The sequence below is a fragment of the Macrotis lagotis genome, chromosome 1 (assembly GCF_037893015.1).
Source record: "Macrotis lagotis isolate mMagLag1 chromosome 1, bilby.v1.9.chrom.fasta, whole genome shotgun sequence".
Lineage (NCBI taxonomy): Eukaryota > Metazoa > Chordata > Mammalia > Peramelemorphia > Peramelidae > Macrotis > Macrotis lagotis.
Window position 1 is genome coordinate 358,424,116 of NC_133658.1, and position 281,381 is coordinate 358,705,496.

The 281,381-nt window shown below is 40.8% G+C and overlaps 4 protein-coding genes and 2 long non-coding RNA genes across 20 annotated transcripts; 3 read left to right on the top strand and 3 right to left on the bottom strand.

Moving 5' to 3' along the window:
- Positions 1–2,243: 2,243 nt before the first annotated feature.
- Positions 2,244–17,429, top strand: E2F1 (E2F transcription factor 1). Of its 2 annotated transcripts, none has more exons than XM_074212150.1 (7): positions 2,244–2,925; positions 8,975–9,065; positions 9,797–10,016; positions 10,947–11,099; positions 12,952–13,066; positions 13,699–13,927; positions 14,306–17,429. In XM_074212150.1, the coding sequence occupies exons 1-7, from the start codon at positions 2,671–2,673 to the stop codon at positions 14,554–14,556; spliced, it is 1,314 nt and encodes a 437-aa protein (XP_074068251.1). In that variant the 5' UTR covers positions 2,244–2,670; the 3' UTR covers positions 14,557–17,429. The 2 variants fall into 2 exon arrangements, with proteins under 2 accessions (XP_074068251.1, XP_074068252.1); XM_074212151.1 differs by lacking the exon at positions 2,244–2,925 and adding an exon at positions 3,551–3,615 and having other exon boundaries at positions 14,306–17,427.
- Positions 17,430–20,715: 3,286 nt separating this feature from the next.
- Positions 20,716–59,969, top strand: NECAB3 (N-terminal EF-hand calcium binding protein 3). Of its 3 annotated transcripts, XM_074212152.1 has the most exons (13): positions 20,716–20,850; positions 23,093–23,117; positions 23,770–23,878; positions 26,223–26,248; positions 27,119–27,216; positions 53,139–53,275; positions 53,888–54,012; positions 54,266–54,345; positions 54,958–55,014; positions 57,315–57,427; positions 57,702–57,779; positions 58,131–58,222; positions 58,930–59,969. In XM_074212152.1, the coding sequence occupies exons 1-13, from the start codon at positions 20,716–20,718 to the stop codon at positions 58,956–58,958; spliced, it is 1,104 nt and encodes a 367-aa protein (XP_074068253.1). In that variant the 3' UTR covers positions 58,959–59,969. The 3 variants fall into 3 exon arrangements, with proteins under 3 accessions (XP_074068253.1, XP_074068254.1, XP_074068255.1); XM_074212153.1 differs by lacking the exons at positions 20,716–20,850; positions 26,223–26,248 and having other exon boundaries at positions 21,415–23,117; XM_074212154.1 differs by lacking the exons at positions 20,716–20,850; positions 26,223–26,248 and having other exon boundaries at positions 21,415–23,878.
- On the bottom strand, positions 21,803–31,763 carry LOC141505888 (uncharacterized). Of its 2 annotated transcripts, XR_012473721.1 has the most exons (4): positions 31,658–31,763; positions 27,152–27,305; positions 25,127–25,205; positions 21,803–22,309 (listed from the first exon to the last, which is right to left on the bottom strand). It is a non-coding gene; the product is annotated as an uncharacterized LOC141505888 (long non-coding RNA). The 2 variants fall into 2 exon arrangements; XR_012473720.1 differs by lacking the exons at positions 21,803–22,309; positions 25,127–25,205 and adding an exon at positions 25,908–26,071.
- C1H20orf144 (chromosome 1 C20orf144 homolog) lies at positions 32,443–33,630 on the bottom strand. The gene is made up of 2 exons (XM_074212155.1): positions 33,381–33,630; positions 32,443–32,996 (listed from the first exon to the last, which is right to left on the bottom strand). The coding sequence occupies exons 1-2, from the start codon at positions 33,504–33,506 to the stop codon at positions 32,625–32,627; spliced, it is 498 nt and encodes a 165-aa protein (XP_074068256.1). The 5' UTR covers positions 33,507–33,630; the 3' UTR covers positions 32,443–32,624.
- A 3,956-nt stretch (positions 59,970–63,925) lies between the features above and the next one.
- On the bottom strand, positions 63,926–230,364 carry CBFA2T2 (CBFA2/RUNX1 partner transcriptional co-repressor 2). Of its 11 annotated transcripts, XM_074212161.1 has the most exons (13): positions 230,273–230,352; positions 217,486–217,633; positions 141,854–142,008; positions 101,388–101,531; positions 97,206–97,447; positions 93,259–93,348; positions 85,490–85,671; positions 84,417–84,733; positions 79,661–79,746; positions 78,877–79,072; positions 74,195–74,263; positions 72,297–72,487; positions 63,926–68,501 (listed from the first exon to the last, which is right to left on the bottom strand). In XM_074212161.1, the coding sequence occupies exons 4-13, from the start codon at positions 101,503–101,505 to the stop codon at positions 68,217–68,219; spliced, it is 1,776 nt and encodes a 591-aa protein (XP_074068262.1). In that variant the 5' UTR covers positions 101,506–101,531; positions 141,854–142,008; positions 217,486–217,633; positions 230,273–230,352; the 3' UTR covers positions 63,926–68,216. The 11 variants fall into 11 exon arrangements, with proteins under 11 accessions (XP_074068262.1, XP_074068261.1, XP_074068260.1 ...); XM_074212160.1 differs by lacking the exon at positions 217,486–217,633 and having other exon boundaries at positions 230,273–230,357; XM_074212159.1 differs by lacking the exon at positions 230,273–230,352 and having other exon boundaries at positions 217,486–224,679.
- LOC141505893 (uncharacterized) lies at positions 82,631–105,250 on the top strand. The gene is made up of 4 exons (XR_012473722.1): positions 82,631–83,469; positions 84,740–84,861; positions 103,682–103,732; positions 104,589–105,250. It is a non-coding gene; the product is annotated as an uncharacterized LOC141505893 (long non-coding RNA).
- Positions 230,365–281,381: the final 51,017 nt, after the last annotated feature.

Below are 281,381 nucleotides of genomic sequence, written 5' to 3' on the forward strand. Positions count from 1 at the left end.
CTTCTGTTTGCCTCAGTTTCCTCAAATGTAAAATGAGGATAATATTAACTCCTCCCTCCTAGGGTTGTTGTGAAGGTCAAATGAAAGAATATTTGTAAAAGTGTCTGGCTTGTAGGAGGACTCACTTACATAAATGTCTATTCTCCTTTCTCCCTCTTCTAGAATGAGGGAACTTTCCATCCAAGAGGACAGGTCTGGGCAGCCTGCAGGTTGTGCTGTTTGTTTTTGTTCTGTAGGTGAGGGGATGGACCATTCATACCCAGACTCAGACTTCCAAACCTCCCATTTCTTAGTAATGATCTCCGTGAAAGTAAGGTAGGTAGGCTGCTAATCCAAAGCTAAGTATTTGCAAGGAGCTACAGAGTCTGGAGACTTATTTCTCATCATTCTTGTAAGACTCCAATAAAATCTGGTTTCTTCCCAGGGCTAGTTCATCCCACATTAACTGAAGTTCAGTTCCTCCCAGGCTCTATCACTTGAGATAAGAAGGGAAAGTGCAAGAAAGGAGAAAGGATCCTTCAGAAACTGGGGGAAATCCATTCTTGACCTAGATAGGAAATATTTTAGTTTGTCTTAATATTTTAATCTTTAAAAGAGGAAATGGAAATCCAGGAAATTGAGGACTTCTAGGTTGAACAGAAGGAAGGATTGGGATAGTTGTCACTCTGGTCAAAGGGGACTCACAGTCCATGAGACAAGTCTATGTGGTGATGGTGGAAGTAGTGGTTCTGTACTGGGGGGAGGGTTCATATATGGGGTGTTTCAGAGTTTGGGGATGGTCTGTGATTCTGGGATCTAGGATGAGGTAGTCTTTAGGTCCCCAAGTTTGAGCTTTTCCTGGGGGAAGTCTCTGGGCCAAGGGTTCTGTGGCTGTTTAGGAAAGGATGTTTCTGGATTGGGCCGTGGGTTTGTGGAATGGAAGGGTGCCTCAGTTGACAAGCCTGGGATGGTGGGGTGCTGCTGTTTTGGGGTTGAGTTGTCAATATCTCTGTATTGAAAGGTCTGTGGGAGAAAATCCTGCAGAGTTCATATGTTTTTCACCTTTTATGTTTATCACAGCTGGGCCCCAATGCCTGAATAATTTCCTTCCTCCCTGTTGACTCCTGCCATCTTTAGTCCCCTTTTAAGACTAGGGGACCAAAGATGGCAGGCTCAAATCTCACTTTCTGCAAAAGGTCTTTCCTAGTCCTTCTCCTACCTCTGACTTCCTCCAAGCACCTCCCCAACCCTTGCATCTTGTACATGCAGTTCTTTGTTCCTTTTGAGGGCACGAACTGTTTTCTGTTTTTCTTTGACTCTCCAGCACTTAGTCCCTTGCCTGGCACATGCTTTTGGTTAGTTGTACTCCACTCTACTGTGACTCCATGGACAAAGCACATCTCATTTGCCATTTTCTTTTCCAGTGTGTCCCCGTGTAACAGATAGGGAACTGAGGCAAACAGGGGATCGAGTGGGGCCGCTGGGTGATGCAGTAGAATGCCAGCCTGAAATCTGTGAGATTCATCTTCCTGAGTTCAAATCTGACCTCAGAGACCTAGAGGTTGTGTGACCCTGGGCAAGTCACTTAGCCCTGTTTGGCTCAGAGTAGACGAGGGCAAACCACTCCAGCTTCTTTACTAAGGGAAAAAGCCCAGGATGGAGTCACGACTGAGCCACAGAAGGGGGATAAGTGACTCGGCCGGGCTCTCACACCTGCCAAGTAGTCTGATTGACACTCGGGTCTTCTGGACTCCAGGCCCCGCCGCCTGCCGGGCGTTTAGGAAGCGCTTCATCAATGCTGGCTCGCCGAGGAGGCGCTTCGCACAGCTTGCGGGGGGCGGGGATCTCGGAGGCTTATCTTGCGGGGCCGAAGGGCTTGTGTAGGAAGTATCTGGGCCTGGGGGGGCTTGTGGGGGGCCCCCACCAGCTGGTTTCCCCGGGGCGGGGGCGGGGGCGGGGGCGGGCAGGGCCGAACCCGGCTGCATCTAGGCTTCCGAGTCCGCTCGTCCCAGCGGCGCGCCTCCCGGACAAAGCCTGCGCATTTTCTCGGCAGTGATTGGCCGTGGGTGACGTGCTGACCGCCCCCCTCGGATACGTAGGCCGGGGCCGGCGCGCCGTAACCAATGGCACGGCTCGGCGCCGGCGCTTCTCTGTATCAATCTCGGAACGGTCCGCCAATAGGAACGCCGCTATCCGGCTCGTGCCCCTTTCGCGGCAAAAAGGATTTGGCGCGTAAAAGTGTCCGGGACTTTGCGGGGATCAGCTGGAGAGACCAAAACAAGCTCCCGGCCCCGGCCCCGGCCCCGGCGCCTGCTCCGCGCTCCAGCCTCCCACCTCGGCTCCGTCCGGCCGTGCGGATCCGATCGCCGCAGAGCCCCGGAGTCCAGCGCCGTGCATGGGCCAGGGCCCTGCCGGAGCTGCCAGCGGCTCGAGCCCCGGCCCCGCTCCGGGGCCCTGAGCCCGGAGCCCTAGCCCGGCGGGGCCGGCCGCGCCAGGGGGCTATGGAGCTGGGATCCGGAGCCGGCTTTAGTGCCGAAGCCCCCGGCAGGGGATAGGCCCCGAGAGGCGGCCGCGGAAGCCCGCCCCGCCTTGGGCCGCGCCCCGCCCCGGCCCTCCCGGCCCCGCCGGCCAGTCCCCGTCCCTGGGATGTGAGCCGGCGCCCCGGGGAGCGAGCGAGCCGGCCGAGCCGCCATGGCCCTGGACGGCAGCGGCGGGGCGGGCGGCACGTGCGTGGCGGAACTGGAGGCCCTGCTGGGGGCCGGGGGGCTGCAGCTGCTGGAGCAGCAGATCGTCATCATCTCCACCCAGGACGAAGGCCCGCTCGGCGCCGCCGCCGTCCCCGTCACCGCCGAAGGCCCCCGAGAGGCCGAGCTGCTGCTGTTCGCAACGCCCCAGGCGCCCCGGCCCGGAGCCAGCGCACCCAGGCCTGCCCTGGGCCGGCCTCCGGTAACTACTGCACTCCCCGCCCCCCCCCGCCCCGGCGCCGGGCCTCGGCCCCGGGCATCTCCCGAGCGTGCCTCCCCGGGGCCGGGGCGAGCCGCGGGGGCGCCGGCCAGCTCTCCGAGGCAGAGCCCACGCCCAGGAGGGCGGCTCCGCGGGGTGGGGGCGGGGGACGCGGGGGGCGTCCGTCCGCCGCGGCGGGCGGATGGGTCTGCGCCAGAGCGAGCCTCCGGGCGGAGCGGGGCCGCGGCCGCCTCGCGGCGCCCGGGAGCCGCTGCGCCTTTGCCCGGCCGGAGGCCGCGGCCTGGAGGGCGGCCGGGGGGCGGCGGCGGCGGGAGCTCCCCCAGGCGGCGGGCCCCGGCCCTCTGAGGCACCGGCTCCCCTGCCCGGGGGAGAGCCCCGGCCGCGGCTGCCGAGCGGGGCCCCGGGGCCCAGCCCCGAGCCCGGCCAAAGTCCTGCGTTGTGACCCGCCTCCCCGGTGGCGGCCGGAGGAGGTGACGGGGCTGGGGCACCGCACGAGCGGGCTCCTTGCGAGGGCCGGGCCGGGGGGAGCAGGGGAGGGGCCGCCGGGGGTCCGACGCGGGCGGCCCGCGGTCCGGCGCCTCTCTGCCCCCGGGCACGGGCCGGCCCGGCGGCGCGCCGATTGTGAGAGGCCTCCGCGAGGCGGGAATGGCTCCTGCCGCTTCCCCCATCGGGGTGAGGGCGCCGCCCGGAGCGGCAGCTGATCCCCTCCCTCCGCCGCCCCCTCCATCTGCCGGCCTCTCCACCTGCCCACATATTTCCGAGGGGCTTGTTGCCATAGCGTCTGAAATGCTCAGTCAACTCGCTCGGCTGCCCCCGGCCCCCTGGGGGAGGGGGAGGGAACGGGTGACCGGGCTGGGCCGGGGGCAGGGCTGGACGGGGCGGGAGGGAGCAAGCCCTGCCCTCCCCCGGCCCCTCGGCCGCCCCTCCCCTCCCCTCCCCTCCCCCGCCCCGGCTCTTTCTGAACCTGTAGAACCTGGTTGGTTCCCTTGGGCTGAGACCAGGGAAGGCTCGCTCCTGCAGCAGGCAGGCACCGGGCCTCGGGGTGGCCCCGCTCCTGGGCCTTAGGACCCCTGCGGCTGGTCCTGCCCCAGAGAGACCCGTGTGGGAAAGGGGGTCTGGGACTGGCTGTTCAGGTTGATTCCTGGGCCGTGTTCTGTGGTCGAGTCGGAGCCAGGGCCTCCGAGGGACTGCCCCAAGGGTATCTGGGGCATGGGTGAGGCTATTGGGTTTTGCACTAGCCCAGTAGGAGGAAGAGAATCCCGAACAGAATTTGTCTGAAAAATGAAAAAAAAAAGGTTTTGGCCTAGGGGGAATGCGGAGAAAAGGGAATCACAGCAGGTCTACCAGACATGTTGAGAAAACTTCCTTGAAATCTAGGCCTTTCCTTAGCAGCCGGTCAGTGATGTGTGTGTGTCTGTGTGTGTCTCTGTGTTTGTGTGTGTGTGTGTGTGTGTGTGTGTGTGTGGTATGACAGGTAATGAAGCTGCTGTGATTTTTTTGGATTAGAGATCACGGAAGGTCTTGAAATCAGATGGCAGCCCCTCCCTGGGCTGCCCTAGGTGCTCAGCTGGAGCCGGGGAGGTCAGGGAGACGAGATCCCACAAATGATCTGCTGACCCAGCTCATGCCCAGCTCAGCCCCTGCCATGTGGGTTCCACAGCTTTTCCTGTTTCGCCTATTGAACCGGGAAAGGATCTACATTCCAGGGGCAGAGAGGCAACAGAGTATAGAGGAGAGAGCCCTAGATTTGTGCTTAGGAGCTGGGTTCTAATCTAACTTCTACTGCTTAGCTATTTCAGGTCACTTCCCTAGTATTATCTGTTGCACTGGGGCCTCATGACTTCTCTAGATGTACTCTGACGTCACTCCTTTTCTCCCTCCCCTTTGTTTTGGGGGGCCTAGTAAGGGGAGAGGGGAAGAAACTAGGCCTCCTGGTGGTGGCAGTGCTTAGCCTTTGTGTGGGGAGCTGCCACTACTATTTGAGGCCACCCCCATTTTGGTATCTCTCTGCTTCCCGACTGAGAATGAGACTAGGATGGTAGAGGGGGTGTGGTGGGATGGAGAAGAGAGACTCCCCTGTATTTGGAGCTCAGGGATGTTGCCTTCTTGTCCTCCCCTGTTCCTTTGCTCTTCAGGGCCTTTGTGGTGAATTCATCCAGAGCCGAATTATGCCATTTTCTAGGCACCCAGACTCAAGAGCCTTAGAGCCCTGAGGCAGAAGAGCCCCGATTGCCTTAGATCCTATGCTTAGGGGGACATGCATTCTGAGAGAAGTGTCTACTAGAATGAAGTCTAGAATAGAGGATTATGGATTGATCAAGAGAACATGCCCACCACCCATGCTTAATAATTTTTTATTTTGGATCCTGGGTGGGTGGGTGGCTGGTGTAGTAGTCAAGATTCTCTCTTGCCCTGCCCTACCCTGCCTCCTCCCATCACCACATCACAGAGGGAAAACCTGTTCTGTGTCTGTGGGTGAGGAATGTCAGCCCTGGGAGCATGTGCAGGCATTGACTCCCTGGCCAATGCTCTCTTCCACGCTCTCTTACCATCCCAGATTACAGAATCTCATTGCCCTCTCTCTTTGTTTAGTCTTATGATTTAGTGTTATCATCATCATCAACCATATTTAACAATAACTAATATTTCTGTAAATTTTGCAGAGATAACTTATGCCACATAATATTTACTCCCATTTTACAGATAAGGAAACTGAGGCTAAGCAAGTTGTATTGTTCATGGGTATAGAGCTAGTAAATGTTAGAGGCAGTATTTCAACAAGTCTCTTTGATTTCCAGGTCCAATGTATATAAAGTGATTTATAAATCTAAAAGCACTATATAAATGTGAATTGTTATCATTATTATTACTGGTATCTCTAGGGAGTTGGTCTAGCTTACATATATAGGGCCTAGACTGTGAGTGGTCCAGGAACTGAGAGAGCCTTGAAGTCTGGGGGTCCTTGGAGTGGTTCTCAAAGGAAGGAAAGTAGGTCAACAAGCAAAGTGGGAGGGAGCAGGGAAGGACTTCCAGGGGTGAGATATAGTCTGAATGGAGAAAACTTGGGTCTTAAATCATCCTGTCTGGTTGAATTGAAGAGTATATGGAGCGGAACACGGGGAGCTATGGTTGAATACTCAGATTAGAGCTAGAATAGACAGAGTTCTGATTGAAGCCCCATGAAGATTTGTGAGAAGAGTGAGTGACTGACAGGACCTAATCTGGTAAATCTCTATAGGCAGGGTCTGAGTATGAGGTAATGAGGGGCCTGGAATGGGGGCAGCCCATTTCACTGTAGGGCTAATTTTTTTAAGAAATCCCTTCCTTCTGTTAAGCTGAAATCTGCTTGTCTGTCCCCCATTACCTGAAAAATGACTCAGTTCTGGCATTTGAATGTCTTCTGAGATAGGGGTGGCTTGGGCTTTGGGAATATTCCCATTTCACAGATTAAAGACAGTGTGGTTTAGGGAGGTGGTCCCATGCTCCAGGGCAGATATCCACCTGTGGCTTAGATCCTTGTGTGGGGTCCCTTCTTGTATTGGCTCTGAGGAGGGCTTTGGAAGGGTTTCCACTAGAAGGATATCTGGATTTAGGCATTCATGTCTAAAAGTGCTATTTAAGGAACTTCCTGGCTCTGTTTCTCTTCCAAGCTTCCTGAGACACTAAGATGATTCCCTTATCCTTCAGAGATTCGCAAAGTGTCCTATTAGTATAACCTAGTCTGCCACTTGAGGCTTTTGTTATCTTAGGGGAGCCTTAGAGCACCCTTTTGAGGGAGACAGGGTAAAAATTCCTATCTTTATTTTACAGATGATGAAATGGAGGCCCAGAGAGTTTATATGACAATGAATCAGTATCGGAGGCATAACTCGAACCCAGATCTGACTCTTCATCTTGGTTTAGTAATAAAAAAGGAAATTGATTCTGTAGTAAGAAGATCTGAATTCAAACTGATGCCAGATACTGTCTGGCTCACCATGGAGAAATGAATTCACCTTTCTGGGCCTCAGTTTACTCATTCATACAGTAAAATTAGGGGACTGGATTAGGCAACTTCTGTCTAGATCCATGAGTCTGGGCTGTCTCTTGCTCTGTCTAGAATAGTAGGAATTAGACATGGACCTGACCAGAATGAAGTACTTGGAATGTCAGAGCTATGGGGGCTTGAAGGAGGAAGGGCTGTGAGGCATTGGAATCAGAAAAATCTTCCTGAAAAAGAACGATGGCCAGGATCCTTGGGAAATGTTCTTTGTGACCCTGGGCAAGTCACTTAACCCATGGAATTTGTTTCTTCATCTATAATAATAGTAATAATTATGTTAATTTTAGTAATAACAACAACAATAATAGTGTATTTCTAGATCACCCCCCCACTTTTATTTATTTATTTGTTTTTTGCAAGACAGTGGGGTCTGAGGTCAGATTTGAACTCAGGTCCTCCTGACTCCAGGGCTGGTGCTCTATCCACAGCACCACCTAGACACCCCTTTCTAGATCACTTTTTTTTTTTTTAGGTTTTTGTTTGCAAGGTAAATGGGGTTAAGTGGCTTGCCCAGGGCCACACAGCTAGGTAATTATTAAGTGTCTGAGACGGGATTTGAACCCAGGTACTCCTGACTCCAGGGTCAGTGCTTTATCCAGTGTACCACCTAGCCACCCCTAGATCACTTTTAAGGTTTCTGAAACACTTTACATATTTTCTCATTCAATCCTCATAACACCCCTGTGAAGTAGGTGTTCTTATCATCCCCATTTTACAGATTAGGAAACTGAGACTGAGAAGAGTTACATGATACACTCAGGTAGTAGGAAGTATCTGAGACAGGTCTTTCTGACTGGCTATCCATTGTGCCATCTATCATCTACCTCCCTTATGAAATGAAAAAGGTAGACTGATTGACCTCTAAGGTCCCTTCCACCTCTGATTATAGGATCCTAGAATTCCTTTCAAGTCCCCTCCTGTCATGGCTTAGGTAGGGCCTGAGAAATGTCCAGAGGTAATGTGTTTTGTTGTTTGAGCAAGTGTCTATATGTTCCCAAAGAGACATGGAAACCTGGTCCCGACTTTGTTGTCTAGAACTCCCCAACAGAATCAGATTTAGGGCAGTGTTTTTACAGATTAGTAAATTAAAGACAAGAGAGGAGTGAAGTGACTTTTCCATGGTCATATAGCAAATAGTAGAGCTGAGACGTGAACTTGAGACCTTAGATTCTGTTATACCATACTGCCAAGAATCATAGATTGTCAGAGCTGGAAGGGACCTCATTTTACAGAAGAGAAAATAGACCCAGAAAAGGCAAATGACTTGCGCAAGGTCACAATGCATTTCCCCCTAGGATTGTCATCCTCCTGCTAAGTAAAAACCTTTTTGGGATATGGGCCTACAATATCTTTCTGGATACTAAGCCCCACCCCCCAAGGGTTGTAATATCCCCAATGTCTCATGTCCCATCTCCCACCTCTTTCTGTGGTAAAGAGGGATCTCTCCCCATAGACTGTGAACTCCCTGAGGGCAGGGATTGCTTTTTTTCCCTTTCCTTTCCTATTCCTTCCCCTGAAACAGTTCCACTTACTAAACACAAGTTTCTTGGTGTCCTTATCTGTGTTCTTCCCTGGCCCCTCTTACATTGGGTCCCAGAGTCACTTTCACATTTAGGGGTTGGGGAGTGAAGGAGTGAAAAGACTGAAGGGGCTCGGGCTGCATCCTGTGCCCATCCCGCTTTGTCAGGGATTCCTGAGTCACCCCAGGCTGGTCTGACTGGGCCTAGTATAGATGGGGTCCTGCTGTTCTGTCCAGGCCTAGTCTAGTGTGTTCTTAGGGTACCCTGGACTCTTAACATCATCAAAATCTTTCTCTCTGGGAGCAGAGAGAAAATCATTGATTATCCATCAAAGGAGAGATGAGCCAGCTTTATTTCTAAGTCTGGGGGAGTCCTATCACCATCCCTTAAGACCTGGGTTTCTAGCCCCCTTCCTGGGCCTCCTTGGGTCCCTCATAAGGCCTCTTTTTTCCTCTCCCCTGTGTTGCAGGTGAAAAGGAAACTGGACTTGGAAACAGACCATCAGTACATAGCTGAAGGCAGCCAGCCAACCCGGGCCAGACCCAGACCCCCTGGCAAAGGTAGGGGCCTTCCTTACCCAGCAGACTCTCCAGCCTAGCTTCCCCTTTCTGGCCCCCTGGGTAGGCTGCTCAGGACACTGGGAAGCCAGTGTCCCCGCACCAGACTTGAGCCAACCAGGGCCCCTGGTTTCTTCTCTCTATTTCTATTCCCTATAAATGGGTGCTGTTGGGAGTGGAAAGAGGCCTCTCTCCTAAGCCCTGGTTCTCCTTCCTGGACCGATGCTCCGAGGAGTCAAAGGCAGATGGAGGGAGGGAGGGAGTCTTGAAAACTTGACTCTTTTCTTCCACCCCCTCATCCCTATGTAGACTGGGCCCTGGATCAGGAGAGCCAGGTAGGGTCCAACAAAGGGTAATACAAGGTTCCTGGCCCCAGTTCCCTGGTCTAAGGTCTGGGCTCTAGGGGAGGCAGACGGGGAATGGGTTGGGTTGCCCAGCCCTGGGAGGAAGTTCTGTGGTTGGTGGCAGAGCTTGGGTAGGGTGTGTCAACATAGGGGGCTTTCCTGCCTGGGTGACGCCCTGAGGCATCTGTGAACAGAGAAGGAGAATGTGTCTGAGCCCTTGAAATGGGACAGTCCTTTGCTGCCCTTTGGATCCTGGTCTTGGTGACTTTCCAGCCCTGCAGACCCAGGAGATCATACTTCAGGGAACTTCCCTGCTCCTACTATTGTCTGAGGGTGGGGCATTCTGGAGCATATGGGAACTGAACCTTGGTCCTTGGTTCCTGCCAACAGGTGTCAAGTCCCCAGGGGAGAAGTCTCGATATGAGACCTCATTGAACCTGACCACCAAACGCTTCCTGGAGTTGCTGAACCAGTCCACAGATGGTGTGGTGGACCTGAACTGGGCAGCTGAGGTACTGAAGGTGCAGAAACGGCGCATCTATGACATCACCAACGTGCTCGAAGGCATCCAGCTTATCACCAAGAAATCCAAGAACCACATCCAGTGGCTGTAGGTGCCAAGGTCCCAAGTGGGGCTGGGGGGGGGTTGGGTGTTCTCCTGCCATCCCTCCACCCCCCCAGCACAACTTTGTTTGGGCTCCACTGCCTTACCCAGACTGTGTACCCAGCCACACAATAATTAGGGAAGGATAGAGGGGCAAGAAAATCTAGGGCTATGCCTTAATAAGGGGAGGCCAGGAGAACAGAGGGGTAGGGGAGCCATGAAACAGTAGATAGGAGACCAGATCTGAAACCATGAAGACCTGAGTTCAAATGTGGCTTCAGACACTTCTTAGCTGTGTGACTCAGGGCAAGTCACTCAACCTCTATTTGACTCAGTTTCTTCAACTGTAAAATGGGGATGAAAATCATATCTACCTCTCAAAGCTGTGAGAATTAAATGAGATATTTGTAAAGTGCATAACATAGTGCTATATAAATGTTAGCTCATTATTATGGTGAATAAAACAACAATGAGAGAGGGAGATGGAGTAACAAAAATAGAAAATCAGAGCAGAAAGGGATCTTAGAGATTAAAATCTAACTTCTTCATTTTCTAGATAGGAAAGGGAAGTCCAGAAAGGGAAAATGATTTGCCTCAGGTCACACATTGAGTCTCTGGCAGGGCAGGGCAAGGACTGAGGGTCTTGAGGTCTAGCCCAAGTTTTAACCTTTAATAATAAGAGCAACGGGCAGACCAGAGAATGGGGCAGATGGGTAGCACTCATCAACTTCAGAAGCCCACACTGGATGAAGATGGTTATGGAGAATTGACAGAGTCCCTTGAGCTTAAGAAACCCCAAGTCCCACCTTCTACTCTCTCCACTGTCTTCCTTCAGGTGTAGAACCAAAGTTACTGCTCCCCGAAACGGGGTGGGGGGGAGCAAAGGGAAGGCCCTCTCACAGATCTACCTTTCTCTTCTCCCTGCCCTGCTTCAAGGGGGAATCATTCTGTAGCCGTCAACGCCAGCAAGCACCAGATGCTAGCCAAGGACTTGCATCATCTTCAGGAGGCTGAGAGACAGTTGGATGACTTGATCCAGATGTGCACCGTTCAGCTCAAACTGCTCACTGAAGATGCCGACAATCAGCAATATCCTTGTGGGGAAACAAGCAGGCAGTGGGAGTTGTAGGGACCTGGTGGTGGTTTTTTGATTCTTCATAATCAGAATCAAAAACTCCAGATCTAGAAGGGAGCTCCCTAGATATTATCTGGCATCCTTAGACATTAGCCCCTGCCTGAAGTGTGAACCTCACCATGTAGCATCCTTGCCAAGTAGTCCTCCAGTCTCTGCTTCTGTATTTCCAGTTTTTTTTAAAAGTTTTTGCAAGGCATTGGGGTTAAGTGACTTGCAAGGCCACACAGCTAGGTAATTATTAAATGTCTGAGGCTGGATTTGAACTCAGGGACTCCTGACTACAGGGCCGGTGCTCTATCCACTGCGCCACTTAGCCACCCTTGTATTTCCAGTTTTGATGAGCTTAGCATCTCATGAGAAAGCTCCTTCCATAGTTGAATAGTTCTTGTTGCTTCCTGATAGTGAACTCAAATCTTCCCCATAATCTCCAACCATTAATCATAGTTTGGCCTTCTGGGAAGTCTTGGCTACCAGACACTATCTTTAGTTATGTGAAGGGAACAATTATATGACTAAGGCAGTACCAGACCTGAAGTCAGGAAGATGTATCTTCCTGGGTTCATATCTGCTCTCAGACACCTATCAGCTGTGTGACCCTGGGCAAGTCACTTAATGCTGTTTACCTCAAGTTTCTTCATCTGTCAAATGAGCTAGAGAAGGAAATGGTAAACTACTCCAATAACTCTGGCAAGAAAACCCCAAATGGGTTCAGGAAGAGTCAGGCACAACTGAAATGAAATGATTAAACAACTATTAAATGACCCTTCCCAAGTGTGATTTCTTCCAGGCTAGTTTTTTCAACTGATCCTCTTAGAGCCTGGCCTCCATTTTTCTCCTCCTTGTCTCCATCTTCTAGATGTACTCCCAATTTGTCAAAATTACTTCTAAATGTGGTTTCCAGAAATGATTCATGTCTAGACTGACTTGAGAAGCCCCCAGTGTAGTAGGACTCTCACCTCTTAGGTTCTGGATAACCATGCCCATAAACTTAAGATAAATTGCATTAGATTTTGTTTTTGCCTTCCCATCATATACAATGCTTTTAATTCTCAAGGTCTTCCTCCCCCACACATTTCTGTTTTGCTGTGCTTCTCTAATTCCATACTTCGGTAGTCACCCAAGTGCAGGACTTTATAATCATTTTTATTCAATTCCATTGCTATGACCTGTTAGGATGAAATTGGATTCTTATGTCATTCAGACTTTAAACTTTCCTTATAAAATAACGTTATTCTCAAATTGTAGCACGTACATCATCCAAGTCATTGTGGAACAGAAGAGTCCCATGGACATATACCCTTCTTCTGGTTTATGTTTGATTAGCCAGCCAGTTCCTAACATATCTATTATCATATAGCCCATATCTCTCTATCTTATCCACAAGAATTGAGAAAACTTTGTCAAGTGATTTAAAATGATATCTATTATGTATGTTCCCCCAAGCTACTCATTAAGTGCTCAAATATCTGATATTTTTTTGGAGTCTTAGAGCATCCTTGTGAGGAAGGTAGGACAGGAGTTAGGATCACCATTTTTCAGAAGAGAAAGAAGCTTGTAGGGGTTTTGTGGCTTTGCCAAGGTTGAATGCCTAGAGAGTTTTAGAGCCACCTGTATCTCTTAAGTTTCTCTCTAAGAGTCTTTTCTCCTGCCCTGACTTGTATGCTTGATTGTGGGGCTGTAGATGGAGAAGTTTGGGTCACAAACAGATCATCTTTTCTGGAAGGCTTCTCCAGAGGGTTAGGAGACCCTGGTAGGGAATTTTCTTTGCTTGAAATAGATGTCGTGATCCTTGACTTTCAAGTGCACCTTAGCCTATGTGACCTGCCAAGACCTACGCAGTATAGCAGACCCTGCAGAGCAGATGGTGATGGTGATTAAGGCCCCACCTGAGACACAGCTGCAGGCAGCAGATCCCGCAGAGGTAAAGCCCTGATCTTTCATGCCCAATCTGATGGGACCCCTTTCTACCCCTAGATAATCTCCACTCCTTTTTTCCCCTTGTAGATAGTAATTTATTTTTTTAAAATTATATGTAAGGAAAATTTCTAATACTCATTTTTTATATAAAGTTTTGAGTTTCAAATTTTCTTCCTCCTTCCCTTGCCCCCACAAGGCATTAGGCAATTCGATATAGATTATATATATGCAGTTATGTAAAATGTTGTGAAATTAGTCATGTTGTGAAAGATAAATCTCTACTTTCAAGATCCTAAACTCTTACCTCCTTACCAGCTCTGGTCTGGGATGAGCTGGCCAAGGTGGCGCAGGGACCTAGAGACCAGGCAAAGACCAGATCTGGTCAGCCTGCACTGGTATTCTTCCTAAGTCATTGCAGTCTCCTCTTCAAGGTGGGCACCATCAAACTGGAAAGGGCTCAGAGCAGTCTTTCATGTCTATATTTGGACAAGGTGGTTTTTAAAGTTGCCCCTCTGCTTTTTCCATCTCATCTCTCCCCCAGCTCTTTTTGAGACTGTTTTGCTCTTGTGGAACCAGCACAGGGAGAAGGGTCTGTTCATGGGCCTCTAATGACATTACTTCCTAATCTAATTACAGGCATTCCAGATCTCCCTGAAAAGCAGCCGAGGTCCCATAGACGTGTTCCTGTGTCCTGAGGAAAGCTCTGATGCATGCAGTCCTGTGAAGAGTCCCTTCAAAGCGACTCCCGAGGAGACTGGCCTCAGTCTGGAGCCCACACCTCCCCCCCAGCCACCCCCACCGCCCCCCAGCCCCCTCGCAGCCTCCACACAGGATGGCAGCTTGCCCCTTCTCACCAGTGAGCAAGGTGTGTAGTCCAGGGGTCTGAGGGGCCTTTAGGAGGTACCAGGTGAGGTGGGGGAAACAGAATACAAATCCTCCTTCCCCACTCTCTGGGATTTCTTTTCCTCTCATCTTTCCTGGTGAAGTTGTTTCAGACAGGGACCTCCGCAACCAGCCAACAGTACCAAAATGAAGGCTACTCTTTTAGCTCCTCTGCCTTGGGGAGAATGGGGGGGGATAGGGGCTGGAGGCTGAATAGGATTGGAGAGGGAAGAGAATTTGCAATTTCTATGGGTCACACTTCTCTCAGTCAGGCCAGAGTAGAGGGGAGGGTAGTGGCAGCCTTACCACTTCCTCACCCTGGACATCCTATAATATGAACCCCTGCTTCTTCTGCCCCCAGAACACCTCCTGTCCCGGGCAAGCCCAGCATCCCTCAGAGCCTCGGCAGAAGATGGACGTCTGTCCCCATTAGTGTCTGTGGACAGCCTCCTGGAACAGGTGAAGGAGGATTTCTCCAGCCTCCTGCCAGACGAGTTCATCAGCCTCTCCCCTCCTCAGGGCCAGGACTATCACTTTGGTCTGGAGGAAGGAGAAGGCATCAGGGAACTCTTTGACTGTGACTTTGGGGACTTCACCCCCCTGGATTTCTGACAGGAAGCAACAGGAAGCTCCCCAGGCCCAAGGATAAGTCAAGGGGCTCAGGGAGTAGAGGGGGAGTGCCAGGGAGGATGACGGGAGTCACCTGAAAAGGGTTAAGACTCCTGGAGAAGCTTGGCTGCTGCATGGGTGTCCTTGGATGTGGAGAGGAGCCTGTGTGCAACCAGGCTGGGATCCCTAAACTGGGCTCCCAGGACTAATTCCAGCTTTCCTTTCCTACATGCTTGGAGATACTCAAAGCCCCAGACCCATCTCCCTCTCCCCCACATCATCCTTTCTAAGATTTCCCAGAAGGGACTCTCCACCCTCCCAGGGAATCTCCCCCAATGATCTGATTTTGTCCCCAAAGCCACCTAATTTATTTCCCCTTTCTTTAGTTCTCCCTCCCCTCCCCCTACATCTGATTTTCCTCCTTGGGCTGTAGTTCTCCCCTTGAGGGAGTCAGAGGACCCAGTGAGTGTCCCTGAGGGGAGCCACCACTGCGGGTGGGGGTACTTTTGTGTGATGGGAGCATCAAGTGCACTTTTGCTCATCTTCTCTACACGAAGGTCTTGGAGCCTGGTGGTCCTTCCCAGGCCCTGAGTCCTAAGACCTGTCCTCAGAGCCTCGCCTGGGCTCTGAGGTCAGGGGAGAGGACTTCAGTGGCATCCTCCCAGGAATCCGTCCCCAACCAACCAGCAGTCATTGCTGGATGAAAGGCCACAGTGCCTCTTGGGGGGCCAGGCTGCATGGAGAGAGCACTTTTGTCGTCTTAAAAGGTTATTTGTTGCAAAGCTTTACTAAAACGCAGTGTGTGCAAACTTATTTATTTATTGAAGTTGGAAATGACCAGTCCCCACTTCCCAGGTGGAATGGGAGCTGGGGAACCAGCATTCCTGTGGGGAGGTGGGGTGGGACCCCACATGGCCCTTGTATGTCCATTTGAGCCCAAAGGAAGCAGTAGAGGGACAGGACCTCCTCAGCCTGTTGGACCTGAGGCAGAAGGCCAGTCAGGAAGAAAGAGGGGCCAGGCTGGGTCCAAAAGGGGTAGTCACTTTACCCTGGGTCTCCTGGGTACAAGAATTTCAAGGTCTGATTTTATTTATTTATTCAGAATTGCAAGAAGGAGAAAGTTCTAGACCAGGAGCAAAGAGAGACTAAAGAAGAAGTAGGATATGTCAGTGAAAGGAGGAGGAAGGAGGGAATTGGCTGCACCAAGAGATTGGTCAGCTTTCTAAGACTGTAGCCGGAGCTGCAACTGGATCCTGGGCTATTGGGGCAGAGGCACGAGGGGAACGTCGGCTTGGGCACCAGGATTAGAAGCAGGGGTTGTCAAAGCTTGGTGAAAGAAGCAGTGACATAGTATGGGAGGCATATGTTTGTAGACATGAGAGTCAAAGAAGTGACTCTTCTAAGGGAGGATGAAGGGATCTTGTCCCCTTACCCCACTCCTACCATGTGAAGTTGAAAGTAAAATTAGCACAGGTCTAAAGCAGCCTCAGGTTCATACTTTGCTTCTGGCCTGAAGCTTGACTAGGGCATTTTTTTTTTTTGGAGGGAGGACTGGAGAGGTATAGTTTCTTTCCCCAAGTTTTCTGCTGCTTTGTCCTGGACTGGTATGGACCAGCCTTTGGGGATGCAGCGCCACCCCCCCCCCCCATCACTGAGGCCTAACTGAACTCTTCTACAAGGGTCAAGGCCTAATTGTCTCTTTCCCTTTACTTCCCCAGATTCTACTTCACTATTTGGATAGTAGAAAGGGGAAAGGACACAGTTTGGGCTAGCCAGGGTCTTTATGGGATGGGAGGGGCTCCCCTAGACAGGGCAAGAAAGAGGAGGTAATGGTTGTACTAGCTAAAAGATAAGGAGGAAGTTTCAGGGGTACATTTTTGATTCCCTACCTCTCCCCAGTCCTCCAATTTCCAAGGTCCTCTCAGCTCTCTATTCAACTGGAGGAGGCTTAGTTTTAGGATCTGTGGGGACAGAGGCAGCACTTTCAGTGCCAGCTTTTGTCTTTGGGGTGGTGGGCCAGCTGCTTATAGGACCCAGTCCTCTCCCTGGCCACAGATTTGCCTTTCAAACTCAATATCTTATTGTGCTTTGGTTTCAATAAATATTTCGAAGATGTTTGGACTGTTTTGGGTAAGCTTTTGTGTTTTTGGATGGGGAGGGGAGTCTGGATTGTTGTTCAGCTGTCATTTCTCTGGGTCTAGGGGAAAGATAGTGGAGGTCACTGCACATTTCCCTCCCCTACTCCATTTAGAGATTAGCTCCCAGCCTTCTGTTAGGGAGCTGCTTTGGGAGTGTGGTTACTGAATGACCAACTTCTAGGCCAGGCTAGCTCTGAGATGCCTTGAACCTTACAAGGTAAGCCCCACTCTCCCAAGCTGTTCTTCAGGGACTCACTTAGTCAGGCTGCTAATCCTCCATTGTCTGTTCCAGTTTCTGTATCTTTGAGTCTGGGTGTGTGTGAAACAGAGAGAGACAGACAGACAGACAGAGACAGAGAAGGCAAGAGGGAAAGCAAGAAGAAGAAATGGGAGAGAGGGAGAGGGAGCTGGTGATACAGACCTGAATATATGCATGTACACATAACAATTATCAATTAATTGTTCAGTACCTACAAAGGCCAGGGGCTTGGAATCCAAGGATAAACAATGAAACAATCCCTACCTTTAAGGAGCTTACATTCTAATGGGGAGACAAGTATATGCAGATAAAGACAGCATAAATACAAAATTTAAATATAAATATAATTAAAGTCAAGGTAGTTTGGGAAAGAGCACCAGCAGTTAGGGGGAACCCCAAAGGCTTCATGCCAAAGCATCTTCAAGAAACGGGCTTTGGGGGGGAGGAAGATATAGGGGTGTGGAAATAGGAGAAAGATTGTCAAGGCTGAGGAACAGAGAAATCAATTCGACTGGTTCTAAATAAAACAATGTCCAGTGAGACTGCAATGAAATATTGGAGTTGTATAGACTTTGGAAGTTAAACACAGGAGTTTAAATCTTAAAGGCAATAGGAAATAACAGGAATTAGTTGATAGGGAATCCACGGCCATAACTGTACTTAAGGAAAAGGACTGTTTTGGGAACAGTCTGAGGCAGAGAGTTTAAATGACTTGACCAGGAGCACACATTTGGCTCAGTAAATGTCAGACAAGATTTGGATAATTCCAGACTACAAACCCTGCACTATCATTATATGAGGCTGTTACTATACTTGTATAAATAAACCTTAAATACCTGCTGTGTTCAGTGCTTTGCCTATTACACAGGGGGCAATACAAAGTTTAGTTAGGTCCCCTGTCTAATGGAGCTTAAACTAGTGGATGCATTAAGCATATTTATCAAGGCACACTTTCAGGGAGAGATTTCTTTTGAGTTGGATTTTAAAGGATGGGTAGGATTTCATTGCAATAGTGCTGAGTTCTGGAGAGAGGAGTGTTTGGACTTCCTGCCTAGGTCTTTAGTGAGATGTCCTCAGAAATTGGGAGCAGCACCCTGAGAGCCCTTCCCTCATCCCCTTGTTAGGACTGAGGCTCAAAGCATAATCACCTTGGTGACAGGAAATGTGGCCTACCATCCCTCCAGATCTAATAACTATTTGCTGGGTAGTGATGGAGAAGGCTAGATGGGAAGTTCCTAAATCCTCCATTGTCTTTCTATTCCAGTTTCTCTATCTTTGAGGCTTTGTGTGTGTGTGTGTGTGTGTGTGTGTGTGTGTGTGTGACAGAAGGAAAGAGGGAAAGGAAGATGGGAGAGGAAGAGGGATGAGATAGAGAGGAAGGGAAAGGGAGAGAGACAGGGAGGATGGGGGAGACAACTAGGAGGAAAAAGAAGGCAGGAGAGAAATGGATGAATGAGGACATGGGTGGAGTGGTGGGGCTGATTCAGAATCACAGAATCTTAGAGATGGAAAAAGCACACCAGAGCAAGCCTACATGCCCTTTTTGACATGTCAACACATGGTCAACCAGCACCTCCTTGGATCCCTCCAATGAGAAAAGACAGTTGTAACTTTTGGTGCAGCACATTGCATTTTGGGGTAATTCTGGTTGAGTTTTTTCTTAATAACAGATTTCAATTTGTCTCTTCATGTCTTTCCCTCAATCTTCCACTCCATTTGTTCTTAGTTCTTCTCACTGGTGCCAAACAAATCGAATCTAATGTCTTCCAAGGGCCAACATTTGAAATATTGAAAGATAGTGACATTATCCAGGATAATCCTCAGGTCTTTTTATGACATGAACTTCAACCCTTCACTATCTCTGATGACTTCCAACAGTACCCAGACTAGAGCTGAACACAAAGCTCCAGATGTGGTCTAAATCATAGTTTTTTAGATTTGGGAGGGACCTCAGAGTCCATCTAGCCCAACCTACACCTGAACAAGAATACTAACTATATAGCACATGAACAAATGGACATCTAGAAGCAGCCCATTCCACTTTGGGATAGGTCTAAAAGTCAAACATTTACTAGCAGTATAACCCTGGGCAAGTTAATCCTGTTTGCCTCAATTTCCTGAAGAAGGAAATGGCAAACCATTCCAATATCCTTGCCAAGAAAGTCCCAAATTAGGTCACAAAGAGTTGGACAGGACTGAAATGACTGGACTGTAAAAATGATAGGAAAGAGGGGTGGCTAAGTGATGCAATGGATAGAGCACTGGCCCTGGAGTCAGGAGTACCTGAGTTCAAATCCAGCTTTAGACACTTAATAATTACCTAGCTGTGTGGTCTTGGGTAAGCCACTTAACCCCATTGCTTTGCAAAAACCTAAAAAAAAAAATGATAGAATGTTAGGAAGTTTTTCTTGATGTCAAACCTACCTAAATTTGGTTCTTTGAAACGTCTACTTCCTGTTCCTAGTTCTGTCTCCTGAGATCAAACAGAACAAATATAATTCCTCTTCCAGTATAACCAGGACAGATGGGAGGATGGGTGGGACAATCACTTCCTTATATCTGTGCCTTGAAAATTTGAGAACACCCCTAAAAATTGGATTTTCTTGACTGCCACAAGACATTACAACTGACTTGTACTGAGCTTGTGTCCTAAAAATCCAGATCTTTTTCAAACCATCCTGTTAGCCTTCTTCCCTTTCCCACCTTATCTTCTCCAAGGTGAGTCCATAGAAGCACTGATCATTCTGGCTTGGGATAGAGGTGAGGAGCAGGGGCATGGCCTGACTGTCTTGTTCTTGATCCAAGGACTTTGGCTTAGAATCCTGAGATGGAGCCTTTGCCTCTCTTCACCTCTCCTTCCTTCAGAGTTGGGCTTTGTTTGCTCACCCAGCAATCGTGCTGATGACTTGGTCACTGGCCAAAGAGAGAAGATGCAGCCCTCTGTTCTCTCCAACAGTTTGGGGGCAGATTCTCTGCTCCATAGTGAAAGGTGCAGCAGGCAGAAGGGAAAGGGAAGGGTTTATGGTATGGGCCCAGGTCCTGCCAGGTCCCGTCCTCGGACCCAGCTGTGATCTGCAGCTTTTTCCAGACCGGACGGTGCCACCTGATGTCCTCTGGTGCTTCTCTCTGGACCAGGTGCCGCCCTTCCTTCATCCTTGGGACCGGACTGTTCTTTGGACTGGGCCCGGCTCGGGCCCAAAGCTTCAGGTTCTCCAGGAGTTAGTGGTCATCAGACTCCACTCCCCGGCCCCCGGGGTTGGGAAGGTGTTGAGAGGTCCTTTAGCCCCCCACCCCCTTCCCTCTCTTTCCACTCCCTACCCCCATCCATGGTAGAGCTGGGATTCGAACTCGTCTCCGAGCCCTCGGCCGGGCAGGCTCCGGCTGCAGAGAACAAACCTCGCACTACCTGCGCCTGGGGAAACGGGCCTCCCCCCGGGGACACGGCCGCGCAGGGCTCCCCGAATCTGGGCTCCTTGGTGGGGGCGGGGCCGGAGCTGCTCATCTCCGTCGGGGACCAATCCCGGCCGGAGGCGGGGACTCGGTCGTGCCAATCAGACGCACGAGCCAATCACTGGGGCTAAAGGCGGGCGCCCAGCTCCCCCGCTGCGGGCCCAACTTCGAGGGATCGGTGCTCGGGGCTGGAGCCCGGCGGACGCCCCGGACGCCCCTCAGCCGGCTTGGCCTCCCCCGGGCCCCAGGAGCCGCCGCGGCCCCCTCCCCCGGGGCCGCTCCCCGCCGGACCCCCGCCCCCGGGCCCCGCCGAGGATGTCGTGCGCCGAGCTGCTGACCATGTGCCTGCTCCGGCCCAAGGCCGCGGCCCGCCAGGCCCCCGCCGGCCCCGGCCCCGGCCCCGGCCCCGGCCCCGGCCCCGGCCCCGCCGGCCTCGGACTCTTTCAGGACGTGAGTGAGCCCGGGAGGCGGGGCTGAGGGAGGCCGGGCCGGGGTCCCGGAGGTGGGCGTTGCCCGCGGCCCCCAGCCGCAGCCGAGCCCGAGCCCGGGGGAGGAGTGCCCGGAGGAGCTGGGCATCTGTCTGGGCGCCCCCGGGAGCCTGCCCGCCGGCTCTCCGGCCCCCGCCCCCCAGCCCACCTGTGCGCCGTGGGCGCCTGGGCCACGGCCCCGAGCGGCCCCCGCCCCGGGAGAGGGAGACCCGCGCCCCAGGCCCCTCACCCTGCCCCGCCTCTGCCCGTGAGTCAGCATCTCCGGGGCCGCCGCGCCCACCCTTCCTGGGGAGAGGGGTCGCATTCCTCCCCCGGGCGGCCCGAGCCGGGGGGTGATCGGGCCCCGCCCCGGCCCCCCGGATCTCCGCCTGGAGCGGACGAGCCCTTAATGGACCCTCGTGGCAGGCAGAGGAAGAGGGGCTGGGCAGGGGCCGCCCGGCGGGAGAGAGCCTAAACGTTCCTGTGCCCTCCCTCCCCCTCAGCAGCCCCCGGGCAGAGACGGAGGAACAAAGCCCCAGAAGGGAGGACGGGGGAGTGGGGCAGGACATCAGGGGCCTCAGATCCCCGCCAGTCTCCCTCCCTCCGCTCTGGCCAGTGGGGAGCCCAGGGCATCCCTTCCCTGCTGTGCTCTGCCTGGGGCAGTGCCAGCACACTGCTGCACTGGGCAGAGGACATTGCCCCCCACCCATGTTCTGATCTGACCGCTGCTCCCCTGGCTACCGTGCTTTTTTGGTCCCCTCCCTTCTAAGAATTGTCTCTTCTCTTCTCTGGGTTGTTCTAGAACTTCCAAGGAGAAGGGGGACTAGACATTTTGATGGAGTAGCAGAGGAAAGAAAGTTTAGAGCTCTTTCCAGTCTCCTGCCAGGGGAAGCTCTTGCTGGGTGCCCAGGAGGGGGCAGGGGACAGGCTGGGAAGGAAGAAAGGGCACCAGCAGGAGGTCCCTTGCTACAAATAGCATCAGGAGCCTGAGGTTGGGAATGGGGCATGCGGTTCTGTATCCACCCATATGACTTAGGATCATTCTCCACTATTCTGGTTTCCTAGGGTCTGCAATAGAGATGGTCAGTTGGGAATGGTCATATTTTGCCCCCTTCAAAGCCCCTCTGTGGAGATGTTCCTTTTCCTTAGGAAAAATCAGCAGCAGTCCCTGGGGAAGCCCAGAAAAGCTCCAGTAGCCCCCTTGAATCTTAACTCCCCTTCTCTTGTTGACAAGAGGCTGCCCATTTTTAGTCCTATGTCCTGAGACCAAGCCTGACTGAGTCATTATGGAGAAGAGGACAGGTTTGGGTCATCGCTGCGGGAGGAGGGGAGAGGTCTGGGTCGCTAGTGGCTTGGAATGAGCTCTCTTCTGTAGAGTCCTTTGGAGTGAGAGTTCAGAAAGAGGCAGATAAGGGTGGTCAGCTGATGGGGATGAAGACAGTCTAGGGGAAGAAGAGTTATTCTAACCTATTTGTTCAGGGACAAGAGGGATCTCTTAGTTCAGGGGAAAGACTTAAACCTCTCCCCACTCCAACCCCTTCAGCTATACCAGATTAAGAGAATTGAGGAATAAAACCTCAATATGGGAGGGTCAATTGAGTTGTCTGTGTCGGGTATGAGAGGTAATCCAAAAACTTGGTGCCCAGGCCCCTCTAGTACTGCAGAGTCTCTGGGCTCAGAGAGGGAGAAAATCCCCTTTCCCAGGCTCTGGATAGAGCTTGTCAGGATACTGAGTTCCAGATGTGATCTGGGAGGGGTAGGGTCCCCAGGGTGTAAATAAATATTTGATTTAGGATCATAACTTTAGAGGGGACCTTCAAATTCATTTAGTCCAAAACCCTTCATTTTAGAGATGAGTAAACTGAGGCCAGGAGATTAAGTGGGGTCTTCCTCTGCCCAAGATCACACAGGTAATAAATACCAACTTGGAGCTAGAATTTGAACCCAGAACTTTCAGCCCTAAATTCAGAGTTCTTTCTGAATTCTGAGTAGCCTGTCCTGGGATGAGACAATAAGACCAAAAGCTGGGTTATTGGACTTGAGGACATAAGGCATGGTAGTCAAAGGATGCTCCTTGTCCAGTGTTAGATTTAGGTGCCCAAGTCTAGGTTAAGAACTATTCTTATGTCTGGTGGGCTCCCTGAGGGAAGAATTTCATTCACTGACTGCTATTAGTCTAGAGAGGTCACCTAGTATATATATGTTTGTCTAATGTTTCCTTCCAGGTTTTCCGTCGAGCAGATAAGAATGGTGAGCACAGCCCCAGTGGAAGGTCAGGAAGATCCACATCTGACTGTACCTTGGGGGTAGGGAGGCCATTCAGAGATTGCATCTGGAAGGCCAATCAGGAGGAGATGAATTGGGAAAAAAAATTGTGAAAGCCTGGCTGACCTGTCCCAAAGCTCTTTAGATCCTCCCCTCCTTTCCTCCTCCTGACCCCAAAGAGCCTGCCTCCTGATAGCCTCTGGGCTCTCTCTGTTTGCCCTTGTCCAAGGTAGCCCCTGCATCTAATTGCTTCCAGCATCCTCCCCTCAGCCCTAGGCCCCTGGTCCCAGCTCAGATCCCCCTTTCTCTTCCTACAAATAACTAACTAGCCTACCTTTCAGAACTCCCAGACTCTCTCTGACTTTGCCAGACAGGGATCCCTTTGTCTCCTTATGGGCCATTGGTGGCTGGAAAATGACCTGATTGTTGGCTGGCCAGGAGAGAGTTCCATCTCCTTGCTCCTTGCCAGTCTGTTTGAAAGAGAGGGTTAATGGGGACCTTCTGAAAGGCCTGATGACCCCTGTTCCCAATATCTAACTGCTTCTGTGTCTCCCACTTCTCTGTCCTCTAAAGGGGCTGGGAATGAAGCTTGGATGTTGATATAGGATTCTGATTTTCCTTTCCCCTCTTTCCATAGATGATGGGAAGCTGTCCTTTGAGGAATTCCAGAATTATTTTGCAGATGGGATTCTCAGTTCTGGGGAACTCCGGGAGCTATTTAGCAACATTGACCGGCATTACTCAGAGTAAGTGTTTGTCAGGATGTAGACTCTGCGAAAATGATGATTGGTGGGAGGGGAAGGTTGTGTCCTCAGTACAATGTAGGGGGAAGGGTAGTAGGCAAATGCTGTTATTTCTTTGGACTTCAGTTTCTTCATATGTACAACAAATCAGGGAGTATAAGCTTCCTTCCAGCCCTGACATTCTATAATTCTATGATACCAAAAAGGAATGTCTGAGACCACATTTGAACTGGGGTCCTTCTGACTTCAGGGCTGGCAGCTAGGTGGCTAGAGTGAATAGTGGATAGAGCACCAGCCCTGGAGTCAGGGGCATGGGAGTTCGAATCTGTTCTCAGATACTTGACACTTGTTGTGTGACCTTGGACAAGTCACTTAACCTTGAATACCTCACATCCAGGGCTAGCGCCAGTTGTCCAGATTCATATCTGGTCACTGGACCCAGGTAGCTCTGGAGGAGACAGTGAGTTTGGTGACTTAGCACAGTCTCCCCTCATTCAAATATAATTCATGTGCTTGTCATGGCATCACCTCCCTGATGTCATGGTCCTCTTTGAGAATAAAGGACAAACAAAATCACAAAAGAGAAAACTGAGAACCAGAGAGGGCAATTGATTTGTCCAAGATTACACCACAAGCTAACGGCTTGGACATTGAACCAGTTCTCTTTCTAGAATGTGCTGCTGCCCTGAAAAGTCCAGCATTAATCTCTATAGCCTGTGCCCTGCCATAGAGTTGTGAAGCATCTGCTAACTTCCTCTTTGTTCAAGGGAAGAAGTCATTCCCTGTCATTTCTGGGCTTCCACTTTGGCTCTGTTCTAAGGTGGAGGAGGTGGCTGGGGTGAGGTGGGCTTGGGGATGGGGATGGGAATGGGACTGGGTGAGGGGTGGGCCCCATTTGGAGAGGAGCCATGGGTCATCGAGTCACCAGTCCTAATGTTCCTCCCTCCCGCTCTGCTCAGCAGATGCTCCCCGAAAGAGAATGGTGACTCACTCACACCCTTCGTTACCAGCTCAGTGCTAATTATGGTTAATGAGCATTTGAGAATAACGAGGGGCAGCTGGCAGGAGCTGATCGTGAGCTGAGAGCTGAGCGGAGCTGAGTGAGGAGTCCCAGGGGGGGTCCCGCCTTCACAGTCCTGGGAGAGAAGGTACCTCCCAAGGCCAAGTGGCTAGAGGGATGAGGGAACACAGATGGTTCACCTGAGATTGAGGCTAGGTATAAGGGACAAGGCTAGTTCCGCTGGGGATTACCTCTAGGCTTAAGGTTGAGTTGCTGGTCTACCCTCCTCCTCCATCCTCCTCCAGACACACTGAGCAGCTCAGCTCCTGCCTGCTGGGATAAATCCAAGGCAGGGTCTCAAAATAGCCTGGAGATGAACCAGGCTTCCTCCTCTGCACCCTTCCACTTTCTACTAGCACCAACCAGACCTGGCCTGAGGTAGAGGAGTGGGTTTACCTCCCAATCCCCATCCTATTGGGGGATTAGAAGGACAGCATTAGCCGTGCCAGGATAGGCCTCACATTATAGACATCTGGGGTCATCAGAATGATCTTAGACAATGTGGGTCAGGCTGTCTGATGTCTCACTCTTTCCAGGTTGTGGGGGTGGGTTCTATCCCCTTATCCCCTGATCCAGGCAAAATTCTGGCTGCTATATCTACCCCTACTGCAGAATAGGTGGGGTCTGACTTTGGGTTGGGCCATGAGATCCTTCTCAGAACCAGCTTATTACTTTCATACCATGTAGTTCACATATTTGAGTGAGGTAGAGAAAATGAGGGTTTCCCTCTTCTTGAATAGGTGAGATGGCCTCTGGCTTCTGGACTGGAACAGGACTTCAGGGGAATCTAGTTTGGCTAGGGATGGGGTCTTGAGAGGATGTGACCAAGACTGAGAGGTATAGGAAAGGGAATCAGTAGTGCTTGAAGGGAGTGTCCTTGGGGAGTTAGGGGATGAGGAAGCTAGGACATGGACTAAAAGGAGATGGGCTGAAATGACACCATGAGTCTGAAATAGAGACAACGCTCAGGAGTAGCATAAAAAAAAGTCTTCTAGGGTGCTCTGCCATTCTGTGCATGCATACCCACATAGATGCACGTGGAAATGTATATGCATAAGATTGGGCATCTGCCCCTGGAATCTGACTTTCAGTTGAGTCTCTGAAGTCCCTTGCCAGGGACTGCTGACCTTCCATTCCTGTGAAAAAGACATTAGAGGTGGGTCCTTGCCGGGGGCTCTGGAGCAGCAAAACCCCCTAATCAGCAGGTTCCCCTATGCTATTTTTGTAGCAGCCACTACTTGGATGTCAAACACTGTCTAACAAGCCCTGATTTCTCTTACCCTGCAGCAATCTGGAAACTGAGAAGCTTTGTGGTAAGTGGGTCCAGATCTCTGGTGGGTCTGGCTCTGTCCTGATGTCTATTTCTATCTATATGCATATGTAGATGGATAAGATAAAAAATATATATGTATGAATCCATATGTATTCTATGTCTGTTTGGGGTGGTGGTACATAAGGTGCTGTCCCTGCAGCAGTCCAAAAGTAGCCTTGAAGTCTGCACTAGGATTTAGGAAACTCTTGAGGTATTAACTGATGGTGATTGGCAGATAAACAGTTCAGAGGGAAGAGGTTGTTATAGCTCTTTGGGATGTGGTGCTCTTGGTTAAAAGATGAAGGGGAGCCATTTCTGCAGATCTTGCCTTTATTCCCCTTTAGGGGGAATCAGGAAGGAGTATATTACATTGGCAGCTTCAGATGTACAAGGGTACTTCACAACCCAGGCCTCTCTAGCTCTGAATCTGTTGATTCAGAAGGGAATGCCCTTCCCTTTTCCCACCACTAAGTAGAGTTTGGCAGGACATTGTTGGGCCCAAAGTCCCAGGTGTAACTCAGGAGAGAGGTTATCCCAGCCCTCCCTATCATATCTTCTAATCCATCCTTGCCCCGACCTTTAGCATCTTGTCCTTCCAAGAACTACTTTGATCAGGGAAGTCTGGGACCTCTCTTTTTGTCCTTATCCCAAAGCTTCCTGAGGCTTTCTCATCAGCCTCCCTTCTGGTCTCCTTGTTCCCAGGCCCTGAGACCAAACCACTGACTAGACAGATGGGGATCTTAGGGAGGTGAGCCAGGTAGATGACCTGGACTGGGAGGGGTGGCAGCCCTGGGACTCCACATGGGCAGACATACCATAATGAGCATGCTCAGTCATTTTTTCCCTTTATTTCTCTCTATCCCAACCTTAGACTATTTCTCAGAGCACCTGGGTGCATACAGACCTGTGCTGGCTGCCCTGGAGGCCCTGAATAGTGCAGTGCTTGCTGCCATGGATGCCACTAAACTGGTGAGTGGTGACTTCCTGAGTGCTCTGCTCCTGATGTCTTCATGACTGGAGGTCAGGGGAGGTGGAAGAATTGGGAGAAACAGCCAGATCTGAGGGAGAAGCACAGAGGGTCATCTGTGACAACATGCAATCCGTTCTTATATTTATATGCCCACTATGTGACCTTGGGGAAGTCATTTAACCCTGACTTCCTCTCATCCTGGGTCATCTCCAGTTGTACCCCTCCATGTCTGGCTACTGGACCCATATGGCTTTGAAGGAAAGTGGGGCTGGTGACTGAGCATAACATCCCCTCACTCAAATCCAGTTCACATGTTTGTCATGGCATCAGCTCCCTAATGTCCTGGTCCTCTTCAAGAACAAAGGACAAAGAACATCATCATCATCATCATCATCATCATATCTGCAGACATCTAGATGAGCAAGTCTGTGCAAACATATGCATAGACACTCATAGATTCAGCTCTTCCCTCACTGCTTCCCACTCTCTTTATTGCTACTAGAAATTGTAGGTGGATGTTATTGGGTATTACCCAGGTGTGTATGGGTATAAATGTGTTACCATGTGTTAAGGATGACTGTGTGTTACTGTGGTATAAGTGGGGAATTGTCACCTGTAAGCAGTTTCCTTGGCTCATAGAACCAGGTCTTAATCCATGTGGAAAGAGGCTTGCCAAGACTAAAGCAAGACCAGATAGATAGCAGCAGGAACTTACACGCAAAGTTGGTGAGGACAACCATGAACCGAGGTCATATTTGGAAGCAAGTGAGGCCAGACTCCCCAGAGCAGAGTCAGGGGAAGGAGGCGGGGCAAGTCAACAAATAAATGGTTATATAACTGAAGTGGGCCAGGGGCCACTTATGACCAACAGTGCTGGATTTTGATTTTGCATTATTTGCTCTTGGAAGAATTGAATTATGGAGAGGACACTAAATCTTGATTCATAGATTTTAACTGGGGTTCAATCCTGACTATACCCTTATTACCTTGGGTGACTCTTGGCAAGTTACATTATCTGTCTAGGCCTTAGTTTATTCATCTTTCAAATGAAGGCTTTTAATGTCTAACCTATGACCCCTGTGATCTTTCTTCCATTATCTTGAAGAAAATTCTAATGAATACCCGTGTGTGTGTGTGTGTGTGTGTGTGTGTGTGTGTGTGTGTGTGAAGCTAAGAGAGGCAAGAGAAGAGGGCAACATCTGAGTTGGGTGGGTGAGACCAGAACAGGATCAAACAGTCAAACAGTTCAGGGATTCTCTAAACAGTGAGAAGAGGAAGAAGGAATCCTGGGGGTGCTGAATTTGGCCAGATCCCCTTCTCCTTTTCCTGGCTAGACCCATTTTCTTACAGTGTTACTTTAAGACAATCCAATTTAAAAAATAACAAACCAGGGGGTGATTCTTCACCTTACAGTGTTTCCCCAGATTTCATTATATGATTCAGCCTTGATTTGATTGATTTCATTCCTTGTGAACATTGCTCACACTCAGGCACGTTTATTTATCTATAGCTATTGACCCACTCTCATATATATATATATATATATATATATATATATATATATATATGTATGTATATATATATATATACACATACACACACACACACACACACACACACACACAGATTTGTCCACTCACAAGCCCTTCCACTCCTACAGATGATGCAGTCATAGCTGAACTACCTACAATCACGCACCCTCATATCCACACAGATCTTGCTCTTCTCTCAGAGAGCCGGTTTAGGAGGGAATAACCTGCCCCAGATGTTCACAAGGTAAGCCCAGGTCGCCTTCCTTGGCTCTGTGATCACAGATCTGTGATCTAGAGTCAAGGAGTTAGCCTGCTCAGGATCAGAGGTTGTACCCCTAGTAGATATCTACCCTCCAGGTAAGAGAAATGACTTCATTTCCAGGGCACTTGGAGGGCCTCCCAAATGTCTTTGGTGGTATTCCAAGCATCAGGTTCAAATATGGCCCCTTTGATACCCCCCCCTTCTTTTTAGTTTTTTTTTGGAAGGCAAAAATTCAAATCCAGCCTCAGTCATTTATTACCTAACTGTGTGACCTTGGGCAAGTCATTTAACCCTATAGCCTTGCAAAAAAAGAAAAAGAAAAAACTGAAAAGTAGGCACTGTGAAAGTCTCAAACAGCTCATCCACCTTCTCCCAGTTCTTGGACAGGCCAGTGTGTGAGTTGCTCATGAAAAATCAGTTTTTAGGGCTGGTCTTCAGGACACCAGCAAAGAGGTGATGCTACAAGCTCTCCATGGCTTTCCAGTCCACAACCACACCACATTTCAAGGGGTAACTTAAGCTGGTACTGAGCCCTAGGCATCCTTCCATAGCATCTTTGCAGGGCTCCCTTCCATTTTGCTTTTTCCTCTTCCTAAGCCATTTTCCATGACTTCATCTGGATATATTTCTCTTTGTATCAAAGATCTTTAAATCAGACTCTTGTACATTAGCAGATTCCACTAATCTACCTTTTGCCTTATTACTCTTATTACTCTCCTTCTATACTCTTTACATCCCGATCAAAATGGTCCATTCTACCAGCCTTCTTTCTTAACTCCCCCACCCTAAGAGGAGTAGAGAGCAAAATAGGAGGGAGCTATTATAGGAGTCTGGATGAGTATTCATGAAGACCCATATTAGGATGGTGGCAGTGGGACTATAGAAGAGAGAACACTCCTAAGAGATGCCACAGAGATGGAGTCCACAAGACTTGGTGGTCTGCCTGGACATGGGTGGTTAGAGATAGGGAAGGATCAAAGGCCATACCTCAAGTTTTTTCAGCCGTGGGGGAGTAGGTAGGTGGTGGTCCCACAAACAGAAAGAGTGATATTAGATGGAAGATTGGATAGAGGGGGACGGTTTGGGAAGTGTTGAGTTTGAGATCTTGGGGCATAAGGGTTATTCTAAAAGAGTGAAGTGACTCAGTGGATAGACCACTGAGTTTGGAATCAGTCATCTTCCTGAGTTCAAGTCTGGCCTCAGCCACTTGCTGTGTGACCCTGGGCAAGTCACATAACCTCAATTTTCTCATCTGTCATGAGCTGGAGAAGGAAATGGCAAATTATTTGTAGTATCTTTACCAAGAAAACTCCATGACCAGAATTGACCTGATGATTCATGGGATCTCAAAGAGATGGACTTGACTGGATAACAATCCAGAAATGCAGATCTGGAGCTTAGAAAAAAAAGGTCAGGACCAAAAATATAAATTAGGAAGCATCTTGTATGGAATGAAAGTTCCTTGAGGGGATATATTTTAGTTTTGTCCTGGTACATGGAACACACTCATAAACATTTGCTCATTTATGGAGGACGTGAGATTGCCATTAGAGAGGACAGAGGAGAGGTCTGAGGGATGACAGAGGAAGGAGCACTGAATTTGGAGTCAGAGCATTTGAACTTTACTTCTATGCTATGTCGCAGGAGCCTCTGTAATCCTGGGCAAGTTAATTCTCTAGCCCTCTTTCTCCCCATCTCTAAAGGACTGGGTCAGATAGATCACTAAGTCCCTTAGACTCTAAGTCCTATGAAAAGTATGGCTCAGTTCTTGGGGAACAGGTGTTTGACTACATAAAAAAGGTCATTTGGGAGAATAAGAGCCATCAAGGAAGAATGAGGAGGAAAGGGAGTTAGACAAGAGAGCCAAAAGATTGTGGTGTCTTCTGAAGCTTGGGAGTATAGCTTATTCAATGAGGAATTGTTGATGGCATCAAAAGCTGCAAAGAAGTTGGGAAAGATGGAGTCAGAGAATGAGAGGGCAGCATTGTATGGAGAAAAGAAGACTAGTTTAGGAACCAGAAATCCTGACTTTTAAATCCCATTGTATGAATTTGGGCTAGTCCTCAGTGGACTTTAGTTTCCTCATTTATAAACTGAATGGGTTGGACTTGCTAAAATCTTAAATCCACAACTCTATATTATGGTTATTTTGGTGACCTAGGAAGACACAGTTCCAGATGAATAATGAGTGAAGCCTAAGGACCAGGCAAAGATTCAATAAGGACAAAGATGGAAGGGTCAGAATTTTCTGAGCAGAAAGCACCAGAGCCCAGATGACAATGTAGAGGCAACAATAGCTTCTTCCTGCATAAGTGGTAATTGTTGGGGACTGGTCACATCGGTCACTCCCTTGGACCAAGCAAGGACCTGAGTGGCCCCTGGCCCTCACACTGCCATTGGTGGCAGTGTTTTTAGTTGTGTCTGATTCTTCATACCCCATTTGGGGTTTTCTTGACAGAGATTCTAGAGTGGTTTGCCATTTCCTTCTCCAGTCCATTTTAGAAATGAGAAAACTGAGGCAAACAGATTGTGTCCAAGACCAGATTTGAACTCAGGAATATGAGTCTTTCTGACTTCAGGTCTGGAATTCTATCTATTGTATCACCTAGCTAGCTGCCCTTATATTGTAGCTTTGCTTAAACTTACATCCTCAGGGTTGGAGCCTGTTCAAGACTCAGGATCCTCATACTTTCCCTTGCTTCTCCCTTTTGTTCTTACCTTTTCTTCTCCTAGTCAAGATCCCTCAAGGTCAGTGGCCTCAACTAGAGAATAGGTTGAGGGAAAGGGAGAGGAAATAGCTAGTGGGTTTATGACCTCAAGGGCTGGGCCAGGCCAGGCCAATAAAAGTCCAGCCCCCTCTACTATCTATCTAGACTATTGCCCCCAATCCCACATTCCCATTCTGCTCATCCCTCACCCTCTGGTTCACTTTTCCTTCCTTATAAAGAGAGAAGCTGGGTTGTTTTTTCCAGGTACATTCTGGAAAGGTAGACCTTCAACTACTACCTCTTTTGGTTCTGATTGTGGTTCATTTGTGGGACTCTGGAGACTTGGATTCTCATCCAGTTTTACCAATAACTCCCACACAATGGAATAGTCTTTTCACTGGGCCTCAAGTTTTTTTGTAAAGTGAAAGGGTTAGGCTATATAAGTCTCTACAATACTTGTACAAGAGAGTAAATAATGGAAAAGAGATTGATGTGGGATCAGGAGAACTGGATTCAAATCTTGGATCAGTTTCTTACCATCTGTTTGCTCTTGGGCAAATCATGACCTTTCTGGATCTGTTTCCTCACCTTTAAAGGAAAGGGGTTGGATTTTGACATCTAAGTTTTATATCTGTGATCCTAAGATTTCTAGATTCTGTGTCGACCCTTTCTCTTGACCTAACTCTGGGGGTAGGTAGGAGAAAGAAATGAGAGGCAGTTACCTTTTGTTTCACTCTACCCCATTTCCATGTTTTTATTGCCACAGGTCCCACATTGGGGGAGGGGAAGAGGGGGAGAGCAGGAGGCTGTCCTCAGGTATCCTAAAGCCAGGCCAGTGACACACCAGCCTTGGCTAGCCACCTGATTGCTCCATGGTCTTATTGTCCTCCTTGCCCTGCTCAGGCTCAGCATTGGTAGCGGCTTCGGTGCCAGCGCCTCTGTGGATGCGGCTGGTCCTCAGCCTCATTCTCAGTCAGCAGATAGGTGTGAAGGTGCTGCCAGGACTGGGTACTCTTGGTACTACTGTCCACTCCCCACCACTCATCCTGCAGTCGAGCATCTAGTAGTAGCAGGAATACCAAAATCTTCTTCATCTCATGAGCCCAAGAGCCCTCCAGGCAATCTGTCCCATCACCTGCACCTCTCAGGGAGGAGGCAACTGGTGTTGCTGTTGCCCCAGCCTTATCCCCCTGCCTTCCAGTCCAGGATCCAGGGGGCATGCTGATCTCTGTCAGTTGGTTCCTTTTGTCCAAGGGCAGGAACAACACAATCTGGGGCTGGGAAGAAGAAAGAGTAAAGCTGGTGAAACTTCCTTGCCGCCAACAGTCTGGGTCCCTTTCCTATTTTTCAGAGAGAAAAAACTGAGGGCTAGAACCCAAAAGGACCTAAGGCTTCATGTGATTTGTCTCTGGTGTGTTCCTAAAACTTCTCTCCTTTCTATACCTCTATATTCACTAGCCCTGGGATGGGAGGTGAAGGAACCAGTACATGGGGACAGACTGTGGACTCACTGTAGCCTTCCCTGAATATGAGCTCAGAGCTCAGAGCATTAAATGTTCATCCTCATGATAGACTTGGAAAGAAGTTAGGAACCAAGAGGCAGGGGGTGTCCTTTAGCCTCCCCTATTAAGTAAATTGACTGAGAATTCCAAGATACTCACACTTGATTTTCTCTTCAAGTGGCCAAAGAAGGCCTTCTTCTTCTTGGCCTTTTCCATGTCTGGGGGTTTTTCCTTCAGTCCCTGCTTGGGAGTCTTGGTTTTCTTTCGAGAGTTGTAGTTACCCATTGTAGGTAGCAGCTGTGACTTTGTCTTCCCTATCTGCCCCTATTATGGTCCAGGACCCATCCCGAGCTTTGCCTTGACGTCTGGGCTGTCCTCTGTATCCCTCCTCCAACAAACTAGGTAGGGGCTATTGTGACCTCACTAAGCATGACCTCATCAGTAACATCTAGAATTCTCTTCCTTTTCTCCCATAAAGATCCTTTCTTTATTTTAGATGGAGATTCAGAAAGGCTCTGACTTTTTTTCAACTATACTACTGACCTATTTATAAAATCTTTGGCAAATTCCTTTCTTTTTCCAAATATCTATTTCTCCTATAAAATAATAGTGTTATATTAGTTGATCTCCAAGTTTCATTCTGAGTCCTAGCCTATTTTTATTTTTATTTATTTATTTGCTCATCTATTGATTTATTTATTTATTCATTCATTCATTCATTTATTTGTTTATTTATTTTTAGGCTTGCCCAAGGCCACACAGCTAGGTAATTATTAGGTGTTTGAGACCAGATTTAAACCCAGGTACACCTGACTCCAGGGCCAGTGCTTTATCCACTGCGCCACCTAGCCTTCCCCCCCCCCCAGCCTATTTTTATAAATGTATTTTTCCCAATTATATGTAGCAGTTATTTTTAACACTTTTAAAAAGCCTTCCCTCATGTTTTGTTGGGAAGGCAAGCAATTTGATTTAGGTTATTTCTATATTAGTCATGTTGTGAAAGAAAACAAAGACGAAAGTCTTTTGGAACTGTCATGGATCACTGTTTTGCTGAGAATAGCTAAATATTTCACAGTTGATCATTGTTACAATATTGCTATTGCTATGTACAATATTTTCCTGGTTCTGCTTACTTCACTGTTCATCAGTTCATTTTTGTCTTTCTATGTTTTTCTGAAAGCATCCTACTTTATCATTTCTTATAGCATAATAGTATTTTATCATAATCATAAATCACACTTTGTTCAGCCCTTCCCTAATTGATGACCATTTCCTTAATTTCCAATTCTTTGCCACCACAAAAAGTTGCTATAAATATTTTTGTACATGTGAGTACTTTTCCTTTTTTTTAAAATCTTTTTAGGATACAGACATAATAGTGATATTTCTAGGTTAAAGGATATGCATGGTTGATAAAATGTTGAGCTCTTACCCCAAAAGTTTAGAATTTGGGGTTTATCAAATACTAGATTACTTTAGTTATTTTCTACTGTATATTGTGTATCTAATGTATTCCACTGATCCACCATTCTATTTCTTGGCCGGTACCAGATTTTTTTTTTAAGGTTAATTTTTTTCTTCCATTTTATTTTTCCTATTACATACAAAGATAGTTTTCAACATTCATTCAATTGCAAGTTTATGAATTTCACATTTTTCTATTATCCTCCCTTCCCTCCCCCATGGTGGTACTACTGTACACTCCCCACCACTCATCCTGAAGTTGGGCATCTAGTAATAGTAGGAATACCAAAGTCTTCTTTATCTCATAAGCCCAAGAGCCCTCCAGGCAATCTGGTAAAAGTTGTACTTGTACAATAGTGTTTGGAATATTTTCATATTAGTCATGTTGTGAAAGAAAAAATAGAACTAAGGGGAAAAATCATCAGGAAAAAACCCCATAAAAGAAGTCTTTAAAAATTGAACATCTCTGTTTTTATTCTGGATGTGGATGACATTTTCTAGACCAGGTCTCTCAGGATTGTCCTTGATCATTGAACTGCTGAGAGGAGCTACATCCATCGTAGTTGATCATTTCACAGTGTTGTTGTTAATGTGTACAGTGATTTCTTGGTTCAGCTCATTTCACTCAGCATCTGATCATGCAAGTCTTTTCTTGCTTCTCTAAAATCTATTGCTCATGATTTTTTTTTTACAAAACAATAGTATTCTATAACATTCGTATACCACAACTTATTCAGCTATTCCCCAATTGATGGCTATCCCCTAAATTTCCAATTCTTTGTCTCTACAAAAAGATTTGCTATAAATATTTTTGAACATGTCAGTTTTTCCCTGTTTTTATGATCCCTTTGGGATATAGACCTAAGTAGTAATATTACTGGATCAAAGGTTAGGCAGTTTTATTGTCTTTTGGGCATAGTTCCAAATTGCTCTCTAGAATAGTTGGATCAGTTTACAACTCCATCTCATTAGTGTCCCAATTTTCCCACATCCTCTCCAACTTTGATCATTTTACTTTTTTGTCATCTTAACCAATCTGATAGGTGTGAGGTGGTACCTCAGAGTTGTTTTAATTTTCATTTCTCTAATCAATAATGATCTGGAGAATTTTTTCATAAAAAATGTGTGAAGCAAGTGCTTAGTGTTTCTTGAACTTAATTTCTTTCCATAAAGGAGTATAACTCGAACATACAATAGTTAATCTTCTTACATACATATGTATATACACATGCACACACACCAGATACACACACACACACACACACACACACACATACACACACACACACAGATACACACCCCACCCCAATTACATATCCCCTCTCTCTCCCCAACCACACATTAAACCTGAGTAAATAATCATTTTCTTCCCATACATGGACACATATGTGTAAGTGTTCACTCATGCACAATTTAACTTTCTCCACACATGTGCACATATATGTACATTCAACATCTCTACATATACATGATCACATATTTTCATACATCTCATAAATCTAAATCATCAATATCTTCACATGCCCTAATACTCAACCAACAATCATTCAGGTCAATAAGCATTTATTAAATGCCCATGATGTGGGCCAGGTATTGGACCATATACTAAGGATATTAGGACAAAAAAGGACCTTAGAAGGGACCTTGGAGACCATCAAATTCAACCCTCTCAATTTATAAAATTTTTACTATAAATAGCTTTAATTTCTTCATTTGAAAACTGCTTATTCATGGGAAATTTTAACATTTGCAAATGGAGAATGACTTATAATCTTATAAATTTGATTAAATTCTCTATATATTTTAGAAATGAATCTTTTAATAGAAACACTGTGAAGATTGCTTCCCAGCTTTCTGCATTCCTTCTAATCTTGGCTACATTGCTTTTATTTGTGCAAAAATTTTTAAATTTAATATAGTAAAAATCATCCATTTTGGTATTTGTAATGTTCTTTATCTCATTTGGTCATAAACCTCTCCCCTCTCCATAGATCTGACAGAGTATTTCTTACTCTCTTAATTGGTCTATGATATCACCATTTATGTCAAAATCATATACCCATTTTGACCTTCTCTTGTTATAGAGTATGAGATGTGGCTTTATGCTTAGTTCTGTCATACTATTTTCCAGTTTTCCCAACAGTTTTTGTCAAATAATGAGTTCTTGTTCCAGAAGCTATTGTTTTGGGGTTTATCAAAAAGTAGATTATTGTAGACCTTTACTACTATTTCTTTTGTATCTAATCTAAATCACAATCCATTTCTCTGTTTCTTAGTCAGTACCAGACAGTTTTGATGACTGTCATTTTATAATATAGTTTTAGATCTGGTTCAGTAGGCCATCTTCTTTTGCAATGTTTTTCATCAGTTCTCTTGATATTCTTGACCTTTTTGACCCCAGTTGAATTTTGTTACTATTTTTTCTAGCTCTGTAAAATTGGGATTTTTTGGTAGTTTGATTAGTATGGCATTGAATAAATAATTTAATTTGAGTAGAATTATAATTTTTATTATATTAATTCAGCCTAACCATTAGCAATTGACATTTTTTCCAATTGTTTAGATCTGAATTTGTTTGAAAAGTATTTTATGATTGTTTTCATATAGTTTCTAGGTTTGTCTAGGGAGATAGATTCCCAAGTATTTTAACAGTTACTTTAAATGGAACTTCTCTTTCTATCTCTTGTTCTTGGGCTTTATTGGTCAAATATAGAAATTCTTATGATTTATGTGGGTTACCAGATTGTTTGGAAAATTATCTCTCTTCATTTTTTTCATTGATTCCCTTAATAATTTGAACTTTTATTCTTCCAGATAAATTTTTCTATTAGTTTTCTAACTCCAGAAAATATTTTTTGGTAGTTTCATATGTCATTGAATAAGTAAATAAATTTAGATAGAATTATCATTTTTATCATATTGTTTCAGCCTATCCCTGATCAAGGAATATTTGTCCAATGGTTTAAATCTAATTTTATTCATATGATTATGTGGGTTTATTTTATATCCTAAAACTTTGCTAAGGTTGTTAATTATTTCAACCAGTTAAATATTTCATTGATACTTTTATCTTTACTTCATTACAGTTCTTTCTGTCTTTTCCTCCAGGTTCAAGTCAAGTCAGCTAGCATTTATTAAATGCTAACAATGTGACAAACCATGGGCTAAGCTCTTTGATTACAAATACTAGCAGAAAGTAAAATTTTCCTTGGCCTCAAGGAACTTTCACTCCAAAGACTTAAAATTTTTTTTCCTTTATTTAAGGCAGTGGGGTTAAGTGATTTGCCCAAGGTCACACAGCTAGGCAATTATTAAGTGTCTGAGGCCGGATTTGAACTCAGGTCTTCCTGACTCCAGGGCTGGTGCTCTATCCATTGTGCCACCTAGCTGATCCTGAAACTTTCATTCTAATGAGGAAAAAGTAATATAGAAAAGGAAGCTCAGAAACAAAGTTTGGGAGGAGGCAAAGGTAAGAGAAACATGATCAGGTAGAGAAACTCCAAAGAGTCGGGAGATAAGGAAGGAAACTCTCATTGAGCTGGATGTTCTCCTTAAATTGGAGATTCTGGAATGAACCAGTCAAATGGAAGAAAGATCTTCTGAGGCTTAGTAAAGAAAGTCCAGAGAGTTAGAAATGGAACGTGAAGGCTGAACTCTTTCCTTTTGACAAAAAAATGCCAAAATATCAATTCAGGAACTAAGTCTGTATGCAGTACAAGACCCTCACTTCTGTGCTGTGAGAAAATACTCTTTCATTATATATAGCCTTCTCTTTAAGATTCTTTCTAGTTCTAAATATGTGAGTCAATGATCCATTCTCGAAGATTTCATTAATTTTTCCATTACTTTCAGTTTCTAATGGTTTTTTTTTCATCTTTCTATATATTGCTTTCTTGGTTCTACTTATGTTTCTTCTGCATCAGTTTGTAAGAATCATTTGAACTCTTACAATTCATCATTTCTTTTTGTTAGCTATACTGGAGTGGCTTTCCATTTTTCCCCCTAGCTCATTTTACAGATGAGAAAACTTAGGCAAAGAGGGTTAAGTGACTTGTCCATGGTCACACAGCTGGTCAAATGGTCACACACAATGTATATGAAAGCTGCATTTGAACTCAGGTCTTCCTGATTCATGATCTAGTTCTCCATATTTTTTCCCATAGTTGCTAATGCTGATTGCAATTCCCTCCAACCATTCCTCCCCACTCCCATTTATCCTATTTTTCTCTCTACTTTATGTCACTCCCAAAAGTGTGATGTGGGGCAGTCAAGTGGTATAATGGACAGAACACCAGTTCTGGGGCCAGGAGGTCCTGAGTCCACATCCCACCCCAGACACTCAGAACCACTCAGCTGTGTGGTCCCAGGCAGGCCACCCAGTCTCACCACCTTGCAAAAAACAACAAAAAATTTGTTGTATCTGACTACCCTCTCCTCTATCACTTACACTCCTCCTCCCATCCCTGTCCACTTTCTCTCATCCCTTTCCTTTTTCCTCTAGGGTAAGATAGATTTCTATATCTTATTATATGTATATTTTGTTTCCTCTGAGTCATTTCTGATGAGAATAAAGGCTCATTCATTCCCTTTCCCCTCCCCCTTCCATTGTACTGCAAAAGCTTTTTTATGACTCTTTTATATAAAATATTTTATCCTATGCTTCCTCTCCTTTCACTTCCTCCCAGTACTTTCCTTTATTGCTCACTGACTCCATCTTTATACTATATTATACCATTATATTCAACTCCCTCCTGTGCCTTGTCTACATATGCTCCTTCTAACTGCTCTATTAAATGAGAAGGTTCATATGAGTTATCAATATCATCTTCCCATGCAGGATTACACACAGTTCATCATCATTAAGTCCCTCATAATTTACCCTTCTCCTCCACCCCTCTCTATGCCTCACCTGAGTCCTGTACTTGAAGATCAAAATTTCTGTTGAGCTCTGGTCATTTCAACATGAACATTTGAAATTCCCCTGTTTCACTGAAAGTCCATCTTTTTCCCTGGAAGAGAATGTTCAGTTTTGCTGGTTAGTTGATTCTTGGTTGCATTCCAAGCTCTTTTGCCTTCCAGAATATTATATTCCAAACCCTACAAGCCCTTAATGTGGATGCTGTTAAGTCCTAGTTAATCCTAACTGTAGCTCCATGATATTTGAATTGTTTCCTTCTGGTCACTTGTAATATTTTCTCTTTGAGAGTTCTGGAATTTGGCTATTATAATTCCTGGGAGTTAATCTTTTTGAATCTCTTTCAGGAGGTTATCGGTAGATTCTCTCAATTTCTATTTTATCCTCTCTTCTAGGATATCAGGAAAATTTTCCTGTAGAAATTCTTTAAAAATGAAATCAAGGCTCTTTTCTGATCATGATTTTTTTAAAAAAGATTTTATTTATTATGAGTTTTACAATTTTTCCCCTAATCTTACTTCCCTCCCCCCCCGCCACAGAAGGCAATTTGCCAGTCTTTACATTATTTCCATGGTATACATTGATCCAAAATGAATGTGATGAGAGAGAAATCATATCTTTAAGGAAGAAACAAAGTATAAGAGATAGCAAGATCTGATCATGACTTCCAAGCCCAATAATTTTTAAATTGTTTCTCCTTTTTCTGTTCACCAGGTCAGTTTTTTTCCAATGGGATATTTCATGTTTTCTTCTAGTTTTTCATTCTTTTGATATTGTTTTATTGTTTCTTGATTTCTTACAAAGTTATCAGTTTCCTTTAGCTCCATTCTGCGTTTGAAGGAATTGTTTTCTTCAGAGAGCTTTCCTATCTCCTTTCACATCTGGCCAATTTTCCTTTTTAAGGTATTCTTCTCCTTATTAACTTTTTGGATTGTTTTATCCCTTTGACCTAAACTGGTTTTTAACATGTTTTCTTCAGCATTTTTTGGATCTCCTTGACTAAGCTGCTGACTTGGTTTTCATGTTTTTCCTGCATCTCTTATTCTTTCCCCAATTTTTCCTTTACCTCCCTTATTTGATTTTCAAAATCTTTTCTGAGCTCTATCATAGCCTGAGCCCAACTCCTTGGAGGCATTAGATGCAGAAGCTTGGACTTTGGCATCTTCTGAGTGTGTGTTTTGATCCTCCGTGGGACCAAAGTAATTGTCTATGGTCAGATTCCTTTTTTTTCCTGTTTACTCATTTCCCCAGCCTGTGGCCTGGTTTTGGGGTGCTTCCTGAGCTTTTGAGTATTATTGGGTCACCCCTGTAAGGACTTCAGTCCAGGTCTTATGTGAGACTCTGATGGCTCTCCTGCCTGTGCTCTGGTCTGTGGATGACCACAAGCACTCCACCCTGCCCTGGAACTGTGGGGAGGGTCACTGCCTGCTCGCTACAGACTACAACCTGGATCTGAATATGGACAAAGCACCGGAGTCCTGTCCCTGGCAGAGAGGAGTGACCTCAACAGTCTTCTCCCACCCCTTACCTTCTGTGGGCTGAATGCTCTGGGAGTAGCTGCTGGGCAGCTCCCTACTGGGTGGCTCTGTGGGTCTGCTTCTGTTTCCTGGGACTGGGCTATGCTGAGGGCGGTGGCTATGCCAAGGGCCATGCTGTCCTGGGTTTCTTACTCATTCTGGCGGAGGTTTCCCTGCTGATCCTCCAAGTTGTGCTTGGTGTTCTCTGGGTTGACAGGTCAGGAAACAGCATCTGCTGCCATGAGCTAGTGCTCCCAGGGACCCAGGCACCCTGTGGGCTATTTCTGGAAGGCTGGAGCTCTGTTGCTCCACTGAACTTTTAAGAAAGGTCAATATTAAAGTATGGAGGAAGGAGTGAATTTCAGGCACTGGGAATGTTGCACATAAAAGAAAGATATGGAATGTTGAGTTTGTTAAATAAGTATTCAGTGTGATTGGAATGTAGAAGACATGAAGGGGAATAAAATGAAATAAGACTTCAATATAGAATAGAGCTAGATTTTTTTTAATTTAATATTTCTCATTTTGTACAAATAATTTTTTTACATTAATAAAATATTCTTGTTTAAGAGTAAATGAAATACCCCCTCCCTCCATAAATATAGACTTGCTTGAGTAATAAAGTAAAGGGGAGAGAAAAAAATTAAAATAAAAAAATAATAGTAATAATTGTAGGTATGGCCAGGTGGCGCAATGGACAGAGCACCAGCCCTGGAGCCATGAGCACCCGAGCCCACATCCGGCCCCATAAACCCAACAATCACCCAGCTGTGTGACATGCAAGCCACCCGAACCCCACTGCCCTACAAACCCCCCCCCAAAAAAAGAAAAAGAAAAAAAAAGACCCCAAATAAAATAAAATAGTAATAATAGTAGGGATGGCTGGGTGGCGGACAGAGCATTGGCCCTTGAACCAGGAGCACCCAGGTCCAAATCTGGCCTCAGACACCCAATGATCACCCTGCTATGTGGCCTTAGGCAGGCCACCCAGCCCCATTTGCCTTGCACCCCCCCAAAAATAATAATAATTAAAAATGTGCTTCAGTCTGTGTTCCAACACCACCAACTCTGTCACGGGTGGATCACATTCTTTATCATAAGTCCATCACAAAAGTTACTTCCATATTTTTCCACCATTGCCATTGCTGATTGCATAGAGCCATATTTTTAAGAGTTCCCTCTAAATGCTAGGGTAAATTTGGATTTTTATCCTAGAAGTAATAGGGAGCCAATGGGGAATCTTTGAGCATAGGAGTGACATGTTCTGACCTGCTTTTTGTTTGCTTTTTTTAAAATTAATATTTTTTTCTACCTACCTACCTCCTACTCCATTTAAAAAGCAAGAAAAAATATATCTCTGTTACAAAGATGTATGGTCAAGCAATACAAATTCCTACTTTGGCTATGCTTTCCTCTTCCACTTCCCTGCACAAAATATTTCAGTTTTCTCTCTCAGTCTGTCATCTTTCTATCAGGAAATAGGTACCCTGTTGTATGATGATTGGTTATTAACTTGATCAGTGTTCCTAAGTCTTTCAAAATTGCCTTTAAGTATTGTTATTACTATATAGAATATTTTCAGTTCATACAAGTCTTACCAGGCTTCTCAGAAACTATCCCTTTAATTATTTCTTACAGCGCAATATTATTCATCACATTCACATGCCATAATTTAGTCAGTCATTCCCCAATCTATGGACAACCCTCTCATTTAAAAAAAAAGTTATTTATTTATTTATTTTGAATTTTACAAATTTTCCCCTAATCATTGCTTCCCTTCCCCTACCCCCCACAGAAGGCAGTCTGTTAGTCTTTACATTGTTTCCATGCTATACATTGATCTAAGTTGAATGTGATGAGAAAGAAATCTTATCCTTAAAGGAAGAAAAATAAAGTATGAGATAGCAAAATTATATAGTAGATAAGTTTTTTTAAAAAAAATTAAAGGTAATAGTCTTTGTTCAAACTCCACAGTTCTTTCTCTGGATACAGATGGTATTCTCCATCACAAATACTCCCAAATTGTGCTTGATTGTTGCACTGATGGGATGAGCAAATCTGTTAAGGTTGATCATCACCCCCATGGTGCTGTTCATCAGTTCATGCAAATCCTTCCAGGCTTCCCTGAATTCCCATCCCTCCTGGTTTCTGATAGAACAATAGTTTTCCATCACATACATATGCCACAATTTATTAAGTCATTCCCCAATTGATGGACATCCTCTCGATTTTCAGTTCTTTACCACAACAAACAGAGCTGCTATGAATATTTTTGTACAAGTGATGTTTTTAACCCTTTTTATGATCTCTTCAGGGTATAGTCCCAGTAGTGGTCTTGCTGGATCAGAGGGTATGCACATTTTTGTTGCCCTTTGGGCATAATTCCAGATTGCTCTCCAGAAAGGTTGGATGAGTTCATAGCTCCACCAACAATGTATTAGTGTCCCAGATTTCCCACATCCCTTCCAATTGATCATTGTCCTTTCTGGTCATATTGGCCAATCTGAGAGCTATGAGATGGTACCTCAGAGATGCTTTAATTTGCATTTCTTTAATAGAGATTTAGAGCAATTTTTCATATGACTGGATCACTTTGATTTCCGCATCTGTAGATTGCTTTTGCACATCCCTTGACCATTTGTCAACTGGGGAATGCCTCTTTTTTTTTTTTAAATTTGACTCAGTTCTCTGTATATTTTAGAAATGAGTCCTTTGTCAGAAATACTAGTTGTAAAAATTGTTTCCCAATTTACTACATTTCTTTTGATCTTGGTTACAGTAGTTTTGTCTGTGCAAAAGCTTTTAATTTAATGTAACCAAAATTATCCAGTTTGTTTTTAATGATGTTCTCCATCTCTTCCTTAGTCATAAACTGCTTCCCTTTCCATAGATCTGACAGGTAAACTAGTCCTTGATCTTCTAGTTTGCTTATAATATTGTTTTTTATGTTTAAATCCTGTATCCTTTTTGATCTTATCTTGGTATAGGGTGTGAGATGTTAGTCTAATCCAAGATTCTGCCATACCAATTTCCAATTTTCCCAACTTTTTTTTTAAACTTTATTAAAATTTTTTACAAGGCTATGAGGTTAAGTGGCTTGCCCAAGGCCACACAGCTAGGTAATTATTAAGTTTTTGAGCCTGTATTTGAACTCAGGTACTCCTGACTCCATGGCTAGTGCTCTATCCACTGCGCCACCTAGCCTCCCCTTCCCAATAGTTTTTATCGAAAAGAGTTTTTATCCCAGTAGTTGGACTCTTTGGGTTTATCAAACAGCAGCAGCTGCAGCAAAATATATTTTGCTCCAACCTTTTTCCTTTATTCTATATGTATCTCTTTGCTTCAAATGAGTTTCTAATAGAGCAATAGTGTTCCATGACAAACATATACCACAGTTTGTGAAGCCATTCCCCAATGAAGGACATTTACTTGATTTCCAATTCTTTGCCACCACAAACAGGGCTGCTATGAATATTTTAAATTCTAAAGGTTTCATTTATTTATTTATTTATTCAGTTATTTTAGGTTTTTTTTTTTTTGCAAGGCAATGGGGTTAAGTGACTTGCCCAAAGCCACACAGCTAGACAATTATTAAGTGTCTGAGGCTGGATTTGAACTCAGGTACTCCTGACTCCAGGGCCGGTGCTCTATCCACTGCACCACCTAGCTGCCCCTGATTTTATTTTTGAGTTTTAAAATTTTTCCCCTAATCATACTTTCCTCCCCCCACCCCCCACAGAAGTCAATTTGCCATTCTTTACATTGTTTCCATGGTATACATTGATCCAAATTGAATGTGATGAGAGAGAAATCATATCCTTAAGGAAGAAACATAAAGTATAAGAAACAGCAAGATCGGACAATAAGATATCAGTTTTTTTCCTAAATTAAAGGTAATAGTCCTTGGTCTTTGTTCAAACTCCACAGTTGTGTCTCTGGATACAGATGGCATTCTTCATTGTAGACAGCCCCAAATTGTCCCTGATGGAATGAGCAAGTCCATCAAGGTTGATCATCACCCCCATGTTGCTGTTAGGGTGTACAATGTTTTTATGGCTCTGCTCATCTCACTCAGCATCAGTTCATACAAATCCCTTCAGGCTTCCCTGAAATCCTGTCCCTCCTGGTTTCTAATAGAACAATAGTGTTCCATGACATACGTATACCACAGTTTGCTAAGCCATTCTGCAATTGAAGGACATATACTTGATTTCCAATTCTTTGCCACCACAAACAGGGCTGCTATGAATATTTTTATACAAATGATGTTTTTATAATCTTTTTCATAATCTCTTCAGGGTATAGACCCAGTAGTGGTATTGTTGGATCAGAGGGAATGCACATTTTTGTTGCCCTTTGGGCATAATTCCAAATTGCTCTCCAGAAAGTTTGGAAGAGTTCACAGCTCCAGCAACAATGTAATAGTGTCCCAGATTTCCTACAACCCTTCCAACAATGATCATTGTCCTTTCTGGTCATATTGGCCAGTCTGAGAGGTGTAAGGTGGTACCTCAGAGAAGCTTTAATTTGCATTTCTCTAATAAGTAATGATTTAGAGCAATTTTTCTTATGATTATGGTTTGCATTGATCTCCTCATTTGTAAATTGCCTTTGCATATCCTTTGACCATTTGTCAATTGGGGATTGGCTTTTTTTTTAAATTTGACTCAGTTCTCTGTATATTTTAGAAACGACAGTCTTTTGTCAGAAATAATAGTTGTAAAGATTATTTCCCAGTTTACTACATTTCTTTTGATTTTGGTTATAGTGGTTTTGTCTATGCAAAAGCTTTTTAATTTAATGTAATCAAAATCATCTAGTTTGTTTTTAGTGATGCTCTCCATCTCTTCCTTAGTCATAAACTCCTTCCCTTTCCATAGATCTGACAGGTAAACTTCTGCTTGATCTTCTAGTTTGCTTATGATATTGTTTTTTATGTTTAATCCTGTATCCATTTTGATCTTATCTTGGTATAGAGTGTGAGGTGTTGGTCTAATGTAAGTTTCTTCCATACTACCTTACAATTTTCCCAGCCGTTTTTATCTAAGAGAGAGGTTTTATCCCAACAGCTGGACTCCTTTGGTTTATCAAACAGCAGCAACTGAAGCAAAATATATTTTGCTCCAACATTTTACCTTCATTCTATATGTTCTCTCTCTGCTTCAAATGAGTTTATTGTAAACAGCATATTGTAGGATTCTGGTTTTTAATCCAGTCTACTGTTTGCTTATGTTTAAAGGTAGAGTTCATCCCATTCACATTCAAACTTGTATTTGCTAACTCTTTATTGCCCTCCATTTCCCTCTGTTTGTATTTTCCTACTTTTCACTTTATATTTCCCAGTATTTTGTTTCTGAATACCACCACCTTCAGTGTGTTTGCCCTCCTATATCCAACTCCCCTCCCCTTTCTTTCCCCTTTCCCTTTGCCTTTTCTTCCTTCCCTTCCTTCTCTTGGTTCCCCTTTTCCTCCCCTCCCCTTTTCCCCTTTTATTACTTGAAAGGTAAGATAAATTTCTTAATTGAGTATATGTATGTTAACTTTAAGCCAAGTCTTATAAGAGTAAGATTCAGGCAGTTCTCACCTCCTCTCTTCTTCCCCTCTGTTGCAATATGTCCTTTGTACCTGTTAATGTAATGAGGTTTACCCCATTCAGTAATCTTGTCTTTTTACTGGTCCCCTTTTTAAAGAGGTATTGTTTTTAAATCATTCTGAGTCACAGAAAAGTCACAAGTGTCCATCACTTCTGGCTAAATATATTCTCTCTAATGAGTTACAATTCTACAGAGTTATTAAAGTCTTTCTCCCAGGTAGGGATGGTTTCATCTTACTGGATAGCAGTTTTTTTCCTTTCCCCCTTTTTTTAACCTTTTCATGTGTCTCTTGAGTCTCCTGTTTGAAGTCCAAATTTTCTATTAAACTTTGGTCTTTTCATCAGGAAAATTTGGAAGTCTCCTGTTTCATAATGTCCATCTTTTCCCCTGGAAGAGAAGACTCAGTTTTGCTGGATAATGAATTCTTGTCTGTATTCCAAGCTCCCCTCCTTTTCAGAATATCACATTCTAGGCCCTTCGATCCCTTATTGTAGATGCAGCCAGGTCCTGTGTAATCCTTACTGTGGCTTCTGGGTATCTAAATTGTTTCTTTCTGGCTGCATGCAGGATTTTCTCTTTTATCTTTTAGTTTTGGAATTTGGCCACAATATTCCTTGGTGTTTTCATTTTGGGATCCCTTTCGCTAGGGGATGGATATATATTCTTCAATAACTCTTTTGCCCTCTGGTTCCATGATGTCAGGGCAATTTTCCAGCACTACATCCTGTAATATTAAGTTCAGGTTTTTTTTCTTTTCAATATTTTCAGGGAGACCAATGATTCTTAAGTTGTCCCTCCTACTTCTATTCTACAGGTCAGTAGTTTTGTGGATGAGGTATTTTACATTTTCTTCCATTTTTTTCGATTTTTTGATTTTTAAGAGATTCTTGTTGTCTCATGAAGTCATTAGTTTTCACAGACGCCATTCTTTTTTTAAGAGAAGAATTTCTTCATTTACCTTTTGCAACTCCTTTTCCAATTGGTCAATTCTATTTTTGAAAGAGTTTTCCATTTGACCAATTGAAGTTTTGAGAGAATTATTTTCTTTTTGCATTTGTCTAATTGTATTTTCCAAGGATTTGTTTTCTTGTTGCAAGGTATTAATCTTCTCTTGAGTTTCTTTTCCCAAAATTTCCAATTAATTTCTTTTCCTTTTTTTTTGCAAGGCAATGGGTTAAGTGGTTTGCCCAAGGCCACACAGCTAGGTAATTATTAAGTGTCTGAGGTTGTATTTGAACTCAGGTACTCCTGACTCCAGGGCCAGTGCTCTATCCACTGTGCCACCTAGCTGCCCCTTCTGATTGATTTTTAAACTCCTTCCTGATTTCTTCAAAGGAGTCTTTCTGTGCTGTAGACCAAATCATACTCTCCTCAGAGGTTCCAAATCTCTCTGAGTTAAGGTCTTTACATTTTAAGAATTTTCCTATGGATCCCCCTTTCCGCTGGTCTTTCTTCATTTTCCCAAGATCTTGTGTTGGGGATGGGGCTGGTTCACAGAGGTTTGGTGTTGGGATCCCTAGAGGTTTTACTCACTGAGTTTAATAACTCCAAGTGGGCCAGCCAGTAGGGGGTACTGGTTGTTTTCTCTGGAGTGTCTGTGACCTTGATTTGCGGTCTTCTCTCTTGGTCTGGAGGGTGCTGCTGTATACTTTTCTCCTTGAACAGTGTGGGCTATGCCCTAGGGAGAGGTAATTACTCTCCCTATTTACAGCTGAGGGAGCTCTGCTGTCCATGCCTGAGCCTGCGTGGGGGGAACTGTTACTGGGAAGAGGGTTCAACTGAAATGAAGGTATGGAGTCTGAGGTCCTCTGGACCAGAGGAACCCAGCAGATTGAGTCTGCAACTCTCAGCACTGGAACTCACCCTCCAGCCCTGCTGGTAAGCCCCAGACTGTCAGTCCCCACAGCCAAAGCCTCTACCCCGCCCCCCCCCCATTTGTCTTTTGGACTGTGGCTCCCACAGTCAATGCCTCTATGGCTGATCCTAGGCTAGTTCAGCTCTCACCCCTACCAGCAGAGTCTCTACTCTCTGCCCCTACTCACCCATGATCCCAGAAGACAAACCTTGAGGTAGATGTTCTTCTCCTAGCTTCTTTTTCTGGGTTTTGTTGATTGGATTTCTGTTAAGAGGTTTGTTTAATATTATTTCTGAGGGGAAACCAGGAGAGCTTAGCACAGTGCCTGTCTTCTCTCTACCATCTTGTCAGGAAGTTCAACCCTCTCAATTTCTAATGACTTGTTACCACAAAAAGAGTTTGTTCATACATATATATATATATATATATATATATATTTAGGATTTTGCAAGGCAAATGGGGTTAAGTGGCTTGCCCAAGGCCACACAGCTAGGTAATTATTAAGTGTCTGAGACCAGATTTGAACCCAGGTACTCCTGACTCCAAAGCCGGTGCTTTATCCACTACGCCACCTAGCCTCCCCTATAAATATATTTTTAATATTGTTTACATCTTTCTTTGATTTACTTGAGGTAGAGATCTAATAATGATTACAATTTAATAATTTTTTTTCATGGTTCCATAATGTACCTGCCATTAATCTTTTCTAATGTGATGGCTATGAGGTAGAATCTCAGAGTTATTTTAATTTGCATCTATGATTAGTGATTTAGAGCACTTTTTCATGTAAACATTGATAATTTAGATTTTTTTCTCTGAAAACCACCTATTCATATCCTTTGATCACTTATTAATTGGGGAATGGCTTTTATTCTTATTAATTTGAAGTTCCCTACATATCTTAGAAATGAGAATTTTATCAGAGAAACTTGCTGCAAAGATCGGTTCCCACCTACTTGCTTTTCTTCTAATTTTTGATACACTTTTTGTCTCTGTAACATTTAAAAATTTTTTATGTTTTCAAAATTGGCCATTTTATCTTCTGTGACCCTTTCTTCCTCTTATTTGGTCATGAACTCTTCCTGTGTCCATACATTTGACAGATAAGTTCTTCTTTGATCCTCTGATTTATTTGCTATATCAACCTTCATGTCTAAATCATGAACCCATTTGTAGCTTCTCTTGGTATATTCTTTGAGAATTTGATTTTCATCTAGTTTCCTCTAGACTGCTTTCTATTTTTTCCAAACAGTTTTTATCAAATAATGAGTTTTTATTGCAATAGCTAGGAACTTTGGGTTTAATCAAATAGTAGACTACTATCCTTTTTGCTTCTGTTTATTGTGTACCTAATTTGTTCCACCAATCACCTTTTCAATTTTTTTTGCAAAGCAATGGGGTTAAGTGACTTGTCCAAGGTCACATGGCTAGGTAATTATTAAGTGTCTGAGGCCGGATTTGAACTCAGGTCCTACTGACTCCAGGGCCAGTGCTCTAACCAGTGAGCGACATAGCTGTCCCATTTTCTCAGTTTCTTAATATCAAATTGCTTTGATGATTATTGAATTTTATTTTTAGTTTTCCTAGTAATGAATCAGCCTAGCTTTACTGTTATAATTTGTTTGATCATAGTATCTTTCTTTGTGATGTTACCATAGTCGCTTTGCTAAAATTTTATTTTAAAATTTTGTAGCAGTATTAAATAGGCTATTAATCTAGCTTTCTTTCTCTGTTTAGACTCTCTTTAGGTATCAATCGAACAATAAACATTATGTTAAAGACACTATGCCTAAGACATTACGTGCTAGATAATATGCTAAAATGTTGGGGACACAAAAAGATGCAAAAAGACAGTCTCTGCCCTCAAGAAACTAACAATCAAATGGCCATAATTATGGCATAGAAGGAATTTGGTGGGATTCTTTCTTTTCTCATGTTCTTTTAGTAGATTATATGATATTGGAATGAATTATTCTCTAAATAGGTGATAAATTTGCTTGTTAATCATATGATCTTGTGTTTTTTCCTTTGAGAGTTTGATTATTGCTCATTAATTTTTTTTTTGCTTCAAATTGGGTTAGTTTTCTATTCTTATTCTATTCATCTGGACATTTTATATTTTTGTAAATATTAATTCATTTTATTTATGTTGTCAATTTTATTGGCATTTTATTTGTTGAAACAGTTCCTAATTCTTTCATTTCTTCTTCATTGGTTGTGTGAATTACCTTTCTCAAACTTTTTAAATCAAGTTAGCTAATGGTTTATCTATTTTATTGATTTTTTTTTAAAAAAAAGCTTCTAATACTCCAGTTATAAACTGGAAAGATGATGGTGACTTTAATACAAATGGGGATGTTTGGAAGAGGGGTTTGAAAAATTTTGAAAAAATGACAAATTGAATCAGCCTAGCATTACTGTTATAACTTTAGACTGTTCATAGTGGAGAAATTAATGGGCCTCATTTTGGATATGCTGAGATTCAGATTCCAACTTGTATCAGATACTAAATGTACCAAGAGGACATTTTCAAAAGGCAGTTGGTGATGTGGGACTTGAATTTATGAAAGAAATTAGAGCTGGATATAGAGATTTGGGTGTCACCTAGAGATGATAACTGAACCCATGGGAGTTGATGAGGTCACCGAGAGAACAGAAGAAGATTCAAGATAGAGCCCTAGGGGACATCTCCTCTTAGAGCATGGTAGATGATGAGCCAGCAAAAGAGACAGAGAAGTCAAGCAGGTAAGAAGATAACCAAAAGATAAGTGTTATGACAGCTTAGCCAAGAGAAATTATCTAAAAGTAGAAGATATTAATTTGTGCACAGAGTCAAATGCTGCAGAAACAGGTCAAGAAGGATGAGGACTGAAAAACAACTCCAAAAGCATTGTATTTAGTAGTTAAGAGATCCTTGGGTAAATTTGGAAAGAGCATTTTCAGTGGGGCAGAAAACTAGAATGAAAGAGGTTGAGAACTGAGTTATCGAGGAGGTTGTATAAAGGGTAAATGATTCCTCCCCTTATCCCTGCCCTGAGAAGTTTGGCAGGAAAAGGAGGAGAGATGATATATATGATGATAATTATTTGTATGCATGTGCAAGGATGTACAGGGGGAGATAATGTCCAGAGTATGTGCAATGGTAAGTGCTTGTCTATATGGAGAGTTTGGTCTGTGAATTTAGGGCTACTGTGCATATGGAAATGTTATATGGGTTTGGAGAGTGTTGAGTATATAAGCCTTGTGGGAGTAGGGATAGGTGCACCTATGTATGGGAAAATTGTGTAAGTATGAACATGTGCAGGTTTAAGATGAGCTGCATTTGGGGTATATGTGTACATGTACAGGTATGTGCCTACCTGGGGAGAGATGGGTCTATGTACTACAATTGTGACCAGAGAGAGGAGAGGGAAGTCAGGTTTTTCTAGCCAAGAATGAAGAAAAGAGATCTCAAACACTGTGGGGGAGAAGAGGGAATTTGGGAGGTTCTAGAGAGGTTCTGGGGCAGGATGGAAGAGGTAGAGAGCCCAGGGAGGTATAAGGAAGACAAAGGAGAGACAACTGGTATGCTACTAAGGCTTAGGGGTTTGGGGTAAGGGTTGAAGTACTTGAGACTAGATATGCCCCTCTGGCATTACAAGGAGAAAGCAGGGAAGAGACAGTCCAGAATGCTGGGATCTAATCCAATCTGACTTCTCTTCCCCTGCAGATATTCTTATCCATAGCCTTTTTCATACACAGCTTTACCTATCCTCCCTCCCCTCCCAATCCCTCCCTCCTGCTCATCCTCTAGCGTCTTCTTCCCCTGAAAGGGGGGGGGGATAAGATTTAATTTCTCCTCTGCTGCATTTCTGGGGCCTTCCGGGGTTTCCCGCTGCTCTCAGCAGCTCTGACCTTTTTGCAGGGCTACTTCCGCTGCTTCTTTGTCACAGTCCTCAGCAGGATAACCCTGGGGGGGGGGGTAGCGATCCCTATGGGCTTAAATGGTCCTTTCCCCCAGTACCAGCTGGGTATGGTCCTCCTCTAGCTGTGGAGACCCTGGCCCCCTCTGTTCCACCTCATACCTGAGTGATCCCCAGACTTTCTCTTGCTTCTTTGCTCTCCACCTAATGATGACAGTCATACCTGAGATGTTGAAGCAAATCCTGCTGGTATAGGGATGCCCAGGCTGGGTGGGTAGCCCACCGAAATCCACAGATTGCAGTTCAGTAATGACTCAGAAAGGTTTAATGGGAAGAGTACTGACTTTGGAGGCAGGAAATTTGGAATTAAGTCCAAGCTCTGCCTTTAGTTTCTGACTTTGACTGAGGTACTCTTCCTCCTAGGCCTTAGTTTTTTCATCTGTAAAATGAGGGGATTAGACTAGATGGTTTCTGTAGCCTCATGATAGTTCTTATATAGATGATGCCTTGCTTAATAGCATACAAAATGCATTCCTCACAACCCTTTTTAGAAGGACTTGAACTCTGCCCCCATAGCTATGAGAGAGAGAGAGAGAGAGAGAGAGAGAGAGAGAGAGAGAGAGATGGTCCTGGTAACTTTCATGCTTCCCTCTCACCTCCCTTATCCCAGGAGTATGATCATGCATCCAAAGTGGATCAGTTTGTAATACGATTCCTCCTCCGAGAGACAGTGGATCAGCTGCAGGCCCTGCAGGGCTCCCTGGAGGGAGCCTCAGACACACTTGAGGGTCAGGGGGGTGGCCTTCGGTAAGTATGAGAAGAGGACCCAAGATGGAAATGAGGGTTGGGCAGTGCTGGAAAAAGTGGAGAGTACAAGAGGGCAGCAGAGACAAAGGAGAAAAGGAAGAGACAGCTGAAATAGTGGAAAGAACTCTTGAGTTTGTAGACAGAAGACCTGGTTTCAATTCCAGTTCCTTACTTCTTTGATCCTGGGCAAATTTCTTAAGCTCTTTGTGCCTCAGTTGCTTTATCTCTAAAAGGAAGGGGGAGGGCATTTAGAAGGGACAGTGGAAAGAGTATTGCTTCTGTAGCAGACACTTACTAGTTGTGTGACTAGGCAAGTTATTTAGCTCTGATTGTTTCCCCAAAAAACCTCCACCCCTAAAATGAATGGGGTTAGATGATCTCTAAGGTCTTCAACAGTTCTAAATTTTGTGATTTTATGATGAAAATGGGGCAGAGTGATTGCAGAGGTCTGAGAAAGAAGTGGATTACTCTAGTGGGAGGATGAGGGGTGTCCCTGGGAAGTTCTGGATTCAGGGAACTGGGGGCCTTGGTGGCTGCTATCCATGAACCAATCTCAGGGCTAGGGAGGAGTAGTAGGCTCAAACATCCAGGTCTCAAGTCTTTTCACTGCAGGATGGATGTGATGAAGAAAGCAGAAGAGTCAGGTTGGCCTCGGACTGGCAGGAGATTTGGGCGCCGGGCTGTGCGGAGCATCTACCTGTCTCCAAACACCCCAGATCGTGGAATTCTGAATACAGGTGGGTGGGTCTCATAGTTGTTTAACTTTGCCTTCTCAGAAAACTCCTTTCTCAGCCTTGTCTCTTTTGTTTAAAGTAGCACAGGTCTTGTCCTAAGCCAGAGGGTGCAGGTCTATGCTATCTCCCAAGTCCCTCAGCCTGAGAGGGAAGGGAGACAGGTGGGAAGGAGCAGGGGATGGGAGTGGAAGATTATTTGGGAAGGGTGGGAGACCAGGGCTTCACGGCCCCTCTTCTGTCTCCTTGGCACATGCAGGGTTATATGTGGACTCTGACAGTCAGTGGACGGTGCAAGTGAATCGATTGCAGCAGCTCATAGACCAGTTGGAGTGTAAGGTACATGGCCCAGCTCCAGAGTGAAAGACATCCTGGCCCCTCTCTACCTGCATTCCAGGGGCCACTAAGAAGATTTGACATGAATCTGCTCAGGAAGCCAGGCAGGGGTCCCAAAGAGAAATTGCAAACAAGTGGTCTGCCCAACATTCCAAAATGGGAGTTTATCAGAACTAGAAGGGATACTGGGTGGCACTCAGTCTTTCCTATACTTGGGCAGAAATCCCTTCTTTATAGTATCTGTTACGTGAAGGACAATTCACTCACTTTCCAAGGCAGTACTTTTCCTTTTAAGATAAATAAATTTAAGTTTTTTTCCCCTCCTTAAATTGCCTTGAACTGTAGCTCTCAGTAGATTCCTCAACTTAACCATCCTTAACTCACCCTTGCTCATCATTCTGTCACTTGGGGTCAAGAAAAATTCTAATCCTTAAGCTCTTCATATACTTGTGCATAACTATCATGTATCTCCTCCCCCCACCCCATCCCAGTTTCATCTTCTCTTTTTCAGGTAAACATCCCCACCCAGTTCCTTCAGATACATACCTACTGTTTTTTTTTGCCCCTTTACCTCTTTCAAGCTTCAACCCTGCTTCCCATCATCTCTTTCTTTAGCACACCCTGCGACTGGAGCCCTTAACAGAAGCCATAATTTGCAAAGCAGCTGACTCGGTGAGTATATCAAATTTTCAATTCCCACTATGGAGTATCTGAGTGGATATAGAGACTGAAGTTGTCCATGCTTCCAGAGGTTCCTGGTCCACAAGCAAAGGTGATGGTCTTCAACCAGGTCATACAGTCATGCACCTAGTTAGCTCCTTCCAATCTAAATCTTGAGATTCCATCAGAGGATTCCCACAACTTGACCCACAGAAGCACAGAATTGAGAAGTATCTCTATGGCCCTCTAGTCCACCTTATTCATAACCAAAAAATAGCCTCTTCAACAAGGATTCCTTCATGATACAGCATTGCAAATCAGGAGTTCTGACTCTACCACTAACTTTCTGTTGGATCCAGGGCAAGTGATTCTCCTTTTAATTAATCAAATCTTTATTAATCACCAAATGTATGCCATTTACAAAACATATGTGAAATACATGATAATAGTTCTGGTGGTAGAAGCTGAAAGAATTATCAGGATATCATGAAATAATTGATATAAAAAAGGTTTTGAGTAAATAAGCTCAATATGTAACCACAGGTCCCTTCTGATTTCAGCGTCCTGAGATTCTGAGGCATTGTGGGGCACTGGATTTGGTGTCAGAGAATATAGGTTCAAGTTCTACCATTTCCTAGCTATGTGAACTTTGGCAATCCCTTCCTCTCCCTTGGCCTCAACGTCCTCATTTGTACAATAAGGGGGTAGAACAAGATGACATCCATAGCTTTAGGGATGATTTTGTGGTTCTATCATCCTATGAATGATAAGACTCTAGGGTTCCTTCCAGCTCTAAATCCTTTCAGACTGGGACATAGAGTTTTGGAGTGAGGATATTATGTGCCCAGCAAGGGACCCAGGTAGAGTGGTAGATAGAGGGAGAGTCTTGAAGTAAAGGTAACTTTGTCTGACCCTTAACCTCTCAGTCCTACAGCAGATCTTGCAGTCTCTAAGTTGGCATGATATGAGCATGAGTGGACAGTTTCCACGCTATAATTCCTTTCTTTGCCCCTATTTCATTAACCACTAACCTTGTGCTCTGGGGCTTCTTTCTCAGAGGTCCTTTCCTATCTCATTTCAGGCTGTTTCTAATAAGGCCAGGACCCTGTGTTTCCAAGCCTCTGCTTCTCTAGAGTCCTCCTGGATACATCCATAAATAAGGAATCCTTCACTATACCAGGAACAGTGGATAGAGCACCTGACTGGAGTCAGGCAGACCTGAGTTCAAATCTAGCCTCAGACATTTAATAGCTTTGTGACTCTGGGAAAATCCATTCATCTCTTGTTTCCTCAGTTTCCTCAATTGTAAATTGAGATAATAACACTTCTAAAGGTTGAAGGTGAAATGGGATCACAATTGTACTTAGAAAGTACTATATAAATGTTAGTTCTTATGTTAAGGGTTAGTTAGTGTCAGAGTCAGAACACAAATCAGTTCTTTTGATATCCTCCTAAGTCTAGGGCTCTTTGCTACTGCCCCGTTTCTTGAATTCTTTAAGAGCCTGTGCTTTCCTACTACATTCCTGACTAATATTGGAGGCTTTGATTTCCTTAAGAGGTAATCCTAGGATAGGGCAACTGGGGTTTTGTCTCAGAGCATTGAAATGGAATAATGGAGGCAAACTTTTCTCTCCATGGTGGTCCAGATCATACCTTGCCCTTTGAGCTCCTCTGTAAATCTTCACTCCTCACATCCAGGGCCATCTCCAGTCTTCCTGATCCATATCTGGCCACTAGGTTCATGTGACCCTGGAGGAGAAAGTGAGGCTGATGACTTAGCACAGCCCCCCTCACTCAGATCCAGTTCACATTGCCATGGTATCACCTTCCTGATTTCTCTTCAAGACATAATTATCATCATCTATCATCATCATCATCATCATCATCATCATCATCATCATCATCATCATCGCTAAACCTGCTCTATTAGGTCCTGTTATCTTTTCCAGTCCTGTCCTTTCCCCCCCCCTCGAGATCCTGTTGCCCTGGCATTCCTCTCATAGAGAGTGCCCTCTAACCAATTTTTGTGGAAATATGGGATAGATTCTCCGGGGGGGGCGGACAGGACATCCTCTTCTCCTGGCACAACTGCTTTCCCTAGTTGTAATATCTTCCAAACATTGCTCCTATTCTGCATTATTCCCCTCCCATCATCTACTGGTTTTGCTTCAGTATTGTTCTTTATGGCTCAGACAGAGGCCTGGACTATCTCAATGATACCTTCTGCCATCTATACCCCTGGCCTGGTCAAACAGTCTCAACTTTAGTAAGTGATTCATTTCTCTGAAGTGTGCCTTTTCCTCTCTTGACAGCATATCTTGGTGGCACAGAGGCAGATCTCGGTGACTAATGATGTCTTGCAGGATTTTCAACGTGCCCTCTGCAGTTATACAGATTTTACAAGTGCCCAGAGCAACTGCCTACAGTGAGTTCCCCGGCCTGAGTTTGGATCTGTGCCAGTAACTGAGGGTACACAGGTGTTACCTGGGAAGCCTGAGCTTAGGGCCCGGGTGGTATGGTCCTTCAGACAGAGTGACTTCCCAGGACCATTGTGAGGTGAACCAAGGTGGTTATCAGGGAGGCTTGGAACTGGGAGGGTAGCTGTCCATTAGCTGTGGTGCTGACAGAGGGAAAGAACTCTTCTCTTGGGAGAACTGGCTGTTGGTCTGCCAATGCAAGCATGGTTTGGTCCCTTCCAGTGTGTCAGCGCAGAAGTTGCTGAATGAAGCCACTTTCATTTTGTTTGAGTTCTGGAAGGATGAGGCCTCTTGGAAAAGGTGAGTGTTCATCAGGGTCTAGGAGGTGAAGGGGATCTTCTCCATGACCTCAGGGAAGCAATAAAGCACAATAGAAAGAACATTGGGTCTGGACTCAGAGACCCTAGAGTCTAGCACTATCTCATACTATCTGTGTGACCTTGGGCAATCACTTAGCCTCCTTGGGCCTCAGTTTCTTTATTTGTAAAATGGGGAGTTGTACTAGATATTCTCTGATGTTCCTTCTGAGTCTAGATTCATCTTTTGGGAAGCATGGAGGGAGAGTTGTGGTTCAATTTGATGGGAGTGGATAAAACCACTCAACTCATTCCTCCTCACTGCTCTACCTGTATATCCCTCAATGCTCCACAGTCACTCACAGACAAGCTGTTCCAAGGCCTTCCAGAGAGTTCTCATTGACCACCTGCAGACCCCAGAGATCCTGACCACCATGCTCTTTCCAGGTAGACAGCACCCATCCACCCATCCCCCAATCCCAGACCTTTGCATATTACCCCCAATATCCCCAGTCGTAGACTTCATGAAAGTGAACAGTGTAAAGTCAGACAGGAGAGGGGTAGAATAAGATCAGATTGTGGAGGGCCTTAAAGGCCAGCATCAGAAGTTTGGTATTATAGATTGTAGAAACAGAGCTATAAATGTCTCTCCCCCACCCCCCACCCCTATGTTATGGAGCTTAGAGAAGGGAAGGAATTGTTCAAGGTTACAGGGAGTTAGGAGTAGCACTAACGCTAGACCCCATATCTTTTGACTCATGGTCTAAACTTTTCTTACCTTGAGGGTTCTATCAAGATTAATGAGCATGGCCATGCATGGCACTGACAGTGGAGGAAAGGCTAAGTACAGGGAAGATGTGGTGAGGGAACAAAGGAATAGAGAAGATAGGGAAAAACTTCAGGTGATCTAACTCTTAAGAATCAACAAGACTGATGGGATTGATGAAGAGGGAAAGGAAAGATAATTAGAAGGTTCTGTGCTCAGGATCCTGTGGGTTTGTAAGGGTGGGGACTCCATTCTCTCCTAAAATGCTAACTAGTCTGACCCTCACCCTAACTTAAATTCATCTCCCTTGGTGCTTTGGCTTGTCACAAAGTGGGAACAGCAGGGAGACCTGGGAAGATGAAATCTGACCCCATCTTTCCTTTTCCAGCCTCATGGTGGATCATGAACAATAACTGAACCTTGGGCCAACCCCAGGTCTTAGGATGGTTGCTTCAGACCAACATTGCCCCTTATCCCCAGGAGCTCTGCAAGACTCAATCAAGATTAGAGACTTGGCTGTCTGTATGTGGGCTTGAAAGAGCTGGAGAGTGGGACGCATCCACTGTCTGGGACAAAGAGGTCTCCCAGTCTATGATACTGCCTTTTGGAAGCTCTCCACCAAGTCACCCTGAACAACAATCCCATCTGCCCCAGGTCCAAAGCTGCTAAATAGTGGTGGGTTTCTATACTGCATAGGCAACTACCTATATGGGGATTGGGGGATTTTTCAGTGGCAGCATGATGAAGAGAAGAGCTCAAGAATAGGAGGTAGGTGTCTTGGGTTCTAGATCTCGCCATGTTACCTGTGGGCCTTAATTTTCCAATTTGTAAAATATGGGAGAATTTGATGAGTTCTAAGGTACCTATGGCTGCTTGATGCCTCCTTCACTGAGGTAGAAGGTGATTCTTCAGAGCCTTACCTGGAGTTTAGAAGGGTGACTGAAGACCTTGGTGAGCACTAGGTCATCTCATACCAGGCCATGAGGTAATGTCTGCTGGGGTAGTCAAGGTACAGGCCTGGTTTTTGCCCATAGGCTGCAGTTGGAACAGCCTTGCTGTATAGTGTGTGTGTGTGTGTGTGTGTGTGTGTGTGGTGTGTGTCTAGTGGTGGTAGGGGGAGATGAATAAGGACTCTGCCCCATCTCATGAGGGGAGGATCTATAATTTGCATGAAATTTGCATATAGTTTGCATGTTCATGTACCACCTACATGCAGCTATCTTTAGGATAAAAGTAACTGCATGAGTAGCAGTAACATTGAGGACTTGAATCCTGGAATAGGAGCCCAATGATGTGACCTTGTATGCTGGCTCCCACTTCACCTGCAATAAAGATTCCTGTCTCAATTCCTATCATCTTTTTCATTTTCTTCTTCCAGTTCTCATTATCAAGGCACTGCCTCTCTCCTCATGTCATCCTGACCTTGATTTCATTCACAATGGGTATCCCAAACCCACCTTGCAACTGGGGGTGGTGCATAGAGGTAGGGGCTAGTTGAGCATCTCAGCCCTGGGGTGCACACCACACAGATCCTACACAACTAGAACGTTGTCAGTAAATGCTCAGGGAGGTAACTTCAGCTGTCTGCCTTTACAACACACTACCCCTGAGGGCCGGGCCTGGGCAGAGAGGTGGGGAGGGGAAGAAGACCTCTTCTTTGCACAACATAAGTAGATAGTGTCTTCAGAGACTATCTATGGAATGCTCATGCTCTGGTCATGGGTCCACAGAGATCGGAAGCTTTGTCCCCAGAGGGCAAGCAGGACCTGAGACAACTGTGAAGGATCATTTCTGTGACTGGATCATTTCTGAAATGGGAATGGTAAATAGTTGATCAAGGTGGTGGAATCATTAGAGGTGAAGGAGTTAATTCTCTTCCAACTGAGCAGGAGAAAATCTCAATTTCCAGAAGAGGAAAGAAAGGCAAGTTTAAAAACAATGTTCTAAGTCCATAATGGTACCTAAAGAAACCTGGGTGCTAGTTCCTGTTCTGTCACCTTTATCAGGTAGGGGGAAACCTTAGCAATGAAGGTGTTGGAGCAGTAAGAGACAGAGAAAAGGGCCTGGGCTGGTATCCTAGACTTGCCATTTGTTCCTTGTATCCTTGGACAAGTCACTTTAACTCTCTGGGACTCAGTTCATTCATCTATAAAATGGGATTGAATTTATGCTGTAAGCATTTACTAATTGTCCATTATATGTTAATTATTATCTAGTCTCTTACCTCAAAATGGTTACATACCATTGGGGCAGAGAATATGAAGAACAGCATAAAACTAATATAATAGCTAAAATAAATGGCTAATATTTATATAGTACTTTAATCTTTGCAAATTATCTTATTTAATCTCATTAAATATTTACAAGGTAAAAATTTATTTCTGGGGATGGGGCACTAGTGACTACCTGGTGGTGGATAACTTGTAGGTAGTAATTGTTTGATTTGAGTTTTCAAGGAAGCTAGGGAATTTTGAGAAGCAGAAAGGAGGATTCCAAGTATGGGACAGCATATGCAAAATCACTGAAAAGTGGGCAGCTAGGTGGTGCAGTGGATAAAACACTGACCCTGAAGTTAGGAGGACCTGAGTTCAAATGTGACTTAAGACACTTAATTACCTAGCTGTGTGACCTTGGGCAAGTCACTTAACCCTGTTGCCTTGCAAAAACAAAAAAAAGAGAAGGGAGATGGAATATGTGAATGAAGAATAAAGACAAGCCAGCTTGGCTGCTTCAGCGTGTAAAGAGGAGAGAAAGACCCAGTCATCTTGGAAAGGTGGGTTAGAGCTTGGACTTGAAATACTTAATGGGAGTTAGGTTGTATTTTATCTGAGAGGCAACAGACCCATGGAGGCTTTTATGGGCAGGCAAGTGAAGTGGTAGGGAAGTTAGGTGGTACAGTGCCTAGAGCACTGACTTTGGATTCAGGAGGAGAGGAGTTTGAATTCAACCTCAGACACTTGACTCTTATAAACTGTGTGACCTTGGACAAGTCACTTAACCCTGATTGCCTCACATCCAGGGTCATCTCCAGTCACCCTGATTTATGTCTGGCCATTGTATCTAGTTGGCTCTGGAGAATGTGAGGTTGGTGATTAACACAGCATCCCTCACCCAAATCCAATCATGTGTTTGTCATGGCATCACGTCCCTGAAGTCATCATCCTCTTCGAAAATGAAGGATCAATATTATAAGGAAATGGTTAGATTAATGCTTTTGGAGGATCATCTGAAAGGGACCTTCCAGGTCATCTAGTCCCAACTTCTTGTGGTGAATCCACAGCTTGACATTTTGGGAGCTCTATGAGGGCTATTTGGGAGGGTAGAAACTAGATGACCCTTATGGTGGAGGTCCTTAAGTTGATGCCATAAATGAAATTTTCAGTGCTGAACTGACTTTATTGATGTCCAAGAGACCTTCTAGCTGTAATGAGAGCACATGACCACCAGGGGATGCTCCAACCTGGTCCTGCCACACTGGTTCATAGGATACAAAAATCCCTTGTTTCTTTTAAGTCACCAAAGACTCTTCCTGACATTCTTCCTCACCCTTGAGACTGCGAAATTTTCCTATGTATTTTTCCCAAGAGGCTGAACAGAGACATAAGGGTTCAGCTAAATTCCCAGACCATGTGCTCTCTGTGGCTCTGCTATCTCCTGAAACCAGGGGCAGAGCATAGTACACAGCAGCAGTTCCCCTTTGGACCCCTTTATCCTCCCACCAAAATTCTCCTAAGGATCAGAAGCACAAAGCCAGGCTGGAAGGCCCAGAGAAGGAACCCAAATTTCTTCCTTTTTATGTAGAAGGTGTTGGGAAAAGAGTGAATTCCAGGTGCAGATCCTGAAGATCCAGGGAATCTAGCATTTAAAAAAACTGCAGACTTGCACTCAGACCTCAGTTTAGATTCCCACTCTGCTATAGAACCTGGGTGGCCCTTGGGTTAACTCAATGTCTCTGGGTCTCTGCCTCAGTCCCTTCATCTGTAGATGATTTCTGAGATTCCTTCCAGTTCTCATTGCAATTCTATATAAGGAATAACTGCATTACACACAGAACCTAGACTATTTGGGGAAAAGGGTCTGAGTGGATCTTGGAAACCCAGGCTTCAAATCCCCTTTTGACTCCTTTAGTCACACCATCTGTATACATCTTAACTTCAACTATACTGACAGGAAAAAGCATAAGACTCAAGGAAAGAATGAGAGATGGGGGAAAGAGAAGGAACCAGGTGTTATTTACTTCTGTCTTCATACTGGCCAAGGTTTAGCCCAGTACAATAATAACACTACTTGAAGGAAAGAGCTCCAATACCCTAAAATCTTTGTTGCCTATTAATTTCCTATAGAGTAAAATGCAAACTCCTTAGTCATTCGAAGTCCTTCATAAACCTGGAAAAAGGTTACCTTTCTGGCCTTATTTTCCATTACTCCCCTCTATATAATATTCTCCACTTCAGATAAACTGTTACTCCCTGCCAGTCTAGGCTGACCTAGTCTAGGCCAGGCAGCTAGGGCTCTTCTACCTGGGTGGTTTATTCACACTGTTCCCTCTTGACCCTATTGAATGAATTCCTGCCTTTTTTTTTTTTTTAAAGATGATCTTAAAAGACACTGCACCAAAAAAACTTTCCTCAATCCCCGATGAGTAATCGCCTTCCCTTGCATACTCAACCCCCAATCTTTGGACATATCCTGAAACTCTGCTTTGCAACTGTGATTTGTTATTATGTAACACTGTACACTGAGGACCAAAAGTAGTGGTTTTAAGCTTTAATAACTTAAACCCGCACTGAGACATCAGGGACATCCTGTATTATGATCTGCATTGTGTCTGTTCCCTGCCCCATCCCAAATCAGTTGTTTAAGCTCCACGAAGGCAGGGACAATATCCTAGATGCCGTATACCAGTTCCTAGGATTGTGTCCAGTACACTGTACTAACAACTGATGCATTTATGTGGTGCTTTAAAGTTTACAGGCCACTTGGCACATTTGAGCCTTATAACCCTATGAAGCAGGTACTTCTGATACTATTAGTTATAGCCACTCTACAGATAAGGAAACTGAGGCCCAGAGGGAAGTTGAGTCACCAGTCCACAATCACAAAGCTATTAATGTCAGAAGTGTGATATGAAATCTAGTTCTCACTCCATTTTCACACCTGGCCATTGTATGTAGGACTAGAGACACCTAAGAGAAAAAGAACTTCCCTGTGTCTGGGTTGCCTGAGGGAGGATGAAGCTTCTGTATAAGGCTATCCTTAGCATCTCCCTCTGAAAGGTGCCTTCACCTGCTAGGGTTCTTCTCAGGTCAGCCTGGAGAGGGTGAGGAGCAGATCACTGATGACACTGAGCTTCTCCCATCCTTTCACAAACCAGCTTGGAGTCAGAAAAGGAATATAGCCTTTTATTGACTACGTAGAACAAACTAAATACATATTTAACAATTTTGGTTCCTTTATACAAGACATTAAATAAGTTATGCACGGAATTAAGTAACGACAATTTTTTTTTTTTTTTTTGCTATTCGGGTTAAATGGCAAAGAAGATAGAAAACAATCCACTGTCCTCTCCTCAGTCCTGTGGTTTTGTCCCAAATCACCCTCTTTAAAGACCACTACTGGGGGTTGTGAGTGCTCCCTTTTACATTCTCATGCATAATACGACATGGAATGACTTTTATTGCCTCCCCAGAAACTTGGAATGCCAGCATGTAGACAATCCCTGCTTTTGTTGGTGGCTCTAGGAAACAGGGAACCCTCTTTAACAACACCTTTTCCTGTTTCTCTTCTGCTGACTCACCCTTTCCACATTTCCCACAGCTGTGATAGGTTTACACCCAAAGAGAGACAGTCGGATGGACAGACACACACAAGCACACCTATTTGGTTTGAGAAATACATTGCAATGTAACAGGGCACATGGGGTGGATGTGGGTCTAGTAATGGCCTCCTGGACAAACTGGAATGCCATCTACAGGGAACATACTAGCACCTGGTCAACCTCCCTGACTCCTCCCACCTTATCAGTTTTATCATCTTTGGAAATGGGCATTAGGATAAAATCTTTGTTTTTATTGAATCAGAGCTAGAAGAGACCTTAGAGGTCATTCCTGACCTGGTGCGAGAATCCCTCCCAGTGTCCTTAAGGGATGGTCATCTAACTTAATTGAATACTACTAATGACTGAAAGCTCATGATCCAAAACAAGATAATTTGTTCCATTCTTGGACAATTGACCTCAAACATTCTTCCCTGTAACTTCTACATATCTCTCCTCTTTCAGGCTCTGGGGTCAAGCAGAAGTCCTCCAATTCCTCTTGCTCAGCTACAAGAAGGCAACAATCATATGCCACCTCTTACTCCCACCCAAAGACTTCTTTGTCCCCAGATCTTTTAATAGGACATGATTTCATATCCTCTCACACAGATTTGCTCAGTTCTTGAACTGACCTCGCCCTCACCATGGGCATGCACCTTTAGACATGGAGTCCAAGACTGTGGTAGCTTCTTTAACCAGTAACAACACACTGCTGGTTTATCCTAAAGCTTCTTGTTACTTCTAGAGCTGCTGCTTTAGACACCCTCAATTCTTTATGTAATAGATTTTCTGAATCTAAATATTCAAGATTTTTCTCTGGTTCTTGTTAAATTTCAACTGTTAGCCTATCTTTTAAAACCCATTGAAAATCTTTGTATTGGACTTTTCTCAATCCTCTACCTTAGTTAACCCTCCCTATCTATTGCAACTTATTGGAAATTTTTGTATTGGACAGTTCGATCTCCCACGTTAGCTACCCCTCCCAGCTTTTCTGGGTGCTTCATACTGGATAAACAAGGCATTACTAAAAATGTTGATAAGGACAGTGCCTTGTGGCCATCATTAGAGACCTTTTCCTTGCCACTTGACATTTACCATTTATTCTTGCTCCTTGGTCCAATTATTCAATTACTTCTAAGCTCTCTTAACTTTATTATTATTATTATCTAGCCCCCTGCTTCTCCATTGCGTCCACATGGATATTCTGTGATAGCTTGGCTAAAATCTAGACAAGGCCAAATATGCACCAAGAAGTACAAATGGCATCACTCTTCCTCACATAGGCAGGAAGAGGCACTTGCTACTGACCAAGCAGCCCTGGGGTTCATTACAAAATACAGAGATTGAGAGTGGAAGCAATCTCAGTTTCCCACACTTTCTCTTTTGCATTATTACCCTCTCCAAGTGTCCCTTGTTTTATCCAATATAACTTACCCTTTGAATATAGCAATTTCCTTCAGAAAATGAAGGGTTATTTTGTTTTCAAAGTGGCGAATCATTGCTGTGTATTCTTAAAGTGAGGCAAACATGATTCAAAGATGCTCCCAATAGTAAACATTTTTCTTTTCTCCTCTCTCATCAGTTCCTCTTTGAGGTTTAAGTATCACTGTGGAGATGTCAGTCCAGACTTGGGTCACTCTGCAATAGGAGTAAACCTTTGGAAGCTTCTTTGTCTTTTGGATAGGAGACCCTTCTGATCTACTAGATGCTTCCCATAGATCATGCTGGCTGACCAACCTGATCCTGTCTGGCAGATAGGCTGTGTATGGTGGGCCCTCTTAGGTTATTTATTAGTTTGCTCTTGTATTGAACCTGTAATGCTGGCCACACATTCCAAGGTGTAGTCCCATATGCAGGAGAGAAAACGGGTTGGTCTAAATTCCACCACAAGAGACAAGGTTCAAGGAGTGGCTTGTAGGACCAAGGAGTTTCTGTAGGGAGTTCAGTGCTCTCCCTCTGCCAATAGCAGCTAGACAGGCTAACTATTAACAATACGCTTCTCTCTGTTTTCTATGAGATTTTCCTCAAACCTCCCAGAGAAAATGTTACTTCTTGTATCAAGAGGGAAACTGTGGGAGGGAGAACCCTTCTTAGGGGCTAGTACCATTTTTTTCCTTTTTGTTTGTGTTATGCTAGGCCTTAGTACCTAAGGAGACAATTAGTAAATACTCACTGAATTGGACTGTTTGATAAAGCACCATGTAGCCTGTAGATAATTAACAAGATAGATGATGGATGTTTAAATATCTGAAAGCACAGAAGCTGGAGAAATCTTTCTGGACGTGGCACATGCTTCTTTTATAAAACAAAAACCAAAAACCAAAACAACACCACCAACAGAAACAAAAAACTCCCCGCCAAAACCCAACCAAAAAAACCCCAAACAAAGCCAAACCTTGGGCCTCACTTGACTGGCTGGGCAGGTCCCAAAGCTACCCAAATGCCAGGCTGCATTAATCCTAGTCTGGCTTGTGTCACATCCTGTGTGAGGCAACACCATACCTGGACTTACAGGCACATCAGGAAAAAGGGACCTGGACAAGAATGACCTGGGACACATAGTTAATATTCCAGTCCATGGAGCTATGGACATCGATATCTGCAGTTTCTAAACTTGATAATCATAATTTTGGCCAACATGCTTGGTTGGAGAGAGTGGGCTAACAAATTCAATTTCTTCCCCCTCTCTCTCTTGTGCTCACTCTTAAAAAAAAAGCCATTTCTATAGAAATATAAAGGAGATAATCTTCCATGCAGTGGATAAGATGTTCTCTGCATAGCCCAAAACAAATTAAATAACAATCAGGACACATCCTTGTCACGGTCCCAAACTATCTCAGCAGCCAATGAGCGGGAAGCTTCGGCCCAAACTGAGCGGGGATAACTAATAGTTCATTCATAGAAATCAAAACTAATTCATTTAAGGAAACTCAGCTCCCCCTCCTCCTCCTCCAAGTCTGAACTGACCCTACACTGGGCTCTGGGAACAGGTGACAGTGCAAGGGGTGGTGGCTTTTCTCCTTGTGGAAGATCCTGTCAGGTTTGGAATTTCTGGACTCCAGGCCTGACAATGTGGCTCAATGAGTTAAGTAGCTTTTGGGGTCACATTCTCCCGAGTTGCTCAAACTGGGCTCCTAGGTATCCACCAGGGAATAGGCATGAGGGGGAGAACAGCGTCCTCCAGACTGGCAACATGTAGCTTGTTTCCCTCACCAGATGTCTTTAAAGCAAATGCTGTTATGTTCACTGGTCAGGGATGTTGTCTGTACCAGAGCTTCTCCTTCAGCTACAGGCTGGGGTAGCTGGTCTCTGAGGCTCTTCCCAGAGATGAATTGTTGTTCTGTGACTGCTTCGATTCCACAGCATTTAGGAACAAGCGCTCTGGGGAGCTAGTGGGCCAGGAAAGTCAGAGAAGGGGCCTAAACCATCTAAAGTTTGGAACAAAGGTGCTCAGGAGCAAGGCAAAGAAAGGGGACCTGGAGCCAGGGGCTGCTTGTACTAGCAAAATGAAATGAAGAAAGTGATGCAATGGTCACCACCTCCATGCATGGCGGCTAGACTGCCTCGCGGGAGGAAAACATTTGAAGCCTTAGTAAAACCAAGTTTGGCCAACAAGACTTTGGAGAAGCCATCAGTCATTCCTGGAGAAGCTGATGGTTATCTTGTCCCTGGGGAACATGACAGGTAATGAAAGTGGCTGTCTCTGTCCCCTGCTGCCTGCCCTGATGAGATGGTGTGTGTCAATGGCTTGACAGATGCGTGTATCAACTGAAACCGCTGCCTTCTCGTGGTGCCACAAGGGACTGGTTATGGTGGTAAAGAAGTGACCACAAAGGAGCCGACGACCAGCCCCACCCTGCTCAGAGTCCGTTGGTGTCTATGGCCGTCACCGAGGCAGGGGTCGAGGATCGTGAGGTGGCCGCCGAGGTCTTGTCCAGGGCTGGGCTCAGCCCTCCATCGACAGCTTTGGTGACAGAGACTCGGCCACTGGGGGGGAGGAGTGTTTTGCTCTGACTGTGGGGCCCCTGGCCGCAGATGCGGTGGTGGCGCTCCCAGTCCTTGTGTTGGCAGAAGGAACCACAGTACCGAGCAATGTTGCAGCCACTGCAAGTCTCACTGGCTTTGCGTCCACAGTTCCAGCAGCTCTGAAAGACAATAAGCTTGATTCCATGAGTCAAGGTGGGCAGACTAAGGCAATACAGCCTTTCACAAAAATAAAAATGTGAAACTTGAAATCTTACTAAAAATGAATGTTGAAAACTATTTTAGTATGTAATTGGCAAAATAAATTTATTTAAAAAAAAACCTACAGAAGGTCAGATCTCATGCCAAGCACTGGAAAAGATATTTTTCTCTAGAGACACCCAGGCACAGCTGGGATGGGAACTCAGGATCTCCTGTTTCACAGACAGACACTGCTTCTGCACCCATGTGGATCCCAAGAGATGGCAGCCCCACATGGTCCCAGTGGGTATCAGCAACATGTGGAAAGGGGGTCAACACAACAATGCTTTCGTCAACTATAGAAGTAGAAGCCACAGGTCTTTAGTTTAGGGGAAAAAAGTCACTTTTAGTAATACTAATATTGAAAGTAGGTGTGAGAATAATGAGACAGCGCAAACTCTCCTTAGAGACCACTCTAATGAAGGGAGGGTCAAAAACATCATGGTAAGCAAGGTCATCTTGTGGGTAAAAAACTGGCCTTGGATTTAGGAGACTTGGCTGGGTTCCAGTCCTGCTTGTCACACACTACCCAACTGTGTGATCCTGGGCAAGTCATTTAATCTCCTGGTGGCCCAATAACCTTCCTAAGACTAAGATATACATAAAGCAATCAATCTTCAACCCTGGCAGATGGATTCCAGAACAGGAATTCTCCAACTGGTCTAAAGCCTGTGATCAGCCCAACAGAGAGATACAGGGTCTGTTTCCTTTCTAGCCTTGCGCTCAGGCCATGCCGTGCTCCACTGGATGCTTTCTAAGAGTGTTTCCTGTGACCATCACATATGTTTCAAGCTGAGCCTCAAAGCTAATGAAGCAGGTGAAGCTGTTCTCATGGTGCTGGGAATGAGGTGACTGAATCCCTACTCCAGCTCCCTGGCCACCCCCCCCACCTCCCCACTGAGAAGCCTGTCAACTGGTGAAAGTGCCAATGTGATGGACTAGGAAAACCCAAGGCCATGGGTCCAATATGGGGCTTGATCAGGATGATACTGCTGGAAGTTTGCTAAGGGAAGGAAGAAGCTACTTCCTAGCAGAGCTGGCAGGCTTGCGTGTGGGTATGTGAGCCCAGAAGCAGAAGGTGGCTCCCTAGGCAACAACTGAGGAGCAGATAGGGAGAATCTCAGATTATAGCAGCCACTCTCAATAGGGAAGGACTAGGGGCTACCAGATATTATGGCTGAGGTGATGCAGGGCTCTTGAAACTGGCTGGGCTTAACTATTGAGAGGCTGAGGGGGGCAAGGCTGCTTTGTGTTTCATCCTCTGGTCAATTTGTATCCTGAGGGGTCTCAGGTATAGGGCCAATAGATTCGGACCCCAAAGGAAAAGCTTTGGGCTGCTGGGGTAGGTATTCAAGTCAGCAGGACCAAGACCCTTTACAGAATCTCCATCCAATTATAGGAAGGTTTGAGAATGGGGCGCAGGTATGAAACATTGTAATTTAGCTTAAAATGCAATTTATTATTATTTTAATCATTAGAATCATCATTAGCAACATTATTAATAGTAATATAGTTAGCAGTTAAATATTAAGGTTTGCAAAATGTTTTACGTGTGTTATCTCATTTGATCTGTACAACAACTCAATGAAAAGGTACTATTATATTATTATTATTCCCATTTTACAGGTGAGGAAACTGAAGCTCAGAGAGGCTAAGTGAGTTGCCTAGTATCACACCCTTAGTAAATACTTGAGGAAGGATTTGAATTCAAGTGTGTCTAACTCCAAATGCTAAAGCATTTTATCAACAATGCCAACTAATTTCAATTTGTCTTTTTTTTTAAATTTAAAAACCACCACTTTCTGCATTATAAACATTTAAGAATATGGATTTTATAGTCAGACAGAACTTTAGGAATTATCTTATTCCTATATCCTTTGCATATGAGAAAGCTGAGGCCTGGTGATTTGAAGTGTAACTCTAAAATTGTACATCAAATAAAGTGGAAGAGCTGTGATTGGAATTGGACTAAAAATTCAGTGTACTTTCCACTACTCACTAAAAAAACCATAACAAAACTATCTCAGTCTAGAGTAGTTTCCTATGCACATGAGGAAAGGCTACCCAGGTGCTGGAGGGACTGCTTCCCTGTCTTGGCAAGCAAATCTATTCCCTTTATCTACCTTTATCTATTTTACCTCACTCCCCATGGCTGACAAGATGTGGGTGTTGATAGAAAAGACCCTGAAAAATGGAAAGCAGTCCAGGAGGCCCTCTCTGGGGGTCAGGGTGAAGGGAGAGGAGTCTTGGAACAGCTGACTTCCATGCTGGTAGAAGTTGAATCTCGCTCCAGGGCACATGGAGTATATATCCTGATTATAAGTGGACTATCCCTACTGAGAATGGGTAGGTGCATCTAGGTGCCTGAGTGGCTACTATGGGGTTCTGTATTGGTATTGGGAGGTCTTGGCTTCCCTTGGGAATGGATCTCTCATATTACTTCAGCATCAGACCCAATACCTCTGCTGGAAAACTCCCCACCATTATACAGAATATCCAGTCACTTTCAATCATTATCCCAGCTGAGTTCAACAGACTTCTCTCTTTGCACTACCATCAGGACAGTCCAGTCTTGTAGGAACCTGGTGAATGGCTGAAGTCTATTCTGTCCAGACCAGCTCTGCTTGGTACCTGCCCTTTTTAGGAATATAATGTTCCTCTAGGAATTTTTATGACTTGTCTTTTCCTATTAGAGGTGAGCACATTGAGAGCTGAGACTATCTTACTTTTTCCATTTCTATCTCCCAGCACTTGGCCATGTTTAATATCCACTCCCCCAATTCATTCATAGATAGCGGCATACCTAATTCATCTTCTGAACAGTGTTTGGCAGTGGTTGTAATAAAATAAAATAAAAAAAGAAATAAAAAATAAAAGAAAACTTTTTTTTTTCATTCATTTACTTAAAATGACATACCTTGTTCCATTTCCTGTTTAAATAATACACTCTGCTGGCATATTTTCTAAATTTGAAAGTGCTCTAGGAATGTGAGTTGTGCCAAGCACCATCATCTTTGCATGCCTTATTGCTATTCATGGAACAGCTGCTCAGTGAGTACTAGGAGGAATGAACTGAACATTGACCCAGTGATACCCTTGTCCATTGGATATACACATACCCCAAGGAGAGTTAAGACAGAAACATCTCCTATATACTCAAATATCCAAAGCACAAAGAACTATTAACAAAACAGATCAAACTGAATCTCGCAGATTTTGTCTGCTGATATGAAGATGGAGAGGGATTCTTTTGCAGGGACTTTACTGAGATGCGAAGGTATCAGAGACCTCCTTAATTGAAGAATCTCCCTGCATCAAAATAGGTTAGTAACTTCTTAGCAGCTACAGTCTGGAAGAGATCTCCAGAGCAGTAATATGTTAAGTGACTAGCCCAAGGGCACTAAGTCAGTGTGAGGACAATTCTCTGCTCACTATACCATACTGCTGCTATGAACCATTCCTTATTTGCTTATAGCTTGTCTTCTCTAACTGGATGTTAATACACCTGTAGTTTACCTTCTTCCTATGCTGCCAAGGAGAAATATTTTAATGTTGTTGGTTCCTTTGAATATCACAAATTTAAGCCAAAATTTCATTTCTCTAATTTTTTTCTGTTAAAATGCTGGGTGAGAAAAAAAGATGTGGCATTAACATCCATACCCAGACCGAAACAGGTGGCATCTCATCTCTTTCCTGCTAACGCAGAAAGTTCTTACCTCAGTGGACTCTTCTTGCTCATTTATAACCAGGAATGCATCTTCAGTAGCCTGGCGCTTGGCATCTGCAATGGTCTGCTCCATGCGGGCTCTCTCTGATGCGATCATCTCAAAGGCCTTCTGCTCAGCTTCTGCCACAGCCTTCTGCACTTCTGACATGGCCTGCCGCTTCACCTCATTCACGGCTTCTTCTAGGGGAACACGACAGGATCATTAACTGGCCAGAGAACCCTTTGATTTGGCTGCCCACCCCATTGTTTGTCAAGATGGCACATAGGTAAAGAAGCTCAGAATCTCGTTGTTTTAAACTATGACAGGCAGTAGTTTAATAACATATGCCACTCCTGCGTTTATATCCAATATGAAGGCATGTCACCCTAGGATGTCACAGGATGGAATATTTTCAAAGTGCTCTATATAGTGGATGCTCAATAAATACTTCATGGCATTTACAGGAAAACAGGAAACTTATACTTAATATAGGGGGAAAAAAGCTAGAAAACCTCCCAGGTCCCTGGACCATGTTGGTCCCCAGCTGTGTGCTGAAAAGGATTGGCAAGACCTCTGAGATAGTGTCCTCTGCCTAGAGGGCCTAGGTCTCTTTCTTTAGGCTTGCTGGCTCACTGAGTTCTTTCTCTGAATTAAGAAGAACTATGAGTTTTGTTGCAAAGTCTATTGTCTGGTGCTCATGTGGAACGAAGGTAAGAGGGTAAACTGTTCCTCTATCTGCCCCACTGTTCAAGGCTACAATCAGATCCTTTCTTCTCTAGCTTTTCCAGCCCATTCCTCTTGGGTTTTTCCTTCTCTAGTTTTATCTTACTCAGCACCACTTTAAATGTGTTAAGAGTGTAAGTTCTCTGAGTAGACATGGAACAAGACCTGGCAAAAGAGAGGCAGAAAATTCATATGCACAAATATTATATAAATTTCACGTACATACTTAATGATGTCCAACTCAAACAGAAATGAGTCATACATAAGGATTCTTGCCATACATACTGATTTAGAGAACTACATTTTTACACTATATTCTATTATATTTTTTATTTATTTTCTTAAGTGTTTCTCAATTACATTGCTAGGGAATGTCTCAGGTATAGTTTTTTTTGCAAGGCAAAGGGGTTAAGTGGCTCGCCCAAGACTTCAGGGCCAGTGCTCTATCCACTGCACCACCTAACTGCCCCAGGTATATAGTTTTGACATCTCTGCTTCACTCAAACCAGTACTTCCTCTGGCCCAGACACTGGAGAACTGACAGTAATACATAAATACAAATATGAACAAGGCCTGTAGAGGGGGCCATCCTCCACAGTGGCCAACTCTAAACATAGTACATACATCCTGGCTTAAATGTGTCCTTTAATCATACACTGCTCACCGGGTATTCCCTAACAGAGGGGAACTCATGCTTTATACAACCCTCCAATGTCCCCACAGAACCCACAAAAAGTCATTTCTGGAGCCCCAGGAACACACATCACTCTCCTGGATCCTTTGGATTTAGCTGTGGTTTGTGTCCCTTAAGATGAGGAAGACAAATGTGCTGCAGAGATAATCAGATATAGAGCTATATTCAAGAATAAGCTATTCATGCAAATGCAAGGGTGGGAAGCCCAGGGTTTAGCAAAGTGCTTGATCTGTAATAAGTGCTGAATAAATATTGATTATTGATTGATAGTATGTGTTGAGAGATACTTTTAAAAAAAGCATACTTTCAGATCAGATGTGACCTAACTGATCAAAGGGATGGTAAAGAAGGTCAAATGCTTTCTTCCAAGCAGAATCACTCCGGTTGCAGGGAATTTATAAAAACCACAGGCGTGCGTGTGTGCGCGCGCGCACGCGCGCGCACACACACACACACACACACACACACACACACACACTCTCTCTCTTACCAGCTTTTTTCCAGATCTCTTCAGTGACATAGCCCGTTCCCGACCTACTGGTGAACTCACGCTGGGAATCTGTAGTGGGGTGGGGGTGGGGGAGAAGAAATTGGTGTCAGAGGAGACTCCAGCCCCATGCATTGAGATTCAGTCTTTCTGCTATATGGACTATGTCTGAAAGGGGGGGGGGAAGAAAAGAGGAAGAAGACAGGAGGGGAAGAGGAAAGAAAGAAAAAGAAAGGGGAGGAAGAAAAGGGGGAGAAGAAGAGAAAAAAGCAAAGGGAAAAGAGAAAGAAAAAGGAGGAGAGAAGGGAGGGGAGACAAGAGAAACTCCAAACACCTAGAGATTGAGGTAAACATCTTAACAAATAGGTTAATACTATAAATCTAAATTAAAAAAGTTTTGTAAATGGATGGATGAATGAATGGGCTAAGTGACAAGAAAAAAAAACTGGGAACCTAGAAGTTCAAATCAAATTCTGATTATTTCCTAGCTATTTGACCACAGGCAGGTCTCATATGGCATCTTATAGCTCTCCTGGAGAAGTAATATCAAGTCCACCAGAAGCTTTTCTAAGCAACTGCAGTAGAACTTGCTCCAGTGGTTGTAATAAACCTGTAAATAAGGCTGATGTGGAGGTCTGGTCATTTCAAGTATGGTTAAAGTTGGGTTATAATATATATGAGTTTAAACAAGCCAGGAGGGAATAGCTGTGCCATTCATGGTGTAGGCAACTTAAGTGTTGGGCGAATCAAGTTGAATTGGCTCATTTTTTAAAATAATTAATCTATAAGGCTTTGTGTTTCAGAGATATGACCAAAGTTGGCCAAAACAAGGACAAATTAAGAGATTATTTCCCAGAATTCTGTATAGTTTTGGTTTGCCATTAGTGTCAGATAAGGGACTAGAAACTGAGTGTTAACTGAACACCATTAGGTATTTCCTTAAGGAGCAGGAGGGATACTGTTCTGAAAGTTTTGGGATCAGAGGTTCTAGGTTCAATTCTATTTCTGGTGATTATTGTGTGACCTTCAGGGCAAGTCCCTTGAACTCTCTGAATTTGTTTTCCTCTTTGCAAACATGGCCTGAGGTCCCTTCCAGTTCTAGATGTAGATCTTGAGATGGAGTCAAAAGATCAGAAGGCTTTGAGGAAGAGAGGAAAAGCCCCTAGTATAGGGAAACATAGAGGGAGCATTTAGAAAAAGGAACCAGAAGAGATAGAGAAGAAGCATGGTGCCATGATGATGAAAACAAGCAATGAAGAGACATAGGACTTCATGGTTTGGGATGAGGGAAAGGAGCTCTCATTCCCACTCTGAATCCACAGTATCCTGGGAGGTCATTCTCTTCTCTATTCCTTACTCATGACATTCCATTTACCATAGCTACTAAACATCTGTGCATTGTCGTCCTCCACACCAGGAGTACACTCCCTTCCTCATTCTCACCTTAGAGAATGTTTCTCCTCCTTGCAAGATGCAACTCAAATACCATTGTCTGTAGGAATCCTTTCCTAATATCCCCATCTATATTTACTTAAATGTGTCTATAATGTCTCCCCCATTTGAACATAAGCTCCTTGAGGATAGGCACTTTCACATTTTTTTGTCTTCCTAACACAGTCCATCAATCATATTTATTATTGATAACACTGAGACAAAATTTTCAAAGCTCTGGCAGAGGAAGAAAAGTAGCAGCTAGTCTTTTTTTTTTTTTTAGGTTTTTGCAAGGCAAATGGGGTTAAGTGGCTTGCTCAAGGCCACACAGCCAGGCAATTACTAAGTGTCTGAGACCGGACTTGAACCCAGGTACTCCTGACTCCAAGACCGGTGCTCTGTCCACTATGCCACCCAGCTGCCCCTAGTCTTTTAGTTATTTTAAGAGAGCCCCTAAATCAGATGCTTAGGATTAATTTCCCCTAACCCTCTCTTCCTTCTGCAGGTCTGTGAACTTGCCAGAAAGGAATTCAGAACCTAATCAGTTCAAGATACTTCCCAAATCTGAGGTTCAGAGTCAGTCTTCACAACTGGAAACAGATATTGAAAGGTACTATAGAAAATGGTAAAGGTCCAAGGATTAAAGGGAAGGACACTGTAGGTACTGAGATCTTTTATATTTCTCTTTGCTGTCATTCTTTTTTTTTGTTTGTTTGTTTAGGTTTTTGCTGGGTAATGGGGTTAAGTGACTTGCCCAAGGCCACACAGCTAGGTAATTATTAAATTCCTGAGGCCACATTTGAACTCAGGTACTCCTGACTCCAGGGCCGGTGCTCTATCCACTGAGCCACCTAGCCACCCTGCTGTCATTCTTAAAGCAATGATCTGATTCTTGAGTCTTCATTCAGAAAGTCAGATTCTAGGTAATAACTGAACCGAAATTATTTCCTCTAGCAGAACTATTAAAGTTGTCAGTCAGTCTGTTCTATAAGGTTTGGTTCTTAAGACTTAACTTCTAGATACCCATAAATAAAGGTACAGGTCATCTCCAACTTATAAATACAGTATGTTTTCCAAGTTTGTGTAATAGACCCTCTCTTTTGTGATGTCAAGGTAGGTAGATGGGCTCCAAATAAATAATTTCCCTGATTGAGAAAAATGTTATAAAAATGATGCATAGGAAATCTGATCTGGTTTTCCTTTGAAGCCCATTTAAGCCTGAAAGTAGTCGACCAATACAACTAATCGGACCAATCTTGAATTGTCATTTCTGGGTAGGGGCTATATAATTAGGAAAAAAAATATAAGGTAGGAGAAAAAGAAAAAGAGGGAGAAGGAAGGAGAAACAAGATAGAACTGAGAGAAGGAGAATAAGGGGGGGAAGAGGAAATTGCAGACAAGAAAGTCTTCCTTTGCTCTCCCATCATCTTTCTGGACATAGCTGCCCCAAGCAAATGTCTAGAGTTCAGATTTGTCTTTGTCATCCTCCCACCTGTTTCTGTATCCCAGGTAACCAACGATTAGATTTTCCAAGCACTGCTTTCCACCCTCACTCCCAAGTGCTCCATTTTCCAAAATTATCTAATTTACCATTTTCATACTATTTGAATTTCCATGGTTTTACTTTAACTAATCTCAGCTAGGAAACAGAAAGAAAGGCAGCTAATTAAGGGGTGTGTTTGTGTGTGTGTGTGTACATCTTGATATTATTCAATATAAAATTATGATGGTAGTAGCGTAAATTGAGTAAAGTCCCTGACTGAGGATGAGAATGACTTTCATCCTACCACTGATCTCCTTTATTAATCCTCACAAGGACTTCTCATCTAAAGATTATCTGTCTCCAGTCTCATTCTTATCTACTAAATAATTCACCCCAAGTCACAAAGCAATCAGTGGCAAAGTTCATTGAAACAAATGCCTCCTGACTTTCTCTTAGTCAAGAACCTGTGATCTGGACCCTTGAGTCCAAATGCACCCACAACCACGTATCTGCTGCTCCCTGTGAATGACAGAAAGATGGACATGGCCACCACATCAGCCAGGAGTTAGCTTCATACAAAACCTTGGCTAGCAGCCATCCGAAAAGAATGGAAAAATTTTACAATAAGAAAGAAAATAAACATATTAGAAAACAAACTATGGGAAACTCTTAAGGGAAAACATTAAAAAAAATTTTTAGGAGTTGGAGAGGGAAGTAAGATTAGGGGAAAACTGTAAAACTCAAAATAAATAAAATCTTTAAAATTAAAAGAAAAAAGGAAAAAAAAATTATCCATCCTAGGAGGAGGGCATAAATACACTATGGGTATAAAAATGGGTAAACATGATGTATAGGTCACCAAAAGACAGGATGTAAAATATTGGACTTGGAGTCAGAAGATTTAGGCTTAAATACTAGATCATATTTATAATCTGTGACCCTGAATAAGTCGCTTAAGTCCTCTGTGCTTCCATTTGCTCATTTATAAGTGAGAGAATTGGACTTGATGGGTTTAAGATCCCTTTCATTTCTATCAAATCTCATAACAAAACCCTCGAGATAAAGATGCCTCTAAAGCTATTGGGTGGCTAGATGGCACCACAGAGCACAGAGTACCAGGCATGCCCAGTTCAAATCTGGCTTCAGACACTTATTAGCTGTGTGACTCTGAGCAAGTCAGTTAACCCTATTTGCTCAGTTTCTTTATCTATAAATGATCTGGAAAGGGAAGTGGCAGATCACTCCAGTTTCTTTGTCAAGAAAACCCCTAATGGGGTCACAAAAGGGTGAACACAATTCAAACAAAGCTATTTTAATTTCTATCTGTTACAAAAAAATTAGATTTCTCATCACAAGCTGATGGAAGAATTGCAACTTGGTTAAGATTCATGCCCAAGCACTGCCCACGTCCCATTCACAATTACACCTTCCAGTAATTGCTGGTAGGGGATTGATTAGGAGCTGATTCTTCTGCCTCTGTTCTCATGAAAAGTTCCAATTCACAACTAGGCAAGTTTATTTCCTACACTGACACACTGTTCTCTAAGGACATTTTGAAGCATGTCCCTGGTCTGAGAACCAGAAAAGAGAGAAATATTTTACAAATCATTTACCCAACTACTTTTCCATGATTAGTTTCCTTTCCATGCAAAAATAAAAGAGGAAAAACCAACAAGAATAGGAAAAATAAAACAAATGAAAAAACTTAACAAAAGAACCTTCTTAGTCTTGGTAAGATGTCTATGTATATGTGCCCAGTTACTTTTCTTACCATTGCTGAGTGAGTCTGAGCTTCCTGGACTGTGCTGCCTAGAGATGAGCTCACTTCCAGCTTTCCTGGTCTCTGTGCTCTCGCTGTATCGTCTCTTCCAAAAGTTGAGTTCTTCCCGATCAGTTTCCTGGCAGCGCCGCAGGACGGCCATGGAACGTCGGGTTTTCTCTACCATCTCCATGATGCAATTTAGAGCCTGGGAATAAGAGGATACAGGATCAACTGGAAATAATCAGCAGAAAGAAGGAAGGAAGGAACTAGAATTTAGGAAGACTGGGAAAGGATTCCTGATGAAGGTAGAATTTTAGTTGAGATGTGCAGGATGCCTGGGAAGCTAAAAGATGGAGGCAAGGATGTAGAACATTCAAGGCACTGAGGGCCTCTTGTTCTGCTACCTGTCTCAATCTACCCCTAAGTACATTGTGGCTGGATACTGCGGAGAAAATTGCTTTACTTCATGCTAAAATGGAAATGACTTCTAGGTTTCCCTTTCTTCTGAACCTGTCTTATCTTCAATCTCCCCTTTCTGTAGTTCTCTCCTTTTATCTGGCTACTTTGTCTTCTGAAGTCAGATAAGGGCAATGTGCCCATTCGGCCCACTGAATTAACTCCCAACTCCATTTTCTTACTTGTAGTGTACCCATGTAGCTAATTAACCTGGGGTGACACTAAAACAGAAAAAGAGAGGGGTTCAGAAACTCTGTGTCACCAAATAGAGCCACTAAGTTATCAGGAAATCATCCTGCCAGCACTAAAGACAAATGTCTTTGCCCAGTATTCTTACGTGATCTAGGTGTTTCCACTCATCAGCCCATTCTCTCTCTGTCAAACGGTGGTCCACCAACTCCTCCTGGTACCCTCCATTTAAGCCTGTGCAAAATTAGAAAGCACATTTTCTATGATTAGGAGGGAGGTAATGGGAAAGGCTTTCAGGTTTAAGTCAAGTTGAGTTAACAGCTGCTGGGAACTGAGGATGCTATTGAAGGAGGGGTGGTTGGATGACTAAGGTTTGTGGGTCATACAACTGCCTGAAGATGCCAATTATTGCCCTAAGATCTTAGGATACACCTTCATCTGTAGCATGATAGGAAAAAATAAGCCTTGAAAATATAGGGAAGAGGGCGGCTAGGTGGCACAGTGGATAAAGCACTGGCCCTGGAGTCAGGAGTACCTGGGTTCAAATCCAGTCTCAGACACTTAATAATTACCTAGCTTTGTGGCCTTAGGCAAGACACTTAACCTTATTTGCCTTGCAAAAACCTAAAAAAAAAAAATATAGGGAAGAGAATGGAATCTGTGTGGGGAAAAATCAGAGGGAAATAACAGTAAGCTGAAATAATTTTGACAAATATAAGGAAGCTTTTTGGAGAAGCAGAATATGCTTACAAGAATTAGGTGTGTTAAGTCAGGGGTCACTGACTTCATTGGTGCTTGGGGATTTGGTATGGACATGGTGGGGGAAGAGATGAGTAGGGTTGTGCAATTGTCTGTTTTAGTTCCCTGCCCTGGCACAGTGATACCAGCGATACCATGATGAAAAGCCCAGTACAAATCTATATTTGCAACCAGGTGGTGTGGTGGATATAGTTCTGAACTTGCAGTCAGGAAAATCTGAGTTAAAAACCTTCCTTAGACATTTATTAGTTGTGTGATCTTGGGCAAGTCACTTAGCCTGTTTGTCTCAGTTTCCTCATCTGTAAAATGAGGGTAAAAATAGTTCCTACTTCACAAGGCTGTTATGAAGATGAAATAAGATAATATATCTGAAGTTATATATAAATGCAAACTATTATAATTATAAACAGGAATTTATTACAACAATGAAATGACAGGTTGGAGAAGGAGAGGGGAAATTTGAAAGACAAATTTCTTAGTTTCCTCTGAAATCACAAGATAGTGGAAGTGTTTGGGGGGGGGAGTTAAAGGGGTGGGGGGGAGAAGAAAGGAGAGGGAACCGCAGGGGAAAGAAGAGAAGACAATTTAGAGCAGAAAGCATGAGGGAAAGCAATATGACTGGGAAGGCTGGGTCCCTAATGACTCTGCATCCTACCTATATACCTTTGCCTTATATATAGCTAAAATCAGTCTCATCTATTTCCCCTCTGTATGTTTACAAATCAGAAGAGAACAGGCAGATTTTATTAACTATCAAATTTCATATACATTTTAAAAGCATTATGGATAGAAGTTCACCATTTCATATTCAATCCTTTTTTCCTCTTCTTTTGTTTACTGAAATGAGCATGTTTATCAATGGCTAAGTTAATAGAAAAGAAAATTTAAATTACAAAAGAATAGATGTAGGAGATCAGGGTTGTGAAGCAGGAAGAGAGCAAGGGAATGAGGGAGAGCAAAAAAAGCTGCTTTGACTGTTTAAGTTTAATTATGTTAAAAACATGTGCTTGGCTTTTTTTTTTAAACAAAATATAAAATAACAAAATAAAAACATCATTATAAATAAGAATATTTATTATTAAGTAGATAATCAATTTTATAATAATAAAAAAGAAAGACTAATTCTCTTTCCCAAAGCAAAATAAAAGAATGTCCCGATAACTGATATTATTCATGTCTTGGGTCTTAGGGTGAAAGACTGTCTCTCTTTGGGGAACATGGGACCTGGCATTCTGCACATGAGAGCTGGAAGTGAGAGGACGTATTCTGATGTCCCTGTATTTTGCATTTTTACGTTTAAGTCAACCTTGTTTTTTGCTTTGTTTCCTAGGCTACAACCTCTTGGAACTCATGGCTTCAAGGTGGGACATATGGTTTTAGACTCAATGGGGATCTGTCTGCTGTGCTTCTGGCAGAGGAAAGACAGACCTGGGGTAGGTGCACAAGCAGCTATGCAGGAGAGAGAAGCAGGCAACAGTGATGAGGGGGATAAAGAAACACAAGCTATGAAGAAAACTTCTATCCAAGGAGTTAGTAGTGGGGAAACAGCAAAGAATGGTTCACTGGTTAGGATTCAGTGCTGTGATTTTACTCAAGGCCAGGGAATCTCCTTTAAGTCCCTCCTGTTCTTTTAGAAATGTCCTAAAGTAAGGGGTAGCTAGGCGGTGCAGTGGATAGAGTACCGGTCCTGGAGTCAGGAGGACCTGAGTTCAAATCCAGTCTCAGATGCTTAATAATTACCCAACTGTATGACCTTGGGCAAAGCACTTAACCCCCCTGCCTTGCAAAAAAAAAAAGTCCAAAGGCAATGGTTTCCAAGGCTAGAGAGCCCTTAACAGAGCTCACTCCACAATCTTTCTTTTTTAATATTATCACAGTTTACATTATTTCTTTTTTTGTTCTTTGTTTTTGCCAGGTAATAGGGTAAGTGACCTGCCCAAGGTCATACAGCTAGGTAATTATTAAGTGTCTGGTGCCAGATTTGAACTCAGGTACTCCTGACTCCAGAGTCAGTGTTATATTCACTGCATCACCTAGCTGCTCCTATTTCTTTTTTAACATTTAATTTTTTTTTATTCAAGGGATGACATGGTTAGAGAAATTATGGGAAATTTAATTTGGCAACAGTATTTAGGATGAATTGCAGAAGGGAAGGGCCAGGGGAAAGGAAACAGTTATAATACATAGTTCAAGACAGAGATCATTACAAGAAATAGCCCAAGTAAGAGGGGGCCTGAATTAGAGAGTGGTAGCAGAGTAGATACATCTTCCTGAGCTCAAATCTGGCCTCAGACACTTACTAGCTGTGTGACCCTGGGCAAGTCACTTAACCCTGTTTTGCCTGTTTCCTAATCTATAAAATGAGCTGAAGAAGGAAATTTCCAAATGCCCAGTATCTGTGCTAAAAAACAAAATAAAATCCAAAATGGAATCATGAAGAATCCAGACACAAATGAAATGAATGGACAACCTCTAAATTTATGACTTTGTTAGGTCTCTAAACCAAATCCTTTTGTTGACTAATCAAGCTGAACCCCAAAAAGTAAGCACCCTGTGAGAAATTGCTGGTTGCTTTTGCTGGAGTTTTTTTGGGGTGTTTTCCAAGTTGTCATATTCTCTAATTATGAGGTTATTGAGGGCAGAGGTCACTCACTATAGCCAGGGTAAGAAGTCAGACCACTGGTTCATGAGTTCAAAAGATGAAGCAAAGAAGACCCTTTCTAATCCTCCAAAAAACATAGCAAGAATTCTCTAAGGATATCAATACTGGGGGGATGTCACTTTTGTGGGTCAAGTATCATGATAAGTTCCCCCTTACTCATAAGAGCAGTTTTCAGACCAATGACAAAATTGGACAGGGGTTCTTAACCAGGGGTCTCTCTATTAAAAAAAAAACCCTTTTTGATAACAATATTTCAAAATAATTTGAAATCCTATTTTCCTCATCTAAAAACATTATTCTGAGAAGGGATCCATAGACTTCTGCAGATGGTCAAAGGTATTTAAGACATTAAAAAGATTAAGAACCCCTAACCTGGAGGATGAGAGGGCCAAGCTAAGGACATCAGGCTCTTCTATACTTCCTAGCACCAACACTGAGGGCAAGACCTTGTAGCAGAGAAGCCATTGGATTTAAGTCAGAAAGGCATGGTTTGACAGACTACTTCTGGCACTCTCTGATTAGTGTTGTTATTCTAGGTAAGTCACTTAAACCTCCTGCTTCTTCATTTAACTATAATGGTACTACAGGGTTGTTGTGAGAATCAAATGAAATTATGGCTATAATCTCATTTATGATACTGTTTGCAATACACACACACATATATATATATATATATACACTGTATTTTAATATAAAATGATATACAATATGTAAACAAACTGTAGTCTATTAATATTCAATACATATATTAACATAATGTGCTAGAACCTATAGTAACACTGCATGCATTGGGGATACTTTGCAAATTTCTATAGCCTCTTTGCTAATATTTTATTCCATATTTTTTCATTATTTCTCACTAGAAATATTGATTTATAGGTTTAAATGCGTTAGAGGGAAATGATAGACATGTAGAGAAAAAAACACAATTTTGTTACTACCTTGTGAAATTTAATATATACTGTACTGTACAAACTGTACCTAACCAAAATTGTATAATTGTCTTTTAGAATGTTTCTGTTTGTGACTGTTAAATTCATAATAAATTCAAATAAAATAACAAAAAAAAGGGGAAATTTATGAAATTTTAATTTGAGGTTTGTAGTTTTCTTGAGAAGGCATAAAAGATAGAGTGGACCTTGCATTTAGGAAGACCAAGTTCAGGCTGCCCATGGGGCAAATGACAATTTCTTGGGATCTCCAATCTTGAGGACTAAATTACAGTCCAGCTACTAATTTACATTGGTGGAGGTCATTTCTGATGCAGATAAAATTATAGATTTCTTCTATTACCCCACCTCCATTTTCTTCCTTGACTCTGTTATCACTTCCCAGGTTGTTTTTCTCCCTGGATTACTGACAACAATAGAGTCTACTATATTTGTTACTGATCAGAACTTTAATTCAATTAAGATATGCTCAATCCACATGATTGTGATGAATGGAAGAGAGCTTTATATATGGAAAGAAATACTTGGCTTACCAAGTCCATGATGTCGGTCACCAGTTCCACCACCTCCTCCACCTCCACCTCCACCACCACCTCCACCAGCACTGCTGCCGCCACGAATTTCTCTATGCTCCAACATCTTGGTGGATTCTCTGTATAAGTGTGAGGTGGCAAAATCTTCCAAGGTATAATGTTGGAGAGGTGGTGGGGTAGGATGGAACTGCCCACCAGGATTCATGAGGGGCAGAGAGAGCGCAGGGCTGTGCCGGGGAGCAGGGCTAATGGTGCACACTCTCTTGGCGGGAGGCTCAGGGGCAACAGGTTCTCTCTCAAAGCTGGCATCTTCTCTCCTGCAGAAGAACCAAGGGAAGACTGCTGATTATGCAAAAATCAGTGACAGTGGGAACACATAGTGATGCCTTCCTACCCACTCCACACTGTCCCCAGGATAAGCTCATCATCATGAAGAACTACTCAGGTTTGGATACTCTATCCTTTTTTCAACTTACCTTCAATAGCCTCTCCTCTCTGATTGGAGGTCTAGAGGATGGAACTAGCTTCCTCCCAAAGATTTCCTTTATATGGGGCTGCCCAATTTCCTGGCAATTCCACTCTCCCATAGTACCAGCCCTGCTTGGTTCCCACTCCACAGAATATTTCCCCAAAGCAGTATCCTGAGTCCGCTCTGTGCTACCTCCCACCCCCGTAGTTCTCAGCTTCCTTTTGTGGATTGTCTTCCCCCAATAGATTGTAAGCTTCCTGAGGTTATTTGTGTCCCCACTGCTCAACAACTATCAGGTAGGGAAAAAAAAAAGAAAGACAAAAGACATGCCCTGTCCTCAATGAATTTACAGTCTAATGGAGAGACAACAAGAAAACAAGGTTCATTCAAAGTAAACTGGATATAATTGTCAAAGAGAAGGCACAGGAATTAAGAGGGATCAGGAAAGGCTTCCTGTAGCCTGGGACTTGAAGGAAGCCAGGAGGCAGAAATGAGGAGGAAGAATGTCCCAGGCATGAGACAAAGAGAATCGACTGAAAAGAAAATGGGAGAGAAAGGAGAATAATGATGCTGAAAGGGCTGGAGAAGGCCAGGAGCCATTTACCTGTCAGGACTATGTCTCTTGCCATTCCCGTGCACTTCTATAAGGAGCTCTGCAGAGTCGGCTGGGGAGGTGGTATTTGTGTTGAGAAGGAGGTGTTCATGCTGGGCCAAGTACTGGGAAGGGGTCTGCTTGGCAGCTCGGGCACAGTGCAGCAGCTCCCTTTGTAAAAGGGGAAGGTTGGCCTGGAATGGAAAAGACAACAAGAGATGGTTTCTCCCCAAACTGTACTACGGGCATTTGTGACTTTCTCCTGAGTTCAAGAATACATGAAGGAAAAGATCCCCCCCCCCTTTATATTCCCCACAATTACCTGGCTACTCTAGAGCCCCAGAGAAACTGTCTTCCTATGGCTCAAAACTCATCTTCCCTTTAAACCACTGCTGGAAAACAAGGACATTGGGAAGATGAAGGAGAGAGGATAACCTTAGTATGGCCCAAGTATCTTGGAAAGATGGGCTCCTAATTCAGCAAGGACCTCCAAAATGACAGAAAAGCTAGGACACCTTGCTTTTCCTTATGAAGTTAATCATCCAAGGTTAGAATAGCAGTTCTCCTTTCTTTCCTGTGGGATGTTCTCCATTTTAATCAGAAATTGAAAATAAAATCTTCTAACATTAACACAATGGAAAGAAATGATCAAATCGTTAGAAAAGGAAAATGGTCTTCTAATACTCAGAGAAATGGTTTTTTCTCTATCTCCTACACACCCCCACCCCAACTTCTGCATCTGTTATAACTAAAGGAAAAATTAGAATTTTAGATGTTTTAGAAAATGTGAGTTTTTGGTATATGAGAATCTGGAATTCTGGCAGGCCAGAAGAACCAAGACCTGATGGGAATCAGACAATAATAAAAATTGCTGACTTTGATCTAGAATTTTATAAAGGTTATTTCATTTGATCCTCACAATAACCCCAGGGTAACTACCATTATTAGAGGCAGCTGGGTGGTTAGAGTGAAGGACCTGGTGTCAAGAAAACAAGAGTTCAAATCCAGCCTCAGATACTTATTAGCTGTGTGATCCTGGACAAGCCATTTAACCCTTTGTCTTTGTTTCCTCATCTGTAAAAAGAGCTTGGAGAATGAAATAACAGCACTCCTGTGTCTTTACCAGGGAAACCCCAAATGGGGTCATAAAGAGTTGGACACAACTGAACAACAACAACTAAGTGCCTTTTACCTAAGAGGAAAGTGATGCTCTGGAAAGCTCATTAGGTGACCTGCCTACTTTCACAACTGGGTAAACATCAGGGGCAATATTCAAATAGTCTCTCTCAAATCTCTGGCCCTGTATATCAACAACTACATGATCTCCTCATCCTCTAAAAGTAAACTATAAAGATTATTTATTTGAAAATTAACATTCTCTAATTTGAAAAATTGAGAGGAATTTGAGATCATCTGGTAGGATATTCTGCCCTTACCTGTCCCCCACCTTGGTGATCAAGAAAGGAAACCAAAGTCAAAAGAAGGGAAGTCACTTACCCAGGTCACACAGTAAATTCCAGAGTTGGGATTAGAACTCAGACCTCCTAGCTCCCTAGTGATCTGAAATGTACTTCTCATAGCATTCATTGTCTAATTCACTGTCTAATTTAAAGCACTTAAGGGAATCTATTAAGGATCCTCGTGTTTCTCCCTAGGGGCTTTTTCTTGGCCTGGAGATATAGCTAGCTGAGACCATTGGGGCTAACATGTATGTAAACAACAAAGGGCAGATTGTCTTTGCTGGGCAGTAAGAAATCAGTCAAAACAACCACTCTCAAGGAATCCAGGCACTTTATAATTTAGCAGAGCTGTCTCTGTCAACAAGCATTAAGTGTGTAGCTCTGGCACTGTGCTAAGATCTGGAAATATAAATATAAATAAAAACAGAAAGACAATTCCTACCCTCAACCAGCTTACATTCTAATGGGAGTAGACAACAGGAAAAAAGGAAGATAAAAGGTACATGCATGACTGTGGGGAATGATCAGAATGGGTCCTTTCCTTAAAGTAGAGGAATCTAGGAGGAGCTAACCAATAACAGGAAGGGGCCACTGAGGCAAAGGGAACTTCCATAATGCGGAGGCTGTTGTAGCATGATGGATAAAGGCGAGAGAATTCTGACTGGAGCCCAGAAAGGAATGAAGACATGATTTGTCTGGACACCTGACTGAAGATGGAAGTTCTGCCCTAATGTTGATGTGCACATCCCAGTGAGCCAAGGAGCATGGAAGGTAATTGGGTTCCTGCATATGACAGGGGATGGTCCAATCTCGCTGCAAGGACATGTTCAGAAATATGCTATCTGCCTACATTCCACATAGGTCATGTTAAGAAAGTCATCTCAAAGTTACCACACCCTAAAATCTGAAGGCAAGCAGAATGACAGCGGGGAGCCTAATGCCTAATGGAGGCTGCGCTCTGCCCCCCACAGTGTGCAGCATATGGAGAAGAAAGACAGGAAGCCAGTTCTCACACTTGACTATGGAGACCTTTAGTTTTTAAATGTCAAAACCTTATAGCAATAGCATGTAATTTCCAAGTTCTCACTCCCTATGCTGGATAGGTTTCAATTCTGCAAATGAAGCTTCTCCTGGTGGCTAGTACAGTCCCTATCTGATACCTCTCATTTCCTAAAACTTCATGGGCAAGGAGAGTAAGATGGGAAATGAATATATTCACAACTACCATGGCCCAAATTGAAATGGAGATTTCTAATCCCTACCTTTTAAAAAAATATAAAAGTCCCTCTTATGAACATGAGGGCTGCAAACTACATCCCTGGAGAGAACATCCAAATGGATGAGATCAAAGATACATTTGAGGATTTAAATATCTGAGAGATAAACTCTGCTTCCTTTTTCTTCTCTCTCTCAAGCTTCAAGGAAAGCCTCCAAATTTTGGTATTCTGGGGCTCAGTTCACTCTTGCCATATCCTTCTTTATTTTATGAGCAATGGGCCCCAAGGAGTTTTGATTATGTACAGTATGTGATTGAGATCAACTCAGTGGGAGTCCCTAGCGGTGGCTTCAAGTATCTGTCCCTGGCCCTGTTCCATTCAGCATTTTTATCAATGGCTTGGGTGAAAGCACAGATGGCTTATCAAGTGTGTGGAGATGATGGATGGATAGATGGATGACAGAACCAAGATTCAAGTGACCTCATCGGCTGGAGTGATGGAGAGGAAAACGGCAAGATGAAAGTAAATGGCAAATGTAAATGTGAAATCCTGCAATGACAAAACACCACATGCATGAGTACAAGGGTGCAGGGGGGGCATGTGAGGTTTGGGAATAGGTCACATGGCAAGAGACTTGGGGGGATATGGGGGAGCAGGAGTGAAACTCCACAGAAACAAACACTGATATGGAAGAAGCGGAAAAAAAAAGTCCTTCAGATTTCACTAATGAGGGCAATGTCCACAGCAAAAGACAGAGGGCAAGCCTCTGCTATACTTATTTTAGAAGGAACATTGGTAGGCTGGAGACCATCTAAGAAGGTCATAGGGACAAGAGGTCTGGAACCCACGTTCTTCTGTGAGGATTGGTGGTTGAAGGAACTGAGATGTTTGGAGAGAAAAATTAGACAGGGAAAGGGAGAGAGGAGAGAGAGACAGAGACAGACAGACAGACAGACAGAGAAACATAGGGAGGGAGGGGGGAGAGAGAGAGAGAGAGAATATGTATGTGTAAGGAAAACAGTCAAGTCTCCACTCTACCCAGCTGACATGATAATCATATTGGGTATGGTACACAAAATTATGCATCTCATAGTCCACCATCTCCTTCCCAAGATGGGGGCAATGTTTCACTATCTGTATTCTAGAGCCTAGATTGGTCCTTGTATTTAATTTGAATCCTGATGTTTTGGGCCATTTTTTACAGTAAATGACAAGCAGGTATCTATTTTTTCCAGGATTAATGGGTAGAAATCCAAAGGATGCAAATTCTAGTTCAAAAGCAAAGGGATACTTTCTTTAAAAACCGAGGGTTGCATAGCAATGGGACAGGTTGCTTTGTGAAATAGTGAGCTTCATGTCAGTAATGCTGCATCTCTAAAAATCTTTGATTCTACGGGTGGCTAGGTGGCGCAGTGGATAAAGCACCGGCCTTGGAGTCAGGAGTACCTGGGTTCAAATCCGGTCTCAGACACTTAATAATTACCTAGCTGTGTGGCCTTGGGCAAGCCACTTAACCCCATTTGCCTTGCAAAAACCTAAAAAACAATCTTTGATTTTAGTAACCAATATTCCTCAGTTGCCTAAAACTAGAGGCATTTTCTTGCTTCTTTGGCACAGAAAGAACACTGAATTTGGAGTCAGAGATTCTAGTTTTGGATGTTGGATCTCTGTAACCCTGGGTAACCTCTCAAGGTTTCAATTTCTTCCTCTGTAAAATGACAACCAAGATGGACTAAATGCCAACCGAGGTCTCCTTAGAACCCTAAAACTTATTGGTCTTTATTATCAGTCATGATATAGTTTTCTAAAGAGAGTTATTTTTTGGGGGGGGACATTTGGGAGGGAAAAACAGGGGTTCTAGTGAGATTAGATTTACAAAATGACAAAGAAATGGATATCCCAAACTTTTTTATTTGAGGGACAGAAAAGACAGGGATGCCACTACCAAGAAATGGGTTGGTAAGGAGTGTGGGTAAGCCTCAACATCTAATCAACATCTTGCCCAGCTGACCAGAAAGAGTAATTCAAGGAGTAATGGTAATGATGATAGCCTGAGTAGTGTTTCATAAAGAAAAGGCTATGATATTTGGCACTTAAATTTGTAATCTTATTCATCAGTTGACTATTCATTTCCTTTGGTAGACAAAAGGGAAGAAAATAAGTGATGTGATAAGGTTGGCAAATGCCTTAGATTTGTTGGGATCAGTCTGAATTATGTCTCAACCATGAATTAACCGTGTGACTTTGAGCCAATCACTTCACCTTTCTGAATATCACCTGAAGGAGCTTAACTAGATGGCTTTTAAGGTTCCATCCTGTTTGAAATCCTATGATTATGGGGTTATTTTGTTTAGGAGCACTGAAAAGTGAATAGAGCTCTGGGTCTGGAGTTGATTTTGGAGTCAGAAGACTCCAAGTTCAAATCTGACATCAGATACTTACTAGCTGGGTGACCCTAGGCAAGTTTGCCTCAGTTTTCTTAACTGTAATATGAAAATAATAATAGCATATATCACCTAAGATTGTTCTGAGGACCAGAGATGTTTGTAAAATACTAAGCCCTAACTATGAAAATATTAGCAATCATTATTATTATCTGAAAAATGAGAAAACAATACACTACCTACCTTCCAGGGTGGTAGAGAGAACCAGAAATATTTGTAAAGTACTTAGAGCAGGGCTTTTCTTCCAACCATAAAACAGTCACTGAAGACTATCTCTAACTAGAATTCTAAAAACCTGAATTTAAAATTTTGGCAGTATGAGATCTTTGCACCATAAAGAGTAAAAGTTGCTGTTATGCTTATAAAACCCCTAATGAAGAGAATGGAGGTGTTTTTTTAATGTATATCTAAACTTAAAATTGAGTATGAAATGAAGAATCAAAGCTGACTTTTCTCCTAAAAGGAAATGGATGATCAATTTTTTTTGGAGGGGTCGGGATAGTTCAGCTCTGTGATTTTATCTCTGTACAAGCTCACTGGTGTAGAAAGGCCCCTCAGTGGCAGTTGGGAAACCTCTTTGTTAGGTGGCAGTTGGAAAGAGCTGCCCGGATTAGTGAGAGGGAAGGAGACTTAGCCAGGGTCATGCTGCTAATATGGGCCTTCCTGACTCAAGGCCAGCAGCCCTCCATCAGCCAGGCTGCCTCTTGGCTGAGCCATCCGATCAATGTGCATGGATGAAGCCGGCTCTGCATGAAGGGTTAATAGAGCCAACACCCTCATTAGTGTCTGGAGCTGAAAGAAACTGACAGCAGCCCCAATGCCAAGAAGCTGCCACCGTGTCCCTCCCTCCTGCTGGGTGCCCGCCCAGCAGAATGAAGGAGGGAGGAGGGCTGACCAGGCAGAGCAGTTACAGAGACAGGCTCCCTGTTCTAGGGACAGGAACAGCAGGCACTCGGGATTAACATTTTTTTTTTTTTAAAGCAGGACTGATCTTTGCATTGTGGCTCAAAGCTCTGCCTGTTTTCAACCTGTCCTTTGATGGATAAAAACAAACTGTCATTATTTCTTAGAATAACAAGTCTGTTAATAGTTTCATGATTTCAAAGTCTTGGGGAACATAGCTCTCTAGGAAATCTCAAGATCCGGAGCTGATTAGGACAGCCCATCCACAATTGCTTGGAGACAACAGAATAGCCCATACAGAACCATAGCAGTGATTAACCAACCACCACCACTATCTTGGTAGTCAGGCCCACCTCACTTGAAAGACTATCTTCTATGACCAGCCAAGTTGAAAAGTTGGCATTTTTGAAGTTTGTCTACAATTTATTGTTTTCCATCTTTTTTACCTAAAGGTCTTTTGAAATTGTACATTAAAGTGGCAAATGCAATCAAGACATTACTTATCCAGAAGTCACAGACCAAATAATCTATTGACTCCTAGTTTATTCCTAGTACTAATAAGCTTGGTAATTTTAATAGCCTGCCCAGATCAGATCAGAACCAGAAAATTTAAGATGGGGATTTGGGTTGTTTTAGGTAGGAATAATGACTACTGCAAGAAGCAACAAATCATTGTAAGGGAAGAATCAGAGAATCTATAAAAATCATAAGCTCCTAAATCCCAGCAGTGAGGGCCTATTAGTATAGGGCAGTCATCCTAGTCATTGCCAATGTCTCTTTCCTTACCCTCCCCATCCTGTCATCCACCCCCACCCCGCTCTTGGGGCAGGTCCCCACATAGCATATTTGGAAGGAACAAAGGGGAAGAGGGAACAGATGGCATCTCCTGAATCATGAATGTAGTTGGTGTAGCCACAGGACATCAGGAGGGGCTCACCTCTTTTTCCCCCTCTGAAAGTGGGAATCTTAGCAGACACAATCAAAGAGGAAAGAGGAAAGAACTGGGGTCAGTTTAACTATGTGCTCAAGTTGACTTAGACTTTCCTAAAAGAGCAAAGGGTCAAGGATATTGGCTAGAAACTCATCCAAAGTCATCAGGACCAGTGATGAAAGCATAGTAGCTAAAATTGGAGCTGGTTCACTTTCTGACTAATTTATACCAAAGATCCTCCCCATTGCATCCTTCTCTCCTTGTTCCTAGCATCCCCTTGGACAGGACTACCCAGGATTTTCCTCACTCTCTTTCCACCCCAACCTTATAAACAGAAGTGAGATCTTTCACTTGCTTCTCATTTGGAAATAGCCTACCATTGCCAGATCCTGGGTGGCCTCCCTACTTACTCATTCCTGCCATCTCTTCATCTACTATCCCATGATCTGGGTTTGAATCCCATCTCTGATACTTATCATAGAGTGGTCTTGGGTAATCTACTTTTCTACCCAGGTCTCCAGTTAGAGTCAGCTCAGCTTTAAATGAGGGGGTTGGACAAGGTGACCCCGGAGGTCTAAATGGATGGGCCTGCTCTGTAAAGAAGAATGACTCCACCACCCCCCTCCCCATGAGGGTGATTAAGCAAGCTGAGATTTATCTGTCACCCTAGAAAGGCCTGCTGAGTCCTGGTCTGGGAGAATGAACAACTTTTAAAAACTGAAACCTTTGAAGCTGGAAATCAATGCCTAAGGGGTGGGGAGTGGGGTTCCCAGGGGTCATAGAGTGTTGGCCTTGGTCCCTGGGATAGCCAGGGTTTGCCTATTACCTTCAAGAATGGAATCACAAAGGGCCGAAGAGGAAAGTTGGTGGCCTCTTGCAATTTACAATGGAATTCCTCAATGGTCACCGTGGAGTTCTGTAAAGAGGAAGGAAAAGAGTTAGAGGTGGACACTCAGAAACCCCCACCCCTCAACCCCAAACAAGCTCCTTTTGTCTGTTTTCCTTTGTCCACTGCTGCCGGGCTGCATCATAGTCTCTTAACATCCCACAGCTGCCTCAAAGGTCTTACTAGTGCTGCCCCTTGATACCTCAGGAGGAATAATTCCATTCCCTGCAGGATCATCTCCACTCTGAGAGGACAGAAGTAGATGCCAGAGCTACTGACAAAGTCACCATCCCCACCTTCTTTTCCCCAGACAGTTGCCAAACAAGGTCCACCAGAGAGGTTTGGGTGGCCAGTGCTAGGCACTTTCTAATTCTGGATTCCAAAATGAGCTTTTACCAGAGGCTCCCAGAAAAAGGATGAGGGGAAGAGGAAGAGGGGATAAAGGAGAGAAGTGAAAAAGTGAAGGAAAAAAAAGAGGGAGAGGAAGAGGAAGTAGAAAAGAAGAAGAGGAGGAAAAGAGGCAGGGGATGAGGAGGAAGTGGGGAGAGGAAGAGGAGTAGAAAAAAGAAAAGGGGAGAAGGAAGAAGATACGGAAAAAGGAGAAGGGGAAGGAAGAGAGGAAAAAGAGGGAGAATGAGGAAGAGAGGATAAGAAGAAGAGGAAGAAGGAAAAGTAGAAAAGAAGAAAAGGAAAAAGGAGAGAAGGGAGGAAAGAAAGGAAAGGAAAGAAGAGGGGGAGAGAAGAGACAAAGGGAAGAACGAACATAATAACATGTTTCTTTTTATAACACGAATCTGAATGGAATCCTCAGAGGGCAATCTTATTTCCTTCATTTCAAGAACCTACAATTCAGACTGAAAGGGAGAAGGCAAGAGGCACACATCATCTCCTCTCCTCTCTTCTAAATGTCAGGCAGGAGTTTTGATTTCAAACCTTCCCAATAAAAAAATAGGAAAAGGTACATCCAATTCAGTAGGATAACATTTTTCTATCTTCCTTGATTTCCCTTGGAAATTTGGAAAGTTTGCCCCAAAGCTAACTCTTCACTTTTAGTTAGATAACTGGTTGATTGCAGAGGGCAGTAAAGTTGCATGGAGAATCAGTTTCAATTCCGTTTCAATTCAAGATTCGTTTCATGGGAAGGTGGATAAAATCCAATGTTGCTGGTCCCAAATGGGGATAAAAGACTTTGCTTTCACTCATTTCATTAGCACAAGAGGGAGTATCAAAAGCACCAAGTATCCAGAGACTTCATGTCTCTGAGCTTACTGGCTTGGAGGAACTTGGGCACGACAACCCACATCTGAGCTTCAGTTTTCTCAACTATAAAATGAAGCAACTAGACCAGAGGGCCTTTAACATCTAGCTCTAATCCAACACTCTATGATCTTACAAATCATAGTACATGCCTCATAGGGGAGGAAAAGTAGGATACAGAAGTGGGAATGATTATTATTTTTAAGGTTCTATCCACTAGACCAACATCTGGACGTGTTACCAGTAGTCTGTGTGAGAGAGATGCTAAATTCACAGGCTGGTAGCCTCAGGTTCAAAGCTTTCCCTAGATTTTCAGAACAATGTTAGATAAAAAAGAATATCTGATATTTCTGTTGAGTTATTTGAGTTGTGCCCGATTCTTCATGACACCATTTGGGGTTTTCTTGGCAAAGATATTGGAATGATTCACCATTTCCTAGTCCAGCTCTTTTTTACAGATGAGAAAACTGAAGCAAACAGCATTAAGTGACTTGCCCAGAGTCACACAGCTAGTGCCTGAGGCCAGAAGTGAACTTGAGAAGATGAGTCTTTCTGATTCTAGGCCTGGTGATCTATTCCAATAGTCTACTGTGATAACTTGACATTTTTTCCTCACCTCATCCTTCATGCAATTCATTTCCCATTGCTTTCTTCCACATTTGAAGGCACTGTATCTTCACGCTTGCCTTTGAGATTCCCTAGTTTCTATCAATCCTCACCCGGTACCACTTTCTGGGCTTTCCCGATCCATCTGTTCCCATCCCCTAACCCGTCTCTGGTCACCTGCTAGCATCTTTATCCCCTCAAATTATCTTTTAAACAAACATAGTAAAATATGTATACACCTATATAAGAATGATTGTTTTCCCCAAGAATATCGGCTTCTTGAAGGCAGAGGCTATTTCTCTTTTAAATGTGTAACACGGAACAATAAATACTTATTGATTAAGTGAGTTGCCTGATCTTTGTATAACCCTATGAGGAAGATATTACAGTCTTATCATCCCCATTTTACAGATAAAGAAAATGAGATTCAGAGGGATTAAGTGACTTGCTCCTCACAAACAACTGGATTCATGCAGCTAGTAAATATCAGAGATTGGAGCTAAGCCCAGATCTCACCCAACTCTGACTTTGGCATTCTTTTTTTTAAATGTGATTTTATTTTTTCAATTAGATGCAAAGATAATTTTTAACATTCATCTTTCTGCAAGTTTCTGAGTTTCATATTTTCTCACCTCCCTTTCCTCCCTTTTCCCTGTAACAGTGAGTAATCTGATATAGGTTATAATGTCCAATCATTTTTAACCTATTTCCCTATTAGTCATTTAGTGAAAGAAAATCAGAACTAAAGGAAAAAAATTTCATGAGAAAAAGAAACAAGTTTTAAAAAATGAAAATAGCATGCTTTGTCTGCATTCAGATTCTATAGTTTTTTCTCTGGATGTGGACCTGGCTTCATTATGTTGCTTCTCTAATAATCTTGATAATAAGTAAGAGTTTTGTCTGTGGAGTTGAGTAGAGGCAAGCAGAGGCTCTCATCTCAGAGATTTGCAGCCACACTTTGCAGGCACTTATGAAGAAAATACTTAAAGAGGCAGCTAGGTGGCGCTGGAGTCAGGAGGACCTGAGTTCAAATCAGTCTTCAGATACATGATAATTGCCTACCTGTATGACTCTGGGCAAGTCACTTAATTCCATTGCCTTAAATAAATAAATAAAATAAAAATTAAAGGAAGAAGATATTTAAGATGGAGTCGACACCCAAAGGACATGATTCATCAAAAACTCCTTCCTCAACCAGGGTCAGCAATGGCAGCACATTATCAGCTTTTATGGAACCTGGTAGTTTACAAATGCTGGGAATCCAGCATGGATCCATCTGAAAACAGCAAGAAACCTGAGGGTCTGCTGAGCAGTAGACACTAGGAAATCACAATTCTCCTATACCTCCTTGTTCTCAGGGGACCCCAATATGAGTGTGGCAGCTTCAGAAATAATGTGTACTCTGCAGTTCCAAGGGAACTGCCTTCCTGTGGGGTGATGAGGGTGGGAGCCCCTTGAAACTGTTCATAGACTGAGGAGGCTTGTAATTTGTAAAATTGTTTTGAAAATAAAACCTGCTGTTCAATTTTCTCCTCTTTAGTCTGGAAACAATGTCATAGGCATATGACCCAGGAAATAAAAATCTTGGCCCAATTCTGCTGAATGTCAGTCTGGTGTGATGCAGTTAAGGAAGCAAGAAAAGAACCCTCTGTAGGTTTATCAGACCTGAAAGATGGCCAGACAAAAATATACAACTAAAGGGAAAGCATAACAATTCTTTGATTAATACACTTACTATGAATCCAATCCAGACCAGCACACATTTATTAAGTGCATATTATCAGCCAGTCACTGTGAGAGTTCTGGGGATTGGAAGAGGGAACAAATCAGCCCCTGCCCTCGAAGAGTTTACATTATTCATGAGTAAAGAGAACAGAACACATAAATATTAGGGAAAAGAATGACAACGATCTCTTGGAGCTACCAAGTTTCCATCATTCTTGGACAGAAAAGAAACAATTTCAGACAAAGAGATAGAGATGGGCACTACAACTGTGGAGGATAGAAATTACTGTTATACTTACTACCAAAGCCAGGACGAGGGTTCGAACCTTCTCTCCAATCTCGGGGGAAATGTCATTACCAAACTGTTGAAGGGTAGTTAAAAAACGCTTCAGTTTACTGAGCTGCCGGGCCCCGCAGGTGGCAGGAAGCTGTTGATTGGTGAGTGAAGAGGATGAAGAGGAGGCTGGGCCATTGCTGAATCTCTGGGGTGGGGATGGAGCACCATTCAAGGTGGGTGGTGAATGGTTAATCCCATTGGACACTGAAGGAGAACAGAGAGAGAGAGAACTCTTGATAAGTGATCTCTTGCACTAATCAAGAACCTCAAGGCTAATCCTGGTGCTAACGTCTTCTCCTTTGAGGCTAGGCTGCTGATGTTCCAAATAGCTGACATCTTGGATGACCAGATTCAGGATTCCTCCCCCTGATCCCTGATCCAATTCTTAGCAGCCTTGAATGATAGACCTATTCTAATACAATGTAGAATTAATAGAGATAAATGTGAAATCCTAGATTTCAATTCCAAGAAATTAATCTCCCAAGATACAGAAGACATGGCTGGACAACAGTTCATGTGAAAGTTCTTAATTTAATGAAACAACAATCTGACAGTAGAACGAGAGAGAGAGAGAGAGAGAGAGAGAGAGAGAGAGAGAGAGAGAGAATGGAATAGCATTGACTTTAAAGCCAGGAAGATCCAGGTTCAAATTTTGCCTCTGACAGAAATGGTTATGATTCTTAAGCACTTTCCCTTTCAGGGGTCTATGAAATTTTCTAAGATTAGAAGTTGAAGAGAAGATGCTGATTTTCCCTTGGTAGATGGAGTCTCTACCACAGTTTTCTAAACCAATGAAAAGTCCAGTTGCTGTGTCTGTCTCTAATACTGAGAAATCAGACATTTGGATATAATTAATTTGCTTGTTACTAATTAAAATTTCAAATCCTGATACCCTTCTCTCATACTACAAGGGGATTCTACATGCCTTTCAGTATAATTTTCCAGTTGAACACACCACAAAATCAGCTTGACGCTGGAAGTGGTTTGAGAGGGAGGCTGAGCCATTCAGAGAGGCAGCCTCAAGTCTTTCACTAAAACACATGATATTCTCCATGTCCAGAATGCCTTCCTCCACCCCATCCCCAAACCCTTTCTTTTTTGTTAACATTCTATTCATCTTTCAAGGCCTAGTTAAAATGCCAACTCCTTCAAGTAGCCTTCTCCAATTTCCATTTTCTTCTCATCCCGGCACCTGAATTAAAAAATAACCTTCTCCTCTATTGTTGTTGTTCAGTCGAGTTGCACTTTATGTGACCTCACTAGGGGTTTTCTTGGTAAAGATCCTGGAGGGGCTTGCCATTGCCTTCTCTAGTTCATTTTACTGATGAGGTAAGTGAGACAAATGGGGGTGCATGACTTTCCCAGGTTCATACAGTTAGTTAAATGTCTGAGGCCAAATTTGAACTCAGGTCCTCCTGACTCCAAGTCCAGTGCTTTATCCACTAAATCATCTAGCAACTTCTTCTCTCCCCCTCAATGAACTATTTTTTCCATCTTGTTAATACTCTTAAATGTTTATGCTTTATTATTGTGGGAAGGACAATGGATTTGGAATCAAAGGACATGGGGATTAGATCCTAGCTGTGATACTTACTAGCTGTGTGACTTTGGACAACTCACTCAACCTGTCTGATCCTTACTTTCCTCCTGCAAAACATGAGTTGGCCCAAAGGGCCTATACATTGCTTCTAGTTCTATATCTTTGATCCTTGACTGGTATGTCTGCTGTCCAGGGCTAAGGCCAAGGCTCATTACCAAGTAAGCCGCAGGGGAACAATTATTTTGGCCCCCATCAATCACTCTCCAACATTATCTAGTTGGGGGCTAGATCTGCATTGTTTGTTGCATAAAAATAGACAATGAAAATGAAGCTCTCCCCTCTTGCCCTTTCCACGAGTTGTTTTACTGCCTGTGTTTCCAATGAAAGGTCAGTAGTCTTTGGAATGCTGCCCTCCTCCCCACTGAGCCCATAAAAACCCTCCCGCCACATCACTGACCCACCTCAACTGTGAGCTTTTCTTCCCACGAGCCTCAGCTTAAAGGAAGTCTCTCTGACAGCCACCTTAATAAAGCTTATTATGGTCCAGGCTTCTTCCAAATAAAACACACCCTCCCCTGAGCGGCCAAACATGGAGATAAGGATGGAAGACATTCATGTAGGCATCTGCAGTCTTGCCTGGCCTCTGAAGTCTAAATACCAGGAAATGTTTATAAGGTCATTAAGGTCTGCTTCATTTCAAGATACACAGGCCTGTTTAGACCAGAAGCCACAAGTCAGTAACTGGTTTTGCTCAGCACTCTCCAGTGGCCTCATTCACCTGGGGTTAAAATCAATCCACAGCCCAGCTATTTAACTTCAAGGGACCAGTCTCTGTCAAAGAAAATGAAGCCTCAGGCTAAATGCTGGCACTGAAACCTTTCTGGCTTCTTCCTCTCTGATCTTTTTCTTCATGAGAGCCAATCTTGTACTTGGTATGGATGGAGCCCTGGCTCTGAAGGGGAGAGGAACCCCTGTACATCCTTGGACCAGTTCCTTAACTGGTTTCTGCATTAGTAACACAAATAATAACTAAAACTTATATAGTACTGTGCTAAGTGTTTTACTGTAATTTCATTTGATCCTGCCAACCCTGTGAAGTGGACGCTATTATGAACCTCCCGCTTCCCATTTTTCAACTGAGGAAGTTGAGGTAGAAAGGAAGTTAAGTGACTTGGCCAGGATCACACAGCAAGTGTCAGAGACCTAATTGGAATTCAGGTCTTCCTGATTCCAAACCTATTGCTTTATCCATTATACTTCCTAGAGGATTAGCTATTAACCTTGATGTCCATCGAGATCCCTTCTAGATCTAATGCTATGATCCTAGAACATTTATTCCCACTAATACCCACAAAATCAACACAGGGTGACCCTACCTTGAAACAGGTCCTATGTAATCAAAGGCTTCTGCTACCACTGCAGGCCTAGTTATTTTGCAAGCAAAGTCCTTTCTGGGGTTTCTACTTACAGGTTCAGATATTATATTAACCCAGCCCAGGGTGACATTTAATTTCTTCCCTCTACTAATGGTGCTTTTCTTCCCCACCTGTAGACACTAGAGTTAGACTCCATAGAATTAGAGTGTGGTACTCATGGGACCAGAGCTCCTGGCTATGGGAGATTGGAGGGTAGGAGTGCTGAACAAAAGAGGGAAAAATCAAGGGCATAGATCAGGAGGTGAGGAAGACCCCCAGAGGCTACTTTTGGGTCATGGTTGTTGAGCAGCATTCGAAACAAGGGAAACTGAGGCAGGTGCAGTCAATCAATAAGTATTAAGCCTCATGATGTATTGGGCATTATGTAGACACATTTCCCCATTCCACAAAGAACTGCTTCTAGAGACCCTCATATGGAAAAAAAATTATACAGTATAACCAGTATCTGGTGATAATCATGCTGGTGTTTTGGAAATCACTCTAAAATTCCAATAACATTAGGAAGGGACTATTTGGGGTCCAAAGCATTTAGAAAATCCAAGATAATCATTTACATTGGCCATTTTAACTGTACTCGAAAAGAACCGCAAAATTCCCCAGGCAAAAAATGACCACGCAGGAAAACCAAACAAAGCAAAAGCTTCAGAAATAACCTGGATCATGCAAGGATTGAGAGGTAGCATAGCATACCAGATAGTGAACTAGCTTCTAAATAAGGAAGACTCGAGTTCATATCACACCTTTGATACCTACTGACTGAGTGAACTTAATGTCTTAGTGCTGTTTCTTATGCTCTTTTGAAAGAAAAAATATTCTGATGATGAATCTCAACAGAACTGATTTCCTTGTTAATCCTAAAACATTACTTTGAGAAGGGGTCCATCGGCTTCACTAGACTATCAAAGGGAAATCCTCCCAAAAGGTTAATAAGGACTTCTGCCCTAAGAGTATAAAGTTGCAACCCCCCCCCAAAACAAAAAACAACTTGTATTAGTATACTAATGAGAGAGGAGGTCCTGTTCCTATCCTTATCTGATTTCCTAGGTAGAGAAAGTGCTTTCTATAGGGGAGAAAAGGAAACGCTAGTGTTGCCCCACCATCCTTTATCTTCTAATGTTGTATTAAATCAAGACAGGCAAGTTCTGTAAACAAGGGCAAGCAATCTCACATGCTGTAGGGGTAAAGGAACCCGGGCGAGGCCCGCCAGGGTTGATGGGTGGCCGTGGAGGCATGGTAGGAGGTGATGATCTTGACTGTATTTTCACTTCCACGGGGGATCCAGGCATCGCTGGCACCCTCTTCTCACTAGCAACTGTGAAGAAGAAAAGGGATAAAGGTATGTCAACAGGCTGACTCTCACAGGTGAGACATATTACACAGGGAACTACAAAAGGCAACTAACTCTGGGAAATATGAAAATTCATAACATTCAACCAGAGGCTAGACTTTTGGCATTTCCCCTTCACCGCTAACATGGAAACTGGACTCTGTAATGTTCCCTAAAGGCTAACTAGAAAGCTTCCTAGCATTTCATTCATTCCCCAAAATCCTTCAAGATGGGTAATGTCAAAGGTGGCAAGAGTCAGCTGGACACTGTTCTCACAAAAACCAATTATTAAGGGGCAGCTAGGTGGTGCAGTGGATAGAACACCAGCTCTGAAGTCAGGAGGATCTGAGTTCAAATGTGACCTCAGACACTTAATAATTACCTAGCTGACCTTGGGTAAGTCACTTAACCCCACTGCCTTAAATAAATAAAATTAAAACAACAACAACAACAAAAACCCCAATTGTTAAATTTTCAGTGGGGGCATCTAGACTTCAATCATTTAGAAAACTAAACAACAGGACTAGATTTAGTGTTTTGTTGATGACCTAGACTTAGGAAAGAAGAAAATAATAAGAATGCAGACTACCCTTAAGAGTGTGTTTTGAACAGTAGGTTGTTAAACATTTACTCCTGGGTGAAGGGAAAAACTGGTGGCACCATTTTACAGAAAACAGGTTTATTAACTTTTATTGAGCTAAGGGTGGAGATGCCTCCACAAACAGTTCCCCCAAATCCATCGCAGCATACACATGTGCACAATAACCCTCCTCAAGATTCCCAGCATGCAATGGGAATAGGATACCATCAAACTGTTAGAGATGTTTTTATCTTTCATTCTTGAAGAATTTTCATGACAGGCACATGGATTGGATTTGAGTGAGAGGGAGCTGTGCTAAGTCACCAGCCTCATTTTCTGCTCCAGGACCACTGGGTCCAATGTCCAGATATGAATCAGGATGACTGGGGATGGTCCTGGATGTGAGGCAATCAGGGTTAAGTGACTTGCCCAAGATCAAACAGAGAGTATCAAGTGTTTGAGGATGGATTCAAACTCCTATCCTTCTGATTCCAAAGTCAGTGCTCTATCCACTGTATCCACCTAGCTGCCCTTGATTGTTAGAGGATACTCTCTAATATGGAGCTCATTTGTAAACTTAAATGAACTGTCCAGACTAAGCAGAGGTCATATGTTCTTCTGGAGTGGTTTACAGCAGTTCCCTAAAACTACCAAAGGTCTATACATTTGAAGATTGCAGGAGGAAAAGCCAGATAATAGGTTTAACATGACTGTGGTGTTATTTAGCCTAGATGAATATAAATCTGATTCTACAGGCTCACAGAGAAAGGAAAAGTAGCTGAATTCCAAGCCCTGATATTTTCAAAAAGAAATGTTTCTTATTCAAGAATCATTAACTGTAGTTAATAATTTGGTGTAAATCTCCTAATTCTTTCACCACCCAAAAACAGAACTATACCTATCCTCTGGGAACACAAAATTCTTTGATTATGTGACTTATCGATCACTCCATGATTCCCATTTTTTTATCTGCTGCAATTTATATTTAAAGAAATTGGGTCAAAGGTCAGGTTTAGCATGTGGCCAATCTGAAGTTTTCTTCTCCCTAGAGCTGGACCAATACTTGAACAGAGAAGAGCAAATATTGATGTTTACACAGTAATTTCAGGTTTGCAAAAACCTTTTCCATGTTATCCATGCAAATATAACAATATCATTGTTTAATTGTTTAACAACCTTATATTTTAGGTATATGGGTATATTTTGGGTATTTTTAATCCTATTTTAAAGATGAGGGAACTGAGGCTAAAAAAATTTAATAATTTTCCCAGAGTTACATAAATACTAAAGAATCTTGAGGAGGCTTTCCATCTAGGCCTCAAAAAAAATCAAATTGATTAAACTTTAAAATTGATTTCATTCTGTATTATCTATTACATGTGTGTAACTGCCTAAGTCATGTTTTTATTGTCTCTGAGTTAAGTTTAGAAGTTCAGTTTTCCTGTAAATTATTCCTTGTCAGCTTCTTTCTAAGTTAAGCTTACAAGTTCAGTATTTTTGTGAAATCAGAGATCTATTCTTATGTCAAAGAAATCTGTTCTCTCTTTCCCACTAGATGTTGTTCAAGGAAGTCTGGTTCGTTATCCACGTACCACTAACTTTGCAGGTGGGCACAATCAATCAGAAACCAGATGGAAGGAGGAGTGCTTTTCATCTCATCTCCCCCCATACTCAATTTCCAGCCAATCATGGTGTTTTCCCATCTATGATGCTATCTTTAACTATAGATGCTCCTCCTTTTGTCTATTAAAATGATCTCTAAAGTTCTACCTCATGGGACTTAGCTAATGATGAGGAGGCTAAAATCCTATTTATTATTAGCAAATTCATATTTTGCTAATAAATTGATTGTACTTGGAACTTTGTGCCTCAGTTTACCTTACTCTCAACTGTGATAGCTCCTTTGGGGTATTATGGACCAATTCTTGTCAGTCAATTAATCAGCATGCAAGGCTTACTGCCTCTGTGAACTTGGGGAAATCATTTAACTCCCACGGGTCTCACTTTATTCATCTCTAGGAGGTGATTTCCACTTCCAGTTTTAGATTCCTATTATTTCATCTCCAAGACTTTCTATCCAACTACATTATAGTTTTCTCTTACAAGAAAAGCCATTTAAGCTCTGAGTCTTTTTCTTTATCTGTAAAACAAAGATAGTAATACCCAGAATACTTTCATGTGATTTTGATGTAAGGTTCAAATGAGATGATGTCATTAAAATTGCTTTACAAACTTTAAAGTATTATATAAATGTCAGTTCTTAACAATAATAAGAAAATAAAGTCATCTATCTCAGATTTTTCCCTTCAAAAATAGTTTCCCTTTAGAGACATATGCAAGGGCTGACACAACATCAAATCCAACAAGTTCTTGGGGGAAGAAGCCAGGGAGAGGCTGGATAAACTGGGTAGGATGATAAAGGACAAGCTAGCCACCCCTTCCTATTCCTCTCTTGCTTGCAGGACACTTTTTCCATTGGCTAAACAGATTAACCAAATGATGGAGCTGGTGCCTTTCCCTGGGACTGTGCTCTCACTGTGCCCTTCAGAGAAGGGTTGACACAATTCCAGCTCATCCATCTGTGGCCCAGCTTTACTGAGGAGGGGGAGAAGGGAAGGAAGGAACTGACAGTTGTCTCACACTGTTCAGGGTTGTGTGCGCTGTGCAGCAACCTAAAGGGAGCCTTTCCTCAGACCACCTGCCTTCCCCACGCCGGCGCCAAGGGCCTGAGGAGAGCTTAGCAGTTGGACACATTTTCACATTCAGGGTTTGGCAGAAGGAAAATTTCTGAGCAGCCCAAATGCAGGGGACTGAAAGCTTCGGTTCCTTTCTGATGGATCTGCCACACCAGCTGCCAGGCCGATGAATCAAAGACCTGCCACGTGACTTTCCACTGGCCACAAGCTTTCACCAGCAGATAGGATGGCAAAAAAAATTAATCTCCAAAACACTACAGCGAAAAGAGTACCAGATTGAGAACAAGGAAGCCTACTCGGTAGATCTGGCTCTGCCACTGGTCTGGATATGACCTTGGGGTTATTAACCTCTTAACCCCACTCAGTTTGCTCATCTGTCTAATGGGGATAAAGCCATCTGTACTGCCTACCACCCCAGCAATGCTATAAGGAACAAAGGAGACACTGAATGTGAAAGCACTTAAAAAATAAAACTTTTTTAAAATTGATTTTTGTTTTTACAACACCTCATTTGCACACATATCCCTACCAAGTTATGCTTTGTAACAAGCACTAAAAATAAAGGGGGTGGGGATTTACAGGATGAAATTTAGGTGATGAAAAAACAAGATATTAATAACATTATTTTAAGAAAAATAAAAGGCAGCTCTACTAAAAAAACAACCACCCTAACCCATACAAACAAATCACATCAACTAGACCTAATGGTAAATAAATAAAATAGTAAAAGCACCATTCAGTTGAAAAACATTATATTCCTATGAATAAAGTAAATATATCTATATCTACCTATTAATAAATGAAAGGCATCTTGGTGGAGAAGTTAAGAAAAATCCCATTCAGATTCTCACAGATCACTTGGTCTTGTGACCCTGAGAACCATGAAGCAGAACTAGAAGAAAAACATGCAATGCCTACAACAACATAAATGCTAAATAGCAAAAGGCATCTGAACTCAGATTAATAACCAATTTTGATCCTTCAGAATACAACATAAAACATCAGAAGAATGGTGGACCATGGGAACAAAACACTGCATATACCATCAGTAATTTTGTTGCTTAGTTTTGCTTAACTATTTATTCTCTTTTGTTACAAAGGGAGAGCTTAAAGTACAGAGGGGATGGGATCCAAGTGGGAAATGAATATGGTATGAAAGATAGTCAATAAAGAATAATTTTATTAATTTGGCAATGATTTTCTCAATTTAATTTTTTTTATTTTTTGCAAGGCAATGGGGTTAAGTGACTTGCCCAAGGCCACACAGCTAGGTAATTATTAAGTGTCTGAGGTCACATCTGAACTCAGGTACTCCTGACTCCAGGGCCGGTGCTCTATCCATTGTGCCACCTAGCCACCCAGATTTTCTCAATTGTAAATTAATAATTTGATGCTTACCAGGTGCCAGTCATATAACTTTAAAAAGGGGGGAAACAACAAAAGACATTAATAAAACTTTTTTAATGAATAAAAGCCATAAAAATAACTACTCCATTAAAAAACATTATAAGTGGGAATTGGAATTTATTCTGTTTTGCTTGCCCCAGAAGCTTCATTATTTTCAGGAAACTAACTAGTCACTGATATTCACCTCTTTATGGCCTCCCTGTCCGGAGTGAACGCAGGAACAGATTCATTCTTACTCACTCTACTTTGGTCCAGGCATCTTGGACTACGGCTCCATTTCTCTTCAAATACTTAACATCTGTCCAGAAGCACTTCACTTTACTAACCCATAATTTGCTTTTCAAACAGGCAACACTGTTCATTATTTGTGCCATCCCCTTCCTCTTAAACTTTTAAACTGGGGGCCAACATCTATGTCACAAATGAACTCTAAATATTCCAGATACAAAAAAATTATGGATATCACCTTTATTTCTTCAAATATTCTCCCCCTTTTCTCAAATTTCTAAAATACCCTTATTATTAGGAAAAAAATGTGATTTCTAGAAAATCTCTTATACAAAGAATACACAATTTTTTTTTATTTCAGTTTTTGTGAGGCAATGGGGTTAAGTGGCTTGCCCAAGGCCACACAGCTAGGTAATTATTAAGTGTCTGAGGTCAGATTTGAACTCAGGTACTCCTGACTCCAGGGCCGGTGCTCTATCTACTGTTCCACCTAGCCGCCCCAAGAATACACAGTTTTTAAAAAGGAACAAGGTGTTCTTTAGTAACATGCTAAGGGCGAATGATTAGGGTTACTCTGCTGAGATCGTCTTGAAGCTTTACAATACCTTAGCTTATGGTATCTGTTGGCTTGTCCTGTAGAAGATGGGAATTGCTTTTATTCTGTTTGACCCCAGAGGGTCATACCAGAAGTTATAGATGGTAGTCATGGAGGAAGAAAGACTTACGGGTGATGTAAGGCAAGCTAAGATTTGTCCTAATGATTAGAGAAGAGCAAAATAGGATATGGACTGCAAGGAAAGATTCATCTTTTGCTCCAAGTCTTCAAGGAAAGGCTGGGCATATAGCAGTTGGAGTGAATGTTATAGAACCCAGCAATAATACCTGAAACTCAGTGGTGGTGCTAGGGATTGCACCCATGGTTTTACTGGCAAAATGAGCTCCTGGATGAGGAAACTTCATAACAATTTACAGCAGCATCTTTTCTGTAACTGACAGCTTCAGAGTTGCCTAGAACACTGAGAAATCAAGGGACTGGCCCAGGGTCACATAGCTAATATATATAAGAGAAATGAGGGCCATAATAGCTGCTTAGGACATGCTTACTGACTGACTAGTTAATGGCAAGATTTCTTTTTTGGTTCTGCCTTTGACCAGATGGCATTTGTGGTCCCCTGGACAACAACCCTGGAATCTTTGATACTGATTTTATGACTATTGCTAATGTCCCTGGAATTCCTACATAAAATTTCTTCTGGTTCTGTCCTATTGGGTTGTTGGACATTCTCTACTTGGGTCAGGAACTCCTGGAGGAAGATTATAAGAAAACCATTGGATTTGAAATCCTCTTTTAGGGTCACAGTGACACTATTTCATAAAAGACCCTAAGTCATGGCTTTTCAAAGTCTTAGTTTCCTCATTTGTAAAATTAAATATCAGTACTTGAAACTATGGCCTACTTTATTTTAGTCTCAGACCATACTGGATACAAAAAATAAAAACCAGCGCTGAGCCCATAGACTGAGGATGAGTCTGACTTTGGAGAAATGAAAGAAAAGAGGAAAATTTCAATTTGATACCTGATGAACGTTTGTGTGGAAGACACTTCAGAAGGATTCTTTGATGGAACAGAGGATCAGATCTGAAGGCATTAGGTGTTTCTAGGGCTGCACCATGAAAATGGGACCTACTTAGGAACCTCAAAGCAGAGCTTTGGTTAGCTACGAAACTGTTCAGACTCTGACGTTTACTACCTACCTCACTTTTCCAAGCCTCAGTTTCTTCATCTGTAAAATAGAGACTACCAAAAATAGTTGCAATGCTTAGACATCACAAGAAAGTAGTTTGGTGGGGCAACTAGGTGGCACAGTAAATAGAGCACTGGCTCTGGAGTCAGGAAGATCTGAGTTCAAACCCGGCCTTAGATATTTAATAATTGCCTAGCTGTGTGATCTTGGGAAGTCACTGAACCCCTTTGCCTTAAATAAAAATTTTTTAAAAATTAAAAAAAAGCGATTTGGCAAACTCAAAATGTGGAATTACTGATTTGCCACAGAATTTCCACCTTAAATTGCCTTAAAAACTTTCTTATAAAATGTTTATTACAGGGGATGGCTCACTACAGAGGGAATAGGGGATGGGAGGGGGAATATAACTGGAAATAATGGTGTAGGCAAAACCAAAAGGCATCCATAAAAATAAGATAAAATTAAAAATAATAAATGATATGATAATTTAAGGTTTGTAATATGCTTTGCACATATAATCTCATCCGTTCCTCACAGTTAACACTATGAAATATTATGCTTTTAGCCCCTTTTACAAATTAGGAAATTGAGGCAGAGTAAAGTTTGATTTGCCTAGGGTTAAGGGATGTGTGTTGGCAAATGTTTAGCAGAACTTTCTGGAAAAAAATTAAATTTATCTTTGTATCTACCTATCTACCTACCTACACACACACACACACACACACACACACACACACATTATTAACAATTTCTTAATGCTCACATTGAAAATTCATCAGGTGGTGATGATGAATTAACTAAATAGAATCTGAACATAATTCTGTGGATTTATTTTTTTTAGGGTTTTTTTTTTTTGCAAGGCAAATGGGGTTAAGTGGCTTGCCCAAGGCCACACAGCTAGGTAATTATTAAGTGTCTGAGACCGGATTTGAACCCAGGTGCTCCTGACTCCAGGGCCGGTGCTTTATCCACTACCCCACCTAGCCGCCCTATTCTGTGGATTTAAATATACATGTTATAAAAATGTGCATATCCTTTGATCCAGCAATACTACTCCAGGGTCTTTACCCTGAAGAGATCATGCAAAAGGGGTAAAAACATACTTGTACAAAAATATTCATAGCAGCCCTGTTTGTGGTGGCAAAGAATTGGAAACTGAGTGAATGTACATCAGTTGGGGAATGGCTGAACAAATTGTGGTGTATGTATGCTATGGAACACTATTGTTCTATTAGAAACCAGGAGGGATGGGATTTCAGAGAAGCCTGGAAAGACTTGCATGAATTGATATTGAGTGAGATGAGCAGAACCAGAAGAACATTGTACACCCTAACAGCAACACGGGGGTGATGATCAACCTTAATGAACTTGCTCATTCCACCAATGCAATAATCAGGGACAATTTTAGAGCACCTGGGGTAGAGTATAATACCATCTATGTCCACAGAAAGAACTGTGGAGTTTAAACAAAGACCAAAGTCTATTACTTTCCATTTTTCAAAGATTATTTATTTATTTTTCAATTTTACAATTTCCCCCTAATCTCGCTTCCCTCCCCCCACTCCCCCCACAGAAAGCATTCTGTTAGTCTTTACGTTGTTTCCATGCTATACATTGATCTAAGTTGAATGTGTTAAGAGAGATATATCCTTAGGGGGAAAAATAAAATGAGATAGTAAAATTACATATTAAGATAAAAGCTTTTTTTTAAATTAAAGGTAATAATCTTCAGTGTTTGTTCAAACCCCACAATTCTTTCTCTGGATACAGATGGCATTCTCTATCGCAGATACTCCAAAATTGTCCTTGATTGTTGCACTGATGGAATGAGCAAGTCCATATACATACATACATACATACATACATACATACATACATATATATATATATATGTATATAAAACACAATTTGTTCAGCCATTCCCCAATTGATGGACATTCACTCAGTTTCCAATTCTTTGCCACTATAAACAGGGCTGCTATGAATATTTTTGTACAAGAGATGTTTTTACCCTTTTTTACGATCTCTTCAGGATATAAACCCAGTAGTGGTCTTGCTGGATCAAAGGGTATGCACATTTTTATTGCCCTTTGGATGTAATTCCAAATTGTTTACCAGAAAGGTTGGATGAGTTCACAGCTCCTACCTTCATTTTTTTTTTAAAGTGATTATGCACTACATAATTTTGCTATCTCTAACATTTTATTTTCTCTTCAAGGATATGACTTCTCTCTCAACACATTCAATTTCCATCAATGGATAACATGGAAACAATGTACAGATTATCAGACTGCCTTCTGTGGTGGCATGGGGGGAGGGAAGGGAGGGTGGAAGAAAAATTGTAAAGTTCAAAACCTTACAGAAAATGATAGGTAGAAACTACAATTGTATATAATTGGAAAACAAATAAAATATTAATAAAAATAAAAATACATGTTATGAATATTTTATAAAGTAGGAAAACCATTTGAAACATCAAATACCTTTAATAATTCCTGAATAAATGTATGTTTTTGACTTTTCTAACTTAAAAAAAACTCATCATGCTTTCAGGATTGGCTCCAAAACACCAACCAGTAAGTCTCAGGAACAGAATTCAAACACAGTTCTTCCTGACACCAATTCCCACACTATCCTCTGCACCACTAAGACTTAGTAGATACTAAGCATGGGGTTCCAGTCTGTGATCAATTATTCAGATTATAAATATTTCTGCAACCACTAGCCTGGAAAGATTAACAAAATGTCCAAAATTTGGCCTGATGAATTCATGAATATCAAGAGTCATGTTTAGACTGGATTGGTTTTAAAATGCAAGGGCATTACTTAACTATATTCTTTAGGAATACACAACTAGTAATTACAAGCGGGATTTAAACTCAGGTCACCTAAGAGTTCAACCCCCTCATTTTATGGGATTTTTCCCCCCACCAGTAGGTGGGAAAAAAGTAGAATGAGATGGACCTTTTTTTTTTTTTAATCAACCGTATCTGGAAATTAAAGCAATCTTTATTTTAAAGATACTCAGTCACATTCATAGCATGTGGGAAGGGGTCTATCTACTGGAGGCAAGGTGGATCACACTGGTTGCTCTTGCAACTAACTTACCTCTTATCATGGGGCTGAATACTAGTGGAACTGTGGAGTCCTGAGGTAACCCACACACTCTCAGAACACCCATCATGTTGAAATGAGCAAAGATTTCATGGAGCACAACTAGGGCAGTCTGAGTTAATTTTGACTTCGGGTGGACTAACTGGGATCCAGCTGTAGGTCCTTTGGGCAAGAATATAAAAAAAGTCTTATGATGTTGCTCTAGGCTTTTACCGTCCCAGTCTGCCTTTATCACTTTGTGGATTACTTTCTACCTAGGGATTGTTGTAGTATGTTTCTATGAAAGAAAGTTTAAACTTCAGGCTCTGACTGATCTAAGCAATGATGATAGTGATGATGGCTAGTGAAAAGTCCATGCTTGAAGGGACCTGAAAGCAAAGTTCAATCTAAAATTCAAAATATTTATATTTCAAATATTTATTATATGCAGAGCTTCAGAATAATCTCAAAAATCTCTAAGGACTGCCAGTGTTTTCTGTGGAGATTTCATCAAGCACATGATCACAATTTCTCCAGGTCAGAATTTGGAGCAGTACCGAATGTCAAAGCTTTCTGGAGAACTCGGTCAATTATGTGGCAATTCCCAAATGTTGCACAAAACCAATCATGAGGAGGTTGGAAATTGGGAGAATGTGATGGAGGTCCTGCTCTATTTATGATGTGACATGTGACCTTAGGCAAGATGCCTTTTTCTCCCCAGGTCTCAACTTCTTCCTCTATAAAATGACAGGGTGAGACAAGAGTTGCAGTTCTCAAGGTATGGTCCAGAGAGGGGAAGAAGGAGAAAGAATAAGCATTTCTATGGTGCCTACTGGGTATTAGGTACTTTGTTAAGTGATTACCAAATATTATCTCATCTGATACTCACAACATCCCTGGGAGGCAGCCCCAGGGCACCTGGGAGCCATGGCTCACAGCAGCCAGGCTAGTTTCTTGATATACACTCCGGGGTGGGCACAACTTGGAAGGATCAGCAGTGGGGTCTCTGCCACAGCTGAAGCCCAGCCCTCAAGGGATTCAGTAGCAGTGGCTTGGGCAGCCCATATCCAGGAAAAGGAAGCAGGTGGAGGTGGTAAGCAGGAGCCCCCAGACAACTGAGCCTTGAGTGCTCAGAAGAGGACTCTGGGACTCTGACCACATTCCAATCCTGATCACAGACTAGGCTCCTCACAGAACAGCAGGGCCCACCCACCTCAGCCATGTGGCAGAGGGGTGCGCTTGTGGTCATTCACAGACCAGGAGGGAAGACAAAGCTTTACACATTGAGATCGTTGTGGGGCTGTGTGTCCTAATAATATTCAAAAGCTCGGGAAGCACCCCAAAACCAGGCACAGGCTGGGGAAATGAGTAAACAGAGAAAAAAAAAGGGACACCATTGAGAAATACATGGTCTATGATCCCAAGAAGGATCAAAATACCCAATCTGAAGATAAGGAAGTCTAAGCTTCTGCATCTAAAGACTCCAAGGATAAAGGAAATTGGGCTCAGGCTATGACAGAGCTCAAAAAATATTTTTAAAATCAGGTAAGGGAGATAGAAAAGTTGGGAAAAAAATGAGAAAGATGCAAGAAAAACATGAAAAAGAAGTCAGCAGCTTAGTCAAGGAGATCCAAAAAAATAACATGTTAAAAACCAGCATAAGTCAAATGGATAAAACAGTTCAAAAAGTTATTGAGGAGAAGAATTTTTTAAAAAAGCAAAATTGGCCAGATGGAAAAAGAGATAAGAAAGCTCTCTGAGGAAAACAAATCCTTCAGATGTAGAATGGAACTAAAGGAAGCTGCTGACTTTATGAGAAGTCAAGACACAATACTTTAACACCAAAAGAATGAAAAATTAGAAGAAAATATGAAACATCTCATTGAAAAAACAACTGATCTGGAAAACAGATTCAGGAATGATAATTTTAAAATTATTGGGATACTTGAAAGTCATGATCAGGAAAAGAGCCTTGACCTCATTTTTAAATAATTCCTACATGAAAATTGCCCTGATATCCTAGAAACAGAGGGCAAAATAGAAATTAAGAGAATCCACTGGATCTACCCAGGAAAGAAATCCAAAATATTATTTTCAAGGGAAGCCCCGGGAATATTATAGCCAAGTTCCAGAACTCCCAAGTCAAAGAGAAAATATTACAAGTAGCCAGAAGAACACAGTTCAAATATCATGGAGCTGCAGTCAGGATCACACAGGACTTAGCAGCAACTACATGAAGGGTTTGTAGGGCTTGGAATATAATATTCCAGACAATAAAAGAGCTCAGAATGCAAATGAGAATCAACTACCTATCAAAACTGAACATCCTCTTCCAAGGGAAAAGATGGACTTTCAATGAATCAGGGATATTTCAATTGTTCCTGTTGAAACAACCAAAGATCAACAGAAAGTCTTCAAGTACAGGACTCAGGTGAAGCATAGAGAGTGAAGGAGAAGGGGAAAATATAAGGGACTTAATAATGATGAACTGTATGTATTTCTGCATAGAAAAATGACACCAAAAATACTCATATGAAACTTCTCATTTAATAGAGCAGGTAGGAGCTTTTATAGATGAAGCACAGGAGAGAGGTAAATTTGAAGATATAACATATTGTAAAAATGGAGTCAATGGCTAAAAGGGAAATATAATGGGATTAAGAGGAAATGAGAGATGGAATAGGCTATGATATTTCATATAATAAGATTTTTTTTATTATTGCAATGATATGAAAGGGGGAAGGCAATGGGGAATGAGGGAACCTTTTCTCTCATCACAGGTGGCTCGGAGAGGAAACAGCATATATTCTCAATGGAGTACAGACATCTAGAGTAAAAAGGAGAGAAGGGGAACAGGGGAAGGGGAGAGATGTGAGTGATGGAGGAGAGGGTGGACTATGGAGGAAAGTGGTCAGATATAACACATTTTCTTTTTTAATTCTTGCAAGGGGTTGGGATTGGATGGCCTGTCCAGGACCCCAAGGCTGGGTGGCTGCTAGGCCTTAGAGGTGGCTTCTTGGCCCCAGGACTGGTGATCAGTCTGCTGCGCCACTCAGCTACTCTACAGCACATTTTCTAAGAAGAGGAACAGAGTGAAAGGAGAGAGAAAATATAGTGTAGGGTGGGGGGGGTATAAATGAAGGGAGCTGCCCCCTATGTTTAATCTTAAACAAGAATATTTCAGTAATGTATTAAAAAATGTCATTTGTATGAAACGAAAAAAAAAAAAGAAATAGCTATTAAATTTTTTTTGAAAAAAGGTTATAGAGGGGCAGCTAGGTGGCATAGTGGATAAAGCGCCAGCCCTGGAGTCAGGAGTACCTGGGTTCAAATCTGGTCTCAGACACTTAATAATTACCTAGCTGTGTGGCCTTGGGCAAGCCACTTAACCCCGTTTGCCTTGAAAAAACCTAAAAAAAAAAGGGTTATAGAGTCCAGGTTAGGATCTAAAGGATTAGAAGTTGTGGGGGAATGGCTGAACAAGTTGTGGTATATGAAGGTGACAATACTATTGTGTTGTAAAAAATGATTTTCCAAATTTTCCACAAAAACCTGGGAAGACTTATATGAAGTGATATAGCATGAAAAGAGAAGAAGCAGGAGAAGAATTTTTATAATAACAATAATAGTTTAAAGAAAAACAATTTTAAAAGACTAAGGAGCTCTGATAAACACAACATCCAAACATAAATTAAAAAATCTCATGATGAAACATGGTATCTACCTCCAGAAAGAGATGAATGGCTGAGAGAGCAAATCTAAGCCTATTTTTCTTTTCTTTTTTAATTTTTGGATGTGGTTAATGTGGAAATTTATTTTCTTTGATATATTTATAATGGGTTTTCTTTTTCTTGCCTTCTCAGTGAAGGGAGGGAAAGGTAGAAAATTTAGACTGAAATTAAAACAACTTTAAAATGGGAGGGGGGGAAGGGAAGGAATTTTGTTTTACCTTCAGGTTTCCTCTATAATATTTAATGCAATCATGTAAACAAAGCAGAAGGGAGCAAGTAACCAGCAACTTCAACTATTTAAGGAAAAAAACGAACTATAATGAATGGACTAAGTATACTAATATGACTGAAAAAACTTTTATATATCCAGCAATGAAATTAATAAAAGTGAGTGCAGCCCAGAATCTGGGGGCCTATTGGTCATCCACAAACCAGAGCACAGGCAGGAGAGCAGTCAGAGTCTCATATAAGACCTTAAAAGAACTGAGGTCCTTTCAGGGGTGTCCCAGTAAAATTCAAAAGCTCAGGAAGCACCCCAAATCAGGCACAGGCTAGGGAAATGAGTAAACGGAAAAAAGGAACCTAACCATAGAAAATTACTTTAGTCCCCATGGAGGACCAAAACACACAATCAGAAGATGAGAAAGTTCCAGCTTCTGCATCTAAATCCTCCAAGAAATTTAGAAGTTGGTCTCAGGCTATTTCAGAGCTCAAAAAAGATTTTGAAAATCTGGTAAGGGAGGCAAAGGGAAAATTGGAAAGAGAAATGAGGGAGAAAACCAAGTCAATAGCTTAGTTAAGAAGAAAAAAGATACTAAAAATTAGTTTAGGTCAAATGGAAAAAAACAGTTCAAAAAATTAATGAGGAGGTAAAATACCTTAAATAGCAGAATTGGCTAGATGGAAAAGCAGATAAGAAAGCTCTCTGAAAAAAAATGAATCCTGCAAATGTAGAATAGAGCTAAAGGAAGCTGATGACTTTGCAAGGAATCAAGACAAAATAAAAAAAATATCAAAAGAATGAAAAACTAGAAGAAAATGTGAAATATCTCATTGGAAAAGCAATGAATCTGGAAAACAGATCCATAGAGACAATTTAAAAATTATTGGGCTAACTGAAAGTGATGATCAGGAAAAGAGCCCTGACTTCATTTTTAAAGAACTTCTACAGGAAAATTGTCCTGATATCCAAGGAGCAGAGGGTAAAATAGAAATTGAGAGTAACTACCGATCTCCTACTGAAAGAGATAAAAAAAATAACCCCCAGGAATATTATAGCCAAGTTTCAGAACTTACAAGTCAAAGAGAAAATACTACAAGGAACTAATACAAGTGTAAATATCTACTACAGAAGTTTATTTGGCTAAACTGACATTCAATTTTAAGGTTTTAAAGAGGGACACGAGAAACAGAAGTAGATAATCTAGATAGGAAAGACTAGCAGCCTTTGAGAAGTTTTAACCCTTTCTGTAATTCAATTTCATCATAGGTAAAAGGGAAATGAATGCAGACCCCTCTCCCTTGCCCCCAGTTTCACTCAAGGGTAACCAAGGGACACAGAAAACCAAAGTCTGCGTAGCTCAATGGTAGAAGGAGGTAGGATCCCCTAATTTCCCTAACCCTTCATTTTCTTTGCCCTGACAAGGCAGGAGATATTTGTGGTGAATGGCAAAGGAAGTAATAGTCTATTAAAGAGCACTGTGGGAAACCCCTTCTTCAAAGGCAAACCACAAGAGAGGCCACCTCATGGCCCTCCCTTGGGAGACAGAAAGAATGAGCTAATCAGACTAGAGTACAACTAGATGGAATAGTTAGTTGACTGTGTAAGATTCTTCTTGCAAATACTTTGTGTACTAGACTTAGTGGCAAAGACACAGGAAGAATCACAGGAAACACATTTATGGGTTCCTTATACTGAAGAAATTGAAACTAACATGAAGTCTTTTTCCCAGAATAAGTACCCAAGTGCAGTAGGGCAAAAATGGAAGAGCTCTGTACTAGTAGACTCAGGGTTTGGGTCTTTCCTTTCTTTCAAAAGATGTATGATCTTAGGGGCGGTTAGGTGGCATAGTGGATAAAGCACTGGCCCTGGAGTCAGGAGTACCTGGGTTCAAATCCAGTCTCGGACACTTAATAATTACCTAGCTGTGTGGCCTTGGGCAAGCCACTTAACCCCATTTGCCTTGCAAAAATCCTTCAAAAAAAATGTATGAATTTGCAGAATGCTATTTTTTGCAAGACTCAGATCAAGTACCACCTTTTATACCCAGAATCTTTCTTGACACCCTCCCCCTCTCTATTATTATGAATATTCTTTTTTATTTTTTGGTAAATAGAATTTTATTTTTCTTAATTACATGTAAAGATAGTTTTCAACATTCATTTTTTTATAAGATTTTGAGATTCAATTCTTTCTCCTTCCTTTATGTGTCTGTTTCCCAAGATGGCAGGCAATCTGATATAGATTATACATTGTACAATCATGTAAATTTATTTATTTATTTTGGATTTTACAATTTTCCCCCTAATCTCACTTCCCTCTCCTCACCCTCACAGAATGCAGTCTGTTAGTCTTTACATTGTTTCCATGGTATACTGTGTAATCATGTAATCATATTTTTTTTCCACATTATTCATATTGTATAAGAAAGGGAAAAGTCACAAAAAACAGCAAAAACAGTATGCTTTGTGGGGTGGCTAGGTGGTACAGTGAATAGAGCACTGGCCCTGGAATCAGGAGTACCTGAGTTCAAATCCGGCCTCAGACACTTAATAATTACCTAGCTGTGTGGCCTTGGGCAAGCCACTTAACCCCACTGCCTTGCAAAAACTTAAAAAAAATAGTATGCTTTGATATGCATTCAGACTATCAGTTCTTTTTCTGGATGTGGATGGCATTTTCCAGTATGAGTCTTTGGAATTGTCTTAGATCATTGTATTGCTGAGAAAGGTTAAGACTGTCATAGTGATCATCATACAATGCTGCTGTTACAGTGTACAATCTTCTCCTGGGATGTGTTCACTTCACTCAGCATCAATTCTTTCAAGTCTTTCCAGGTTTTTCTGAAATCTGATGCTCATCATTTCTTAAAGCACAATAGTATTCCATCACATTCATATACCATAATTTGTTTAGCTATTTCCCAACTGATGAACATCCCCTCAATTTTATTATGGACACTCTTACTTGCTTATATGGTCACTATCCTGATAGAATGTAAGTTTTTGAGAGTAACTTGTGTTTCATCTTTGAATCTTTATATCCAGCAACTAGCACAAGGTTGGCATATAACAGGTGCTTAATAAATTGTCATGGAAGGAGGCAGTTATTTCTTTTAACTGTGTAGATCATAACCTAAGTCAGCCATATTCTGTGATTCTTGTCAATGTGCTTCTTTTATTACTCCCTAGAGGTTCTACAATGTATGAGAGGCCTTCCTTTGACTCTATTTCATGGATAATGATATTCTTTGCCCTTGTTACATGTCTGGCCCACCTTCTCCCCACCCCCATTCTCTATTTCCTTAATCATTTTCCTTTAAGCCACATCTTACATGAGGGTCACTATTAAAGTATCCAGCAGCCTTCTTGTGACTAATTTCTGTTTGACTCTGAGCTTTACAACCTGGCTTTAGCTCTACATGCAATAAATTTGTGACCCTGGGCAATTTTGCCATCATCCCTTAGATGAGTTCCCCTCTCAGCTTGTTCTCCTAGTTGTAAAGTGGCAATAATAATGACAATATGTCTTTGCAGGGTTATTGTGAAGAATGAATGAGGCAATGAGTGTAAAGTGAAGCACTATGTGAAGGAAAAAAAAAAACTTAAGTTATTCCACTATTGCACAAAGTAGGTCTGTCCATATGGATCTGTAGTAAACCTTTTTTTTTTTAACTCCATTATTGATTTTTATCATCTCTATTAACTCCTTTATCTTGGGCCAAAAGGAAAATAGGTTTAATGACTGGTTAAGTGTCTTTGAATCCCAAACTTGTGATTATCTTCCCCCAAATTTAGAAAAAACTTATATGAACTGATGCAGAGTGAAGTATGTAGGACCCCAAAATATTTATACTCTAAGATCAATATTATAAAAAATTAATAATTTGGAGGTCTTTCATAAATCATTGAAGGATAAAACAAACAAACAGAAGCAGAACAATTTATATAATAACAACACTATAAAAACAAATGACTCTGAAGTCAAACTACCTTACTGTGAAGAACTATCATTATTAATACAATGCATAGTTCCAAAGGACCAATGTTGAAACATGCTATCAATTACAGAATAATAATGGATTAGGTTGCAGATATATATATATTATGTATGTATGCATATGTCTTCACATAGTAAACAGGTATTGAAAGAATCTGTTTTGTTTAAATATGCATGTAGTTACAAAAATTTGTTTTTTCTTCTCAATAAAATAGGAAAGAAAATACTGTTAATTTTTTTTCGAAATGGAGAGATATCAGGTTGCAATAGATATGAAATGCTGTATGTCCTTTCAGACAAAGTCATTGTGTTATTAGTTTTACTTTGTTACAAAAGACCTCTCATAATGTGGAGTGATATATATATATATATATACACACATATATATATGTATATATATATACACATACATACATACACATATATATGTTATGCAATATAAAAGTAAAACATGGGGCGGCTAGGTGGCATAGTGGATAAAGCACGGGCCCTGGAGTCAGGAGTACCTGGGTTCAAATGTGGTCTCAGACACTTAATAATTACCTAGCTGTGTGGCCTTGGGCAAGCCACTTAACCCTGTTTGCCTTGCAAAAAAACCTGAAAAAAAAACATAAGACACATTATTCCAAGGGAAAGAAGGTGGAAACCCTATGGATTGGTATTATCCCAAAGAATGATAAGTTTTTCAGAGTTTGAAGACTGAAAGGTGATGATGTTTATCTCCAGCATGGAATGTGAAAAACAGGGAAGAGGTGAGAAATGGGGTGGGGAGAAAAATAAGTTAACTAGGCAACTTTCTAGCTCCTTTAACAGCATCATTTAATAATTTTTCTTGAAGTGTTTTTAATTCCAAGATGATCAGACACATTTAAATTCAAACACAGTAAAAACAGAACTGTCATAACTCAGCTCATCCTTTCAGGGTTATCATTACAAGAATAATCCTGTGATATAGATATACCATGGATCATAACATATAATAACCTCATCATAAAAATATCTTTCTAAATAAAACTGATGGAACCTGGCTTGTTTTAGAGGCGTCAACAAGTCAGATATGTGGTTCAAAGTGTAGAGTTGGGGGCAAAATAGAAAAAAAACACAAGAATTTTTATTCCTCTCCTTCTCTGTTCAGACCTATGCTATACAAATCTATAACCCCAGCAATAGACATCTGAAATTTGATGTGAAACCTGATCCTCCCCACAACCTGCCCCTCCAAAAGATGCTACATGCCTGGCTCTCAACTGCTAGAGAGAGAACCTAGATACAAAAAGTTTATTTGAAGCAGGAGAAAAAGTATTGGATTATAGGATCACAGATTGATAAAGAGGCTATGAGTCTAACAATACTATTTTACAGATTAAAAAACAAAACAAAACAAGGATTTTAAAGCAATTTGCCATGGATCATCTGACTACTAAGTGTCTGAGGCAGGGTTTGAACTCTTCCAAATCCAGCACTCTATGCACTGTACCAAATGCTTTGAGAAACAGTCTAGTGAATCTGTCATCTCACTGATGGGAGCATTCCCTCCAGATCATGTCTGCCCAGATGGTGCATACCTCTCCACCCATGTCCTTCCAAAAATGTGATACAATGAATTCCCATGAACAGAGTGGCCCTCTTTGTATACTCTCAACATGTCATACCTCTGAAACTTACTCCTTGTGTGACTTTGGGCAAATTACTTATCTTCCTTTAACCTTAGGAGTCTCATTGTAAAATTATGATGTCAGACTAAATGGCCTCCCAGGTCCCTTTTAACTCTAGAGTTGTGATTTTGGATCTCATGTGGTTACCATGGGAGCCACAGGCTGTCCAGCGGCTGTCTCTCACTTTCATACATGAACAGCCCATCATTTTTCCCAGACACAGCCTGGATTACATATTCAGCAGGAATTTTCTAACTAGAAGGGTAGTCTGAGAACTGAGAACTCTCTTTCTCTAGATGCTGGCTAACTAGCTATTTATCAGTCATGACCAAGGAAAAATATGTCCATTCATTGTTAGGGTAACTGTTTCCTTCCCAGTGTTCAAAAGAATAGGCTATAATTTGCCTATCATTGTAAGGACCCTGTTGCTAATCTCAATACAAACTAAGAGAAGTCCCAGCATAGCCTGACCTGATAAGGTAAATAGGGAGATGTGATCTATGGTTTCATGCCTCCCAGCTCTGCAAACGTTGATTCTGGATAATAGCATTATCTACTCCAATGGCACACCATCTGTTTTACATCTCTACCAAGCTGATGTTTTTCACATCAAAAGCTGAGAAACAGAAAGACTTAAAATTAAACTGGATTAACATTTTCCCTTCTTAGAGAGGCTAGACCCACAAAAGCTTGAACTTGCTTAGACACAAAGCCCAACTCAACAGAGAAGGAAGTCTGCCCAGGGAGTCATCAGACTAGGAGTCTATTCCCTCTAGCTGGCTATAAAAGACCCTTCCCTTTTCCAGACCTCAGTTTCCCTAACTGTAAAATAAGGAGATGAACTCCATCCCTCCCTCTTCTGATTTAAGTGCTTAGTTATTTGTATAAGTGCCAGATATTTTCAGGCAAATGAAGATTTTATATAGGTATTCCTGAGAAATGTTGCAAATAAATATATCTCTGAAAAACAGGCCTCTTTGGAGTCAGCTCAGCATAATGTAATGTTTTTGCCTTTCTACAAAACCCCATTACTTGGCATACTGCTGAGGCATACTGTAGGTGCTTAATATTTGTGGAGTAAATGGTAGCCTTATTTTGTTCTTTTCCACCTCTACCTTTGGTCCATGGTATCCCCACTTTCCTTCAATCTGTCTAATCCAAACCAAATCCAAACTTTAGGGATTTACTCAAATACTGTCTCTTCCCACAAGATTTCTGTAACTATTCCAGTCCCTGCTGAATGAGTTCCCTTAAACTTCAATGCTCTGGATTGGCTTTGGAGAGCTCTGAGCTAGCTCTGTATCATAAGGCATTTGGTGGAGAGTTTCAAAGCCCTATTGTATTGTACTTACAATTTGCCAGAACACTTTTTTCTAGCTAGGTCCCATAATTTTTAAAGATTTGGGAAACTTGGAGAGGGGCTTAAAAGAAGAGCTATAAACATATTTAAAGAAAATAAAACTGAGGGGAAATGTTAAAGAAACTAGGTCCAGAGGAAGAGAAGAACAAGGAATGATTTAATGTCTTCAAGAATATAAAGTGGTAGTCTCCATCTCTACTTAAACAGGAAGGAGAAGAAACGAGCAGCATTAGAATTAGATTAAATTTAAGGAAAAATTTCCTCATAGTGATGGTGGTTGTGGTTTGAACTATACTGCCAAAGAATGCTAAGGAATGTCTTTTTCCAAGCATCGTCTTAAATGGGGTAGATTATCATCTGTATGCCATAAGCTAGTTTAGGTCAAACCCTGGAAGGAGCTAGAGAACAGGCCACCTAGATTTAATTTAATTAATTTTTTAAAATCAACAATTTGAAAATATTCAATCTCTCTCTCACCTCCCTCTCCACCCACTGAAAAAGAAAATCAAAGTCCATGTAACAAACATGAATCATCAAGTAAAACAAATTCTCTCCTTGGCCATGTTAAAAAATCAGACATTTCCTTCTGTACTCTGAGTCCAGCTCCTTATTTGTGGGTAGCATGCTTCATCATGAATGCTCTGGAATCATTGCTGGTCATTGCTTTGATCAGCATTCTCTCTTATTATTTTTTTTTTTTTGTTTTTTTCAAGGCAGTGAGATTAGATAACTTGCCCACGGTCACAAAGTTAAATAATTAGTTAAGTGTCTGAGACTAGATTTGAACTCAGGTCATCCTAACTCCAGGATTAGTGCTCTCTCCATTGTGCCACTAGTTTTCCCCTGAGCAGCATTCTCAAAAAAGTTTTTTTTTTAAGCTATGGGGTACTTGTTCAGTATTAGAAACATCCTGAATTGATCAGTCTACAAAAGGAGCTCAAAATCATCAGAAAAATTTCAGCAGGAGGCAGATGAGTATTTTATAAAAGAGTTGTTATTAGAAGGTGTCTCTGCTTGTTTTCAACTCCATGGAACATCATGCTTCCTCCAGGATAAGTTCATAAAATTGATCACCTGAAATCTCACCACCATGTAGACCTATTCAACCTTCTCCGTTATCTTTCCCTTCTAATTGGAGGGCAATAATCTACTCCCAAAGTCTTCCTTTATAGAAAGCTTAGAACTTTCTGGATAACCCTCCATTTTCTTTTAGCAGCTGACCTTTGTTTCAACTCCAACATCAAGTTCCCTAGGACCTGGGACTACATGATGTGTCTCTCCCCTACCACTTTACAGTTTTCATTGGAGTACAGTCTTCACTCATTTCAATTGTAAACTCCTTGAAGGATTTACATCCCTAGTGCTTAGCACAGTGTCTAGCATACAGTAGGTACTTAATCAATGTTTATTAAATTGAATTCTTGCTCAGGTGAGGGTGGACTAAATTGCTTTCTGAGATTCCTCCCAACTCTAGGATTCTATCTAGGATTTTCTGAATTATAACACATCCCATCCAGAACTAAATTTTGTATACCTTCACACTGCTAGCTAAATAATCCTATATTTTCTTAACCAGTCTGTATGTTTTTTAAAGGCAAGAAATAAGTTATGTATCCTTGAGGGTATTCAAGCAAGTTGATGATCAAGAAGGAAATAAAACAATTTTCATGGCAAGAATGAAAAGTTGGTAAAAATTTATGACACATTACTTAGAATTGCTGATTAGAGTAGGATGCCAACACCACAAGTCTGCCCCTCATGTGGAACAAAAAAGATTCATCCCATTCCAAAGGCCAGAAGTTGTGATCTTTGCCTCAGAAACCTATGCAAAAGAACTGCATGCAGGTGGTGGGGGTTGTGTGTCATCCAATCCAATTCACAAAGGATAGTTATCTGGGTTACACACAAACTCCACTAAAAATGGTTTCCAACAAGGCCGAATGTTTATGTGTTTAAATTGCTAGTGAAAATCTTAGATTAAAGGCAGACATCCGCTCTCTTCCTCTTATAATTCACTCACTCCATAGGCCTTTTCCTTCTCAAAGATGCTATATTTATACCCATCCTCCCCCACACACAGCTGTTTCACTTTCAGGCTGCAAATATTAAACTCAGAAAGCTACCATGTTTTGTCAATTCAATGGAATTCTAGTTATTAACAGCAGGCACATACACATTCGACATATTTACAAGGGCCTCTCTTTGGTAAAGCCTCCTCTGATCAGACTCTTTATTAGATTGAAAACTCCAACGGAGTCAAGACCAGCTTTTAGTCTCCTTCAAGTGTAATATCAGTTTGAGAAATGAATGGCACTAGAGATTTTTCATTCAAAAGGAAAATAAGCATTCACTTCTAAGTTATTTGGGACTATCTAGAATAAGGATTCTTAACCTGGGGTCTAAGAACTTCAAAGACAAGTTTAATTACTATACTCAATACAATTGGTTCCTTTTGTAATCCTTTGCATTGTATTTTATTCATTTAAATTTTTTTTTTTAAACATGGTCCTAAACATAGGCTTTTCCAGACTGTCAAAGGAGTAGAGGAGACAAAGTCTAAGGATCAAGACCTAGATGAAAGTCTAATTGTGTAGTACCCCAGAGTTCTTTTTCTTTTAGTATTTTTTACTCAATTTTTTTTCCTCATTTTAACATTTTATTTTTCAATTATATACAATAGTAATATATACCCGTCATTTTTTGCAAGGCTCTGAATTCTACAATTTTCCCCCCTCCTCTCTTCCCCCCCAAGAAGGCTGACTGACAGTCTCTACCTTGTTTCCATGCCATACATTGATGTAAATTGAATGTTATAAGAATAAACATAAGAATAAAAATAAACCCCCACCCCAGAGTTCTTAAAGAGACAGACACACACAGACACACAGAGGCTGTGAGAGACTGAAAGGAATGGGTACTTCAACAGCAGAACAGCAAAATTAAATAGGGTTTGCTTTTCCAACCCCTTCATAAAGATTAACAAGTAGAATAGGGGCAATAAATGAAAGAAGAAATTGGAAAGAAGTCTTACCTATATCAGAGGCAGAAGAAATAAAGAAGGACTATCAGGTATCTTAGAACAAAAGACTCTGGCTGAAGCCACTATTTATACTCACTTATTTAAGGACTGATGGAAATTCCAAGGGAAAAAACTCTAGTCTTTCCCCAACTTTCCTTACTTGTGCCTTTCTATTAAAAATCAAAGTAGCATATTCTACTTGTTTCCTTATCCCAACACTTAATGTTACCCGACTCTCTGCCTCAACCAAAAAGAGGTCAGGGATCAGCTAGAAATAAACATGAATTTAAATTAGAGTAGAGAGCCAAACCTCTGCCTAAGCATTAGAAATTTTCCTGACTGGGGGCTCTGAGCTATTATGACTGCATATAACTTTTTGTTTTATATAAATTCAATAAAATAGGAGAAGATTGCATGTACATCAAGGACCATTATCATGCTCCTAGGCTGAAAAAAAGATGCATTATAGTTTTGGGAAATTAAACATCCAGGGACAAATGGGGTAGGGAGGATAAGGCATTGATGAGCATCCTCCTAGCCAACTGTATCCTCCCTCCATTAGGACACCTACAACCACCAAATATTATATCAACAAGCATGTACATAAACACACAGTAACTACTGAGGAAATATCTGAACTTAATAGAAGGGGAGAACCCTTGTTGAGGTCTCTTCTTCTGTTAACATCAAGGTAATTCTACAAATTCAAGAAATCCATGTATATGACTGAATGATTCAGATTTATGTTACACTCTGGCTGTGTGATCTGAGTCACAGGAAACACTTTTAAACTGTTAAGTTGCTGGGTCAGTCTCTACTAGCAGATGGAGTTTCCACACCGAAGTTCCCTATGTCATTTTGGAAACAGCAGGTCCACTATTTTCCTCTTCCCACTCTTCCCACTCTCTCCTACCCCACAAATTAAAAAACACAAACTCAAAATGATCAGATCTGGGAGAATTGTTTTATAGATAGGGAAAAGGGAGGTCCAAAAATAGGGAAGAAATTTTCCCATGGTAGTTTTTTATAAATTGCCTAATTTTTTTTCCAAACAAATGTTTCACATGCACACCTGAGGATGATCACTAAACTCATGAGTTTATTCAGAAAATACTTGCTGTATGTGCCTCCAGAGTTCAAAGTTTTGTCCTTGCCTTCATGGTGCTTACAGTCTGGACTCATTAGTCCAGTCATTAGATTGTAAGCACCATGAAGGCAGTAAAAAGGAAAGATTGTTGGGCTCCTGTATCGTATAGCTCTTGGATTAATACCAAGAATGCAGTTGAAATAAAACACAACAGCTTTCTAAGTTTAATAATTGTAATCCAAAAAGTCAAAGACAAAACACAATAATGGTTTTTGGGCTTACAGAGTGATTTAAAAATTTTATACATTCTTCTCCACCCCCCCATAAAAAAACATTTTAAATTAGGAAAAGACTTAAATATATGCGTGTTTGATATGAAAATGTTCTCATCCCCTGAAAAATTAGTCTCCAGAGCAAAGATTCTTCCACTGGGTAGGAGGTTAGACCAGATGACCTGGGCCTCTGGTAACAAGGAGATCTTATGACTGTTGGCATTTGTCAGGCAATGTTAACATCTTTCAGCCTAAATTTTTACTACTTTACATCAGGAATTTCTACTGTAATTAAGACTTTCTGAATGAAATGTTAGGAATGAACATTCCAGATGTATCTACCTTGGCTGTCTCCATACAGAAAGCATGAGTAAGATTAATCTGTTCATTCAGCTAATGTTTCCCAAGAGCCTGCTCTGCTTGGGGCCCTGAGGCTGGTACTTTAGAGGAGTGCAGAGAGATGGATTAGGCCCAGTCTTAGTCCTAATGAAGCTCAGTACATATTTAACTAGAAAACAGAATGCTCATTGTCAGTGCTTGGTAGGTGCTACCAAATTATTCGTGCAGAAAGCATTTATTAAGTGCTTACTGTATACAAAGCTCCATACTGATACTGGGGGGTGAAAAAGAAAGAAATCAGATGTAGTCCCTGCCCCAATAGAACTTGTATTCTAATAAGGACAAAGACAACACCCCACACAGTTAGTTATAATATTTAGATGAGCACTAGAGAGGCAAAGGAGATCTGAAATAGGAGGACTATTAAGACAAAAAGGAGATAGAAAATCCTGGCTAGGGTCAGGAGGACATCAAGGAAGATTTTGGAGAAGGTGTAAGTCTGACTTAACAAAGAAAAAGTAATTAGGGCAAAAATTATATAGTGTTAACTTATCACCATTTGGTATAGAATGTATGATTTTTTTCCTCTCCTCATGAGGACATGAAGCCCCAAAACAGTTAAAACTTCCAACAAGGGAGTGAGGTTTTAACAGTAAAATTTAGCTACAGAAGCTCTGTGAGAGGCTCTTACAAATAGATAAATTATTAGAACAAGAGAGCAGTGAATATGAGCAAATACAATCCTAAAGAACTTGTGCTGAAAAATGCCATACATATCCAGAGAAAAAGTTATGGAGTCTGACTGCAAACCAGAGCGTACTATTTTCTATTTTTAAAATTTATTGTTTTTCTCTTTTGTTCTGATTCTTCTTTCACAATATGGAAATATGTTTTAACATAGTTATACATGTATAACCTATATCAGATTACTTGCTGTCAAGCAGAAGGGGAGGGAAGAGACGGAAGGGGGAGGGAAAAAGCAGAAGTAGAAAAATATGGGACTCAATATCTTACCAAAAAAATGAATGTTCGAAACTATCTTTGCATACAGATGGAAAATAGATAAACTAAAAAAAGTGAACAATTAATAAATCAATTAACAATAACTTGAATTGCTATATAGCTTTAAGGTTTGCAAAACTCTCCTTGCAACCAAGTCTATTTGATTGCCAACAAAGAGTTGATGGTTGCAGAAATGTTTCTTTTCTCTAAGGAATTACTAAATGCAGTCTACTGAGAAAGCATGATATATAGTGGAAAGATTGCTAGATTCCAAGTCAAAGGCTGATCTAGCTACTGTGACTTTGAGCAAATCACTTCATCTCCTGAGTCAGTTTGCTCATTTGTAACATATATGGTGCTATGTTCCACTTTTGACACCATTATTGAAGTGTCCCAGAGTAAACATCATTAGCTGAGCTCTGAGATCCCATCCAGCTCTTAAGTCTTTTGTTCCAAAAACTGGAAACTAACACTATTGATCTCATACCAGTGCTTCAAAGTGTCTCTTCTTATGGTGGTAGGTGGCTAGAGGATATGGAGTTAAGGAATAAAGAGAAAAAGATAGCAAAGAGCGATAGCTATGACAAAGTAAAAGAATTTAAGCCGATCGATAGCTTAAGACATCATAATTTTATCCTTTCTCTCCCATTTAATAGAAGAAACTGAGACCTAGTGACCTAGACTTGCCAAAGGTCATAGTTAATTAGTGGCAAAGTGAGGGTCTTCTGAGCTAACAGGGACATTCTTCAACTATTGTTTGAGACAATCATGGAGGCCAGACTCTCCCACATTTCATACAGTCAATTCTTAGTTATTCACAAATACTTTTTTTTAAGGTTTTGTTTTGTTTTATTTTTCAAGGCAATGGGGTGACCACACAGACCACACAGCTAGGTAATTATTAAGCATCTGAGGTCGGATTTGAACTCAGGTACTCCTGACTCCAGGGCCAGTGCTCTATCCACTGCACCATCTAGCCGCCCCCACAAATATTTTTAATTGCAGTTTTTCTCCATCTAAGCTGACTCTTGAGGTGTGGAGTTCAATGAAGGGCTTAAGTTTACATCAGTAACTAGCCAAAGCAAAAACTGGACAGAGAATCAAATGCCCAAGTAAAAGGTTAAGTCTCCAATGCAAATACAGAAAATTTTGGAATTATCACCTGTTTAAATTATCTACCTGGAAACTTCCATAGTTAAGAATTAGGAAGAAAAAGCAGCTTAGTAATTCACTGGCTTCTGAAATTAATACCATTTGATTAATGGAATTTAAGGATGAACCTGGAAGGTGGACAATAAAAAGATGAGCAACTGAAAAAAAATTTGTAAAGATTTTTAGAACAAGCTCTTTTTTGCCACCATGAATATTAGAACCATCACTTATATATTCTAATATCACAGACCTTAGTTTGCATTTATGGTTAGTTCATCCAACTTTATGAAAATCTAATTCATACTTTCTTGTTGAATTAAGATATTGTCTTAACTTATAATTAGTAATAATGTCGACCTTGGCTCAGCCCAAGTGAAACTTCTTACAAGAGGTCCTTTTTGAGCCTTGGAAACTGTAGTGATTCTCTCCTGTCCCCCCCCCCCCCCCCAACACAACAGTATCTTTACTCTGTATATATTTCATATTATTTGAGTACCTGTTATGTGTTCCTCCCTCACCCCAATGCAAGCTTCTGGAAGGCAAGAATTTTTGTTTTTGTCTTTGCATAATATAAACATAGTAGCATATTGTGTTTGGTTTGATCATTTCAGTTGTGTCCTTCTCTTTTGTGACACCATTTGAGGTTTTCTTGGCAAGATACTAGACTAGCCTGCCATTTCCATCTCCAGTTCATTGTACAGATGGGGAAACCAAGGCAAACAGGGTGAAGTGACTCGCCCAGAGTCCCAAATCTTAGTGTCTTGGGCTGAATTTGAACTCAAGAAAATGAATCTTTCTGGCTCAAGATCCAGTGCTCTATGCACTATGGCGCCACCTAGCTGCCCATGTAGGGTCTTGAAAATATTTATTGAATAGAAATTAAACTAATCTTTCTTGCTCATACAGAATAATTGCCTCCCAATCAGAGTTGACCAGTTCTCTTTTAGTCTCTTTACATGCTGACTAGCATCATCCAAGTGAACAAGTCAGCCTTTTCTAAATCAAATGTATCTGTCATTTAAAGAAAAAGTCCACTGGGAAACACTGGCTATTGTAGCTGGAGCTCTATGGCATAGTGGAAAGCCTTGATTTAGTTCCAGTTCTAGATACTGAAACTTCTGAGCTGTTTGACTATGGTTAAGTCACTTACGTCTCTCTGGACCTCAGCCTCCTCATCTGTAAAATGTACATAAAAAGACTTGCACTACTACCTGACAGAGTTGTGGTGAGTAAAAAAGTTTCCTAAACTTTAAAGTGTTATGAAGATATGAACTATATGTTAAAGAGTAACAGAGTGCTGGAAAAATTCCAAAACTCTGGCCCTTGAGGTAACAACCCACAATTCAACAAAAACTCTGGGGGAAACTGGAAAACAGTTTGGCAGAAATTGGGTGAAGACCAATACCTTATATCATATACCAAAGTATTAGTTCCAATTGAATACATGACTTAAGACATAAAAGAAGACAACTTCATGAACAAATTAAAGGAGCAAAGGAGAAATTATCTTTCTGAATCTGTAGATAGGGAAAGAGTTTATGACAGAACAAGGAATGGAAAGGCACAAAGTAAAATGACAAATCCAATTCTATAAAACTTAAGTTTCTGTAGAATCAAAACCAATGTAGTTAAAAACCCAGAAGTGAAATAGGTAACTAGGGAGAAAAATCTTTGCAGCAGGTATTTCTGATAAAGGTCTTATATACAAGATATATAAGGCACTGATTAAAATTTATAAAAATTAAAGAAATGCAAATTAAAGCCACTAATGTTCTACTAACTAGGTGCCATAGTAGATAAAGTCCTGGACCTGAGTCAGGAGCTTGGCCTCAAAAACTTGCTAATTGCTTGACCTTAAGTAAGTCATTTAATTATCTACCTCAGTTTCCTCGATTCTAAAATGGGGATAATCACCTACTACCAGGGATTATTATGAGGATCAAATAAGATAATAATTGTAAAGTTCTAATTACAGTGTGGTACATAGTAAGTCTAAATAAATGTTTGCTATCATCATCATCATCATCATTTCTAGCTATGAAGCTGAGTGATGCAGTCGATAGAGTGCTACATTTAGAGTCAAGAAGACAGGAGATCAATTATGGCCACAGACACTTGTGCTAGCTATGTGACCTTAAGTGAGTCACCTACCACCAGGGATTACTATGAGGATCAAATGAGATAATAACTGTAAAGTGCTTAGTACAGTGTCTCATACATAGTAGGCAACTAACAAATGCATATATTTCCCTTCCCTTCCACCTCACACCTATCAGACTGACAACAATTAATGAAAGACTCACAGGCATTTCATGGATATTAATAAAAAAATTATCAGACAAAATAATCACAATGGTTTAGTTAGTTTTAATGAATTGGAGTAGATTGGGAAGGGAACGAGATGCCAGTGAGCATGCTGGGATGAGGGGAGAAGAGACCCAAGTGGATACCCTGGACCTAAAGCTAGTCCCTCCCAGAAGGCAATGCTAAGCAGGGCTAATCTTAGTTGACAGAATGTAACAAATATTTGAGCTACCTTGGTATTCTCGGCTTCTCACTGCCTGGAACATGGCTTAATATGTGTTTGTGACTGACTGGTTGATGGATCCATAGCTAGAGGTGTCATGTTAGAGTGAGGTTAGGCTCAAAGGATCTGGGTAGACTCTACCTTTATAATATCTTAGAAATGTGAGTGTGTTTGTTTTTTAGCAAAATGACATAGCTAAGGCAACGTTCCTCAAGGCAAATCTAGTCTCTGTCTCTCTAAATGGTGCCTATGATGTCACAGCAATCATAGCTTCTTTGCCTCTGAGCACATTCTCCAACATCTCTAACAAGTCTGCCTTTGACAAAGAGCACAGACCAGGTGATGCCCTCTCTGTGAGTGGGCTGGTTGTGTCCCAGGCTCTGATCTGAGATGGTCAAATCACATCCCCTGAGAGTCAGATTGTAGCTGGATGTTGCCTGGCACAGCTCTCTGCCCAGTCCAATGCCCAAACAGACCTTATAGGGGCAGCTAGGTGGCACAGTGGATAGAGCACTGGCCCTGGAGTCAGGAGTACCTGAGTTCAAATCTGACCTCAGACACTTAATGATTACCTAGTTGTGTGACCTTGGGCAAGCCACTTAACCCCAGTGCCTTGCAAAAACCTAAAAAACCCCCAACAAAACAAAACAAAACAAAACCAAGTAGACATTATAGGTTAGGTCATTAATGAAGCCTTTCAATAGAATTGGGAAAGCCTTTAACAAAACAAATTTGATGAGATGAGTTCACAAAGTACCATAAAAGAGAAGTAAGGTGTGAGGGGCACTCATAATATCCTAACACCTGCAGCAGAAATTCTTAACCTTTTTGTGATGAGGATCCCTCTGGCAACCTGCTGAAGCCTATAGACCTTTGACAATTATTGCCTGCATTCATAATGAAAGGAAATGCAAATTGATTAACAGACAGTGAAAATTAAGATGTAATTTTTCCCCACACAAATTCATAAACCCCTGGAAATCAAAATCTACCTTGACTGATCCCCAACTTAAAAGCCTTTAATATTAAACACTAATACTAGTCATCCCTAAGGTCTAGAATGTATTTTTTTTTCATCTCTGCTTCCTCAGGAACCACCTCCTCCATGAAACCTTTCCTGATATTCCTAGATTAGTGTTCTCTCCCTCTTTGATTACATGGAAATATAGATTTAAGTCAGGGGCAGGGAACCTTTAGTCTAGAGCTCTAATGATCTGGTATTACCTAGGCAACTGCAGGCAGGACTTGAAATTCAAAAAATCTAGGAGCTTTTTAGGGTTGTATTATGACCAAATATAGCCCCAAAATGATGCTATAAATATCAAAGGGGTCCTTGGCAGAAAAAAATTCCCCACTCTTGATTAAGAGTTGGAAAGGGGGAGGTGGAGCTAAGATGGTGGTGTGAAGGCAGCATTTCCCAGAACTCCTTCCCCCAAAAACTCCAAAAGCCATCAAATTATGACTCTAGCTAAAATTTAGACAGGTAGAACCCACAGAAAGACTGAGTGATACATTTTCCCAGTCCAAGATAACTTAGAAGTTTCACACGAAAGGTGTGTTTCACCAGGACCAGGTCACTCAGTCACAGCACAGCCCAGGAACAGCTTGAAGGGGCAGTGAGAGAATTCTGCTACATCAGAATGAGTGTAGAGTGAGGAACACTGGCCACAGAACTTGCAGCAAGAATTGGGAGAAACCAGCCTGCACCTCCAGACCACAGCCCACAGATGGTAAGGGGGTCAGGACTGCATTAATTTCTGTGCTCCCCCTGGGGGTAGGACTCTGCTGTTTGCCTATACTCAGATCCAGATTACATTCTGGGTTTCCATACTAAGACAGCAGAGCAGGGCACCTCCTTACAGCTCCAGGGTAGAGGGGAGTGTTGTGGTCATTTACATAAAAAAAGCACAGGCAAGACAGCATAAGACCTTAGAGGAATAAAAGTCCCAGTGGGGTGTCCCAAAAAATACCCCTAAAGCCTTGAAAGTGCTGTAAATTAAGTCTTGGACTGAAGAAATGAGGAAACAACAGAAAAAGAAGAATCGGACCATAGAAAATTACTTTAGAAGATGGCGACAAGAAGAAATCAAGTCTTAGGAGCTTTCTGATAAAACTCATAAGTTAAGGACTCTAACTAAACTTTAGAGACAGAACCCACAAAGGGACCCAGTGAGGCAGTTCTCCTACTCAAGGTAACTTGGAAAAGAGCAGAAAGGCTCTGCTTCCCAGGGTCGGAGGGGCGGCCTGCCAGAGGAGTGGCCCACCAGAGGGAAAGAACTTCAGCCTCCCAGAGGCAGTCCCAGGGCGCAGGGAGCCGTGGCTCACAGCAGCGGGGGAGTCTCCTGAGCTGCACCCCGAGGAGCACCGGGCACAAAGTGGGGGAACAGCGGGGGACCTCTGCCAGAGTGAGCACGTAGAGCCCAGCCCTCAGGGCACACAGCAAGCAGCTTGGTCTTTCTGAAGCCCAGATCCAGGAAACAGAAGCAGGCGGATAAGCAGGAGTCCCTAGGGCATGAGCCCATTGAGCTGAGGGAGGGGAGTGAAGAGAGACTGCAGAGCTCTTCTGTCCTCTGCCTCTGGAACAGGACTCTGGGGCTCTGACCACATTCAGATCCTGATCACAGTCTACGCCCCTCCCCCACACCTTGGCCCTGTGGCAGAGGGGGGCGCTTATGGTCATTCACAGACCAGGAGGGAGGACAGAGCCTCACACACTGAGACCCTTGTGGGAGTGTCCCAAAAGCTCAAGAAACACCCCAAAACCAGGCCCAGGCTGGGAAAATGAGCAAGCAGAGAAACAAAAGGAAGACTATTGAGAAATATTTTGCAAATGAGCCCAAGAAGTATCAAAATACTCAGTCTGAAGATGAGGAAGCACAAGCTCCTGCATCTAAAGACTCCAAGAAAAACAGAAATTGGGCTCAGGCTATGACAGAGCTCAAAAAAGACTTTGAAAATCAAATGAGGGAGTTGGAAGAAAAACTGGGAAAAGAAAGGAGAGAGATGCAGAAAAAACATGAAAATGAAGTCAGCAGCTTAGTCAAGGAAATCCAAAAAAATGCTGAAGAAAATAGCATGCTAAAAACCAGCTTAGGTCAAATGGATAAAACAGTTTAAAAAGTTATTGAGGAGGAGAATGCTTTAAAAAGCAAAATTGGCCAGATGGAAAAAGAGATAAGAATACTCTCTGCGGAGAACAAATCCTTCAGACAAAGAATAGAATTCAGGGAGATTGATGAATTTACCAGAAATCAGGAATCAATACTTCAAAACAAAAAAAATGAAAAATTAGAAGAAAATGTGAAATATCTCATTGAAAAAACAACTGATATGGAAAACAGACTTAGGAAAGATAATTTAAAAATTATTGGAATACCTGAAAGTCATGATCAGGAGAAGAACCTTGACATCATTTTCAAATTATTACTACAGGAAAATTGCCCTGATATTCTAGAAGCAGAGGGCAAAATAGAAATGGAGAGAATCCACCGATCCCCCCGAGAAAGAGATCCCAAAAAACCAACCCCTAGGAATATTATAGCCAAGTTCCAGAACTCCCAAGTCAAAGAGAAAATATTACAAGCAGCCAGAAGGACACAGTTCAAATATCGTGGAGCTGCAGTCAGGATCACACACACAGGACTTAGCAGCAACTACAATGGAAGCTCGTAGGGCTTGGAATACAATATACCGTTAGGCAAAAGAGCTTAGAATGCAGCCAAGAATGAACTACCCAGCAAGGCTGAATGTCCTCTTCCAGGGAAAAAGATGGACTTTCAATGAACCAGGGGAATTTCAAAGGTTCCTTTTGGAATGGCCAGAGCTGAACAGAAGGTTTGATCTTCAGATACAGGACTCAGGTGAAGCATGGAGATTGGAGGAGAGGGGGGAAATAGGAGGGACTTAATGAGGATGAACTGCATGTATTCCTGCATAGAAAAATGACACTGATAATACTCATATGAACCTTCTCAGTTAATAGAACAGGTAGAGGGAGCTTTTATAGTTGAAGCACTGGAGAAAGCTGAATTCGAAGATAAAATATGGTGTAAAAATGGAGTCAATAGAAAAAAAGGGAAATGGAATGGGAAAAAGAAAACAGGAGAGGGGGAACAGTCCAAGATATTTCACATAATAAGATTTTTTTTATTACAATGAGCTATTGCAATGATATGGAAGGGGGGAAGCAAGGGGGGAATGAGGGAACCTTTGCTCTCATCAGAGATGGCTAAGAGAGGAAACAGCAAATATACTCAATGGGGTATAGACATCTGGATTAAGAAGGAGGGGGGAGCAGGGGGAAGGGGTGGGGATGTGAATAAAAGGAGAGGATGGACCATGGGGGGAGAGTGGTCAGATATAACACATTTTCTTTTTTACTTCTTGCAAGGGGCTGGGATTGGAAGGCCTGCCCAGGACCATAGGGCCAGGTAGATTCTGGGCCTAAGGGGCGGTAGGGGGGCTCAGGGCTTCTTGGCCCCAAGACCAGGGATTTGTCTGCTGCGCCACTCAGTGACCCTACAGTAGAGTCAGAGTGAAAGGAGAGAGAAAATATAGTACAAGGTAGTGGAGAAATAAGAAAGGAGGGAGTTGCGATCAGCAATGGCAACATTGGAAAAATATGGAAGTAACTTTTGTGATGGACTTATCATAAAGAATGTGATCCACCCATGACAGAGTTGTTGGTGTTGGAACAAAGACTCAAGCACATTTTTTGTTATGATTATTTGGGGGAGGGTGCAGAGCAAGTGGGGCTGGGTGGCCTGCCTGGGGCCACATAGCAGGGGGATCTTTGGGTGTCTGGGGCTGGATTTGGACCCGGGTGGTCCTGGCTCAAGGGAAAGGAAGTGCCACCCAGACACCCCTACTATTATTACTATTTTATTTTATTTTGGGTCTTTTTCTTCTTGATTTTTGCAGGGCAGTGGGGATCAGGTGGCTTGCATGTCACACGGCTGGGTGATTTTTAGGTTTACGAGGCTGGATATGGGCTCGGGTGCTCGTGGCTCCAGGGCTGGTGCTTCGTCCATTGCACCACCTGGCCATACCTACAATTATTACTATTATTTTTTTTAAATTTTAACTTTTTTTTCTCTCCCCTTTACTTTTTTCACCCAAGCCAAGTCTATCTATATTCATGGAGGGGTATTTTGTTTACTTGTAAACAAGAATATTTTATTAATGTAAAAAAATTTGTATAAAATGAGAATAAAAAATAAATAAAAAAAAGAAAAAAAAAGAAAATTACTTTAGTCCCATGGAAGATCAAAACACACACTCAGATGATGACAAAAATTGAAGCTTCTGTATCCAAAACCTCAAAGAGAAATAGAAAATGGGCTTAGACTATGGATGAGCTCAAAAAAGACTTTGAAAAGCAATTAAGGAAGGTAGAGGAAAAATTGGGAGAAATGAGAGCAATGTATAAAAATCATGAAAACCAAATCAGCAGCTTGGTGCAAGAAATACAAAAAAATACTGAAGAAAATAATATGTTAAAAACCAGTTTAGACCTAATGGAAAAAGCAAAAACAAAAGGCAAATGAGGAGAAGAATGCCTTATAAAGCAGAATTGGCCAGCTGTTAAAGGATATAAAAAAAAACTCTCTGAAGAAAATAACTCCTTCAAATGCAGAATGGAACTAAAGGAAGCTGATGACTTTTGCAAGAAATCAGGAAGAAATAAAACTCTTCCAAAAAAGCCAAAAATTAGAAGAAAATGTGAAATATCTCATTGGAAAAACAACCAACCTCAAAAACATATCCAAAAGAAATAATTTAAAAATGATTCAGCTACCTGAAAGTCACAACCAGGCTTCATTTTTCAAGAAATAATATGGCAAAATTGCCCTGAGATCCTACAAGCAGAGGGTAAAATAGAAATTGAGGGAATTCATTGGTCATCTTCTGAAAGCGATCTCAAAAGAAAAACTTCCAGGAATATTATAGCCAAATTCCAAAACTCCCAAGTCAAAGAGAAAATTCTAAAAGCTGCCAGAAACAAACAATTCAACTATTGAGACTCCATAGTCAGGATTACACAGGATCTGGCCGCATCTACATTAAGGGCTTGTAGGGATTGGAATATGATATTCTGTAAGGCAAAAGAGCTTGGTTTACAACCAAGAATCAGCTACCCAGCAAAACTGAACATCCTCTTTCAAGGGAAAAGGTGGACTTCCAATGAAACAAGGGACTTTCAAACTTTCCTATTGAAACAACCACAGCTGAACAAAAAGTTTGATCTCCAAGTTCAGGACACAGATGAACCATAGAGGGGGTAGATGAGAAGGACTAATTATGAGGAACTTAATGATATTGAAAACTCAAGTAAACTTTCTCATTTATAAAGAGCTGTTAGAAGGAGCATATATAGACAGGGCGCAGGAAGGAGTAGAATATAATGGTATAATATAGTAAAAAGATGGAGTCAATGGATGATAAAGGAAAGTACTGGGAGGAAGGGAAAGGAGATGAAGCAGTAGCCAAGAAATTTCACATGAGGCAAGAAAAAGCTTTTTCAATGGAGTGGAAAGGGGGAAGGCAAGGGGGGGAATGAGTGAGCCTTCATTCTCATCAGAAGTGGCTCAGAGAGGAAATAACATACACAATAGGGTATAGAAATCTATAATACCCTAGAGAAAAAACAGAAAAAAAGGATGGGATAGGGGGAATGGGGGGAGGGAAGGGCGGAGTAAGTGATAGAAAAGAGGGAAGATTGTGAGAGAGGGTAGTCAGATACAACACACTTTTGGACAGGTCCAGGATAAAAGGAGAGACAATAAAATAAATGAGAATGGGGAGGAATAGAGTGGAGGGAAATACAGCTAATAATAGCAATTGTGGGAAAAATATTGAAGCAACTTCTCTAGTGGACTTATGATAAAGAAAGCATGTCATCCCAGAGACAGAGCCATTGGAATCTGAACACAGACTGAAGTACATTTTTTTCTTTCTCACTATTCTTGAGGTTTCTCATTTTTCTGGGGGGGGGGTTATGTTTACTGTTATAACAAAGTTATTGTAATAAAATAAATAAATCTAGATCCTTCATTGGAAAAAAGAGTTGGAAAGGACTTTGGAAGTCATAAAGTCAAGTCTCATCATTTCATAAATGAACTTACTTATAACTTGGGTCCAGGGTCACATAACTAATAAATATCTCAGGTTGGATTTGAACCCATACCTTCCTGCCTCCATATCTAGCACACTATCCACTCTGCTCCTTAGATACCTCAACGCTCTGTCCCTTGGATAAATATAAGTACTTTGATGGCAGTTTTATTATTGCCTTTGCCTCCTCAACATTGAGCACATAGTAGGCTTGCCTAATTGGAAGAAATCATCTTTTCTAACTTGTTCACTATACAGAAGGACAAGCTGAAAGCCCAAAGAGGTTAAAAGTGACTACTAGGTCATAAGTAAGAAACAGAGGCCAGGAGCAAACCCAGGTCTACTGGTCTGACTGACTGGAAGGTAGAGTCATGAACTCCAAATATCAGCCTAAGAGAGCTGAGCTCAGACATCTCATCTCTCCCCGACTGTACAATGTTGGGACTTCTCTGGGTTCCTTTCATCTTTCCTTTTCAGCCTACTTTTATTATATTTTATAATTAATTAATTTTGAATTTTACAATTTTTTCCCTAATCTCGCTTCCCTCCTCCCACCCCCACAGCAGTTTTTACATTGTTTCCATGGTAATACGTTGATATAAGTTGAATGTGATGAGAGAGAGATCGAGATCATATCCTGAAGGAAAAAATAAAGTATAAGAGATAACAAAATTACATAATAAGATAACTCTTTTTTTTTTTTAATTAAAGGTAACAGTCTTTGGTCTTTGTTCAAACTCCACAATTCTTTCTCTGGATACAGATGGTATTTTCTATAGCAGATATCCCAAAATTGTGTCTGATTGTTGCACTGATGGAATGAGTAAATCCACCAAGGTTGATTATCACCCCCATGTTGCTGTTTAGGGTCCTCTGGTTATTCAGTCTACATTTTTTATGTGTTTGTCCTCCCCCCATTAGACTATAAACTCCAAGAGGACTTTTTCTTTCCTATTTCCCTATAGTAAGCACATAATAAATGCTTATAAATAGTATTTTTCCATTGCATTACTTTGGTATGGGGGGAAAAACAATAGAAGAGGCAATAAACCAGAATCTAAGTATAAATAAAAGGGGCGAAAAAAAGGTAAAAACACTGATGTTTGGCAGCATACAAACACACACACACACACACACACACACACACACACACACCACACACGTGTGTGTGCATGTTACTGTTTGGTTATTTTAGCCCTGTTTGATTCTTTATGACTCCACATTTGGGATTTTCTTGGCAAAAATACTGGAGTGTTTGCCATTTCCCTCTCTAGCTCATTGTACAGATGAGGAAACTGAGGCAAACGAGGTTTAGCGATTTGGCCAGGGTCACACAACTAGATTTGAATTCAGGTTCTTCTGACTTCAGGTCCAGTGCTTTATAAACTGTAGTAGCTTTCCCAGGGTCCCATACATTTGGTGATTTTTTTATGTGTATTTTTTTCTTTTCATTTCTTCTGGGTACCTTTGAGAGTCAGTTAAAGGGTTAATTAGTTAAAGGCTTCTTACAGAATCCTTTCCAAGTCTATCTGAACCTCAGTGCGTTCCCTGAGATTATGCCTATTTAACCTGTATATATTTGATCTGTCCATAGCTGCTGCGTGTTGGCTTCCCCATTAAAGTATGAGACCCTTAAGAGAAAGAAATGGCCATTTACTTTCATTTGTATCCACAGAACTAGCTATGACTCCTAGCACACAGTAAGCACTTAATGAATGCTTGCTGACTATTCTGTATATACTTGTAAGTGTTCAGCTGACTCCCCGTTACAATGCAAGCTTTCTGAAAACAGGAATCATTTCATTCACTGTATTTGCATCCTCTGTGCCTACCACAGTATCTGGTAGAAAGTAGGCAGTTAATAAATGCTTGCTGGTTGATTGGTTTTCCCTAATTATACCTTTACAAGAGAGAGTTGTACGGGGGAATTATTGGGATGTAAAAAAGAAACAAAAAAGGCATCTCTGTGTGTCTATTGGGGACTGAGGCAGAGATGGAACTCAGATATTAAAGGAAAACATGTGGTCGAGAACCTTTCTTCCAGAAATCTAAAAATGGACCCTGCCTATTCTGACATTTGACTAGGGTGGCAATCTAGTCTATCCACTGAAGCCAACTGGCAAGAGAGCCACTTGCAGAGCTGACACAGGGATCAGAGGAATGATCCAGTCACTCCTCATCCTGCCCCCCCCACATCCATTCCTCTTCTTCACTCACTCCACACTGAAACTGCAGGCACTGATGTGCCTTTTCTACCATGTGGTTCCAAAGCTAACTCTTCATCCTGGATTTGGGGCGCAGGGAACAGATGGTCTCAACAGCAGAAAGTCTCCCAAGAACTAATTTTACCAATCACATGTGGTGAGAGCTCGATTTATACAAACAGATCAGTTAGTGACAGGAACCCTCATAATGACGTGACAATTATTCAGTGTGGCAGCTGTTTGTGCAGCTACCCAAACCGAGTTTGAAAACATAGGATAACGCCTCTGGCTCCCCTGGACTTTTCAGACAGTTTCAGTGCCTGCATATATCAGGAGGAGGGGTGGGGGCCTATCACCCCAGTCTTCATGAGGAAAATGTGTTTAAAGTTCATTATTGCAGAAGTTCATGATTTGTTCTTCAGGCTTTTCTGTTAAAAGCACTGGTGGTGTGATGGTCTGAAGACAGTTGAATTAGTAAGATTAGGAGAGACAATGAGGCCATCGGATCTACTTCCCTATTTTACAGATGTGGAAAAGGGGCTTACCCAAAGTCATCTAGCTAGTACTGGCAGAAACAGACTCCAGACTGAGGAGGGTTATCTTGCCATCACTAGACTCTCCAAAGAAGAGGGGAAAAGAATTCACCACAAGCATCAATTAAATGATGATTATAGATGGAACATTATACTATGAAATAAAAGTGGTAAGACTGAGGAATTCACAGAAACAAGGGAAGAACTGGGTATTCTGAGGGTGAAATAGGCAGAAGAATAATACCCATGATGATTACAAGGCAAATGAAAAAGATCATCAAAAGGACATAGGGCTATGTGTTGAGTAACCAAGATTGGGTCTATTGAATAGAAGATGAACTATACCTCCTTCCTCTTTGCCAAGAGGTGCAGGATGCTACTGGGGCAGAATGTGGCATACACTGGTCACACGTGGTCACTGTGTCGGTTGTTTTTGTTCAATTGTTTCTTTTGTTGCAGGGGAGAGTAGTTCAATTCCAAAGGCAAAGAGCAGATACAATCTATAAATGACCATGATATGAAAATAAAGGATATCAATAAAATTTTATTAAAAATACCCCCAACCAAACAAACCATGATTACTGGTTCCCAAAATCAGTTAAAAGAGGGTTAGATTTTAACCTTTTCAGGAATGCCTCTATAAACACCGAAAGACATGATTCTGCAAGTTGAAAAGTGGGCAATGACATTGCTAGAGCAATGAGAGGGTGAATAAAAAGAATAAGCGAAGTCCAGCCAGTCTCCCCTCAAGATGGGTTCTGTGATTTGCCCACTGTTACTTAAACTATTGAGCACCCCATGGTTCTTGTATTCTCAAGTTGCCTGAGTCAGCAAGCTATCAGATGAATCTAAATTACTCCTGCTACAAATCCTGTAACTATCCCTAGCTCAGCCAAACCTCATCTCCTGAAGCTGTCTCCAACATTTGAGGCTGCAGAGCTTAAGCTCATATCCCCATCTCACAGCCCCACAGGTACCACTGAGCAAAGAGTTCAGGCACATGAACTAAACAAAATACTGCAGATCTAGCCTGACTGATGCAGAATTCTGTGGGACTATCCCTGCCTCATTTTGGATAGATATATCATAGTGCAGTGGAAAAATGCTGGTTGGGGGGGAGAAGGGGAAATGTCATAGGATCTAGGTTCAAATCCTAGCTATGATATTTACTAGCTATAAGTGAGGTCAAATTGTTTAGGCTCTCCACTCTTCAGTTTTCTCAAATATAAAAAGAAATTGTTCAACAAGATGGCATCCCCTTTATGGTACTTCTGGCTCAAAATCTAAACTCCTATATCCAAACTCTTTATCAAGCCACCCTTGAGAAGAAGTCTACTCTCTCATTTTAGAAGTTGTCTGTCTGCTTTTGGACAGATTTCAAAAATACACACACACACACACACACACACACACACACACAAATACGTGTGTGTATGTGTATTCATTCTATTAGTATCTTTTGTTTTTACCTTTTTAATGAGCAGATTTGACACTCGTCATAGAAGGAAAGGAATTCTGCTATTTAGTTTGAAGATACTGCATTAATGGGTTCAATATCTCACCTATATAGATCTAATGAAATAACATTATGTAAAAAGCTTCTAAAGCCTTACTGGGCTCTCTAAATACTAGTTAAAATTAACATGTGGTTGGTATTTTAGGACAAAATAAAGTTTAAGTAGAATTGGCCCACAGCTTTCTTTAATGATGTCTCTTATATCTAATCCCTGGGTGATGGAGATTGCAGAGAAGAGCATGTGAGGCTTTTCCCCTTTCCCCCAAACCTTTGGACATCTGTGTGGCCAGTATCTTCTAACTTTTATGCAGAAGGAGACAGAGGCAAAGTTGGGATTTAAAAAAAAATGCAACAAAACCAGTCTTCGAGCCTGAAAACTTCCCTTCTTAGCAAGGGCAAATGTAGGAAGATGGCCAAGGTAAGAATTTTTCTTCATTTCAAGAACAAATCATCTTCTGAAGCTCCTCCTAACCCTGAGCAGTGAGAGCAGCATCTGGAAGGAAGCGGCTGAGGCGACAGGGGCGTCTGAATCCCTGGTGGGAATGGCTGCCACACATGTACTCATGCCCAAGTCCCATTGGCTTGACACAGTCTCTTCACACCTTCACAACACACAGTAAGTGCTAAAAAGCAATAGAGAAAAGTAGTGCCAGCTGTGCCCAGGCTTATTTACCAAAGACTACTAATAATGGGGTCTCTCCTGGACAAAATCCTTTTAGGTTTCCTGATCTAGCCTCTTCTATGCAGGATTCTTGACCTAGAGCTAGAAGATACCCTGGAAGTAATTTAGGTGAACCCTTACATTTTAGAGATGGGGAAACTGAGGCACAGTGGAGTTTTGTGATTGCAACCTACAATCACAAAGGCAGAACCTGGCACCCTTAGAAACACTGGTCCTCTGGAAACAGTCATATTATCTGTTGCTGAGCTCCCACTCAAATCCTTCTTTACCAGCCTAAGACCTGATGGAGCTGAAATTCAAACCCAGGTTCTCTTTGACTCCAAATCTAGCCTTTGTTCCACCATCCCAAACTGCCACTTCTCCCCCTACTCCCCCCCCCGCATATGAGCAACTTTGCTTTTATCTTAACAGTATTTTATTTTTTCTACATGTAAAGATCATTTTCAATATTCACTTTTTGTAAAATTTTCTCCCTCTTGGATTTGCATGAACTGATGCTGAATGAGATGAACAGAACCAGAAAAACACTGTACACCCTAACAGCAACATAGGGGTGATGATTAACCTTGATGGACATGCTCATTCCATCAGTGCAACAATCAGGGACAATTTGGGGCTCTCTGCAATGGAGAGTATCATCTATATCCAGAGGAAAAACTGTGGAGTTTGAACAAAGACCAAGGACTATTACCTTAAATTTTGAAAAAAACAAAAACACAAGACAAAAAACCTGATATCTTTTTGTCTGATCTTGCTATCTCTTATACTTTATGTTTCTTCCTTAAGGATATGATTTCTCTCTCATCACATTCAATTTGGAAACAATGTAAAGACTGACAAATTACCTTCTGTGGGGGGTGTGGGGGGGGAAGTGGGAAGTAAGATTGGGGAAAAATTGTAAAACTCAAAATAAATAAAATCTTTAATTTAAAAAAAAATTTCTCCCTCTCTCCCCAAGACAGCAAGCAATCTGTTGATACAGGTTATACATTCACACTGATTGAACAGATCAGCTTCTGGAGGTTGGCAAGATGGTAACCTGGCTCCTTTGTAGTTTCCAGAGAATGCAGGTTACTAAACCTGAAGGGCAATGACAGACACCCTGAGTGACATATTTCACTCTCTGAATGCTTTGGTCAAGAAATGATGTCTCTAGGGGCAGCTAGGTGGCACAGTGGATAAAGCACTGGCCCTGGAGTCAGGAGTACTTGGGTTCAAATCCGGTCTCAGACACTTAATAATTACCTAGCTGTGTGGCCTTGGGCAAGCCACTTAACCCCATTTGCCTTGCAAAAACCTAAAAAAAAAAGAAAAAAAAAGAAATGATATCTCTGGTGAGAAAGGATAAGGACTGAGCTGATCTAGCCTCACTCAAAATACTCAATGACAAGGCTATTCCAGGTGAAAGAGCTGATCTCTAGAGCCAGTCAGTCAGGAAACATTAAGTAAGTGACTGCTCAGGGTCAGCACTGCCAAGTTCTAAAGATACAAGGAAAGTTTTTTTTTTTTTTTAAAAAAAAGCAATCCCAGGATATTTACAGGAAAAATGGAAAATAATCAAGAGAACTTAGGTTCAGACCTCAGCTTTGATGTTACTACCTGTGTGACCCTGGGTAAGTTCCTTTGGGTTCCCCAGGCCCTGCTTTTGTAATCTATAAGATGCTGGGGTAGGCCTGGACAGCCTTTGAGGTTCCTTACATGGACAGAGTTAAGATCCTATGGTGTCTCTCTGAAGGTACCTCTTGGCACAGCTGGTCCTGTTCAGAACAACTTTCCCTTGAGCTCCTCCTCATGCAGCTGCCTTGTGGCAGTGTCACAGGGGGACACATTTTAAATCATCTCTAAAGATTAATTTTTTGTTGGGATCATGGGCAACCTTTAGAACAGAAAATTTAATCTAGGATCAGTGAATTTAAAAATTAGATATAGATAACATATACATATATATTTATACATGTGTATTTGTATGTGTGTAGGAGATCAGATAGGTATCAAAGAGGATAGAGTGCTGGGCCAAGAGTCAGGAAGACTCATCTTCCTGAGTTCAAATCTGGCCATAGACACTTCCAAGCTATGGCCCTGGGCAAGTCACTGAACCCTGTTTGCCTCAGTTTCTTCACCTGTAAAGTGACTTGGAGAAGAAAATGGCAAACGACTCCAGTATTATTGCCAAGAAAACCTCAAATGGAGTCAACAAATAGTAAGACATAAAAGAAAAATGCCTAAAAACCTTTTTTTTGCCTTTAAAAATATGACTGAGGAGTCCACGGGCTTCACCAGATCCCACAAAAGGAATGCACATCAGAAAAAAGGTTGAGTCCTTGTTTTATAATAAGCACACAACTTCGACCTCCAGGTCGATGGGTGTTTGTCTTGGATAGTTTTGACAGAACACTTATTCAATGCCATGGCAGCCTTCACTACTAGCCAGAAGAAGGATTTTAGCTTGACAGCTGTCTTGGCAACAAATCAAAAAAGGACATTTATATTAACACTTGACTGTAGGCACCGAGATAGACAGAAAAAATGGAGAATGTGTCAGCCAATGCCAAAACGTGATTGGAAACAATTGATGCTGCTCTCTGAAATGCACATTTTGGGCCTGTAGAAAGGACACAAAGGGTTTCCCCCTATCGATAGGACTTGATCTGTGCTCGATTGTCACTGGGTCACTACTCAGTATTAAATGAGGTGCCTTGAAGGTGAGATGAGATGAGTCAATGTGAAGTAATCTGTAAATAAGCAAGCTGTCAACCAACTGCGGTCCTAGCTAGTTGTAGGATAACAGAAAAATCCAGCCCTCAAGAGCCACTCACAGATGTCCCACCCGGACAGAACTGTGTTAGCGACATTCTGTCTGCTTCTCTCTGTTCTGTCTTGGTCACGGCTTTCAGCAGGGAACATTCTGCACATATGGGGAGTATTTTTGCCACCAGCTTCCATGACAAAGGGCTCTTAAGTTTGCCTTTGGAGACAGAGAAAGCCCTCGTAATGAGGCATCCACAAAACCCACACCGCATCATAGGAGCTGGCCATTGAGAATGATTTTCAGGATTCTAACTTCCTCTACTTTCTTCTGGGAGACATGACCAACTCCAGAAATTAAAAAAAAAATCCCAACACAAAACAAAAACCAGCACACATTGCTGACATCATGGCATGCTCTGTGTTCTGCTTCCATCTTGCTAGGGAACCTGACCACACTTGGCATCTTCTGCCATTCCCATGTGTGGTAAGAGCAGCCTGTTCATTAAAATTGCTTACATTTCTTCATGGGGCTGTGGCCTTCTACTAGCTTCTAAATGAGATAAGTACTAGAAAGTTCAGAATTTAAGAGTCAGGGAGAATTGATTTCAAATTGAGCCTCTGGCACAGGACACTTGTCCTAACTCTTCTGGGAGTGAATGAACCTCTAGAAATTACCAATGGACACTCAGGGCCTACATTTAGCCAGTAGCAATGCCTTAACTGCAAGCACAAAGAGTACCCCCTTAATTTGAATAATTTTAAGTATATATATATATTAGTCTTATATCCAGCAAGACACCAACTGCTCAATTGCAAGCCCAGAGGGCCAATCATGTTTCTACAGTACAATGCCCTAAATTTGAATATTTTAAGTATCATATAATATCCTTATACCTAGCAAAAGGCAGTTTGAGTGACTTCAGAAAAGGCTATCTCTTCTAGGACCAGGAGTTTCTTATGAAAATCTAATTAGAGGAATAAGGGGATGAAGTAGCTGGAGTAGGCTCCAACTATTCTTCCTCTCCTCCTCCAACTTCCCTGCCAGACTCCTTAAAAAAAACCAACAACCTGGCAAACATGATAAATGTTGTGTCTCTGAAATCCAGATCCCATGGCTCTTTGTGTCCTTTTCTTAATCTCTGAGATTAGGAAATCTTACAAACAAGTAACTTGCTAGCCATAGTCAGGTCATTTTAGCTGTTTCAGACTCACATTTCCAAAATGTGAACAATAATATCTACAGTACCTGATAACAAAATCATCAAGTCTTGCCTATGACACATACTAGTTATGCAACCCTGGGAATGTATAACTAAGTATAACTAACTTCTAGTGCAACCACTTCTATGGACTCTAGACAAATCCAGAGTTCACGTGGTTTTCTAAATCTGGATCAAGAATATTGCTAGAGGGGGAGGCTAGGTGGCGTAGTGGATAAAACACCAGCCTTGGAGTCAGGAGTACCTGGGTTCAAATCTGGTCTCAGACACTTAATAATTACCTAGCTGTGTGGCCTTGGGCAAGTCACTTAACCCCATTTGCCTTGCAAAAAAACTAAAAAAAAAAAAGGAGTCTAAGTATAATTTTGTAAGAATACAAATCACCTTTCTGTCTCTGTCTCATGAAACGAATTATCCTATACCTGTAGGATTTTACTTTGTTATAGAACTCAACATCAAGGTTGCCCATAAATCTAGTTCTAATTCCTAGTATACTGGATAAAGTTCTAGTCTTGGAATCAGGAAACCACATCTACTGTTTCCTAGTTGTGACTCTGGGCAAGTTAGTTTAGCTCCTTAAGTCTTCGTTTCTTAATCTATAAAAGGGAGATTATAACATCTATCTCATAGGAATGTCCCAAAGCTCAAATTGGATAATGTACACAAGTACTTTGCAACCCTATTTTAATATTTATAAATTACTTATTTATATTGTTCTTTATACATTTGCATGTTTTTATATTTTTGTAGTCCAATTTATATATTTATATATATTTATATATATTTATATATATTTATATATATTTATATATATTTATATATTTATATATATTTATATATTTATATATTTATATATTATATATTATTTATATATTTATTTATATTTATATATTTATATATAATTTATATATTATTTATTATTATATATTATATATTATTATATATTTATTATATATTATTTATATATATATTTATATATTATTTATATATTATTTATACTTAAGAACATACTGTGACTATATGCCATGCCCTGGACTGTGTTAGTATATGAAAGCATAAGTGAAAGTTCTTGCCCTCAAGGAAGTTACTTGTAGAAGTAATTAATCATTATTATCACAAAACCACATCAAGCAATTTTTTTCTTGAAGGGTAATATCAAGAAATATGAAGTCTTCTGGTTGGGTGGGGAAGGTTCATAAGAAAAGCTTCTAGTTCCAGATTAGAACATAGCTCAACTATGATCTGGGGTTAAAGTTTAACCCCCATCCTGGGACAGCCTGCTGATAATAAGGCATTGGTGAATTGTTTTACCAAGGATAGCACTAGCAATTGTATGCCAGCCAAATGCAATCACTTCTATGGACACTAGACAAATCCAGAGTTCACATGGTTTTCTAAATCTGGATCAAGAATATTGCTAGAGGGGGCGGCTGGGTGGCGTAGTGGATAAAACACCAGCCTTGGAGTCAGGAGTACCTGGGTTCAAATCCGGTCTCAGACACTTAATATGTTGATAGTATATAATACTATACATATATTTTATACATTTCAGAGTTTCTAAACATTTTCTATATTGTCTGCTGACTTCATGCGACTTCTGCAAAATTCCCCAAATATTCTGATTTAATTTCTTATGCCAACTCACAATATATTGAAATTGGCATGGATAAAGTCGAAATGTGGAAGGGATAACTGTACATAGATGATGGACAAGAGTGGTTTAAGAGGCTCCTGTTGGATGCCCATTAATGTCAGTAAATATATTTGCTAACAGGCATTTTTTAAAGTTGTCAGTTTTAGAGAACCTATATTGTTCACCTCAACACTCTTGAAGTCAGAGTACAGGTAAAGACATATCTCTTATCCCTTTTCCTCTTAATATATAGGGGCATCCTAAAAGTCTCAGTACAGTTTTAAACTCTTGAGATACTCTATATATCTAAATATGGGGACTATGCTTAAGTTTTGTGTAAGAAGGAGAGGATGATAGTGAAAAGTGCTAAATTTGGTGTCAGAAGAGTTCGGGTCAAATCCTACCTCTGTCCCTTACTAAGCATCTACTGTCTATGTGCCATCTGGCAAGTCATATGGGCCTCTCGGGGTCTCAGTTCCCTCATCTGTCAAATGACAGGCTTAGATTAAATGACTTCTAAGGACCTTTCAACTTGAAATCTGAATTTGAATCTGTTACTATAATCTATGCTCTTTAAAAATCATCTGGTGAATACCACATATCCAAGCATAGTCTCAAGTTCAACCTGATTTTTTTTAAAAATTCATAATTTATTTAAAACATTAATTTTTGGGCGGCTAGGTGGCGCAGTGGATAGAGCACCGGCCCTGGAGTCAGGAGTACCTGAGTTCAAGTCCGATCTCAGACACTTAATAATTACCTGTGTGGCCTTGGGCAAGTCACTTAACCCTATTGCCTTACCAAAAAAAAACCCCCCACAAAACCCCCCCCATTAATTTTTAAAATTTTGAGTTCTAAATTCTTTCCCTCTCTTTAGACACTCCCCCAGCCATTGAGAAGGCAAACAATATAACACTTATATACATGAAGTCATGAAAAATATATTTCTATATGTTTTAGTTATGCTGCAAAAAAGAAAAAACAAAAAAAATTAAGAAAGTGAAAAAATTATGCTTCAATTTGCATTCAGAGTTTATCAATTCTTTCTCTGGAGATGGATAGCATTTTTCATCAAGAGTCCTTTAGAATTGTCTTGGAATGTTGTATTACTAAGAATAACTATATATCATTTGTACAATATTTGTATAGTATTGTCATTGTTACAATATTGCTACTACTATGTACAATATTCTCCAGGTTCTGCTCACTTTACTTTGTATATTCATATAAATATTCCCAGGTTTTTCTGAAACCATTCCTCTCATCATTTATGCATAACAGTGTTCTATCACAATCAGATACCACAACTTGTATAGCCATCTACCAATTGGTGGGCATCCCTTCAATTTTGAATTCTTTGCTACCACAAAATAGCTGCTGTAAATCCAATTGTACACAGAGGTCTTTTCCCCTTTTTCTTCAACTTCTTTTGGAATAGAGAAGATCAATCTAACATCCCAAAACTCATCATCTTTACCACCAAAGTCTCTGGACATCATCATTTTAATGATTGACACTATTATTCTACCAGTCATCCAGGTTCAAAATCTTAAAGAGTAACTTAACTATGCCATCATTAGGAAAAGGAGTCATGCATGCCACAATCCTCTCCAATCTTCCATCCCAATTTACAAGTCTTCTCTTCACAATCATCACAATCACTACCACCTAAGGTCTTTTAGTTCCAGATCTTTAGCCATGAAAGTTGGAACTGCTTGCTACAAAAGTCTACCACCAGATCTCACTATGACCATTTTCTAGACCCTACTATTCATTCTCTACATTTCAAGTATGATCATAGATCAAAACCTCTAGAAGGACCTGATTTAGGGTCTATGACTTCAAGTCATTCTGCACCAAGAGAGCCTGTCTTAAGGAAGAATGAGTGAGACAGAACTTAAGAGCAATAAGGGGAAGTTGATGACAAGCAGACTTCAGCTGAGAAGAAGGGAATAATGGTTAAAATGAAAGTTGCCCAAAAGTCTAATATGCTTTTGAAAAGAAGATAGGCTTTGTCACTAAGTTCTCCAATTTCTCATGCTGAAGAAAGGAAGTGAAGAACCAAAGAGGAAAGAGAGCTAGATTTGGAGTCCAAGTACCTGAACTCAAATCGAGATCTGCTATTACTGTGTAACATTGGACTAACATCCCTTGGCCTCAGTTTCTTTTTCTATCAAACAAGGGGATTCTATTAAAGAACAATTGACATCCTTTCTCCTTCTATGATCCTATGGAACCTCTTGTTTTAGTGGAGTTGATTTCAGTGGCTCTAGGGCTTCTTCCAGCATTACATTCTGTAATTCCATGTTAAAACTGCATTGAAACTATGAGGCAAAAGAAGCAGTTGCTTCAGATCCAGGCTGTTATGCTTTTCTAGTTCCTCTTCTTACAATCATTTCTCAGTGTTATCATTGAGTACTGATGATTTTCTTGAAGTACCTTTTGTATCTAACGCTTGGTTAGTACATTTCATATGGAAGCCACTCTTTTAGCCAGAATAGAGTGCATTGGTTTAGTATATGTTAAAAGTTCATTTCAGGGTCTATAATTCTGCCTCATAAGTTTGGGCTAGTTTCCATGTAAGTAGGACAATATTAAAGTTTAGACTTAATAAAACCTTGGGGAAAGAAAACACTGACAACAGCCATTAATGTATTATCATAAAAGGGAACCGAATTTTTCTGCTTTGATGACAACAGTCTTCCTATTTATGCTAGGATCATATCACATATTCCTCCTAAAAAGTAAACCCTCAATTAGGAATCAAACTATATAAATTGGGCTGCAAGGAATACCTTTACTCAAAGCAACACAACCAGATGATAATCCTCTTCCATCTCCAATCCCAGCCTTTTGAAAGGACTATAGGCTTGTAGAAGCACCATAGAAGAATCCCACACCTACTTTTGAGAAATCTCTTTCTCTCAGGTCAATAGAGGCAAAGATAGCACCAGCTGAAGAACATCCTTCGATCAATCATCAAGGGAAATGGGAATGGTGAGAATGGCCTCATGTGCTGCTAAGTAGAGGAAGAGGGGTTATTGGCAAGATCAAGCTCTCAAAAATCACAAGAAGGCAATCTCTCCTTAAGAAGGCAATCTCTCCTTTTTCTCTCTGTTTTCTCTTACACACACACACACACACACACACACACACACACACACGTGCACATGCAGCTCCTTTCCTCACTAGCTTGGGAGCCTGGGTAAACACCATATGCTTCACTAATCTAATTACAAAGAAGAAAGCCCAAAAGTTACTTTTTCAGGCTTCAGATAAATATGAAAATAATGTGGTGAGATATTTTTGTATTGCTTTGTCCGCCCCCAAATGTCTAATAAAATACACCAGGGCCCATCCTTATTCGCCAGCCTGCCTCTGCAGCATAAAGGCTTTTATCACACTGGGTTCTGGATTCCTTGGCCAGATAAAAAAAGGGACAGTAACTTACAGAATAGAGAGGGTCCTTAGAGGTCATCTAGTCCAATTCCTATATGATACTGATGAAGAGCTAAGACTAAAGCAGTGAATGAGGATTCAAAGCAAAGCCCCTGGACTCACCAAGTAGCACTCCTTTCTATTACCAATCTCAGTCCTGGGAGGAGATAATAGTTCATTGTGCAGGTTGTTTCTTGTCCCTCTGTAGTCTTCCATAACTGTTTACACTGAGAGCACCCCAAATGTCACCTCTCTAACCTCACACCTACAAAATAATATAGCCTATTGGGAAAATTACTAAATAGGGCCTCTAGCCTGGCTCTGCTACCAGCTGTGTTTTTGTGGGGGAAGGAGAAGGGAACTGCCTCATCTCTGTGATTCAATTTCTTCCTAGGCAAAAAATAAGGATAATGACACCAATCTCTCAACCTTATAGGATTGTTGATAGAATCAAGTCTATTTCAAAATAATACAAAGAAAAAAAATCACTGAAGTAATCTGAAGTTCAAACAACAAAGTAATCAATCTTGATTCAAGAGGACCAATGAGCTAAAACATGCCTTCCTCTTCCAGGCAGAGAAGGAATCATTTGAGGCCAAACCTGGCCAATGGGTTAGTTTGTTTTACTTAATTATACTTTTGTTACACAAACTTAAAAGATTTTTTAAAAAATCTTCAATGGGGCAGCTAGGTGGCACAATGGATAGAGCACCGACCCTGGAGTCAGAGGACCTGAGTTCAAATCCGGTCTCAGACACTTATATCTTGGCCTTCTGAAAGAAAGGGCACTGCAGCTTAATGGAAAGAATACTATATTTAGAATCAAGAAAGCTTGGATTCAGGACCTAAGTATTAGACAAAGGATGCCCACTCTGCAATGAGGCTCAGTTTCCTGTCTTTAAAATAATTCTTGAATTGCTTCCATCAGTGGTGTTAACATCAGATAGAGCTGGAGTCACTACCATACACAAGGATCTTTTTTGGCTGCATATTGACTTAGAAAACCACACATAAATCTTCTCTATGTTCTATTGTATTTTTGTTTTGTTAAATATTTCTCTATTACTTTTTAATCTGGGTATCTTTGACAACTCTGGCTTGCATCACTGGGCTAGGTAAATAAGAGCTTTTTTTTTCCAAACCCTGAAGCATTATAAAGAGATTTGAGTTTCAATATTTGTCTTTCACTTGTTTTCTTCTTTAAAATATATATTTTCCTCAATTATGTGTTTTTCATTTGTTTTATTTTAAAATAATATTTTAATTTCCCCCAATTACATGTTTTTCATTTGTTTCCTTTTTTAATATTTTGTTTTTCCCCAATTACATGCTTTTCATGTTTTCTTTTTTAAATTATATTTTCCCCCAATTATATGTTTTTCATTTGTTTTCATATCAAGCAAGAGAGAAAGATGCTCACCATGATTATTTGCCAGTGTCATGGAGAAGAGATCCATGGCAGAGACCAAGTGGTAGAGGGGATTCCATAGAGATGGTAAGGTCCTTCAGATAGTTCTAGTAGTGAATGACATTATGTTCACTGCATCAAATTATTTAACTCATTATCCATGTAAGAAAAATGAAGTGACTGAAGAATGTCTTTTGTCCAGAGTTTGGGTTGAAAAAAAATCAGAGGTTGCCCTTAAGTACATTTATCTTGCACAGACACTGCAACAGGACAATGAGTTCAACTGAGGAGTGAACAGGAATAAGAGAACATGTTGGAATGCCTTTGGGAAACTAAAGAATTCTTCTATTATGCTAAACTTCTCCAGGAAACAAAGACCCATACTTTTTTTTTTTTTTTAACACCAATATGCTGCCAGTTTCATTCTATGGAAGTAGTATGGAACAGTGGAAAGAGAGTTTACTGCTTCTAAGGTCTGAGAACTCAGGTTCAAATTCAACATATGATGCTTAATACTTTTAAGAATTTAGGTGATTCACCTAACCTTCCTAGGTCTCTGTAAAATGAAGGGTTTGGCTAGGGATTGGCCTCTGAGGTTCCTTCTAAGCTCTAAATCACACTCCCTCCATCTTATCCTATTTAATATCTATTCAACACCAGTCTCTCTTCCACACTCTGCCAGGCCTTTCTAGTAGGGCACAGAAGCAGATGTGACTTGTATACAGTGGGCACTTACATAATACCCGTTTATTGGAATGGAATTATAAGGCAAGATTCCCTTGTCCTCAAAACAGGGGCTTACCATCTGGATGGGGAAAAATAAGAAGTAACTGGACCAGTACTTTGATGGATACAGTTTACACAGTTTATCCTGTTTTACCCTCATCTATGGCCTTCCCAGGCATTTCATCCAATCTGCTGGCAATCTTCCTCTAGTTCTCTTGACACTGAATGGATGCCAGTGAAGTAGGAAGACGATCCAACAGCCCATATCTTTTTTCAGTCACGCATTTTTCTGATGCTATTCAGTAATATCAGATTAATGGAATATAGAGAATACTGAATGCAAAGCAGAGGGAACTCATCTAGTGCTATGAGGCTATAGGAAAAGTATGGTAGAAAATGGATGAGCTATACCAGATAGTAGGAGGAGATGATAACTAGTTTTATGTAATGCTTTAAGGTTTACAAAGCATTTTATATATGCTATCTCAATATCACATATCACAATGATTCTGTGAGATACAGACTATTATAATTCCCACTTTAAGATAAGACTACTTAAAGTAAAAAAAAAAAAATGCTAAGTGACTTGCCCAGGGTCACATAATCAAGTATCTGAAGTCCAATAGGAACTGAGGTCTAATAGTTGACTTGGTTTTCTAGTAATTATATTTTGGAATGGTCTTCTGTATCTTGACCATAAGACTGAAAGTCTGACCTGTGTAAACAATGTTCCCGAGCCATCATCAATTAAGAGTTTGACAAACTTTTGAAAATATTTGATAAGAAGGTTTTCTGATACCATCTGCAACAGTCTACATTTCTCAATATCCTACCTAGCTTATTTATACAGTACTGCCCATGAAAGATGTCCCATACCAGAGGGATACTTGTTCAAGAACTCTAGAGGAAAAAACAATATTGTAAAAATACACAGCACTGAAAAAAAAATTCACTCAGCTTTTACCAATCTCTTTTACAATCCTTATATTCCACCAGCCTTCACCATCCTAATATTCCACAAAACTGGACTGACACAATAGTTTATTTTAAACCATGGAACCGTGAAGACTCTCCTTGCTTCAATCTATCTTTTTATTTTTTATAATTGTTCTTTTCCTTTAATTTTATTTATCATTATTGTTATTATTATTTTTGGCAAGGCAATGGGGTTAAGTGGCTTGCCCAAAGCCACACAACTAGGTAATTATTAACTGTCTGAGGCTGGATTTGAACTCAGGTACTCCTGACTCCAGGGCCGCCCCAATTTATCTTGTATTAACTATTAGCCAAAATTTTCTAGAACAGCGTTTTTGACCAGGACACTCCCCTGCTCAGACTTTCATTTTCTCTTTCAAGCCCAAACTCTTGATTCTGGCTCTGAAAGGGCCAAACTATTTTTTCAGCTTTCTCTCACCCTGTTTCTTTTAAAGAACTTTCCACTCCAGTCAAAACATCTTTTCTATTACACAAGCACATGGGCCTGGATCTAATCCTCCCTCTCCCATATTGCTCCATTCTGATCCCTCTCCCTTCAAATGGTCATTTAAAATGGCAGTCATACAATTTTTTTGAGTAGTGACTTCACTCATTCATCATCACTGAGTGAGTATCTGTGGGGAGAGGAACAAGGAAGATAAGAAAATAAATCCAACAGTCTTTGCACTCAAATATGAACTCTATGAATGAATTCTAAACTTGTTAATCCAACAACCATCTCATTCTACAAAGAAGGAAAATGAGGCCCAGAGAGGTCAAGTTACCAAAAAAAGTGATATACCAAGAGTTAGTGTTAAAGATATCAATAAAAACTCACTTAAAAAAAAAGGCAGTGCCAGAAATGATACTACAAACAAAGTGCCCTAACTCCCTTCTTTGGTCTTTCCAATTCTGCTTCTTCACCAATTGATCCAGGCTGAAAGAAGACAACATGTATAAACAGAACAGAAGTATTTGTTTTCCAAGCAGAGATAATAAAATAATTATAAATGCTAAACATGCAGATCCACAGGGTATTGGAGGGTCCACAGTTTCAAAATCCAACAGGCAAAGGGACTCAACAGTCTATAAAGCAAGGTTCTCCATCATGGTTTCTGGATTTCTATTTCTTAACAGTAAATTGTAGCTAAGTCTGGTTAATAGGATCACTGAGTTTTGAGCCAGAAGAGCCTGAAAGGCATCTTTCACTTTTATGGATGAGGAAACTGAGGCCCATAGAAGTAATGTGATTCATAAGGTCACAAGCAGAACAGGAAAATGAACCAAGGTGCCCTGACTCAAGATAAAGTATTCTTTTCTCATGCATCATGCTGCCACAGAGTGAGGTACAACATCCTATTTGAATCCGTGTATCTGTTCCAGGGCTATCTCCCCAGCTTTGCTCCCACCCTCGTAATCAGTCTGGTTTAGAGGTATGTCATCCAAGATCAGATTTCCTTTTAGCCTCTCCTCCTCCATCCTGCCCCAGTTTGAAAAGGGTGCCTTACCAGGCCCTGGAAAGGCTGTGCCAGTGATAATTCTGAAAAGCACTACATGAGTAATCCAGTAGGAACTTGAATGTATAGCACAGTAAAAAGAACTTGCTTGGCCAGGGGACTCAGGTTCTAATCTCACCTTTAACACTTACTGCTTTTGTGAACTTGGGCAAGTCACCTGACTTTCCTAAGGCTACAGTTTTCTCATCTGCAAAATAAAGGGATCATACCAAAGGTACTCTGAAGTTCCTCCTTGCTTTTAGATCTTCTTTCCCAGGATCCTACCATATTTGGATTATCTTTCCCCCCCCCCCAACCTTCTGACTCCTGAAGTTATACACTTGGTATTCAAGTAAGACCCTGGATACCTCCCCTTCCTGGTTTCCAAACAAGGATAGAGACATGATAAGTCAGGAGAGGGTATCTCAAAACAAAATATGAGACAAGGAGCGGGGAACTCCATTTTAGTGCTCTGTGAATGATCAGGTATACAGTGCTATGGGCTGCCCAGAAAGGAACTGGTCTGTCTCCTGAACTCCCAAATTCCCAACTAACCACTGTAGAAAGGTAAGGTTCTCTCTGTGTAGGGGGAGATGCAGACATTCAGGGAGATAATGGGTACATAAATTAGCAATGGGTATAAGACAGATTCTCTCCTAATTTCCTCTTCTAGACTATTCTGCAACTTCTACCCTTCCCATAAACTGAACATTTCCATATTGGTGCCTCTGTTTACACTGCTCCCCATTCCAATAATGCTTTTCCTCTAACTGATCCCATCCCCCATGTGTTGAAACTCTATCTTCATGTTCTATTTTGTGTTCAGCGTTATTTATCTTATCCCTCAACTATAGGGAATAAGGATTCTCACTCATCTCTATTTTTCTTCCCACGCTATACTGGTCTATAGACAATAAGGACTGAATTCAATTCACCAAACATTTATTAAGCATTTTGAAGGAGGCTACCTTAAAAGAAATACAACTTTCACCAAAGAATTTCCAAGACTGGTCTGGATAATCACCAGACTAAGTAAGTATTCTTGCTTCCTTCTCAGACAGATCTCAGAAGATCTGATGGCAGAGCTATTCTTGGCTAGGAAGACTTTATGCAATCTCCCAGGGGGGCACATAATGTTATTCATTGTTGGACACAAAGATAGAGGAGAGTAGTCGTTAGAGCTGGAAGCAACCCAGGCCAGCCATCACCACCATATTCTGGACATTATCTGAAGTGTCACGACCCAAAATGCTATTTGGGGAAATCAGGCCACATGTGGTCATTTGAAACGATAATGTATTTTGGGGACAGGAGAAAGAGCATGCTTTGCTAGTGAAGGATTGTCCCTTCAGTCAGAGAGAAATAAAACTCTGGGAAAATAAAATAAGTAGTAACTATAAAACAATGTAAATAAATAAATAAATTGTGAAGTAAAATAAAAGTCTGATATTAAAATGAAAATCTATAATCTTTTTAAAACTAAAGGGATTAGAGAAAAAAAAAACCAACCACCAAACCCTCCTAACACAATAAGATAATTCTATAGGGAGACTACCATTCTTGTAGGAGGCTGGCATAGTGAATAGAGTCCAGGATTCATGCCTGGATAAAAATCCTATTTCTGATAGTTATTAGTTGTATTGGACCCTAGGTGAGCCACTTAACTTCTTCCTCTCTCAGTTTCCTTAAGGGTAAAATAGAGACAATAATGTCTGAAGCACCTACCTCACATGATTGTCATAAGGCTCAAGAGAAAAAAAAAACCCATACATAAGTGGGGAAAATAGGAAACACAATCTTTTCCAGGAAATCTGGATGGATTAATTCCCCAATCACGGGGTGGCCTAAAGATGCAAAGTCCCAAATCCACATTGAAGGAAAAATAAAATATAACTGTGCAAAAGCACAGTAAAGCAAATGATTCCTTCTACCACTATAACAACTACTGTCCTTAATCAAGAAGCACCTGCCTTTTTGTCTAAATGGATTTTTAAAACAATTATAAAAGTATTGGATCACCTTCCCCTATCTCCTACTCTTGAACAGTGGGAATGTTTTCATATTCCAATAAATCCTGCCAATTGCATTCCAAATATCGGGCCCCCCCCCTTCTCCCTTGAATGACTACCTTCCTTCTCCTGCAAAATGCTGTACTTACCTTTCCTAAGTTGCTGCAAAATGTCGCTGTTGGGCTGTTTTCTCTAACTGTGCTGTAAAGTTATAAAAATCAAATTGGTAGCCTAGGTGGCTGAAGCTGCTTTCAGGCAGCAGGCCTCCTTAGTATGCTAATAAATTTCTCTGCTTTCAGTTTGGCCTTCTATCTTTGACCTGCAATCATTGGACCCCTGCTGGCTGGTATGTCTCTCCCAAGAAATCCTATTCCCCTTGGTGGAGAGAGTTCCCAACGGGTGTAAAGTTTTTACAAACCATTAAAGGCTGTAGAAATGTCACTGAGTGCAAAAAGCATCATTTTTTTTCACCTCAAGATACAGGAGACTTGGGTTCAAATTTTAGCCTTTTCATTTACTAGTTGTGTCATTCAAAAGATTGGAGGTCTGGAGCTGAAAGAACTTCAAAGACCATCGAGACCAATTCCCTCTTACAGATTAAGAAACTCAGGCCTGGAAAGGTTAAGAGATTTGCCCAAGGTCATATAGGTAATAAGGCATCAAGGGTGGGATTTGAAACCAAATTCTTTTTTTACTGCTCTATACCACTGATCCGTGGGCAAGTCACTCCCCCTCTAAGGGCCTCAGGTGGACCTGCTAGTCTCCAAGGTTCCTCTCTGATGCTAAAGTTTCTAGTCTCTATCAATCCCTTGCTGGCCTAGATCATCTACCACTTCAGAAAGTCAAAAGTTGGGTTCTACTGACTAGTTAACAGTGTTGGCCCCGCCCAGAATGTGGTAATGCCTTTTAGCACTTTAGTTTACAAACTTTCAAAACCACAAAGTGATTTTATTGCAGCAGCTCTGTTTCAAGACTAGGTTGCATAACTTAAGTCAGCAAAAATTCACTCAATTCCAATCCTTACCCTACCAGACAATGCTTTCTGACCACAGATAAGACCAAGGCAACTTTGAGGACCATAGCCCAAGGGAGCTCTTACTGACTTTTATTTCTTCAGATGGGAACACAAGCTAGAGGAAATGTCTCGTCTTTGCTTACACAAAGCCTTCTATCAGAGACAGAAATAACTGTTCTTGACCTGTTCCCAAAAAGCTACATGTCTGGTTCCTCCAAAGTAGAATTCCTATCATCTGCTCCTCTAATCTCCATCTAACACAATACCCCAAATGGACCTTCTAACTTTGTTCTTGTGGGAGCAAAGAGAGGAAGCCCAGGAAGCCCCAACGTGCTGTGGGGAGAGTATTTTATTAAGCAAACTAGAATAACCGCATAGGCAAACACAGAACAAGCATCCTATTCAAAACCAAGGGTTAAAAGAGCTGGATGGGGGTGGGGGATGAGTGTCCAAGTATAACTTTCACATTCCCCACTTCCCCCCTTCCTCTCCTCCTTCCTAACTAAACTTAGGGAATTAACAGGCAGAAGATGGAAATGCCCCCCCCCCCGGGCCCCGGCCCCCTGGGCCCCGTTGGCTTGGATGCTCATGGGCGGGGTATGAAATATTTAAAGCAGTGACTAAAAATTTTCCATCCAAAGTGTAACAACCTTCCTGCTTCTGAAGCCCGCCTGGTCTCCAGCCCTCGTAAAGATTTCACATCCTGCTCATCACCCTCCGTTATTTACATTTAATATTTAGGTTGGGTGGTTGGGTGGGAGGGAGTAATTAGTTTTGCTTGTAAACCGTTCATCACAGTTGTAATGCTGACCGAGCCACGGAGCCCATTGGGGGCCTAATAGATTTCAGGGCATTCTACTTGGGGTAGCAGGGGTGGGGGGCTGGGAGTTGGAAATCAATAAATGGTGACTTCGTCTCCGCACAGCCCCATATGGAAGTAATCAAGCGCAAGGGTGGCAGCTGGGGCCAATAGCAGTCACCTGCAGCTGAGGGACGTGGGGGTTTCGGATGGGTTTTTAATGCTAATTTCCTGCCGAAACAATGAGCTCGAAAGCGCAGAGCAACAGACGAGGCCGGATGAATGGAGGCCGAGGCGAACAATAGCTGCACCTGGTGCTAGGAGCAGGAGAACAGAGCCGGCACGCGCCAACAGCCCAGGGCACATCTGTTCCCCTGGCCGGCCCAGCCCCCGGCCCAGCCCCCGCCCGCCTGGTAAGTAAGCCGGGACCGCCAAACATGAACAGCTTGCAGCTCGGCAACAGGTTTCAGTGTTGTTGTGTCCCCCCCAGCCCCGCCCGGCCCCCCGTTCGGGGCTGCCGCAAGACTTCTCGCGGGCTCCGCGCCCCATCTCTTAGCAAGGGAGACGAGGCATGACCGTCTGGGGGAGAACCTCGGAGAAGTCGGGGCTGGGTTCGGATCCCTCCTCAGCCGCCCACGTCGGTTTATTCCCGCTGGGAAGCTCCGGGGACCACCCTACGTGGGCTCCCCCGCCTTCCCGGGGCCTCGGGTGGGGAACTGGCAATCGGGAATGTGAAATCCTGGATTTGAATCCTTGTCCTGATACTTGATCACCCCCCGCCCTTGAGGACTGGATCCCTCTCACCTCTGCAAATTTATTTTTAGTTTTTTTTTTTAAGTTTTAAGTGTCTGAGGCCAGATTTGAACTCAGACCCTCCTGACCCCGGGGGCCGGTGCTCTATCCACTGAGCCACTTAGCTGCCCCTTCACCTCTGTAAAATTAAAGGATGAGGGGCGGCTAGGTGGCGTGGTGTATAAAGCACCAGCCTTGGAGTCAGGAGTACCTGAGTTCAAATCCAGCCTCAGATACTTAATTACCTATCTGTGTGGCCTTGGGCAAGCCACTTAACCCCATTTGCTTTGCAACCCCCCCCCCCCAAAAAAAATTAAAGGATGAAAGGAGGCAGTGGGAGATCAAGGTACCAAGGAATGGATTGATGAAGTTGGCTTTGAACATTAATATCCTGTGAAACTTTAGGCAAATGGCCACATCTATGGGCCTCAGTTTCCTCCTTTGTAAAACTAAAGAGGTCAAATGAATTGACTTTGGATGTCTCTTCCAGCTCTAAATTCAAAGACCATGAGCTCTCTAGTCCCTTTGGGTGCTCAGTCTATAATCCAAAATAGCACCTAAGCAGGCAGCTTTGTTAGAGAATGTTAATTTTACCCCCTCTTTTACGAAGAGAGGAACTGTTTACCATTAATGACATTTACACTAAGTGAAGAAGCCAGGTAACTCCTGTCTACAAATTTTGGGCTCCAGTCCCTTTACTACAGTATCCTCTAGCCTGGTATCTTAACCATCATGATTCATAGATTTTTAGATTTAGAAGAGACCTTAGAAATTATCTAGTCCAATCCTCTTATTTTACAGATGAGGAAACTGAGGCACAGGTTGATAGATCACAAAAGGTAGTAAGTGACAGAACTAAAATCTGAACCCAGGTCGCCTTTGGCTCCAAATCCAGTGTACTTTTCAGTCTATGATTCCTCCTGCTACACATGTCAGTTTTAAAAGGTACAAAATACATCATATTTTTCCTTTGAAGCCTTGCTGCTGTTCCTATGCTGCTTAGGGGAGAACTGGCCATGGAAAAGGCCATAATTTGCATCCAAAAATACAAATGGATGATGTACAGACATGTTTGGGGCGCCAGGGACATTCCCCACCCCCCCCAACTGTGGCTGAGCGTGTCCAGATTTTGTGCCGACACAGAACCCATGCCCTGCCCATCATCTTCCAACTGCTTCAGAATGAAAGGAGACAGGAATGTGACTGGCCCAGACCCCAGACAATAGACAAAGCCCTGCCTTTGCTGGGCGGAACAAAGAGAGTTCACTCTGGCGCCCTTTTTCAAAGTCATCCAGGGTGCGCTTTTCAAGTTTGCATGCATACAGTCTGCATCACTGGCAGGCCCTGAGCAGAGGCAGCAGCGCCAAGGATATGAGCAGGGCCCATCCACAGATGCCTGCCTTCACCACTGGACAATCCGAAGATCCAACACTGTCACAAAAGGATGTTTTTTTGGAAACCTCAACCTAACCTCCACTCCCTTCGTGACTTTCACTTACCAAAAACACTCAAATTCTACAAACTTGAAATCAAGACCTTTCAATCTGGTCCAAATGAATTACTCTAGGATTAAGGCTGGTATTATCATCATACTTTAAACCTATGAGAAAACCAAACAGTGCCCTCATGTCCTTTCTCCACCCCAAGATGAAAGACAGTGAGGCTTAATGAGCACTATGATCATGAGAGAGTCAGAATTTTCTAGATCTGCCTCTACCACTGGATTGATTGTGTCTCTTTCTCTCTATGATCCCAGTTCTTTCATTAATATAAGAAGGGGCTGTGCTAGTTATCCTCCCAGGATCCTATCAGCTTTATGAAATATTGTACTATTATATATATGTGGCACCAAAAAAAAGTCCCTAGATCTCATTTCCTATGGCATATCCAGGCCCATAAGCATCACTTACCCTGAGTGTGTTTTAAGGGTTTTCAGAGAATTGGACCAACTGTCTTTTAAGATTCAATTCAAATCTTCTACAGCTATAAACACACTCCTTGTATAAAATTTTTTTAACTAAAAACCCAAATATCATTTTATGATGCTCTCAGAAAATAGATTTACCTTTACCTGACCTGTTGTTGGTTTTATGATATACAAGTTTAATGCACAGCTTATCTAATAATAATAATAATAATAATAAAAGAAGAATGATTGCTTAAAATTTCAGAGAACATTATGTATGTTATCTCATTAAATATATGTTTATCTTACAACAGTTCTTCCAAGTAGATGCTATCTCCATTTTTCCAGATGAGGAAACAGGCTGAGAGAGGTAAAATAACTTGCTTAGAGTCACATGGATAGTAGGTGTCTAAGGTAGAATTCAAGCTCAGGATTCCCTGACTCCAATTCCAACCTCTATTCACTTTGTCACCTAGCTGCCTTAGGATAAGTTTCTTCAACTCTCTGAATCTCTAATTTTCTCATTTGTAAGAGTGTGGGCTACAAGAGATGCTTTTTTAGGTATCTCCTACCTATGACATTCTATGTCCTATAGTCCCTTCCAACACGACATTTTGTAGTTGTATGACCAGTCTTTTATTAATATTGTATCTGTAGAACTGTATAAATCCATTGTTCCAAAAAAAAACTTCACTTTAGGACATCCCTTGGTAATCAATCCAGGATTGCTTCTTCTATTTATTAAAAATTTTATCAGGTCATAGGATCCAGGATACAGGAAAAGCACATTTGTAAAAGTTTCAACTTCCCAGATTTGTTTCCACTTTTCCTACATTGCCTAGATACAAGCCCTAGCCCCTTCATAGTTAGTTAAATCATTGGCAAGCTGAACTACTTGAATGAAAACATAGCTTTCCCTCTTTCTCTTCATGTTTATTTACCTACTTTGTGGCTTTGCTCAGACAGTACCTTTTACCAAGAATGCCCTTCTTCCATCACTGAACATGAAAAATCCTACCTACCATCCATCAAAATCCAGCTCTGACCTCCTTAACCCCCATTGGAAATTATCCTTTTTTCCTTGGGTTAATTGTATTTCACTTATTTACTCAAATGTTCTATTGTGTACTTTAGGTCATCAGGACTATATGTCACATCTGGCTATTAGACTGTAAGCTCCATGAGGACAAGGGTCATGTCTTATTTATCTTTGTATCTTTCTGAGCTCTCATGACCCTCTGTACCCATAAGGTACATTATTTACCGACTTGAGCGGAATTAAAGACAACTTATCTCCAAATACCAATTTCCTGAGGTATGTTTACATCATGTAAATTAATGACAATTATGTTTCTGTGTATTTATCTACTAGGCTGAAAGTTCCATGAGGATAAGAGCTATGTCTCATTTATCTTTGTCATTTCCTGAGCCTTAATATGACCCTCTGTACCCATTAAATTAATAAAGGCTTATGTAAAAATATGCACATACACACATACGTATTTCCCAGACATGCAAATTCACCAGTGCATATGCTGGATATATCAAATGCCAATATTAAATTAGCAAAAGGGAAATATTGTGGGGAAAAATTGTAAAATCTATCCTAAAATGAAGACTTAGAATCCTCTATGAGGTCATTCCAGAACTCTTAGCAAGGAATAGCAAACTTGCTCTTTCAAATCCTCCCTAAATTGCCCTAGAGGCCATGATGGCCATGAAGTTCTGGGCTTCTAGCTTTTTTCAATCTAGAATCTTTTTTACCTAATCTGAAGCTAAAATGATGCTGATTAAGGCTTATCACAAGGTCAGGTGGGAAGAATCAATCAATCAATATTCATTAAATGCCGACTATATGCCAAGTGCCAGAGTTCAGTTCCTTAAAGAGGATTGCCTTGGAAGTTCTAAAGGACAAAAGGATGGACCAGTGTGCCCCAGGAACTGTCAAAAGCCATAGGATCTGAATTCTGACTCTGGGGATGACTTCCCAAAGTTTTCACCCTTCTTGTAGGTTGTAGAAGACTCATTTACAGACTACCCCTATAATTGTAATTTGCCACAAAAAGCTTGTCTTTGGAACTTACTAAATGGCAAGGATGAAGTGAACTATGGCAATGGATACTCAGAGTGGTGGAAGCAGACAGAAGGAAGACCTTCTGGGAAAAAAAATTATCAAGGCAGTGAGGAAATTTTGGCCCAGGGTCTGGATGGATGTTGTCAACCTGAAAGATTTATGGCAATTTTACTGACACGGATGAACTCTATTCCCTGAATAAACTATAGTAAATCTAAATGCTTTAAAAAATAGAACCAGAGAATTTTAGAGCTAGTAAGAATCTCAGTGGTCATCTTGACCCTATACAAGAGGGGTGTTTATTTAGTTAATAGTAATAATACCCTTGGACAAGACCCAGATTCAGAAAACCACATATGAATGCAAGTTTTGCTACTTTCTAGCTGGGGGGCCATGGCCAAATCACTTCCTCCTTCTGAGTTTCAGCTGCCTCCTCATTTCTAAACTGAGGAGTTAGATCGGCTGGGCTCTGAGGTTACCTCAGGCTCTAAAGTCCTCATCCTAGGATGGAAAGTGAAGCACAGACGAATTTGTTGCATTATAAAACTAGCTGAACTTCCTCTCAGAGAGGCATTTACTAGCGGGCAGCAATAGTGGCTCCCTTAGCTTCTATGAAACACCTAGAAGCAACCATGTATCATTAGAGCAAAAATCTAGTATTGAGAGCAGTTAGGCTGAACAGATATAGTCAGAGCAAGGATGCCAAGCTCTTTGAAATTCTATTAGGAATGGTCATAACTTCACCAGCATGAAGTCTGACAAGGAAAAAAGACCTCCCCCCACCAAAAAAATTTTTTTTTTTGTCTCAGACCCTGGATCATCAGGGTGGTACTAAAGGAGACAGCCTTTCTTCAGTCATATTACAGAAGGACCTATCATGGTTTGCCTATCCATCCATTCATCTATCTATCTATCTATCTATCTGTCTATCTTTATATCCATCTATCCATCCTTTGTTGAGATGCTTTTTTTCAGAATTGCATTTCCAGGGGTAAGAGTCATGCGTTACTCCCAGATGATTGCCCTAAGTTTCCGTTTAGCAAATGCAGCATTTGAATGAAGGTGGATGACAGAGTCAGTCAGGCAACGTGGCTAACCCAAAGCGACTCTGTGCAAAGCCGAGCAGCTGCCTGTAGGTTGGGTTCTTCTACCAACCCCCCAGAAACACTGCATCGTTTCTCATCTAAGACAACCAAGAGCTCCAAAAGACACCCAAGATCCCTGCTTGTCTCAGCATAAAAAGCAGCAGCAAGATGAAAAGTCTCACTTACCCTAGATGCCCAGATGACCACAATCCAGATGCCCAAGAAGCCAAATTTATTTGAAATAGGAATAAAATGTTCCTCTTCCCCTGCTCCTGATCTCTGAGCACAGTCTGGGACCAGCCTTCCTCCTCCTTTCATTAGCTGGACATGTGTCAGCTCTCTCACATCTGTGATTTCTCACTGACTAGAGCTGCCTGTCCAATTCTAGGGAAACACAGATGGATCCCAGATGGGAAGGTCCTGCCAAACAGACCAGCTCTTTACCTTGCCAGAATCCCCAGATACACACACACACACACACACACACACACACACACACACACACACTCACTCTCTCACTCACACACATACACATATTCTCATTCTCTCTCTCTCTCTCTCTCTCTCTCTCTCTCTCTCTCTCTCTCTCTCTCTCTCTCTCTCTCTCCCTCCCTCCCTCCCTCTCTCCCTCTCTCCCCTCCTTCCCTCCCTGTTACCAGGGCTCCGTGCCAGCTGATGTCACTAAGTACACACCTCCCAGTGGTTCCTGGCCAATCTGACATTAACGTGTTAAATACGCGTAATTTGTTTATGGCTGACAATAACAGTGATGAGATTGTGCAAACTCTCCCCATGATCCCCCAGTGGATGTGCAGAGGGACAAGGGTGCAAAGGCAAATGTTGGGATATTCATTTATCTAGCAGTTCCCTAATATTCTCTCCCTTGCCTTCTTGCTTTCCCTATTGTTAGACTAGCTTCTGTGATGGCTGGGGCCCTCTTCCATGCTCAATGTGACAGAGGCATTCCTTCTAAAGGATGTCCCCCCCCCCCTTCCCACCCCTACCCTCACCCTCTGAAAAAAATCAGCCTTGTGAGTGAACTCAAAATTGGGGCAAATATAAACTTGAAAACTCTGAGAGGGAGAAAAATCAGAGAGCTATGGAAATCACTCACAAGCTGCCTCTCCACCCTAGATTCAGTAGCACACTGCAAAACTGGCATGTGTTTAAAATTAGACAACTGCAGGAAGGTCTGGAAAGCTGTGAAGAGATCAAACCAGTGAGGGAACCCCCACAACTGAAGGACAGGTAGAGGACTGGGACAGGAGATGGGCAAGGAAAGGGTGATGAGGGCCAATCACTGTGGGACTTTCAGAGTTAATGGGAGAAGAGAAGTGAGGACATGAAGGGGAAGAAGATGGTACAGGGGTTCATTTAAGAAAGGCTGGATCTTCCACCTTGGGAAGCTTTCCTGATAGGCATTCCTCACTTGGGAAATTGTCAACATGAGCTCATTCTGTTATACAGTCCATTAGAAATGGGAGAATTAAATAAAAGAAAAAGAGGATTTTTAAAATATAATTGAATTGCAAACTTGATGTTATGTTTTTTCCTGATTTAAAATAAATGACTTAATATCATCCAACCAAACTGGAAAAACTCCAGTCCCTCTTCCCAGACTCAGGCTCCTAGTAATTCCATGAGCTGTCCAACAAATTATTCTTCCCAAGGAGTACAGGGAGGAAAGTCTATCAGGAAAGCTTCCCAAAGTGGAAGGTCCAGTCCTTCTTAAATGGATCTGTACCATCTCCTTCCCCTTCATGTCCTCATTTCTCTTCTACCAGGGATCCATTCTTAGGATTAAATAATAACAGGAAGGGATAGTCCAGGTCAAAAGCCAAAATTCGCTATTCTAACTGCTGTAGTTCTGTCTCTGACTTCCTTCTTCCCTCCTTTTCTAGTATGTGAGTACAGAGGTTTGGACCTCCCCTCCCCTACAATCTGCCAGCACAATCTTCCTTAAAAGTAGATCCATATGCTTTTTAAAAAAGTTAAAATGAGAGATGGTAGTATGGAAGAAGAAACAATGCACTGAAAAAAGGCTGGACAGGTCAGAAGACCTGGGTTCAAACTTCAGTTGTATCTAATGAGTTACATTGACCTTGGCCAAGGTCTTTCCCATAGCTAGGTCTCAATTTCTTCTCTATCAATGAGATGCTTTCTAGGCCCACCACCTCTCAGACTGTTAACTAAGAATAGACTGTTGTTTCCTCCAATCTATTGTAATAAAGGAAAACCAGGTAAGGAAAACTGAGTGTGTTTGAAAGTGTAAGCAGCAAGATGTGCCCAGAGTCTCTCATCTTTGGCCTTTTCTGGCCCTAGTACTCTACAATTTTGGTTTGTTTGTTTTTTTTACTAGGGAAGAAAAGGCAGAGAAGACTACAAATAAAGAGATTCCTATTGTGAATTTTAATGTGGAACTAAGGAATAAAAATCTGCAACTCTGTAATTAATTTACCATTATCACAGTGAAAATATATGATTAGAAATTTATGGAATAGCTAGGTGGCTCAGTGCATAGAACATCTGGCCCTGGAATCAGTAGGACTTGAGTTCAAATTCAGACTTAATACTTAATACTTGCTTAACTATGTGACCTTGGGCAAGCCACTTAACTCCCTTGCCTTGCAAAAATTTAAAATGAAAATAAAAAAGAAATTTACACTGCAGCCTCATCAGTCCTAAAAGGATTGAAATGAGTCAATATGTGAGAGACAAAAGGCCTTTGCAGGGAAGAGCCTTTGGATGTTTCCTCATCTATAGATCAAAGGCTAGGATGGAATAGATAAGTTTCTAAATTTCCTCTGAGTTCTATTTTTTTTAGGATTTTTTTTTTTTTTGCAAGGCAGTGGGGTTAAGTGGCTTGCCCAAGGCCACATGGCTAGGTAATTATTAAGTGTCTGAGGTGGGATTTGAACTCAGGTACTCCTGACTCCAGGGCCAGTGCTCTATTCACTGCACCACCTAGCTGCCCCTTCCTCTGAGTTCTAAATCCATAACCTCATGATCCTATAACAGGACAAGGCTAAAACGAGAATATACATAACCTAAGAAGGACTCATTAATTTTGAACTATCCAACTTTGTTCTGATGTCTTCCTTTCTTGAAATACTAGAAGTTTGGTAAATGAAATTAAAAGGGGACAGTCTGTCATTCCTCCCTTCCCATCTAGCGTACAGAATCACAGTATATTATAGTTGAAAAGGACATTGGTTGCCAACTAGTCCATCTAGAAAGAAATTTCCACTGTAACATACTGAACAAACAGGTTCTGTGAGAAGAATTCTAGTAAGAAAATACTCCATACCTCCCAAGAAGTCCAGTGAAAGCGTATGTGATAGAGTGGAAGAGGGCAAGTTTTGGGGATGGACTCCGTGGACTCAAATCCTAGCTCTGACATTTAATATCTGTGTGACTTTTTACAAGTCAATGAGCCTCTCTGGATCTCAGTTTCCACATTTGTAAAATAACAGCCTTTAAAATTCCTTCTAGATCTCCCAAGATCTGCTGTACTATAATTATTCATGTTTTATCCTACTTCTAGACCACTAAGTCCATAATGGAAGTAAAGGAACAAGCCTTTATTAGATATCTACTTGTGCTAAGTGTATAACAGTATGATCTCATTTGATCATTACTTACAACTCTGAATGGCCCAGGTTATTATGATCCCCGTTTTACAATTAAGGAAACTGAAGCAGAAAGAAGTTAAGTAACTTGCCCAGGGGTCATAAACCTCGTAAATGTGCTGAGATCAAATTTGAACTCAGGTTTTTCTCTGTTCCAGTCTCTCACTGCCTTCTTAGTAAAAGGAATACTGTCTTGAATAGAAGAAACAGAGCTTTGGGCTTAGCTTTAGGAAAAACTTAAAATGAAAGCCATCCAAAAGATATGAGCAGGAGAGAGATTCAAGAGAAGGATGGTGGACAAGTTCTCAAGGATGTGAGGAAATTCATGGTCAGGGTACAGTTTGAAGTGAATGAACTTTTAAAAGTCTCTTCCAACTCAGATTTTGGGATCTCCTCCAACCTCAAAGATAGTTATTTCATGCCCAAGAGATACATAATAAATATTTGTTTAAATAAACCAAACTGAATGCAACCCATACTCAAGTCTGACACCTCAGATTGATAGGCAAATTACTTACTTATCTGGGCCTCAACTTTTTAATCTGTCAGAGAGAGACTGGACTCAATGATGTAAAGGTCCCTTTTATCTATAAATTACAATCCTAGAACCTCTCTACCAGGACACTCACCCTTGATACCTTTTTTCAAAACTCTGGCCCAGAAAATTTTCAAATGTGGATAGAACAGAAGATATGCTATCCTCAATACTTATGTGCTGACCCCCACATGCCTGGATCTTTTTCCCAACCAGGGTCTAGACAGACACTGATCAATTTGAATGACAACTACTATGGGCGCCAGTACTGTCCCCATCCTGGTTACGCTCCTTAGGATGTTCCAGTTTGTCAATGTCTTTCCTATAAAATGTGGCTCCAGAATTAGAGCTGTCAGCTGAGCTGAAATGAGAATTGAGGCCATTAGGACCATCTTCTCACTCCGTATCTCCAAGGCTGCATTAGTTTTCTTGGCTCCCTTGTCACACTGTTGACAACTCATATTGAATCTGGCAGTTACTGAAACACTGGTCCTCTTTTTCAACCAACCTGCTGTCAAAAGCAGGTTGTCCCCATCCTGGATTTGGACAGTTCATGTTTTGAATCCAGGTGCAGGATGCAGGACTTTACATTCATCCCTATCAAATTATGTTGTATTAGTTTTGACCCATTCCTTTTTCTGCCAAGAGCTTTTTGGACCCCAGTGGTAATGCTCCTGACATGTGACAACTTTCCATCCCAACTGCATGCCATCTAGCTAGTATATGACCCTCCCTTGTGTTTTCATCCAAGTCTTTCACCAAAAGTGTCAAAAACAGGGCAGAAGACAAATCCTGTGGTTACCAAAGAACAACTTTCTAAAGCTGACAATGATTCCCTAGTCAATTGACTAAAAAAATCTGATTATCAGGCACTGGGTTAGGAGCTGAGGATGAATACACAAACATAAAATTATTCCTGCCCTCAGAGAACTCACTTTCTATCCCAGTTTTCTATCTTGTGCCCAAGGATATGATGAGATGCTGTCTACCCAGGATCCTCTCTACTTAACAGCATGGGGCCATCCCCAAAGGGATAACATTTTTAAGTACTGATGAGGATAGCTGGCGGTGGCAAAGTAGCTAGAGCCCAGACCCTGGAGTCAGGAAGACCTGAATTCAAATTTGACTCAAGTTATTTGCTAGCTGTGTAATCCTGAGCAAGTCACTTGCCTCAAAAAAAAAAAGTACTATGACTTAGAGAGGTGGCACCACATAATGCAGAAAACTGGACTCAAAGTCTGGAAAACCTAGTTTCAAATCCTGTTTCTTGATGCTGAGCAAGACACTTAACCCCTCAGTGATCTAGACAGCTCTAATACTCTTAAGTTGCACAGAAAGTCTCTGGACTGGAATTCCCCATACCAATGAAATCACAAGTTCATGCTCTGATGCTGTGTTCCTGAAATTTCAGAGATAAATCCTCAATTATCTGAAAAACATGGCCATCCCAAATTCCCCAGGGATTTCCAGAGCCAAAGGTTTCACTAATATATATATATATATATATATATATATATATATATATATATATATATGTATATATGAAAACTCACTTTTATAAAACATTCTTCTGCAATGAAATACTTTTCATCTAACCTCTGATAATTTCTCAGTTTGAACAAAAAAAGGCTAAGATTTTAAAATCACTATCTATATATACACAATTTAGGGAAAAACTTCATTTGCAAACATGCTTCATGGAGTATAGCAGTATTACTGATTAGAGGGCCTTTTCCCCCTCAGCTGGGGTGCTGCAACAGCCTCTTTTTTGGTCTACCCCACATTCCAGTCCACTGGACATAGCCACCAAAGAGATTTCCCTAAGAGGGAATTCTAACCATGTCACTCTCCTCAGTAAACTCTAGTGGTTCCCTATTGCATCAAGGATCAAATTACTCTTCAGTTGTGTATTGGAAGCTCATAATCAGGCTTCTTCCTATTTTTTCCCCCTTGTTTCCAAACTCCACTCAAAGGTCACCTTCTAGAAGAAGAATTTGCTGATATCCCTAGATACAAATGCCCTCTTCTCAGAAAATTACTCATGTATATTATTTACATATCATATCTCTTTATGCACATGTCTCTCCTATAGAATGTAAGCTCCTTGAGGGCAAGGCCCATTTCATATTTTTCTTGTTATCCATCTAGTAGGTGGCTTCTGTCGTAAAGAAAGTACTCAAAACAATATAATATTTAAGTGCAGATTTCAGCAGAATCAAAACTTGTCACTGGGACAATGTTTAGATATTACTAATTTGATAACTGCCACTTAACATAGTAATTCATAGACAGAGTACTTTTCTAACAACTACCTGTGATATAAACATAAGTATTATTAACACCTAGCTTACATATGAAGAAACTTAGGCTAGAGAAGGGAAGTGACTTATTCAGAGTCCAACTGAGCAATTGGCAGAGCCAGGATTTGAACCTTGATTTCTTGATGTGCTGCCCATGGTGCCTTCTACTACACACCACGATGTATTTCATAATATAACAGCTTTTTAAATAAGATGTTATTTGCAGATGAAACTATGGAACTTAAAGAAGATTTCTATCATCACATTTAAGAATCACCACAGAAATTGGGGAACTTCCCAGCGAGCATAAACTATCCTTGTGAATGAGTCACTATCCCCACTGGGAGGTCACAAGTTACATTGCAGTAGATGGAAACACATCCTTTCAGCATCACTTAGAAACTCTAGTGATTCCTTATTGTCTCCAGGAATAAATACAAAATCCTCTGTTTTAGCATTCCCAACCTTTTGTAATCCAGACCTCTCTTCCCTTTAAAATCTTTTTACACCTTACTCCCTCTGATGCTCTCCACAATCCAATAACTCTGGTTTCCTGGCTGTTCCATGAACCAAAAACTCTTTCACTAGACTTTAGGCATTTTCTCTTGCTGTCTCCCATACCTGGACTACCTTCCCTTCTCAATTCTGTCTACCAATTTCCCTTTTTTCCAATTTCCTTTAAATCCAAATTAAAATCCCATTTTTGCTGGAAGCTTCTCCTAACCCCTCTTAATTCTACTGACTTTCTTTTCTTATGTATTTCCTATTTATATTGCTTTTAAAAGGTTGTCTCCCACGTTAGACTGAAAGCTCCTTGAGGGTAGGGGCTGTCTTTTGACTTTGCTTTGTATCTCTGGCACTCAGCATAGTGCCTGTCACACAGTATTAGATGCTTAAAAATGTTTACTGGTTGGTTTAATTGACTGAGGGACTCAATTGAAATAGCAAAGCAGATAAAACATCCATGGGACAGAGTCTCCAGAGAAAAACAAAACAGGTATTTATTTACTGAACCAATAAATAAATCCCAAGTTCTAAGGCAAGGGTAGGAAATCTCCAGCCTATGGGCCATATTGGTCTGGCATTGCCAAAGCTACCACAGGGGGAAACTTGAAATTCAAAAAAATGTAATAGCTTTTTTAAGGGTGAATTAATTAAATGTTTGACCAAATATTGCCTGAAAATGATGTTATAAATATCCAAATAGTCCTTGGCAGACAAAGATTCCCCAACCCCATTCTAATATATTTAATGGGAAAAGAGAATTGTATGTGGTATTCAGAAACATGAATCTGTATCAGAGTTCTGCCATTTACGAGCTAAGTGACCAAGGACAAGTCATTTGAACCCTTTGAGTCTTAATTTCCTCATCGGAAAGTGGATAATGTTTAAAGTCTACAGTCATTCTAATTTTCTATGATTCTAAGAGAGGCTAGTTGAGTCTAGAATAAGGTCAATCTGACCACTCAACTACATTACCTCCCCTGAATTATTATTTGTTTAATGAATATTTTCCACATCCAAGCCAACAATCACTACACAATGCTAGCACACTGACAGAAAGAGAACACAGAATTAATTGTTGAGTTCTTGGGAGTCAATCTCATCCAACTTTCTTATTTAACCATGAGGAAATGGAGGCAATGTTACGGTATACTGCTAAGACCTCTGGATTTGGAGTTCAGACTTTAGTTTGAATCCTGATTCTGTTACTTGGTGTCCAAAGCTAAGTCATTTTTATTTCTTTGTGCCTCCCATTCCTCATCTGCAAAATGAAGTGATTAGATTAAATAACCTCTGAAATTGGTTCCTTCAAGCTCTAAGTCTTTGAACTTCACATACATAAACCATATTCTTAACAAATGGTTGTTATTTACTCCAAGTCAGTGTTCTAATTTTTACTCAGTGGGGTAAAGTCTAAAAACTTTTCAATTAATTCAACAGAATCAATAAAAAGTCAAATGTACAATTCAATTCCATAAATATTTACTAACTACATACTAAGTGCTGGGGGATACAAAAAAGGTAAAGGACAGTCCCTGCCCTCATGGAGCTCACAATCTAATCCAACTTTTCAATATTTTAATAACAAATGAGAGTGCAAAAATTCAGCAGTCAATTGGGTTCTTTCCATTTTAAATCATTCATATGCTCAAGAAATATTTTTAAGCACTTCCAATATACTAGAAGATGTTCAGAGATGGTCATGGGAACCTTGACGATCTGTATTTAGGTCCCCTATCTGCCATATCCTTACAGTGTGATGATGCTGGACCATAGACTTCTCAGCACTCTCAGTAACTCTCCAGGCAAGCTGGAACTCCCATTATTAAAGAAAATTTCCTCTCTAAAAAGTTTCTTATATCCACAAAAATCACAATCTAGTCCTTACCTTTATTATGTTCTAGGCTCTAAAGGGAGCAATTCCTGTTCTCTCAAAGCTTGTGATTTGGTAGCAGAGAACAAATGGAGATTATTAACCAACATCTAAATGATAAGACATTCCTCATTAGAGAAAGCCTTTTTTTTGGCTGGCACTCACTTTGGCAGAGTAGCTATTTACAAGGATATTTACTGCTGTTGTTCATCTCCAATATACCTCTGATCCCATTGATTTGGTTACTCTTGCCACTAGTGCCAGCCACACCAAACTATCCTTTGCAACTCTCATTCATATCTTCCCACTGATTGAGTACAAGGGGGTCCTACCTAACATTCTGGGGGTCCTTCCTCAGGTTCTCTTTACATTGCTTGGTTACCAATGGAGAATGCAATCTGTCTATTTGGTTATTCTTGGCAATGAAGTAGCATGGTGGATAAAGGTGTAGAACCTGGAGTCAAAGCCTTTCAGTTGAAATCATGTCTAAAATATTTGCTAGTCATGTGACCTAAGGAAAATCACTTAACCCCTTCTTGGCCTCAGTTTCATAACCTGAAAAATAGAGATAGACAATAGTACCTATCCTCGGGTTGTTATATGAGGATCGAATGAGATAATATAACTAAGATGCTTTGCAAACCAAATAATCCTATAAATGCTAGCCATTATTATTTGGTGCCAACATCAGAGGAAAAAACACTCCAGAACTCTGATACTTGGGTGGCTAGGTGGCACAGTGGATAAAGTACCAGCCCTGGAGTCAGGAGTACCTGGGTTCAAATCCAGTCTCAGACACTTAATAATTACCTAGCTGTGTGACCTTGGGCAAGTCACTTAACCCCATTTGCCTTGCAAAGACCTAAAAAAAATGCAGAATTATGATACTTACTAGTTGTGAGACCTTGGGTAACTCACATAACTCCAATTGCCCCCCCAAATTGTTTTTACATGTAATTGGAGAAAATATAAACTATTAAAAATTTAAAAAAAAGAAGACCCATGTGTAAAATCCCAGCTCTGCTAAGCATGACCTATGTGACCCAGAGCAAGGATCATAACATTTTTGAGTCCCAATTTACTCATCTATATAAAAAGGGAATTGGTCTTCTGGATAATAATTTGGAATGATCAAGAAAGTCTCCCAAGGCTGATTCTACCTTTTGATTCAACAGATCTATTATTGTAGAGCAAAATACCTCCTATGAGATCAAAAGAAAGAAAGGTCAGTCAATAAGCACCTACAATGTACCAGGCACTCCACTAGGCAGCACCCACCATATGTGCCAAACAATCTGCTAGGCAGGATTCACTATGTTTAGGTACCTTCTAGGCAGCACCTACTATGTGCACCAGACATTCCACTAGGCAGCACCTACTATGCATCAGGCACCCTGCTAGGTGTTAAAAATAAAAAGAAAAGTAAAAGATAATCTGTGCCCCCTAATAATCTAATGGTTAAGACAAATGAAAATAACTATGTACAAATGAACTCTTTACTAGATAAGCACAGGAAGAAGGCACTGGAATTAAAGTCCCCTATATACACACTAGACTCTTTAGCAGTCTATGCTAGCAAAAAATTGCATTTGAAGTGGGTAACAAATGACAGAACAAATTGCAGGTTATGAATGGAATGTAATAATATACACCAGATCAACTCGGGAACACTTACATGAACTGATGCAAAGTCAGTAATAGCCAATACACAACATAATCACAGAATGTAATAATGTAAAAAATAACAATAAACAGAAACAACACAAACAGGTAGGCAAATGCAGATTAATCACAATGAACAGGGGTAACTAAGTGGCACAGTGAATAGAGCACTTGGAGTCAGGAGGATCTGGGTTCAAATCCGACCTCAGACACTTAATGAGTACCTAGCTGTGTGACCTTGGGCAAGTCACTTAACCTCACTGCCTTGCCAAAAAAAAATCTCAATTAAATCCCCCTCTTAACACAACAAACATGTCAGGCTTGGTTGCTTTTTTTGGTCAGTATGCTAAACTGTGTTTTGTTTTCATTTTTTTGTTATAAGAGATGGTTCAATGGTGATGTGGTGGGAGGAAAAATAGAAGCAAAGAACTGAGAAGTAAAAGAAAAAAGACATCACTTTTAAAAAAGAAAGAAGAAATTAAAATTATGGAGTTGGATTAAATAATCCAAAGGGATTTATTTCAACTCTAAATCCAAGATCTTATGATCCTGACTTTTCCAAAGAAGCAACTGAATATGATTTCTGGAAAAGGTCACTGCTCAAGATGGCTTAGGAATGCCCCCAGAAACACTATTGTTCTATTAGAAACCAGGAGGGATGGGAATTCAGGGAAGCATGGAAGGACTTTCATGAACTGATGCTGAGTGAGATGAGCAAAACCAGAAACTTTGTACACCCTGATGGTGGTGTGGGGGTGATGATCAACCCTGATGGACTTGCTTATTCCATCAGTGCAACAATCAGGGACAATTTTGGGCTATCTTCGAAGGAGACCACCATCTGTATCCAGAGAAAGAATAGTGGAGTCTAAACAAAGACCAAAGACTATTACCCTTAATTTAGGGGGAAAAAAACCTGTTATCTTATTATATAATTTTGCTATCTCTTCTACTTCATTTTTCTTCCTTAAGGATAATTTCTCTCTCATCACATCCAACTTAGATCAATGTATAACATGGAAACAATGTAAAGACTAACAGACTGCCTTCTGTGGGGGGTGGGGGGAGGGAAGCAAGATTAGGGGAAAAATTGTAAAACTCAAAATAAATAAAAAATAAAAAAATGCCTCCAGATCCATTTGAAAATGATATAAAATAAAAAGTCAGAGAATGGAAGAGGACTTCCTGTAGCACTGGGAGCTAATTTCATGGCACTTTTCAGCTGGTTATGTCCAAGTCTGAATAAGCATTTTTATAGGCAGCAACACCTTTTCTGATCTCTAGTAAATTTGGGGGAATTTAACATCCATAAACATCATCACATACAAATTAGCCCACAGGCAGATGGGGAAACAATATTTTCCAAGTGAAAAAAGCCTATGGGGGCAGGCAAAAAATAGAAATGATGCATTAAGTTCACTGTAATCCCTAACAGCAGAAAAAAACACTGACAGACATGAATGACTGTTCTGGGCAAAATAAATATGCAGATTTTTCTCAGTTATCCAGTTAGTTAATCAGAAAACAAATATCTTCATTGGTCAAAGCCTTTTCTTGCCCCATATTTTATGATATCAAGAATCTTCCAAAGAAATGTGTTTAGCAATGATAACTCCTGGTGAAGCACTTTATTGCAACACAACTCCATTAGACAATACATTCAGAAGAGGGAAAAAAGGACTCCAAAAATGTTAAAGAGTTAGAAGGGACCTTAAAGATTATTTTAGTCCAACTCTCATTTTAAAGAAGACACTGAGCTAAAGAGAGGGAAGAGAGTTGTTCACAGAATAAAACTGTGGCTATAATACAGTTATAGCACATCCTTTCCCACTACACAAAGAAAAAGGAGGAACAAAATTCTAGTTGTTGTTAGTAGAGCCAGGTGACTTATCCTACAGGATAAGACAAACATCTTTATGTTCTCTGGAAGCTGTAACGTAGTCAATGGAGAATGGAAAGATGCAAAAGAAAAATTTTTAAATACAATGAAAAGTTTTCATTGTAATTGATTGGGGAGATATTTTCCCTCCATTGTGGCTATCTTTCAGATTTTATAATGCAAGCCAGTGGGGCTTAAAATCAGTTTGCACTTTACAGATGTTCCCTGTTCAGCCAATTCTGCAAAAATGAATTCTCTTGAGCATGCACACCAGTACAGAATTTTCTACATGTATAAAATAATATTCCATAAAGCTGGCCTTTTTTCCTGCCTTTTGACATGGCATGATGCAAACAAAATGCATCAAAATTAGATGGGAGCTTAGGAGTTGCAACACCCTCACATTTGATAGCCAGGGAAACAATTCCAGAGGGGAGACTGTTCATAGATAACTTTTTACTTTTCATTTTTAAAACAAATTGGTAATGGAAGTAAAAATTCAACCAATTATTTGCACCTACTGTTGGTTATGCCTAAATGGAAAGAAACTTTCTATTTCCATTTTTTCCAGTGTCATCTGTCACCTCTATCTCTATTCATCTCTACAGTAGGTCTCTCTGAACATGTTTCCTCCCTGAAGGAGTTCTGATAAACCACAAGAGTTGCTATTCCTTGGACTTCCAGAGCCTGTCAAAAGAAGCATATCTTATCATGGCAGAGGTTGTAATCAAGCTTTACCCCAAGCAGAATCAGTCTCTTCCTCCTCTTTTTTTTTTTAAGGTTTTTGCAAGGCAAATGGGGTTAAGTGGCTTGCCCAAGGCCACACAGCTAGGTAATTATTAAGTGTTTGAGACCAGATTTGAACCCAGGTACTCATGACTCCAGAGCCGGTGCTTTATCCACTACTCTACCTAGCCGCCCCCCTCCTCTCATTTCTAGGCTTTGGCAAGGAAGACAAATTTTTATTATCCTCTTAATTTGCTTTTATTATTTCCTATACAAGACAGTTCAGAAAGTTTTGGCCAAGTTTTGAGCTTATTTTGGGCAAATCCCTTTCCACATTCTAGGTCTCAGTTTTCCCATCTGCAAAATGGAAGAGTGGAAGATGGAAGAGCAGGGCAGGAAGGGCTATATTTATGTGTATAATAAATGATCTCTAAGAAGCTTTCCATCTCTGGTATTTTAGAATTACAGTATAAGAAGACTCTTAGTTATTGATACCCACAAGATCTATGAGTGAATCCATTAAAGCCAAAGGGAGTTTTACTCATAAATACATTCTCTCTTGGAGTGACTAGTTAACAGCCCTCTTGGTGGGAAGAAAATGCAGCTTCATTATCAGTGAACAATTAGGAAACCACCACAGTATGCTGGCCTCACACAAAAGACAGAATCACTGCAGTACATTTAACAAACACACTCCTACATCAAAACACTCATTATTTAAATTGGCACACGGTGGATTATGTTAACAGATTTATTTATCGACTAAGTCTAATCATATTTCCTCACTTGGCATCAATACGGTATTTATTATTTAAGTTTGTTTCAACATGAGATAATTATTCAAAAGTTTTCCATATTTGATTTTTCTTACTACAGACTTTGAGATGGAAATTAAATATCCTGAACTGCCAAACTAGATTTTATAAGGAGAAAACAAAAAAAACTTGGGATCACTTCAGGGCCCTCACTTTTGAGTCCATTTTGTGACCCAGAGATTTCACATTTCATTATCACCTTGGAGACTGGAAAGAATAGTTTCATAAAAGCAGCTCTCCTAGCAAGGAAACTCAGAAAGGAATGAGCCAGCATTCTGGGTCATGGCAATTCTGGCTGTAGATAAAGGGTATGACACATGATGTCATACAGCATATCACTGAGTTGATTTGGCTTTACTTTTTCATTACAAGAAAGGCTCATTTGGTGGTAGAAATGGAAAGTTTATCTAGATATGAATACAACGTAAAAAGAAGAGAAAAACATTCATACCTTTTCTTAAAAACTAGTCATGAGATTCTAGTTTATTCTCATCTGCTTTGCTATTTGCCCTTGATTCAAAGAGGGCAAGTGGGGAGAAAGGGAAGAGGATCTGAGAGGAGCAACCTTTCCAATAAAGGTTATTTCCTGAAGTCGAAACCTGCTAATTCAGACTAAAAAATGAGACTGTCCTAGATGTCATGGAGCATATAAACCAAACTCCCAAATGAGAGGTCCCTTCCAGTTCTGACATTCTAAATACTATGGATCTTTCTAGCTCTAACCTCTGATTTATCATCTAAACATTTTCCATACTGCATTGGCAGAAGACATCAGATTCTGAAGTGAAAACCCTCTTGGGTCAAGCTCAGTATTTCTGTTCCTTCTTTTGCTTCTGAAATGTCAACATGTTTTCCTTTTTAGTACCCCCAGCCTCTCACATCTCTTCCTAAACTCCAGGCCCAAAGAAAGGTATTCCTTTAGTTCATCCCCATGTTTCTAGTGGCTCTCAGGTTGAGGGCCCTAGAACCTCTCTAGGATTTTTCCTTCAGTAACTGAGGTCCTATAAGGACCACCCTGGCATAAAGGTCAACATCCAGAAAGAAAAATATTCAACTTGCTTGGGAGTAAAGCCCTAGACTGTAAAATGAGGGTGGGGGTGGGGTAAGGGAACTCTTTGGTCTCCTTCCAATCAGAGTCCTGGGATTCTAATACTGGAATATTTATTAAGGATACTTTATGTGCCTGTATGCAAGACACTGTATTAGATGCTAGGGAGGCAAATTTAGAAATGAAAAACTGACCCTTGCCCTTAAGGAGAGGATTCCAATTGGAATCCTCTCCTTTGCCCCCATTTCTTTCTTCTGTCAAAGCCTTGATTGGCGCTACATCTTCTAATTGTTCTCAGATTTCCAGTCTTCCTTTCTCTCTTCCACCCTCCAGTCTATCCTGTGAACCATAGCTTTCAGGTATAGATTTCATCTATTTAAAGCTATCTTATACTAGAATCTTCTTATGGTTCAATCCAATGGAATTTAACCTTCACTTCACCCCCACCCCCATCACCTCCCATTTTTCTCTACCTTCAGGCTAAAGCCCATACCCCTCAGCATGGCAACTCCAGGTACTCCATAATGTAATTTATGTTCCCTTTTACTTTTTATCCCTAAATTCAGATAAACCTTTACATTTAATTCCTCTTTCTCTGGTACCTTGTTGATGATTTAAGGCAGAACTGTAAATACACACACACACACACAAACACAGAATATTTAAGTCATTTGCTCATGATGTCCCAACCCACACATCCCTCTAGCTCCATGCCTGATATCTTATATTTTTTCTTTAAAAAAAAATTGTGAACTTTCCAAAGGTCAAATAATCCAAAATTTCCAGGGAATCTGGGAATCTTATGAATTTGGATGGATACTCCATGGGGTAAAGAGCAATTTTTCCATTGTCTTCCATTTAGTGTGATTCTTGTCACTCATTTCTTGTCTCTTCCATAGAGAATCCACTCTTTGTACTGCAAGCCCTTTTTTTGCCTCATAATATTCCAAGACCTACAGGGCAGCTCTTTGGGGGAGGTGTTTCTCCTTTACTCTAGCTTCTTGACCAAAAGTTTCTCCTTCTTTTCCTGCAATAAAAGCCACCAGGGGACCTCCGAAGTGGGAACTGATCTACTCCCATTCCTTGTCTTTAACCTGTGAGTTATATCTTACAGGCGTTTTTGTTTGTTTTTGTTGTTGTTGAAGTCCTGCAAGAGTCCAATTGCAAAGTTCCTGATTCTGTCCCTAGGGAAAACATGTGAGCCCCCACCCCACCTGCTCTGGCCCCGAATTCCAACAAGGGAGCCCAGTCTCACCTGGTCAGGAACAAAGCACAAACAGTCATACTGTATTTTTGGCAGATTTCACCCAGATCATACACTTGGATTATTTGTAATAAAACCACTGATTCCTCTTTCTCTGGTACATTGTTCAAGTTCTCTCTTCACTTACAACAATCTTATTGTAGGTCATATGTAGGCTGTAGATTTATTATTAGCAAGCTTTCCCCCTCTCCATTTTACATACAAGGAAACTGAAGGTTAGAGAGGCTTGAGTGACTTGCCCAGGGTTGTAGACAGCTAGTGTCAACTGCCAAAATATGAACCCAGGTTGACTGATCCCAGGGTTCTGATCTTAAAACCATTCCATCCTGCCTAGATAATATTCACTGAATATTTATTGAAGGTGTCACTAGTGACAGCAAAGATAAAAAACACACAGACTTCTGCCCATATGGGGCTCATTGTCTACTAAAGAAATAAGGCATAGACAAAAAGCACTATAATACAGGGAAAATGTGATATGGGCCTAGAAAAAGAACAATGTAGAAGGCCACATAGGACTTGGGCAAAGCATTTCACCTTTTGAAGCCTCAATTTCCTAATTTATAAAATAAGGAAACCTGACCAGATGATCATAAAAGGTCTTTTCCCATAATTCCACATGTTTATTTAATAGGATTTTGGCAGGGAGATAGGAACCTATCTAAGGAAAGGCATGAAGGTAGAAAAGTTGGGGAAGTAGCTAGGATTTGTTCAGTCAAGCTGAGGGCACAGGTTTCCCCATTATCAACTCAAATTTCTTTAGTACTTGACAGTTTACAAAACACTTTGGTTTAACTAAACATTTCCCAACTACCCTCTGAGGTTTGTAGGACAAAAATTATTATGTTCATTACACAGATAGAGAGCTAAGACTCAAACCCAAATCTGCTGACACCAAGTCTGAGGCTCTTTAGACTAAACATTATTACTATACAATGACATACTTTCCTGATACCATTCATCATTACCCTAAAACTACCAAGAGGCCAAGATCTGAGGGGTCTGCACCTGGCTCCCTGCTCAAACTATACCTGAGAACTGGGTCACCAGTTTGAAACCCCAGGAACTACTTAGTAGAGTAATGAGAACAACTTAAAGAGATGATCCTCGTGCTCCTGGCCAATAGCAGGGCACCCAGCCCCCAACACATGCACCCATACTGGAGTCTCTGAACCAGCTCCTCCCAACAGAGGCCCAGTCAGTAGAGTCAATTTTCCAAAATGTGTCAACAACACTAATAATTTCTCAGTTATTATTTTCTCATTATTCTTGTCACTCCTACACCAACATCTCAGTCACCATTTATTTCCCAATCCTCTTTCTTCTTCTCCAAGTCATCATCAACTACTTAGGGTCAAAGGATCCTAGGAACAAAGATGAAAGGAGCTTCAGAAATCATCTAAACCAATACCCTCATTTGACAGGTGAGGAAACAGGGCTTCAGGATCCCAAGACTTATCCAAGGTCACACAGTGAAGTAAATAGTGAAATAGAAAATCAAGGCCAGACTGATACCAGATCTGGCAACCATTCCTCTTGATCACCTTTGATCTTATCTAGACCGATTCTGATCCTCCACTTACCTTTTTCGCAGCTAACTCTTTCAGGCTGGAATGTCTGACTCCACATCAAAGGCATCCTGCTTCATTAGATTTTGTTAAACTGTAAGTTTCTGGCTGGCAAAGAATATGGTGAGTAAAGCATTATGTTTAGAAAAACCAACCCTGATCACAAGGGACTGGGCTACTTCCCACATTCCCTCGTACAGCTTCAGTGGCCACTCTGCTGCTCTGTTTATACCTATTCCCTCTCTACCCAACAGGCACCGACAACCAAACTCTTCTGAAGGGCTCTGACCTAACAAGGAGTAAAGAAACTTTTGAAACAAGGCTGCTACAGAAAGAGGGAGGGGGTGGGGGCTAAGTTTTTCTCTCTGCTCCGAGGATCCAGACTATTCCCATCCAGCTGTCTGCGCTCACTTGTCTAAGGGCCAACCACATGGAAACACTCAACCTCAAACTGAGTCTGGAACCATTTCTCAGGGTCACGAGAGTCAAAAAGCTGACAGAGAGCCATGGTGGCAATAAATGGTTTTAGTCCCACCAGGTCAAATTTGCTGCAAGACCTTACCAGTTGGATTGGTGATAAACTATGGTTTAAGGCTGAGCTGTAAACACAGAACAGCTAATATACAGCTTGGTCATAAATTGTACTTTTCCCCCAAACAAACTTTATTCAAGCTGGGCAATAAATTACTACCATTTTCATCACACTATTCTTTTACAAATGATTTTCCATCATCCTTGAAAATAACCTAGCTGCCAATCAACAATACTGCCTGGAGTTATACCATCAAAGCAAAGGAAATAATGTATATAAAGTGCTTTCTTTGAAACTAGATAGTAGCATGTAAATTTTAACCATAGATCTGTTTGAGGGCCTAGTTTCTAAAGAACCAGCACTAAGGACGGCACTGTGGGCAATGCAAATGTTGGATGAGCCTCATTTTAATAATAACTCGCACAACAAAGATCTGGGGGTCTTTGTGGACTTCAAGCTCCAGGAGTCAACAGTATCCCACACCATATCCAGGGTAAGGGAAGAAACCCTCTTGTTTTAATTTGAATGCAATACTGTGTCTACTTCTGCTACTTTCACCACAACTTAAGGAGGTATTGATAACTTGAGGCAAGCCCTGAGGAAAATGATCAAGATAGAAATCAGACTCAAAACTATCCATAGAAATATTTTCTGAAAGTGTTGGGGATGTCTAGCCTGAAAATTAGACTTGGGAAGGGGCACATAAATGCAGTCTTCCAATATCTGAAAGTCTGTCATACATAAAAGTAAAGTAGGCACCTTCTTAGACTCAGAGGGCAAGAACAGAACCAATGGAAGCGGAGGCAAGGCAAATTAAAGTTCAATATATGTAAAAAAATCTCTCAATACACTAAAAAAAACTAGAATGGACTGTTATAAGGTAATGAACTGTCCATAACTGGAAGTGTTTAAATAGATGCCTGATGACTGCCTGTTAGGGACATTAAAGAAGGGATTTCTGAACCATATCAAGGTTAGATTAGATAGCTGCTAAGATATCATCACGGTTCTGAAATGGGACTTAAAGGGAAGATGTGTTCAGAAGATGAGTTTGGAGGGAATAAAGGGGCAAAGAAGGGCATGGAAACAGTTAACAGATGATTCCCATGATTACTTTATTGACCCAAAGTAACTATTTATGGTCTGTCCCCTAAGCCTGGGAGCATCTGAGAATTCAAACAAGTCAGACTACTCAGGGGAGCTCAGGTTCCCTTCCAGGACTGAAGTCTGTAACTCTGAATTCTTTTGGCAGACTGACTTATTCCAATGAAATCCACAACAAAAAAAACTGTGTGCCTAAGAATGACCCTATCCCTTCACAGGGCCATTGGGAAACAAACTGTTAAATACTTTTCATATGCTTCTGGTTGGCCTTTACATGACACTTCTAATTGGTTGTTGCTGTTGTTTTTCAATTATTTTTCAGTCTTTTCTGACTCTCTTTGCGAACCCCATTTGGGGTTTTCCTGGCAAAGATAATGGAGTAGATTGTCATTTCCTTCTCTAGCTCATTTTACAGATGAGGAAACCAAGGCAAAAAGGGTGGAGTGATTTGCCCAGGTTGCCCAGATAGTAAGTGTAGTCTATGGGCCAGATCTGAATTGAATTCAGGCACTCTATCCACTTTGCCACCTAGCCACCCCACTTTCTAGTTAGAATGCCAAACGCTAATTAAAACAATGCTTTCCCAAAGTTGATAAAGAATTGTTCATTATTATTATTATTTATTATTATAAAAAGATTATAAGTTCATAGCAGGGGAAGATGCTACTAGGGTCACTTAATCTAAACCTTTCATTGTACAATTGAAAAGAGGTTAAGAAATTATACAATATCTTATACAAGGGTTTGGGGCAAGACTGAAACTCATAACTTCATGTCAGACAGCAGGGTCTGATAATCTAGCACCTTTCACAGTCATCAGTCAACATTTGTTACAGTGCATTAAGGTTTACAAAGTACTTGCCTTATAAGAGATCAGTGAGAGAGCCAGGGCAAAGTTCTTTTGGGGGGCAGATCTGTGATTTCATCAGGACAATGCTCTCCCAGTGGGGAAACTCCCTCTACCCAAGCAGATCTGCAATTATTCTACAACTCCGAGCCTCTGAGAGTGGTATGGAGCAACTGAGAGGTCAAGAGATTTCATCAGAATCACTCAGCCAGCATGAGTCTGAAGTAGAATTTCAACTCTGGCTATCTTGACTTTTGAGACTAGATTTCTATTTTTCCATTCCTTCCCCTCCCCCAATGGCATGCTAATTTCCTAATCAAGTCTTATTGATCCCATTTTACAAAAGTGGAAATTGCCTCACCTAGCCCATATGAACAAGGAAGAGAGTCAGTATTCAAACCTATGTCTTTTGATTCTGAGTCTGGCACTCTTTCCAATATCACACACTCTTTTAATTCACTTGGAAAGACTTTCAGTGAAACTGGAATGGGTCTCTCTCTGAGATAGGAAGCTTACTTCCCTGGTCGTGTTTAAGCAAAAGTTGGAATACCAGCTCTCAGAGATGTTGACATCTTTCTTCCAAAAGATGAGGTAGAAGCTCAGATGCTACTTAATAGTCTTATCCCTCATTTTGGAAATGAGGAAACCAAAGTCTAGGAAGATATGATTTATTCAATGTTTCCCAAGTATGCTTCACCTCCAGAATAGGTAGTCCTGAAAAATGGGGCAAGAAACAAACTTCTATAAAGCACATCCATGAAAATCATATGTCTCAGCAGGATATGACCTTAGTTCACTAGTTAAAAGAATATTTGGGAGTTCAGAGGAGAAAGGAACCTTCTGGTCAATTGGACAAACATTTATCAAATGTCTACCCTATATGCATCAGGAGCTGAAAAATAGGCCCTGTAAATACAGATGTTTATACTCTACTGGATTCTCCCCTAGGATTTCTGAAATTTAAAGAGCAGTAACTAGAGGCCCAGATTTGTGAATTAACTTAACCCAAAGTCAAGGAGGTAGTAAGTAGCAGAGCTGGGATTTGAACATCCCATCAGCTCTAAACCTCCATCCTCCTTCCCTGACATCCCATTGCCTTTTTTTTTCCTAACCCAGGACAAGAATCCCAGCTAGTCTCCCTGACCAGTTGGCTTCTGTTTACTCATTCTACCATCACACTGGAAATCTGGCTCCTGAGTCAATTCCAGTACAGAAGAGACAAGTGGGGCAACCCAAGGAGTATCCAGCAACTGGCTCAAAACACAAGAGGGGAACAGGAGACAAGAGATATCCCAAGTGTGGAAGCACTTGGGCTTTGCTCCCACCTGTGATGTCCTTGCATGGCCCTATGCATGATTCCCTTTTCTGGCCCTCAGTGGGCCTTAACATGAAAAATGAGAGAATTGGCTTGATGCTCTTGCAAAGATGTGCTATGAACTTCAAAAGACAACGAAAAAAGGAAATTAAACCCTTGGCTCCTGGATTTTATTATTATTAGGCTTAATATTGAAACATTCATTGTTTGAGTTTTTCCAAAACTGTATTTTTTAAATAGCTAAGGGGCAGGTCAGAGAAGGGATGGGAGGGGAGGGGAGAGAAGACTATGGTCAAGTCTTGTTTTTACCTGCCTTTGAACTTTTCTTTCTTTTTTTTTTTTTTTTAAACTTGATCTTTACCAGGGTCCTTTGTTGTCAACTGGTCCACTGGATCATTAGCCTTGTAACAAATGGTGGTTTGAGGATAAAAGACAGACCTTTGGAGCAGGCAGTGGCATTCCAAACTCGAGACTCTTGGCTCCACAATGTCTGATTTCAAAGAACTGCTGGGAGCTATTAGTTTAGTTCGCCCACCCAAGCATGCAGAACTCCAAGGGCTCCCTTCCTACCACTCCCATATGCCTTCCATCCCTGCTCACACACAGAGTCATGGGGATGCTGTGCTCACATTCAGCCCCAGAAGGGCTCAGGGCCAGTGTAACCACAGAGTATGGGGGGGGGGACTGATTGGGGGGGGGTGGAATCCTAGGAAGAGAGAACAGGAAGGGAATGCTTTCAAAATTGGAGTTACAACAGATCAGGGGGAAAAAATCTGAAGGAGTAATCCTACAAAAATGCCTTTAAAAAATCCCCAAACACATGAGGATGAGAATATATGGTCACAATATGCCTGTTACACTCCAGCCAAACTGGACTTCCTAAATATGCTTTCTTCCCCATCTCTGTTTTTGTTCACACCTTCTTTTGTGAATAGTTCTTTTCTACAGCCACACCCCCCACCCCAGGCTCTTGTTAGAGCCAATGGTCTGTGTTCAAATCTTGATTCTTCTACTTAATACTTATGAGATCTTGGGCAAATCAATTCATTTTTCACTCATCTGTACAATGAAGAGTTTGGACTTAGTAACTTAGAAGAACTCTTTCATTTCTAAATCTTTGACCCATCTGTGAAAATCTTATTCATTTTACAAGATTGAGGACTACCTTCAGTGGGAAGCCTTGCCTAAATCCCACTTCAGCTGGAGATAATCTATTCCCTCTTTGAGACTTTCACAACACTTGTCTGTACCTCCTATGACACTTATCACTTATTTTCATATGTGTTGGTAATATCAGTCAATCTAATTCCTCAAGGAATTGGGATCACAGTGTAAGAGTCAATATGATACAATGGTGACAGCAATGGCTTTGAAGTAATGATAGACGTGAGTTCAGATGCTACCTTCCTTGTCTGTGAGACCCTGGATAAGTCTGGAGATAGTAGTACTTATAGTCCCCCCCCCCCCCACAGAATTATGAAGATCAAATTGGATAATGTGTATATAGCTTTTAATCATCATTATTACTATTAACCGATTTCTTATTATTATCATCATCATTATTATTATTATCATTAACTGATAACAATTGTAGAAATTTAAGATTTGGAAAAGTGATTATATAGGCCAATCCATAGTGGAAAGAAATTCCTACTGGAACATAGCCCACAGGGAGTTATCCCACCTCTGTCTGAAGACGGCCAGTGAGAAAGAGCCCCCTACCTCTGGAAGCGGCCTAGTCCACTTTCAAATAGCTTTCATTGTTGGGAGGCTTTCTTGACTTTAAGCCTAAATATTCCTCTGTAGCTTCCACCTGCTGCCTATGCTTCTGCCCCCTGGGCCACATGGAACAAGTCTAATCCAATATATCCTACACAGTCTTCCATTCCCCAGCTGGCTATACGCCTTTGGATTTTCCATCATTTTCCTGCGCAGGTACCTTCCCTGTCCACCCCCCACCCCCAACCCCTTCAGTTTCCTTGTGTATGTCTTCCCCCTTTAATAGAAAAGACTATCTCTTTTTGAATTCGTATCCCCAGCACTTAATACAGTTTTTAACATATAGTAGGCCCATAAGAAATATTTACTGACTGTCTGAAAATCAGTATGTTTACCATATTCTAGGCACTACAAATATAAGTAGAAAGAAAGACAGTCCTTTCCCTCAAGGAGCTTACATACTTATAATACTTCTAATAATATCTTTCAAGTTTTTGAAAGACATGTCTCCCTTGAGTTCTCTTTTCCAATCTAAATATCCCCAGTTCATTTCCTCATGTGACATGAATTTAAGATCTTAATTTTCAAACAGTAAAAAAAACGAAGGAAAAAATCTATCTTGAATATGAATTTCATTAATAGAGAGAACAGAAATGCTGGGGAAATGTGATCATTGCTTTCATTATATCTAAATTTTGAGAAAGCAGCTTTGAAAAAGGAAGGTCAGGTAGGATACCATGGCCTAAAGTTCTATAGAGTAGGTCAACCCTGGAGGAATAGGAAACTGCTCAAGACTGAAATTCTAAAGATTCAAATGCAAACCATCCCACCAAGGAGGAAAAAACAGGAGTAATCTGAAGAGACACAACTACAATTGGATAGACAGGGAACTAATGAACCCTCTTGCATTTTTTAAAGACAGATACAAAAGATTTCAGGAATAAGGGCAAGGAACTGAGGAAGAATATAGCAATATAGTATGGGGTCTATAAAAATAGGGTCAAGAATCCTGAAGGGTTGTAAGAGATAAGGATGGAAAAGAAGGGTTAAGGCAAACAAAAAAGTGTGTGTGTGTGTGTGTGTGTGTGTGTGTGTGTGAGAGAGAGAGAGAGAGAGAGAGAGAGAGAGAGAGAGAGAGAGAGTTGGGATGATTCCATCTGACATCAGAGAAGGCGGAACTACTAAAATTTTCTATCATATCTATTTTCTCTTCTAAGAAAATCAGTTAAAAAGGTTTAATAAGCTAAAAACTGCACTGATACTTCTGAGACCCCAGTATGTATATTTCTCTTTGCTCACAGGAACCTCTAAAATCAGACTTTGGTTTAATCCAAGTAGTTGCTATCCTATGAGAAACTGAGGCGAGAAAATCTATCAATCATTGCAAGTATTCACTTGTAACAGATATAGAAACATAAAAATAGAAACCTCCACACCCATTCCTCAAATAAGCATTCTCTCACTTTTCTTTTTCCCAGAATAATACAGACACAGGTAAACAATGCATATGTATGTGAAATTCTGGAATTATCTAACCAAAAGTAAGCTGCTGTTAATCTGCAGCATTTTCTCCACTAACTACCCTGGTCCATTTACAGATCAAACTTGAGATTCTGGAATTGTGTTCTAAACAAACTTAGCTATGCAAAGAGAAGAGGAGAAGGGAGAGAGTCATCAAAAGGAAAAGAACAGAAAACACCCTCACCAAGGGCAGACTGTGCTCAATTTGGAATTGTGTTCTATCTATAGTATCATATTTGTGACTTGTTTCTAACTCAGATTACACTGTCCCCCAGAAACCATGGTATAAAGGTGGTTTTAATCTCCAGTCCAGTTCATTAAAATATATAAAAAATATACATTCACAAACAAAAAAAAAATACCTACAAACAATAAAATGCCAAAAACTCATATTATAATGAATAGTAGCAATCTTAGTCCTGAAATGAAATAGAACAAAATTAGGAAAATTTATTACTCATGAATGCTGATGGTAAAAGGAAAAATTGGTTTTTATTATTACAATTAGGATAATAAAGGGACAGATGGAGACTTCTGTACAAGTTGTGAAGGGTATTTCTAGATACTTTCAGAGGTTAATGACCTCTGGCTGCTCTTCATTACTTCTAATTTCACTTCCAAGTTTATGGCTTTTCCTTGATATAGATACTTTAAAACAGGTCAACCGTGATAAGAATCATGGTTTGGCTCACAAATCAATAGGAGAGAAGACTAAAGAAAGCAACAAAAAGATTTCCCTGTACTGGGCAAGGGAAGAAAAGGGAAAGAAGTTAAAGAATTTGTAAGCACATATGAAAATGATTCTCTGAATAAAGATTAACAGGACTAGAAGTATAAAAACAGCAAATGAAGAAAATCATGAATACATTTTTTAGCTGAGAGAAAGGAGGAGGTAGGTCCATGCTGGCCACTGGGTGGCACAATCTGCCTAAGAAGGTCTTATTGGGGCAGAAAATTGGCTCTCTTCCCAAAATAGGGCATGGAATCCTCCTTTGGCAAAAGTAAGAGGTAGAATGGGAGGCTGACAGGGACAGGGAAACGAGTTTCACATGGGGCACTTAATGGTCATGTCCCTGGCTCCACACTCAAGTTTCAAGTTCAGGTTGGAACTAAAGATGTAGCCTAATCCTTAGTGAGAGTTTGAATTACTGACACCACCCTTCTGGGAAAGGCTAGAAAGAATCCCATAATCTTTGGGTTCAGATAAAGGGGAAACTAATGGATACTCTAAACCAGTAATCTAATGATGTCAGTTTGGAGGAAGGGAGGAGAAGGAAGAGAATCAAGAAACAGGGAGTTCAATAAGGCATCTGCAGTATAGAAGAATTTAAAATCAAGAAGACTCAAATTCCACTGCCATTTAATCTGTGTCCACAGGAAAGTTGTTTCCTTTTCTATAAGCCTCAGTTTCTTCATCTGTAAAATGTGCCCATCTTACTGTTTTGTAACTGATTCTTTAAGGTCCAGCACGAATGCCTTTTCTATGAAGCCTTAAGTGGTTCCTCTCCTCTGAACTCATACTATATTTTTTTTCATTTTTGTTTTTTAGATTTTTCAAGGCAATGGGGTTAAGTGGCTTGCCCAAGGCCACAAGGCTGGGTAATTATTAAGTGTCCAAGGCCACATTTGAACTCAGGTACTCCTGACTCCAAGGCCAGTGCTCTATCCACTGCGCCACCTAGCCGCCCCTCATACTATATTTTGTAAACTTATACTCCATCACAGTAATCTACATTGTGATGTCCTCATTTTCAGTGTCTTACAGAACTTTACTCTCCTTGAGGAGAGTATGTTCACTTTTTTAAAACTTCTCTTGGGGTGGCTAGGTGGCGTAGTGGATAGAGCACTGGCCTTGGAGTCAGGAGTACCTGGGTTCAAATCCAGTCGAAGACACTTAATAATTACCCAGTCGTGTGGCCTTGGGCAAGCCACTTAACCCCATTTGCCTTGCAAAAACTTAAAAAAAAAACCTTCTCTTATTTTTTCCTTCCAATCTCATGGCTTGCTTTCTTTCTTTTCTCTTTGTCCTAATTCCTCTTACACAAAATGCCTAATATATAAATATGTTAAACACAAATATATATGTACAACTTTTACCAGACTCTTCACTACCCAGGGGAGGGGGTGAAGGAAGGGAGGGTGCTAGAAAAATATGTAATTTATAAATTTGCAAATGGGTGAATGTAAAAAAATCTACCATAGCATGTAATTGGAAAAATCAAATAAAATGTCAAATAAAAAAAGATTCAGGGCTTGATTGAATAAATGAAAAATGATGTTTATGTCATAATTTTTCCAACTGCAAAATGGGAATATCAAAGAATTTTTAAAAAGAAAGCCAAGATTAATAAAGCCCTTTAAAGATGTGCCTAGATGGTGCTTTACACAGATGCTACAATTTGATTCTCACAACCACAGTTGTTGCCATTTTCATTTTTTATAGATACAGAAACCCAGGGAACTTAGGGAAGTTAAGTAACTGATTCTAATCAGAGCTAGAAAAGGCCATGTAGCCAGTAAGTGTCAGAGGAGATATTCAAACTCTTGCCTTTCAGAAACTTTTCTGACAATAATTGCTAATAGTAACAATAACAGCTAAAATTTATACTATGCATAAAACTCAAATAATATCTTTAATAAAAAAATTTATACTATGCTTACTATATGTGCCCCAGGCACTGTGCTATAAAAACTTTATAATTATTACCTCATTTGATCAGCAAGAACTTTAGGAGGTAGGTGTTATTACTATCTTCATTTTACAAATGAGGTAACTGAGGCAAGCAGTGACTAATTTGTCCAAGGTCACACAAGTGTCTGAGGAAAGATGTGAACTCAGGTCTTCCTGACTCTAAGCCCAGTACTTTATCCACTGTACCACTAGTTACCACCTCCTAGCTGGTATATTCTAAATAATGAGTAACAGACTTGTGTAACAAATTGAGTTCAACAGAGGGAGAAACAATACAGTCCCAGTTGCTGACATGTTGTTTGGCCAGACATGGTGGAACATGGTTGTATATTCTTGCTGCTTAGGGATCTCTGGAACTCTGGGGTTCTGAATTCTGGCTAAAGTCAATAGATGTTTGAATTAAGTGTGTCATTGATGAAGTGAGCCCTTGGGGGAAGAGAGCCACTAGGATGCCTAACAAGGGACAAACAGGTTTGGATCAGAAAGGGAGCAGGTCAAAAGTTCTTTGCCAATCAATATCAGAATTGAACATGTGAATGGCTATTGTATTTCCAGCTTGGGCAAAAAAAAAAAATAGGGAGATCCAATCTCAACAAAAGAAATGAAAAAGAAAGGAGAGAAGAGGAAAGAAAAGAAAGCTGTTTACTGGGCTACCATGACAAATTAGTTAGTGACTAAAATCAACTATGTATAAGGCTCTGTCTCAATAAAATCAACTATGTATAAGGCTCTGTCTCAAGAGCTATGACATATGCAAAAATGAATCAGATACTAGTCCTTGCCCTTAGGAGTTTACAATCTAGCTCCAAAGAAAAAGGGGGAGATCCCAAACAAATAGGCTAGATAAATAACAGTTCAATACAACAATCCAAGAAATGTCCCCATGCAGCATGTGAGGAAATGGCAGAAGACTAGGGAATATATGCTATAGTAGTTCAGGAGAGGGTGAGTTTGCTGAGCTGGAAGAAGAAGCAGACTCAGGAAGGATTCTGAGGAAGAGGGGGAAGCTGGCTGCACTAGGGAGGAGGACTAAGATTTAGAAGAGAGGTCAATACAAAGGCTAATTAATTACAGCACCTTGGGGAAGACACTCCCACATTAATGGAATCAGGGAGGAGACAGCTCAGAAAGTAGTGATAAAGAAAGATCAGGTTAGAGAGGGAGAAGAATCCAAGATAGTCCCTAGAAACAAGAAAGGAGGGTATCTTGTTTGGGGGAGGGGGTGATTAGCATGAAAAGCTACAAAGAGGCCAAGAGGGAGGAGGAGGATGAGAGGAGGTTGTTTGGTCAATAGTCCTAGCTGTAGGATGTCTGGCACTTCGGGAGGCATGAATCAGAAGCAGATGTATAACTCATTCTGTAAAACGAGGAGACGATGGAGAGGCTGCCCCATCACATGAGGACAGGTGTACATATTTGCTAATGCAATCATTCAAAAACACACCTGCACTGGCCAGGTGCAGGCCCACAGCACAGTCCACCCACCCTCCTTCCCACTCTCCTCATTCCCCAAGCAAAAAATGCAGGTCAGATAAGACAGATATAGAGGAAAGATCCTGTCCTCCATCTGGATTTTTGCCAGTCCCAAAAAACCAAGTAACCAAATCTTCATTTTTAGGGAAATTTCCCGACTGAGAAATATAACTTAGTTGTTAGTACCTTAACCAATGTGAAAATGTTTATTCTGCAGTATTAAAAGAAACTATATTCCATTTTAAGGAAAATTAAAATTAAAATCTCTATGAAGTGTTATGAACAGTCTAGAGAACTGATAAAAAACCTCCTCTTAGAAAGCAGGGGAGGGGATGAGGGTTATGACAGACTTAAGAAGAAATGTTTTTGATAAAAACAGACTTATTACAAAAAATAACATTAAAAAACAACCAATTGATAATTGTGGCTATTCAGAGTTTCTATTAAAACTTGGTCATAGGTTAAGAGAATTATGACCCAAATAGTATGAAGACATTTATTTATTCATGTATCAGGTGCTTTAAGAATAACTATGACAAAATGATCCTTATTGTATGGGTGTAAAAGTTTATTATCTATTTCAGTCATTAATTTATCTAAATTCCTTGCATCATGCCAAGATTATAGTAAATTAATTAATTCACTAAAGGAATATCAGTGTCCCATTCATTTATTGTTATTTTATTATTTCAGTTATGCTCAGTCTTTCATAACCTCATCTGAGATTTTCTTGGCAAAGATACTGGAGTGGTTTGTCATTCCCTTCTCCAGTTCATTTGATAGTTGAGGAAACTGAGGCAAACAGGATTAAGTGACTCGTCTAGAGTTTCACAACTAACTAGCAAGTGTCTGAGGCTAAATTTGAACTGAGAGAGATGAATCTTTCTGACTCCAGACTTGGCACTTGATCCACCTTGACACCTACCTATCTGTCCTATTAATATAGGTCCTTTATTTAGTATTGTCTCTCTTTTTAAGTTGCCTAACTGAAACATCTGGATTGGAAGGCTGAGAAAGCACATTAAAAATAAATTAGTAAAATATCCTTTCATTTGAAAAAGGGCACAATATTTCCAAGTAATGTAGCTTTACTCCACCCAGCTTCATGTCCATTGAGGCAAATTCCAGAAAAATAAAACAGAAAGAAGCCACAAAGTACACAAGACCCCACATGTCCATAAACCCCTCAGTTACCACCAGATGTTCATATAAACAATAAAGGGAAGAACTGTGCTCTCTTGCTATTCAAACAGAACTTAGATTTAAATAAACACATTGCCTCACAGAATTATAGCATTCCAGAGTTGAATGTGACTCCTGAGCTCATCTCATCCACTCCATACTTGAGTCTCTTCTCCATCTTCCTCAAAAAGTTATCCACCACTCTCTGCTAAAGGATTTCCACTATCTCTAAAGGTGACCATTCTCCTTTTGAATAGCTCTAATTATTAGGACAGCAGTTGGGTTAGAGCATCCTGCCTGTAGTTGAGTTCAAGTGACCCTTGGGCAAGTTACTTCAACCTGTTTGCCTCAGTTTCTTCACCTGTAAAATGAGCTGGAGAAGGATTGGCAAGAAAACCCCAAAGGGGTTCACAAAGAATTGGACACAACTGAAATAACTGAATAGCAAAAAGACTGAGGGAAGAGAAAAATGTATACTGAAGGTGAGAAAGGAAATCTAAAGTGGGGTTGTGAAGGGTTTTTAAATGCCACAGGGAACCACTGAAGCCTCTTGCAAGGGAGACCTGTGCTTTAGGAATTTTAATTTGCAGGAATTTCAGTTTGGCAACCATGTGAAAAAGATTGAACTTTGATGATTTTTTTTTTTTTTAGCACAGTCAAGGGTTGCCAGAATCCCAGTTAGTGAAGGAAACAACCCCACTGATAAGCTATCAGGGTTCTTGGGTTCTTGGTAACCTAAAGTCTAACAACAGGCTGCTCTCCTACTTCCTCTGTACCGTGTTATTCACACATATCTCAGAAAGATGACTACAGTAAAACTGCATACAGGTGGCTGATTCATGTCTATGGTGTGGTCCCTTCAGTCTTCACTCTCTGCCACCATATGCTCATATCTTATCTGTTTAGTAGTGGCCCCTCCCTGTTCTCCTTCTTGTTCCCTTCACTCTGGGCACATTTATGCTGACTGCCTCTCATTCTGTTGACTTCTGGCCACTTCTCAAACCTATCAAGGTCATTTTGACTCCTAACTGAATCCTCCAAAGTACCCGCCACCTGGCACTCCCCCCAAGCTCAGTGCCACCTGTAAACCAAGCTAACACAGTCTCTCTTTCATCATCCAGGTCACAGAAACATCCCAACTCCAGAAAGCAGAAGGCAGAACCAGCTCCCAAGGGTCACCTCATACTCTTCCCCTCCCCAGCCTACCAGGCTACCATTATTTATTGACAAAACCAGGAAGGTGTGGCTTCTCCCTCCCCTTCCCCCAAAAGCTAGATGGGTTGGATGATAAATATTCCCATTCCATCACCAAGGGGCAGAATTAAAAGATTTGTTAAAGTCAAAACTAGATTATATTTATTGTTCCTGTCATTCATCGGAGAAGATTATTTTAGCCTGACAAAGCCTATCCTTTATAAGGGAAGCTGGTTATTGCTTGTTTTTTAACCTGAGTATTTCATTATTTCCCATATACCAGAATAGCATATTATGATGCTATTACTCAACTAGCTAACATTTGCTTATTAAGCATCTACTATGCTAGATGATGTGCTAAGCAATGGAGATACAAGGAAAGGCAAAAAAACACTTTTTCAGGGAGCTCACAGCCTAATGGCAGAAACAACACAAACAACCATGTCCAAATGAGATAGGGGTAGGATAAAGTGGGAATGGTCTTAGAGGGTAGGTAGCTAGAACCCACTTTTAAAGGAATTGGGAAAGACTTCTTGTAGAAGGTGGGATTTTTGCTGAGATTTGAAGGAACACAGGGAAGCCAAGATATAGAGATGAGGAGGAAGAGAGTCCCAGACCTTGGGGTCAGCCTATGGAAATACTCAAATCAGAGATGGAGTATCAATATAACTTCTGTATTTTTCCTAGAACATAGGTCCTAATGCAAGTAAATAAAGATGAAAAACTGAGCAGCTAGTAAATATTGTTGAGGTTTCTATTCTTCCATGTATTTGAGACAGCACTTTTCCAAGAACATAATGGAAAATAATGGGACAGATAATTGGTGCAGTGATCTGCCTCAAAGGCAACCATCAATGGCCTGAAACTATTCGGAAGTTGTTTGGGGATGGAAGTGATTTCTGCTTCCAGCAGATTAATGCACCTGAAATGTCTTTTGGGTTCGTATTAAAATAGGCCTGCCTCCCTCAAGCATACACTAAAGAGAAAGGAGACCTTGTTTTGGTGCCTGAGGAAAGGAAGGGGGGGGGGGGGGAGACAGTAGTCTGATGCTAAGATTTATAGATGATAATCTGCTCATGGATAATATCAGAGTCTATTATATCTTCAACAAGGATTCTTAACTTTGAACTTCTTTTTAAAAACATTTTAATAACTATATTTCAACATAGTTTCCTTTATAATCCTATACATTTTATTTTATGCATTTAAAAACATTATTCTGAGACAGTCCGTAGGCATTACCAGACTTCCCAAGGGGTCTGGAACACAACAATGGTGAAGAAGCCCTAGTCTCTATTATAGGGCTGGACCATCCCTATCTACATTCCTATTAGAAGACTTGTTACTTCCCATAAGAACTTTGCATTCTTATAGCAAAGGTGCTAACTGCAAGAAAAAGACCCCCCCCCCCCCCAGAAAAAAAGACCAAAGAATCTTAAGGTCTAATATGTCAGAAGGATTTTATTTCTCAGAGACTCAGTTTCTTCATCTATAAAGAAGGGATTGGACTGGATAACTTCTCAAGTCCCTTCCTGCTCTAAGTATATGACCCTAATTGAACTCTACACTGTCCTCTTTTCATCAGTCTCTTAGCCCCTTTTCCTATAGCTGATCCTGCCCTGCCAGAATTCTGCCTTGGATCATTTCCACCATCTGTTTCCTTTATGCCTATTCATGACTGAAGGAAATAAAAAATAAATAAGCCATAATGGAGCAGCTAGGTGGCATAATTAAAAGCATCTTAGCCCTGGTGTTAAGAAGATTTGAGTTCAAATCCTGCCTTCAATGTATACTAGTTGTGTGACTCTGGGCAAGTCACTTAACTCTGTGCCTCAGTTTCCTCCTCTGTTAAATGAGCTGTAGAAGGAAATGGCAAACTGCTCTAGTACCTTTGCCAAGAAAGCCCAAACAAGGTCACAAAAAATTGGACATGAGCGATCCCACTCCATTAAATTGATCTTTCTCATCCCCACTCTCACTGTTCTTTTTTATTTTTTAAGTTTTTGCAAGGCAATGGGATTAAGTGGCTTGCCCAAGGCTACACAGCTAGGCAATTATTAAGTGTCTGAGGCTGGGTTTGAACTCAGGTACTCCTGACTCCAGGGCCGGTGCTCTATTCACTGCGCCACCTAGTTGCCCCATATTCTTTAATTTTTTTCTATCTACTAGCTACTTCTTTACTGCCTACAAATATATACATGTCTCCCCATCCTCAAATAACCATTCATCTATACTCTTTAAGTAATGAATTATATATCATCTCCATTTCATAGCTACAATTCTTGGGACAGCCATCTATAAATGCTACCTTCCCTCTCTTCTCACTCTCTTAACCCTTTGGAGTCTGGCTTGTGACTTTATCATTCAACTGAAACTGCTTTCTCTAGAGTAACCAAAGATCTCTAAATTGTCACATCTAATGAGCCTTTTCTCAATCCTCATCCTGTTGACCACTCCTGAAAATTAAAAAAATCAAACTGATTCTATTCTGTAATTTATTTCACTTTGGATCACTACAGACATTTTTGTGTAACTTCCTAAGTCATATTTCATTTGTCACTGAGTTAACTTTGGAAGTTCAGCTTTCCTGTAAATGATTTAACTTACACATTCAGTTTTCCTGCTAATCACTGTTCTATTCTTGTGTCAAGGAAATCCTTGAAGAATGAAGGAGACTGCCAGTATCTTTACAATACTATCTTTATGGCTGTGACACTAACTAGCCATGCTAGAAGACACCAATGTGCTTCCCATAACTAGAGAGAAAGAGGCATTCTTGTTAACCCTACACTTCAAATTTCCCGTCAATAATATTATCCCTCACATCTACAATGCTTCTGACTTTGTAATCAACTGTATTGCTTTCCCCATCTATGATGCTGACTTCTAGTTTTTCGATGCTCCTCTCTTAGACCATAAAAACAATCTGTCAAATCCTTATATCTGTCTTGGTTTGCTAAGAAGACTGAGATTCTAATTATTGGCAAATTTGAGCTTTGCTAACAAACTAATTATGCTAGGAGCTTTGTACCTCATTTTATCTTAATTTCATTCATGACACCTTTTGGTATTCTATTATTTTAAAGTTTTCAAGACAATGTCCTGTTCCAGTTCTCTTCCTACTTTCTGACAGTTTCTTCTCAGGCTCCTTTGCTAGACTCTTCCTCTAGTTTATTCTCACTGACCACAAATGTCCCCCAGGGCTCTTCCCTGGATTCTCTCCTCTTCCTCCCTTGGTATTACTTTACTTTCTTATCATCTCCCATGGATTCTCAAATCTACTTATCCAGGTCTAACTATTCTCCTAATGTCTAGTTTCACTTATTAAACTAGATGTCTAGGAGTCATCTTAAACTCAACATGTCCAAAACTTTGCTCATTAATTTCCTCCCCTACAAGCATTTCCTTTTTCCTAATTTCTCTAATATTCTGGAGGGCATCAACATTCTCTCAATCACTCAGGCTCAAAATCTAAATGGTCATCCTCAATTCCTTACTGTCTCTCAAACATACCTCTCCCCATACAATCAGCTACCAGGTCCTGTTGATACCTTCAAATATCTCTCTTCTATACCCTCTTCTCTCCTCTAACAATGCCACCATTACTGGAGTAGACAATTATCTTCTCACAAATCTCAAGTCTCTCCCCACTCCAGTTCATTTTCCACTCAGCTTTCAAACTGATCTCCCTAAATTAATAGATCTCAGGAAGTTCTGAGTTCAAGCCCAGCCTCAGACACTTATTAGAATGTGACTTAACCAGTTTGCCTCAGTTCATTCAACTGAAAAATGGGGACAATAGTACCTACATTGAAGGGTTGTGTGAGACTCAAATAAGACATATTTGTTTAACAAAATGTTTAACAGTATCTGGTACACAGTAGGCTATATGTATATAAAGATAGTATATGTATAGTATTCATAAACATTTATTCCCTTCCCTTTAATTTATTCATTCTCTCTTTTTTCTATTCAATAAACTCCCATGTCTCACTGGAGAGCAGTGGATACAGCACTGGTCTTGGAGTCAGGATGGGAGTTTGAATCCAACCTCAGACACTTGACAATAGCTGTGTGACCTTGGGCAAGTCACTTAACCATGATTGCCTCACATTCAGGGTCACCTCCAGTCATCATGCTTCATATCTGATCACCGGACCCAGATAACTCTGGAGGAAAAAGTGAGGCTGGTGGCTTAGCACAGTCCCCCACCCCCACCCCAATCTGTGCTTGTCATGACATCACCTTGCTGATGTCAAGGTCTTCTTTGAGAATGAAGGACAGACATTATCATCACTCTTTGGCATTTTACAAGCTGGTCACTTTTTACCTTTCCAGTCCTCATCAAACCTTACGCCCTCCTCCCCACATCTCCCCAGGTACTATACAATCCAATAAATAAAACTGGCTTCCTTTGCTGTTCCATACACAAAGCACCTCCATCTCTGGACTCTGACTTCATTTCCATTGCCTTCCCCTATGCCTGGAACTCTTTCCTGCTCTCCTTCCCCATTTCTTCCTCCTGGCTTCCTTCAAGTCCTAACTATACCTCACCTTCTGTAAAAAAAAAAACCCAAATAATAATAATAATAATAATAATAATAATAATAATAATAATAATAACAACAAATATTCCCCTTTTTCAAACCCTCCTAATTCTCGTGTCTTCCCTCTGTTAATTATCTCCAGTTGATACAATTCACAGCTTGTTTGTACAACATTATTTGAATGTTGTCTCCTCACTACTTGGGAGCAGGAACTGGTGTTTGCCTTAACTTGCATCCCCAGAGTTTAACACTGGGCCTGTTATGGATCATCATTTAATAAATAAGTCCTTTTTGATTTCACTGTCATGGCAGGACCGTACTCAGAAAAGCTGACTATAGGATGCACATGAAACTTTTCTCAATGAACTTGGGGCAGGTTAGAAAAATGAGTTTCTTTGAATGCTCTGTTTCTCAGCTACCACCCTGAGAACAAGCAGCTGACACACACCTTTTTTTGCCTGCTGGTAGTCCTGACTGGAGGCAACACCTGTGCAAGGGTAAAATCAGCCTGGAATCAGATGTGCTTGCACACTGGGGGTAGGCTGGCCCCTGGGAAGCTGTGAATTTGCACTTCCCTTAAACTCTTCCCAGCTGTGTGCTCTGCTGACTCTACAGAACGCCTCCACCTGCTCCCACAGCCGGCCCAGCTGCAGGGAGAGTAAAACACCTGGCTCAGGGTGCCCCACCAGCCCGGGAGCAGCTCCAAAGCACCAGGGGCTCTCTTAAGTCAGGTCAGCATTTCCATTGTTCACCCAGGCAGGCGTAGGTCGGGGAGTTATTATGGACCTGAAGCAGGATCAGTCAGAAGCCAGTGTAATACACCGAGAACCAGCTGAGCTAGGAACCAGAGACTCCCAGACAAAACATGCAGATAACTCAAGCTTCCTTCCTCAGATGCCCTTCCTACCCAAACAGAAATTAACTGGTTTAGAGAAAAAAAAACTGGGTGGGAAATGAATGCTAACACACAGAGCTGGAGGGGTGGGGTGGGGTGAGGGAGGAAAGTCCCAATATTTAGGACCAGTTTTAAATTACCAGCAAAACAATTTATTTTTTTTTCTGAAAATGACAATGGGATTAATTTCCTTTTCTGTTTTCTAAGCCAGTGGCAAATTTACTCAACCAATTCTCTTGGGAAGAAAATGTGCATCTCTTCTGGGTAGTTTCAAGTAAAGCCATAACCTTACAAATCCTAAATTTCATCTTCAGTGAAACTCAAGTGTTGGCCTAGAACAGGGTTCTTAACCTTTTTTGTATCACAAACCCTTTGGGCCGTCTGGTAAAACTTAGGAACCGCTTCTCAGAACTGTTTTTAAATGCATAAAATAAAATATACAGGATTACAAAGGACACCCACAGTTGGAAATGAAGTCATAATTTTTTTTAAAGTTCACTCCCCCTCCCCCACTACTACTGCCCCATTTTAGTCATTTTTCCAACCAAAGTACTCTTTCCAGTCCACCTTTTGAAAATAAGCACTCTGAGGACAGGGGTTGTTTTTGCTTTTTTGGTTTTTTTCTAATAAGTAGTATACCATAGTATAGTGCAAAGCTCAGAAATGAGTAAAAATGAAAACTGAGTGAATAAATTGCTAGCAATCTGGCAGACAAGGCTTGCCAGGTTCCTAAAGTAGTTTCAAGAGCTTGATCTCACTAGATCTTCTCAATGATCTTGTAAGGTGGATATGTCAGAGATTACCCATTTAAAAGAAAAAGAAACAGAGGTTCCTAAATTAAATGACTTGCCCAGCTATGTTAGTGCTAGAGAGCTAAATAGCATGCATGTCTGCAAGTCTACTGCTCTGTCTAGGACATCGTGAATTCTTTACATGCTGAGTTGTTACTTGCTCAGATTATGAGTTCATACTTTCCTTAACTAAGACAAATGAGCTCAGCAGGGGACAAAGAATTTCACTTGCCATTTCCTTCCTCATTACCAAAGGAATACCTCGAGTTCTGGCCATGATATAAGTGCAATGTTGCCTACCTGAAAAGGTCCATCTAGACCAATTGATTCATCCTTTTTCTCCCCTTTGCTTCTGAGAAAAATGCTAAATACCAAATGCTGAGGAATTTGACACACACTATCTTTAACATCAAATGTTAAAACTACAATCATTGGAACTTATGTCTATCTGCATTGATGGCCAGCTGTCTATCTCTAAAAAGATCTCTAGTTCTGAAATAATGAGAATTGACATTAGAAGCACTCTCTGACCATGGGGGGGAGGGTGTCATCCCTTCAAATCCTCCTTTTCCCCTCAACAACCCACAAAAGGGAGCATTTTCTAACAACAGAACTTTATGTATCTTTTATTCTTATTTTTTTTTTTGATCATCAGGCAGATGGCACAGCATCAGCTCTCACAGCCCCCAAGTAACAAGAAGCACCCGGAAGAGCAAAAGACTTCCCCTTCCAGCAAAAACCTTGAACTTTCTGAGAAAGTTGGGGTAAGTCAACCACCTCTACCATCTGACATCATGCAGAACTTTTGGAAAACTATCTCCAAGAGGAAGAAGGGAAGGTACGATCTCTTCAAAGGTTGATCACCCCTAAAGTGATCAATATCATCAATACTGGATTTCTGTGGCATTTATAAAATCAGCCACACAGATAAAAACTATTTCTCAGGAGCCAGATTGACCAAATATATTAGGGATATTAGAGAGAAGGAAAGAAAGGAGTAAGTATTTAAATAGCCTCTGCTTTGTGGCAGGCAGGGCAATAAACATTTTACAATTATTTTCTCATTTAATCCTCACAACAACCTAAGGAGGTGAGTGATATTATCATTCTCATTTTACAATTGAGGAAAACAAGTTAAATGACTTACCCAGGGTCTCATACCAAGCAAATGTCTGAGGCCAAATTTGAATTCAAGTCCTTCTGACTCCAAGCCCCAGTTCTATATCCACTGCTAAGGCAGAGGTCAACTTCTGAGGTCCTTGAATTCATGAATTCATGCTGCTTCTCTAATGCTCACTTGGAAGTAGTAAAGGTCATACCCTTTTTTGGAAAGGGAGATCTCAAACTTCACTGTGAGGTGAGTCAAAAAACTTGGGTTCAGGGACGGCTAGGTGGCATAGTGGACAAAGCACCGGCCCTGGAGTCAGGATACCTGGGTTCAAATCCGGTCTCAGACACTTGATAATTACCTAGCTATGTGGCCTTGGGCAAGCCACTTAACCCTGTTTGCCTTGCAAAAACCTAAAAAACAAAAACAAAAACAAAAAAACTTGGGTTCAAATCTCTTGGTACAATTTATTATCTGTATGACCATGGGCAAGATATTTGATCTCTTAGGATTCAATTTCCTTATCTATAAAATGGAAAGTCTTGACTGGATAATCTCTAAAGCTTTTTTTCAGTTCAAAGGAAACTATTTATGAAATGTTCCTATGATGATATCCCTAATAGCAAGATATGGATTTACCAATATTTTGGCAAAAACAGAGCCAAGGATGAATAAAATCTAAAATTATTCAACTTCTTCAGCACTGTACCAGTTGGTTTTAAATTTAACTTTAATTCCTTGATTCATACAGGCCTTATTTCTCAGAACAAAGATATGTTGATTACATATTCTGGTGAACAAGGCTGCTTTTGCTTAGGAACTTCAGTCTTCCCCACCTCTACCCAAAACAACTTCTCTATCCCTTCCCTTCCTATCCACACATGGATATTTAGAATTAAGAGTACTTGGAGATCACGTAGCACTAAATTACCCTCTCCTAGGGAAGGGAAATTCCAAGGTTAGAAGCCCTGTTTCCTGATTTCAAATCCAGTGTCCTCTGTTTTATCCAACTCAGCACTGCAAGGTAAAGAGTTGAATTCAAGCTTTTCAAGGGCAGAACTGCATCATTTTTCTCATTCTACTGCACAGTACCTGGTTCATAGTATATATGTTTTACCAACACTGCACCAAAATGGCACAGATAAACACTCAGTGGTACAGTGAATAGAATCCTTGACCTGGAGTCAGGAGGACCCCAATACTTGTTAGTCATGTGATCCTGAGAAGTCACTTAATATGTTTGCCTTGGTTTCCTCATCTGTAAATTGAATATATCACTGACCTCCCAGGTTTGTTGTGAGAGCCAAATGAGATGATAATCATGAAGTACTTAGCACAATTTCTTGCCTACATTAGGTGCTATATAAATGTTAACTATTATTGTTACTAACTAATCATCACAAACATTAAATATTGTGAATCTGTCCCCACAGCAGCTATGTGAGAAGAGAAGAGGAATGAGGTTTATTCCCAGTTTACAAATGGCACAAGATTATATGATTTGATCAGTAACTCAAATGAGTGGTTAACCATGTTATAAAGTAAGATAAACTCAAGCTCTTGGAACATGCCAGCAATATGGCAAACATACACCCTGGGCTAGACCCAAGAGAGGCAAGTAGGAATCCTGGCTCCAGTGTGACCTCCCTGCATGACCATGAATATGTCCATTGTTCTACTCTGAACCTCAATTACCCAGGCTGTACAGAAGGGTTATCGATTAAGGTTTGCCTGATTCCTAACATTCATGGATCATAAATAGGGTGCTGGAAGGGATCCAGTCCTCTCATTTTTAATCTTGAGGAAACCAAAGCCCAAGTAAATTAACCAACTCCCTTTAAGGGGAGGGGTGGGATTAGAACCCAGTTCTTCTGACTCCACTGATCTTTACACTAAGGCGGGCTAAGCTGCCTTCTAGGTGCAAGGAGCTATTAAGGAAAAAAAAACTGCTTCTATCTGGTACATATAATTCTCTATACACATACCCACCCCCACTAATATTTCTAAAAATAAATGTCACTCTATTCAGGATAGATTTAATAAAACCCGTAACCTCCTTTTCCCTGTGATCTTGTGGTGTCTGAGTCAGTCTGGCATGTTCTAGGATTAATTGGTATGTAAAGCAGACTCTCAGGCTGACTGTCTGTCTGTTTTCCCCTACCTCACAGAGAGCCCTTATGTAAACAGGGTCTGGCAAATGAGCCTGTGCACAAAGAGGCCTTCCTTAGAGCAAGCCTGCAGCTCAGCACATGGCCAAGCTCTCACACCATAAATTACCTACTGGGCACTCAGGCAGGCGGCTGCGGCTGTGGGCAAAAGCTGGGGCCAAACCATTGACACTTTAATCTGAGGAGCTCAGAGCTGGAGGAAGGAGACCTACCATCCATCCAGGAACTGCCCATGAAGATCTCTTCTACAAAGCACCAGGACAAGTGGTCATTCAAACTTTTGTTGGAAAGTCTCAAGCAGAGAGGAACCCCTGATTTCACCTCCAGATGTAACAGCTTACATCACTTTGGATAACTTTGGTCCTTGGGAAGTTATTCTATTCTTAGGATCCTTGAATTCAAGATGTAAGGGACCTGAGACCATCTAGTTAATCTGACCTCATTTTATAGATGAGGACACTGAAGCTCAAAGTTCTTATCTGCCAAATGTCACACATTTCTGTTCTGTCCCCAAGAAAACAAGCCTATGTCACACAAAGTCCTTTAAATACTTGATAAGACAACAATTATGGGCAAGGATGAGGAGGGGACAGTACCCCCTATTCAGTCCTTTCAAAGGCATATATTTGTGTGGTTTGGTTTTGTGTTTCCTAACCATCCTGGCTGTCCTCCTATTTAATCCATATTTAATTGGCATGCTCCAATTTATCTATATCTCCTAAAATGTACCTCCAGAACTGAATAAAAGCCTCCAAAGGTAGTCTAATCAAGATAGAAGACCTCAGGATTATATCTATACCTGAAAGTAAGGGAAATTTAAACCAACCTGTCACAAAGAAAAATCCACTTTCTTATTTATTTTTATAAATATGATTCAGTCTTGATTATGGCTACCCTCTGGAATTTGGTGTTACAACCGAACTCTTCTTTTTTAAATCAATAAGCACATATTGATTACTATGTACCTGGTATTGCTGTTGTTGTTGCTGTTACTAAGTACCTACTATGTGCCAGTCGCTGTAAAAAGTTGGTAACTCAATCACTTAAAAAACAAGTTATTGAAAATCATACTCATTCTGATCTTTGAATGCCATAAAATCAAACATTTAGAAGTATAAAGGACTTAGAAGTCACAAAAGTTATACTGTAAAGTCTACAAAGGGCTGTTGGTGGCACAGTAGATAGCATACCAGGCTTAAAGTCAGGAAACTCATTTTCCTGAGTTCAAATCTAGCCTCACTCTTATTAGATATCACTTAACCCTGTGTATCTCAGTTTACTCATCTGTAAAATGAGAAGGAAATGGCAAACCACTCCAGTAGCTTTGCAAAGAAAACCCCAAAGGGGTAACAAAGAATTAGTCGTGACTGAATTGACTTAAAGATGCTTACTATGTGGGAAAAGTTGGTAATTCAATCGATTAAAAAACAATTTACTGAAAATCAAACTAATTCTGATCACTGAAAACCAGTCATAGATTTAGAAGTGGAAAGGACACAGAGGTCAGTAAAGTTATACTTCATGGCCTCAGATGGCTACAGGAACTTAAATTTGCAGGAAGGTCACAGGAGAAAGATCCAAAGGTGGGGGAAGTACCTCGCCCACAGTCACATAACACATAGATATGAGGCAGGGCTGGGATTCACCCAAAACCTTTGGTTCCAAATCTAGCCTTTCGTCCACTATAATAATCTGCACAAGGCTCTTCCTATAGAGGACAGAGATGTACCATCTGCCAAATCTCAGACTTCTACAGACATCTTAAGTTCCATTACTATCCTTCAGAGCAGTATAAAGTAAGATATTTTGGAAAAAAAACAAAACAAAAAAAAAATTTGGAAAGCTTCTTGTTTTCTAAAAATCTGTGCAAGGACAGTAGGATGGCAGAGTGGATAGAAGAACCCTGGCTCTGAAGTTGGGAGGACCTCAGTTCAAATCCATCCTCAGACACTTATCTGCAGTGAAAAGAGGAAGGAAGGAGGAAATTGGTGAAAGACTTCAACAATATTTATGTAGAGAAGTAAAACTCAAAACGGAATACCACATCTCTACAATGAACAAAGATTTGCTTTCGAGAAGAACTGAGAAAATACACTTTCCTCTCTTCATGGCAGAGGTAAAGGTCTATGCAAATAATATCAGAGGGACCTTTAGGTGGTGGATAAAGCACTGGCCTTGGGAGTCAGGAAGACCTGAGTTCAAATCCAGTTTCAGTCACTTAACACTGTGTGACCCAATTAAGTCACTTAACCCCATTGCCTCATAAAAACAGAACAAACAAGAAAAACACTATCAAGACTCCCTGATGCTGAATCAGTCTGGGTGTTTCCCTCTTTCTTTTTTAATTTTTGCTACACAAAATGGCTCACTGAAGAGGAGAAAGAAGAGGGATGTATTTGGAAATGAAGGTGATCAAAACAATGTAGTAATAAAAAAATTAATTTAAGTTAGTATTTGATAATAAAAACTTATATTTTGGGTATGTCTTAAAAATAGGAATGTTGGACTTCACCTAAGCATGGAGTATTTCTTTTTTCTTTTTTTTTGCAAGGCAATGGGGTGAAGTGGTTTGTCCAAGGCCACACAGCTAGGTAATTATTAAGTATCTGAGGTTGGATTTGAACTCAGGTACTCCTGACTCCAGGGCCAGTGCTCTATCCACTGTGCCACCTAGCCACCCCAACATGGAGTATTTCTAACAAAGCCCAGCATAAAACATATTTGCCCCAAACTTGCAAATCTCTTCATGGGCAGCCAGTTTATCATAAATTACAAGAAAGAAAGAAGAGCAGCAGAAAAGAAATAGTAAATGATTGGAGAAAATAAGGGAGAAGGGACAGCCTGACATAACAGATGGAATTGTTCTTAAAGGAAGTTAGAAACAACTGGGTTCAAGTCCACCAAAAAAACTGGCCATATAACCCAGACCAAGTCATTTAATCTCAGGGCTCCTGTCAACTCTCTAAAACTATAATTTGCAATGCAAGTACCAATTTGTAATCACTGTCACCAAGACAACCCCTATACTAATGAAATATGCATATATTTAGAATAATGGCTAGACTAACACCTCAGCAATTTCTAGCCAAAGTTGCCTAAAGCACTGAGATTAAAGGTCTTGTCCAAAGTCACAAACCAGTGTGTGTGTGTGTGTGTGTGTGTGTGTGTGTGCATTTTACACATACAGATATGTCAATGAGTGGACACTTGGGTATATATGTTTTTAATAAATGTACAAATATGGAGACCTAGGTGGCTCAGTGGATAGAATGCTGAGCCTGGAGTCAGGAAGACTCCTGAGTTCAAATATGGTCTCAGACTTGTATTAGCTGCATGGCCCCTTAAGTGGCAAGTCATTTAATCCTGTTTGCCTCTGTTTCCTCATTTGTAAAATGAGCTAGAGAAGGAAATAGCAAACCACTCTAGTATCTTGGCCAAGAAACTGAAGCCACAAAGAGATGAACACAACCGAAACTGATTAAACAACAACAAAATTGCAAATATTATTTCACTTAAATATTGTAAACCTAGGAGGCAGGTAAAATTATTATACCCATTTTACAGATAAAGAAACTGAGACAAAATAATTAAGTGACTTGCCCAGGGTCACATAGGTAGCTGTTGAGCTTGGAATTAAATTCAGGTCGTCTTCTTGATTCCAGGGTCAATGCTGACTCCAGGGCCAGTGTTCTCTTGATGGCAATATCTAGTTATCTTTGATATGGAGTATATCCAATATAAAGGGTATGAACATACAGAGCATATATGCATCTATTTATCCACAAATCATCTATCTATCCATCCATCTACACAGTCATGCTTATTCCTAAATGCAACTGAGAAATAATATGGCTTAGTAGATAGAGGTTCAGGCTCCTGCTCTGGACACATCCTGGCTGACAGGTCAGAGAATGTCTTTGTATATTTACTGCTTAGCATTGTATTCTTCAGCCAGGAGATACTCAATGTTTGCAAAATGGGCATTGCAACATTTGAAATTCCTGGCATATGTTTGATGGCATCCATATTCAAGGCAAATGATTCTGAAATCTCAGATTTCTACAGACATCTTAAGTTCCATAACAATCCTTCAGAGCAGTATAAGTAAGAGATTTTGAAAAGAATAAAACAAAAATTTGGAAAACATCTGTTCTGTCAAAATAAAAAAAATCAGTAATTAATTTGTTTTTCCCCCATAGTAATTTTTTTTAAAAAGAGATGTCTTATTTCTCAAAGAAAAATATATGAACACTTTTTAAATGGGGAAATCTACATTAACTCAAACAATAAACATAAAACCTAACACCCAAGCCAAAAAAAAAAAAAAAAACAGTCAAAAGACCATCAAATCCAACTTGGGAAGCAAATGAAGCACAAAACAAAAAAGTATTATCATATTTTTTAAAAGGATAAAATAAAGGAACAAAACATAGATTTATACAAACCCCCAAACAAACAGATAAACAATTTTTTTCTGCTTATCGTGTTTACCTACCTCCTTGCTGGACAGAGGTGTACTGCTGAAAAGTTTTGCTTTCTTTTCTAGGCAAAATTCAATTTTAGATAAATCTGAAGATGGAAATTTTCAAAGGCCTCTTTGTAAAAGAAAAAGCCTTACAGAGAATGGTACTAGTTAAATGGCTTTATCATCTTTTTTGCATTTTCTAGAGACACACCAGGAAAGCAATTAGGTAGGGCAGAAAACCCTCCAACCCCTTTAAACCTAGGACAAGAAGGGGAAATATGGGAGGGCAGAAGAGACAGGAGGGCGGGTGTCCCCCATTGTTAGGCTGGCTAGGCAGTCCCCCAACTCCACCCCTTACTACTCGACTCCCTCTTTTCCGGGTCACCCCAGCTTCTTAACTCACATCCTCAAATAAAAGTAACTGCCTCTCTTCTAGTGTCAAGAGCCAAGCACAAGAACTTCATTTAGGGAGATGGGATGGTGAAGAATCTGGGTAGGGTGCAAAGACCAGAAGGTTTTTGTAATTCTGCATCCCTATCTAGGTACTGGAGAGAAGAAAGGCTGTAAAATTATACTAGGAATAGAAGAGGAAGTAGGGGGTGTGGCCACCAAACCCAGGCTGGAGAAATAGTTCACATCAGTTCAGCAAGACTTTCAAACAGCATGAGCTCATAGAGTTGGAAAAAAAAAATTAAAAGCAGACTGAACCCTTAGCCTAGAGGCAGGGAAAACACAATCTTCCACAACATGTTTAGAAAAAGAAGTAGGGGAAGGACAAATTAGATGAAAAAGGGCAGGTAGTTTGCCCTGCACTTAAAGATTGGGTTTCTCACTGGCCACTTATTGTTGTAGCAGCCCAAGTCTTATTTGCAACCAGGGATGTTGGTCAAATGTTCAGAGTGTTAAGGTTGATCACTTCATTCCTTTCCCTTCTTCTTTTTTACACTATTTCATGGAGTTGTCTGCTGGGGAGGGGGATGAGGAGGAAGTGAAGGCAGATAATAATAAAACATAACCAATAACATCTTTTTTAAAAGGTTATCAGTTCCAGCTAGAGAAATCTGGAATCATACTGGTCAGGGGTTCTTAATTTAGGGTCCATGAACTTAAATGGGAAAAAATATATGTCTACAGTTATCCTTTTCACATCTTGGCTTTCATTGTGGATTTGCGTAAGAAATTAAATGGGAATTTTGGAGTTTTGTGGAAGCTGCAGACAATACATATAGGCCAGCATAAGACAGAAAGTTTAGAAAATTGAGAAATGCATAAAATATGTGGATGGTACTGTATGACATCAACTTTTTTTTATCTTTTATTGCCCTAATAATTCATATTTCTTCTTTGGTAAGAAAGGAGGCCCAAAAATGTTTTGCAGATTTTCCAGATTGTTGGGGGCTGGTAGAGTGGGTACTGCATCCCTAGCCCCCAGATGTGGAAGGGATAATTGTATTTCACTAACATCTGACATTTAACAGTTCCTTCTATTCTTATTATTAAAGAAGGGCTCCACTCCACAAAAAAGGGTAAGAACTCTTGATTAAATCAATGCAGGCCAGTTATTAGAGTGTGAGCTCCTGCCCTGGACTTCTTCCCCTTCCAAAGGGGAGACTTGTTTCATCCACCAGCCTACACATAACTACCAAATGGATATTCCTAAAGCATAGGTTTGACAAAGTCACCACTCAAGAAGCTTCAGTGGTTTCTTGTTAAGTCAAGTATATAATGTCAACAAGCACTTATTAGGTACCTACTATGTACCTGTTTCTCTGATAAGCATTGAGGATACTATAAAAAGAGGCAAAAACAAAAACTCTCACATTGGTCCCTGCCCTCTGGAAGCTCCCAATCTAATGGAGACACCCTGAAAAAACAACTCTGTTAAAACAAATTGTAAATAGGATAAATTGAAAATAATCCATAGAGGAAAAGGACTAATATAAAGGGGAGGGAGCTTCTTGTAGAAGATGGCAATTTAGCTTGGACTTGAAGGAAACCAAAGAAGCCAAGAAGTAGAGGGAGATAATTCAAGGCAGGTTTCATTTCTTATCCATGTCCCCTCCACAGCACCTAAACAATGTTCAGCACCAAGACATTTAATAAATGAATGATGAATAAATGATGGAAGAAAGATGTATCTGATGTTCCCCAGATGCCAATCAAAACCCAGGTCAATCCCTTATGCTCAGGTTCCTGGCCCCTGGTGCCAATCTGCCCTTCAAAGTTTCTAGTATGACATGACTCATGAATCAAGGGCAAACTTGGTTGAGAGCCAACCAAAGTTTCTTCTTCAAATTCTAGGGACTGCTGGCCCAAAGGAGGGTTGCTAGCCTGAACTGAAGCAGTGTTCTTCATACTTCAGATAACTTGGCATATCTGGAGTAGTACAATGTGAATTTGACCTGGGAGTCAAACCCTGGGTTCAGGCCCAGCTTCTAACCAACTAGAAGTCCATTTAGCATCTGGGGCTTGCAGTTTCCTCATCTGTGAAATGGAGATAATAATAAGCTACACTAGGGACCTCTTAAGGAAAGTATTCTAGCAATTATTAGCATCATAGTTTGTTCATTAACACCCTATTGCTGGGGCATCTCTGTTTGATTTGGGAGAAGGAATCAAGAAGACTCAAATCTGGCCTCAAGACACTAGTTATAAGTCACTTAACCTGTATGACTCAGTTTCCCTCTCTGTAAAATGAGAATAATAATGGTACCTACCTTCCACTGTTATTGTGAGAAGCAAATGAGATAACTTAAATGTTAAATGCTAAACGTATGCTAGAAAGAAGAGTTGGAATCACCAAGAAATGACCCTGCTATGGCCATGCTTTTGGTTAAGGAGATCTAAGAACAATGGAACATTGTTCAGTTAAGAGGGAGGAGCTTGGTGTTAGAGAAGACTTAACAGTACCTTACTATCAGTGGAACTCTGAGCAAATCCACCTGAGAGAGAGCTTCTTTGTATGTATGTTTGGATGAGTATTTCCACTTAATACATGGGTTGGGTATCTTAAAGCACACAATCTAAAGTGTGAATTAGGAATAAAGAAGTTCCTCATAAATTTGGAAGGCACAAGGTACTTGGATAATTGAATGAAAACTGATAATGGTATTAAAATTAAAGAATCACATGCTTCTGGGTTTGAATTTGCCAAATTACTTTTGCTCACTTTCCTTTTAAATATAAATGAGCATTCCAGCACTTCCACCAGGAGATTACAGCAACAAGCCAATCTAGTAACGTTCAAGAGAATGATTCTATGTACAGAGTGGGAAGATTGAATTTCTCCCCATCCCCCAATGGATATTTTCAGGAACTTGGAAAGAGACGAACTTTTTGGTAGTAATGTCCCTGGAACAACAGTGGCTGATGCCAGTGTTAGCAATTTAAGGGGCTGAGAAACACACTAAAGCTAAGGTCAAACTAGACACCTCAAAAGAGGACTCTACAAGACACAGATTCTCGAATTTCATGAGGATTCCACAGAGGGAGAAAAGAATTTTCAATAACCAGAAACACCAAGTTACACTTTTGACCACATGTGCTAAGTTTGAGCCCAGTCACTCCAGGAAATTTACATGTTAAGACAATCTGCCCCAATTTGGGAGTAATGTTTTGTACCAACTTGTTCTTACTACTCATTATTCCTTAGTAAATACCTATTTCTAAAAGCCAATTAATGTGGACTGGCCAATAAACAATCAATAGGAAGTATACCAGATGGGGCTCATGAACAATATATTGTATTAGAAAATTCCAGGAAAAGTAGAAGAGCACTGGGTTTGGAAAAATGCAGGGAGTGGGGTGGTGTAGCATATAGAAAAGGAAAAAAAACTGCTAGCTACTTCTCAGGGTTGTTATTAGGAAAAAAATTTTTAAAATATGGGAAAAAAAGTTGTGTTCATTACTGGACAGAAGTTTTCAAACTAGAGTTATTATATTGGTACTTTTAATCATGAAATTTAGGGCAACACAGAGTTATCACAGTACCTTGATAGGGCCTGGGAATGCTCAGTTAGCTACTTAGCAGCCCTACAAATGTCATCCCCAAAACTCATACTTGTATCAGTATGGTAAACAATTCATCAATTAAACCAGCTTCTTCCATCTTCTCTTAAAGAATAAAAATTTTAAACTCCTGTTTTTTTGTCTCACTTTTTCTGATTAAATACACATTTGATTCAAGAAGTTGACCATAATATCTAGTCACATACTCATTAGCAGCTATTAAAAATTAATATGCAAACAATAAAATGCATCTCCTTCCCTTCATTGGGTATTTGGGGGGCTACTAATATTGAATATCGTATATCCCATTTGTCAAACTGCTTTTGTTCACTTTTTAAAAAATTTTTATTATGAGGGATGACTAGGGAGAGGAAGAAAGGAATGAATTTGGAAATAAATGTGATATTAAAATAAAAGGCATGAAATTTTTTTCACAGGTTTTCTAATAAATTTGTACAGGATCAAATGATGGTACAATCAATCCAAGAATTCAAGTTATAAAATAGTACAATTTTCAGTCTGGGACTTTTTCATTTGGGGGAGGGGGTTCTTTTTGCAAGGCAGTGGGGTTAAGTGTCTGAGGCCAAATTTGAACTCAGGTCCTCCTGGCTTCAGGGCTGGAGCTCCATCTACTGCACCACCTAGCTGCCCTGGACCTTTTCATTTTTAACTTTATATGGGAAGTCAGTGTGATATGGTACAAAGGTCAGTGATGTAAAGAGTAAGAGGATCTGGGTTCAAATCCCACCTCTACCTCTTATTATGTTAATCTTGGACAAATTACTTTAATCTCTCTGAGCCTCAGTTTCCCTCACCTATAAAATAAGAACATTAGATGAGATGGTTTCAGAATTCTGTTCTAACTTGAAATCTATGATCCCCAAAGTCAGACCTTTAATAAATTCTGACTGTTTAAATAAGTCAACAAATTCTAAACTGTGGAACTTGAACCCACTCTTCCCTCTCAAATACCTCCTCCAAAAAAAAAAGAGAGAAAAGAAAAACTCTACCTTATGATGTTATAGAACACAAGGTATAAAGAGCTGAAGGCAAACACAATACGTCACTAACTTGAAGCTGCTCATTCTTACCCAGGTCTTAAGAATAAGAGATGCTCCTGGGAAAAGGCAGAAACTTAAAAACCTTCAGCTCCACCTCCACTTGCACATTCCTAGGCTCCCCTGAGGCAGTCTGCTTCTCAATTATATGGTCCTGGCTTAGATTTGTTCCTCCCCTTCCCTACAAAGGAAAAAGCATTTGGGGATGGAAGGGTTACTCTCCAACACAGACATTTCAGATCCCCTCAAATGCTTTCTTTTCCCCAAATAATGTTCTCATTCTTCCCCCCCACCCAAATCAGAAAATCATGTACAAGTGATGATGAATTTTTCCAAAGTATTGACATTTACTCCTTTGAAACAACAAGGTTTGGTTTTTTCCCCCTACATTCTTTGTTTTGTTTTTGATTTTTTTAACCAAAGACTGACCTTTTTGGATGGAAACCTCAATGTTTCACATATGTCCCCGACTTCCTACTGGAGACACTGAACATCATTCATGCTTTTTCTCTAAGAACAGGGAATGATTATGAACATCAGTGACTGTCCTAGTCAAAGAAAAGCTTCAGAGACTGCTGAAGCAGCCTGAACAAACTGGCTTGGTCTGCCTGTAATTGTTTTTCTCCCTCCTTGCTATCAAGGCCTTCATTTCACTACTGCATCTAGAAGCCCTTCTTTCCAACTTTCTAAATTTAGGATTGGGAAACTAGAAAAAAAATAATAAATTGTTATAATTGTACATAAAGACTACATAGGCAGAGAAGCAAAGCCTAGACCTCTCTGCCTTGGATGTAAATTCACTTCAAGAAATATTAATGGGTGTGAGGATTGGAGGAAGAGATGCTTTTCTGAGGAAGTAATGTCTTATTTAGACTGATCTAGAGAAGCTCTATACATAACAGAAATAATTATTCTGTGAAAAACACTAAAGAGAGCTACAGAAGGACTCCTTTCCATTCAAGCTGATGCAGCACCTGCACTGATTTCTGGCTTCAGGAAACCAAGATAATTAGGGTCTTCTTGCTGGAGCTTTCTTGGTGCATTTCCTGATTGAATTCTTCTGCAGCCCCAATCCAACCCCTTTAGAGTGGTGCTTGCTAATGGAAGCAAGGTCTTCACCTGTTCTCTCAAAATGTTTGATATGGGAATAACACCTCGTTCAGATCAAGGCCCTACAGCTTGAAGACTCTAGCCCAAGCTCCTGATACAGACTAGCTTTATATAGGAAAGCCTTTCCTGCGGCCTTACAAATGGTACTCATAAACACAGTATTACAGCCTAGGAAAAGAGCTGCAGAGGTCTTTCTGCATGCATTCGGTAGAAGCACATGGTGACCCAGAGAGAGACTTGTAAATTAACCAAGAGATGGGCAACTCAGTTTGATCCCCATTTAGAATCCCTTCTAGGGGTGACTGTAGTAAGAAGGATAAGGTGTCATTGGAGTTGCTGAGGGGAGGGGATGTTCATATTTTGGAGAATGGCTGAACAAGCTATGGTATATGATTATAATAATGCTATTGTGCTTTAAGAAATGATGAGCAGGATGCTTTCAGAAAAACTTGGGAAGATTTACAAGAAATGATACAAAGTGAAGTGAACAGAACCAGGAAAAGATTGCACACAGTAAAAGCCATATTGTGCTGATCAACTATGAATGACTTAATTATTCTCAGAAATACAAAGATCTAAGATAATGCATGGAATCTGAATGCAGATTGAACTATACTTTTTTACTTTATTATTCTTGAAGTTTTGTTTGTTCTCTTTTGCAACATGGCTAAAATAGAATTGTTTTGCATGACTGCTCATGTATAGTTTATATCAAATTGTTTGCCTTCTCAAAGTAAAAAGAGGAAGAGGGGAAAGAATTTGGAATTCAAAATTTAAAATGATGATAAAATTGTTGCTTAGATTTATTTCAGAAAAAAATAAGATTCAAGAAAGTTAAAAAAAAAACAAACTAGTGACTGATAGAATGTGACACCCAACAGCATCTCTTAAGAGGCAGGTTTTAAGACTCCAAGTTCATTTCCTCAACTCTCTGGGTCTTAAAACTATCAGGAAGGGAATGAATTTTGGAGAATGGAAGCATGTTGTTTTTTTTTTAACCCCAGCAGAAAAGGGCAAATATAGAAGAATGAGTAAGGCCTTTGTATTGCTAATAATCAGACAGGAAGCCCCCTAAAGCAAAAGAAACACCTTCAAGCTACTTTAGAGAGCCTTATGTAATGTAAATTTAACACCACAATACTAAGACAGATCAAGAGGAATCACTTGGAGGTGTATGTGGGAGGTGGAGGAGTAGATTCCTAAATCCTCCAGTATAAACCCTACAATATCAGGAAGGGTTGTTAAGCTGGGGGTAATGGGGCTTTACTTTCAAAGAGCTGTTCTTAGTAGACACACTGGTGTAGAAAGTTTACTTTTTTAATGTCTGGAGGAATAGAAATGTATGTGAAGTTTCTTAAGAACTTTTTTTCCTAAGAGATTTAGGAATAGTGCTAAGAAATCTTCTATCAAAACAAAAACCAACTAAACCCAGAGTTACATGAAGTCATCACTAATTGTGGGGGGATATGAGCTGGGCACAGCATCTGAGAAAAGCTTTAAAAGATGTAGTGGAGAGTTAGTAGAAACCTGAACTTCAGCTCTTGGTAGATAAGGGAAAAGTTTTTGGATTTGTAGTCAGAGGGTCTGAGTTGGACTCATGACTCTACCATTTAGGGGTAGATCAGATCCTTGTGACCTTGGAAAAAGTCACTCCAAGTTTTTAGAATATATGTCTGTTTTTTCATCTGCACAATGAAGAGTTTAGACTAAAGCTCTTTCCAGCTCTAAACTTACATTTGACTTCACTTACAGATGAAGGACTATTTAAAGTACCTGAAGTCTCAGTTTCCTCATCTATCATCTTTCATTAACCTACCTGCTGACTTGTGGTGAGGATAAAATGAGATAATATACATCAAAGCACTTTGTAAAATTTAAAGAGCTGTCAAAACATTATTATCAGTTGGGAAGGCAAAGAGGGGCAGAATAGTCCAAAAGACACGATGGTCAAAGTACAACAGCAGAACTCTGGCATGAGGGGGAGAGGGAGTGTTGACTGACTGGAAACAAAAGATAAGGTTGGGAAGGGAGACTGGCTTGTAGCCAGAGAACTCTAAAAGAGCTGACCCGCTCTGCCTCCCTAGGCATCTCCCTTAACACCTTAGATTCTATATTTATCTAGCAAAATTCCAATCTTAATTGGGTTTCCCAAGTAATTTTCCCTACTGAGAAAAGATTGCTTTTCTTGGTCACTACATGCCAAATTTAGATGGCATTTTGTTTATTTTAAAAAGGAAAGAAAAGGAAAAAGGAAAGAAAAACTCAGAAAGGAGAAGTGAGAAGAGGAGAGGGGAAGGGAAGGGAAGGAGGAAGCCTACAGACCCTTTCTTAGGATGTTTTTAACTACCTAAAATTAAATATTTAGGATCACAAAGGAACCCAATTGTAATGAAAATAGAGATGTAATTTTTCCCCCATCTAAGCTCATGGACTTCCTGAAAACTATCTACAGACTCCAGAGGACTTCAGCTTAAAAATCCCTGACCATTTGCTTCCTGAGTACTGCCTCAGCTTCTTATCTCTTGGATATTTGCAAACTTCTTTCCTTTCTTTCTCTCTCTTTTCAGCTAGACCTGCCCTTCCTTTTTTCCTTTTTATTAAATAAACAAAATGCTATTTAAATATACACTAAAGCCAAATAGGGACCCTTTTCTTTTTTCTTATATTCTGAAGAGTAACCTCATTGGAGGTTATCACATCTGAAATATCCTATCATCCATCAAATTTACACAGAGGGAGAGGATAATTTGATCTGCTGTGACCATTTCAATGAAGCCATGAGAAATGCTCTGGGGAACAATGTGTGGGGAAAAGCTTTATCAGGGCAGAAGGAGATCTGGTTTGGTCTGCCACTCCTACTGGTAACCTTGAAAAAAATCACTTCCACCCCTGTCTCAGTTTCTCCCCCCCCATAAAAGAATAAACTGTCAAACCCTGTGTATAAACAAAATCCTTATTATCATCATCATCATGTGTAATGGTGTCCAAGGCTGATCCCCAGCTGGGAGACAATGCTCTTTCAATTCTTTTTCTACTAAGTAGGATACCAGAGATCCCCAAGCTTGGAGCCACCCACTCCGTCAACCAGCTAGCCCTCCTTGTGTTAAAAGGCACATACTTGAAAGACAGCTGACCTGGAGGGGTGGGGTGGGGTATACTTTTCTATAATGGAACCCAGAGTAGAGCTACCATCCCCACGTGTGACTTCAATCCAAGACGGGAGGCCCTTGGCATTCTGAGTGCAGGGAGAGCCCTAATCTGCTGAGTTAAAGGGCAGAAGCCCAGGAGATTAAGTGTCTCTGAAGCAAGGCCAGTATAATCACAAATATACCAAACACCAAATCCAGGCTTGGACACTGCAACACTGAATATTTTACTGCCCAAAATGAGCCACTGAATTCATGCTGCCTGGAGAAGTATACGTTACATGCAAACAGTGTGGGTCAAAGGAGCCTCATTTCCCCTAAAAATAGCCAGACACTGGGAAGATGAATAATTCCAAAGGCGTACGTGTTGTGTGTGTGTGTGTGTGTGTGTGTGTGTGTGTGTGTGTTGTCGTCTGTCTTCCCAATTATGATTTGCTCCTTGTCCAATTATGATTCTGCATTCCCAGAACATACAGAAACAGGGCAGTGGGGAAATGTAAATTTCTTTTTTTCTTTTTTTTTTTTTGCAAGGCAATGGGGTTAAGTGGCTTACCCAAGGCCATACAGCTAGGTAATTATTAAGTGTCTGAGACCAGATTTGAACCCAGGTACTCCTGACTCCAGGGCTGGTGCTCTATCCACTGCACCACCTAGCTACCCCAGAAAGGTAAATTTCAATAAGACTTGGTCATAAATGAAGCTTCAAATGATCCTGCCTATTCTATTGACACAATCCTCCTCTAGGTCTCTTCAATCCCAGCTTCTCACCAACCCAGCAGGACTGGGTGTAGTTCAGTGGAAAGAGCATAACATCTAGGGTCAAAGAATCTGACAGATTGTTTAACCTCATCTGTAAATGTTTCCTCATCTGTAAAATGAAGGAATTGAACTAGATGGCCTCCAAGGTCCTTTCTGGTTCTCCCAGTCTGCTTTTGCCTTTTGATCCTGGGTTTTCCTTTCCCAGTTTTCACACAGCCTCCAAAACCTTCTTAATGCCCCATTCTGACCCCAATCATTTCCCTCTACAGAAACTTCCAAAGGCTGCTCATATCTTACAGCAGAGTTGTCTAAACTGGAGGCAGGGGACATGACATGATCTCAAGGAGGGATCAGTCAATAAAAGGGTAGGATAATGGGCTCATCTATAATCCAACCACATCACCTGTTCATCCTCAACCACCTAACACTCCTGCATTCCACCCCCTTCCTGGAGAGGCATCCAAACTCTCCACCTTGGCCCTAGGGTGGGTCTCCTCAGGGTAGTTCAAACACACTCTCTCTCTCTCTCTCTCTCTCTCTCTCTCTCTCTCTCTCTCAATATATATATATATATATATATATATATTCCCCCCCCCAAAAAAAAATCCTTGACTGGTTCTGTGCTCTACTGGGGGCTGAGTCAAACCCTCCCCATCTTCCCACTTTGGGTTTTCAATGGGACTCAGTAAGTGGCACTGGCTTCGGAGATTTGAATGGATTGCAATCTACATCACTAATCTCATTTTTCCATTATCTTTTCCCCCAAATCTTCCTCTTTCCAAACTTCCCATTTTAGCTGAGGTGACTATCCTTCCTGTCATCCTGCAAATGGTACATTTGCAACCTCACCTCCACATTTTCAACTCAATCAGTTGCCCATTCTTGTTTCTTTTTTCATACCATCCCTCATCTTGTTAATTCTTTACACAGGCATCACCCAAGCTCTATCTCCTCACCTCAGCTTAGTGTTGTAAATGACTTTCTCATTTGGTCTCCCTGCTTCAAGTTTCTCCCCACTCCAATACATCCTTTACACAGCTACCAAAGGGACCTCCCTAAAAGTGAAATAGGATTATATCACTGAATAAGCTCCAATGACTCTGTAGGACAGGGGTTCTTAATCAGGACCAAGGAGTCAGTGTAGAAATTTCAGGGATGGGAAATATTTTACATCTTTATTTCCCTAACCTCTAATTGAAATCTGGCATGTCTATCAATTATTTTAAAATATGATTCTGTCAAAGTTCATACACTTCACCAGACTGCCAAAGGAGTCCAGGATTCAAAAAATTTGGGAGTCAAATATTAATCCACTTCTAAGTTCATCCATCCTCCCATCTAGCTCAGACCTAAACAGACCTCTCTAGCCTTTTCATATTCCCAACAAACTGGACTGTTACCCATTCCCAAATATTACTTCAGTAAGTTAATAAAACCTACTGAGGACACAAAAAGAGGGGAAAAGACATTCCTTGCTACTAAAGAGCTCAGTCTAAGGGGAGAGACAATATTTAAACAACTATGTAAACTGTAGATAATCATCAGAGGGAAAGCACAGTCTTAAGTTACTTAGGAAGAGAAGTCAGGTAGGTCATTGTTATCTTTGTCCCTCCCCTAGATCTGAGCACAAATCCTAAGAAAATATACAATCCTTGAGGACAGGAGTCATTTCATTTTAGCTTTTGTATCTTAGGTATCAAAGAGGATGTTGCAGATATAGTAACTAAGGACTTAACTATTTGTGGCATTGAACAAGTATTCATTGAATTTTAAGTCATTGAAGATGCTTCCTTTCCCCTTCATTAAAGATATATGGTGTAGGGGCAGCTAGGTGGCGCAGTGAATAAAGCACCTGCCCTGGAGTCAGGAGTACCTGGGTCCAAATCTGGTCTCAGACACTTTAATAATTACCTAGCTGTGTGGCCTTGGGCAAGTCACTTAACCCCACTGCTTTGCAACAACCTAAAAAAAAAATAATCGGTATAAATAATCCTGTGACCCTACTCATTGCTTTGCATTCTGGGTCTCAGCTTTCTTATCGGTACTCTTTATTCCAATGACACTGACTCTTGGCTGTTCCATGAACAAGACACTCCAGGTCTGGATTGGGCCACTCTCTGACTGTCCCCTGGAATGTTCTCCTGCTCCAGCTTTGACTACTCTGACTACTGACTGACCTCCCTGGCTTCCAAGTTCCAAGTTCCAACTAATATTCCACCCCCCCCCCCCCCACCTCCCACCCCCATCCAGGAAGCTTTCCTGGCCCTTCTTAATTTCAATGCCTTCCTTCTGTTCATTATTTCCTATTTATCCTTGGTTTATGAAAGAAAAGATATAAAAATTTGCTTTGTACATATTGATTTGCATATGGTCTCCTCCATTAGTTTTTAAGTTCTTTGAGAACTTCATAATTGAAATTGTATGTTCTAAAGTCCTTTTTACCAGTAATATTTTAAGCTTTATGTTCCAAGATTGCTTTCAGAACTGACAGTCAATATGCTGTATCTACATCAGAAAGGCCAGGGCAATTCATACTCCTCCCTTCCAAACTGTAATTCATGATCTTCTTAAACATTTCTCTCCTCCTAATTTTCTTGTTCCACTTGATGTTTTTTGTCTTTTTTTGTATCCCCAGTTAAGTTTAGGGCAGTGACTGGAGAATAGTAGGCATTTAGTAACTATTTACTAATTGATCTATAAAATGCCAAAGTTGGACTAGATCCAAAATCTCTTTGAGGTCTCTGGCTATGTTTCTATGATAAAAGACCTGTGGATAATTGAATATCAACATTTCCACTTTCATTTCTATGAAAATCCATTTTTATTGGGTTCATTTAGGATAATGAAAATTTTTAGGAGACTAATCTATATGCCATGAAAGAGTAAGTGAATTCCTTCACATCACTCCTTCTCATATAAACTTTAAAATAGTCAATGTCCACTTTTATAGAAGACAGCAGAGTATAGTGAATAGAAGAATACATTTGGAACCAGAAAGATTTGGGTTTAAATCTCTTAGGAAAGAATCACAGCTAGGTAATTATTTCTTTCAGCTCTAGATAATCTATATACTTACCAACTAGATGACCATGATCGACATCACTTAAAACTTTCTCAGCCTCAATTTCCTCATCAGTAAAATAAGAATGAGAGTGGACTAAACAATGTTCTTAAGGGTATCTCATAGCTTTAGTAAAGTTTTAAGTTATTTAAGTTTAAGTTATTAAAGTTTAAAACCACACTTAGGCACATGGGATATCCTGTAAAGTTTTCACAAACCTTTAAATGTTAACTGTTATTAGTCATTACCAAAAGGCTGAAAGTGCTGCTACAGAGAGCTATTTCTAAATTACTAAATTGGGTCTTCCCATCTTTTTTTTTTTAAGGAGGGGGTAGAGCTCCTCCGGTCTAGTTTGGGTACCTAGTGTCCTCATTTGTCTTTCTAAATGCTTTTTCCATTTGCTTGGAAGGTGACCTGGTTTATGCATTCTGCTGTCCAGAGAGGTGGCAGACTAGGGGTATTCCCCAACTTGGAATCCCGAGAGCTGCTGCTAATCTTGGCTCTGCTGCTAACATGCTGAGGACAGGTGGGAAGGCCCTGCACCACTCTCCAGGCCAATCTGCAAAATAAAGAAGTTGCACTGGATAGCCCTTAAAGCTCTCTCTCAGGTCAGATTATTTATTTGCCCTATTCTAAGATACTTTCCATTTTTATCAGTCTAGGTTCCACAAATACATTCTAAATTCTCTTAAAGTTGATATTCTATTTGCACCTTAAATACGTATGTGCCTTGGCAAGTCACTTAACTACTGTCTACATCAGTTTTTCTTTTGGTGAAATGAGTATAATAAGAGTACCTACTTCCCATTATTATAAAGAAAAGCAGAACAATATTGGTAAAACACCTTATAAATTCTGATTATTATTAGAGCAATGTCACCAGAATGGGCCATCATCAGTGCCAGTGACATTCTGACATTTTCTTTTTCTTCACTGCCTTTAATCCTCCCCCCAGGTGATAACTGAAGGCAACTGGCCCTTTCAGATACTCACAAGCCTATGAGTCACTACCAAATCCTAGGCTAATGGAGAAAGCTAGGTAGTCTAATAGAATGCTGGGTCTGATGTCAGAAAGATTTGTCTTCTTGGGTTCACATCTGGCCTCAGACACTTACTAGCTGTGTGACCCTGGGCAAGTTACCTAACCTGTTTTGCCTCCGTTTCCTCTTCTGTTAAATGAGATGGGGAAGGAAATGGCAAACAGCTTTACTATCTTTGCCAAGAGAACTTCAAATGAGGTCATGAAGAGTTGAACAGGACTGAACAAATGACTGATTATTATTCCAAAGTTTCTTCCATCTTTGAAATTGCATGTTCAAAAGTTTATTTTTTATTTTTTTTTATTTTTTTAGGTTTTTGCAAGGCAAATGGGGTTAAGTGGCTTGCCCAAGGCCACACAGCTAGGTAATTATTAAGTGTCTGAGACCAGATTTGAACCCAGGTACTCCTGACTCCAGGGCTGGTGCTTTATCCATTGTGCCACCTAGCCGCCCCCAAAAGTCTTTTTTACCAGTAATATTCTAAGCTTCATGTTCTAATTATGTTCCAAGTCCTGACAGACCTCATGCTGTATCTACACCTGAATGTCCATGGCTTTTCATACTCCTCCATTCCATTCTGTAATTCATAATCTTTTCTTACACATTCCTCTTCTCCTAATTTTGCTATTTCAATTGGTGGTACTATCCTCCCAGTCACCTGGGCTGAGAAAACCCTCTCTCTCTCTTCTCTCTCTCACCCCTTCACAGCCTATGAGTTACTTAGCCTTGGTCTCCCGACAATTCATGTGGTTTCCTCTTTTTTAAACTCACTTAATATCTCTTGACTGGATCACTATAGTAGCTTTCTTGAGGATCTTCTTGTTTCCAGTCTGCTACACAACTGACAAAATAATTTTCCTAATGTGAAAATCTGATAATGTTTTTATTCTGCTCAAAAATTTTCAGTGGCCTCTCATGGCCTAGCCATTAAAAATACAAATTCAACCTGTTTTTTTCTAGTTAACTTTTCAGTCACATTTTATTCTAAATCTTTTCATTCATTATATGATATTCCTGTTCAACTAGACTAGTTGGAAACTCATCAGTCTGCCCTTCCCTGCCTCAGTACATTAATATATGTTTATATATGGATAAACAGATAGACTCACACATCTATAGCTACAGATATTTCCTTCTACAGCTCTGCCTTCTGATGTACTTCTTTTCCTTCCTAGCTAGGCTCAGGTGCAGCCTTCTCCATGAAATTTTCCCCTGGCATCTTCCTTTCCTTTCCTCACCTCTTCTCCCCACCCTAGCTAAGAGTATTTTCTTCCTTTCTCAGATTTTCCTAGAGCATTCTGTCTGATTTTGTAATCTAATCCTATTCTTTACTAAGTATCAAACTTTTCTGCATACTCATTATAGCCTTAGTTTCAAGATAAACTTCTTGAAGGCAGAGACTATGATTTATTCACTTCCCTGAGATTTATGCTTAATAAATGCTTGTTGAGAATCTACCAATGTTTTAAAACTGAAAATAGCCTTTAAAAGTCACGTGTAGTTTATGTTATAAATCTATCTGATGTTAAAACATTGAGGTCTGACAGCAACAAGTTGAGCAAAACTGAGAGGCAGCATGTTTTGGTGAAGAAAGGATAGGCCTTGTAGTCAGGAAGACCTGGGTTCAAATTCTGCCTGGGATCGATTCTGGCTGAGGAACCAAGGGCAAGTCATTTAATTTCTCATTGCTTCCTGCAACTTTCTCAGTGGTAGAAATCAATCTTCCTCTAAAGAGACAAAGCCCACACAGAAAGATTCCCACACAGATGAAACTATAAAAAAGGAGACCTCCTTTCCCCCAAAATCAATGGACAACTTTTGATGGACAAAAAGTCAAACTCTTTGCCTGCAAGATGTTCTGAATGATTATTTAGGCACCAAAATATAAGAAAGCTACTGTACTGGTCTTAAATTTTTTTTTTCTCAGACTCCTTCCAGATTTTTATTTATAAAGAGAACCCTTCTCAACAAAACTAACGACTGTGATTATTATTCCAAGGTTTCTTCCATCTTTGAAACTGCATGTTCAAAAGTCTTTTTTGGAAAAAAAAATCCAAAATGTTCCAATTCAAAATTCCTGTTTGAAGAGTTCCACTCCCAAATAAATAAACAAACACCTAGGTTGGCCCTATCCTTTCAGCCCAAAGAAACTTCCGGAATTCATTCACTTGAGCTCATTCCCTTCCCCCAACTGCCTGAGGAGCTGTATCTTCAAAGTAGATCCTGTTTCATTACTTGGAGAGACTGAAAGGAACCCTGAGAAGCTCATCAAATCCAACCCCTCATTCTGCAGGTGGGGAAACTGAGTCTTCGAAGGGAAGCTATTTCAAAGTCACATAAGCCACCAAAGGAAAGATTTAAACTTAGCTCTGTACCAGGGAAAGAGCTCAGGAAATTCCTCGGGACCTCAGTCTCACTATCTGTAAAAGGAGAGAGTTGGATTAGCTTTTTCTTTTTTTACGTTTTTTTGCAAGGCAAACAGGGTTAAGTGGCTTGCCCAAGGCCACACGGCTAGGTAATTATTAAGTGTCGGATTTGAACCCAGGTACTCCTGACTCCAGGGCCGGTGCTTTATCCACTACGCCACCTAGCCGCCCCTGAATTAGCTTTAAATCTATCCTTTAGACTTTGAATTCCAGGAGAACTGAGGCTCTTTTACTTTTCTTAGGGTAGCAGTGGGCTGGTACACAGTAGGTTTTCAATAACCTGATTCACCTATTCCCCAATATGGAGCCTTTTCCACCACCACCACCACCACCACCACCACCACATGCAAAGAATCAAGAGGCAACCCAACTCTGTGGGTGGTCCTGTCTAGAGAAGGTCAACCAGGGCTCAGGCTCAGGAGAAGCTCAGGTAGGAAGTTAGCACTTGAGCGGGTTTCATTGTCCGAGCTCCCTCCCCCACCTTGCCCTTTCTCAGTCAGCTCAGGTGCCAGGTTGCAACTTTTTGGAAACAGCCCAAGAGTAAATAGGAGTTGATTAGGAAAAGGTTTGTCTCTCTAAGAGAGAGGCTAGACACGGAACAAAGCGGGGAGCTGGGCAGCAGGGTACGGGGCTCTGGAGGCCAGAGTTAACAAGCATCTGTCAGGAGAGGGCGAAGCAGGACTTTGCCTGAACTGTTTTGGGTCCGGGGCTCCACTAAGCCTCTGTCAAAAGGTGAGTTTTCCATCTTCCTCTGAAGTCTCCCCGGGAAGGGTCCCCCGGCTGGCTGGGGCGTCAGAGGAAGGGAGGGTATCTGCCCTTCACAAAGACAAGCACTCTGTGCGCGCTTGGAAACACGGCCCCCCACACGGGGCCTCCTGGACGCCCGAGTGCACCCCAGTGTGCAAGTAGCGGGAAACGCTTTGCTCCGGGACTCGGTCCCGGGAGCCAAGGAGGCGGGCCCCGGAGAGGCGCCTGGGCTGGCCTCGGGACACCTGGGGGAGGCCGGGGCGTGCGGGCTGGCCTCTACCTTAGGCTCCGGCTGGGTGACCTTGGGCAACTCGCTCCCCTCTCTGGATCTCGGTTCACCGCTCCGTTTCCCGCTCCCCCTCGGGTCAGGGACGGGCACCCCCGCCTGCGGCCCAGCCCCGGCCGCCGGGGCCCCGGGAGCCAGCGTGCTGGCAACGCCGCCCCCACCCCGGAGCCCCAGATGGACACACACGCCGCCGCCGCCTCCCGCCGGCCTTAGGGCCGCGTGCTCCCAGCCCCAGCCCCGCTTACACTGGAAGGCGGCCGCTCCCGGGATGCCCACCATGGCCCGTGCTGCAGCCGCGGCCCCTGCGGCTCCGAGCAGCGCCGACAGCGGAGGCCGAGCCGGACCCAGCTCGGTTAGGCCGCAGCCCCGCCCCCCTGCTGGCCCCACCTCCCCCCGGACTGCCCCACCCCCGTACCGCCCCGCCCCCCGGCTCCAGCCCCGGACTGGCCCAGGCCCATTCTGATCCCGCCCCTCCCCGAGCTGGCCCCAGCCCTGGACTGGCCCGACCGCGCGCCGGCCCCGCCTCTCCGCCGCAGGCCCGGCCCCTGCCTGGGCATCACGTCCCCGCCCAGCCTGGGCTGTGAAGGGGGAACCGCCTATTCGGACGTCACCCGAGCATCTCTTAGGAGCCGGGGACCTTGACCACCGCTCCATCGCCTCTCCCGCATCCTGAACAACCTTATCCTTGACTGGACTTTCTTTGCTTGCCGGTCTCTTTCTTCGGAATGAAATGGCTTCGAGGGGAGGAGAAAAACCTGCAGATTTCCCTGTAGCCACGAGGGTTAAACCTAGGAAGGCATCCTAAGAGAGTTTAATTTTCTTTCTCAAACATTTGAAAATGGGACAGCCCCTCACCTTCCTAAGAGAAGGTGATAGCATTGCTTGGATTTGTATCCCAAAGAGATTAGAAAAAGGAAAATGACTTAAATGTACAAAAATATTTATTGTAGCTCTTTTTGTGGTGACAAACATTTAGAAATCCAGGGGATGCCCATCAGTCAGGGAATGGCTGACCAAATGGTGTGATATGACTGTGATAAAGTACTACTGTGCTATAAGAAATGGCAAACAGGATGGTTTCAAAAAAACCTGTATAGACATATATGAATTGATGAAGTAAGCCGAACCAAGATATCATTGTATTCAGTAACAGCGGTATTATAAAGATAATCTCAACAAAGACCTAGCTACTCTAATTAATAAATGATCCAAGAGACTCATGATTAAAAAATACTATCCAACTCCAGAAAGAGAACTGATGACCTCTGAAGCAGATTGCAGTATACTTTTTTCATTATTTTGCCTTTTTAAAAAAGCAATATGGCTAATATGTAAATACTTCACATGACTTTTTTACATGAGTAATTGATGCCATATTGCTTACCTTCCCAATGAGTGGGGAAAGGACTGAAGGAGAATTTGGAACTCAAAATAAAAACAATAATCATTTTAAAAATTCAAGAATTGATAAAGGGAAAACATGTTAAATATAAGAGAAGGCAGTTACTACCTGCTTTAAAGAGTGGAGGGTAAGTTGGCCTAGATGACTCTAGAATTCCTAGGAACATCGAAGGATAGTTAACTAATAATCACTGTGGTTCCAAAGTGCAGTGTGAACTTCTTTGGTTAATAGTGAGCTCTCCATTACTGAAGAGCTTCAAGTAGTGGCTGGTTGTCTATTTGTTAGGGTTGTTTTTTGGAGGGGATTACTTAGAGTTTGAATGGATGAGGTCCTTACAGTTCTGAGATTTCTATGATTCTTTGATTGGAGAGTAATAGGGAAAAGGCTGCTGACACTTAGAGCTAAGGATTCTTATACTGACATCAAAGGGCTAAACATATGCAGAAGGTAAAACAAAGGTAGCAAAGAAAGGCCTGGAAAAGAAAAGTCTATATTAAGCACTTTTAAGATATGCAAAACTAACTTACTGAAAATATAAACAGAGAAGACAGTCACAGCTCCCAAGATGCTTATTCTAATTTTTGTTGTTGTTCATCTTTATTTCTTGAGGACTATAACATCAGGGAGGTGATGCTAATGGCATGCACATGAATTGAATTTTTATGTGAGGAAAGATTGTGCGAAGTCACCAACTTCATTCTCCCCTTCACTCATATAGGTCCAGTAGCAAGATATTGACCTGTCTGATAGAAAGGTCCATAGAGGGCAGGTGGGTGATGATGCCTCTTCTTTACTGTCATTACTTTGGATTAAATTGTATATTTTCTGAGACTGATCCATTGGATAGTATCAAGGACCTGAGCCATAAAAACTTTGATTCCTAGGTCTTCTATAGTTATTTTTACAGAATCCACAGAAGTGGTGATCAGGCCAGATCTTCACAATCCAGGGAGACAGCTGTGAGGGTTAGACTAGAAGCAAGTAGGTCTAATTACCTGCTCAGGTAATCAGGTAAAGACCCTGGTCCTAGGGTTCTTGTTTATTGTTTTATTTTGCAAGGCAATAGGGTTAAGTGACTTGCCCCAGGTCACACACCTAGGCAATTATTGTGTCTGAAGTCAATTTGAACTCAGGTCCTTTTTCCATATCAAAGGATGTGTCTTCAGGGTCTGAACTGGAAATAGGATGAATATTTAAAGAATACTGCTATTCACAAGGTCCCTGACTATCTCCTTTGGGATAAAAGGGGAGGTAGTGAAGATTATGGTGGTAGTTTGACTTATCTGGCAACTGCTACCACCTTTCAGTCTCACTGTTTCAACTAGGGTGGCTTGCTTGCTAGATGGGGCAGGGGATATGTCAGGACAAATTGAGCAAGACCCTGGGGGAGGGGGGATACCATGGAACTAAAGTTTGAGGTCAAGAATCTGTCAGGTCCAGGAAGGATATAAATATATTATATCAAGCAATCCTACTCTACTTGTAGGGAAAAAGGCTGCACATAGGGAAGGGTTAAGTTAGTTGAAGGAAGGGAACAGACAAATAAGGGGCAGAACAACAATAGTGCTTCTGTGTTCCTTCCCTAAAGATTCAACAGACCTGAGGGCTTTGGGTAATAATCAGCCCAGGAAACCAGATGGAAAGAGACCCTGGCAGCCCTGAGTACTGTGCTTCAGTCATTTGGAATTGCCTGGTTGGGGGGTTAGAGGACAGCTGTGATGAATCATTGAGAAAGATTAGGATCCAGAGATTTTACTAAGAAAAGGGAAAGACATGGTAAATGCATAGTCCTAGAGCTAGAAAGGACTCAGAGCAGCTGGTCCTTCCGGAAGAATTGCTTGCACACCTTTTCTGATAAAAAGATCCTTCAACATCCACTTGAAGAGAGAAGGAACATGACTATTCTCTCTTTCTTGGTCTTCTTCAAAAACTTTGGGAAAGCTCTGATTATGAAAAAAATTGTTTCTTCTCTTACGAGAACTTTGTTTTTTTCTTTTCCAGTAAGTGGGGCAGAGAGGGCAAGGGGAAAAAGGCTTGAATGGCAAAAAAGAGGGCTGGGGTGGCTAGGTGATGCAGTGGATAGATCACTGGCCCTGAAGTCAGGAGTACCTGAGTTCAAATCTAGCCTCAGACATGTAATAGTTAACTAGTCGTGTGGCCTTGGGCAAGCCACTTAACCCCATTGCCTTGCAAAAACTAAAAAAAAAAGAGGGCCATTGTGTCTCTTTTAAAAATAATTAAAGATCAGAAGGAAGCACAGACAGAAAGGACAGCAATGATAGCTACAAGTTGAATTCATTACATTTTTTAAAAACAAGTTCTTATTGATGTATTGGTTTTTTACTTTTGTCAATCTCAGTGTTCAGTCTAAGAAAGACAAATAGAATTAGGTTGTATGTGTGCTTTATTTCTCTCAAACTGGTGTCATACATGCATGCATGGGAGCTCCAGTTAGAAACTGGGCTCCAAAGGAATTAGGTAGGGGGGTGGGAATTTAAAGAAATAAGACAAAGATCACAAGGTTGGGGGTGGTAAAGGCAAAGGTAACCAATCACCTTTGGACATTCTTGGAGTCTGGCATCACAGTGCCATAAAGCTGTCCTAGGATGTCTGGAATTTGTCACAGTTCCATTAAGGAAGTGCCCTTTGGCTTAGAGTGTCTGTCTTATGTCAGTCAAGTCACAGTTCCATTAGTAAAGGAAGGATGCTCCCTGACTCAGGATATCTGTATTTTATCAGTTATGTCACAGTTCCATACAGCATAAAGACTTCCTCCCCTCATCTGACTCAGGATGTCTGTGCAAGCTTGTGGTTGCTGACACAGGGGGGAGTTTGGTATCATTCAGAAAATAAGGAATTGTAATATGTCAGTCCAGAAGGACTCAAATTGTTCTCTCAATTACCAACCTAGGTTTGCAACCTTCTTCAAGTGATGTAAAATTCCCTCTTTTCCTTCTTTTTCCCTCCCAAAGAGCCATCTCCCATGACAAATTGTATGTTTTTATAAATAAAAATGAGAAAAACAAGAATAATTGAGCAATACATAAAAAATATGTCTGGGGTACCTAGGTGATGCAGGGGAGAGAGTACCAACCCCTGGAGTCAGGAGGACCTGAGTTCAAATGTGACCTCAGACACTTAATAATTGCCTAGCTATGTGACCTTGGGCAAGTCACTCTTTTTTTATCATTCAAGAATTGAAGCATTTTATTTTTTTTAAGATTTTATTTATTTTGAGTTTTACAATTTCCCCCCATTCTTGCTTCCCTCCCCCTCCCCCCACAGAAGGTATTCTGTTAGTCTTTACATTGAATCCATTTTATACATTGACCTCAGTTGAATGTGATGACAGCGGGGGTGGCTAGGTTGCACAGTGGATAGAGCATGGGCCCTGGAGTCAGGAGTAACCTGAGTTCAAATCCAGCCTCAGACACTTAATAATTACCTAGCTGTGTGGCCTTGGGCAAGCCACTTAACCCTATTGCCTTGGGAAAAAAAAAACCTGAATGTGATGACAGAGGAATCATATCCTTAAGGAAGAAAAATAAAGTATGAGATCATAAAATTACATAATAATATAACTTTTTTTTCTAATTTGATAGCAATAGTCTTTGATCTTTATTCAAATTCTATACTTCTTTCTCTGGATATAGATGGTATTTTCCACTGCAGATAGCCCAAAATTGTCCTTGGTGGTTGCACTGAAGTGATAAGCAAGTCCATCAAGGTTGATCATCACCCCCATGTCGCTTTTGGGGTGTATAATGTTTTTCTGGTTCTGCTCATCTCACTCAGCATCAGTTCATGCAAATCCTTTCAGGCTTCCCTGAATTCCCATCCCTCCTGGTTTCTAATAGAACAATAGTGTTCCATGACATACATATACCACAGTTTGTTAAGCCATTCCCCAATTGAAGGACATTCACTTAATTTCTAATTTTTTGCCACCACAAACAGGGCTGCTATAAATATTTTTGTATAAGAGGTGTTTTTTACCCTTTTACATAATCTCTTCAGTGTATAGACCCAGTAGTGGTATTGCTGGGTCAACGGGTAGGCACATTTTTGTTGGGCAAGTCACTCAACCCCATTGCCTTAAATAAATAATTAAAAAAAACCCTGAAAAACAAAACAAAAAAAAAACATTTCTGAAAATATATGCAATGCACACCTATGGAACTCCCACCTCTTCAAAGGGATGGGGTTCAAGTGTCTTCTTTTTCTTTTTTAAAGTCATGCTCAGGTACAGCCTTCTCCATGGAATCTTCCCTTGGTATCTTCCTTTCTTTGTCTCCCCACTCTAAGCTAAAAGTAATTTCTCCCTTCCTCATATTTTCCTAGAGCATTCTGTCTGGTGATCTAATGTAACATTGTTCTTTACTAAGTATCACACTTTTCTGCATACCCACTATAACCTTAGTACCAATATTGTTAGGATTTTTCTATTCACTGTTTTAAAATTTGAAAATAAGGCCGCTAGGTGGCGTAGTGGATAAAGCACCGGCCCTGGAGTCAGGAGTACCTGGGGTCAAATCCGGTCTCAGACACTTAATAATTACCTAGCTGTGTGGCCTTGGGCAAGCCACTTAACCCCATCTGCCTTGCAAAACCTAAAAACAAAAACAAAAAAAACCTTTGAAAATAGCTTTCAAAAATCACTGTCTGGGGTGGCTAGGTGGCACAGTGGATTGAGCACCGGCCCTGGAGTCAGGAGTTACCTGAGTTCAAATCCGGCCTCCGACCCTTAATTACCTACTGTCTGGCATTGAGCTAGTCACTTAACCCCATTGCCTTGCAAAAAAAAAAAGTCATGTACAATATATGTTATAAATCTATCTGGAGAAAAAATATTGATGTCAAGCACCAGTTGAACAACAATGAGAGGCAGCTTGTTGTGGTGAAGAAAAGATAGATTTGTTCTGTATATGTTATTTTTTATTATTTCTTTTTTTTTTTTTGCAAGGCAGATGGGGTTAAGTGGCTTGCCCAAGGCCACACAGCTAGGTAATTATTAAGTGTCTGAGACCGGATTTGACCCCAGGTACTCCTGACTCCAGGGCCGGTGCTTTATCCACTACGCCACCTGGCCACCCCTTACCTGGTCATTTTTCATGTTCATTAAAATTGGAGTAAAAAAAATTAAGTTATTTATTATTTATTTGTTTGTTTATTTTTAATTTTACAATTTTCCCCCTAATCTCACTTCCCTTCCTCTACCCCCCACAGAAGCATTAGTCTTTTCATTGTTTTCATGGTAAAATAAAGATAAGACATAGCAAACATATACTAAGATAACAGGTTTTTTAAAATTAAAGGTAATTTGGTCTTTGTTCAAACTCCATAGTTCTTTCTCTGGATATAGATGGTATTCTCTATCACAGATATGCCAGAATTGTTCCTGACTGTTGCACTGATGGAATGAGCAAGTTCATTAAGGTTGATTTTAATCACCCCTATGTTGCTATTAGGGTGTACAATGTTCTTCTGGTTCTGCTCATCTCACTCAGCATCAGTTCATGCAAATCCTTCCAGGCTTCCCTGAATTCCCATCCCTCCTGGCTTCTAATAGAATAATAGTGGTCCATCACCTACATATACCACAGTTTATTGAACCATTCCCCAATTGATGGACATCCCTTCAATTTTCAATTCTTTGCCACCACAAACAGGGCTGCTAGAGAATATTTTTGTACAAGTGATGTTTTTATCCTTTTTCAAGATCTCTTCAGGGTATAGACCCAGTAGTGGTATTGCTGGATCAAAGGGTATGCACATTTCTGTTGCCCTTTGGGCGTAACTCCAAATTACTCTCCAGAAAGATTGGATGAGTTCACAGGTTCACCAACAATGTACTAGTGTCCCAGATTTCCCACATCCCTTCTAACATTGATCATTGTACTTTCTGGTCATATTGGCCAGTCTGAGAAGTATGAGGTAGTGCTTCAGAGATGTTTTAATTTGCATTTCTCTAATAATTAGTGATTTAGAGCAATTTTTCATATGAAATTGGATCACTTTGATTTCCCCATCTGTAAATTACCTTTGCATATCCTTTGATCATTTGTCAATTGTGGAATGACTTATTTTTTTTTAAATTTGACACAATTCTCTATATATTTTAGGTGGCACAATGGATAGAGCATGGGCCCTGGAATCAGGAGTACCTGAGTTCAAATCCGACCTCAGACACTTAATAATTATCTAGCTGTGTGGCCTTGGGCAAGCCACTTAACCCCATTGCCTTGCAAAAAAAAAAACCTTAAAAAAATGATGTTCTCTATATTTTCCTTGGTCATAAACTGTTTCTTTTTCCATAGATCTGACAGAGATCCTTGATCTCCTAGTTTGCTTATAATATTATTTTTTATGTCTAAATCCTGTGTCCATTTTGATCTTATCTTGGTATAGGGTGTGAGATGTTGGTCTAATCCAAGTTTCTGCCATACTGACTTCCAATTTTCTCAACAGTTTTTATCTAAGAAAGAGTTTTTATCTCAAAGTTGGACTCTTTGGGTTTATCAAACAGCAGATTACTATAATCATTTCCTGCTATTTCACCTATTCTATTCCACTGATCCACCATTCTATTTCTTAGCCAGACAGTTTTGATGACTGATGCTTCATAATATAATTTTAGATCTGTAGGGCAAAATTTTTTTTAAAACAAATATTGAATTGAATTAAATAGGATTGTCCTCTGTGGTTGCCAATGTGTTTTAGGCTGACAAGTCATAATCAACAATCTAGCTAGCTTTGTTAAGGAGTTGATTAGGAAGGGTCTAGCAGGGGGGGATCCAAAAAAGGTAAAAATATGATTCTTACCCTTAAGAAATAACTACCTATTGATAAATACTTTGTTAAGAAGAGTTAAAACCTAGGTGCCACAGTAAAAAAAAAAGAGTTAGTCTCAGAGAGAGAGACTTCAGAGGATCAGTTGGAACTAGGCAGACCTCTTGTTGGTTTTAAACTGAGAAGGAATTCAGGAAGTGGAGGAGAGGAAGTCAAGTTCGAGTCCCTGAAAAGGTTAGGGAGTTGAGAGAGAAACTGTAAGAAGTCCACTGTCACCCCACATCCCCATTCCCCCATAACCCTGTTATAGAGTGTGCAGAAAGGAGTAAAGTGTAAAAAGTTTGGAAAGATAGGAAGGGGTCAAGTTGTGTAGGGTTTTAAAAGATAATTGATCTTAGAGCTTATAAAAGCTTGAACCACACTTTAGGAAAATCATCTAGGCTCTGTGTGGAAGATGGACTAACATCGAGAGATATGAGGTAGGAAGACCACCCAGAAGGCTGTTGTCATGGTCTATATCTGAGGTGAGAGCCTTCCCAAGGTGGTGATTGTCTAAGTAGATAGGAGGGAGACATACTTGTGAAAGCAGAAATGTCAGTGCTTGGCAACCGATTACATAGATGGAGTGAATGTGAAACAAAAAAGAGTTGAGGATGACAGTGTGGGTCCAAGCCTGGGTGACAGGGACAGTCACCTTTGACTGTGAGGGGGATGGTCAAAAAAGAGACAATTGGGAAGGGGAGGGCAGGGAAAAGATAATTTCTGTCAAGTTTGAGATGCCTATAGGTTATACAAGAGCCAATTGGAAAGAAGGAGATGGGTTAGGATCAGGGTCAGGTATATCTGGGAATTATCTACATAGAAGAACAATCATAGAATCAATGGAAGCTGATGAAATCACCAAGGGAGATAGTAGAGAGGGAGAAAAGAAAAAGGTTCAGGATATAGAACCTTGGGAGACATCCACAGTTACTGGGCATGACCTAGACGAAGATCTAGCAAAAGAAACCAAGAAGGAATGGTCAGATAGGTAGGAGGAGAACATGGAGAAAGCAGAACATAATTTATTTTTGGTCTACTAAGCTGTCAGGTCCTTTTCACACAAATAGTTTTTTTTCTCTAGTCATAACTTCTCCATCTTGAACATGTATGGTTAATTTATTTGATCTAGGTATGCTGAGCTATTAAATTTCAAATTATTTAACCAATCTTTCTAGACTATTTCTAGACTATTGAGATTTTTTTTTGGATCCTGATATTATTAACCAGTGTGTTAGCTATCTTTTCTAGGTTTGTGGCATTAATAATCATTGCTACATGAAAAAATTATCAAGCACTTGTTATATAAAGCACTATTTCTTTCCAGAGATACAAATACAGAAGTAAAGATAACCTTTTCTCTCAAGGAATTTATATTCTAATGAGAAGACAATTCATATCGGGAATTGTGGTAAGTTTGGTCTGGAAAGTTTCTGGGATGGTGAGTGGAGCCATCCTGATCTAAATTTATACATCCCATTCAGAAACAAGATTGTAGAAGAGATGGACATGGTCTCAGATATAGAAATTAAGATCATGGAGAAAGTGACTAGAGAGGAAGTAGCTATGCCATTTTTACTTTTATCCAGGTCCCTGATAAAAATGGATTAGCAAAGGGCCAAGGACAGTTTTTTAGGATGTTCCACTAGAGATATCTCTCCAAGTTGACTTCAATTTGTCAATTAACTTTATAGTTTGTCAAATGGTTCCCAAAATTCAGATCTCTATAATTTTGTCATATTAATTTCTCTACGTTCTTGCTATTCACATTGTTGTAGTTATTGGGTATGCTGTTTTCTTAGCTCTGCTTACTTCACTGCCTCAGTTTATATAAATATTCCTATGTCACTTTGTATTCACCACTCAAATAATTTCTTATAGCACAATAGTATATTCAGAAACCACAATTTGTTTAGCCATTCCTCAATGGTTGGACATTTATTTTGTTTCCAATGCTCAATGATCACCAAAAAAATGTTGCTATAAATATTTTGGATTATATGAGAACTTTTTTCTTATCAATGACTTGGTTAGAGTATAAATCTAGTAATGGAGTCTCTAGTTCCAAGGGTATAGTCATTTTAATCATTTTATTTGCATCATTACAAATTGCTTCCCAAAATAGTTGTACCAATTCACAGTTCCACCAACAATGTATTAAGGGTGCCTGTCTTCTCACACCCCCTCCAAAATTGTTACCAGTTTTTGTCACTTTTGCTACTTTAAGGTTAAACATCAGGGTGTTTTAATTTGCATTTCTCTTATTATTAGTGATTTGGAATTTTTTAGGTGGTTTTAATTTTTTAGGTTTTATTTTGAGAATGGTTCCTATTTATCTATTGGGGAATTAGTGTTATATATTTTTATTAATCATTTATTTTGGATATTGCAATAGAAAAGTTTGATTCAAAGTTTTTTTCCCTATTCAACCACTTCCTTTTTTATCCAAGATGCATTATTGTTATCTGTGCAGAAGCTTTCAAATAATCAAAGTAATTATTTCTATCTCTTGTTTGGTTCAGAATAATACATCTCTTATTCCTAACTATAAGAGGTAAATAACATAACCTGTTTTTCTTTTTTTTTTAATAGTATACTTTTTATATTAAGGTCATATAGCCACTTGGACAGTATTTAGAATTTGTTTATAGAATGCATTTAGAATGTGGTATAAGATTTTGGTCTAAGCCCAATTTCTGCTTGACTACTTTTCAGTTTCCTTAGCAGTTTTTATCTAATAGATAGTTTTTTTCCCCTTTAGGTGACATGTCCACTTTATCAGGCATTGGGCTATTGAGTTCTATTGTTTCTGAATCTCCCTGGGCTAATCTGTTTCATTGATCTACCTCTGTAGTCTTTAACCAATATCAGGTCTTTTTTTATAATGATTGGTGTTTTATAATAATAGTTCGAAGTCTGGAAGTGCTAATCCTTTTGTTCTTACTTCTTTTCACCTCTTCCCTTGATATCCTAGTTCTTTTTATATTTCCAAATTAATTTTGTTATTATTTTATCAAGCATTGTAAAGTATTGTCTTGGATATGTGTTTGGTACAGCATTAAAAATATAAGTTAATTTTGATAATATTGTCATTTTTATCATCTTAACACAGTCTAGCCATGAGTACTGACTATTTCTCCAGCTATTGAAGTTGTTCTTTAGTTCTTTAAAGAGTATTTTGTCACTGAATCTGTGTAAGTCTGTTATATACTTTGGAAGGTTGATCCCAAGATAGTTTGTGCTTTTTTGTGGTTGTTTGGAATAGGATTTCCCTTTCTATTAGTGCTTCTTGTGTTTTGTTGTTGTTATTATTATTATTATATAGAAACACTGTTGATTTTTGAGAATTTATTTTCTTCTTTTTTCATTTTGGTAACCCTCTCACTAGCTCTGCCCCTGCCCCCACCTCTTTGCTCTACTAAATTTAAAGAAACACAAAATTCCTGTGACAAATATATACAGAAAGGCAAAGCAAATATCTACATTGCCCATATAAAAAAATCAATCAATAGACATTTATTAAGTGTCTACCTATGTGTCAGTCTATTCTAAGCACTGGATGTATCATTGAAGAATTCTCCTGTTCTTCATGATCCTTCAAAGATCACTGATAAAACTTCAGAAATCCAACCTATGGGTCCTCTCAGGACTCTAAAATCAGGTTCCTTCAGGTTAGATGATCTGAACTTGAGTGCTCCTCATATCTATTTCACCATGTCCTCATTTTTGTTTGAGTTTCAGCTGCCTATTGCCCATTTTTATTCACATCTGAGAATCATTATCCTGCTTAGATGATAAGAGAAATAGATAGACAATTTAAGTTCTCATTTTGTCTTCACTAACTACTACCTAGGTGAGAGACTGACTTCACATAGCCTCAGTTTTTTTCATTTGTGTCATGAAGATAAAAACACTTAACAGTGATCATTTGTGATTCCAGAGATTTGGTGATGAAGCATTTGTCCATGGCAGGAATGTGATGGATTTAGGGTACTCAATAAGATATATGTTTTTGTATACAGTTATTAAAGGCTATTTGTTTTACTTGAGTTTACACATTATAAGGAATTTAAATTTATTTTTATATTTAATGGGTGGGAAGTGGAAGGGAGAAAAACAGATTTCTGTTAATTTGAAAAAATAGGTACAGATATGAAATGTTGCAAGTACTTTCAGATGTGGGTCATTATATTATTAGTTTTTTTTTTTTAACTAGAGACTTCTTACAGAGTGAAGGCTTCCTATAAATGTAATATAAAATAAAACTTAAAAAAACCCCAGGGAATCAAAAAATGTAAAATTGGAAGATAACACCTAAGATTACCTAGTCCCACTTCCAAGTTTTGAATCCAGGTCCCCTAATTTTGAATTTGTGTTCTTTTTTTCATTGAGACACATACACACACACACACACACACACACACACACACACACACACACACAAACACACACACACAAACAGCCACAGCCACAGCCCTTATACAATTTACTGCATAGGATTGCATAATTTTAAAAAATTTTGAACTTGTCAAACATCTTTAAAATGAACAGTTTAATATAAAACTAACAAAAATAGAGGAAACTGTGAACTATTACATAGTTATGTTTTTAAGAAAGGTATTAAATTTAACACATTAGTAAAACAGTGCCCTACTTATCTGTGTTCCCTGAATTTCCTTCCACTTTCTTCAGTGAACTTTTAAAATGTTTCATTAATGGTATTTTATTTATATCACCAACCTCCCTTTGGAACTCCCTCAACATCTGTCCCTCCCTCATCACAAAAAAAGCCTTAACTTGTAATAAAATATAGTCAAGGAAAATCATTTCACACATTTGTCAGTTCTATCTGAGAATGTATATTCCATTTCTTCTGTTCCATCACCTCTCTGCCATGAAATGAGAGGCCTGCTTCAGCCTCTGTCTTCTGAAGTCATAACTGGGCACTTCAGTGACCAGAATTCCTAAGTCTTTCAAAGTTGTTTACTTTTACATTGCCATAGTTATTGAATAAATTGTTCTCCAGGTTCTGTTCACTTTATTCCCTATCAGTTACACTGAATTTTCCCAGGTTTCTCTGGATCCATCATTTCCACCATTTCTTATAGTACATTAATATTCTATTACATTCATATATTGACAATAATTTTCTTTGTGACCTTGGGAAAATCAGTTCTTCCCCTCTCTGAATCAGAGTTTCCCTAATGGTAAAATAAAGTTGTTGGATTAGATTGTCTTTGAGCTTTCTTTCAACTTTAATATCCTATGATTCTGTCTTAAGGGGAGTTCATAGAATAAGGCAGGCTTTGTTTCAATCCACCCTCCTGCACCGTTTTCGTGCACATATTTTGCTAATGAAAATAGCTTTGCCAGGAAATCATTGAATTGTCAGTAGAATTGTATTGGGTTCAGTCTAAGAAGCTTTGCCTTATATGGTACAGATCAAATGACTTCTATTCTGTTTTAAATGCATAGAATTTGTTTCAACAATTCAGCTTCTAGTGTCTTTTCTAAGAGTCCTGCTGATCAGGGATGTAGCCTGTGATCTTAGCCTTGTGATCTAGGATCCTCATGGGACTTAGTCTAAGTCATCAAAGCTATAACTCCTTTAAGAATGTGGAAATTATAGAATTCCAACTAGAACTGGATGGGGCTTAAGTTATTTATATTACAGATGAAGAAACTGAGGTTTTAAGAGTCACAGGAAGAATATACATTCAAATAGAGGTCTTCTGATGTCCAGAGCTCTTTCCACTTATCAAATTGAATTCCTTCAAGTCTACAAATCAGACCTCTCTGCCACTGATGGAGAAAAAGGAAGCAGTAACAGATTCCCTGAGACACATAAAAAGAAAAATCTCATTGGAGATATCTAATCCTAGGCAAGTCACCTTTCTGGGCCTCAACTCCCTCACCTGTAAAATGGGACTAATAATAGCTTTTTATTAGGTTTTTTTTTTTTTGCAAGGCAATGGGGTTAAGTGGCTTACCAAGGCCACACAATAATAGCTTCTTCTAGTCATTTTTTAAGGTTCTTGTTAAATTACAAAGCACTTTTGAAATGTGAAACTTCATCTTTACCATAATCATCATCATCATTGACATTATCTTGGTCTTGCTCAGGACAGGGGACAGGAACCTTCTTAAAAAGGAAGCCTATATCCAGCTGGGACTGGGAGACATGGGTCCCCAATGGCACTAGGTTCCAAGCAATATTGCCAAGCTGAGGTGGCAGGTCTCATCCCTAAGCTGTGCTCAGGGAGAAACAAGAAAACAGCTTTGGGCTGCCTGCTGCCTCCTTCCCAAACCAGTGGATTATTTTACTTGCAAAGTGTCACTAATCACGATGGGTGGCAAGCCTCCCAGACTGCCTACCATCTGCCTAGAGCAAATGCACCTTCAGCACAATGAATATGAGACACAGAAATGCCATATGACAACTAGTAAAAGGAAATGACTTAAAGGTATATGATCCCTGTTATGTAAACAGGGGACTGACATTCATAAGGACTTTTGGAAGACTAACGTTTGTACCAGGCTGATATTTGGACTAGGGAGTAGGTGGGGGGTGGTGGCTGCTTCACCTCTGCTGCACAGATGCTGGTGAGCTGGAGGCCAAGGAAAGGATAATGGTTCCCAGGTGAAGACATAAGTTGAATTTCTTACTGATCTAAGACTGAGTATGTTCCCTTAGTAAAGATTACTCTCAATAAGAATTCACACAAAAACCCTGTGAGGCAGATAAGATGAACTATTTATACATGTACTGTGTCTTCCTCCCAACAATCCATGCAGGCAGGGCAGGGGCCATTATCCTCATTTTACAGAAGAGGAAACTGAAGTTAAAGAAGGTCTGTAACTTGTTTGCACAGCTAGGGAGTCACGCAAAGCAGGATTGTACAGCCAGGTCTCAATGAGTGAGAATAACAAACTCTATGAAGTAGCCCTATTATAAAAAAGTCATACTATTCAAAATTATTAATATATATGTATGTTTATAAAATATAGTCATTGTTCCAACCCAATGGATATATAGTAATAATAATAATCATAGACAATATTTATATAGTACTTAATCTGTAACAGGCACTGATAAACGGAAGTTAAGTGACTTGCCTAGGTAAATGTCTGAAGTTGGGTTTGAACTCCTCTCCCTGACTGTAGGCCCAGTACTCTATCTGCTGTACCACTTAGTTCCCCCAAATACACACAGTAGGAATTTGAATAATGAGACCATTTCATAAGATTAATTATTCTCAATGATGGAGAGCTATCTGTGTTCAAACTCAGATATTCTTCAAGCCTAGTTCTTTCTTCTGTACCCCCACCTACTTCCAAGAGCTCTCATTTCTATAGCACTTTAAAGTTTATAAAAGCACTTTCTTCACCACAAGCCTAGGGAGTAGGTATTCCAAATTATTATGAGAGTGCATATTTTAGATGAGGAAGCCAGGTCTCAGGGGGGGATGTGACTTGCCCAAGGTCAGACAGGAATGTTGAAACTAAAATTCAAAGACAAAGTTTTTGCTTCTTATTCCATTTCTCTTTATTTTTGCTTGGTGGTAAGTGAAAGATTCATGTTATAAGATCCAACAAAAATGAGAAAAACAAAAAAAATGGTAAATGTTAGAGGGGATATGGGAAAATAGGCATACTAATGCTCTGCTGGTAGAACTATGATTTATTCAATTGTTCTTTGGAAGTATACTAGAAAAATCACTAAGCTGTATGTATACTTTAATCCAGTGATGCCACTACCCCAAGTAAGTTAAAAAGAAAAACAGAAGAAAAAGTTTCAAAGATGGGATAATATAAATAGGGAATGACTGGCCAAAGTGAGCTTTGTGATTATAATAGAACATCATTGTACCACTGGAAATTTTATAAAAGATTTAAAGAAACTTGGAACAATTTATATGATGATGATGATGTTTGTCCTTCATTCTTGAAGACTATGACATCAGGTAGGTGATAAGCACATGAATTGGATTTGAGTGAGGGGCTGCTGTGCTAAAACATCAGACTTACTTTCTCCTTGGAGTCCTCTGGGTTCAGTGGTCAGATACGAATCAGGAAGATTGGAGATGGTCCTGGATACAAGGAAATTAGGGTTAAGAGACTTGCCCTGGGTCACATAACTAAGCTAGCTAGTGTCAAGTGTCTGAGGCTGGATTCAAACTCCAGTCATCCTTACTCCAAGTCCAGTGCGCTATCTGCTGCGCCACCTAGCTTCCCCTGATGCAGTATACAGATTTAAAAGAATAATTTATATACAGATCATAATATTGTAAAGGTATATAATGTTGAAAGACATCAGAACTCTGATCAATGTAGTAATTAATCTTGATTCTAGAAGTTGGAGAGTCAAACTGATCTACAGTTTCTTATAGAAAGATGCTACACTATAAGTTTAGAGAGAGGCATCCTTAGTCATTAATTTGTTTAGTTTAACAAAACTTCTTTATTCTTTCTTTCTTTTTTTTAGATTTCTTTTTTTTGCAAGGCAAATGGGGTTAAGTGACTTGCCCAAGGCCACACAGCTAGGTAATTACTAAGTGTCTGAGATTGGACTTGAACTCAGGTACTCCTGACTCCAGGGCTGATTCTCTATCCACTGTACCACCTAGCCACCCCAAAACTTCTTTATTCTAAGAGGAGATTTTATTGGGAATACTTGGGACATTGAGAAATGATGACAGTGTTTAAAAAGTTAAACAAGCTTACTATCTTCAATTTTATTTAAAAGTTGTCTTAAGTATGTTTTTTTTCTGTTTCGATTTGACTCTTCTTTCACAACATGATTAATATGGATCAATGTTTAGCATGGTTATATATGTATAGCCTATATTAGATTGCTTTCTGTCAGGGGGAGGGACAGTAAAGAGAAAAATGCAAAATGCCAAATCTAGCAAAAAATGATTGTTGAAAACTACCATTGCTTATAGTTGGAAAAATAAATAAAAATAGGTTAAATAAAAATGCTATCATCATCATTAAAAATAAGCATTTTTTAAGAATCTACTATATGCCAGACACTTTGCTGAGTGCTGATCATATAAAGAAAGACAAAACATAATCCCTTCTCTCAAGGATCTCAGAGTTTCATGGGGGTGAACAACATGCACACTATTATATGCATACAAGATATAAACAAAATAGATGAAGTGTAATGTCAGAAGTAAAACACTAGTCTAGAGAAATAGAAAACCCCAAAAAGCACTTTGTAGAAGGTGGGATTTGGGTTGAGTCTAAAGAGAGGTCAAGGGTAGCTAGGTGGCTCAGTGGATAGAGCACTGGCCTTGGAGTCAGGGGCATTGGCCTCAGACACTGTCACTTAATCCTGATTGCCTCACATCTAGATGTCCTGTTCCTATCTGGCCACTGGATCCAGATGGCTCTGGAGGAAAAAAGGCTCTGGAGGTGACTTTGTACAATACCCTCTCACTCAAATTCAATTCATGTGCTTGTCATGGAATCACCTCCCTGATGTCATGGACTTCTTCAAGAATGAAGGACAAACATTATTATTATTATTATTATTATTATTATTATTATTATTATTATTATTATTAAGAATTCAGGAGGTATAGGTGAGAAGAGAAAACATTCCAGACATAGGGGACAGGCAATACAAAGCTAGGGAGTAAGGAGATGGAGTATGAGTTTAAGGAACAGCAAAAAGACAATATTGCTGGACTGTTGAGTGTATAAATGGAATGATAGGAAAGAAAGAGGCCCAAATTGAGGATTTTATATTTGGTTTTCTTTTTTCTTTTTTTTTCCTTTTTGGTTTTTGCAAGGCAATGGAGTTAGGTGATTTGCTAGGTAATTATTAAGTGTCTGAGGCTGGATTTGAACTTAGGTCCTCCTGAGTCCAGGGCTGGTGCTCTGTCTACTGCGCCTCCCAGCTACCCCCTTACATCTGGTTTTCAAAATAATAGGGAGTGACTGGTGTTTATTAAGTAGGGCCTCATCAGATCTACATTCTAGGAAGATCAATTTGGCAATTGAGTGAAAGATGAACTGGTATGGGAAGAGACTTGAGAAGGGAGACCCACCAGAAGATATTTTAGTAGTCCTAGAATGAAATGATGAGGGCTTCTCCTAGTGTTCGTAGAGAAAAATACATCATATGCAAGCTTGATGTGGAAATAGATATGCAATATTTGACAACTGGTTGGATGTAGGGGGTAAATGCAAATAAAGAGTTGACACTGAGATTTCAATTTGGGATACTAGTACCCTTCAAAGTAATATGAAAGTTGAGAAGAGAGAATGGTTTGGGGAAATATATAGAGTTCTGTTTTGGCATATTGAATTGATATGGGTTACAGGACATCCAGTTCAAGATATCCAAAAGACAATAACTGGAGCTCAGGACAGACTTTTGACCTTGATAAATGGATCAGGAAAAAAAAAATTGATCTGGAATCATTAGCATGGAGAAGATTGAATCTATAAGAGCTAATGGGATCACCAAGTCAAGGATCCTAGAGAAAAGAGCCACAGGTGATGTGGTGTGTAGAGCATTTACTCTGGAATAAGGAGGATCTGAGTTTAAATCCTACTTCAAACTCCTACTAGTTGTGTGACCCTTGGACAAGCCACTTAACTCTGCTTCCAAAAGAAAGAAAGAGCCTAGAGGGAGAAAAGGATCTAGGACAGAGTCTTAGGAGATATCCAGGGTTAGTAGAGGAAGATCCAGCAAAGGAGACTGAAAAGTAGCTGACAGACAGATAGAACTAGAGCTGGGACAGAGAACTATTTGAAAGCTCAGAGAGGAAAAAGTATTACAGATGACTAACAGTGCGAAAAGCTGCAGGGAAGTCAAGAATAATGAGGCTTGAGAAAAGACCATTTGATTTGGCAATTAGGAGGTCACATAACTTTGAAGGGAGCAGATCAGTTGAATGATGAGATCAGAAGTCAGAATACAGTGTTAAGAAGAGAGTGAGAGAAAGGAAATATTGAAAGTTAACCTTGTAAAGTTTAGGCAGTAAGAGTGGAAAGATAAAGGATGACAGGTACTGTGGAAGGAGAGATCAAAGGAAGATTTTTTTTGTGAGGATGTAGAGACATGGGCCTGCTTGTGGACAGTAGGAAATTAGAGAGTAGATAGAAATAGATTGAAAATTAGGGAGTTAGGCAATCTGCCAGAGAAGAATGGGTGAATTGAGATCAAAGTTTTGTCTTGACCAGGAGACAGGTCTTGTGAAACAAGATTGAAGAAAGAAATTGTAGGGGAAAGCAACTGAGTGAAGTAAGGTGAGGAAGAGAGAAGAAGGAGTTTTCAATAAATGGCTTATATGTGTATATCTATCTATCTATCTATCTATCTATCTATCTATCTATCTATCTATCTAATTTTTTGTCCTCAGCTAAGAAAGTAGGGGAAAGTAGTGCTTTGAGAGATTTGTGGAGATATGAGAAAGTTTAGAAGAGCCTCTCTGAAGAGTGGGATAATGAATTATTTAGATACTGTACCTATTTTTTTTTTCATTTTTGCAAGGCAATAGGGTTAAGGGATTTGCCCAAGGTCACACAGTTAGTGTCTGAGGTTGAATTTGAACTCAGGTCCTACTGACTCCAGGACCAGTGTTCTATTCACAGCCTAGCTTAGCTTCCCCCTAATGAATTATTTAGGGGGAGCAAAAGAAATGCCTTGCTACAGTGGGGGCCTAGTTGAGTTTAAGTAACATATATTTGTAGTGGATCTAGGCAGCATAGTTTTGTGATTTTCTCCAACTTAGTTCAGCAATGCATGAGAAGAGTAAAGGAAGTAAATGATGGGAATAAGCCGTGATCAGTGGTAGTACTAGGGAACAAGGACATGAGTAGGTAACTTCAAATTGTTGACAGCATCCTATGGACTCATTCAATGCCATCTTCCTTTTCACACTTCTATTTATAAAACTGCCAGGGAACCAGCAAGACCCAAGTTGGTTTCTATATCAACACATTTTAGTGCACTTCTGGCCAAGAGAACTTCTTCTTTGGAGATGAGCAAGGTGAGCAAGTCTTATTTTGTGCTCCCATCCTTGAGTCAAAAGATTAATTTAGCCCCTATTTTATTCCAATAAGTATTAATAAGTTTAGTATGATTACATAGGGTAGTGATTATTTCTGTTATGCTTATCTATAAGAGTACATTAGATTAATTCTATTATGCTTATCTATTAGTATACATTAGTAGAGTCAATTAATATCAGTACATATTTAATATAATTTATATTTAGAAATAATTAAACAGATACTTTCTAATGTTAAACTTCAAAATTTCAAACTAAAAGTTATAAGTTCATTTGCTTAATCACAGGAAGCTGTATAGAGGACCTCCACACTTTTTTTTCCTGAAGAGTATATGATCAAGTCTAGTATGAGAGTGATGACCTAATGATCCTGAAAGTCTCCTCCATCAACCCTCTCTGTAGTTCAACATAGGCACAAATATTTGACCAACAGGTGACCCTTTTCCTACCCATCCTATGACCATTTTCTAACCCTAGCCTTAGATTGGACTGGACTGCAGCTTCTCCTGGAGGGCCATGATATAGATAAGATCCTGTATTTTATTCTATTTCAGCTGTATCATTTTGTCAAACACTATAAAAGCAAGACCCTGGAGAAAGGGAGCAACTCAGATCGTGAGGATGAGTTGAGGTCCTATTCATTAAAAGGGCCCAGGATCTTGTAATTTATGGTTTTGGAGTTAGAGCTCTGCCTCAGTGGTTTTTCTTGCAGATTAGACATTTTTGGCCTACACCATCCTCCAGATGCCTCTAGTGTACATGGTTCCTTGGAGAGAGATAGTACTGGAGTGAAAGAGTATGGATTCTGCTCCTTACTATCTATTTACTCTTGGATAAATCATGCCATCTCTCTATGTCTCAGTTGTCTCATCTGTAAAATGAAAATGCTGAACCAGATGACTTCTAAGGTCTCTTCTATCTCTTGCATAGTCCTATGATCTGGATCAAATTTCTTGACTAGGAATCAGATAAGGTCCTGAAAGTATAGGAACTCCTACCTCAATTTTTCCTGAATGATATGCAATAAAATTCTGACTTCCTAAGGACTTTATCATAGGGTATCTTGGGTATTTCTTCAGGCAGTTAGATCATATATAAAGTTATAAATATATATATATATATATATGTAGATATAAAGTTAAGGAAATAATTTGAAAAGGATTGAGGGAAAGACTCTTCTGAAGGAGTTCTTAAGTCATATCCTGAAGAATATTCCTAAATTTTATTTTTAATATTCATTTTTTAAAATTTTGAATTTCAAATTATTTCTCCCACTCCAGTCCTTCTCCCATTCATTGAAAAAGTAAGCAATAAGATTCCCATTATTTATTTGAAGTCATGCAAAACATATTTCCATACTAGCCATGTTGCTTAAGAAAAAAAAGCAAGAAAAACAGAAAGTGAAAACATATGCTTCAATCTGCACTCAGCTTCATCTGCTCTCTCGGGAGGTAATTTGCATTTTTTATCATGAGTCCTTTGGAATTGTTTTGTATCATTGTATCGATAAGTCTTTCATAGTTGACTTTCATTATATAGCTGTTACTGTGTACAATGTTCTCCTGGTTCTCCCCACTTCACTTTGTAACAATTCATATAAGTCTTCCCCAGTTTTCTGAAACTATCCTAGTCATCATGTTTTAAAAAATTACGGAATAAAGCAAGCATTTATATAATATAGTACAGTAAAAAAGATGATTATACAGGAAATTACAAATCTGCTATGTATAACATGATATTCTACATTCCTTTCAAATAGACAGCACAATTAACACATAAATTTCTTTTTTCTTTTTTTTCCCTCCCCACCTCCACTCTAGAGCTGGCTACCATTAGATACGTTATAACATTATTCTATACATACTTCTATTTATTAGTTCTCTGAATGCTGTTAATATCTTTATTCGTATGTCCTTTATTGTTAATATAGTATTTATAAAAAAGCAAAATAAGGTATTTGCTCAAAGTCATTCTTAAAATAATATTGCTAGTGTCATAATTTCTTACAATATAATAGCATTCCATCACAATCATATACCACCACTGGTCCAGTCATTCCCCAATTGAAGGGAATCCCCTGAATTTCCAGTTTAAAGAAAGATTTTATTTATTTTGAGTTTTACAATTTCCCCCCATTCTTGCTTCCCTCTTCCACCCCCACAGAAGGCATTCTGTTAGTGATTTCATTGGTTCCATGTTATATATTGATCTCAGTTGAATGTGATGACAGAGAAATCATATCCTTAAGGAAGAAAAATAAAGTATGAGATAGTAAAATTACATAATAATATAGTGCTTCCCCCCCCCCCCCAATATGATGGTAATAGTCTTTGGTCTTTGTTGAAAGTCCATAATTCTTTCTCTGGATACAGATGGTATTACCCATTACAGATAGCTCAAAATTATCCCTGATTGTTGCACTGATGGAATGAGCAAGTCCATCAAGGTTGATCATCACCCCCATGTTGCTCTTAGGGTATACAATGTTTTTCTGGTTTTGGTCATCTCACTCAGCATCAGTCCATGCAAATCCCTCCAGGCTTCCCTGAATTCCCATCCCTCTTGGTTTCTAATAGAACAATAGTGTTCAATGACATACATATACCACAGTTTATTAAGCCATTCCCCAGACATTCACTTAATTTCCATTTTTTTGCCACCACAAACAGGGCTGCTATAAATATTTTTGTACAAGTGATGTTTTTATCCTTTTTTCATCATCTCTTCAGGATATAGAGCCAGTAGTGGTATTGCTGGGTCAAAGGGTATGCACATTTTTGTTGCCCTTGGGGCATAATTCCAAAGCTCTCCAGAAAGGCTGGATGAGTTCACAGCTCCACCAACAATTTATTAGTGTCCCAGATTTCCCACATCCCTTCCAACATTGATCATTGTCCTTTCTGATCATATTGGCCAGTCTGAGAAGTGTGAGGTGGTATCACAGACTGAATTTCCAATTTAAAGAATATTTTGAAGGAATTCTGAAGAAAGAAATAGGGGAATCTAAAGTCCTTATAAGAAAAAGATCAGGGGCAGCTAGGTGGCGCAGTGGACAGAGCACCGGCCTTGGAGTCAGGAGTACCTGGGTTCAAATTCGACCTCAGACACTTAATAATTACCTAGCCGTGTGGCCTTGGGCAAGCCACTTAAGCCCATTGCCTTGAAAAATCAAAAGAAAAAAGATCAGATTGGATTGAGAAATTTGAGGAACTGACTCCTGAATGGTACGGTTAAAACCAAAAAACTCTCTGGATAGAGTACATGTTAAAGTACCATCTAAATGCCAAGTATTGTTATTTTTATTATTGCTATTATTATTGCTACTATTACTACTATTACTAATAATAATAATACATAGGAGTCCTGAGTTCTAGTTTGACTTTGTCACAAAATAGTCCTAAAATTTTTTGATAAGTCCCTTTCCTTCTCTAAGCTTCAGTTTTCTCCTATGTTAAAAAGGCAATTGAAACAGCTGATTTCTAAAGTCATTTCCAGCTATAAATTTCTATAATATTGATTTTTTAAACATTAAAAATGCAATTTAGATAAAGGTTAGATTACCTGACAAGCGGCTAGAAAGAGCCCTAGTCTAGATTGTGGAGTGAGGGGTTGGGGGGGGCAGAGGGATAGTTATATTACATCATGTTATCATTACCTTTATTTATATTTAATTTTTATTATTTATAATATATATTAGTCAAAAAAGTCCTGTGACTTTGGATAAATTTTTTAAATCTAGGTCTTCCCTTCCCCCATAAAAACCAAGGAACAGGAGGAGAAGTTTTGCTTGCTGTTTTTAGCTGATTCTGGGAGTTTGAGCTCCCAGAAGAGTTAGAGGTTGTGGGATTTTGGCTGTAGGCATTGCTCAGGGGATCTAGGGAAGGACTCCAAGAAAGAGGCTTGTAAGGCCTTCTCAGTAATTAAAAGGCAATTAGTCTAATGCAAGAAATTAGCTCTGAGAAAGGGGATTCAAGGTCTATATAGCAATTAAGGAACTTTTAATAGAGGATAGACACCGCACCTGAAAGCCTAGAAGGACTGGGTTCAGTTCCCAAAGGTGACATATGGATAGGCTATGTAACTCTTCATTTAACCTTTGCCGGTTCTAGTCTGTTAGTGTTGAACTCAAATAAAAATTAAACCATATACAGAACCTCTGAGGTTGCATTTTGACTCAGAAAACCATATATTAATGTTATCTGTGTTCTGAAGTATTTTTATTTATTTTGTTAAATATTTCCTAATTACATTTTTATTTTGTTAGAAGCACAGGAGAACTGCACCCTATTTGATAATTCTGTTCTAGGTTACTTACTAAGACCAAGGTTCTGAACTTTTCTTGTGTCACGAAGCCTGTAGATCCCCTATTCTCAGAATCATATTTACATACTTAAAATGAAATAAATAGGACATCAAACAAAACCTGAAATCCAGTCCACTCTCTTTAAAAAGATGAGGAAACAGAGGTGTAGCTGTGCTAGGTGACTTATCCAGGATCACACATCTAGTAAATGTCTGATGTGGAATTCTATTTCCGGATGTTTGAGATTCAGATCTAGTACTTACCAGGGGCTTTCAAAAATGGAAATTTGAAGTTGTGCGTGGATCCTAATGAGGATGTGTCAGGAGCCAATTAAGTGTGTGATCAACCAGTTGTACGGTAGGAAGATGTATACCATCCTGAAGCAGGGAGCTCTGGATGCAAAGAAAAACTGCAATCATTTTTGTATTGGAAACAAATCTTGTAATTTTTCTATACTGTTAAAGTGTTCTCCATTCTGTATTGGCTTTTATAAACCTCATTTTAGTCTAGGAGCAGACACTCCTATGTATCCCTCTGTATTTCTCTGTCTGCGAATCCTAAACCACTCTGGACAGTAAGTAGATGCTCATGTTTCTGACCTTAGTCACATACACCTGCTAAAACACAATATGCAGAGGTTGTTACCTCAAAACAGGTGTTAACCATTCCTGAAATACCACCCCATTCCTCCCACCACAGAAGTGCATTTAAAGAGGATCTGTCCCTGTGCTCAGCCTTTTTTCTCTTTCTATGTCACTGGGCTGGGCAACAGGTTGTCCTGTTTTCTTTCTCTTTCCATTCTCCATACTGGATCCTTGTGGTCCCAGCTCCATGCTGCTGAACCCATGTGATCTCAGCTCCATGAAGCTGAATCCATCATGATCTAAGCCCAGCCATTCTCTCTTGGCTGTTTCCCTTATTTCCCTTATTTCCCTTTCTTACCTGTCTTTGTTATTCTCCGTGTCTGGTTTGTAACTGTCTCTTCTTTGCTTATCCTTACTATGTTCTTTTTTTCTTTCTTATTATGTTTTTAAAAAACTCACTTTCTTTATCTTGTTAAAAAACCTAACTTGAGAGCTTTTTGTAGTAACCTGTGAACTTTTTTTTTTACAAGGCAAATGGGGTTAAGTGGCTTGTCCAAGGCCACATAGCTAGGTAATTATTAAGTGTTTGAGATCAGATTTGAACCCAGGTACTCCTGACTCCAGGGCCAGTGCTTTATCCACTGCGCCACCTAGCTGCCCCACCTGCGAACTTTTGAGGTAAGCTGTGCAACCTGTGAATTACCTTTTCTTTCCCTCCTAAGTCAGAGAGTCTGGTGATTTTGTCACCCAAATGAACCACAACTATCTTGGATCACACCTATCCCACTTTTCCCATGATAGACTTGTCTCTAATACAACTACATTGCCACCTTCACCCATATTTGCTAAACACGCCCCTATTTCTTCTCCTCCCACCTCTGGTCTTTTTGGACTCTACTTTCTTGGGCATTGATTAGCCTGAGGGTTGGTTATAACTTCACTGTGACCCAGGCACTTCAAAAAGTTGTGTGGACAAAATTCCAGCACCCCAGCTCCCAGCTCTCAGCTCCCAGCTCCCAGATTCTTTAATTCCTGTCCTCCAGGGGCGGCTAGGTGACGCAGTGAATAGTGCACCGGCCCTGGAGTCAGGAGTACCTGAGTTCAAATTTGACCTGAGACATTTAATAATTACCTAGTATGTGGCCTTGGGCAAGCCACTTAACCCCATTTGCCTTGCAAAAAATCTAAAAAAAAAAAATCCCGTCCTCCAGATCACTTCCTGACTGCACTGGGTAAAGGCTGTTCTTTCTGGGGCAGTGGCCAGTAAAAGCCCTGCCTCACCCCTCCCCATTAAGTTTCCCAGGAGAAGTAGGTATGGATGGGTTGAGATTTGCATTATAGTTCTTATTCCATTATCTTTCTCCACAAGCCTGCTTTTCTCAGGTCAAGAACACCACAGCTTCCTAACTTCAAAATTACTACTATTACACCATGCAGTCTCCACAAACAAAACCAAAACGAATCCAGTCTGAACAAAGTTGTTCTCAGCTGATTTATTTGTTTTGCTTTTTTTATTATTATTTTTTTCCAATTACATGTAAAGATAGTTTTCAGCACTCAAATTTTGGTTAGATTACAGAGTACAAAATCTCTTGCATCTGTTTTATTCATTCCATTCCCATGGTCACCTTCCTTGTTAAGGTTCTCCTCCTCTCTCACCTGGAATATGCTAATAGAATCTTAATTTACCTCTCCATCTCAAGTTTTTCTCCTTTCTAATTCATCCTCTGCTCAGCTTCCACATTAGCTTTCCTAAAAACTCATTTATGACCATGTCTCTGTTCTACTCAATAAAATCCTGTGTCTCCTTATTGAATTTAAGATCTGATATTATTCCATACATAGCTCTTCCTTTTAAAATAACCTTTGTATAGAATAGAATCTTGGGGCAGCTAGGTGATGCAGTGGATAAAGCACCGGCCCTGGAGTCAGGAGTACCTGGGTTCAAATCTGGTCTCAGACACTTAATAATTACCTAGCCTTGTGGCCTTGGGCAAGCCACTTAATCCCATTTGCCTTGCAAAAAAAAAAAACTAAAAAAAAAGAAAGAATAGAATCTTACACCTGGAGTCAAGAAAATCTGAGTTCAAATTTAGTCTCAAACATTTTACTAGTACTGTGACCTTGGGCAAGTCACTTAATCTCTACTTGCCTCAGTTTCCTTAACTATAAAAGTGGGAGGTAATAGTGGCACCTACTTCCCAGGGTTGTTGTGAGGTTTAAATAATATTTGTAAAGCATTTAGCATAATATCTGACATAGTGGGCCCTATATAAATGTCTACTAAATCATATAAATAAATACTATAATAATCATAATTATTTATAATTGTGTATATAATTTATATAATTTTTAATGCAGAACATGTATATAGTTTATAAATCAATAATATATCTATATGGAAAAAATAAACACTTTTACTGAGAAGGGTGTACAATTTAATTTTTTTAACATTTTTAAAAATTCATTTTAAGGCAGTGGGGTTAAGTGACTTGCCCAAGGTCACACAGCTAGGCAACTATTAAGTGTCTGAGGTTGCACTTGAACTCAGGTCCTCCTGACTCCAGGGCCAGTGCTCTATCCACTGTGCCACCTAGCTGCCCCCTGGTTCATAGGGCTCCTCATTGCCTCAAATGGCCTCTGACATCCTTATATAATAATCCCTATTTATAATCCTATGATTTGTCAAAGATTATACAGTCAACAAATATCAGAGAGGAATGTGAACCCAAGACTTCATATTCTAGCTCACCACATGGCTTCTATTTTCCTTAGGCAATAAATAAAAAAGCAATTGTTAACTTTAAAGCACTATATAAATACTACTGCCACTACTACTTATTATTATTATTATTATTATTATTATTATTATTATTATTGATAATAATGGAGACATCATTCTATTTCCATCATATACCATGATTAATTCAGACATATCCCAACTATTTGGTTTATAAATTATATCCTTTTAAAATTTTATCTTACTAATACAAATAATTCAACTGAAAGCAACTTTGTTAGATGATTTTGTTTTGGGTTTTTGGGAGAGATAGCATGATGTAATAGAAATAAATGAAGTTCTGAATTTCATAATATGCCTCTGACATTTACTGTGTGACCATAAGAAAGTCCACTTATCTTTCTGTAAAATGGAGAAAATATCTCCCTCTTCAGAATTTATGTGGAAGAATTCTCTCAATGTCTCACACACACACACACACAAAACCCTAGCTGAAGCAGAAGGATACCCTAAGGGACAGAAAGTAGACAGCATGTGTAATATAAGTCATCACCACCACCTACAACAGCAAATGTATCCAAGGGCAAGAGAATCACAAGAGTCCTTGGAGTGGTAGCAATCTATAAACCATTGGTTCTGCTTCTAGTCTAGGCTTCATAGATATCAAATAAAGCCCTAAAAAGACGAAGGCAGTCATCTCCTTCAATTGCCAATCAATCGACATATACAGAGCAGGCAAGCTCAGAGGTAGCAAGGGAGCCTGAGGAAGAAACAAGAAATATCAGGTGAATCAAACCAGCCTCAACTTGGCCCCTCTCTCCTTTCATACCCTGCAGGACCCAACCCAGAACACTGAATCCAAAAGCTTAGTATTGCAGTACATCTAGCCCAGGGTCCTCAGTCATCTTCCTTGGAAGCAAACTTTGTGATGAGGCAGCCTGGTGACTGTTCCTGCAGGGGCTTAGCCACAGCAACTAGAGATCCAGAAAAGACTTTTGACTAAAATTCTTGACATGTCCAATGGCTCAAACTGATATGATTTTATCAGTGGAAATGATATCATAGAAGAGGCATCATCATCTTGTTTGCTGTTGTGACTATGGACTATGGACCCTTCCTTCTGACTTGCAGGTGAAACCTTCTATAAAACCTTGTTTCTCCATTAGAATGTGAGTACTTTGAGATGAGGGACTATCTTTTTCTATTTATATTCCCATCATCTAGGACAGCACCATCATTCTTTCATTCACTTATTCATATTTTGCTGTTGTTGTTTCAGTTGTTTTAATTCTGTCCAACTCTTTGTAACCCCCATTAAGGGTTTTCTTACCAAAGATATTGGATCAGTTTGCCATTTCCTTCTCCAGTTCATTTTACAAGTGAGGAAACTAAGACAAGCATGATTAAATGACTTACCCGGGTTTATACAGCCAGTGTGTGAGGCCATATTTGAACTCTATCAGGAGACTGCAGAGCTATCACTCTGTCCATTGAATCACCTAGCCATCCTTTCTTATAACCTTCATAACTGTGCTATAGGGCAGCTGTGAATGGAACACCTTGGAGTTAAAAGGACAGGAGTTTGAATCCAGCCTCAGACACTTGACACTTACTAGCATTTGACCTTGGGTAAGTCACTTAGCCCTGATTGCCTCACATCCAGGGTCATCTCCAATTGTCCTGATTCATATCTGACCACTAGACCCATATGGTTCTAGAGGAGAAAGTGAAGCAGGTGACTTAGTATAGCACCCCCTCACTCAAATCCAATTCATGTGCTTTTCACCTCCCTGATGTCATAGTCTTCTTTGAGACTGAGGGACAAAACAACTAAATTGTATTATTATGAGACTCAGATGAGAAAATATATATCAGAGGTATCAAATATGCATTGCAGCCTCAACAGATTAAAATATAATTGGGAGGGATAGCTAGGTGGCGCAGTGGATAGGGCAACAGCCTTGGAGTCAGGAGAACCTGAGTTCAAATCCAGCCTCAGACACTTAATAATTGCCTAGCTGTGTGACTTTGGGCAAGTCACTTATCCCCATTGCTTTAAATAAATAAAATTTAAAAAAAAGAAAAAATGTAATTGGGAAATTTTTAACAAAATGAATAAAAATAGAATAGATTGTAGATAATGTTAATAAGTGATTTTCTAAGTCATTATGTAGACCTCCAGGAGTAACTACAATGTAGTAGCTTTCTGTTGGATGGAATTGATGTATAATACTTTGCAAACTTTAAGGTCCTATATTATTTTCTAAAAATTTAATTTAAAAATTTTTTAAATTATTAAGTGTCTAAGGCTGGATTTGAACTCAGGTCCTCCTGCCTCCAGGATCAGTGCTCTATCCACTGTGCTACCTAGCTGTTCCAAGGTCATATATTATTGCCTCTTACTATTTAAAAAATATTCCCTCAGGAATTTCTCAGAAATGAGACTATTGGGTCAAAGTATATTTATACTCTAGGCATAAGATCATAGATTTGAGCTGGAAGAGACTTCAGAAATCATTTATTCCATCCCTCTCATTTTCCACTGGAGGAAACTGAAGCCCAGGGAAAGGAAATTATTTGCTCAAGTTTACAAAGGAAATCAGTAGCAGGACCGACTCTTGTGGCTGATGTTGCCACAAATCTGTCAGCAATTTATGAGCTATCCCTGAAATTTTTTTAAACTTATTTCTCTAGTTTCAGGGTCAGTGAAAGAAATAGTTTAATTAAAATGAACATTCCTGATTGTATAAGAAACCATTAATTCAGCAAATATTCACTAAATATCTAATGTATCCTAGTCACCAGCTTGAGATCCTAGGTGTGGCAGTTGACATAGATGACTGGTCCTTTCCATAGGAGTTGTTTTCCTAAATCATGGCTCCAAGGGAGGGCTAGACTAGAAGCAGGACAAGTGGCCTTCAAAGTACTACCACTTCCTGAGCTCTTCTGCCTCTTGGTGGCAGTTGGATCTAGTGATGAGGAAGAATCACTTCACAGTGATTTCTTTCTTAAATAGGGCTGGGCTGTAAGCAGGTCTGGTGGTTCGGGGCTGGGGGAGGTCACTGCCATTCCCAAGGCTCTTGGGTTTAGGGTCCTGGTCTGCTCCATCAGCATCTAAGGTGAGATCACCGTTAGAATAGTGATTTGACTTGCCTCACCCATGCTATCAGGTGATGGCACAGTCAATAAAAATAGCAAAATTTAAAGGAGCTATATGTTTGAGTAAGCTCATGGGAGAAGATAATATATTCAATTTGGATATGTCATTGGTAAATGGAGTCAAGCTGGTAGTTGGTATTGTGGGATTAGAGTTCAGGAGACATTGGAATTGGATATACAGTTTTTTTAAAAAAACTAATCTTTTGTTTTCCTCCAATTACATGTAAAGACAATTTTTTTAACATTCATTTAAAACCATTTTTGAGTTCCAAATTTTCTTATTCCTTTGCTCCCTTCTCCCCTCTCTAAGAAATAGGCAATTAAAAATAGGCTATACATGTGCAATCATACCAAACAGGATATATAGATTTGAAGATCATTTGAGTAGAGATGATAATTAAACTCATCAAAGCAAATGAGATCACCAAGAGTTTTGGAAGAGAAATCGAGGACAAAGTCTTAGGAAGACAGATATCCTTAGAAGCTGGGAGATAGATGATAATTCAGCAACTGAAATGAAGAATGGATTGGCTAATAGTTGGAAGAAAACCAAGAGGAGTCATTGACAGTGTCACAAAATCAAGGAGGATAAGAACTGTTAAAGATTAGGACTGTTAGGTGATGCAGTGTTTACAGTGCCAAGCCTAGAGTCAGGAAGACTCATCTGTCTCTGTTCAAATCTGGTCTCAGGATTTATTCTCCTGACCTATCCATACTAGTCATTAGTATGACCATAGGCAAGTCACTTAGCCCTGTTTGCCTCAGTTTCCTCATTTGTTAAATGAGCTAGATAAGGAAATGGAAAACCACTCCAGGATCTTTGCCAAGAAAACCCCAAATGGAGTCTTGAAGGGAAATGGCTATTTAGTGGTTAAAAGGCCATTGGGGAATAAATTTTGTTCTTATACAGAATGACTTAAAATGGCACTTAGACTTTTTGAGATGGCCTTTATATTTGTTCCAGTTCTTTAATACTTTGGATATTAGGTCTTTCCCAGATAGATTTCCTTTTAAGATTTTTTCTCTCAGTTTATTGTTACCCATCTAATTCTAACTACATTTATTTCCCATCTCTTGGCAGAGAGGTAATAGACTAGAGATGGAGAACAAGATCGGCATTCTGACACAGGACCAATATATTGATTTGTTTTCTGGACTAAATATATTTGTTACAAGGGATAGTTTATATGGGAGTTGAGTGTGCTGTTTGTTAATGGGATAGAAAGACAAAAAAAGAGTATCATTATAATTTTTTAAATACATGGAAGAAAATAAGTTGGAGATACAGCAATTTTGTTTCTACATTTTAAAAATATTTTTATACACCATGTATATATATATGTTATATATAATTATATATATATATGTATTTTATATATAATACATATATTTTATGTATTATAAATTTCTTAAAAGTATATGTATCCACAATGGACAGAGCACTGGCCCTGGAGTCAAGAGTACCTGAGTTCAAATCCAGCCTCAGACATTTAATAATTACCTAGCTGTGTGGACTTGGGCAAGCCACTTAACCCCATTGCCTTGCAAAAAAAAAAAACCCTAAAAAAAAAGTATATGTATCAATAGTATATAGTTTTGTTTTTGTTTTTTTTTAGGTTTTTGCAAGGCAAATGGGTGATAATGGTAAGCATTGTAAATGTCTAGGTGGGGAGAGAAAGCTAGCACCAGCAGCCCATGCAACATGTCTAGTGGTTTCCTGATATTGATTAGACTTGGACCTTGTGAGCTTTGACAAGTGAGGAGAATATCAGGTGTCCTTCACATGTAGTGAGATTTTGGATTTACTCTTCTAACCCATCCATATGACCACTAGCAAATTGATTCTGAAAGCAAGGTCATACCTCTTCCCCTAGGGATCTAGAGATATCCTCAAGGCACGATGAAGTTTTCTAACATAAACTCAAGTTTCCATTCCAGCATGTTCTTCCCAATACCAATCATCATTTACAATTAGTGTGATATCATTGATACCCTTCAATGATTAGTACCTCAGTATATTATCTAACCAGGGAATAATAATTAGCTTTTACAAAGTGATAATTACTGAGAAGTCACTGTAAGAGCAGAAGTACAAATATTTCTCCCAATACCTAGGAGACATATGCTTCTCTACACATGCTTCGTTGGGGAAAGTGGACACAAATTATATAAGTTGCTATTCATTTGCCTCTTCAGGTTCACTTCCAAATATATCCTAACTGATGGACAGAGTTACTCTCTTGTTTGTAGGATATAGAATCTTAACTATGGAGTTAATCCACTCCTAGGATGGGTCCTTGTCACTCCTTGCACTTTGCTGGAGAACCAAATTCATTTTGTCTCAAGTTTGATTGGACTTTAATTCTTGTACCAAGTGGCTCTCCTGACCTTTCAAAGGTCACAAGGTCCTAACCTCATTTATTCCATTTCTAATATCACTTCCCCTAAGAGGAAAGAATAGATATAACAGAGACAGAAGCAACATCAGGGTCATGTGTTCATGGTTTCAGGTTGACCCAGGTGGGAAGAGTAGACTGATGATAAGTTTTCTCTCTCCATCCAGAGGCTTAAAGCATCCTTGTTTCCTCACTTAAACACAGCCAGGCTGAAAAAAGAGAAATTTGTTTTGATTCAGTGGTTCTTTTTTTGGTACCCCCAATTCCAGCTTAAGTGTTAATAAAAAGTCGATTTCTTCTCCAGATGGTTATCAGACTGGACATAGTCATAAAATGGTTGTGTATGGCCATACCTCCAGGCCAACTGGGGCTGGGTATGCTCATAAGGGCCAGGGTCCCATTGGCCAATATCTATAATGCTCAAGAGATGTTTGTGTTTGTTGATAACTTAAGTTTATAGTTAAAAAAGAGAGAAGAAAAAGATGAAATGATTGGTATTCATGGAGTCAACAATTTAAATGGAGAGTGTGGCAGGTCTCAGGTTGCTATAATAACTCAATCTATGATGGGTAAGTAGTTGGAGGTAGCATAACATTAGGGTGAAGACACTGGATTTATGTATGTGGATCCAGCTCAAATTCTGATTCTATCACTTATTGCTTGGGTGATATTGGGTGAGTCACTTTACTTCCTTGGGTTTAGTTTCTTCACCTCTAAAATGGTAGACTTTCAAGTTTTCTTCCAGCTTAGTCCTGTGATGGTGTTCTGGTATATGGGTAGTCCCACTCCCATCCCTATGCTACAAATAGGAACCAGGAATTCTGCCTTGTCCCCCACCTGCCTTGCCCCTTTCCAGTAGCCTGGGCAGGACAGCAGAGGGGAGCACCCTGGTGTTGGAATAGGCTCTATATGGGTACAGACCTGCTGTGGTGGGGAATTAAAGAAAAGCAAGAATCACCATTTGGGACACCAATGCCTCTGGGTGCTTTGGGGTCCAGGTTAATTTAGCTCCAGTGGGTCTACAAAGGCCAGGATTATCAGCCAGAACTGCTGACAGTTTCAGGATCTGGGCCAAGGGCCACAACAGGGAAACAACCGAAGCTTTTACCCCCAGCAGTAGGAACAGCCTGTTTCTTTCATTTGTTATTTGGCTCTTCTTTCCTCTGAGGTCTAGGGAGAACAAAGCACCCTCTGGTCTCCTCCTACCACAGTGGAGCTAAGCCAGGTTCCTGACTCCAGGTCCCAATTTCTACTTTCCAGGACCCAGGCTCCAGCCTCCAGACCTAAGGCTCCCCCAGGCTCCAGGTCTCAGTTCTCTCACATTTTGAAGCAGGAATTAAAGATGAGAGTTAAGTCATTGGCTCCCAGGAAAGTTTTCCTGGGAGTAGTTGCCATTGGATCTAATCTAAATTTTAGCTTTAGGGGCATCAGGGCAGAAGGGTTTGGGGATGGGAAGACCCTTGTTTCAAAACATGACTGTTTTGCTTTGGTCCTGGATGGTTGGGGATAGTGGAACTCACCATCTCACTTGTTCTGTCCTCAACTCTCTGACAGATTCCAGGAACCAGCTGGGCAGCTGCAAGAAGAACAGGACAGAATAGAACAGTGACCAAAGGCCTCATTCCTGGCCCAAGGAATCCTGTGTCAAGAGAGAACAGAGAGGGCACAAGCATTCAGAGATATATTGGGCAGTTCTCCTGGAACGCAATTGTGTCTTCCTGAGAATGTTGTGCCCAAGTATGAGTGTATAAAGGTATGTGGGGATAGGAAAAAGAACAGTTTGCATTTGGAGATCAATGTGTGAGTCCATTTGCAAGTGACCTTTGTCAGCTGATCTTCATGGCCAGCCCATCCATCATTTTTCCATGGCCAGCTGCCTCTCTGACTCCAGCCCTAGCCAGACTGCCCACCACAGGGAGTCTTGGTGGCCAAGGTCCTCTTGTCAATCAGCTGCCATAAATCTGGCTTAAAATAAAAACAGGAGCCCAGGAGCTATGGGGGATCCCCCCCCCAACCTTGGAACACTGTTTTTAGGCCCCAGGTGTTAGCCCCTCCCCAGTGCCACCCGGGCTCCCCCTCCTCTTTTATTCCTTCCGAAAAACAAGTTAAAAAAAAGTAGGGGGTGGGAAGCAAAACTGAGCTTTCTAGTTACTGATTTGCATCTATTTTGCATAATAATCAGATCTCACAGACACTTCAAACACCCAGGATTTCATTTGGGATGACCCATTAGCAAGGAAGAAGGTTGGGCAAAAAACATTAATTCCTTTTTAAAAATTAGCAAATTGATCCCCAGAGGAAATCAGGGGACCTGTCCAAGGTCTCACCACAGGTTGAGGCAAAGCTGGTACTAGAATCCTGATCTCCATGCTTTCACTCCAGGACTCTCTTGGCAGCAGTACCCCGGGCTCCCCATATCTCCTCATTCTTCCCTCTTGAATTGGACTTGAGGATGATAAGTGGCCTAGGGACATCTCAGAGGGATCAGAGAAATGGAGCTGAAAGGGACCCATACTATTTAGGCCAATCCATATTTTACAGAGGAAGAAATTGAGGCCAGGAGAAGTAAACTATATGTTCAAAGTTACACCTGCTCAGAAGTGGGATTTGAACCCAGGGCCTTTCACCTCAGAACCAGGGTTCTTTATAGAGCTCTAGCCCCTTTCTTCTTCTCTCCTGCCCCCCCCCCCAGCTTTGGGATTTAGGATTAGGTGAGGAGAGAGGCAGGGGGCTGAGCAGCTGGTTTCAGAGCAGCCCAGCCGGTCTCCAGCTGGCAGTGGGCCCAGGCCAGTGAGAGCAGAGGGTGGGTACAGGAGCAGCCCCAGGAAAAACAGAGGGGTAGGTGGTGTTGGAAGTAGCAGGGAAGTAAGAAAGATGCTGCCATAGCCTTTTGACTTGAAATGGGGGAGGATTGGTTTAAGGGAGGGGGTTTGGTATATTTATGTGAGTGTGTAGAGCCTGGGGTCGGGAAGTCACAGCTCCCTGTGCCCCCCCCTGCCCTCCCCAGGCCCTTGGCACTCAGGCTCAACAGCTGGGCTGTGAAATGGAGTAGGGTGGTGGAGAGCCCATCCAGGAGATTCAGCATCTCCTCCCTGAGCTCCTCTCAGAGGCATTATCATTCTGAACCCAGCATTAAAGAGGAGGTAAGAGAGTTTAAACAGACTGATCAAGGTCCTTGACCTCTGGAAGCTACTCAGGGACAGAAAAACAGTCCCTCACCTAATCTGAGCTAATAGTCCTAAAAACCCCTGGCTCTGCTCAGTGACCTGACAACAGAGGCCACAGACACTGGGCAATTTCCCATTCTCTGTATGTCTCTGGTTACATATATCCTGAATTGTACACTTGGCTAAACACACTCTTTTGTTCTTTAAAGAAAATGTGGAAAGGAGGAGCTCAAAGGATAGTGAAAGGGTCACAATATGAATCTTATACAACTTATACAACTTCCTCACACTCTGCCTCTTGTTTCACTTTAAGTCCCATTCACCCAGTGGGACTGGGAGAGACTTTGGAAAATCATTTAGTAATCCTCATTTTGTAGATGAGGAAGCAGACTTGAACCTGAGTGACTTGTCTAAGATCATATGGTTAGTTTACTGATGAGCCAGAATTTAAAGCCTAAATACTTTCCCCTCCCAATCTAGGGCTCTTTCTAAGGTCCATATTGCCCTCCAAGTTAGTGCTCCTTGAATACTGATCTCTCAGGGCAATTTTGGTCCTGACTCTCTTCAGAGGTTCCAGATGAGACTTTAGTGAAATCTACAGGGGTTTCATTATTTATTTATTTATTATTTTAGGGTTTGTTTTTTTTTTTGTAAGGCCACGGGGTTAAGTAGCTTGCCCAAGGCCACACAGCTAGGTAATTATTAAGTGTCTGAGACTGGATTTGAACTCAGGTACTCCTGACTCCAGGGCTGGTGCCATATTCACTTTGCCACCTAGCCATCCTGAGGTTTTTATTTTTTAATAGTATTTCATTTTTTTGCCAATTACAGGTAAATACAAATTTTAAAATTCATTTCAAAAATTTTTTGAGTTCCAAATTTTCTTCCTCTTCTCACTTCACCTCTCTTTAACATGGTAAGCAATTTTATATGGTGACCAATAGCTTACTTTATATTTTCTAAAGCAAGTAAAATAAAAAAAAATACCAATGAAGTCAGAATGCTTTGTGGGATCTGGAACTATCCTTTCATATATGAAATCCTATAAATTTTATGAATATGATTTTTTTGAACATGGATTTTTTTAATTGCTTATTTTTTGAGATTAGACTCCCCATTGTGGTCAGGTCAGAAATGCAATAATCACTCATGAGTCAATCCTAAGGATGATAAATATGAGAGCTTTAACTTGTTCTTCTGCCTAATCTGGTTTCCATGCTCCTGAGGGTTTACTATATTGGTGCCTTTCTTAGTGCGAACATCTGATGGGCTACTATAGCTCTGAACTCCAAAGCTCAATAGGTTCATTAGTCTTCTCAGTGTCCCTAATAGCAGGGGGATACCACATCTGAAGGACCATGATTTTTAGGTGAATTTGTTATTGGATGAGTTCAACAAATTCAATAAAGAACATGTTCACAGATAATGTATGCAAGGAAGAAAGAAAAAAAGGCTGTAAGAGAGAACATACCAGGAGAAATTAGAGAAGGGAGATATCAATTTTACCTGGGGATTGTTCCTGGTAGGTTCCTTTCAGGCAGAAAGCTGGATCTTGATGGAAGAGATAGATTTCACTAGATAGAGGTGAGAAGAAATGGTGAAGTTCCTAAATTTGTTTTAGCTGGATTGACCCAGATCTGTCTTTATGAGGCTGGATTCCTGCCCTCAGGTAACTGGAGATCAGAGGCTTCTAATTATAGATCTGGAGGGAGATTCCCTTTAGTTTTACCAATCAGAAAAGAGATCAGGAGAAATGAAGTGATCTGAGCAATGTTATAGGGCTAGGTGAGTAATAGAATCATGATTTAAATACAGAAATCAGCAGAGAGAATTCTGAAAGCTCAAGTGATCAAGCCTAACACTTATATTACACATTCCTAGGCATGATGGTTCTTAACCTGGAGACCATAAACTTTGTTAATATTTTGATAATTATTTTAATGTAATTGGTTTCCTTTGTATTCCTATGTATTTTATTTTATGCATCAAAAATTGTATTCTAAAAAGGAATTCATGGGCTTTAGCGTATTGCCAAAGGTGTATAAGACACACAAAAAGGCTAAACTCCTGCCCTTAGTGAGTTTCCTGGATCTTGAGTTGGGGTTTATGGGGATACTTTGGTGAAACACCTGGACCAACCTCCTTCAGAGTGTGTAGGTTGGGAATGGACTCCCAGTCCATCCAGGTATATCCCAGTCATAGAAGACTGTCCATGAGCTGTCCATGCTGTGGTCAGGTGCTGTCCATGAGCAGTGGAATGAAATTTCAGAGACTATGGTACTACAAAGTTCTCCTGGCCCTCTGTGAGTACTGGGAGATATCAGGAGGCAGGTAGGGTCCTGCTCTAGGAGTCCAGATCTTAGCCCTCAGTGTGGGCAACCTAGCAAAGTCTTCTGCTTCCTCAGTCTGGCAGGTCCACTGGACCTAAGAATTATAATTGATGGGAATGAGAAGAAAGGTAAGAGAGAAGACGAGGATAGAATGAGGATAAGGGGAGCAGGAAGGGGAAAAGAGCCTTTCCCCTTCCCTCCTCTCCTCACCCAGGAGCCCAGTATGATTGTAACCTCCACAAATTCCTCTTATACACAAAGGACTCAGGCTAATTTCAATTAACTCCTTTGTGCTGCATGAATTCTATTAATATCAAAGTAATGAGGTAATTACTGTGATTTGGAAAAATTACTAGAGAAGGGCTTTTGAGGTAATACAAGGAGCAGAGGGCAAAGAAAACATCTGTTTGGAAATGAACAAAGGTTGTTTGTTTTTTAAATAAGTGTGTTGGTCTATGGGTGAGTGTGAATGTATCTAAATCTAAAAGCATAGATGCGTCTACATGTCAGTGTAAATGTGGGTAACATATAGGTTTCTAAATATATGTGAATAGACATATGCTTCCATTTATGTAAGAATATAAATAGGTCTTATGATCATCTTTATACTGAACATTAATGGCTCTGTGAGGATGAATCTGAATATGTCTATCCATAGCAATGTTGCAAAGGTATATGAGCATAAGTATAATTTCTATGTCAGTATTTGAATGTATATAATATGCATATGTGAGTCTGTGTATGTATATCATGGCTATTTTACATATGTGTATCCGTAATTTTGTGAACATACTTGTATATGTGTGTGAGTATCCTCAAGTCTCAGATATTTTATTTTGTTTAGTTCTTTGAGACTAGGTTTTCTAATCTCACAGAGTTGGAAGTACATGGATACACAGACACATGAATCCCAACTGGCTCTATTTTCTACATACACCAGATCACCCTCTCCTTCAAAGGTTGAGCAGTGACCCTCTACTACCAGGGCTTACCATATTGGCATCAGACTTAGTGAGGACACTTGATTGGCTTAGTACTCCTAAGCTCAGAATGATCAAGCTCAAGATAACTTGAGCCTTCCCAGTAGCAGCAACTATAGGAGTATTCAACCAAGCCCTAGACAGATCTTAGTTTGACTGGAGAAGGAAGGGGCTGTATACTACCTGAGAAGAGGTCCTAGGGATCTAGTGACTTCAATCCCATTAAACACAGAAGAAGGAAATGAGACCCTGGGGATTTTGAGCCTTAAATCAAACCAAAGTGTGATTGACCTCCTAGAGGTCTGAGTTAGGTTTTTCTTAATTTCTCTTGTCCTTTCTGTTTTTGATATCTTGGTAGGTTTAAATTGAATGAGCTTTAAAAATGGGATACCAGAGACATCACTCAGAATTATGGCAACTGGAGCAAAGATGAAAGAAGTAGGGAAGAACACAGTTTTCCTATGGGAGGAAAGGGAAAGGGAGGAGATAGTAGACTGGGTGTGAAGAGAGGGATATATATCCTTGAGGTGGCTTTCTGAGTTCTCAGTTCACAGATGGCAAAGAGGTTGGAAAACTGGTCAGAAGAAGATTAAAGAGGTCTCTTTGCTAGCACATTGTTCATACACAAATTTGGTTTGAAGTCTTGGGTTGTAGTACCAGGGTAAAGAAAAGTGATAACATACCAGAGCTTGTGGCCACAGGAGAATAGGGACCCTGATCCTAGTTCCAGGGCAGAAAAGAGTCCATGTGGTCTCTCATAGATCAGAGCACAGACCACATTAAACATACTTCTCCTTAGATCATACTATCTTACAATAACTAAAAAACTTATGGAACCCCAGAAATAACTCTGAAAACAGCTGTACAAAAAAACCCTTGAAACTTCAGTGTCCCCTCCACTCCAGGAACAAAGTTCAACATGAACATAAAATTAAAAGTCAAATAGGCTGGAAAAATGACCAAAAAACAACAACAAAACAAGAATCTAGCCTTAAAAAAATTACTATGATGACAGGGAAGCTCAAAACATGAACTTAGATGAATACAGCAAAATCAAAACTTCTACATCCAAAGTCTCAAAGGAAAATGTGAAATGGTCCCAAAGCCAAAAAAGATTTCTAGAAGATCTCAAAAGGACTTTAAAAATAAAATAAGTAGGGGAAAAATTGGGAAAAGAAATGACAGTCAATCAGGAAAATCATGAAAAAGTGTCAATAGCTTGGAAAAGGAAGCACAAAAATAAAACTGAAGAAAACAACATTAAAAAACAGAATAGATCAAATGGTAAAAGAGTCACAAAAATCCCCTGAAGAGGAAAACTCCTTAAAAAAGCAGAATTTTGGAGGACACAAAAGTTCACTGAAGTAAAGAGCTCCTTAAAAGTAAAAATGGAAAAGGAAGTACAAAAGTTCAATGAAGAAAATAATTTCTTAAAATTTGAATTGGGCAAGTAAAAGCTAATGACTCTATAAGAAATCAAGAAACAGGGGGCAGCTAGGTGGTGCAGTGGATAAAGCAGTGGCCCTGGAGTCAGGAATACCTGGGTTCAAATCCAGTCTCAGACACTTAATAATTACCTAGCTGTGTGGCCTTGGGCAAGCTACTTAATCCCGTTTGCCTTGCAAAAAAAAGACCCTAAAAAAAGAAATCAAGAAACAATAAAAAACAAATCAAAGTAATAAAATAAATAGAAGGAAATGTGAAATATCTCACTGGAAAAACAACTGACCTTGAAATAGACCCAGAAGAGATAATTTAGAATTGTTGGGCTACCTGAAAGCCATGATCAAAAAAAGAGCCTATTCATCATCTTTCAAGAAATTATCAAGGGCAGCTACATGGCATAGTGAGTAGAGCACCAACCCTGGAGTCAGGAGGACCTGAGTTCAAATCCGTTCTCAGACACTTAATAATTACCTAACTGTGTGGCCTTGGGCAAGTCACTTAACCCCATATGGCCTAACAAAAAACAAAAGATAGAAATTATCAAGGAAAATTGCTCTCATATTTTAGAAACAGAAGGCAAAAAAAATTTGAAAGAATCCATAGATCAACTCCTGAAAGAGATCCCAAAAGAAAACTCCCAGAAATAATATAGCTAAATCTCAGAGTTTCCAGATCAAGCAGAAAAACTGCAAGTAGCCAGAAACAATCCAAATATCATGGAGCTATGTAAAGATTTAGCTTCAATATTAAAGGAGTAGAGAATGAAGGAGCTAGAATTACAACCAACAATTGCCTATCCAGCAAAATTGAGTATAATCCTTCAGGGGAAAAAATGGTATTTAATGAAATAGAGAGCTTTCAAGCATTTTGGATGAAAAGACCAGAGATAAACAGAAAATTTAACTTTCAAATACAAGATTCAAGAAGAACATAAAGAAGTAAACAGAAAAGAGAAATCATGTGAGATTCTTACATTCCTATATGAGAAGATGGTTCTTGTAAAAAGATCATTATTAGGACAGTTAGAAGGAGTCTTCAAAGACATGGATGTGAGTTGAATATGATGACATGATAAAAATAAAATTAAAGGTGAGAAAGAGAAATACACAGAGAAGGGGAAAGGAAGAACAAAATAAAAAAGGAACATAAAAGCTTTTACAGTGGAAGGAAAGATATGGGGGACCACTTGAACATTACTCTCACTGGAATTGACTCAAAGAGTGTATAACATACACATTTGGTTGAGTATAGAAATATATTTTACCTTATAGGAAATAGGAGGGTAAAGAGATAAGAGTGGGGAAAGCTGATAGAAGATTGAATGGATTGGGGGAAATGGATAGTCAGAATCAAAACACTTTTGAGAATGGACAGGGTAAAATGAGAGAGAGATTAGAATAAAAAGGAGAAAACAGGATGGCATGAAATATATGGTTGGTAATCATAACTGTGAAAAAAATGTTTACAGCCAGTTTCTCTCTTTTTTTTTTGCAAGGTAAATAGGGTTAAATGGCTTGCCCAAGACCACACAGCTAGGTAATTATTAAGTGTTTGAGAATGGATTTGAACCCAGGTACTCCTGACTCCAAAGCCAGTGCTTTATCCACTACGTCACCTAGCCGACCCCAGCCAGTTTCTCTGTTGAAGGTCTTATTTCTCAAATATATAGAGAATTGAGTTAAATTTAAAAGAATTCAAGTCATTCTCTAATTAATAAATTGTCAAAGGATATGTAGAAGCAGTTTTCAGTTGAAGTAATCAGTTATTCATATCATATGAAAATAAAATCACTAAATCACTGTTGATTAAAAATAAATGCAATCGAAACAGCTCTGAAGTACCACCTCACATCTTTCAGATTGGTTAATAAGACAGAAAAGGAAAATGACAAATGTTGGAGGGGATGTGAGAGAACTGAGACACTAATGCATTAGTGATAGAGATTCAACATTCTGGAGAGCAAATTGGTTCTAAACCAAGGGGCTATTATGCATATCCTTTGATCCAGCAATACATAACCAGGTCTGTATCTTAAAGAGATTAAAAAAAAAGAGAAAAAAGGACTTATTATGTATAAATATTTATAGCAGCTCTTTTTGTGGTGCTAAGAAAATTTGAGGGGATGCCCATCAATTGGGGAATGACTGAACAAGTTGTGGTATATGATTGTGATGGAATACCATTGCCCTATATGAAATGATGAGCAGAAAAATCATTCCAAAGAATTTATGTTGAAAAATGCTATCCATATGTAGAGAAAGAATTGATAAAACCTGAATTCAGATTGAAGCAAACTTTTTTTGAATGTTTTTTTAATTACATGCAAAGATTGTTTTCAACCTTCATCATTTTGTAAACTTTTAAGCTCCATATTTTTCTTTTCTTTTTTTTTAGGCTTTTGCAAGGCAATGGGGGATTAAATGACTTGCCCAAGGTCACACAGCTAGGTAACTATTAAACATTTGAGGCAGGATTTGAACTCAGGTCCTCCTGACTCCAGGGCCGATGCCCTATTCACCGTGCCATCTAGCTGCCCCCCCCCGAGCTCCATATTTTTATCCTTCCCTCCAAACTCCTCATGATAGTGAGTAATCTGATACAGATCATACATATACAGTCATGTTGAAACATAAATCCCTTTTTTCTCTTTTTTCTTAGTTTTTTTAGGTTTGTGGTTTTTTCACAACATACCTAATATGGAAATATGCTTTTCATGATTGCCCATGTATTATCTATATCAAATTGCTTATTTTCTTAAGGAGGGGAGAGACAAAGAACAGAGGGAGAGAATTTGGAACTCAAAATTTATTTTAAATGATTGCTAAAAATTGTTTTTACATGTAATTGGAAAAATAAAATATTAAAAAAACAAAGTGATTGAGAAAATGTTAATGCACTTTAAAATTAAAATTGTGTTATATGTACATTTGCTAGAGAGTTGATTGTTAAATATTTGCCAAAACACCCTTGAGTGGGACTCCATGATGCTTCTCACCTCAGACTCAATAAGAATTGAATGTATCCCTTTCCCCCACCAAATTTGCATCCAGGGTAGAACTCTGCTTACCCAATTCTAGTTATAGTTCTAACGAACATTATCATGTACACATGAGCCAGTGGAAGATTAATTTCTTTGTCTCCTTCTCTTGGGCAGAGTCTTAAAGATTTCTTCTTTCTAGGGGTGGCTAGGTGGCATAGTGGATAAAGCACCGGCTTTGGAGTCAGGAGTACCTGGGTTCAAATCTGGTCTCAGACACTTAATAATTACCTAGCTGTGTGGCCTTGGGCAAGCCACTTAACTCCATTTGCCTTGCAAAAAACCTGAAAAAAAAGATTTCTTCTTTCTCAACCTGTAGATCTTCCTCCTAATACCTCGGTATCCCTTTGCTATGACCTGGGGAGCCTTGGGTTGGTCATTCAGGTGGAATCTGACCATGGTCCAACATGCATCCTAGCATTTGGGAAAGCAGATTTCAAAGAATTAAGAGGAAAGAAAGACAGGATCTCTGGATTAAAGTGTTTCAGGAAACATCAGTCCATGAGGGTTAAGAGATGCTCAAAAATAAAATTCTGAAGACACATAAAGAAACAATTTCAATGAGGAGGGAAAATGGAATTTGTCCAAATAGGTAGAAGCAGATAACCAAGGAATTCACCAGCCCCTTTAGATTTTTAAAAGAAAAGACAGAAGCATGGTCAGAGAACAGAAGACAAATTTTATGACAGGTCTTGTGCAGGAATACTAAAGTTTGTGATAAGCTAAGGCTGTCAAGAGAAGCTAAGGAAAACACAAAGATTATTTGTTTGGTGTGGGCAACCTTTTTCCTGCCAAGGGCCATTTGATTATTTATAGCATCATTCACCTGCTATATTTGTTCAAACATTTAATTAATTCACCCATAAAAAAGCTCCTAGATGCATTGAATTTTGAATCCTGCCTGTGGATGCTGTGGCAATATCAGGCTGGGGTACCAACTGTTGGCTGAAGATTTCCCCACTCCAGGTTCAGATATTATGAGGGAAAAAAAGGAACAAAGAAAGGATAGGAACTCTGTTTTGGGAGGATGTGATGACTGACAACAGATAGATGCAGAACCGTTGATTTCTTACTCTTTCTATTTTCTCTAACAAAAAAACTAACCTTTATATGGGTGGAGACAATAAATATGTAGGACAGGAAATAAATTTCCCAAGATAAGTAAGCAGGTAGTTAATGTGTACCCAGCTACCCTGGATGTAATGTCCTTCAGGGTCCTGAAGGAATTGGTCAATTTGATTGTTGAGCCACCTCCAGTGATATTTGAAAGACTGTGGAAAACAGAAAAGGTAGCATCTATATAGTGAAGGGAAAATGTCATTTCAATATTTAAAAAAGGGAACAGAGGCTGCAAATTACAGAAAAGTAACTTTGATGTGGGAAAATTCTAAAACCCAAAGCTAAAGAGTTTTTTGGCCTGCATCTTGATAGAGCAGTGGTAATTATAAAGAGTTCCTCAGGAGGGGTGGCTAGGTGGCGCAGTGGATAGAGCACTGGCCTTGGAGTCAGGAGTACCTGAGTTCAAATCCAGCCTCGGACACTTAATAATTGCCTAGCTGTGTGGCCTTGGGCAAGTCACTTAACCCCATTGCCTCGCAAAAAACTAAAAAAAAAAAGAGTTCCTCAGGAAGAGGTCACGCCGAACTAACCTCATTTCTTTTTTTTTTTTTTAGGTTTTTGCAAAGCAAGTGGGGTTAAGTGGCTTGCCCAAGGCCAGACAGCTAAGTCATTATGAAGCATCTGAGGTTGGATTTGAACTCAGGTACTCCTGACTCCAGGGCCGGTGCTCTATCCATTGTGCCACCTAGCCGCCCCTTTCATTTCCTTTTTTGACAGTTTACTAACCTAGTAGATGAGGAAAGACTATTTATTGTTCAGTCTTTTTTTTTTAAACCATGTCTAACTTCATGACTCCATTTGAGATCTTCTTTGTAAAGCTAGGGAATGATTTGCCATTTCGTTCTTTAGCTCATTTTACAGATGAAGAAATTGAGGCAAATAGAGTTGTGACTTGCTCAACTAGTAAAAGTCTAAGGACATATTTGAACTAAGAAAAATAAGTCTTCCTTACTCCAGGTCTAGAACTTTATCTGTTACTTAACTTAGCTGCTCCAGGAAGGCTATGGACATTATTTAACTTGTGCATATTCTGGAGTCCTTATATTAACTTCTAAAAGCATTGGTATGTACCCTCAGACCCTACTTCTACCCAGGAGTTCTAGGAGGGGCTGAGGTTTTGAGGATTATGGCTCAAGAGGACCTAACAGGTGTGTTGCCCAATAACATTTAAAAAAAATATTTTTGTTTTTTCAAGGCAATGGGGTTAAGTGGCTTGCCCAAGGCCACACAGCTAGGCAATTATTAAGTGTCTGAAGCTGGATTTGAACTCAGATACTCCTGACTCCAGGGCCGGTACTCTATCCACTGAGCCACCTAACTGCCCTCCCAATAACATTTAACTAGTTAACACGACTGCAAAAGTAATTAGTGAATTAATTTTACAAAATTAAATTACTAATTTTAGGTTACCTTAATATCAATGAATGAATTAATGTAGATTAGCTTTTACAAAGGGATATTTACTAAGAAAGTATGTTTTTCTCCTCAAATGAAGACACATTCTTTCCTTTACATACCTACTTGGACCTTGGTGGGGAGTGGACTTAAAGTATTTGCTACAAAACATGTATCTCCCTCCAATCCAGTGGGTGGGTACTTCTTGGCCCTGGGAAGTCCCCAGAAAGTTCAGTTATGGGTGAAGTAAACACATCCTCAATGGACCAGTTGCTCCCTAGTAATTCTAGGACATGGTGTCTCAGTTGCCAGGTTGATTAAGTGCTAGGCTGGGTGAAACAATTTGCTCCTCCCTGGACTTGTCTACCATTGCTGCTGGCTCTGATTGCTAGGGGTTCACCTTTGATGGTTCTTCCAAACTTTTTGAAGCTCATGAGATCTTAACCTGTCATCTCTCTCTTCAACCGAAGATTCTCCTTAGAAAGCCACCAGAGAAAGAAATAAGCATTCCCACACTTGAATCTTCTACAAGCACAGAATTCCAGCTTGGCAGCCAGTTAAGAGGCTTTTTCATCATCACATACTAAGCCAATTGAAGTGTAAAGGTAAATATGCATTTATTATGCACCATCTGTGCTAAGAACTTTATAAATTTGTCTCCTTTGACTCTAACAACATTTTTATGGTTGAGAAAGTTGAGTGACACTTTCCAGTGCTTTGAGGTAGGACAGAAGGAACCTTTCAGGACACATTTCTAGGAGTAAATGAACCAAGTCTCCCTGTGATACAGTACAAGGAAGGGCAGGACTGGGGTTTCATTGGTCAGTTCCTCTACCATGCTAAATCTAAGTAAAGTTTTTGATTAATTTGCTTGTGGAGAGGATAAAGAAAAATAGAACCAAAGTATTATAATCAGATGAATTCAGAATTGATTGGATAGCCAGTTGGATCTTAATGTGGCAGGTTGTCTCTGGTGAAATACTTCAGAGATCTTTGCTTGTCTCTTTGCTGTTTAATACTTTTATCAATGACTTGGATTAGGGGATAGATGGTATATATTCATCAAATTTGTAGATGACACAAAGCTGAGAGGACAGCTACACTGGATAACAGAGTCCAGATCCAAAAGAATTTTGATAGGCTAGAGCATGAATGGAATAGTGAGGATAAATATAAGATCTTGCCTTGGGCACAAAAAAATCAATTTTACAATGTAAAATCTGATAGCAATGATTAGAAAGTGATTGTTCTGAAAAAAGGATCTGAGGATTTTAATGGACTACAAACTCAAAATGAGTCAGTAATGCAACAGATCATCAAAAAGCTAATATGATTTTTAGTTGATTAAAGAGGTGTTTAGCTTCTAGGATTAGGAAGCTATTCTGGTTAAAGATGGTCTCGGATAAATCAGTGCTATCAGAGAAGAACAACCAGGATGGTGAAAGACTGTGGGAATCACAAAATTTATGGAGAGCTCTTGAAGGAAATAGACTTATTTAATATGGAAAGAGAAGCCTTATAGCAAGGGGAAGGGGAGATTTGGGGTAGAACTGGGCTATCCAGAGGGAGGACTTAGATTTATGCTGCTAACCCCACGGGACCAAACCAAGGACTGAAAATGGGTTAAAGTTAAAAGAGGCAAAATTTGGCCTTGATATTAGGAAAGACTTCCTAACAATTAGAGCTTTTCCATACTAATGTCCTGCCTACCCTGGGAGATGGTGGGCTTTCCCTCCTTAGAGGTCATAAAGCAGAGGATAGATGACCATTTTTCAGGTATGTCATTGGAGGGATTTCTTGAGTTTATTTCTGGACTAGATGGCCTTGGGTCTAAATCCCTTTTAACTCAATATCTGTGATTCTGTGAGCTTCTTGCAGACCTTGCCTTCTTTCCATTTATGAATGAGCTCCTCCTCCAAGAAAATCTGCTTCTGTTTTGGGTTGGGGGGAAGAGAGGCATCCTCTCCTAAAGTGGAGGACTTCAGAGGCAAGTTTTTTCCAAAGGCTGATTGTTCTCATGTCTACAGTCACCACATAGAAAAGGGAGAGAGGGAGCTCTCATTTATTCATAGCTAAACTCTAGCCCCATCTTGGGTCCTGACGTACTTCTCCACACTTGAGAATTGTTCCTTGTTGCTAAGCAATAAACCATTCCAGGTACCACCAACTTAGACCATTCATTATCTATTATGATTCTCTGCCCTGATCCATTAGGCAAGTGAACAAATCAGATAGAAACCCCCATCATCATAGAGAATCATGGTGATTTTGGGCCAGGCATTTTTCAGAGTCTTCTTGGATGTTGGCTGGTGTGGAGTCTACACACATGTTTGCTATGTGCATATTTGTAGTCCAGACATTTGCTCCACCAGAATATGTTGTCTTGTATTACTGGCATGGGGCAGGCCTAGTACTGGTGATTCTGACTGGTCCTTTTCTAGTTGTGGTTTTAAGTCTTATAGCTGAGTTCTTTCTCTCTGTTCATGGACAAGAGAAGGAACATTTGCTGAACCTTTGACAATTAGGGAGAAAGAGAGAAAAACACAATAAACCATATTTATTTTAAGCTAGACTTCTTAACTTCTTTTGGTATCATAGATCCCTTTGGCAAGCTGATGGAGCTTACATATAGACCCCTTTTCAGAAAAATATTTTGAAATAATTATGTTTCAATTAGAGGCAAGTGAAAATAAAGATGTGATTTTTTTCCCCATCCAAGTTAATGGAACCCTTCAAATCTTAGTTGTGGATCCCTGATTAGTAGTTAAGATTTTTAAAATTCCCTAATTTAAAGAGTTGTTGATGTCCTTTAGTTTTCATATGGAAATGGGTAGATGCTGGATTTGAAGGGCACATTTGCTTGGTTAGAGAGAAGCTGGTCTTTTTGAAGTACTCCATTCTTGCTAAGAGTAGAAATCCTGGAAATTGGAAAATTCATTGGAATCAAAGTGTCCATTAGGGCAAGGACAGGGGCTGAATGTCAGTGAGAGCTGTTCTATTCCTCTGGGAGCTGGGGTCCTAGGGCTGGGCAGTCCTACTTAATAGAAAAGAAATCTAGGCTTGCCCATTTCAATCTTTTTCTAATCCACAAGACTCCTTGAATAAGATACACAATGACACAAGCAGACACATAGCCACATACACATTCTAGAATTTACAGGCAATCACAGACACCACTGCTTACACATTCACACACACACACACACACAAACATACACACACACACAGACACACACACACACACACAGACACACACACAAAGTGAAGCATATTCCCACATATCCTTTTATACACACGCTTACTAACTCTGGCAGCCCTGCTCTGTGTCTCTGGCATAGCCCCTTTCAGCCTACTATTTCCAGGAGGTCCTCTCACTTTTCTTCTCTGCTTTGCTAATAGAAAGACAATGGTTCTTCAGGGAAAGAAGGGGTTCTAAGGTTGTACTTGGTGTCCAGACTCTCATTAAGTCCTTTCCTTGTGGGAACGTGGAGAGACTTTTAAGAACCCAGTTCTTGAGTTTGGGGCCTGGGAAAATGGTTGGATTGGCTGCTGGAGAGGCAGTGACTTTGGCCAGAAAGCAAAAGGGGAGGGGAGTGTAAGTCCTGGTCCTCGACCCACCTCCTTTAGGCCTCATTCCACTGATTCATCCCCAACCCCAACCCCAACCCCTCCTGTAACAATCATTTCCATTTGGGCACTGTTCAGGCAAGTGAGAGAGGCCTTGAGCTCTAATCCCTCCTTTCTCAGTTCAGAGTAATCTCCATTGTACCAAAGTGACTCACATGTACCCAAGGGACCCAGTACAGGTGACCATGACAGCTGGCACCAAAAGCACATTAATCCTTCACTTAACTCAGGTCAGACTTTGTTGACTTATGGTGATCAAAGCCAGGTCATCAGGACAGTCTCTAAATTTGGGGTCTGCCTATCTGTAGAAATGGGAGGAGCTGGTATCATCCCCACAGGCCTGCCCTTAAATGTTGGTCCCCTTCTATAAGGCCTGAAGATTCCCACCTTGGATTCTTCTCTAAAAAGGTACTATTGTTGTCTCCAGAATATACCCCTCTAATATATATATAGGAAGGGTGTCTTCTAGCTTTCTCCATATCATTACAGCTGCTCAAATGTTTAAGTCTCCATTTGGGCTTGGACAAGCCCTGTCTGAGCAGCCTCAGAGATCAGTGGCCACCTGTCACAGTAGCCTCTGGATTCCTACTAAGCTGAGCCAGCTTTTAAAAAATGAATGCCAAAGGCCCTTCCAGGGGCAGGGAGCTCACACACAAGAGAATTAAGATATAGACTGGGATAATTATAAAACAGATTACAAAGCAATAAACCCTGTGATAACAAGAATATAAAATGTGATGAGATCAGGTGAGGTAGAAATGACTTTCAGCCAGGGGCATCAAAGGATGCTTTAGGGAGAAGGGTAGGAATTC

Coding starts and splice junctions, on each gene's coding strand:
- E2F1 (XM_074212150.1), top strand. CDS start 2,671: ATGGCCCTGGACGGCAGCGGCGGGGCGGGCGGCACGTGCGTGGCGGAA. Junction 9,066..9,796: donor ACCCAGACCCCCTGGCAAAG/GTAGGGGCCTTC, acceptor TCCTGCCAACAG/GTGTCAAGTCCCCAGGGGAG. Junction 13,928..14,305: donor CCTTCTCACCAGTGAGCAAG/GTGTGTAGTCCA, acceptor TTCTGCCCCCAG/AACACCTCCTGTCCCGGGCA.
- NECAB3 (XM_074212152.1), top strand. CDS start 20,716: ATGTCGTGCGCCGAGCTGCTGACCATGTGCCTGCTCCGGCCCAAGGCC. Junction 26,249..27,118: donor GGAAACTGAGAAGCTTTGTG/GTAAGTGGGTCC, acceptor TCCCAACCTTAG/ACTATTTCTCAGAGCACCTG. Junction 54,013..54,265: donor TCGTGGAATTCTGAATACAG/GTGGGTGGGTCT, acceptor TGGCACATGCAG/GGTTATATGTGGACTCTGAC.
- C1H20orf144 (XM_074212155.1), bottom strand. CDS start 33,506: ATGGGTAACTACAACTCTCGAAAGAAAACCAAGACTCCCAAGCAGGGA. Junction 32,997..33,380: donor ACTTGAAGAGAAAATCAAGT/GTGAGTATCTTG, acceptor TCTTCTTCCCAG/CCCCAGATTGTGTTGTTCCT.
- CBFA2T2 (XM_074212156.1), bottom strand. CDS start 184,903: ATGCCTTTGATGTGGAGTCAGACATTCCAGCCTGAAAGAGTTAGCTGC. Junction 101,532..184,848: donor AAGAGTTAGCTGCGAAAAAG/GTAAGTGGAGGA, acceptor TCTTCTTCACAG/TTGCTAGTGAGAAGAGGGTG. Junction 93,349..97,205: donor CCCTCGTCCTGGCTTTGGTA/GTAAGTATAACA, acceptor TCCTCTTTACAG/AACTCCACGGTGACCATTGA.